Here is a 249,766-nt window from a genome sequence, read left to right on the forward strand (position 1 = left end):
GTGACCCATATGAGTGTTTCCTGTTGCGAATTTATAGCCCTAGCGATATCCTACTGCGTATAAAATTATACGGTTTTGTTCTGACGCTGAGTCTACCAAACGGGCCGTGTCAAAACGAAACCATTAAAATCCTTTAAAAGCGTGAAATGACACTGATAGAGCAAACAACTCCTATAAAAGTATTTAAACTTTGTGACTGTTAGTAATTTAATTATAATTATTCAATAGTGAGTGCTGCTTAAAGATTTAATTAGTTGTGATTTGCATGACAGAAAATATGCTATTTTAGCATTTATTCAAAGAGTTGGAAATAAATTCAACTTGTGAGTATGGTTCATCTAGAGATAGTTATAGTTGATTATGAAAAAGTGATGTACATGTCCATAAAACATTGTGAAGGTTGATATGCTATGCCATATTTGATGGTTTTCAGTAAATTCTAATAACAAAAACCTGTGACAAAAAAATAATTAAACTTTGCAGGTGATACACAGCAGTAAAGGATTTGTCAGTTTGCATATGATCATATTTCATGAGCATTTAACTTGCAATTTGTTGTCTTGTTTGCTTAATTATCTTACCAAAACAACTTAGTAGTGTATGCATAATGTTTTTAGAAAACAAAACAATTGGACTTGTAGGACACTAACAATGTTTAAGCACTCAAAGTACATATCTTGAAGATCATTGTGATGCTCTGCACATCAATAGATGGAGGCATAGATGTACTGACAAAGCAATTTATAGTTAAAATATCACAATATGCTTATAATAGATAAAACAGCTACCATACCAACTAGAGCAGTAATGAATAGCATTTAGATAAACTTTTGTTTCCACCAAATGTGATAGCAAAAAGTAGCAAAAGATAAGAAGGCACTGTAACATGAGTAAACCATTGTCAAGCAAAATGTAATAACAATGTGGGTGTAAGTGTTAACAATGTGGGTGTAAGTGTTAACTAAAAATGTTTGTAGCTAAAGCGTGCAAAGGCCTTGCAACAATAAGCTCATATAGTGGACAAAAAACGTCCTAAGAACAACTATCAGTTATCATAAGCATACCACTGAGCATGTTATATTGAAGAACTATGCATACTAGCAACAGAAATATTAACTGTTAGCAATAAACCAGTAAATAAGAACTTTGTGGGACGGATGCTATTAAGGCAATCATACGAATCAAATGACTGTACATGGATGGCTAGTTTAATGTAAAACTGTCAAGTACAAATATCTAATAAAATAAATTAAAAAAAATGTTTCTTGAAGTTTGACACGAGTTATTATGAAATTTGTCTTACACTAAATAAAATTGTAAAAATATATCTTGTTTTCAAGTTTTACTACACTTGAAACTAGTTTAAATTTAAATTAATAAATAACGTTGTGGCTAGGTAAGACTCATTCTCTTAATCACGAGGAAGCAACTCCTTCCATAGCTGACGATCACCTTTACTGTCGTCCAACCACTGGTCACATGGAAATATATATTTCTTGTTACTAGACAAGTTGGTAACTTCTATTCTTTCTAAGTACCAGCCAGGTCTCCAGCCTGCGTTGTCATGCTCAACCTTGCACCTTATCAACTCTCCTGTAAAATGTTCATCCAGAAATTGACATAACTGAGCTAAAACTGGACTTGCACAATAAAAAAAATCATTTTAAGATGCGAATGTAGGTGAAACAACTTTTCACCAGCATGTGCAAGTATACCGGTAATTCCAGTAGCCATTGTGGCATTAGGTACTTGCGCATCTGCACATCGAATGTGGCTTGCCAAGCATACCGGCAACAATACTGGCAACAATCAACACAAGTGAGTTGTAGAAAAGTGTGCTATTGAGAACAGCTAACATCTTGAGGCGAGTGCTCAAACTCCCAGGTCTCAGGTAGGAGACCGAGTTAGAGCAGAAATTATCACCCATATGAGTTAACCGGGGAGAAGAAACAATTTTATATATATATATCGTGTGTAGTCTTTATATATATATATATATATATATATATATACATGAATACATATCTACCAAATATTTTTATATAAATAAATATATATTAATATCTTATATATAATTATAAGATATATATCTTATATTTTAGATGCTTTCCATAGCAACATGTATGAAAGCACTAAAAAAAGCAAGGTCCATTGCGTGCTACATTGGACATATAAAACAAAGATTATTCAAATTTGACAAGCAAGATTATTACGCTATAAATTATACTGTTAGCATACTGGTCTATCAGCTCAGAGTTACATTCAAACAATCAAGTAATTGTCTGAGTTTGCCACAGCACAGCTGCCTATGCTTGCTGTTGCCTGACCGCACAGTACAGCTGCCTATGCTTGCTATTGTCTGACCGCACAGTACAGCTGCCTATGCTTGCTATGTCTCTGCCTGACTGCACAGTACAGCTGCTTTTGCTTGCTATGTCTCTGCCTGACCACACAGTACATCTGCCTATGCTTGCTATCGCCTGATCGCACATTCCTCTTAAGAGAAGCTTTCTATTGAACTGATAAACCTCAGAAGAATTATTTTTATGGAAAAAGTAAAATTTGCAAAGATCCTAATCTATATACAGTGCCCCCCCCCCCCTCCAGATGATGGCATCTCTGTTTTACAGTTTTTCGCCTTACGATGTTTTTTCGTCCCCTCCATACGACATTTTTTTCGCCATACGATATCGACAAAAATGTCTATCAAAATTCAAATTTGGTGGTCAATGTGCTGAATACGTTAGAATAACAAAGATGCCAATATGCTATTTGCCAAAATCCCTCCCACAATGCTTGAAAGAGATGCGATGCTCGCTCTCTCAGTTCAGCATTATTCATTATAAATTATGGTGAAAATAAAACCGGAAACAGTTAACAAAGATTAAGGGGCTATCGAAATTTTTAATAATACGAGTTTAGTAAAATGCATACTAAAACTTAACTTTAAGGATGTGTTTAGTAAATTAAATTCGTTTAAGTTAAATTCAAAGTTTACATTATACATCTGTCTCGAAGTTAACAGCTCTATACGGTACCAACTGTACATAGTAGTACATTGTAATGTTACATTTCATTGCAGATCATAACCACTCAATAGGCTACACAAAAATTACTGTAGGTAACTATAGTTACTAAGGTTAATATACTATTTTAATAGGGGTAACGGGAGCACAGTGGGCCGTTTTTGACCTTACTCAAGATTTCCCTGCTCATAGTCGATCAACTAAGTTTAAATTGATAGGAAAGCAAAAGAAATATGTTCTCTAACATATCTGAAAGCCTTCTGGCTCAATGCCAATCCTTGTAAAAAATAATGCGTATTACATAGGATAAAAATTTTGGACCACTGTGTCCCATGGCTGGGGTACAGTGGTCCATGACATGGGGTACGCTGGACATCACTTATATTCCGTCATAATGTTATCAAATCACAATGATTTTAATGTGATTATTTATCTTTGTGAGCTATATGAAATTTTATTTATTTTTACTGGATAACAAGCAAGCGTGTGACAAGAAAAATCTATGTATTCAGCTAAATGTCACTCTCTGTGTATTTTCAAGTACCCGTTTATTCAATCTTCCCCAGCACATTCGTTCTCATCCCATCTGGGAGGATAGCTACAATGGTTTTGTTTAGCATAGGCCCGTGCTAACTTTCTTAGTTGTTTCTCTATCAGCCCTCGATGATGCCTTAAAGCTGTGAGCAGATATTCTTTCAGTAAAAGTTCTTGATGAACTGTAAAAACGGCTCTATTTGCTTCTTTTTGGAAAAGGACTCAACATTATTCATTCCTTTGTCTTTTGCCTTATTTACATAACGAGTCAAGATAATTCTCAAGATCTTCAGGTTCTCAGCGACCCTGTGCGCTGCTAGGCCTTCCTCAAGCACCATATTTACGGCAGTCCTAATTTCAGCAGCAGGGGTTCAATTTTTCTCATGGCCGTCAGCCATTTTCTTATATGTATGCACCATCTCTCTCTCTTTTTTCAATAGCAGTATAAATACTGATGCTTTTATTTAAAAATAACATATATAAACAAATGCCTTTTAAAACCGGTCTCAAATATGAGGGAAAGTAAGTTTGAGCAACTAAACTTAGTGGGTTGAGGAGATTGTTATTGGTACAAATAGCGCTGGAGATCTGAGGGAAAAGCGATTCAAAGTTAGCCTATTTGTATTTTAGCTTAAAATTGCCTTTTTATTACCCTTGTTTTGGTATAGGAGCATTGAGAACAAAGCGGGGTATAGTGAACCATGATCACTGTGCTCCACTTCAAATTGTTTACTGTGCTCCAACCATACCATATGAGAAAAATTGAGCTGAAATTTTCACAGCTTCCATCCATTGTTTATGTTGAATATTGAAAGAAGAAGAGAAAATTTATGCCTATCTTTGTTCACATTAAGAGATACATACCTATGACAGTGTAATGTATATATTCATTTTTAGCTTGCATGTCATATATTACTTTTACCATGAAAAATTACATTTTGCTTACCTGAGCTTTTCCTTTTTTAGCTATCTATTACCAAATAATAAAAGTAAACCCCTGCCATCATTTCCTATGAACTATAACTGGTGTGACAACACTCAACTAATTGTATCTCTGAAAAAGAGGTGTGTTCACTGTGCCCCTATGTCCGCTGTGCCCCCGTTACCCCTACTAATTTTTTAACATGTATAGCACGTATATAAAATTTTGATATTGTTTACCTGGGAGTGTTTGCATTAAATAATTACTATAGGTTTCTATTCCCCACTATACCATATTTTCGCCTTATGATGCCAACACCGGAACTAACTAATGTCATATGGCGGGGTCCACTCTATATAAATATGCCAACACCGGAACTAACTAATGTCATATGGCGGGGTCCACTCTATACAAATATGCCAACACCGGAACTAACTAATGCCATATGGCGGGGTCCACTCTATATAAATATGCCAACACCGGAACTAACTAATGTCATATGGCGGGGTCCACTCTATATAAATATGCCAACACCGGAACTAACTAATGTCATATAGCGGGTTCCACTGTATATAAATATGCCAACACCGGAACTAATGTCATATGGCGGGGTCCACTCTATATAAATATGCCAACACCGGAACTAACTAATGTCATATGGCGGGGTCCACTCTATATAAATATGCCAACACCGGAACTAACTAATGTCATATGGCGGGGTCCACTGTATATAAATATGCCAACACCGGAACTAACTAATGTCATATGGTGGGGTCTACTGTATATAAATATGCCAACACTGGAACTAACTAATGTCATATGGCCGGGTCCACTTTATATAAATCTCAGTATCCGTTTGTACAGTTATAGCGATGAGATTTTAGTAACGAAAAATCAGTTTTGCAGAAAATCCGATCTCGGAACCTCAAGTTCCCGAGGCGTCGTATTGCAACTAAAAAACGTAATCAACTGAGTATTACAATCAAATAATTGTGAAGATATATGTTACATCAGTTAAAATAAGCATAATGTGAATAAGTATAAGCAATAATATAATGAGCAATAAAAGCAAGGAATAAGCATAGGTGAATGCCTGACCTTGCACAGGTAACAAAAATAACTTATAAACAGTTGCAGGTAATGTAGCGCAAAGGTAATATAGCAGGTAATGTTTATACGCTGTTGTTTTTTTACTACTTGTGCAACACAGGGCATTCAGCTAGTATAGCAATATAATTCTAGCTAATTAATCTAAGATAAGCTGTACAGTGACTAAAACTAGTCAACTGCATCACACTGACCATAATTACTCACAAGAAGGATATCCATTATATAACAGAGATGTAAAAGATGTAAAAGCTATATTAACAAAGAATCAATCGGTAAAAAGAGATTTATATTGTTACTTTATACTAGAGACACATGAATGGGAGCGTGAGCTTGCTGCTGCATAGGTTCAGGTGACCCTTATATGTTGTAGAGGTGGTGAAAGAGATACACAGCATAACTTACTCCAACTTACACTAGCTGATGGTTAAACTAACTTAACTTATATGATTTTTATATTTAATATCTTTTTAGAGATTTTAGTTTTCACTTTTAGCCTTTTTACTTTCACCTATGAAACTTCAATACTTCCATACATTTGGAATGTACAATGTCAAAAATTACTTTAGGTGTTGAGTAAAATATTTGATAAAATGTTTTTTAAAGTTTTAGTAAGAATTTGCCGGTATAGCAAATACTGCTGTAAATGTTTCATTTGTTGTCATGGACAATATTAAGGGCTCCAAGGCATATGATAAGGATTTGCCGGTATAGCAAATACTGCTGTAAATGTTTCATTTGTTGTCATGGACAATATAAAGGGCTCCAAGGCATATGATAAGGATTTGCCGGTATAGCAAATGCTGCTGTAAGTGTTTCATTTGTTGTCATGGACAATATAAAGGGCTCCAAGGCATATGATAAGAATTTGCCGGTATAGCAAATGCTGCTGTAAATGTTTCATTTGTTGTCATGGACAATATAAAGGGCTCCAAGGCATATGATAAGGATTTGCCGGTATAGCAACTGCTGCTGTAAATGTTTCATTTGTTGTCATGGACAATATAAAGGGCTCCAAGGCATATGATAAGAATTTGCCGGTATAGCAAATGCTGCTGTAAGTGTTTCATTTGTTGTCATGGACAATATAAAGGGCTCCAAGGCATATGATAAGGATTTGCCGGTATAGCAAATGCTGCTGTAAGTGTTTCATTTGTTGTCATGGACAATATAAAGGGCTCCAAGGCATATGATAAGAATTTGCCGGTATAGCAAATGCTGCTGTAAATGTTTCATTTGTTGTCATGGACAATATAAAGGGCTCCAAGGCATATGATAAGGATTTGCCGGTATAGCAAATACTGCTGTAAATGTTTCATTTGTTGTCATGGACAATATAAAGGGCTCCAAGGCATATGATAAGGATGCTTACCTAAATCAAGGGCTTCAATCTCAAACCTGTCTGTCTGTTTCCTTTCAAATAGATCTCTGAACTTCTGAGTGAGCGCTCGTTTTCCTGAATCCCCGGTAGACCCGAATAACGTTAGGAACACATTAGCATTGGTACCAGCACCTTTTACATCACCAGTGATAACAATCACTTCGTACTTCACAGGAGCCAAGCCTAAAATTCATGAATAGAGATTTTAGTTGTAGTATTATATATTTCAAATATATTGAGAACGATTGAATTAAATATGATTAATAATCTATGTAATGAAATTTTGTTTAGTAAAAGTTTATAGCAAAAAACACTAAAAAAAAACTATTCATTTTAGTATGTTGATTTTAGCAAGCAAAATATTTTCGAACTAACATACAAAACAAGGGTATGCTACTTACCGTATATGCTCATGTATATGTCAATAGGTATTTCAAGACATAAATTTATTACATTACATTATTACAAGTATTACTAATTTATAAGTCGACTCCACAATTCTAAAACATTTGGGAATAATTATAACGAATTTTGCTATTCAGAAATGAAAAATATAACTTTCAAAATAAAAATGTTTTTATTCAACACAATAGTTTTTCGAAATGTTTTAAATGACGTTTAGGATGACACGCTTACACTATTATTTGTGCAATGACTGCACACTATAATGCGAGTTAAGCATTGCCTATTTGCCATCACATGTTTGCTACTTCATGTCTAGTTAACAAACAAGAAAGCAATCGGGTGCGTGGCGAGCGGTATTTCTAAATCAAGGTCTCTATTCTAGATATCCATTTGAAAAACTTCACACAACGTCTTCCCAAATACATTACTTGTTAAATTGAAAACCGGCCCGTGACAGTGCAGTGCAACAATGGCGGCTGCTATATTATGATTGAGCGTGCCGTCGTAAGCTTGCTTACTGGTAATATATACCGTATTTTCCCTGATATTGATCCAAATAATACCGTAATTATGAGAAGTAACTTTAACATTTATATGGTGAAGCACCATTATTATGAGTGTTTGTTGAGGCTTCATACTGTGTATATTGCTTGTATTACAACAGAGTTTACTTGTTATATTCGCATTCTATTTGACTCGGCAGCAACATGTCCTTAGACATTACTCATGTATAAGTCAACCCAAAGATTTTACCTTAAAATCGCCTCCCAGAAACTCAACATACATGAGTATAGCAGGGGTGGCCAAATGATTTTGGTCATGATCTGCTACGGCCAAATGATTTTGGTCATGATCTGCTACAGCCAAATCTAACAAATTAAAGATCCACAACGAGCTAAAGATGTGCCTTTTTCTTTTCACCATACACAAACATGTAATTATTTGGGTACATCTTACAACAAAGCGTCAAATACCATTTTAAAAAACTTTGTTTATATACATAATTTGATTAAAAATCAGTGAATGACTGTGCTGTAATAAATATATCTGATATCAGTGAGGAAAATGGTGAGTGGGCTTTGACTTCACAGTACTATCAAAACACTGTTTCCTGCTACTTACAGCAACTCTTAAAGTTCATGAGGATGAGTTTTTATGAGTTGTGTTCTATGACTGCTTTTCACAAAATTCATTGCTGAAAACAATAGATTTACAAAAAGTCTAAAGAAATTTTACAAAAACATTTTTTAAATCAAAGTTTAAAAAATAATTTAAAAAATATTTTTTACAGCCTACTTAAAAGATCCACAAAACAACGACAAAGATCTGAATCTTGATCCGCCATTTGGCCATAGCTGATGTATGGTATGTAAAAAGCAATATTTTTTTATAAAAAGGCTTTCACATACTTCTTGCTGCCACCACTTTGCTCTCTTCTGTCTTATCCTCATCACACTTGAGAGAGACTGATTCTGCTATGTCAATTTGCTCTGCGACTTTTATCCATTTTTTGCAAGGAAATATATATTTGCTGCCTCCACCACCTTCCTTCACTTGTACCTCGTAGCAATGCCACCTTGCCTGTCCACCCTCTCGACCACCTGGTTTGACAATCACACTTTTAAAGAGTTATCTCCTTAATGCTCAGGTGAACATAACTAATAATAAAAGTTCCTTGTCTTCATTTGTCATATTTGTACCTAATTGGCATGGCCTCTCTTAGTTTGTTTGGGAAAGTTTACTGAGTGTTCAACAATCTGAAAATTGGCAGCAATGCAATTTAACAGCAGTTGAAAAGGTCAAATCCACTAAAAACTATTAAACTAGTAAAATCTACAATAGAGGTAGATGGCAAGTTTACTGGGAGGAGAAGTTGATAAAAGTTAATATAACTAGCTGGTTAGCAAAACAATATGCTGCGTTTTATCAAAAGTTCCTCCTTAAAATGCTGTAAAAGTCATTTATGTACAACAATAAGCTTTTGGGTTCTAATGCAAACAAATATATTTAGGCCAAGTGAAACCTTCGACTGGATCAATTGTGTTTTTTGCATACAAAGTAAAGTATTTTGCAAAAAAATACATCCAAAGTTGCTACAAAAACCTACAGATATTAACTAAAAAAGAATATGACAGCGGCATACCATTCAAATTGCTGCCTAACTATGACTCACCATGAGGTTTGTCTTCTCTTTGTACTGCACCTAATATGACACGCTTCAGTTTTCCTAGGTACCTGCCATCCATGGAGAAACCGTCTACATTACCCTTTCTAAAATGTTTCTTAACTGGACTGTTTTTCATGAGAAATTCCTTTGACTTTCTTTTGTCGCCTTCTAGTATGATCCAGGCATTGTGCATCATCTCACCATCCTTCTTATCCGAAGTAAGAATCGTGATCTCATATGCTGTAAATAGAAGTAAAAGGCTGGTGAGCTTCAGACTATGTGCTGACCATTACTAGTCTGTGACAACTCACTACAAACACTCAGTCTACACACTTGCTTATTTCTTGGTAAATATCAGCAAAATTAAAATATATATGCCATAAGCACAGTTTCTGTCTCTGCTTTTAATATTTCTCTTGCTATATAACCACGAGCAAGCGAAGTTTAATAGAATTGGGCTTCATATTTCTTTTGGTTTCATTGATAAAGCCTGAGAAGACAATTATTAGTCAGTAGTAGTCATGTTAGCCTAGGTATGGAAAACTTCTTTTAATAGTCTGAGATCATAGGATTAATTATAAACTACTCGTGATGTTTATGCTAAGAAAACTGTGGTACCAGTGATAAAATGGTACAACTCTTCTATCTATAATGTGGTTGTTAGCTAACACGAGTTACAGTTTAATTGCAACCAGAGAAAATATAGAAACATGAGGTATGAACTGGGATAATCTTAAACGTTGACTTGCAACAAAATTCACATTACAGTTATTTGGTATGAAAAGATTCACCATGACTTACTCTGTTGTGTTGTAGGTGCCAAATATTTAAAAACGTGATTACAAGCTCTTAAAAGCTAAAAAACGAACAGGAATTCGCAGCCACACGAGACCGCCGTAGTTTGGATTCTCTTTCCAAAACGGCTCAAATATGACGTAGTTGCGAGAGATGGTTTCTGTTTACACTTTCGTGCAACCTTATTCGTCCAAATATTTTCACAAATATACTTCATGCATTCAATCAAACCATGTCTATTGTTCTTACGCGTATATTTTATCGTCATCGTAATGCTGTCACTTTTAGCAGTGATATCCTATAACTTACCGTACAAATTCGTTTAATTATTTAGCCTTAGCTTGAAGGAGTACATATCATTGTCTGATAATCATGACGAGCCTGTTGGTCACTTGTGATAATCGAAAAATGCTGCAGAAATTATTTGCGAAGTATTGGGTCACATGATCAGATTACGACTTGCCGATTAGACCAAACCGAAACAAAACTGTAAAGTAGCGAGCATCTATATTTGATACGGGGTCTTCGGTAAAACCCGAAGTGTTTGTCATAAACTAGTGCTACGATAAGTTTTATATTGAGCTTTTTATTGGCCTTTCAATTCGCGTGAGAACATCACGTGACAATACAATAGTCAAATTTCATGGCTACGTCATCGAAATAAAGAGATTCCAATCTACGGCGGCTTTTCGTTTTTGAGCCTTTAAGAGCTTGTAATCACATTTCCATATATTTGGCACCTACAACACAACAGAGTAAGACATGGTGAATCTTTTGATACTAAATAACTGTAATGTGAATTTTATTGCAAGTCAACCTTTAATTAAGAGGATGTGCTTTAAGCATCAAAAACTGAGCTAATTCAGTTTTCATCGAAAGCCCATGCATTGAGTGTATTCATCGATGTTATATTTGAGTGTAGTCATCCATGTTATATTTGAGTGTAGTCATCCATGTTATATTTGAGTGTAGTCATCGATGTTATATTTGAGTGTAGTCATCGATGTTATATTTGAGTGTAGTCATCCATGTTATATTTGAGTGTAGTCATCCATGTTATATTTGAGTGTAGTCATCCATGTTATATTTGAGTGTAGTCATCCATGTTATATTTGAGTGTAGTCATCCATGTTATATTTGAGTGTAGTCATCCATGTTATATTTGAGTGTAGTCATCGATGTTATATTTGAGTGTAGTCATCCATGTTATATTTGAGTGTAGTCATCCATGTTATATTCGAGTGTAGTCATCGATGTTATATTTATATTTCATCTTAAACTTGGCTGCAACAGGACTATTAAACATATAAGAAATCTCCTTGATTTTAAGATCGATGCAACAGTGATGTGGATGGTTCTACATTTTTCAATTTATAATATTATCCAGTAAGTGATAAGGGTCAACAGTATCCGTTATACTCATCAAGAATGTATACTTTTTCACTGAATTATTTTAGCATATTTGAAGCCTTTTTTATAAAATAACTGAGTTTCCTTTTATAAAACAGATTAAGTAAAAGCCTGTTTTATAGTTAATCACACATGTAGCAAAAAAGAAACTCTTTTTGCATAGCGATAGGGTTGCCAGAAAGAGATTACTTTTTCTGCAATAAGATTTTCCGATATTTTTGGGCAGAGTTTGAAGATTCTAATTACATATCCACAATACCATCTCTCTGCTCAGGGCCTCAGAGCCGTTACAAAAAATGCCAGATTACTCACTCATTTTGTCTCCCTTCTTCAGGGTGGTAGGAGCTGTGGAACAGGTTAGTTCTCTCACTATCTGCTTATCATCATCCGACTTGCTGAGCCAGCGGTTGCACGGGAATGTGTAAGACTTGTTTTTTTTCATATCAAGAACTTCAATTCTGCCGCAATGCCAAGCGGCTCCAAAACCTGTGAAAAAGCGAGTTAACTTTTAAGCACTTGTCGCCAGTATTCAGCGAGTAGACAGTGTAAAGAATATGGTCTGAGGTGATCCAATAGAGTGTCAGAAGCAAAAGAAAACCCACATCAGATGGTGCCTGGCCAATATCTATGCTAAAAAATATCCTATTAATATTTTTTTCTAGATCATCAGCATATGATGTTATACTAAACCTACACTAACCCTTGCGGTCATATTAAACCTAAACTAACCCTTGTTGTCATATTAAACCTACACTAACCCTTCTTGTCATATTAAACCTACACTAACCCTTCTTGTCATATTAAACCTACACTAACCCTTTTTCTCATATTAAACCTACACTAACCCTTCTTGTCATATTAAACCTACACTAACCCTTCTTGTCATATTAAACCTACACTAACCCTTCTTGTCATATTAAACCTACACTAACCCTTCTTGTCATATTAAACCTACACTAACCCTTCTTGTCATATTAAACCTACAATAACCCTTCTTGTCACATTAAGCCTGCACTAACCTTTGTTGTCATGCCAAACTCGGCACTTGGTGAGCTCGCCAAGAGAAAGAATGTCAGACACCATAAACTTATCCTCTTGGCCTGTCTCAAATGCAGATTTGTTGGTTTCGCTGTCCTTAAGATGGAGAGGGCCGGAGTCTCCGTTCTCTCCAAAGAGACAAACATAAACGTTGGCATCTGTTCCTGCCCCCCTTTCTTCGCTAGTCTTGACTGTGATCTTGTATGAGGTAGCTATAAATAAGTAGAGGCAATTAGACAGGTAATAGCTCTTATTAATTTCATTGTTTCAGTTGAAATATTATCTTCCAGTAGCCGACGAGCGGTAACAAAGTTTGAAGACAGCTACATACTTTTAAGCATGACTTTATTGCGTAGAGAGGCAGCGATATCAACGCTGAGTTTGTTATCCCCAAGTGTCGTACTGAGCCAGCCGGAGTGTTTGAAAGTGTAGAGATCTCCAGTGTCCATGTTCATCATAGTAACCTGGGTAAAGCGAGCCAATTAAAGAACATATGTCAACATAGAGAGGTTACCAAGTCACTACCATCTCCTTTTACCATTCCTGCAGACGAATGACAGAGAAAACACACATTGCAGGTCTCAAAGACAGAGCTTAGAAGTTCCACGTTGATCACTAAACTTTTGAAAGAGTAAGCCTGAATCTATTATATGCTGTCAGTTTAAACTAAGTTACATACAAAAAGACAGATAGGGCATGCAGTCCGCAGAACTAGCAAAGATAGAGCTTTTAATCGCATCATACTGCTAGTACAAACAAACACAATTTTAAAAGGTCCTATCTACCAAGTCAAAAACAGAGTGAACATTTTAACCCATTTTAACCAACAGATAATAAAACTCATAAAATATAAATACATTCTTTGTAAATATAAATACATTATTTGTAAATATAAATACATTATTTGTAAATATAAATACATTAAAACATTCTAACCATTAAATGTTAGATTTAAATAATGAGATTTCAGGCAGCATCCTTACCATCTCCAAAAACCAATCTGGCCGACTAGATCTGCCATCGTGCTCAACTCTGATCTTCTTAAGAGGTGCGATGTCATCAAGCTCCATCTTGATAAGGTCAGCCTTGCCCCGCTCGAACCGCTCTCCTTTCTTCTCCACCATCTGCTCACATGAAGCACCCGAGTCTCCAAACACCGTTAGCTTTATATTAGCGTCAGTGCCAGCCTTATTCACGTCTCCAGTATAAAAGGTGACTTCATACGGCACCACTAAAATTCAAAGTAAACCAACCTTTTAGGCAAGGTATGCATAAAAAGTGTTGAACTATGCTTCAACGAAAGCCAATCATGTATCAGTATACACCAATTGTCACCAGTATACACCACACTGTTTTACATTGCCTAAATATAGTGCGCTAATATAAGTCAGTGGTTTCAACGTTCAGCACCGCTTGGTCCAGAGGCTTAGAAATTCAATATTATGTTGGGTACAAAAATCAATGTCAGCATTCGCTGCTTGTAAGTGATACGATAAAACCCAACAGTGAGTACAATAGAAGTGATGAATTGACAGAGCTGTTAGGTAATGAAACCACTCACTAGGCCTGTAGGATGTCATAGAGCTTTGCCCATCGCTCACATGCAGCATCCGGCTAGTTTTTCCATCAGACTTGTCTTTGGCCAGCCACTGTTTGCATGCAAATGTATAATGCTTGCCTTTCTTTGGAACATCTAACTCAACCTCTTTTACAAACCAGCCACTTCCTGGTGCTGTACCATCGTGTCCGATCTGCAGACATGATACAACGGTTGAAAACAATGGCACAGTACTGGTGACAGCAATATGTGGTTGACCATAGCTCACTAGACATTTTGTCTGAGCACTGCCAGGTTTGTAATGCCATTTCTTATAATAACAGTTAAATATAAAAAATAAAAATGAAACTAAATATTAAAAAATGTTACTCCATTTCTGTTACTACACACCTCTAATTTTTTCACTTCACCGATATCTGCTGCCTCAAGAGAAAACGTTTCAACAGATCTTGGCTCAAAACGAGTTTTTCCAATAAGATCTAAATAGAGTTTTCCAGTTGACTTCTTCTTGCCTCCGTGAATATTCACCCAAGCGTGTGACTCAGTGCCATTGTCCTCTCCATCTCCAGTTCTTAGCTTAACGGTGTAAGAGATTGCTACAACATAACAGTCTGCTTGCACTTGCCTGCTCACACAGCATTCCTTATACATGATTCCTACGAAGTTCAAGGTATGACAATTACAATATATAGTTTCAGTTTTATAAAACGTAAACTTACTAGGCCCTTCCACCACGGCTCCATCCAGAGCCAGAGACTGTCTTTTAGTAAGTTTAGCCCCACTAACCAAGGACTCCTTTCCAGCTGAATCTAAACTATTGGAGGAGCCACCGTATCTTGTAGAAAATGATCGCAGGGTGCCAGCACTAGAAGTGTCACCATCGTAGCCCTGAAAGACCAGTTGGCAGTTAGAAGACTCAAATGCGACCAATCATAAGTTTTATTTTCCACCCCTACCTGCTCCACCTAGAGCCAATCCTGTTCCATTAGTTTAAACGACGACTCATAATAAAATGAAAGTTTGATCAAGTTCACCAGAAATGAAGCATGCAGCTGCACAAAACGATGGTACAAATAATGGTACAAAACAAATATGGTGGTTAATAAGCATTTAAAGATGAACTTGCACAAAATTTTAGTAGATTTTATCAGAAAGTGTTGGTATTTTTTATCATTTACGATTGTGTTTAATATTTGAGGTGATCTGACTGCCAGGATGTTTCATGATTAAAATTGACATTAGTTATTACCGTAGCGATAGTTGATGTAGGCTATTGGGTTCAAGTGGCAACGTTACGCATCTCTCTCAACTTGAGCTAACGAGTTCACGCAACTCGAGACGTCATAATCGCACTTTCTTTTGATCTGAACGTTTTAACTGTGATCATGTTTTGTCAATTTTAATCTTGAAACATCCTGGCAGTCAGACCACCTCAAACATTAAAGACGATCGCAAATGATAGAAAAATCCCAACCGTTTCTGATGAAATCAACTAAAATTTTGCGTAAGTCCAGCTTTAAATGTAATAAAAAATAATAACATATTGTGATTTTAAGTGAAGGCATGTAGTTGCATGTCTGCTGCTTCAACAAAATGAAAACCGATTAAAAATTGATAGGGCTGGTCAATCTGAGATAGAAGAATGACAAGGCATGATAAGATGGTTTAAACTTGAGTATAGCAGTCATAGGAATTCTACCTTCTAGACCTTCTAGACCTTATCAAAGCAATAACAGCAAATGATCAAGATAAGAAACCTGCTGCACAGTGACGCTGTTAAGAAGTCACTTGTTTTTTTAGTTTAGTTCTGCTAACGAGTAGATGATAAAATTAGCATAGAAATCAGACTAAAACAAGGCTTGTATGAGCGAAGCCATTTTAGTTACTCTTCCCGCTAGGCAACTGAGGAAACTGGGGAAACAGAGGCTGAGGGGTTTTAACTCGTTTATCGAATAACAAAATCTCAATGTTTCTTGTATTCCTCATCAAGATAGACAATTCTGTGTGTTTCCACAACATGACACACTGGTAAGATATACATGACACGCTGGTAAGATATACATGACACGCTGGTAAGATATACATGACACGCTGGTAAGATATACATGACACACTGGTAAGATATACATGACACACTGGTAAGATATACATGACACACTGGTAAGATATACATGACACACTGGTAAGACATACATGACACACTGGTAAGACATACATGACACACTGGTAAGACATACATGACACACTGGTAAGACATACATGTATTGTGAAGTTGTCAGAACGTAAACAGCTAGCAAAAGATAATCATGAATGACGCTTTGCTTTGCACATTCATCGTTGATTGCCTGTTATATTACCTCGTCATCTTTTAGAGCGACTTCCTCAGTTCACATTCAATTAGTAAATTTGGATAACAGTTTACTGAACGGTACCCCAAATTTACCATTAAGAATTGTTGTTAGTTAGCTAAACACCATTAAACTGAGAATTGTCCTATATTTTGTATATCAAAAACTAGAAGAGAACAGAGAACTCTGAGTATGACAGAGTTGCATTTTATGGTTGTCTGAACCAATACGCTAAGGACTATTTGATCAGAACATCCAGTTCACCAACAATTAATTCCATGTACGATCTTTACTTCTTACATACCATAAGTTTAGTGACAAGAGTATCTACTGGTGTTCCTAACAGAAGATGCAAGATGACGTCCCGTCCCAATCATTGTCTGTACAAGCTCTACTGCTAGATACAAGCTCAATCAGAGACTGACCTTAACGTAAAGCGATCGTTCAATCTTTCCGTCATCTTTGCTTTTAGCGAGCCAGCGTTCACAGTGAAATACGTAAGTCTCTTTGTCAAGTGCATCAATGACCTCGACCTTGTCAAGAAACCATGAAGGGTTGAGAAGTGCATTATCGTGTCGTATCTTGCATTTGAATATCTTTCCAAGGTCCACGATCTCCATTTGAAATACATCTTGCTATAAGCAGATAGTAACAGATTTAAACATGACAATGTAATAACAAAGATTACATAATAGGAATAATTGAGTTTGGTTAGCATATTGGCAACACCAATGTAAAAAAAGATATAAATTTCTTGACAGCGGTATTGCACCATTTATGTTGTCTGATAATAGCTATTATCAACATAAAGTTTTGCAATTTGTGCACTATTCTAGTTAGCAAATGTTTTGACAAAAATAAAATGACTAAAACTAAAAAAAACACACACATTGACTTATTGAAAATGTTTATGGTTGTCGATAGCGTCTTTCAAATGTTATTAGAATATTAATATAATAATGCCAACTGGCAAAGCAACAAGCACCTACAAGCACCTGCTATATCTAATCAAAGTAATGACACTATATAACCAAGATAAGAAATCTGCACGTCCGCAAATTTGAGTCCACCTTGATGTCTATATAAGACTGTTAATATCTTACATGATTTCTCTCGAACTTATCCGTGTAAGTGTCACTTTTGTGTAATTTTCTCTCTCCAGAGTCTCCTTTGTCTCCAAAAAGAGTCATGTAAACATTAGCATCAGTGCCGGCACCTGTCACATCTCCGGTGAACACATTTACTGTATACTTTTTGGCTAAAAGCAATAAATATCACTTTGTTACATCTGAACAAACTCAAATAACGAGTAGTTGTTAATTTCTCACTAAACTTGTAGTGGTGCTGATAAGATGTACAAATTACATGGCAGACTAATATACTCAGGCTCTATAGCCTAGCTAGCTATTGTATTTGTATCATAGCATATAGATGTCATATTCATGGTATCAGAAGGTGAAACTTTGACAATTTGCTGGTGGTGGAACTAAGGTAAAAGTTTATGATCAGGTGGGAGAGAGTCCCGGTTATCTTCCAAATGCGCTTTACTGTGATAAACAAACAATTCTGAAAATACTTGCTGACCTTTTAAGTGACCTCGTAAATTTTATATTTTTATAAGTTTCTAGCATTTCATCATTGCTTCAACATTTAGAGAGACAAATAGCCCTTCAAATTGACAGCAGCTATTTTATTCATTCAAATACTAAATAAATTATTTCTACAAATTTATTTTATAATAACATATGTACAGTGTATATCAGTGTAACATATCAGTGTACTTCTGGCAGTTTCTGAAACCTTAAAAACTCTATAATAGATCAGACCATTATAAAATTGGAGGTACATTTATAACAGCAACGATAGTGTACTAACAACTAGAGAGTGTACTAACAACTAGAGAGTTTACTAACAACTAGATAGTGTACTAACAACTAGAGAGCGTACTAACAACTAGAGAGTGTACTAACAGCTAAAGAGTCTACTAACAACTAGAGAGTGTACTAACAACTAGGGAATGTACTAACAACTAGAGAGTCTACTAACAACTAGAGAGCGTACTAACGACTAGAGAGCGTACTAACGACTAGAGAGCGTACTAACGACTAGAGAGCGTACTAACGACTAGAGAGCGTACTAACGACTAGAGAGCGTACTAACGACTAGAGAGCGTACTAACGACTAAAGAGCGTACTAACGACTAGCGAGCGTACTAACGACTAGCGAGCGTACTAACGACTAGAGAGCGTACTAACGACTAGAGAGCGTACTAACGACTAGAGAGCGTACTAACGACTAGAGAGCGTACTAACGACTAGAGAGCGTACTAACGACTAGAGAGCGTACTAACGACTAGAGAGCGTACTAACGACTAGAGAGCGTACTAACAACTACAGAGCGTACTAACAACTAGAGAGTGTACTAACAACTAAAGAGCGTACAAACAACTAGAGAGCTAGATTATGACTGACTGTCATGTCAGTGTTATTTACTTAATCTTATAAAATCTTGTAACGAATGATTCTGTGGCAAAGGCCAGCAGACTACTTGCACCAGTGTTCCTGTGAAGAGGTCAAAAAGAGGTCAACTTGCACGATCAGCCGAGTGAGTCAATTGAGTACATGCACAGCTATAGCCCAGCTCTAGTAACATGACCAAAGTCTGAGACGGCTGAGACCATCTCGGCTATCAAGTTTATACCCATCTCGGCGAAAGCCAGACAAATTATAGCTTAGGTATATTATAGAAGCCGAGTCACAGTACACACGACTAGCCGAGTTTGGCGGAGCGGAGATTATTGCATATACAGGTATAAGGAGCTCAGATAAGCAAAGAACAGCAGAGCACCTGGAAGTCTCATTAAATTGTCACAAACTAAAGTGGAGTACAGATGTCAAAGCCTTTTAATTTTATGTTACAATAGCAGTTGTTTGAAGTGTGCAACTTTCTCGCAATCACAAAATTCTGTCCAAGCAATTACTGAGTTGACTAACATGCAGGCCCATATAGGTCTTAAACCCTTGACCTTCAGCTTATTAAACTTTCTCTAACCAACTGATTTAATCAGCTACCTTCTGAAGCTTCAAAGGGAAATCGTATTAATCAGAAAATAAATATTGTTTTGTAACAGAAAAGCAAACGGTCAGACGGACAGACAAAAACCAATAATAGTATAGATTCTAAAAAATGTTGAAATGTTGTTATAATGTTCAAATCTTTACTATAACCATATGCGCAAAGCAACGTTTGGAAAAAAGAATGCATCTACAGGATTTGAACTTGTAACTTTCAAGATGGCATAGACACCCTAACAACTGTACCAATCAATCACTTAGCTAAGTGTTGTAATAATTGAGCAGATACTAATTGCAAAGGACAGTCTCTCACGGAGCACCGAGCTGCCAGAGCACTAGTACTAATATATAAATAAACATGAATGCATCTCCTAACAATAAAGACTCACACTTCTGGAGCTAACACATTCATCAAGCAATATTATAGCGAAGACAGAACTGGCTTTAACTTCAATCTACTTAAACAACAGTCTCTAGGCAGCAAACTAATCATAACTTTCTGTAACTTACACACAAGCTGCCCTTTCATTCGTTTCTCTTTCTTTTTAGTCTGTCCATCCTTGCCGACAAGCTCCTCAGTAACCTTACCGGCTACGAGCTCTCTTTCAAGTGCCCCATCTTCTTCATCACGGGCGAGCCAGCGATCGCATGGGAAGGAGTATGTTATAGAGCCCTGCCATATAGCGCAACCATTTCAGAAAACTCGTTATAAACCAAATATTTTATACAAATTTATTTGCAATATATCGATTTTTCCAAATCAAAAGCCCACAGATAATCATAGCTATAAGTATGTTAGCCAATGGAAACACTGCATCGTAAAATCTAAACATCCAGTTGATTTCCAATATGAACAGGTGATACATTTAAACTATCCAGTTTTTCAATCTAACTTATATAAAAGGACTAAACAAAAGGAATGATTGCACATGCGCCAAGAAAAGTCTCTTAATGCATGCTTTTAATCCACCTTTACTGTGTTCCTGTTTAGCGGGAACAAGTCACTCCAAATGGTAAGGTCTGGAGTTACTAAGGTAGCGCATAAGCTTTCTATGATATTTAGACAACAAGACCAGCAAACCCGGAAAAAAAGACAGTTTCTAATTTTAGATATGGTGGCATTTAGAGTCCACATAAGAAAAAGTAAAATAAAATGGTACAAGGTAGTTACTAGGTAACTATTAGAGGTCTAAATTGTGCCAAGTAATTGTTGGGGATATTAGTTATGCGATAAATCAGAGTAATCATAGCGAGTCTTACTTTGCCACTTTCGTGCAGCTTCCTGACATACACGCCAGCCAAGTGCCAGCCATCTCCAAAACCACTGCCATCATGTCCAATCCGAATTTTCTCAATAGTGTCTCCGACATCTTCGAGTTCAACAACAAATATGTCTACAATGAGGACATCTTGGAATTAGAGTTGATCTACTAGCAATTTTCTAGGTATGAGGAAAGCAGATTCAATATTCAACAGAGTCAATATTCAGTGAAGTATTTCATCCATTGAATGAATAATGATGGTGTATTTATAGTTCAACTGTAAACAGTACATGTGGTCTTGTGTTATTTGCTATTATATATATAGAAACAATTCAGCTCAGAAGCAATGTTCACTAGAAGTTCAAATTGTTGGATAAAATCTTCTTTGTTGCTAAAGACAAAATTTGCACAAGTGTGGTAGAGACCAAGGTTGAGGCTAAGGTCAAGGTAAGCTTGATGCTAAGGTAGAGGCCAAGCTTGCAGTTAAGGTTGACGCTCAGGCTGAGGAATGAGGGTCAAGGTTGAGGTCAATGATGAGGCAGAGGTAAAGACGAAGGTCGCAGATTTGAAGTTATGGTTGATGCTAAGGCTTAGGGTAAGGTTGATGTTCAGGTTGGGCTTAGGTTAAGGATAAGGCTTAGACTAAGTTCAAGGCTAAGATTACGGAAAAATGTTTATCCTACCTGCAAACTTAGAATAAGACCGAGCAAAAAAAGGAGGTTCACCTGTGCTGCCTTTGTTGAAGTGCTTCCGTCTCTCCGATTTACTAGAGCAAAGGAACTTCTTTTCAGTGCAGATTTCTTTCCCATATAGTTGTATATAGACGTCAGCATTTGTATCAGCGCCTGAGCGATTAGTGGTCATAACTTTCACCTAGAAAACACCAGTGTTTTACATCAATGTTTCTTAAAGGATAAACCATATCACTTGATTTTGTTAGGAGGTAAACAAAGACTTGCTTTTGGTAACATACGAATATATTCCTAGGATGATTTTTATGTGTTTTACTTACAACTTGGAGTTCATAATAAAAACAAGCTTACAAAGACTATAACAAGACTCACTATATTAACCAGTTGAACTAACAAATCCAATAATATTTTTAGATATAAAAAAAGCAAAATTTTCTACAACCATGTTGCCAGTTTCACGAGCTTAAAGAATTGTAATAAAATAGCCTGCACATACAGCCAACGCCTGCACATACAGTCAAAGCCTGCACATACAGTCAAAGCCTGCGCATACAGTTAAAGCCTGCACATACAGTCAAAGCCTGAGTGTACAGTCAAATACTATATATACAATCAAAGCCTGCACATACAGTTAAAGCCTGAGTGTACAGTCAGAGCCTGTATATCCAGTCAAAGTCTGTACACTTAGCAAATTTTTATAACATATAGGGCTATCCTGCAGCAATAGATGAGCGATTTCTAGCCCCTCACCTCATATCTAATGGAAGGATTATATTCTATGGTGTCGAGCTCTTCTGGGTACAACTCTCTTTCTAGGGCCCCGTCATCCTTCTTCTTAGCAAGCCAACGCTTACAAGGAAACAACCATTTCTTACCGAGAGATGGACAGTCCACTTCAACTCTGTCTAGAAACCATGAGCCTCCCAAACCCGCATTGTCATGGCCAATTCTAGAACAGCATGTACATAGGACTGTAGAGTGACAGCTTTTCTTGCTAGTAATCATACCTGCTGAGCCCTAAGCAAACTGCAGGTTATAGTTATTATTTTCATAACTGCTTAGTATTAACCTGCTAGCCACAGACTCAACAGCCAGACAACTCTTTTATAAAAGACAAGTTAAATATATTGTATGAAACATGGCAGATAATTGATACAATTCAATACCTAATTGAACAACTCTGACATCTAATATTTACTTGATGTTCACCCGATGTAGACTCATGTTCAAATAAATAATAAGATCCATGCACTAGGAAAAAAATACAATCGAACGCTGAAATCAGATTCTTACTATCTGTCAAGAGAAACAATTCTCAAGTGATTGTAATCTTACCCAAAAAAGTTTAGGGATTAGAGTCAAGCAACCAGGAGCTCCAACACAGAGATGTCTGAGTAATTAATATACAATTCCTGTATCTAGGGCTCTCAGCACTAATCTGAGATAAACATAGATCTAGAATAAAGGGTAGTGCAGTTTTTTTTCATCAGATTAAACAAAAAGTTCCAATCTTATCAACTTCAAGCTTTATACAAGTAAAAATAAAGGAATCTAGGTTAGGCTTGTACCTGATCTTTTTGAGTTCACCGATGTCTGCTGTCTCAATTACAAACTCATCTGTTTGGCCACTTTCAAACTTGTCACGTTTGTTGTCAACTGTAGCCTTGAGGAGACATTTGCCTGAAATATAATTTACCTAATTACTTTTTTGAGTGATTACACCCTTCACTACCAACTGTATGCGCATAGCAATAGGATTCTAAGAGGCGCAGCTAGAATACAAATATACGATTCATAGATGTATTCCAGCATATGGGTTCAAGCATAGATACAACTATGCTTCAATGGATGTGATCAGAAGATGCTCTGATGTATTTTACATCTTTTGTGTAATTTTTATAGCTGCTTATTCGATGAGATGATAACAAGTAGATGTAACTGGCTGGCACCTCATGAAACAGTCTGAGATCTGGTTTACCATGGCAGATAATTGATACAATTCAATATCAACTGGCTGGCACCTTATGAACATTATATATAACTGGCTGGCACCTCATGAAACAGTCTGAGATCTGGTTTACCATGGCAGATAATTGATACAATTCAATATCAACTGGCTGGCACCTTATGAACATTATATATAACTGGCTGGCACCTCATGAAACAGTCTGACATCTGGTTTACCAAGTGTTTATGCGCTTATATATCTGAGCGAATTAGCCACAAACTCATGAGCGATTCTCATGATTCAATTCTAACAGCAAATCAATTATCAATTCAATAATTCATGGATAGAATTCTCACAGGCTCAGTCTCACAGGCTCAGTCTCACAGGCTCAGTCTCACAGGCTCAGTCTCACAGGCTCAGTCTCACAGGCTCAGTCTCACAGGCTCAGTCTCACAGGCTCAGTCTCACAGGCTCAGTCTCACAGGCTCAGTCTCACAGGCTCAGTCTCACAGGCTCAGTCTCACAGGCTCAGTCTCCACAGGCTCAGTCTCACAGGCTCAGTCTCACAGGCTCAGTCTCACAGGCTCAGTCTCACAGGCTCAGTCTCACAGGCTCAGTCTCACAGGCTCAGTCTCACAGGCTCAGTCTCACAGGCTCAGTCTCACAGGCTCAGTCTCACAGGCTCAGTCTCACAGGCTCAGTCTCACAGGCTCAGTCTCACAGGCTCAGTCTCACAGGCTCAGTCTCACATGCTCAGTCTCACAGGCTCAGTCTCACAGGCTCAGTCTCACAGGCTCAGTCTCACAGGCTCAGTCTCACAGGCTCAGTCTCACAGGCTCAGTCTCACAGGCTCAGTCTCACAGGCTCAGTCTCACAGGCTCAGTCTCACAGGCTCAGTCTCACAGGCTCAGTCTCACAGGCTCAGTCTCACAGGCTCAGTCTCACAGGCTCAGTCTCCAGCCCACAAAGGAGAGTTAGTAAGTGAACCTGTAGTAAGGAATGGTTAGGAAGAAGAGGGACATGCTCAATCTATGGAAGACAAAACTAACATACAATAGCAGATGTCAAAGAGTGCGAACTCGCACTGTGGAGAGGCAACTTCTGATGATATAAAGGTCTACAGACAACAATAACTATACCTTGGTTATTTCTATACTGGATACGCAACCAGTAGACATCTGCTTGTGTGCGCAGCAGGCAGTAATCAGTCAAAATTGTTAAACCAATAGCGTGAAGCATTGCAAATATGGTGCACATCTGCAGTAGGTTTAACATAATGAACTCATGCATGAATATGTGAACATCTAGATCACATGCAATATTACGATTAAATATTACTGGGAACTAACTCATAGTACCTAACACTGAACTTACAAGAAAGGCAAGCAGTAAAATGTGTTGGTAAAAACTATGATGAAGTAAAAATACAATGTGAGTTCCGGTAGCTGAGATCCAATCGGCTAATTGCGATGGTTTGAGGATGACAGTATGAGCTAGTGCAATGTAATATCAGGAAGTTTTATGATGAAACTAAATGAATGCCCGTGAAAATTGTGTATAAAAAATGTTAATGTTGCAGCAGAAGCTCGCTGTATTCAGAGTTTATGAGTGGGTAATAAAAAAGTAGCGCAGAAAACTTATTCTTTTAAACTTCATATCATGAAAAAAGTGTTTTGGTACAGCTCAAATAAATTAAAAAATAAACTTTCTTTGTCTGATACTGAGACTGACCGAATAGAGCGAGAATGTAGAAGCAATTCCTACTACAGATAATATATTTGTCCACATGAGAAGTATTTAGCTGCTTTTACAGATTTACCGAAACCGTAAATAGGAGTGAACCGACACATTTGAAATTGAATCGGCACATTTGAAAACTACAAATTTAAAAAATTGGTGCGAGTAAAAACATTAGCTTTTACAAATATTTTACAAAAACAACAACTGCAACAAAGTAGTATCAACTAATAATTAAAAGAGCACATTTGCGAAAGGATATACAGTATATGGCAAGAGCAATGGGAATGATAAGACAGCTTAGCCTTGTGGTTAAACGCTCTTTTTAGTAAACTTGCGATATGAATGTCGTGAGTTCAAATCCACTACGAAGGTGATTTTTTATTGTTTAAAGTTTATTGCTATAACTGGACAGACGAATGACAAACAAACATTGAGATTAATATATATAAATTACAGAGAGCAAACCTTGTCATAGGGTTTCAAACAGGGCTCAATGTGTTTGAGACAAAAACAGTACAGCAAACATTCAACTAACTCCACATGTGATAGTGCTTTCAGAATAAGGTAGTTATGATAGTGCTCTTAGAATAAGGTAGTTGTGATAGTGCTCTTAGAATAAGGTAGTTGTGATAGTGTTCTTAGAATAAGGTAGTTATGATAGTGCTCTCAGAATAAGGTAGTTGTGATAATGCTCTCAGAATAAGGTAGTTGTGATAGTGCTCTCAGAATAAGGTAGTTATGATAGTGCTCTCATAATAAGGCAGTTGTGATAGTGCTCTCAGAATAAGGTAGTTGTGATAGTGCTCTCAGAATAAGGTAGTTGTGATAGTGCTCTCAGGATGAGGTAGTTGTGATAGTACTCTCAGAATAAGGTAGTTGTGATAGTGCTCTCAGAATAAGGTAGTTGTGATAGTGCTCTCAGAATAAGGTAGTTGTGATAGTGCTCTCATAATAAGGTAGTTGTGATAGTGCTCTCAGAATAAGGTAGTTGTGATAGTGCTCTCAGAATAAGGTAGTTGTTACATTCATCTTATGAACATCACACAAAAATTTTTTAAAGCGTTCAAAGATGTGTTAAGAATGAACAAGATAATATTTTAATGTTGCTGTGCAAAATGGAGGAGCCAGCAAAACAGGTCATGCTAACTAGTTGGGAATTTCTGAAAAGTAAATCTTGAATGCCAAAATGAGCAAAAAGCAAAAATGGAGACCAAAAACACTTGTTCGAGTCCATAGCAAGTGTTTCTAGCAATGCCCAATTTGAGCAAATGGTGATGCAGTTGTCTGAAGAGCTAGTGATGTTCTGCATAGAGTCTAGTGGTCTCACTCCTTGTGTGATTCAACAGAGGCAATGCAGCGTAAAACACAGGATTCAGTTTTAGACCAGAGAGGAGCGTTTTGGGAGAACATATAGAGATTGTATAGAAAAACTACAGTGTCCAAGAACCTAAACCAACACTAAACGGTTCTCACCTGTGTCGTCATCTTCTCCAAAAAGGTAGATATAGACATTGGCATCTGTACCTGATCCCATCTTGTCTCCAGTCACCACATAGATATGGTAGGTCTGAAGTGCGGCTGCCACAAAAGTTTTAACAATTATTAGTTGTCATTTTTCAAAGATAGAGTTGGGCCAAAGTACTTTTCAAATTATTTGTAAACACCTGCGTCTTGAGGAGTTCAAATCTGAACTCAATTAGTTTGCTGAAATCAGTGATTTAACTAAAAATTACATGGTTATAATAATTAATCTGAACAATATCAAAAGGTTTTTAAAATCTTTCAAAAATGTTCGCTAAGTTAGGACCAGGGTATGCGCAACCTGTTACCTTCAGAGCGTATTATCATCATAGAACTATCTTCTTTAAAATTATAATCATAATGAGTCTGAAGTCTACGACTTCAGCAGTCACATATAACCTTATATTTTCCAACGACAAACAGAATGACTAGTTATTATTCTAACATTCATTGTGGAAATTTTAAAACAACTTCATGCTATACTATAGACTTAAAAAACAATCAGACACACAAATATAAGCTTTTTCAAATAATAAAAATATGCTCGCTAACATTACACTGTAATTGTACTAATTGCTATTGGTTGAAATATTAAACGATTCACTAAACTAGGTGTGAGGTAAGGACAATGAAATCCTCATGACATTAGCATATGAGATGAGCAAAAGGATAAGTTGGCTAAACTCATTTATGGGCTGTTTGTTTTCATTAGGAAGACTGAAAGTAAGTACGGACTAGTGAGGTTGAAATGTAATCACAAGTACCTTTAGTTTCCAAAGCAACTTCGTCTCTGATTGCTTTAGCTCCTTTGCTGCCAAACCTGGCCTTTAGACTCGGATCAACGGGTACCAAAGTTCGCATGATTTGCCCGTCATCTTCATCAGTGGCCAACCATCGTTGGCAGGGAAAGAAATACGTTTGCTTAGCGAGAGTGTCTTCAACCTAAATTAAATTAAAAAGGTACATCAGGGACACGGGCCAGCTAGCAACAAGAGTGTTTTGGTCCAGGAAAATGAGCTAGACTACTAGATGTTATAATCAGTTTGGTAATAGTAGGTTCAAAATTACATACACAATTGTGATAAGCACGCTGGTGCACTTTATTAGCAATGGATCGCTCACAGAAGATACAGAGATTTGCCAAATTTTTTGTTTAGGGTAATTGAAAATCTGTCAACTGAACTGAAATTTTATTTATCCCCTTAGGACAAACACTAAGATGAGTGTGACAAAAACGATAAAATTTGCCTATCAGATACAAAGAGTTGTCACACTCACGCTTATTAAAATCTGTGTGTGCATGTGCGCACACACAGATTTTAATAAGATTAACGCATCACTAATTAGTTCAATAATTATGGATTAACGCATCACACAATAAGATTCCTCGCATAACTTAATAAGAGCCGTGTCCTACATCTGAAGCCAGCTTGTGACGTTATGTTACATGCAATGATCAGGCGTGCTAGTTAATAACCGAGAGTATTTTCCTAAGCACTTCAACCTGCCTGTTTTAATGTAATTAATATGTGCGCTGTTATTAATTTCAGATGGTTAGTTGGACACATAGCTTAATGGGTTGGCTCGTCTGTCAGCAGACCTAAAGGTTCTGAATTCAAAGCCTCTGCAAAGCAGATTTTTTGTACCTAAAAGTTTATCGCTATAACTGGACATACGAATGACAGACAGAAAGACAGACAAACACTGAGATTTATATATATATACATTTAGATCAAGCTGTGTTACGATTGGTCTCATGTGGCTCACCTTAGAAACTAAAAATCAACCGGCTGCAGAAAAGAAGACTATCACCTATTGAGCCTGAGGCTTAAAATTTTGAATAATAATAGTACTAGTAATAATAATAGTGCTAGTAATAATAATAGTACTAGTAATAATAATAGTACTAGTAATAATAATAGTACTAGTAATAATAATAGTGCTAGTAATAATAATAGTACTAGTAATAATAGTAGTACTAGTAATAATAATAGCACTAGTAATAATAGTAGCACTAGTAATAATAATAGTACTAGTAATAATAATAGTGCTAGTAATAATAGTAGTACTAGTAATAATAATAGTACTAGTAATAATAATAGTACTAGTAATAATAGTAGTACTAGTAATAATAATAGTACTAGTAATAATAATAGTACTAGTAATAATAATAGTGCTAGTAATAATAATAGTACTAGTAATAATAATAGTACTAGTAATAATAATAGTACTAGTAATAATAGTAGTACTAGTAATAATAATAGTGCTAGTAATAATAATAGTACTAGTAATAATAGTAGTACTAGTAATAATAATAGTACTAGTAATAATAATAGTACTAGTAATAATAATAGTACTAGTAATAATAATAGTGCTAGTAATAATAATAGTACTAGTAATAATAATAGTACTAGTAATAATAATAGTACTAGTAATAATAGTAGTACTAGTAATAATAATAGTGCTAGTAATAATAATAGTACTAGTAATAATAGTAGTACTAGTAATAATAATAGTACTAGTAATAATAATAGTGCTAGTAATAATAGTAGTACTAGTAATAATAATAGTACTAGTAATAATAATAGTACTAGTAATAATAGTAGTACTAGTAATAATAATAGTACTAGTAATAATAATAGTAATAGTAATAATAATAGTACTAGTAATAATAATAGTACTAGTAATAATAGTAGTACTAGTAATAATAATAGTACTAGTAATAATAATAGTGCTAGTAATAATAATAGTACTAGTAATAATAATAGTACTAGTAATAATAGTAGTACTAGTAATAATAATAGTACTAGTAATAATAATAGTAATAGTAATAATAATAGTACTAGTAATAATAGTAGTACTAGTAATAATAATAGTACTAGTAATAATAATAGTACTAGTAATAATAATAGTACTAGTAATAATAATAGTGCTAGTAATAATAATAGTACTAGTAATAATAATAGTACTAGTAATAATAGTAGTACTAGTAATAATAATAGTACTAGTAATAATAATAGTACTAGTAATAATAATAGCACTAGTAATAATAATAGTACTAGTAATAATAATAGTACTAGTAATATTTCTATGTAAGCACCAGTAGCGACATTTATTAATCAACTCCAAATGGTTTTAAAAAACTGGTCAATTGTATCTAAAACAAATACAGAAAAACGATAGTTCATACTTGAACATAATCCAGAAACCAAGCACCTCCACCGCCTTTATTGTCATGCCAGATCTTTAATTTTTTCAGCGGTCCCAAGTTGACGGCTGTCACTTTAAAGACATCTTCCTAAAAAAACAAACAAAAGAATACTTAGCCCACTCTATAATCTTTCGGATGCCGCCACGTGCTGCCGCATGATGCCACATGCTGAATGATGGTCTTATTCCTACCGTTTTGCGCTCAAACTTGTTGACATTGTTGGAGTCCTGAAGCTGCCTTTCTCCGCTGTCTCCCTTCTCGCCAGTCATTGTGATGAAAACATTAGCATCAGTACCAGCGCCCCAGACATCGCCTGTCATCACCTTCACTACGTAGTTGACCTCTAAAAGCAGACTTTACCATTACTTCCGCATGCTATAGATACTATTAGATATCGTGGTATCATGAAGGCTGGGCTTACAGCGATTGATTAACCTCAAGGATTGTGGTCTCAACTGTATTCTATATGTTCTTACCTTGCAAGCCGCCTACCAGAGGTTTGCCTGACTCATCAGTAGCAATGAGCTCTCTAACAATCTTCCCATCATCTTCGCTGCGAGCGAGCCAGCGTTTGCAAATGAACCAATAGTCCTCAGTGACGAGCTCCTCTACCACTTCGTCACTTTCCCGAGGTAGCTTCTCGTCTGCTAGCAAGACCGAATTAGACCTCTCATACTTGCGTGACAGAGACTTCTTTCTAGCCTTGGTTCGATCCAGAGACTCGCTACTTTCTCGCCTTGTTAGCATAGCCTTGGAGCCTGCAAAACAACCAGCACTTACTTTTTAATTTGTTCTATGATACACTATGTTCCCCGCACTGCCAAGGCTCTTGAATATTTGAAGTGACCTGCCAGGTTAGACTGCTACGTACTTCGCTATTATCAGACACACAAAACCAATTTAAAGTAAAAGTTTGCCACTGATATGCATCATTTACTGCATGTCTGCGCTCTTGCTCTCTAACTTCTGCTTTACCTTATCTTCTGCTTTGTTTGCGTTTTTCATCTAGCACTCTGCAGAAATACCAAGAGGTCTTGCAGTTTTTTTTATTTTTTGTGATACCGCAATAATGATTTGAAGTACAAATTTTAGCTATCATTTTCATAACATTTTTAAAATGCTGTAGAGCCCACATTTTAGGTATAAAATTATACATGCATGAGCTTAGATAACGCAATAGAGCTCTTAATCATGTATCAGACTTGACATTTTAATAGGTTCATTGTGAATTTTTTTATCGTTTTTTATATACAAGTTCATGAGACTTATTTTTCTTCAGCTAAAATTGTACCAAAACAGACGAATCAGCCAAGCTTGCTCACTGTAAGTAATATAATTGTCATTGAAACTATCCACAACCATAAACACGAACAGACAACTCCATATGGGCTATTTTCATCAGATATTCTTTAATTTTTTTGTATCATCTGTAGTAGTTCTAAAACAAGTTTAGTGAAAAAACTCTTGCTCCAAAGTAGATTTACAAGAAACATATAGGAACTTATGCATGGAAAAATCAACTTCTCCATGAAATTCATTTTACCTTTTCTCTGAAGGGTCTTCTTTCCTTTAGTCCTATCGCCAATAGGAGTGCCAGAACGAGACCGAGACCTGTCTGTCATGATTTCATCTTCACTGTCAAAGTCTAAAAGTCTCCTCGAGTCTGACTCGTCTGAATATCTACAAGGTTGAGCAACTCTATCTTGACACATCATTACCTGAACTCACATATGCATACACAGAGATGCAGGGTTTCTTATCACCTAACAACGCGTAGTCAAGTCACTAAGTGAATTGACTACTAAGTGCCGACCATCGTATATGAATAAGTAAACTAGCTTTCTAGAATTTTAAAGGAAGAGATATTTAGACAAATTTCAAGTTTTCCAAATTTGTAGACAGTAAAAACAAAGGCTTAAAAAAGCACTTACACATCACTAGACGGGCCTCTGCTAGATCCTCGTTCTTTTTTCCTAGCTCGAGAGTCACGTCGGAGAAGCTCAGGAGATTTTGCTCTTAGATTCTTCTTAACAGCTCGTCGCTTAGATTTTCTGGTAGGATGCCTTTGAATGAGCAGCTTCTCGAGAAACCATCCGGCGAACCTTCCATAGCCATCATGACCAATACGTATTTTCTGGAGTGGCCCGATGTCCTTGGCTTCAATCTAAGAAACGCAGCAACTATTTTGAATTGATCATTTTTCTCACTCAAGGATAAACAAATAGTTGTAAATACCAAAACGCCACTGAATATCATCAGTAATACAGAGTGATAACGACTCAGAGGAAGAACAAAGAGAAAACTGGTATGACGGGATGGAACATTGAGAGGACAATTACAGGTACTCCTCGGGGTACTGTGCAGATGTCACACGCATGCATCACAGTAGTGATAAAATAGTAGAGTGAGTGGAATGCTAATTAAATATATGAGAGACTCGAGTTTGACATAAAGTAACAAGTAGGTGCTGAAGGAGTTACAACTTATAAATATGCCAACATTTGCAGCTATTTGTGTTTCAACTTCACCTGGATGGTCACAGGAATATGTTAGAACTGCAGCATGAACACAGGTAAAAAGTGTTAAGCGAGTTTGTACAGCTTACCGTAAACTCAATGCAGCGCAGATGTGGCTATAAGATACCTGAGCTCTAAATTCTGTGCATACAACAGACGTGTATATATCATTTGTACTTATCTAGAAAATTGCCTTGTATACTAGAGACTTTTCATGAGATCTCATACTATCCTAGCATATCAATGCTCTTACTGCATAGTTCACTCCAAGAGTCACAGTATCAATGTGGCTAAACAATCCTTTGTAATGCACCCTTATGCAACTCATCTTTATACAGTAAACACACCCCTACTTAACCCCCGCTCTGCAATACACCCCTGTTCAGTTTACTACTATACAATAAACACACCCCTACTTAACCACCACTCTGTAACACACTCCTGTTCAGATCACTACTATACAATAAATTCACCCCTACTTGACCACCACCCTGTAACACACCCCTGTTCAGTTTACTACTATACAATAAACACACCCCTACTTAACCACCACTCTGTAACACACTCCTGTTCAGATCACTACTATACAATAAATACACCCCTACTTGACCACCACCCTGTAACACACCCCTGTTTAGTTTACTACTATACAATAAATATACCAAGTTTTAATGCAACATTACATAATGCACCTCATTTAATTCACTACTAAAAAAATACAACTCATTTCATTTCACCAACATTTAATAGACTTTCTATTCAACAGAGTTGAACTTGGTGTACCACATACTAAGGGAGTAACAGAAGCTTACAGCGCGCTATCAAATACCCTACAAATCCACCCCTATCATATAGGTCTCTGTTCATCACGTCACTAGTTGTAATACATAGCCATTAGCCATTCTGTTCTAATTGAAACTTTCATTTCAATATTTGAAACTATAATTTTAAGTAACTCGAAGGGTTACTGACTGAAAATTAAAATTTTTATTTTACAAAGTAGAGAAGTTTTTTATCATTTGATATTTTATTTGTTGTTTTAGGTGATCTGACTGCCAAGATGTTTCAACATAAAATTTGGTGAAACTTTATCGCGATTAGAACCCTCAGAAAAAAAGGACGTCCCAAAAAATGACGCCAGTAGTCGTGTTTCCTGTTAGTCTTTATCGTTATGACATTGACTATAGCGTTGAAGTGTTAACGTTTTTTTTGACATACATATCATTTTGTATTTGCTGATTATTGTTAGAATAAAACTTCAAATATAGCTTCAGGTACATTTTTATACATGTTTCAAATAATTTTAATGATACGTCGGTTAGAAATTGTCTCTTTTTTCCTCTAAATGCGGAACCTATACTATTCAAGATACTCCCGGCAAAACAAAAAATTGCGATTCTAAAATATTAAAAATAATCATGCAAATTAATTTTTAAATACTATTTTTACGAAAAAGGAACATAGATAAAAAAATTGCCACTGTGCTCAACACACTTTCACACTTGACACGAATGTTGCTATCAACACACTTTCACACTTGACATCTATATTGCTGTTCACATGTTTTTACACTCAATGCCTGCTTATTATTCTTGCAAGTATTTCCCAGTAGTACCTTGAACTTGTCCTCCTGACCGCGCTCAAAATTGTCTGTCCTATTACGCAGTTTATACTCCTCGGTCTTCCCATCTTCTCCATACATTTGAATGAACACATTGGCATCTGTGCCAGCAGAGGTCATATCTCCAGTCCATACCGTAATCTCATATGGTATGCCTAAATATGGTATGCCAATGATAATAGCCGGAATCTATACCAGAATTTCATATCAAATGCCTATACGATTCATGTTATAAGCCTTATCAGTTCATGTTATAAGCCTGTAAGGCGTCACATATCGTCTCTTTATCTAGTTTTTCAATGGATAGTTCCAGAAGTGCTGGTAGTTGCAGCAACCTCCAAAATATTTTGGTTTTATTCATTCGCTGAGCTGACCTATGCACAGGCACACTTTATCTAGAATACGCTTGGAAAACTGTTCATACGAATATCTGAATTATTTGCCTTTTCAGTGAATACAGCAAAAAGGGAGCTAACCACAACACTTAATTCAGAAAAATGAAAGTTTCAATATAATATTATATAATATAATATTACAATACATTAGGCTTCCAGGCCATTTGCCTCGGTGTTCCTATCTGAACACAAATATGTTTTTTAAAATGCTTCTTTTCTTCAGCATCAAGGGCAGTAAGCGCTGTCAAATAAAGACTCATAGTTACATACATTTTGTTTTTTCTGTGATATCTGTAGGCTCCAATTCAATCTCTGTTTTACCGTCCTCCTCGTCTTCAGCGAGCCATCGGTGCATAGCAAACCTATAGCTCTCTCCGTGAGAAGGCACATCTATGACAAGGTCATCAATAAACCAGCCTGCGCCGATTCCTGAACCATCATGCCCGAATCTTATTTTCTTTATCTAAAGCAAGAGTTGAAGTGAGTGATATGAGTGCATATAGCAATGCCTACAATGATAGCACAAGTTAACACAATTGGATTGAAAGAAGGATATCACTGCTCTTATAAAGAACATCCAGCTGATAGGGAAAATAATGCTGTTCATAAACATCATGTGGTACTATGAGTCCGCGCAACTAACTCGTGTGACCATGCTCCTGTCCTTATTAGCAACAGTACTAATAACAGTACTAGTGACAGTACTAGCGACAGGACTAGTCACAGTACTAGCGACAATACTAGTAACAGTACTAGCGACAGTACTAATGACTTTATTAGTGGCAGTACTAGTGACACAACTATCGACTAGACTAGTCACAGTACTAGTGGCAGTACTAGTGGCAGTACTAGCGACGGTACTAGCGACGGTACTAGCGACGGCACTAGCAACAGTACTAGTGACACTACTAGTGACGGCACTAGCAACAAGCTCTCCACATAGTAAACTTTTGCATTCAGAAACTGTTAACGCTTTCTGTCCCAGATAATAATAACAACATTTAATTTAGCGCTTCAACAGGCCATTGTGATTAAGCCCGGGCCAAGATATCTTTATAATGCTTAAATTGAGAGCTTTAGAGAGAAGAGCTTAAGATAAACTGGCTGGCATATCTATCAAATAGTCTTATATACGCAGTCAGAAAAGGACTTGATAAAATGTCTAGATGTGTTAGTCAAATCAAAGGTACCCAGCTGTGAAACTTGATAAACAAAAAGCCTTATGACTTATACCTTAAAAATACAATTATTATTGATTTGTGAACACTGTAAATAGAATTGTGCAAAATTGCATATACATAATGAAACAACTTCTGCATGGATGCTAGAAAGGATGAGATTTCGTTATAGGATGAGCTACCGGCAGCCGATCCATCAATACGGCGGAGAGTGCGAGTAAGGAAAGAGGGTTATCTGCAGTACCTTGCCAATGTCTGTAGCCTGTAGACTGAACTTATCGACTCGGCCTTGCTCAAACTTATTGGATGTGTTCTCTGTACTCCTGAGCTGCATCACTCCTGTGTCACCATTCTCACCAAATATCTAAACATCACGAAATAGTTATATTTGTACTCTAATCAGAAGGCAATATTTCAACTTTATCAAAGCAGTAATAATATCAATTATGAAAATAATGTAAGGGAAAAGTTTTTACAAACAGCAGTTTTACCTCGTAGATTCTCTGAATACAAAATAGTTGGCAGAAAATGATTTTATTTAAAATAAAAGTTTAGTTTGTTGCACAAATTTGATCAGCTAAAACAGCGCAGCTAAAACAAATAGGTGAAGTTGATTATCAGGCAGCCAATATGGCTACTAGCCCAAATATAGCACACCAGATATAGCACACCAGATATAACACACCAGATATAGCACACCAGATATAGCACACCAGATATAACACACCAGATATAGCACACCAGATATAACACACCCGATATATCACATCATATATAAACACCAGATATAACACATCAGATACAACACATCAGATATAACACACCAGATAAAGCACACCAGATATAACACACCAGACATAACACACTAGATACAACACATCAGATATAACACACCAGATATAATACACCAGATATAATAGCCTACATCAGATATAACACACCAGATATAATATACCAAGTATAATACATCAGATATAACACACCATATACAACACTACATAACACATAAGATGTTATATCTAGTACATTATATCTTATGTGTTATGATGTAACACAAGCTGTAAAGTCATGATTTACCAGCTGTAAATAGAATAGAGACACATTAGTGTATATAGCCTGGGTAACACCTCCTGGCTGCACTCAAATAGGACTGTGTGTGTGTTCATGTGTGTATGTATGTGTATCTGGTCTGGTATGTTACATCTGGTATGTTATATTTGGTGTGTTATATCTGCTGTGTTGCATCTGGTGTGTTATATCTGGTGTGTTATATCTATGATGTTATATCTAGTACATTATATCCTAGATATAACACACCAGATATAACACACCAGATGTAACACAGCAGATATAACATACCAGATGAAACATACCAGACCAGATACACATACATACACACATGAACACACACACAGTCCTATTTGAGTGCAGCCAGGAGGTGTTACCCAGGCTGCATATAAAGCTCGCCATAAATTTGTCCACAAAATATATGAATGACAAGTTAAAACAGTTATTAGGCCCAAGAAATCAAAAGCCTAAAGTCTCTACCTTCAAATGGGCATTAGCATCGGTGCCAGCATTTTTCACATCACCCGTCTTTATAGCCACATTGTATGAAGTAGTGGAAAGGAGTTGCGAGCCCCCGGTAGTTATCTCTCTCACAATAAGGCCATCATCCTCATCAACTGCCAGCCATCGGTTGCATGTAAATGTCTGGGTGTATTTGTCGGTGCCTTCTTGCTTTACAGTCACCTTCTCAAGAAACCAGCCAGCACCTGGATGCTTACCATCATGCCCGATGCGTATCTTGGATAGTTTCTTTAACGTGACAGCTTCGAATGTGAAAATATCCGTCTGGAATAAAATAATATGTCTAACAAAATAAATTAAGAAGACATTAATATATGTAATTTAGAATGTGTTTGAGAATTACAAATATGTATATTAAAAACATGTAGAATATTTGGTTGCAAGAAATATCATATTATCTTTTTAAGTCTCATAAAAATGACTGTTTTAAAAGTAGTATATCTAAAACTCAAAGAAGAATTAGCATATACAAAAACATCTGTCTCACCTTTTGCAGACATAATAATATTTGACAGTCACTGGTTTTGTAATTTATAAACAAAACATTGTGGCAACTTACCCTGCCTCTCTCAAACTTGTTCATGTTGGTGGAAGAAGATTCGAGCGATCGATCTCCAGTGTCTCCGAGGAGCTGACTGAATACATTGAGAAAAACGTTGGCATCAGTACCAGCTCCTGCTTTGCTGCCTGTCGCAACCTCAGCTACATACTTCACCACTAAAGTTATACAAGAGAGCTCATTCAATTGACTAATGAGTAGTGTTGTATCTGATTCAATTGACTAATGATTAGTGTTGTATCTGATTAAATTGACCAATGAGTAGTGTTGTATCTGATTACATTGACCAATGAGTAGTGTTGTATCTGATTCAATTAACTAACGATTAGTGTTGTATCTGATTCAATTGACCAATGAGTAGTGTTGCATCTGATTCAATAGACCAATGAGTAGTGTTGTATCTGATTCAATTGACTATTGAGTCGTCTTGTATCTGATTCTTGTCTACTATCTTTCTTATTTCATGATCATAAATACAATGCTTGGGAAACTGATTTATTTGTTCTATTTTTATGTGAAAATTTATAAAATTTGCTTGAAATTTGTCAAACGTATATTGTCTTCTTTCGAAGACCAATTATCAATTTTTTTCATAACAGTTCATATATATAAAAAATTTCATAAATTGTTGAAATATAATTCTTCGAGTTAAAAATTAAAATATATCAATGGCGCTCCCATTGAAAACCACTCTTAAAATTTAATTAAGTCACTTTTTTTACATCGAGTCTGTTGTCTTTGGTCACATATGGTCACTTGTGGTCACTTACAAGGAAGGGGTGTTTTAATGCCAGGCCCCTCAGCTGGTATCTCCCTCACTATAGCTCCATCATCTTCATTCTTTGCCAGCCATCTGTTACAGCTAAACACATACTTCTCCTTGGTTGCCATGTTCTCCATCTCTACCTGCATAAACAAGAAAAAACTACTTTTATATGATAGCTGAGTGACAGTTTCACGAATACAAGATATCATGGGAAGGCAAGCCCTATACTATTAAGATCAGCTGTTACAATTGGGTATAATATGATGCTCATAAAAAGGTTTGTTCTTATAAAGTTAAAATGCATAAAGACATACAAAATATTTTGCACGTTATGGTTCTTCAATTATTGGTAAATAACAATGTAAAATCATGTTAGCATCGATGAGCAGCATATGCTGACGAGTTTGTGAATCAAAAAGCCAACAAAAGCTTTGTAAGTTTTATGCTTTGTAAGTGTTATGCTTGGTAAGTGTTATGCTTGGTAAGTGTTATGGTTTGTAACTGCTATGCTTTGTAAGTGTAATGTTTGGTAAGAGGCGAGACCTTGTTCAAGTGCCAGGCAGAAGCTAGGTTGCTGTTATCATGGCCGATTCTAATCTTGAATGGCCGTCCAATATCAGGAATCTCTCGTTTGAACTTGTCTGTCTCTCCTGTCTCAAAATTGTTGGATTCATTGTCGAGCCAGATTTCATCAGACTTTCCTTTGTTACCGTAAACAACTAGATAGACATTAGCATCAGTTCCAGCTCCTCTCACATCGCTAGTGTATATCCAAATAAACCATGTACTCTCTGTAAAAAAGAACGACTCATTACACGACTTTCATAAAAGCTCTCAGCTAATGACACTGAAAAATGTTTTGAAAAACTTGACCGATGTCTATAAGGAAAGTAGTCGATACTAATTAACACAGTATTAGACACAAACATACAGGTGCTGTCAGTTATAGATATGCAAGTGCTGTCAGTAACAGATATGCAAGTGCTGTTAGTAACAGACATATAGGTGCTGTCAGTAACAGATACACAGGTGCTGTCAGTAACAGACACACAGGTGCTGTCAGTAACAGATATGCAGGTGCTGTCAGTAACAGACATATAGGTGCTGTTAGTAACAGACATATAGGTGCTGTCAGTAACAGGCATACGGGTGCTGTCAGTAACCGACATACAAATGTTGTGAGCAGTAGAAGACACACAGATTATGCTAAAACACTGACAATTGTGGGTTTGAATTCAGTTTACTCACAAGTAAACTCAAGAGAATCAGCAATCGATAAAAGCCTGATTTCATGTCAGTCTATGACAAAATTATTAAAGACAAAACATCATAAAGATCGATGTCTGACTTACTCTTTTCTTTTTGTTTGCGAAGAGAGACTTGCTCCATGAGCGTGTATTCTAGCAGCCCCTCTCCCTCATCAAGTGACAGCCATTTATCACACAAAAATGTCTGCTCTATTCCAACGCTGGGACATCTGACAATCACCTGTCAGAAGATGACACTCAAGGATTGGTTAAATTGCCTGGTCAAGTTGGATTTGCTGAACACATAGCTAGTAATGCACAAAATCCTAAAATACAAATTTTCTTCAATAAAACCATTGCAGACTTATGTTCTTGAGTGCTAAGCCGACAAACTTTAAGTCTCTGATTACACAAGGACGTCCCATAATACAAACCTGTTCGCAAAACCAGCCAGGGCCTGAGCCAGAGTTATCGTGTCCAATGTCAATCTTTGAAAGAGGACTCAGCATCTGGGCAACCTCCACATTGATGGTATCAGTACGGCCTCGCTCAAATTTGCCGTCTTTCAGCCAAATCTTACCACTTGTTTGAGTGCCACCCTTGCCTCCATACATGACGATGTAGACTCGAGCAGAAGTGCCGGCATATTTCACATCACCTGTGTCAACCTGTCAAATAAATGAGTACCAACAAAGGTTACGGTATCTGCATCGCACATTTACATTACCAACACATATCACTCCTAAGACTTGAAAAGCAATTAGACGATTGAACTAACAAAAACATTTTCAATTTGTCAATTGGTTTATTTACAGTACTTGCTGCATTTTGTCAAAAAGATTCAGAGACTCTCAGTACCTGTTGCAGCCTGTCAAAAAGTTTCAATAGTGAGTATCATAAATGTAGAGCACAAAACGAGGAAGCTGAACAGAATCACCCATACCTGTACTATATATGGTACACCTGGAGCAGCATCATTCTCATCAAGCCCGCAATACAGATCTCTTGATATCTGCCCATCATCCTCATCCACTGCCAGCCAACGATTGCATGGAAACTCATAGACTCTGTGCATATCCATGTCATCTATGATCACCTGCGTAACCAAATTGCATCTTGTCCATACATGACACGTTCTGGTCACTGATCATAAATAACTCTTCTGAGCCACTTGCTGTCTAGGAGTGTCCTGCTATTCCTTGTCAGTAGCAACTAATTGATTCAAGTTTGTAAAAACATTGTAGCAGAGATAGAGCGTTCAGGCGCACACTAGCAAAAGTGGGAAACGGTAGCAACAGCTGATGCCCGAATTTGATCAATGCATACCACCTTTTACCATCATATAAAAAGTAGCTATAAACCTCAGCTATGGACAAGGTGCGTGATTGTTTCTTGTCCGCAAAAAATAGCTTAAAAATCAAAGAAGTACTTCACCACTTCCATTAGAATAAAAATAATAAGTTCCATTTTTTTTAAACCTGAATGTCATGTTGGGCCATGTTTAGGTGAAACAATCTGTTAACATGAAGTTGTTAAGCAGAGTCTTTCAAGTAGGATCACCAAACTTCAGGTTATTCGAAGAATCAGTTCTCTCACAACTGGCTACAATGTACTCGCGTGTTTGATTACGGCCCAAACATCAGTTATGACTACGTATTGTACGCCATCATTTAGAACTGCTTATTAAGGGCACTCAAACTTAACAGGAGAATAGCTGAATTCCTCAATTATCTTATTGGACAATATCAAATCATTATCAAGGTGGATAGAGGCTGACTTCACTTGAATATCCCCTCATCATTTCTAATAACTCCTTTAATGAGTTTGCAGGCTGTTACAAAGTAAGAGCAATAGTTGTACTAAACGTTATCAGTGCCTCGCTGAATGTACCACGGAATTGTTCTGTATATAATAATATAATATAATATATTGTTCTGTATATAATGCTAGCAAAATATGTTTACTTCAAAAATAGATCATGATTGGTTGAGGCATTTAGGAACTCAGACTAGCATTTTGTAGATGACACGCAATTCTTTTTATATAACATCAATTAACTTTTAAAGACCATAGTTGTTTTCCGAGCTGTGACTACATAAGCATTTGAATTTTAGCCAGTTAAAAGAAAACTGATTCTCCAAATGATCTGAAATTTGATGATTCTACTTAAAAGACTCTGCTTAGCAGCATGGTGTTAACAGATTGTTTCACACAAACATGTTAACAACATGGCGTTAACAGATTGTTTCACACGAACATGTTAACAATATGGCGTTAACGGATTGTTTCACATGAACATGGCCCGACATGACCTTTAAGCAAAAAGCACAACCGAAAGGCCATAAAAAGGCAATATGATGTGCCCTACTATCGACACTACCTTGTCGAGGAACCAGCCAGCCGATCCACCTTTGTTATCATGTCCGATTCGAATTCTTGACAGCGTGCCAAGACAACCACATTCGACGATAAACTCATCTTTCCTGTAAGACACCGATGACATAGTTTGAAGCTGCAAGTTTTCTGGACTTATATAACAACACTTAGTCAAACACTGTAGCATTAATTTTGCTTTATCCTTGGGTAAAGTTTTTAAGTTTTGTTTGCACATTGCTGAAAATATTAATAGCCAAGTAGGACCTGCAAGCTGGTTAGGAAATTAAATACTGTATTTACTTGTGTATAATCCTTTTACATAAATAAATAAAGTCACACTGTGCATGCTGTAAGCGTATACTAAAAACTTATAGCATGCATAGTGCGACTCATGATTGTTTGTAAAAAAACATGAAGTTTTCATATACTTCATATGTGACTCATATGGAGTAGTCATAGACTCACACTCACATTTGTTTTACGTTCTCTATGCAAAATAAAGAGACAGACAACAGTCTACTGTTTCAATGCAAGTAATTTAGTTAATACTGCTTGCCTGACCTAGCTAGCACCAGATATACCCATGTGAACAACAGTAAATCTATTCTTTTTCAAGAATAGAATAGGTGGAGCTAATTCCAAATTACACCAAATCCAAATTGTGAATATGCTAAGGAAAACCAACTTTTGGGCAATGTGTAACCGAGAATTACCGCTTAGAATAAAATAATAATGGTAAATGTAAAAACTATAATAAATCAAAATAAATATAAAAATAAGAGAAAGACAGAATAAGGAGCAAAGCTAAAAGATATCGTGCCACAGGTACTTGTCAGGAAAAAGAGTTGCTGTGGGAGAAGCATTACCTAGTTCATGTAAACACATGTGTTAATTAGAAGGAAAAATAAGGCATCGCTGTCCTCATTTATGTGTGATATTTGTAGATGGCAAGTGGAACACCGAATAAAGTTTTACTATTCCTGTAGCAACAAAAAGAAGACTGTAGATAGTATAGACTAAGGGACGTTTAGTAGTCGACTGATAATATCAGGGTTTGCTGAAAATTCCGTGAGAATGTATAGTAGAGCTACCAGATAGATTATGGTCAAGGATAATGCATAAATTTGTAACCCTTGCCAAAATGTTACCTGTTTATAGTGCAAAAACATATTTTTTGTGTAAAAGATTAATTAAACCAACTCACAAAACGCAAGAGTATATACGGTATTTGGTCAGAAGTCAAGTTGCAAGCTCAACAATGCTACCTGCCTCTATACTAGCACTACTTGATTTTTATGCCCCTAAAAGTCGTATCGAAATTGATATCAAAATCAAGATATAAAAGTGCCTAAACAATAGTCGAGTGTTTAGGCTGTAGTGTGTGGTGTGTAGTGTATGGTGTGTAGTGTGTGGTGTGTGGTGTCTACTGAACACTCCAGTCTCCCTCAGAACAGGACACTTCGTTTAACCTGTATAAATGTGTTATAAATAAAGCACTTACGCTCCTTTCTCAAAGTTGTTAAGTGAATTGTCAAGTTTTCGCTCAGCAGAGTCGCCCTCTTTTCCAAAGAGAGTGATGTAGACGTTAGCATCTGTACCGGCTCCGCCCTTGTTTCCGGTAAACACAGTGATCTTGTACGAGTTGACTGTAACCATGAATGATTAACTTGATTCAGAAAATCAAATACATCCAAAATATAAATATGTTCAACTCCCTTAAGACATGAACAGAAAGCTTCATGACTAAAAATACATAATTAGTATAACTAATAAACTTAAAACTGTTTATGTTATAAAAAAGGCAAAATAAATAAAAAGCCTGTGGTAACAATTTAGCATTTATATCTGTGTAATATTTAGCAAGGACCAAAGTGTGACAGCGCAGTGACAACTAGGAAGAGAGTTTGAGTGTGACAGCGCAGTGGCAACTGAACTAATAATATTTGAACCAGAGCAACCGATATCAGAGCGTTAGTATGAATAGTACATAAACCAATTAGCATTCAACTCTACACAACTCAAAGTGAAGTGAATGCAACTGCTGAGCACCCAAATTAAGGAACATCCATCTGACGACTTACTGATAGGTCTGGAAGGATTGACTTAGCCAAACCTGACTATTATCTTATAGAGAATGTTCAACTCACTCGCTCCCAATTATCTATAGAATTGTTAGATTTTGAACCCCCTCTCCACAAACGTGTTAGTTGTTTATTTTTCCTGTAGTCATTCAATTCACTTTTACTAAAATAATAGCAGAGTACTGATAGATGATTAACTTACCAGCTGTAAATAGAATAGAGACACATTAGTGTATATAGCCAGCACTTTTATATTGACAACTCTAAATAGATACCTACTCAAGTTATAATATTATCTCTCAGCTGAACAAATATAACATCTATAGTTCTGTAGCTACAGAGTAAGAGAATGACAGACATGCCCTGTGACCTAACCTGTGATATCCAACCTGGTAGGATATCACAGAAGGTAAAAATAAACATATAGCAGTTAGCATAACTACTCTCTCCTATCAGTACATCTCAATCAGTCGATTGCGCATGTATTGTCAGTAGGCCTACAGTATATAATTATTTGCTGTTTATGCTAAGGTATGTAAATTCAATTCTATTGCAATAAACTGTAATTGTGTAAAAAATTTTCAAATGAAATAATTAACCCTCCAAGGCAAACGGTAAGGGTATAATTTTCTGTCCCATCGGCATGAGATTTTTTACGTACTGTATATTGCGATAAGGTAGACTTTTCTTCTCACAATCCAGCCCTTTGTTTCATCAGGTTATTATTATGTAAACTGTGTAATATTGTAAGATTATAATACAAATAGATGAATGAAGCTTTTTATCAATTACAATAATTAAAGATTAAAAACAACTTTCTCGTTTAAAAACTAACGTTTTCTCATGGCCAACGGGTCTTTGCTGCCCATTAATTCTCGACAGATGGCACCATCTCCTTCATCCTTGGCAAGCCATTGACCACATGGAAAAAAATACTTCCACTTTGGGTGCTTCAGGTCACTGACAACTATCTGCAAGACAAGGCAGAGCTGAAATTTGAAGGTTAAAATGGAGGAATTGCAGGAAGTGAAACGGAGCTAAAACCTCTAAATGTTACGTAGTCTCTTTATCCTTGGCGTAAATAAAAATTTTACTATTTTGGAATGAGATCAATTGTCATTTATAGCTACGATAAGATAACCACCGTTTGCTGCCAAATATTTTACTAACATTGTTGGATTCAAAATACTGAATGGTTTAACTCAGTCATATATTAAATATGTTTTAATTCTCAAGTAACAGATATCCCCGTAGTGATGATATTATTTTGTGTTTACCAAAAGATACACTCAACAATTGTATTGCTGATTCTTCCAATCCTTTGTCAAAAGAGATCAGGTGTACACCTGAACTTGGTAGTTTCAAGTCTTCTTTGCATAAATTTTGTTTTTGTGTTTATGACACCTTTCGTTTTATTTATTGATTTTTTGTAGTGCTATACATAAAAAATATTTTTATGAAAGTTTTTACGGACTGTCCAATCTATATATATATATATATATAAATATCAGTGTTTGGCTGTATACTATCTCTCCGTGTGTCCAGTTCTAGAGATAAAGTTTTAGGAATGAAAAATCCGCTGTGCACTGGATTTGAACTCAGAACCTTCACCTTAGCAGACAGGCATTTATTCAATACACTAAGCGATTCAAGCTGTTACACTATTGAATAAACTTTGCACATAGTTATTATCATCTAGCATTATGCGTTAGACCTCCTAGAGAAAAATATGTGTACACGAAGAAAAATGCCTCACATGGCCAACAAGACTATTGCAATCAGTACAGAGCTGTAGTAGGCACTGCAGCCAGTAAAGTATGAATTACACAGAAATAAACACAGTACACAAAAATAAACAAACACCTTCATTTAAAACTTAGACTGGTAAATGTTGTGTGTGTTGATTAAAAGCAAATGCTCTGTTCAAAAACTTTTTTTATTACAAGTGCAACACCCAACATTCATCAAGTAAAAGTATATATATACATGTATACTCATTTCTTAGCACAAAAATCAGAGGCAGTACGAGAGAGCCATGGTCATGGCCGTTTTGGGAAATGCACTCTTAATTACTTTAGGTGATACAGCCGTTTGTGAGAACGCGAGAGACAGCATCCCTATACCAACAACACCTGTCGACAATCTCACCCACTTTACCAACATGGACACATACCAGCCACAAAATGTCAGAAAGTAGAAAAAATAGCGTGAGCAACCACAGCTAATATTGTGTGCAGTGACAATAACATTAAGTTGGTCATCATGTTTTTAAACTGTATGATTATACAACCACCTCCTGATATACTCCCACCGTTACTAAGAGATAATTAAACAATCCTGTAAAGTACCGATACAACAGTTAAATAGTTACTTTCCAGAGTGATTTACTGTTCTTATAGAGTCACATAATTGCTCATTTTGCACCAAAAAGGTTGCACCTGATACTTTATGACAGCTAACCGCCCAACTATCTTGACAAGAGAAAGTCTAGACTCACCCTCTCGAGGTACCATCCAGGGCCTGTGCCAGTGTTGTCATGTTCCACTCGTATCTTCTTCATCTCCCCTACACACTTAGCCTTCACTGTGAATATGTCGCTCCTGTTTCTCTCAAACACATTCTTGCTTCTGCTCTTCAATGAAAGTTTTTCTGTGATTCCGGCTTGACCATAAATGGTAACAAAGACATTGGCGTCTGTACCAGCCCCTTTCTTGTCACCCGTTATTGCAGTTATTTCATATTCTACATTAGAAAATATAAAGAATAAAAATGGGACAGCTTGATAAAGAACAGCAAACTCGTATAATGATATTTGAATATTCCACAAGAGGTTGCATACCATAGGGTTGTTAAATGCTACGGCTTTCTGAAGAAGAGAGGGGCTACTGATGTAATTCCTGAGTGTTTCCAATTTTACTATAATCTTCTTGCTCAAATCTAAACTTTTAATTTTCAAGATGATATATGAATCTGACTTAAGATTGTAAAGATGCATATAAGAATTTAGAATAGTTGTACAGAATATTTATCGTTTGACCTCTTTCTCATCATGTAATTATGCATTCTCGTGCATTCCGCGAGATCAGCTTCCTCATCCTTAAGCTAAGCATCCTTATTTCAGCGTTACATGAACACCTTCTCAGCCTAAATCTACCTTTTTCATGCAAAAACGAGTTAAAATTCTGACTGATATAAGGGTTAAAGTGTCTTTAACCCACACACTTTGCTCCCAAAAATTCACAATCTTGAGATGAATGCAACTTGGTAATGCTTGTCATAGCAGCCGTGTGCTCATGATTGGTCACCTGTTTTTTCTGCTAGCTGAGCATGAATAGTGCGAGAGATCTGACAATCCGTGTGATGCAATGACCACCACTGTCTACAGGTAAAAAGCCATTTTCTATTATTCACCGTATTTATAACCTCCACTTCCTCCACGAACCAAGCATCCTTCTCCATCAGCCCATCGTGCTAAAAATACAATATGTCATTATAACACATGAGTCACCAGAGGTGGTGACTCATGCTTAGATAACGACAAGGTGGATGACTCTTTGAGAGCAGCGATACAGTCAAACACAAAATGAGCATGACCAACAATGTGTCGAAATTAGAAACTTTGCACCATCTATAAAATCATGTTTTCAATTCTTTCTCTACAAACATGTTAGTTGTTTATTTTTCCTGTCGTCATTCAATTCGCTCTTATTCAAATAATAGCAGAGTACTGATAGATGATTAACATACCAGCTGTAAATAGAATAAAGACACATTAGTGTATATAGCCAGCACTTTTATATTGACAACTCTAAATAGATACCTACTCAAGTTATAATATTATCTATCAGTAGAGCAAATATAATACGTAGTATCTATAGTTCTGTAGCTATGCAGCAAGAGATTTTAGTTAGTTAGTAGTTTGTATAACTGCTGTCTTCTTTCCTATCAATACACTTCACTCCTACCATTGCCAATACATTATCCCAATGCCTGGTTCAGACCATTGGCGTGCAAGGGAGGCGCTGCGCCCTGCTATGCAAGCTATCCTGCGCGCACTCCAGGATCACAGTCATGCATATGCGTATATTAGTATATATTTATTTAGTATATAGTTTATATAGTTTATATATACATATATTTATATAGTATATATTTATATACATTGTATATGTGTTTATATAGTATATACATATATGCCTTACTAAAAATAAACCCTGAGCTGCACTGATGAGGCTTAAATAGCCGAAACAGTACTGTCTCTAGCATGAGTATACTTTTTTTCTCTGAACGAGAAGGCATGGTTTGGTGATTAGTTCACTACTCTGCACAAGACACAACTTCTCATCAGCTATGATTAGTTATGGTTAGCACAAGTTCGGGCTATGAATGCAATGTAGGTCAGATTCATTTAGAAAAAGGCTCTAGTACCTCGAGAGTTATTGACTTGATATCGCCAATATCTGGTGCTTTGATTCGGAATGTTTCGGTAGAGCCAGGTGTGAATTTAAAAGGCTTTGTCTTCGATTTACGATTTTCTCTAGGAGTTTTTGACTTGTCAGACGCTTTGCCTTTACTGAGGCATTTCTTGTTCATCTTGCCTTTGCTGCCCTTCATCCTAAGATAGACTCTAGCTGACGTCCCATGAGTTTTGTGACTCCCTGTAGTGATTAGGACTTTATATATGGTCTCTTTACGGATTGTGGTTTTCTTCACAGTATCTGTCGTCCATTGTCTGTTCTTATGAGTAGTATCTGTCATCGGGCTTCCACGGCGCTTTTCACTCTACGAACAAATCATTTAAGTGACTCTCAATACCTATCATCCTGCAAACCCTGATCAAAGCTGATTCGAATGCTTGTACAGATTTAAAAAGCCACTAGATGAATATTTGCTTCACACTTTTTCTAATGGTCAACCTTGAACGTATACGGCTGACAATATGTTACCAGAACATAACGAAGAGTCTAATGGATGAAACACATGTGAAAACTGTATTTTATTTGCTTGTGCGCTTCAAGTATACTTATAAGATGTATGCTGTTGGTTTGGTTGTATGTACCATCTGCTTATGTATGATTCTCGTGTAGTTGTAGCACCAACATACAGGCCTTACTGTTCAAGAGATTTGGGGTTATATTTAGAATATATATAACTCAAGTTTGACTCTGAGTGACACAAAAATTACTACGAAAGGTTTACAAACCTAACTTTTGCAATACCAACAAAAGAGTAGCGTACCCCTAGGCGTCGAGGGATGTTGGAGAACCTCCGAAGGAAGTACTCTTGAAGATGAGGGTCACCAAGGGCATCATACCTAGGCATGCCTATGCTTGGCACTCCGCCACCGATATCAACAGTGGGTCGACCTGCAAGACAATTATGTTACAGTGAATGGTAATAAATACATATTCAGTTGGAGGATTGGCAGCTAAACAATAGATTGATCCAGCTAAAATCTTAATTTAACCGATCTGTGTGATGAAGAATTATAGGTTAAAACTCATCACATCACCTTACGATGACTTATACTGGAAATTAATATATATGTATTTTGTTTGTCAGCCTTTTGTCTACCGATCGCCTTCCAAAATTTGATGCCAAAATCTTTCCTGAAGTCTTAAAAAAGTCTTTGATATAACATTGCAACAAGATGACATGATAACAAGTGCAGATAACTCATCGCTAAAAACATCTGCCAACAGCATAATCATGACTTAACTAAGTTTTTGAATTACTTTCGCGGTTAGTAGTGGTTACGTTGTTCTTTTAGCCGCAGTCAATTATTGATAAAGAGCAGCAGAACGACACTGAAGATATTATATAGAGAGCAAAACTCCAATTTTTTAAAATTGCAAAACTTATTTTGGTGTATGGAATTCCTTGCTATACTCTGCGTCAGATGATTTATCATGTTCTTAATAAATTGCTTGCCTTTTTGTTTTTCAGCTTGTTTATATCAGTTCACAATTCTTACCTATTGAGGCATTTTTATAAGCTTGAACTTGACGATTTTGGTAAGGAGCAGAGTGAAGACGCTGACTAGAAGGCTGGGCAGGAGAGTAAATACTTCGATATTCCGTAGTTGTAAATTCCCTCCTTTTAGGCTTGACTGGAGTGTAGGTGTTGTAGTACGCATCCCTTGAATAGGAGGGCTTGTATGTTGGTGCTACAAAAACACAAGAATCCTGCATAAACAGATGGGATGTGCAAGAAAACTAACAACATAACCTAATAAGTACACTTGAAGCACACTGATGTGTAATTGTGTTTCGAGGTCTAATGTAGTGTAACGATGTCTACGGAAATGGTGAGACGCTACCAAGAATCAAGGTCAATAATGATATTGCAATGGTGTTAAAGCTATCAGATTACAACAGCATAGGATTAACGGCTTTATTGGTTTCTAAGGACTATTGGCATATAAGCTATACAGGACCTCACGAATGTTCTTATCCTACAGTGTTGTAACCAAGCACATACCTGCACGTTATTTAACACACACAAGCAATAAAATACATTTCTTACAAACAACCTGACTTTGCTTACCCTATATCATAACAAAGAATTTATGACTTAATGCTGGTAGGTGAAATAGTTTTAAAGAGAGCATACAGAACATCTTGTATTATAAGTAGCAATCGTTTAAGAATTCTATAGCTTAGATACCTGATCTAGGTCGTGACCTCACAGCAGGTGGAGAAGCGTACTGATGAGTGGGTGGAGTAAAGTGAGTAGAAGCACCATTGTAAATACTATTTCTCAAGCAGAGCTGAACCCCAAGAGAATCGGAGAGAGGCATGTAAGAGTCACCTGCCGCCATCTGTAATTCATAACAGATTGAAACGTTAAAAAACAAACATAATCCATTTAACTATAACTCAAAACTAGTAGCAAAAGGTAGCAATGGTCAAGCTGAACTATTTGAAGAAATCTTACACAAATACAAAAAGATAGACTTAAGCCAAACAATTGGGAAGATCATTGTTTAAAATAATTTAAAAATAAAACAGCATTAGCTATCTGTATTAAACTTTTAAATCAAATTGTAAGCAAAATTTCTGTCATAGGTTGCTGGTAATAGGCTAACATAAAATAATTGATTTTCTTATCAGATATGGAAATGTCTTCATTTCGATGACTTTATTTGGGCAAAGCAAATTATAACAGCAATAATAATGGTTACACAAAACATCACCATTCGCATTGCTTTGGGTTGAGGAACGATTAAACATTGTCTTACGCCTTGAACAGTAAAAGTATGTAGAAGTTACTATCGCATTGTCATCGATATCACGAAGAAGCAAAATCACAAGCAAGTCTAAACATGATAGAATAAAAACTATTTATTTCACTTGATACAACTACTTTATGAAAATAAAAGCAGTGAGATGTAAGATACGCAAGAAATCTACAACTTTGACTAAACAAAATGTGAGGAGGGACACTGAGGCTAAAACCTTCGCGACAACAAAACTGTAATAAGGAACATGTATATACATAACAAAAATAGCCAATAAATGCAATAAACAACCATTAAGTACTGCATATGACTAAATACTAAAACGCTATATCTAATGCAAATGGTGTTTATGTTTTCTAAATCGAATATTTTTTTAAAACTGTAAGTTGAGGAGTTGATGTTTTTCTCAGTACACGCACAAGGTTGTCATTCTTATGTATCTGATAAAGTAGAAAATTAAACGCGCTTCTATATAATTGACAATATAGAATCTGCAAAATCAATCTGTGAATTGTTAATCATGTTCAAAGGCAGCCGATGAAGCTTACAGACCAAGCGAAGCCACGCAATGTTCGTAACGATTAACCGAAATTTAGATTTGTTAAATAGAAAAGCCCACCGTATTTTTCAAAACATTAAAGCACAACCTGATGTTTTGTATGCCAAAAAATTAAGTAGATTCATAATTACAACAGTCATATAATATAGCGTCTATCGGTTGCATACGGTCTGTAATAAAACATGTGAGAAATCATTTAGATGTGAGACATGTGAGAAATCCTTCAGATTTATCTAAATAAATCTAAAGGATTTCACCCTCACTTAAGTTGGTTAAACCACAAAACTGATACTGTGAAACTGAACTGTAAAAAATATACCTTTTAGATATAAATTCAGATCACAAACACTTTGTTGAGTATTGTTAATAACCCGTCCATTATTTAATGCACCGCATGAAGTTTGTTTAACCACGATGTTCTATATAACGTAGTATTTATGCTCGAATGCCAAGGTCGCTATGCAACCATTGCATCCGGACGACCGTCTTCGGGCGGCCTTGTAAGTCTTTAGCGTCGTATCGTAAAAATCGCATGAGCGATTCACCAATTTTCTTACCAAGCGCATTGTAATGTTATTTTCACCTATTTTGATTATAGCTTGAAGTATTGTCCTTTTGTTTTCGTGACGTTAATTTTGCTCAAAAGTAAATGCAGATTTTTAAAATAAAATTAAATGCACTCTACAAACATTGTTTGTAATAAATGATAAACCATATTTGCGTAGTTTAGTTAAATACTAAACTACGCAAATCAGTTTTCTCTTTGAACACCCGTCGCTGGTTGCGCAGTTTCGCTTCCGGTTTTAAATAGACCTAAATATATACGCGAGTGATAATAATTCACAGTTGGCTACCTCACTACTCGCTTGACATTCGAACTGTAAATAATGTTTTAAACGTTTTTAAACTAACCAATTCATAAATTGATCCAAGTTACTCGGTCGTTAATGACTTTTTTTATTCATATATTGGTAACAATATACCAGAGTATTTGGGACTGACCGTTGGCACATCAAGGTCAGACCTAACAGTATCCAACAATTTCGATATAACTCCGAAAAAATGCACACTCCGGTTTCAGTTTTTACTCTTTTAACGCTAAACTTGCTCTAAGCTAGGCTGAAAGAAATTTTATTTTGTAATCAGTATTTACTATGCACCACCGAGTTATCACATATTAGAGCTCATGCATTAAGGAAAACAAATTTCCTTACTGCTACACCTACCAAGCATATATACACATAAGAATAATTTAGCCTTGTTGTGAGATTTTACTACAATGTACTAAGTTATGGCTGCTACCACATTGAAAAAAAATCTCACTGCTATGTCTACCAGGCTCATACATAAAAAAAACTGGTCACAAGGTTTTACTGAATTATAAAAAAATATAAGTAGTGGGAGGGCAAGTGTAGCATGCCAATGATGCTTGGGACCATGATGAGCGTTTGGGAGGAACATCAAGCTATATTCTCACAAAAATGAGATGAAATGCAATACCATAAATCAAAGACATTAATTCTGTTTGTTGCCTTTTCTTGTTCCCTGTTTTGCCTGCGTCAATTATGCAAAATTTAATAGGAAATTTCATGTACCAAACATGTCATATAGTATAATCATAATAATGCAAATGTTTTTTTAGTTTCATTCCTTTCTTTATTATGGCAATTGTGTTCATTAAAATTTTAATTAATGTTGATGTACATCAGACATAATGTTGACTAGATTAAAGGGAATATGGTTCTGATGAAATGGCTACCTTAATGGTGTGATTCTATCTTAGTAGATTAGCCTAAAATTATTTTTAAAATAACGCTAGAGCAATTTTTTCATGATTGCTAATTGAACATGGACCAAGTAACAAAATATATCTGTTCTAGGTGTTGATAACATTTGTTCTTACTGACATTCATATTCCTTTTGTCAGAACCAGCGTAGTTTTAGTTGTAAGAAATCATGAGATATTTAACTACTTTTATGAAAGATTTAACTCAATTTTCAATGAAGTTGTAGTGCTTTACACACTATACTAAATAATTTCAAGACCTGTAACCTTCAACTGTTAAAACCTGCCGTTCGAATTCTAAACCAAAATTAAGGAATCTTTGGCGATTGGGGATTTAATTATTTTTATCACAATGAATGAGCTTCTGTTTAGATGCAGTGACCTGCAGATATAAGATGAGCAATTGTTGTTATCATATTGCCATGCACCAAATTATTCAACACTGAAAACTCAAACATGAGTAATAATTGGAAAAGCTAGTATTCACAACCTACTATAATAGTGTTCAACTAGCCAAATTCCCGGTGTTGCATCGGTATTAAAAAACAGCTTATAAACAGTGTAAGCAGCTTATAACAGGTAATGTAGTTGCAATTGGCTAGTTTGAGTAAGTTAGTATCCGTATTGCTAAACTTACCAATAAGAACCGTGCGAACAAGCTTTAGTGACGTTGCGCATAACACAGAGTCTTTATGCATATTTTAACCCAGATAATGACTCATATCGCCCAGTAAATCCATTGCATCCCGTGTTGCTTAATGGGTTAGCTTGTCGCCTTGTGGTTTCGAGATCAAATCTTCTGCGATATAGATTTTTCATTACTAGATTTCAATCGGTATAGTTGGACAGACACTGACAGATGATGACAAACTTTGAGATCTATATATATATATAGTAGCTGTGCCTCCCGGCGTTGCCCAGGTATTAAAAATCAGCTTACAAAAAAATGAGAAGTGATGGGAGTTGCCTACCACTTGCTATTAGCCTGGCACATTGCCAATGGAAAATCGTATTCCAGTAAGCTAGTTAATAAGCGCTAGGCTTCTAATGACGGTACGCCATGACGTTGCAAAAGCATTGTCCAGCTACGCTATTCTAATAATAGCTGTAGCTGGAGGGATACACATACATATACACACACACATACTTTGAGAAATATATATATATATAGATTAACAGTCAATGACTGTGCCAACAATGGTTTATTTCTGGCTATTTTGGCTTACTTATGCAGTCATGTTGCATCTTGCGTTTTGAAATTCACTAATTACTGTAGTAGGTTTGTGTTGGTTACCATGCAATTTGTATGGTGAATGTATGTATTTTATAAACTGGTGCTTATAATACATATGCAAGTATAAGGAATCGAAGCAAAACATACAATTATTTACAACGAGCCGGACTAAATAAACCTCAGACTGATCATTTTTTTAAATGCTTGTTCAGTCGGATGTTGTCGTCTTCTATAGTGTATGCAAATGGATCTGCATAGATTAAATTGAAATAAGTGCAGAATTGATGACAGTAGATATTTAAAGAATAGAGAAAGCATAATATTATTATGCTTTATTGGTTATCTTGAGGTGTTGACTGATGTTCTAAAAAAGAATTAAGGAGATTGACCCACTAGAAGCTGAGATATAGCTAGCCAAACACCGGTCTACCTAATAAAGAATCAGAGGAAAATCCCGAAAACTGTGACGTTTGAAATCGACTTATTAATGATCATGTGCCGGAGTTGCGCACCCTTACTGCCGTTACGTATAATGATTGTTTTGGCTACGAGATGTGAAACGCTTCTCGCGATAGTAAATAATTTACAGACTAGCTCTGGTTTCTCAGAAAAATCAAGCAAACATTGTGTGGTAAAGGCATTTGCCCACAACCCCTCGCCATGATTTTTCAAAACAGAAGAGCAGATTTTGACTATTGTGCTTCAAAATTTGACTCGATCTCCACGGATATGCTCCGAAGATCCTCTGTTCAACGAACGTCGCGTGTATAGTCTATTTGCGACATCCGCGATATGCAGTTTGTTTAGAATAAAAAATAGGAATGTGACTTTTTGTTTATTCATCATTTTTTTTACTGTGTATCTAATGCAGCATTCAGTTGTTTTTCATGATTATCGTCATTATTAACAGACTGTAAGTTCACTACAGCCATAATCTTAAAAAGAATAACTTGACCGTGCTGCTCTTGCTGTAAGAAAAGAAAACGATAACTTTTGATTTGATTTTTCTATTGATTTATTATCTTATCTATGATTATTTTTTATGATTAATATAATAATCATAATGCATATTATACAAAATAATAATATAACTGCGTATAGAATAAATGCTGTAACTAATATAATTTGTGGAAAATTCCAAATGATAACCGAGATTGATTTAATTGATTCCATTTATTAGCTATAGTTAAAAAAATCTGAACAACGCTAAAGATGAGTCTGAATAGGGAAGCTAAGTGGGAGAACAACAAAACTAAGCTGAACTAGCAAGATAGCGAAATGTTGCGAAATAATAGATGCGTGTAATTATTTTATGCTAAAACTAATCTACACGTCAGAGGGACTGGTTCGGAATTGTCAGAGCAATGATTGTTAGGCCCAATTTGATTGTTCTATACTTCCAGGGATTAAACCAATTAAAACGCCGTGATTGTTATAGGAGAGCGCATTAGTTGGCTTAATTGACCAATGGCACACAAGTCGATTTCATACGTCATATATTGATGATTACCAAAACACTTATGTTTTTTGGTAGACCTATGTTTGGCTGGCTATATCTCAGCTTCTGGTTGGTCAATCTTCTTGATTCTTTTTTTAGAACATCAGTCAACACCTCAAGATAAAGAATAAAGCATAATAATATTATGCTTTCTCTATTCTTTAACCTGAACTACCAACACTTTTGCTAATGCAATGTAAATATTCCATTCAGCATAATTATCTGGTCTCATTTTATCACAAGATATATGTCTTATCTCTTTCTGGCATGGATTAAAAGCGAGAACGTGAACTACGCTATTACTGGGCATTAAAATAATGTTTTGCAAATGTGTAGAAATAGCCTAGTGCAATAATTCAAACTGGAATAACATGAATGAATTCACTTTTTTTCAATATGCTATGTAGTTACATACGATAGTGTCATAGTTATATGCATCATTTTGTTTTTTTCGTTATAATTCAGATTATTTGGACGGGTCTGCCTAAGGATGGCTCGAGACACATACGTCCCAGAAAGCTTTGTTAGCTCATGGATAAAATGGATTATGTTTTCATTCAATTTACTATTTTGGGTAAGTAATGAAATCATGGATGTAATCTGGTACTACCTAAAGTATTGTTCAACATACTTTCAAGTACCAAACATCTGGTTCGATCTGTATGTACGAATAAACATTTATACATGTAATATATATTTTTGTGCTTGCTGACTAACCTTTATGCATTCATGTATAATATACCATAGAATAGTGACTGAGTGAGATTGACCGAAACAACTGCGCTCTCCAAGTTAACGGAGCAGTAATAAATGGTTCAGTGCAAAGGGATGTTTATCATTTTTAATCTTTTTAAAGCAACAAAATCTTATGAATGCGGATGCAACTGACATGGATTATTATAAAACTGACAGTAGCTGAATAATATTGTAAAAGGTGAATATGGACCTTTACTTAACCATTCATCTTATATAACCTAAGATACAAGAAAGCATCACACTTAAATTTTTGTGCGTTTTTATATCTATACCATCATTCTCTTAGATGACAGCTTTGCTTCATGGCATATAATGGGTAGGACTAAGTTTGGTTGTAATAAAATGCCAATTATCTGCGCGGTCTTGTCTTGTTCTCATGTTCTGTTATTCGTATATATTGTGCTATTCATGCCTATTGCTCAATGTACCCAACTACAGTCAGTTTTTTGTCACTAGGAGAAATTTAAGTTTGTTCTGGTACTGTATGGTACTATATGTTATAAAGTCACATTCTCAGTTTCTATGTTTCTTCTAGTTTCTAAGCTGGGCTCTGATCGGAATTGGAATCTGGGCCTACACGCTGACTAAGGACTTTAACCAGAACAAAGGAGATGACATGCCACCAGACATCTTTGACTTAATATTTGACTTCGCTTTGCTTTTTATTGTTTTCGGTGTCATCGTCTTCATTCTCTCTTTTTTTGGATTGCTCGGTGCTCTGCGTGAGAACATCTGCCTACTAAAGACGGTCAGTTTGGAAAACTATCTGTTCCTTAAATGTTACATTTGAAATTATTGCTGGTGTTTCACTGTTTTTATGCTTGTCATAATTCAAGCTTTCTATACCCTCTTACTCCATACTTGCAATACAACTTTTCGTTCTCTTCCATTAACATTTTCTCGTCATGCGATTGTTACAGTTTGCCATCTGTGTGGGGATAGTGTTTCTCGTGGAATTGGCTATTTCTATCACTGTGCTCGTCATGGCCACACGCGCTGAATCAGCGTTAGAAGATCTGCTACAAGATGAGGCCATCGTAGAATACCGTGATGACATAAATAAGCAGAATGTCATAGACTGGTTTCAGGAGACGGTGAGTATATGGCATGCCGCCGAGATTCTCACAGCTTTCGTTTAGCCATTTTAAAACCATAACTTTAAGAGTTTAGTTCATTCAAATTCTACCCGTTTGGATGTCTCCATGACGAATATGGTCACCTTTAATGCTGGACCACAGCTATGATTGTAGAATGACTTAACATCTTATTTTTAGTGTCTTCATTTTTCTTAATGCCCTTGATATGTGAACCCTTACCATCAACAAAACCTGTTTTTTCCATCTTAGTGCTCCAAAGCTTTACTTGCGAAATAATAAAAATGCAAGAATATTCGACTGATGCAGTGATAATCTGTAAATAAGCATTGTTAAAGTAAATAGAGTCACTTACTCTTACTAGTCACGAAATGTGAAGACAAGCTATGGAATATTTGGATACTCAAGGAGAAGGCAGAAAGCTCACGTCACATTTGTACTCGCCGTTACATTTTCTAATCGTGCATTGAGATTTTCTGATCGTACATTGAGATTTTCTGATCGTACATTGAGATTTTCTGATCGTACATTGAGATTTCTGATGACAGTTTGAGTGCTGCGGCGTTGGATTCAACGGCTGGAGAGACTGGGAAATGAATAAGTACTTCAACTGTTCCAGTCCAGGATTCGAGGCTTGCTCTGTTCCATACTCTTGCTGCCAGAAGGAGGTTATGTACAAGTATGATAGCGAGGTGATAAACACCAGGTGTGGTGCTGACACACTCCAACCTATTCTATCGGTAAGCAGTTTTTAATGGAATGCTCTGGAATTGCCGTTGCATGCTCTACAATGATGATCGTTGTCTTGCTGAATGTGGTGGTTGTTGGTCTGCTACTTGGTGCTGGTATGTATGTCTGCCTAATGCTTTTCTTCCGTTAGTTATTTGAGTGAAGATTATGAACCAAGCTTCTAAACATTCATAAATTTTATAAAAAATGTCAACCCTAAAAGAGAATCACAATTTTTTATTCTTTAATTTATCAAACAATTCCTAATTATTGAGTTTTTCTGATGCTTTTTCAACCCTTTGGTTGGGCAAATTTATTTTCAGAGTTGTCTCCTCCCTGTGGGTGAATAAGTTTTGAAAAAAGTATTAATAATTATGCTCTATGTTCACTATTTTGGTCGTAGTTCAAAAATGGTTTGTTTGATCTCTATTAACTCGCAATCAAAAGCAATCAGTAGAAAATTCTCCACAAAATGGAACTAATAATGAGTAGATAACATCAATATCCTTGAATACTTTAGTTGTTGTCATGGTTGCTGTGGTTTTAGTGAACAAGTGTGTGTGAGAACATCAATCGTCAGAATTATCAGAACTAAATTCTGATATGAAGTCAGTAAGGTCTAAATCCGACCAATTGTTTTCAGATTTGTCCATGAGCTGGTTTACAACCTGATCGGAAGACTTCAAAAGGTTTATCATCAGGAGCCGTCATTGTTAATTCATATTAAGTTTTATTTTGCAACTCCAAAGTTGTTTGATTTTTTCTCATAGTTTTCTTGTGGTAGATGTTTTCAGTTGATGAACTTAGCAATACGCAGTCATCAACCCATTTGTTTAACTTTACGGATTTAGTCTTCTTGTTGACGAAGCAGCCATTCTAATGAATTAATATGAATAGTGGCAATTTCATTTTATTGCAAACTGAATATTGCTTTAAAAGAGCTTCAATATTTCAAATCATCAAGGGCGAACATTTTTATTGATTAAATTACCCTTCTTTAAAGAGTAAACATTGCAGGTAATTTCTCCTTTGAAGATTGAATTCTTTGCATTTGCGCATGATTCCTTTATTCAAATGTGGCATTTAGCTCTGTCTCACTCAGCACTAGATAGAGGTCTCTGTCTCTCCGTCTCTCTCTCCGTCTCTGTCTCTCAAGCTTATTCTTAGTTTATGTATCAATATTTTCAGGCGTCGGATGTTTCCCCAAATATTTATACAAGGGGCTGTATTGGTGCTGTGCTCAAGTTTGCTGAAGACAACATGCTCATCGTAGGTCTGATCGCGATTGGAGTTGTCCTTCCTCAGGTGGGTTCGCAATAAACCCATCAGATGCTATGTACATGTATGCTGTGATTACTGCAACAAGTGGAGACTCAAACAGCTGATCTGCAGTGCTTGCACTGCTTGCACTGCATTACAGTCATATTTCAACATATGAGGGCCCCAACATATGAGGGCCCCCAACATACGAGAGATCCGAGATACTAGTAGAATTTCAAAAACTTTTCTTTCTTAAGATACGAGTAATCTTTGAGATACGAGTCAGTTCTGTTCTTAATGGTCACTTTGTGGCTAAGTACGCGAGAGGCCATTTTCAAGAACAACATTGCTCGGTCTTTCTCCTCGAATCAGCTTAAAAGACGTTTTTAAAAGGTTGGCTACGAGTTATAGTGAACGCGAGGCAAAAGCGTCAAACAGAAAACGGATAATAAAAAATCAAGACGACAAAATAAAGGTGAGTTTAGTAAAAGATTAAAACTTAGCTTGAAGTGTGTGTTTAGTAAGCTGAAATCATCTAAATTAAATTCAAGGTTTCTGTTACGTAGCGTCACAAAAGTTTAGTGTACTGAGCACGTTGCTGTCAGGTCTCTGCTAGACCGCCGTTACCCACTACGTCTGTCTCGCAGGTAAAAACTCCATCCAGTATTACATAGTAATGTTACAGTTTATTGCAGATTTTGACAACTAAATAGGTATTTGTGAATTTGTTAGCGTAGGTTGGTACTGAATTACAGCAATTAAAAACATGTTTTCCAAGAATGGTAATAGATTAATTTGTATATAGGTACTTGATATAGGAAATAATGCTTTTATCTTCGAGTAGATTAACATACAAGCTCAGTTCCAGAACGCAATAAACTCATACGTCGAGGTATGACTGTACACTCTAAAGTATGTGTGTGCTAGCACAACCACTAAATTGGAAGTTCTGTGGAAGCAACTACTATAAAGAAATATGACAGAACTTCACCCTGTTGAAGGATTTGTTATGACAGTAGTGGGACTCGTGTTTAGTATCTCAATAGCTTTAGATGTGACAATAGCTTTAGCCTAAACCCTGGCTCATATGCGATGTGTGGGTTTTGGCTTTTAAATAGTTCTGATTTAGTTTTAAAAGCATTTCCTAGAAAACAGGTTGCAGAGATTTTTGTGCAAACCAGTTTTAATGGTAATTTTTGAGAAGCATCTTTTTACCTATAATGTCCCATTATGATTCACACATATACCGCAAAACCTTTTTTTGGATCCCATGGCACATACGACGATGCCATGGGTATAATAAGCACATTCCATGACCTTCCATGCACATGGGAATTCATGATATAAATGTTTCTAATTATCACGAACACGAAACAGTTTGCTTTCAAGTTGAAATATACAAAAAAATATTTAAAAAAATTTATCATTTTTTTTACATAAAAGTATCGCAATATATATCGCAAATTGTCTGTTTGCAATATCAAATCGTCTGCTGATTTTTGGAAATGGTGAAGTTCTACGCAGATCTTATAATATTGAGCCACCTAACAACTGTATGGATTCTCATCTCCTGTACTGGAGGGTCATTCATTGATACTAATTATTACTATTGTCACATCTAACAATGATTTCTTTAGAATTGTCTCCTACGATAAGCTGAGGGCAACCAGTTTTTGTGACATGAAGTGCGTATATGTTGTAGATCATTGGTATCGGTCTGGCCTGGACACTGGCCAAGCAGATAGACCAGCAGAGAAATCGTTATGTATAGACATAGCTGTCAAGGCCTTTCAACTAACATCACCTTCTGGTTCATTGAGAGATCTAGCTATGCATTTATCGTCAAATCAATAGCTATATTCATATCAGCCTATTATAAAGCATGATAGTTTGACCTTTGGTGAACATCCATCTGCCAGTGCCTGTGAAAGATGGTGCCTACTCTAGAAATGTTAAAGATGAATTCTTGTTAAGTATATTGTGCATGTTTTGACCTGCCTTTGGTCTGCTATCATTCAACAATATGACTGTTGCTTTTTCATTTACATAATTTTACAGTATCATCTTTTTCCTGTTACCTCTTTAAGAATGTTTCACATTGTGTTTTCTATTAATGCTGTTAGATAGTCTTTCTAACTAATATATTCTGGTCTTTTATTATTCATGTATTTTACTGTCACGTTTTCTAGTGTATTATCTTTATGCATGTGATATCCTTTATTGCTGAAGTTGAACAATCGTCTTTATCTGAATACTCTCTAACATTCCTGATTTGTACACTGATCTGTGTTGGTGTTTGCTCTGTATTGTGCAATAAAGCACATACCCCGCTGCAGTTCAGTATTGTGCTGTTGATGGCTCACAGGCTTGCTGGGTTTGCTCAACATTTGAACTTGGCTGCCACATATATCTTTGTTCACCCAAGTTAGACTAGTGTTAATTCTTGCTCTGTAGTGCTCATATCTTCTGAAAGTGAAACTGGTAGCTGGCAGGTGTTTAATTCTTATCACAATCGCTCCCAGGTTTAGGAGCAGTTCTTACAAAAAATTTCAATAAAATTCATAAAATGTATAATAATTACATGAAATTAACAATTACATCTTCACATTTTGCATAAATGGTTACGAAAAAGACAATTTCATGACAGACAAGTAAAGAACCATAGAAGTATTGCCATAGCGGCTATAGTGTATATAAATGTAGATAGCTATTATGACAACTTCCTTTGATCTTTGACTGCGCAAGCATGCTGAACGATTACCAATTATTCTGCGAACGAAGTATTCCAGATTCAAATAAAGTTGTCTTTTTCATAACTATGTTCGCAAAATGTTTTACTTGTCATATTGAGCTGTCTTGGTCGTACTGGCTGTCAATAAACATTCTTTATGAACGCTTACAATCAATAAACAATCAAAAATCATTCAGTATAAGCATTTGTTACATAACTCTAATAAAATTTAAGTTGTTACTTAAATTTGAACTGATATCATGACACGGCACTGTGCGTGTGGTACAATTTCTGCTGAGATAGGTCAAACAGAATTTACATAACAACTTTACCTGTGACTGGACAAAATCTTGTGCCAAGGTCAACGTACATTATAAGGCTACATCGTGTTTATACATACAGTTGAAGTTGACAGCATTAGTATCTAACATTGAGCAAATCAGAAGTGTTACCGGAGAACGGGGAGTAGAGAGCAGAGTAACAGGAATGTATTTAAAGATCTCTCTTCTCCTTCCTGAACTATTCTGTTTGTCGAGTTATTTGACTTTCAACTTGTCCCCAGAGAATACGGGCAAGGAAGAGCCCAACCAACTGTATTGTAAATAGATACACAATCAAAAAAACTAAAAACCATACAAGTTTGTAAACTAATTGTATAAAATCGCTTCTGTTGTAGGGTATCTTGTTTAGGTTAGATTCTCAACAAAACATTGTTTATGGCAAACAACTTGACCAAGAGTTCCAACACTTCAGCACAAATATATTGCTCTCTTTACGGTATTGTCCAGGGTGAAATGTGCATGATATATTAGATGCTGTTGTAAAAACTTCATTTGCCTGTTAGAGAAAGCTATTGATCTAACAACTTTAAAACTTAACAATATTTAACAATATAATTACTTATCGAGTTCTAGTTGTTTAAAAAAGGGCTAGCAAAAAGGCTAACAATGGTAGCAAAAAGATCAGCAAAGAAATCAGGAACGACATAAGTAAACAGTCAGGAAAGAGGACAGCAGTGAAGGCAGCAAAGAAGTCTGAAAGGAAATCAGCAAGGATGTCAGCAAGGGATTCAACAGAGACGTCAGTCAGAGAGTCAGTAAAGAAGTCAGCAAAGAGAAGAATAAAAAGATTAACAGAAAACCAATGGCATGCTAAACTAAAAATAAAATTGATATGGTCTTAACCATAGACTTAACCATAGACAAAGTTCTGTGATGAACACCTCTGTTAAAACTCGACAGATTTGGCAATTAAATCAATCGGAATTGGATAGGTAGCAGTAAGGTCCGCTACCGTGTATTTGGGATGATATAAATATCTACTAGTGATGTCAAAGAAAGAAGCCATAAAATTATATTGTGAGGAACACAATGAAGCAAGGTGACTGATGGGTAATCACTTGGCAGAAAACGAGACATTAACTCTCTCTGTACATATTATTACTAGACCAGAAGTAGAGACACTAACTCTCTCTGTACACATTATTACTAGACAGAAGTAGAGATACTAACTCTCTCTGTACACATTATTACTAGAAAACTGATGAGCAGTAGAAATAATTGTAGAATTTCAAAGAATTCCATTAATCGCTCCTACATACCTGAGGTATGATAATAGCTATTCCAATTCCACCCAATAGAAACATGTTATCCTGTATTGCTAGGCGGACTGCTGCTACACATCCAAGAGTATATATTGTTTCACTTGCTTCTGCTTCCTGTGCAAAATGAACTGGTAGTTAAACCAATTATTGCAGGTGATGTCTGATTGGTCGATATAAGACCATGTGACTGCCAGGCTCTAAGTGGTATGTACTCTGGACATCGGCATCATTAGAATAAATCGGCATGCAAGATAATTTTTTTATAAATTCACTGTCACTCTGAAACAATATTTTTGTACCTGTTTAATTTTGTACTCACTGTAATAGTAGGACTGAGCATGCCTGAACCACAGCGTGTATTCACAGTCTCAGCATCAAATGTATATGGATCTCTACAGCAGGAGTATGGTACAGAGCATGCCTCAAACCCTGGACTTGAGCAGTTGAAGTATTTGTTTAACTCCCACTCTCTCCAGCCACCATCTCCTACTCCACAGCATTCAAACTGAAAGATTCCATCAGTTAGTTAACTGACTTGTGATACCACATAGGTACTGATTACCATATACACTGTAAGTACTGATTTGCCATGTAATATAAGTGTTCTTAAAACATGTACAAGAATGTATAGTTTAAAATGGTATAACTTTTTAAGCTTTGTACCGCTGCTTAATACATTTGATAAGAGTTTTTAAATTATTGATTTGACCTGAGAAATCGAAATAAAATTAGGTGACCTTGATGAATTGCTTTCAAACTAAAAATAAACTAATAGTTAAGTTTGACACTTTTTCCCAAGATTCTGGAAAGTCACTTCTATGTCCAACTAAAAATATACAAGGATCCTTTTGCTCGTGCAACACAACCTATGCTTAGAATATTCCCACTCAAGTTAGAGAAGGTTTTTAGGAAGCTGATTTTACGTGCAAAGATTAAATAAAATTGATTACGATAGCATTGCTAGTGTTTTGTTACACTCATCAGAATTAAAGTCAAAAACTTTTACTCCTAAACTTCGGAATGATACAACACGCTTCCCATTGGTTGCCTTTATTTTAAGATCAGAAAAAGGGTTATCAGTTTTTAGCTTTGGTGATACCAATGTCTACGGTAGCACAGAGGTTATGGAATAGAATCATAAATCTTTATATGAAGCAACAATCACCATAGCCATTGCTTTGTGATCATTGTTCTTACAGCAAATACAACTTTTTTATACTGGGCAGTACCATTTTACTTGTAATAATACCGTTTCAATATCAAACAGCAGTGTTTTATACAAGACAATACCCAATCTGTATTAGACAATGCCGTACATATATTAGACAGTACTCTATCTATATTAGACAATACCGTATCTATATTAGACAGTACTGTATCTATATTAGACAGTACCGTATCTATATTAGACAATACCGTATCTATATTAGACAATACCGTATCTATATTAGACAGTACTGTATCTATATTAGACAGTACTGTATCTATATTGGATATTATTGTTTCAATACCAAACAGTATTGTTTCTATACTAGGCTTTACCGTTTCTTGAAACCAGTCGACGACATTCACTTGATCTAGATCATCCCTATATCCTGCCACAGCTTCTTCCTGTAGATAACTTTCCAATTTATTTTCGATAAAGTCGGAGAGAGCGAAGACAGCAATGGCCAAAAATATCTCCATCAGAAACAGTATAAGTAGCAGACTGAAATACTACAATGAGATTTTATGTTCGCATAATATTACTAACCGATGGTATGAGTATTTCTATGACTATACATAGCCATAATACTTAAACCTATAGCTATATCTATGCCTGTAATTACACCTGTATCTATGTCTATTATTTATATATGCTTCTATGGGTACACTTATGCTTGCGCCTGCTATTGTACCTATCCACATTCCAGCTATAGAAATATCTGATAGCTATGCAGTAATTTTATTTATGCAGTTCCAATCAATAACTTGTAAAATCAAATGACAAAGTACGGAGTGAGCAGTTTGAGAAAGCGCACTAGTTTAGCCTTAGTGCTAACTTAGTGCAAGACATGAAATAAAACTGATAGTAATTCCACTACTATGGTTGTATGAGAATTGTCAAGTGCTCAATATTATTGCTGTCTAGTAATAAGTACGTACAAAAAACCCGAGAGAGAAGCTTGTAGGTTTAGACCATAGAGTTATCTTCCCTTTCCCCTAGAGGGATAGCAGTGTCTTCAACTTCAATGTTGTTATCACTCTAGGGGAAGATAACTCTATAGTTTAGACTATTACAATCTTGATCAGTCTGGTATCTTTGAGTGTCTAATAAGAGCATTACGGGGTTACTAAATATTAGGGTTTATCTCCCTTGAAGTATCGTTAATTCAGACCCCAGTAGAGACAGAGAAAACCAAAGCTGAACAGATTCATATCCTTCACCCTTCATACATCCTTAATCAATTGTATAGCATGTTTCAGCCAAACAGCTGGTACAAACACATGTTATAGCATGCTGAACAGCTGGTACGAACACATGTTATAGCATGCTGAACAGCTGGTATAAACACACGTTATAGAATGCTGAACAGCTGGTATGAACACCCGTCATGGCAAGCTAAACAGCTTGTATGCGTGCTAGCAAGAAAATCATTACTACTGTCACAAAACATGGTTGATGCACAAAATATTATGGGTGTGTTACTGACAATGTGTTGAGCAATAACTACTATGTGACGGACAACATCTAAAGAAAAAATTGTTGTTCAAACTTCTTTGTATGATAATTGCTATTCATCGAGACTGTACATGTAAGTGTAGGCAATGTACTTGTACTTTACTTTTAAGAACATGTTTACCCAAACAATTTAAGTTAAATTTGTCTGAGCTCAGCGGCAAGAGAACCTCAAAAACTGGAGATATGAGACATGTCCAGTTTGAGGAAGCAGTGTAAACCAACCTATTCTGAAAATCAAACTCCAGCCTCCTGTTCACTGGTCAGGTTTTCTAGACTATCAGGTCGCAGATGGCACAGACATATGTATGAGCACAAACAGGTTTACTACCCTGTAAATGTTTCATATTTAGGAAGTAACTAGACTATTTAAGAGTCAATCACTTACCGTTTTTAGAATGCAAATATTCTCTCTCAAGGAGCCAAGTAATCCAAATAAAGAAACCATAAACACGAGTCCACCAAACATCATGAACAATACCGAGACATTAAAGAGCAGATCAAAACTTGCTGCTATGTCATCTCCCGCTGACTTTCTGTAGTCTAGTCCAGCAACATAAGACCAGACACCGATTCCCGCTAATCCCAGGCTTATTATCTAAAAAGAGGAAAACCTCGAGATATGATAACTCCTCATTGGTTGGCTCTATCAAACCATATGCATCGCTTGTCACTACTTACACAAAACAGTAGATTGAAGCTGAACATCAGCCACTTTATACCCGGTTTCACAAAAGTTTCATCTCTCTTTTTTGTCCGATGGATATCTCCAAGACGGCCTTTTCCAGGCCTTATTCTTCCTCTCAACATTCCTGGCTGCTGACTCATGATGTCTGTGAGAGTCTCAAGTTACTTTTTTAGCAAGTTGGTCGAAGCAATCCGAACTGTAAAGGCTTGTCCAGTGAGACCTTAGTGTTTTATACCACCATTCATTAGCACTGCTACAAACTTGTTAAGTGATGCTGACCGTAGCTAAGCGGAGAGTTTTTATTAATTCATACGCAACAATACTCAAGGCTAATGCCAACTACAGTAATCCACTAGCAATATATTCAAACTTGTGAAAATAATGTTCAAACAATAGATCTATTCATAGACAGAAGGTCTTTTACAATTATATTCAGAATACGTTCAGTGAGCCTGATATGCTAGCGAGAGATTCAACAGTTTAAATCACAAACATGGAACCATATTTAAACTAATTTACTAAATTCTACTAATTTACTAAATTCTACTAATCTATTATATTCTACTACTTTACTGTACTATATTTACTAATCTGCTACATTCTACTACTCTACTATATTCTACTAATCTACTATATTCTACTAATCTACTATATTCTACTAATCTACTATATTCTACTAATCTACTATATTCTACTAATCTACCATATTCTACTAATCTACTATATTCTACTAATTTACTATATTCTACTAATCTACTATATTCTACTAATCTACTATATTCTACTAATCTACTATATTCTACTAATCTACTATATTCTACTAATCTACTATATTCTACTAATCTATGATATTCTACTAATCTACCATGTTTTACTAATCTACCATATTTTATTAATATATTAATATTTTTAAATTGTGAATACATTTTGGTAGGTTTAGTTTAAGTGTCGAGCGATTAGCCCTTGCATCATCATACAGCAATAAATATAAATATAGGTAGAGTAACTCCTCCAGTCTTCTATTATTTCGCTATCAGGTTAGGAATAAAAAAGTCCTTAGTATGGACTCACTCTGCTGGTGAGTGAGTCTGGACTCACATCAGCTTATGCTGGTGTATTCGGTGTGATACATGAGCTTATTCTGGTATATTCGGTGTGATACATCAGCTTATTGTGGTGTATTTGGTGTGATACATCAGCTTATTCTGGTATATTCGGTGTGATACATCAGCTTATTCTGGTGTATTTGGTGTGGTACATCAGCTTATTTTGGTGTATTTGGTGTGATACATCAGCTTATTTTAGTGTATTCGGTGTGATACATCAGCTTATTCTGGTGTATTTGGTGTGATACATCAGCTTATTCTGGTATATTCGGTGTGATACATCAGCTTATTCTGGTGTATTTGGTGTGGTACATCAGCTTATTTTGGTGTATTTGGTGTGATACATCAGCTTATTTTAGTGTATTCGGTGTGATACATCAGCTTATTCTGGTGTATTTGGTGTGGTACATCAGCTTATTTTGGTATATTCGGTGTGGTACATCAGCTTATTTTGGTGTATTCGGTGTGATACATCAGCTTATTTTGGTGTATTCGGTGTGATACATCAGGTTATAAACCTATGTCTTACGAGACGGACATAAGTGTTTTCCAAATTGCTTTGGAGTGTCTTTAAGGAAACCTTTAATTTTTCCTATAAAATTGTTTGTATCTTCGTGGCCATTATGTTTTATTATGGTTTTGTTTTTGAGTTATCCAATAAATATTTGTTTGTATTTTTCAGCCTTATTTTTAGTGCCTTTTAGAAGTGGGCCCAAAATTTAATATACCGGGAGTTGTTACAAGCTTTTACATGCTACACAATATGTATTTTACCGTATGTACAGTTTTGGGGATTAATAAATGTATTTTTATTGCCTAAAGCTAAAAATATTTTGCAGTCTATTTAGGCTAATTTTGAATTTGTTTAAATGTGCAAAGTAAATTGCAAAACATATTTTACTCAATAGCATCCTGCTCTCTCACTCTAACTATTGTGACCTTGACCTCCTTCTTGCTAAGGCCTCCTTTAAATACCCTAGCAGGGCTCATTGAAGAATGTTGGTATTTTGCAGATGTTTACTTGCCCAATCTCACCACTACAATGTTGTGCTATGTCATGTGCTGCTATGCTATGGTGTGTCATGGACACACCTAACATAGCAGCTGGTAGAAGAGAAAATTATTTACAACGTATAGTCTGTGGGTGTAGCCTTGAGCTACAAAGTCTGCACCGGTTAGAGACGCGTGCGATACATTGCTTAATATATAGCTTTTCATTCAAACTAATGCCACGCTTTTGTTATCATAACAAGCTTATTGTGTACGAGTTTCTCCAAAAACTTTTTCATGTCTATTGTTTGCTGAATTCCACTCGGGTTTCTATTGAGATATATTGTTGCATCAGGCATAAAGGCATCAGGCATAAAGGCATCAGGCATAGTGGCATAGAGGCATAGAGGCATCAGGCATAGAGGCATCAGGCATAGAGGCATCAGGCATAGAGGCATCAGGCATAGAGGCATCAGGCATAGAAGCATCAGGCATAGAGGCAAGCAATATGTTAATGTTTATAAAGGAAACGATTATTTTTTCCGCTGCCGTATTAGCTTGTTTCACTCGCATAATTTTAGAAAACAACTTGCAGCATGGATCGTTTTGGAAAAGGCTAAATCAGAGATGTTCATGAGGAAAAAAGAAACTATGTAGCGGAGTCTTTGCACCCAGACTGCAGGTAAGATATATGACAGGTTAGTTGTATAAAGAGTGCCTTCCAGTCTGATAGCTATACCTCATGTTTCTAAGCTTGTCATCCTCAACCATTCAACCCACGTGGGTACGCAAACTAAACAGATCATATGGATTTAACATAGACACATATGGCTGTGTAACCAACAACTAATACCACAAAATATTAATATTTATCCTTTTACACATATGACCAACATCATTTTCTACTTCGTGATACAAACTTTACTGCATCCACCACTGTATGTATCAGTTTAGAAACTTTTTGTTATTAAAACCTTCAAATCACTATCTTCAATCCTCTGCAATACTATTGGATTACCAACTTTTAAAACATGTCTGTTCATCTCACTCAATAATTTATTTTATTTTTTAATTCTGCTCTTAACTTATTTTCTTTCTTTTGGCATGTAATGAAACACACCATTTTGTTAATGATTATCAGCTAATCAAAAGTTATACATACATGCATCACAGGATATTAGTAATTTTAAATTAATATCATTTATTGTGCGTTGTTCTCTTATCTACACGCGGGTAGCACTACTAGTAGTAGTAGTAGTAGTACTACTACTAGTAAGGCTTACTAGTGTATAACGCTTCTAAGAGCAGTAGTCGTTACATGGTCATTTCAAATTAGAGAGAAGCAGCTAGAGTGATTTGACAAGAGAGGACAACATGCCTTGGTGTTTTATTAAATATTATTTCAATAGTTACATGATAGATGAAAGTTAAGTATAATTCCAAATGCGCAGTCGTGGCTGTCAATCAAAACACAGTCACACACGCTCTACCAACCTATTTCAGGTATTTAAGTATGAAACAATCCATCTTAAATTTGTTAAGGCAAGTATGTCTTCAAGGTATGTTGGGGGAAAGTAGCATCAGTGTTTAAAGTGTTTAACTTGAAAATATTGCCAAAATACCTTAGCTTTTGCATTCCTCATCTATTTTTTAATCTTTAGCTTTCAGTTCTACTGCTTGTTAAATCTTTAGCTTTCAGCTCTACTGCTTGTTAAATCTTTAGCTTTCAGCTCTACTGCTTGTTAACTCTCTAGCTTTCAGCTCTACTGCTTGTTAAATCTCTAGCTTTCAGCTCTACTGCTTGTTAAATCTCTAGCTTTCAGCTCTACTGCTTGTTAAATCTCTAGCTTTCAGCTCTACTGCTTGTTAAATCTCTAGCTTTCAGCTCTACTGCTTGTTAAATCTTTAGCTTTCAGCTCTACTGCTTGTTAAATCTTTAGCTTTCAGCTCTACTGCTTGTTAAATCTTTAGCTTTCAGCTCTACTGCTTGTTAAATCTCTAGCTTTTAGCTCTACTGCTTGTTAAATCTCTAGCTTTCAGCTCTACTGCTTGTTAACTCTCTATCTTTCAGCTCTACTGCTTGTTAAATCTCTATCTTTCAGCTCTACTGCTTGTTAAATCTCTAGCTTTCAGCTCTACTGCTTGTTAAATCTCTATCTTTCAGCTCTACTGCTTGTTAAATTTCTAGCTTTCAGCTCTACTGCTTGTTAAATCTTTCTCTGACTAGATTTACTTTTGACTGTCTGACTCGGCAGCTAACCTTGATTGTATGAATGGTCTCCTGTCCTTGACTGCTGCTTTAGCGAATTTAAAATTTAGTGCCAGTTTTTTAATGAATTGAAAAAGGTCGTATCCTAGCAACAACTTTCTCCTGAATGCCTTACAGAATTGGACTGGTGCCAAATCTTGCCAAAGCTATTTGTTGTCTGTACATTCATAAAGGATGCTGAAGCATGCGGAATGATTCGAGGTGTTAAAAGCAGCTTTCTCTGTGTCGGGTGAGTGCAACATCACACATGTGTTCATGAGTTGATTCCAATGTCAATGAAATCAAAGCCAAACAAAAAGTCTGTTTCCAAATAATCTAGACTAGCTTTCAACATGTCAAAACAAAAAAAATTGAATATGCAATATTTTTACTAAAACATTGTTTGTGTGAGAACAGTAGGTTTGTCAAGTGAACATGACTAGTTCAGCATGCACTAAGACCATCTCAACCGATTATTTATGCTCAGATGGTTGAAAGAATTTAACTTTTATATACAACGGCAAAAGTTAATTTTAGAATTTTTAGATGAGATGATATATTATGTTTGGTCTGTTGTCACTAACATTAATTTTAATTAAGTATTGTCTCTTCTTTCTTTCACTTTGAAGCATGGCTAGGTGAAACCCTTTTGACAGATTTACCTATAAAATTATCAGTTATAAAAAAGTATATTGAATGTAAGATTTTATGGAAAAGTATAAATTACCTAATTGTTTTACATGGTTGGTGACCTCCATTGCTCTTCCTCACCTGTCACGTTTATCCATGCTTGCCAATATGAAGAGACGGGGTAGGAAGGGAGACAACTAGAAAGCTCTATAAGAGCTCATGAATGAAATAAAGTAGCCATACATTCATCTCCCAATGAAAGCTACATGTACCATGTGATTTTGGGTGGGTTTCTGCAAGGTGGATAATTCCCGATATCTACAGCTTTCGCTATAGATAGCTTACTTGCAAAGAAAATCAGTTATTCTCTCAACAGTTTTAGGTCAGGCTGGCAATAAATCAGAAACTATTATTGATCATTATAAGCATGAATACAATGCTAGAGATGCCTGTAATTAAATGAGTTGAAAGGAGAATAAATAAGAAGTATAATGAACGTTGATCTGCATAGTCTTTGGTTATGCTCAACTAGAAACTTTATCAGCAGCACTTTTTGATTAAAAAGAGTATTGTCTAAAGCGAATATTTCTAAAAAATATATATACCGCGTTTTATGTGAATTAAGCAACAACAAAACAGAACTTAGATGAAGCACTGCTCTGGTTAGTGCGGAAACACTTAGGCTACTGTTTTTGTGATGCCACCTTAATTTCAGCATACATAAGACAATTGCAACAAATATAGTATTTGAGTACGTTCAACCTAGAATAACCTACAATATTATTAATAGCTGTCTTAACATTTTCGATACGTGTACATGTATGCATTTATTTCGAATCATTGGTGGTCTAACACCTAGAAGTTGTTGTTCCAGTACAGTTATGGCAAACATGCCGTCGCAAGTAGTAGTTAGTTCTATGCGAATACCATTCATATCAAAGACCGTAAGAATACAGAAGCACCTTTATGGAAGGTCCCCGTGTGTCCGGCCTTAGCTTAGTCAATGGATGACTAGCGTTATGGTTTCAATGACGGTTTTTGGGAAAAAAAAGTATTGTTATATGCACTGAATTATACTACCCCTGCAATGGCCAAGGTCATTTATTGGCGCAACAACTTGAGCGCCATCTTGAACCATGCTACATGGTCACGCTCCCCTTTATAGTAACCTAGCAACATTGTACAACATTTAATCTCAATGAGCTTGTGGGTGCTTTTGCTCATCCCAAATCTTAATCAACCTATATATCAAAGTCAAGCTAGCTAAAGATCTACAGATTCATAAGCTATAAGTTTTTGTTGTAGATGGCTATTGGCATGGTTTCAACAATAGGCAGACATCTCTATATGGGCTCTATATAATTTGCATTTCTTATCAACAGGTGTTTCCACTGGATTTAAGGGTATCATTGGCATTGCTCGCCTTACCAGCCCGGTGAACTTTCTTTAAAACCTATTGACTATCTAGTAAGGGATCACAATAGTTGTTTACAGACCAAGAGCAGAAAACTGGCCAAAACTGTTGTATACATTTGACTAAAATCTTGCAACCTACATTGCTTTGCTCGAAAAGTGGTTAGATTGGCCTCGAGCCTAGATTAACTTTAGCTATTGCACCCGTAGGTCCCGACGCTCAATATATTTTGATTTGTGTTATATTTATATGTGTTATTCGTTGATATAGACCAAAAGCAAACTATAAATCTTAACTACAGTAAGATTGACCACAAAATTTATTTGTGATTTAGAAAATAAATGGTTTATGCATAGAAAACGAGCCAGATGCTTTGATGAACCTAATATAACGCCTAAAAGCATTATAAGTATATATAAATTATATAATAAATTGAACTATTACATGCCTGCAAACTGTACATATTGTATGCATATATACAGAGAGGTTTTAAAAATAAATACCAACTTAAACTGGCTATAGACATTTTATGTCACAGCGACATAACAGTTCACTGTCCTATAAATAATATGTTTTGTAGCATTGTCTGATGTTCACTTTATGTAAATCAAAGTATGTTAGTCGCTACTAGTTACGTAAGCTAGTAGTGAGAAGTGATGATTATCAATTCTTACAGAAGTGTCAGTACAATGTTGCTTCAATTCAAATATATCATAGCATGCAATCTCTTCTTTTACACACTTCAGAATCTTGAGATATTTCAAACATTGATTTGCTGATGTAGCCGCCTTCAGATACTTTTCGGTGCAAAGAACAGTTGTTACAACACTATCAGAAGAAGAAATCAAGCCACCGTTGTTCTTAACTCTTAACAGAACATGAATATCATCATGTTTGCTAACTTCCTTAGACTGAATTAGGGAGAGTCTACATGGCTCACAACGCAACTTTTTAAGCAGTTTTTTGACAAGCCAACCAGATAAATATACAGCAATGTTACCAAGAACATGATATGATGTAATGTTTAGCATTCCTTCGGGAAGCATAGTTTGTCTGTCAATAAATCTTCAACATAATCCTCACTACCAACAGTTGGGGGCACATAGGTAGTAGAAGCTTGTAACAATGCAGTGTCATCCATAGATCTGACATTACTAGTAGCTCCTGGTGTAACACCACATCTTGCAACCAAGCGCTTAAAGATATGCTGGAACCTTTCTACTGATAGGTTGTCGTTCCAACCTCCTGAAATAATAATAGTTATTCTTTGTTGCAATTGGAAATAAAATGGGAATGGTGCTAAAATATGGACTGACTAATAATGATTTTTTAAAAGAAAATTGTTAGGCAGTTAAGGTATCAGCCAAAATGTCTCCATTACAATCAAACATACCAAGAAAATAGATTCATAGTCAAGCAATATCATGTGTCCAGCAATATATGAATTCATTATATATAGATTTTGGTGCCCATTATCTTGAAGCTTGGTCATGTCATTTTTTGTATCATCCTTGATTTGGCCCGCTTGATCTATTTTGCTTGAAAGCAGCGTGTGGTTTGAAAAGCTATATCCGGCAGGTAAAATCACATACTGCAAAGCATGGTATGTGCATTTTTAGCTGTACTTGGATGAGATGAATTAACAAGCACTGTACTACATACCACACCTCTGCACAGCATTCAAGAACAACTCTAGATGTTCTTGTGAGAACTAGTACATCAGTAGGTAATCTAAATGACCAGGCTTCAGTAGCTTTCCAATTAAACCGAGCACTGAATCAACAGCACACACCAATCCAGTAATGCAAATATGCCTACAAACAAACCACCAAAATATGTCAATACATAAACATTGTTCATTTCCTTTACTGCACATGAGGAATGCTCAAATAGCAGCCTGTGGTGGCCCACTATCAAATTTAACGTGGCCCAACTTACAAGGTCTCCAAAAAAATTACTTTTTGCACATATTTGGAATGCAACCCATTTTAGGCTGGTTTGTAAAGCTTTACGTAGAGTATTTTTCTATACAAATGGCGCACATAATCTGTATTCCAGATTCATCAAAGACAACTAAAAATAATTTGTTATTGACATGTGGATGTAATTGTAAAGTAATATAATATATATAGTTCTAGAAACACAATATAAAGTTCTTAAACTCATATAGAACTTCACTTTATATCATCATACATCTTGTGTATGATGATATGAAATACTCTCAAATATTAAATATTGGCACTCAATTAAAGACATTTGGGCACCCCTGCTGTACATCCATATACCGTAAGTTAATGCAGGCTAATAACAGGCAATAATATCGCACCACACTACATGATGCAGCTACTAGTCTAGAAAACTAAAAAGCGAAACAATGCACACACAAAGATCATAAACTAGAAAAGAGAACAATACACAAAGAATATTTAACCATAGAAACAAACTGAAACATTGTGAAAAATAGGTAATCAAATTATTAAAAAAATATACAGATTAGGATTTGTGGTCTTATAATCAGTTATAATTAGGGGAAACTTTTATTGACAAAGAAAAAACTGAAAGATTGACTTTCAACCTTTTAGAAAAATTTACCTTTGATGCTCAAGATGTTTTTTTGTGTTTTAAAACATTATTATCAACTAACAGAGGTTTACTTCATTGAAAAAAACTTGCTCTAGTGATAATGATAAGGATTGCAGTTACTAACAAAGTTTGTTCCATGTAACTGGCACTCCTGATCTATGAGCACAGTGACTGTTGTTATTTGAATTTAGCAGCACCAGAACTGACCTACTTTGTCTCCAACACCAGCCAAGATGAATCAACCAGCAGTACAAATTAATTCTAGTAAAAACAGTCAACGATAGTGATGTGTAAAATAATAAAACCAGGTAAAGGTTCACTAAAGGCTGGCTGTGAGTAGTAACAGAAGCAAGCTACTAACCAGCTATTAGCAAGCTACTACTAACCAGTCGCTAGCAAGCTTATAACCAGCTTATAACCTTATACCAGCTACTACTAGAAGCTACTAATGTATATCATTGAAGCTACTAACCAGCTACTAGCAAGATACTAACCAACTACTACTAGCAAGCTACTACCTAGCAAGCTACTAACTAGCTATTAGCAAGCTACTACTAATCAGTTGCTAGCAAGCTACTACTAACCACCTACGAGCAAGCTTCTAACCAGCTGCGAGCAAGCTAGTAACCAGCTACTACTAACCAGCTACTAGCAAGCTTCTTCTAAACAGCTACTGCTGTAGGAATAAAACGCTAAACTCACCTGTGAAATGATATATCGTCAATCCTCCGAGTTTCAAGGTTGTCGTAGCAGTAGCAATTAATGGCAAAACACTGGTTTCCAGTAGATAGATGAGTGTTTTCTTGGGATAACTATGATTCACCATTTCACTAATTACAGCCGGAAGCCTATGTAGCATTGATCAATATGGCGCTCAAATTGTCGCACGAAAGTTCATTGGTTTAGATAGGCCAATGCCATTCTAAGGGTAGTATAGTTCAGTGGTTATATGTACTAAGTTTTGCGCTACAACACAAAAGTGGTGTAAACACTACTAAACCACGTGACGTTTGGTTCAAAATATAGGAGTGTTGTTGTATTGAAAATAATTTAGCAATCAGTCTAGCAATATATTTGCAAATTGTTTTAACTTGCAATAAAAACTAAATAAATTTTTTTGAATATTAGACAGTTTATAGCTTTGTTAAAATCTGTTTTTCAGGCTTTCAATAGCGAATGGTTGAGCGCGTAATATAACCAGAAATAGTTTTTGTCTAGCCGCAAGACACCGTTTTCGTCACTTTCGATATAACACTATGGACTAAGAGGCGTGGTTTTGAGATAGATTCTTATCATATAAGATAACGGGAAGATCGCGTTTAGCGGTTGCTATGCGTTTACTCTAACGTTTGTGGACACGCTAGGTTTTTCTGTTTAGTTCTTTTAATAGTTTTACAAGGAAATTAGTTTTGAGAATTTTTACGCGAGGATTCCGCTTTCAGGGAAAAAACTTCGCCAACAGCTAGATCACATTTACAGCTTTTGCTGCAAGCAGGTTGTATTTGATTTAACAGTGAGTGTAAACCAAGTTCTCAACAAGCATTTTGACGCTACGCGTAGGCGACATGTTAACTATCAAACAGCTCCAACAACTCGTGTTTGTGCTTGGAGAACCACAAGGTTTACGTATCTGTTTGTTATTAGATTAGCGTTAAACTTCAAACTTCTGTTTGCACTGATTTCTGCATACAGAAAACCAATGTCGTCTTGAATTTGTGATGATGTGATCAATAAGATAACGTGTTTACAAAATGGATTTGGCGTCAAATAAGTTGACTTTTATCTACTAACGAAACTATTTTTACCTTGCTAATGTATTTTTACATAACGTACATTTAATGCATCGTTAGGATATGTTTTCATCTAACAGCTAGCAATTTTGTGTGTTGCTACATTATCTTCTGCTGATTTTCTTGTCAGATGGCACTAAATCATTAGCATTTTTTACTCTGTCTAAATGTCATAAACTTACAGAACGATAGTCATATCGGTACACTGCGAGGTCTCCCTGAAGCCGATTTACCTCAGTTAAACCAATGATATACAGCCCCGATTTGGGCTGTATATCATTGGTTAAACTCAACCTTACTTTAGGCTCAACTTACCTTACCTTAGGCAACTCAACCCAAATATGCTAACTCACCCTACAATGACACCCTCAAACGATTAGTTGCAATTAGTCAGTTTAATTAATACTATACACGTAACTTACTATAGTGTCAGTTAGTTAGCTAGAGAGAACTTTTTGAAATAAACTGTATAGACAACATAGTAATAAAGCTGGATGATAACATGACTTACAATGGGAGATCTTGAAAGATATTACTTTAAGTAGCTAATTGAATGCAGGCTCTCTGTTTAACATTAAAAAATAGATCAACTGGTATGAAAGTTAATTTTGCCTTTTGCAACAAGTGATTTATTACTAGGTCCATTTATCTTTCTTGTTCTCTGTACTCTCATTGCCATGTGTGCCTCATTTCTACCCATTCTTTAAAGCCTGCAGGCACCTTGAACGAAGCATTAGCCACGCACATAAGTATTGTTAGATAGGGTTGTTTTATACTGTACTTATTTTACTTTGATGATTGGAGGTAAACAGACTAATAAAAATTGACCTGATAGGATTAGTTGTCTGAAGATAATCTATCTAATATGAGTCAGTTGTCTAGCGTGAGTTAACACATGGGAAAACAAAATATCTGAACCGATGCTGTCTTTAAATTGCTAAACTATTACTAAACTAATACATATTTAATACACCTTTTCTTTTTACACACAATTCCTTCTTTTTACACACAGGTTTTTATAGCAGAGCATTGAAACTTTTGGCTGATGATGTTTTAAACTGCTGCAGCCCAAGCCCCAAAAAAAAAAAATCCCAATGGCTATTTTAGCTTTACAATAAAGTTTGCATGATTGTTTTTGCTGATGGCAAGTGTTGGCAACGAATACTGAATCAAATCGTCATTATAACCTCAACATAATAGAACAATTATAATAAATATGTATATATGCAAATGACAATACTTCATGCATAACTTAGGTGTAGCAAGACTAGATTACTTGAAATAACTATTTAGTTGTGGGCTATGTAAAGTTGTCATCAGTGAAATACCTCGATTCACATTGAATGGAATATCACTACATTGATTGATGTCAGTACAACGACTTCGGTCGTTAGTGCCTTTCTGTTAAGTTTTAAATAGTCATGATTCAAGAGATTTAATTTTATACGCTTCTTTCTACCGAGTTGTATTGTCCTTAGATAAGCTAAGGGAGCATTAGAAAAATGTGTTTGTAGATACCATGAGCTAAACATATATTTAAAACTATCTGTGATATTTGATAGTTATCATGACAAATGTTTAGATGACCATACCAATGTTGTAATTGAACAATCAAACTCATATTTTAGTAAATAACAACCACCCCTTCGCACTCATCCAAGATTGTATAAACCTTATAAGAATGAAAGTTTCATCAGATGCCTATGCTGTTTGAGAACATGATGCTTCTCTAGGTGCATGCTTGTATGTTTGATATCTATTTTAAGTACCTGGTAAAATTGTTTGACATGAATGTTTGTACATGAGAGTAATGCTCGATATCTATTATATAGCAAGTATCAAGGGCATTTAGCTGGTGCGAGAGTCTGTTGAAGAGGCAATGCCTTCGGAAGCAGTACGAGAAAGAGGGAGAGGTAGAGTAGGAGATGCCAATAGACAGCAAAAAAGAGATGAAACGTTTGTCAGTTCATGGATAAAATGGCTGATGTTTTCATTCAACATGTTTTTCTGGGTAAGTCTTAAGTTGATTACTTGAGATAATAAGATGATTTTAATAGATTGGATTTATCCAAGCGACTTGATATGAATTTGTGAGTTTTATGGCTTCTGAATATCTACCACCGTTCACAATGTATAAGCCAGTATAAATCAATCACGAGAGAATATGTCAGGATATCACCATGAATTATACTTTCTGTAAAAAATTTGCTGCTGTCCTTTCATCAATTGCCAGTTTTGTCTAGTCAGACCATTATGAAACTAGACTAAATATTTCTTATGTATGAATAGGCGTTTTATGACATGTTTGACAGGTGGTGAGTTGTGCGTTCATAGGGGTGGGTATATGGGCGTACTACGCAACACAAGATTACAACACTTCGAGTGTGACAGATGACTCTGGCACAGATATCTTTGACATCCTATTTGACATCTCCCTCATCTTCATCGCTTTCGGAGTCGTCATGTTTCTACTAGCTTTCCTCGGTGCTATCGGATCCCTCAGAGAGAACACAGTTTTGTTAAAAATTGTAAGTCTTCTTGGTTTATGTTCGTTTGCATCTACCTTCAAACACCGACTTACCATCACTGCAACATTCAATTTTTTCAACATAAGATGTACAATTTTGGGAAATATTTGTTTAGATATACTTAATGGTAATTTCCAGCATACATTGGCCAAAGTTTCCTAAGTCTTACAGTTTTGTAAAAGCAAAAAGCTGGTAATAATTATAAATAAATACGGGAAAATAATAACAAATATATAAAATGTGTAAGTTGAGTAAGTTAAGCCCCATATTTCTACCACTTACTCCGCTAGCAAGCCTATGCATTGCAGAGTTTAATTTCTGTTCATGTTTCAACAAGGTAAAGCAATGATACAAACCTCTTTTTACTCATTATTACTTTATTAATTTAGTTTGTAAATTAGTTTGTACACTTCAGCATGTTAAATTTAGCTTTTACATAGTTTGCTATAATGCATTTGTTTTAATGATATATTTAGCTACTTTAAAAACGTTTGCTTTAACATGTGACGGTTTTCATCCGCGCTGGAAGTACCAAGTCGGAGTAACTCCGTATGTTGAAGTTTTACCGCGTATCGACTATAACTTTTGGTTTAGCTTTTTATGCAATCCTAATATTGCTTTGTACGAGGTGCTGCACACTGCGTGAAGCCATTCATTTTAGTCATTTCTGGTGATGTTACGGAAGGCAACTACATATTAAGAATGCAAATGCCTCAATATTGATTGTTGTTCGTGTTGGATTCATTGATACCTGGTGATAGTAATAATGATGTTTGGTTGAATGTTTGAGAGGTTATCACTATATAATTAACTTTTTGATTTAGGCAGCCTGCGCACAATGTTTCATCCCTTTTTGAACTCTCTGTGTACGTTGGTTAATGGCCAAGCAGTCATTTTGTTTACTGCAAATCTGCGAGCGAGGCCAGGTTAATTAAAGAGGCAGCGGTGCATTAGGTCAAACCGTGTTGCTTCGGTATAACTTTAATTCCAATAAAACGTATTCACGTTTTTTTGTTTGTGTATTCTGTTTTACTATCACTGACAAAGATTCTATTGCTTATTTGGTTTACTATCATCTGTGTCGGTATTTTCTTTTGCAGTTTGCTGCATTTCTTCTTATAATATTCCTAACTGAAGTGGCTGTGGTTTGTGCTGTTTTTGCTTTTTCTACTACGGCCAAAGCTTCTCTTGAAGAGCTCCTTCAAGATGAACTTATTAGAGACTATCGGGATGACATTAATCTTCAGAATATCATTGACTGGTTCCAGGAAACGGTAGGCATTCATATACATGTACTTATCCATCATGGTATTTGTAAAGTACAGTTTCTATCAGAGCCAACAGAGCTGGTGCTCTGTTTGCTAATCTGTTCAGTTAATTGTCACTACTGCTGGCTCTCTGATGGCTTTTTTTGATTTATTGCCTGTTGTTAATAGTGAGTAGTAGGTGATGAATTAGTAACTAGTGCTATATCTGAATGTTGGTGGAAAGACGCTTATCACTCATTTTCACTCAATTCATTTGGCCATGATTGAGCGATTGCACACAAACTATCTTGGAGTTCTGAGGTGCAAAACTATATAAAATGACTAGCCTAAAGATTGTGGGCATCCAAGTCAGCATGGCGAGTGTGAAGTGTAGCAGCGTTGGATTGGACACAGACTCAACTAGGTTTAGCTTATTATGTTAGCATGTTGAGACATTGGAGTCTCTTTTCATACTCTTACACGCTGCTATTATACTAGCTGCTGAGAGCTCACTCTAGCTGTTGGTACGGTTGATTCATTATGCAGCTTTTTAATATTTAAAACTTAGAAAAAATGCATTCAGTGCTTGTGATTGAACTGCATGAAAAGCTTATCCTAGAACGTTGCGTACCTAGATACAATACATTGAGGAAGAATACCAGGCAAACAATAATGTCCTAGAACGTTGCGTACCTAGATACAATACATTGAGGAAGAATACCAGGCAAACAATAATGTCCTAGAACGTTGCGTACCTAGATACAATACATTGAGGAAGAATACCAGGCAAACAATAATGTCCTAGAACGTTGCGTACCTAGATACAATACATTGAGGAAGAATACCAGGCAAACAATAATATCCTAGAACGTTGCGTACCTAGATACAATACATTGAGGAAGAATACCAGGCAAACAATAATGTCCTAGAACGTTGCGTACCTAGATACAATACATTGAGGAAGAATACCAGGCAAACAATAATGTCCTAGAACGTTGCGTACCTAGATACAATACATTGAGGAAGAATACCAGGCAAACAATAATGTCCTAGAACGTTGCGTACCTAGATACAATACATTGAGGAAGAATACCAGGCAAACAATAATGTCCTAGAACGTTGCGTACCTAGATACAATACATTGAGGAAGAATACCAGGCAAACAATAATGTCCTAGAACGTTGCGTACCTAGATACAATACATTGAGGAAGAATACCAGGCAAACAATAATGTCCTAGAACGTTGCGTACCTAGATACAATACATTGAGGAAGAATACCAGGCAAACAATAATGTCCTAGAACGTTGCGTACCTAGATACAATACATTGAGGAAGAATACCAGGCAAACAATAATGTCCTAGAACCTGGGTCCTCATTCTTACAGCTCTATCACAACTTTGTTTTATGTTTTGCAGTTTGAATGCTGTGGAGTTGGAGATGGTGGCTGGAGAGAGTGGGAGTTGAACAAATACTTCAACTGTTCCAGCCAGGGGTTTGAGGCCTGCTCTGTACCGTATTCCTGCTGTAGAGAACCATATACATTTGATGCTGAGATAATAGACACACGGTGTGGTGCAGGCATGCTCGAGCACACTGTTACAGTGAGTTCTTGATACAGTAGACGCTCCTATAATGTATACCTCCTATAACGTGAATTCCAAATAACATAAAAAGTTTATGCAAAGGTTTTACTTCGTACTCTGTACAAAATTCTATATAGCATAGCGTGTCAAGTAGAGCAACTTCTCAAATTCGATTTGAACAGTAACATTTCGTCACACTTGTGAGAAAATACGATGTACGTATAGCGTTATAACTATTATACAGACAACTTCCATGACATTTTAGTTCGCCGTGATAGATCGTCAGATGCGTCGACAAAACAGAGAATAGGTAGCTGTGTAATTTTTAATAAATACTTAAGGCGATCGATTTGCGCTGATGTTACAACGTCGGTTTACTAATCTGAATTTCATGAATTACTAGTATTGCCGAAAGTTATCTTTTATCCTGACCTTGTCCCCTGGATACGGATAAGCGGAGAACAAGTAAACATCGCTCTTTTTATAATAAAAAAATATTTTTGTTTTGCCTTATTGTAGACATATAAAATATGTGTTATTAGTTTTACTTGACAGAATAGACTTTGCTGTATAGAAAAATGAACAAATTTTTGTAAATGGATGTCGAATATGCGCGCTCCCCATCAACCTATTGTAAAATTACCGCAATTGGAGTGTATAAAACCAGTGAAATTGATCGCAAAAAAGAGACAAGCTGTCGATGAGAACTAATAATGTTACAGTTACGATACAGCCAACAAATAAAAAAGTTAAGACTAGTTTTTTCTTTTTGTATGGCCAAGGAGGGAGTTTGGAAAGATCTCGGGATGGATTAGACAATTCACATGTATTTTACTATTCGTACAACCTACTATTCCTATAATGTAAACGCTTCTGGAATGGATTATTTACATTGTAGGTGTGTCTACTGTAGAGTATAATTATAATATACGCCTAGTGCTTTAGATTTCGGCTGCTTTTCCTGCTGCCTGAAGTTGCAAGCACAAACTGTAGTTCAAGTTTAATAATCAGTCTGCTACAAAATAAATATTTATAGACCTAATTTTTATATAATTTTTTGTACCATTTTTACATTTGTCAAATTGACCTTTTAACAATTATTGAATGCATTTAAATTATTTTTAGAAAGTGCAAGCGGACTCAGTCATCTACACAACAGGATGCGTGGATGCAGCGATAGCAACAGCTTCAGATAAAATATACATAATTGGTGGTGTTGGAGTAGGAATTGTCTTACCTCAAGTATGTGGTAACCGATATTACAGACAGCCAACACTTAGTGTTTGTTTCAAGGTCATGCTAATTTGTGACTCTGTAGGTATACTGAATATAATGAGTGACTCTGTAGGTATACTGAATATAATGAGTGACTGTGTAGGTATACTGAATATGATGAGTGACTCTGTAGGTATACTGAATATAATGAGTGACTCTGTAGGTATAATGAATATAATGAGTGACTGTGTAGGTATACTGAATATAATGAGTAACTGTGTAGGTATACTGAATATAATGAGTAACTGTGTAGGTATACTGAATATAATGAGTGACTGTGTAGGTATACTGAATATAATGAGTGACTCTGCAGGTATACTGAATATAATGAGTGACTCTGTAGGTATACTGAATATAATGAGTGACTGTGTAGGTATACTGAATATGATGAGTGACTCTGTAGGTATACTGAATATAATGAGTGACTCTGTAGGTATACTGAGTTTAATGAGTGACTCTGTAGGTGTACTGAATATAATGAGTGACTGTGTAGGTATACTGAATATAATGAGTAACTGTGTAGGTATACTGAATATAATGAGTAACTGTGTAGGTATACTGAATATAATGAGTGACTGTGTAGGTATACTGAATATAATGAGTGACTCTGCAGGTATACTGAATATAATGAGTGACTCTGTAGGTATACTGAATATAATGAGTGACTGTGTAGGTATACTGAATATGATGAGTGACTCTGTAGGTATACTGAATATAATGAGTGACTCTGTAGGTATACTGAGTTTAATGAGCGACTCTGTAGGTATACTGAATATAATGAGTGACTCTGTAGGTATACTGAGTTTAATGAGTGACTCTGTAGGTATAATGAATATATTGAGTGACTCTGTAAGTATACTGAATATAATGAGTGACTCTGTAGGTATACTGAGTTTAATGAGTGACTCTGTAGGTATACTGAATATAATGAGTGACTCTGTAGGTGTACTGAATATAATGAGTGACTCTGTAGGTATACTGAATATAATGAGTGACTCTGTAGGTATACTGAATATAATGAGTGACTCTGTAGGTATACTGAATATAATGAGTGACTGTGTAGGTATACTGAATATAATGAGTGACTCTGTAGGTATACTGAATATAATGAGTGACTCTGTAGGTATACTGAGTATAATGAGTGACTATGTAGGTATACTGAATATAATGAGTGACTCTGTAGGTATACTGAATATAATGAGTGACTCTGTAGGTATACTGAATATAATGAGTGACTGTGTAGGTATACTGAATATAATGAGTGACTCTGTAGGTATACTGAATATAATGAGTGACTCTGTAGGTATACTGAATATAATGAGTGACTGTGTAGGTATACTGAATATAATGAGTGACTCTGTAGGTATACTGAATATAATGAGTGACTGTGTAGGTATACTGAGTATAATGAGTGACTATGTAGGTATACTGAATATAATGAGTGACTCTGTAGGTATACTGAATATAATGAGTGACTCTGTAGGTATACTGAATATAATGAGTGACTCTGTAGGTATACTGAATATAATGAGTGACTCTGTAGGTATACTGAATATAATGAGGGACTCTGTAGGTGTACTGAATATAATGAGTGACTCTGTAGGTATACTGAATATAATGAGTGACTCTGTAGGTATACTGAATATAATGAGTGACTGTGTAGGTATAATGAATATAATGAGTGACTCTGTAGGTATACTGAATATAATGAGTAACTCTGTAGGTATACTGAATATAATGAGTGACTCTGTAGGTGTACTGAATATAATGAGTGACTGTGTAGGTATACTGAATATAATGAGTGACTGTGTAGGTATATTGAATATAATGAGTGACTCTGTAGGTATACTGAATATAATGAGTGACTCTGTAGGTATACTGAATATAATGAGTGACTCTGTAGGTATAATGAATATAATGAGTGACTGTGTAGGTGTACTGAATATAATGAGTGACTCTGTAGGTATACTGAATATAATGAGTGACTCTGTAGGTATACTGAATATAATGAGTGACTCTGTAGGTATACTGAATATAATGAGTGACTCTGTAGGTATACTGAATATAATGAGTGACTCTGTAGGTATACTGAATATAATGAGTGACTCTGTAGGTGTACTGAATATAATGAGTGACTCTGTAGGTATACTGAATATAATGAGTGACTCTGTAGGTATACTGAATATAATGAGTGACTCTGTAGGTATACTGAATATAATGAGTGACTCTGTAGGTATACTGAATATAATGAGTGACTCTGTAGGTATACTGAATATAATGAGTGACTGTGTAGGTATACTGAATATAATGAGTGACTCTGTAGGTATACTGAATATAATGAGTGACTCTGTAGGTATAATGAATATAATGAGTGACTGTGTAGGTATACTGAATATGATGAGTGACTGTGTAGGTATACTGAATATAATGAGTGACTCTGTAGGTATACTGAATATAATGAGTGACTCTGTAGGTATACTGAATATAATGAGTGACTCTGTAGGTATAATGAATATAATGAGTGACTGTGTAGGTATACTGAATATAATGAGTGACTGTGTAGGTATACTGAATATAATGAGTGACTCTGTATGTATACTGAATATAATGAGTGACTCTGTAGGTATACTGAATATAATGAGTGACTCTGTAGGTATACTGAATATAATGAGTAACTGTGTAGGTATACTGAATATAATGAGTGACTCTGTAGGTATACTGAATATAATGAGTGACTCTGTAGGTATACTGAATATAATGAGTGACTCTGTAGGTATACTGAATATGATGAGTAACTGTGTAGGTATACTGAATATAATGAGTAACTGTGTAGGTATACTGAATATAATGAGTGACTCTGTAGGTATACTGAATATAATGAGTGACTCTGTAGGTATACTGAATATAATGAGTGACTCTGTAGGTATACTGAATATAATGAGTGACTCTGTAGGTATACTGAATATAATGAGTAACTGTGTAGGTATACTGAATATAATGAGTGACTCTGTAGGTATACTGAATGTAATGAGTGACTCTGTAGGTATACTGAATATAATGAGTGACTCTGTAGGTATACTGAATATGATGAGTAACTGTGTAGGTATACTGAATATAATGAGTAACTGTGTAGGTATACTGAATATAATGAGTGACTCTGTAGGTATACTGAATATAATGAGTGACTCTGTAGGTATACTGAATATAATGAGTGACTCTGTAGGTATACTGAATATAATGAGTAACTGTGTAGGTATACTGAATATAATGAGTGACTCTGTAGGTATACTGAATATAATGAGTGACTCTGTAGGTATACTGAATATAATGAGTGACTGTGTAGGTATACTGAATATAATGAGTGACTGTGTAGGTATACTGAATATAATGAGTGACTATGTATGTATACTGAGTATAATGAGTAACTGTGTAGGTATACTGAATATAATGAGTGACTCTGTAGGTATAATGAATATAATGAGTAACTGTGTAGGTATACTGAATATAATGAGTGACTGTGTAGGTATACTGAATATAATGAGTGACTCTGTAGGTATACTGAATATAATGAGTGACTCTGTAGGTATACTGAATATAATGAGTGACTGTGTAGGTATACTGAATATAATGAGTGACTCTGTAGGTATAATGAATATAATGAGTAACTGTGTAGGTATACTGAATATAATGAGTGACTGTGTAGGTATACTGAATATAATGAGTGACTGTGTAGGTATACTGAATATAATGAGTGACTGTGTAGGTATACTGAATATAATGAGTGACTCTGTAGGTATACTGAATATAATGGGTGACTCTGTAGGTATACTGAATATAATGAGTGACTCTGTAGGCATACTGAGTATAATGAGTGACTGTGTAGGTATACTGAATATAATGAGTGACTCTGTAGGTATACTGAATATAATGAGTGACTGTGTAGGTATACTGAATATAATGAGTGACTCTATAGGTATAATGAATATAATGAGTGACTGTGTAGGTATACTGAATATAATGAGTGACTGTGTAGGTATACTGAATATAATGAGTGACTGTGTAGGTATACTGAATATAATGAGTGACTGTGTAGGTATACTGAATATAATGAGTGACTCTGTAGGTATACTGAATATAATGGGTTACTGTGTAGGTATACTGAATATAATGAGTGACTCTGTAGGTATACTGAATATAATGAGTGACTGTGTAGGTATACTGAATATAATGAGTGACTCTGTAGGTATACTGAATATAATGGGTGACTCTGTAGGTATACTGAATATAATGAGTGACTCTGTAGGCATACTGAGTATAATGAGTGACTGTGTAGGTATACTGAATATAATGAGTGACTCTGTAGGTATACTGAATATAATGAGTGACTGTGTAGGTATACTGAATATAATGAGTGACTCTATAGGTATAATGAATATAATGAGTGACTGTGTAGGTATACTGAATATAATGAGTGACTGTGTAGGTATACTGAATATAATGAGTGACTGTGTAGGTATACTGAATATAATGAGTGACTGTGTAGGTATACTGAATATAATGAGTGACTCTGTAGGTATACTGAATATAATGGGTTACTGTGTAGGTATACTGAATATAATGAGTGACTCTGTAGGTATACTGAATATAATGAGTGACTGTGTAGGTATACTGAATATAATGAGTGACTCTGTAGGTATACTGAATATAATGAGTGACTGTGTAGGTATACTGAATATAATGAGTGACTCTGTAGGTATACTGAATATAATGAGTGACTGTGTAGGTATACTGAATATAATGAGTGACTCTATAGGTATAATGAATATAATGAGTGACTCTGTAGGTATACTGAATATAATGGGTTACTGTGTAGGTATACTGAATATAATGAGTGACTCTGTAGGTATACTGAATATAATGAGTGACTGTGTAGGTATACTGAATATAATGAGTGACTCTGTAGGTATACTGAATATAATGAGTGACTGTGTAGGTATACTGAATATAATGAGTGACTGTGTAGGTATACTGAATATAATGAGTGACTGTGTAGGTATACTGAATATAATGAGTGACTCTATAGCTATAATGAATATAATGAGTAACTGTGTAGGTATACTGAATATAATGAGTGACTGTGTAGGTATACTGAATATAATGAGTGACTGTGTAGGTATACTGAATATAATGAGTGACTGTGTAGGTATACTGAATATAATGAGTGACTCTGTAGGTATACTGAATATAATGGGTTACTGTGTAGGTATACTGAATATAATGAGTGACTCTGTAGGTATACTGAATATAATGAGTGACTGTGTAGGTATACTGAATATAATGAGTGACTGTGTAGGTATACTGAATATAATGAGTGACTCTGTAGGTATACTGAATATAATGAGTGACTGTGTATGTATACTGAATATAATGGGTTACTGTGTAGGTATACTGAATATAATGAGTGACTCTGTAGGTATAATGAATATAATGAGTAACTGTGTAGGTATACTGAATATAATGAGGGACTGTGTAGGTATGCTGAATATAATGAGTGACTCTGTAGGTATACTGAATATGAGTGACTTTGAATGTATACTGAATATAAAGTGTGCTGTTGGGATACAGTATGTTTCTGTTAATGTCATCATTATTGTATCATTTATGATTTATGTTTTGTTAAAAACTGTTCCTTTTAGATCAGTGGCTGTTGCCACAGGAATCTATATCGCTATCCATAATTAATTGTTATTGGTTAAATTGAAGTCATTAGTTACCAATAGCTAGTCATGTTTTGAGACCTTTGAGAACTGTTCCTATATTTGTGAAGACTGCTCAGCTCATCAATGGGGTCACATCTAAGACTCAAAGTACACAAAGGTGTTACTCGCTTAGATTTACTAGTGAATAAATTTAGGGTTGTTAAATTTCAGCCTTTCTCTCGCTTGTCTTCAAACTTTTATTTACAATCAATCCGCTTACATAGACATAAACAAAGCTTAGGTATGGAATAGCAACATGAATCTTAGGAACTACAATGTATTGTAGGCAAACATACAAAAATAGTTTTGTTTGTATGTTATAGTATTTGCTGGATGATTAACAATGTTAAGCCACATCATCATAACAATTAACCATAGAGTGAGAGTTAGTCATGCAATAACATCTACCCTTGCTTTTCGCCAAGGTCTAGTAATTCTTGCCTTTCATTGATTTACTATTGCAGTCTTTACAGGCTGCTTCTTATAAAATCCTACCTTACCGAGGGATACTAGAGAGTTTTACATCAATGTATCAGCAATAATGATTTATTGTCCGCTTACTATTTGAACACTCGTATGTTGATGATGGTGTTCTAAATTAGCATTCCATTTTTTACTGCCGTACTTACCAACATAATATATATTATCTTATCACTAGATGATAGTAATCACTGTGGTGGATGCCCAAAAATAGAATTCATTTTTTATTGTCATATTAATTGTCTGAGAAAGGATTCACCGGTAACTGGCTCTAAGCGTGTACTTTACAACCGAGCAATTACACCCAGCCCCTCTTGTCTACCGAGTCTGCCCACCGCTTTACTTTTCACTCGTATTAATTTACAGCTTGGTGGGATGTTTCTTGCAAAGGTTCTCTGGGGGCAAATACAGGATCAAAGATCTCGTTGGGGAATTGAATAGGACAGTCTCCGTGTCTCTCATGCATTCTTATTAGTCTAGTTTTTATCATTAAAATTTTTCTAGTACTTGTGCAAAAGTCAGTCCTCATAAGTATTCCATTTGTTATTGTCACTTCTTTTTTAGTAACTCTACCTTTATTATTGCAATGCTGACGCTGTCCAGTTTAGTATTTTCTCATTTGTATTTTTTTTATTTTGATTGCAGTTAAATATTTTCTAGTTTTTTTCATGAGTTTTTATCTTTCGTCAATATATGTACACTAGATACAATAACTAATTACTATTGATGCATTGACATTCATGATTTAGTAGATTAACCTACGGTGTATGAAAAACTAAATCTGCAATTATAATTCCTGCAAAATAATGTTCTCAAGGCTTCAGCTAGTTTAACCCAAATATTCTCTTAGTGCTTGTTCCATAATCTTGAAAATTAGACTTCAACCAAGTTCTTACAAAATTCATTAAATTTTATATAGTTAATTTATTTTATCTACAATGGTGTGACAGTACGCTATGTTTTTAAATCTCTTTAGTTTCTCACCAAAAATTGAAATAAAGATTTTTTTTTGGCTTTTATACAAGAATTCATCATATTTAATGGTTTAGAGAAAATCATTAATGGATAACAAATATAAATGCACTTCTTCAAAGATATTTCACAAAAGTACCTATCTAAATGGCCCGGTCTACCTCGTGGAGCACATATCTAATGCACAAGATAGAAAAGAGCTCACTACGGTATATCTAATTTCTATTCATTCTCGGATGTTTTATAATTAGCGTTATCTTCTTCGCGTCTCAGCATATATACCGTAAATATGAACAGACTTTCTGAAGGGTTGCTACTTCAAAAGGATAAAGGGTCACTCTCATTTTTTATATATTTTATTCAGTTACAACCTAAAAAAATTTGCAAAATAATCATTTTAAAACAAAGCTTTGGTATGGAATAGCAACATTAATCTTGAGAAGTATGGTAAGGTAAACATACAAAGATAGTTTTGTTTGCATGTTATAGTATTTGTTGCAGGATTAACAACGTTAAGCAATAATATCACCATAATAACGAATCAGAGTGAAAGTTACTCCTACAACCTAAATTTCTTCGCAAAATAATCTTTCAAGTAATTTTTTATAAAACCTCTGTATGTACAAGCATTGTTATCCAGACCCAAATTTGTACCCAGGATTGTATTATCCTAACTAATTTCATACTGTGTAATAATTTTCTCTCAGAGCCATTGTATTTCACTTCTGTAGATAGTCTTAAAACATTACACCAAGTTTTTACTGAACTCGTGACCCTGCCGGCCTCTGCTGTGAATACTCCAAATTTACATCTAGTTTAGATGTTTTGTTGTTACTATCTGCTTTCTGTCATGGTTTTATTGTTAAACTTTTATATTTGATAGCTAAACAGCAACTGACTAGCAACATAAATGAGACAAGTGAGTAAAAGCATAATTACATAATAATTATATAATGGCTACATAATAAATGAGTGGGTAAATATGAACAATGAGTCTGAATGGCTATATACGAATGTTTATATGTACAATGTCAACAACTACTACATATTCAACATTTATTAAAAGGAGAGACACAAACCTAGACTTCCGCATTTTATGCGCTTTGCATTAGATCCGTCGTATTGGGCTAAATACTGCTAATGCATAAAATAAACAGTTTATTGTTGCAATCAAATACACAAAAAATTCACATAAATTTGCAAAAATATTGGTAACATCCATCTACAGTAGATATATATTACATGTATATTACATTATATACGTGTAATATATATATTACATGATAGTACATTACATGTGAAATTAATGGGAACAGTATTACGCTTAGCTTAGGCCATTTCAAACATTACACTTTCCATATAAAATGTCACATTGCCCTTCAGTGAAAAACTTGCACGATTCGCTTACGTCTGTCGTTACAGGAAGATGTTTAAACTCATCGCCTCCTGCATCTTCACACATCATTAGTATATTAGTACATAGATCAGCTGCAGATTATCTTCCTCTGCACTTACCAATTGCATTCACCTTGGTCAGGCTGTTTCTTATGATTTACTGAAAGTGGAACCTGCATAGAACTTTTATTGCTGATACATGTAAAGAACAGCGATAACTAGTTACTTGCTTGGTTAACAGAGTATCCAAGTATTTGTCACCGTCACCATCACAACATGTATAATGATGTATGTACACCACCCTGGCAACATCAAAAAGCGATATTTGCCTAAAAATAAGTGAAAGAGATCCATCCACATCTAACCTATGTGCTGTAGTCATTGGCAGTTTTAAACGCTTGTTCTTTTTGTCCTATCTTTGACCCTTCGCCATTGATTCGACAGTAGAGTGACAGCCTGGTTGTCGTATGCAATGTTGCAGTTCTTTTCAATTTTGAAGTCATACAAACCTCTGCCAGTCTTCTCAAGAGCGTTTTCAGTGAACAGCCTGTAAATCTATCTCGGCAAACTGATCCAATAGTAAATGATCCACTCCTAAGGATTTATCATAAAAAAGGTCTAATAAGTAAATGATTAGCGCAGCACATACTTTGTGATTACAGTGCGATTACGGTGTGATTACAGTGCGATTACGGTGTGATTACAGTCTGAGAGTCTCATCAGCTCCCTCAGCTTGTTTGCTTTTCTGTCCTTAACACACAGCAAAGTTGTGAAGAAATCTATCTGCACCAAATAGGTTAGCCTAGGTCTTGAAGCCTCATGGACAGGGTTCTTTTAACATATTGTCTTAGTTGCTTTTGTTTTCCATCGAATGGTACCATGAATTTGCCTATTGAACAATGCTCAGCAGACGAGACTGTTAAAAAGTTATTACGAATGTGTTTGCATGTCATAGTATTCTGGGTTCTTCAAATTCTTGTAATTTATGTTTAATAAAACTTTTTGGTGCGAGTCGAACGAACCTTAGAAGTTCAGTTCAGAAGTTAAATTGTCAAATTGATTTATTAAAGACACCAACACACTAAGAAACAATTTATGAACATCTTAAACAATTTAAACACATTTATGAATGAACACATCAGTTTCCAAGTATATTGCGATATAAAACAGCTAGAACAAAACTAAAATCACCATGTGATAAGGCTTGCTGAGTCATTTTTCTATTCTTGACAGGTACATAATTTTAACACATTGATTGCACTTAAAACAATTAGTTGTTGTAGGAACAACAGCTATTATTAGGTAAGCTAGGAGTTATAATGTCCGATACGTCATTTATAACACATATAAGACTGCAAAAAATTACCAAAACATTTCTAGGCAATGCAATTGCTAACATAAAATATGACTAAAGGCTTGCTACTATATAAAACTGTAATAAATTAAAAACTCACCTTTGAAAAGACTAAAATAGTTTTGGGTGAAATTACTGCGTTTTCTGAAAGCATGACTGAAATTAATTTGAATAAGCAGGATATGCAGGAAGCTTGTTGGCCAATAAACTTTGATGATAGAAGAGTGGTGCACTGAAAATAGCCAAACCAACTCCTTCTCTCTTTCCTTCTCTCTCCCTCTCTCTCTCTCCTTCTCTCTCCCCCTCCCTCTTTTTCCCTCTCTCTCTCCCAGACTTTTTAAAGTCTCCCATCATTTAGTGATTTCTACTACTTCCTCCTCATCTAGTCTTTAATGCATTTTTCCCGCTAGGCCTTCTCGAATCTTGCTGTCTTTTAGCTTTCCGAAATTTAACTTCTAAGCTAGTTTCAGAGAGGTTTCCCATGTTTCTTTTGCAGTTTGACTGTTATTATAGAGCACACCCAGTTGTAGTCTGTACAGTAGTCGGCACTTCTGTAAACATCGGTGTTCAAAACAATCTCTCCGGTCTACTTGTTTTGTGATCACATGGTCTAATAGGTGCCAATGCTTGAAACATGAATGCATCCAAGTGTTATGACGATCCTTGTGTTTGAAGGTGGTGTTGATGATGAGATTATGCTCTGAGCAGAAAGCAAGTAGAAGTTTATCTTTAGAATTACATTTCGTAGTCCCGATAACTCCCGATAACTCCTTGCCAGCTCTGATGATCACATCTAACTCTTGCATTAAAGTCACCTGCAATGAGAAACATATCTGTGCGAGGGATGGTTTTCATCACACGTTTCAACTGATTGTAAGAGTCTTTTTTGGTTTTTATCTATCATAGTAGGAGCAAAGACGCTTAGAATAAACAATTGTGAATTTTTTCCACTCTAGTAGTGGCAGACGCAGAGTCATGATCTTGTCACTTAATGTGATTGGGCCTTGTTCTATTTTCTTGACTATGTAATTTTTGATGGCGAAGCCAACTCCAGCCTCTGCTTGTTCATGCTCTTCTCTGCCACTCTAGTAGAACGTGTAGCCACATTCCACTAAACTCTCTGAGAGTGCTAGATGGATCTCGAATAGCGCTGCAATATCAACCTAGTATCTCTGAAGTTGTTTTGCCACCATTGCAGTTTGTCGCTCTGGTCGATTTGAGAGATCTCTATCAAGAAGTGTCCTTACATTCCACTGCAAGTTTCAGAATGGATCAAGTGACTTTTTGTTGAGTGTTTTATTTCGTTCTGACAGTATTCCCAGATCCACCCCTGAGCTTAGAGCTGGTGGTGCCGGTTTAGTCGCTGGCAGTCCGACCCATGGTGCAGGTTGTATCAGTCTTCATGATTATCCGATAGCATGTAGGCTAGCCTACGGTCTAGTCTGCCTGACTAAACATAAACTACATACTCTAAACTATGCATATACTCTACTATACATATCACCTTAAATAAAGAAATGCACACCAAATAATAACTGAAATATACCTACTGTGTGGCCTACAACGAGCTAATAATGAAATGTACACACTACTTACATTACAACCAGCTAATAATGAAATGTATACAAAGTATATGCTATAAACAGTCCATAATGAAATTTATACACATAGCAGGAGTAGATACTGAGCCAAAACAACTAGGATTAATTAAGGTATAACAAAATAGCTTGGCAGGTTTTGAGGGCGTTGTCTATTCTAAAAAATAGAAGCTGGCTCGTGAGTAAGCAACTCCTGCTCATTGTTCATTTTCCAAGGCTTCGGTTAAAAAGGTTGCTTAATTCGTCTACGCTTGAATACGTAGTTGGGGAAAATATAAAATGTAAGCTACGGGTATTTTCAAACAATTGTTGCCTTTGTTTATTGCCGACATGTGAATCTTCACGCAGTCTCGTATTTCTTCGCGTAACGCTGCAGAAACTTGAACTAAAAATTGTAAGCGAGTCACATGAAACATTTTGTATCAAACCATAGCCAATAAAAAGTTACCAAGAAGCGTGCCAGTGACCTATATTTATATTTTAGATAAACGAAATCCTGTTATTGACCTATATACAAAGGTTTTGCATTTTTCAAACTGTGTCATCGTTGCTGATTGATAGTATCCGTTGATGTAGTTAGTGGAGAGAAGCGGAGAGACTGTTCCGCTGCGCTGATTTTCATTTATTCGTTAAATAGTGATATGAGTGACGGCTTATTTAAAGCTGTTGTCAATCTTATTTTGTAAAATGATGTCTGGTTTAAAGGGTAGTCAAGCATGCCTACTAAGCGTGGAAGAAGTCACAGAGGTCCTACAAACAGATTTAAAGAACGGCCTCTCTTTTGTAGAGGTATTTACTGTTTGTCATGAACTAAATTTTACATATATAGAATTGACACCAATTTTTAAAACTAATCGACACGGTTTAACCTTATATTGCTTCGATTTCAGTCAGATCTTATTTGAAGTAGTTCTTTCGTGTAGGTAAACTATGGCCGTACAGGCATGCAATAAATTGTTTCTTGATACAAAAGCTTGGTCGTTGTTGGATAGCATAAAAGATGGATGGTCTGCATTGTGATTTTTTGGCTGGCAATCAAGAATATATTCAGCCTGTAATGACTACTACAAAGTATTATATATTTATTCTGCGACTATATTATGTTGTGAGCACATAAAGAACATTGCAGCTTCAAAACTCATAAACCCAATTTTTATTTTCATTGCCTGAGTTGCTGTTATGTTTATTTTAGTTATAATTAAGACTGCTAGGTAGTTTAGCTACTTTCAGTTTTGCTATCATGGCAAAACGGTAACCACAGAGTTAATTGAACAACAATAATTCCTAACCACAGAGGTGCTAGAACTGACCTACCATGTTGCTCATGGCACTGAACAAACAGTTTGATTATAATAGTTGTTAACATCCTTTTTAAGTATCTGGAATACACCCAACTGAACGCTTCATAATTTTCTTTTGTTTTTCTAAAATTTATTTTAGCAATACACAAAGCTTTGTTAAGTTTTTACTTGTGTATTGTTACCCATCTATTATAATAAGGAAGCTAGATTAACTTGTATCAAAAGATTTACAACAATGTAATTGTGGCTCAGTTTAACTTTGTTAAGGTGTTTAAACTTTGTTGGCAGCTTTTAATTTGCCAACTTTATTTGTCTTCAATAAACATTGTATTAAAAAGTTTATAACTAAAAGTTTTAGTAACTCTCATGTAAATTGTTTCTATCCGACATTATTGCTTGGTTGTGATATAGAATGAAACAATCTATGTATTTGCATTTAGTTATGTATTCCTCGCTGCTATTGTCTGGTCAGATCAGACAGCTAGTCTCAATACCGGCAGGTGACAAAGAGACAAAAGGACCATGGACATAATGACTTTAAGATAGAGGAAGAGGAGACTTTGATACGTAGATACTTGGAGCAGTTTAAAGAGCCTATGATTCTCCTTCTACTAGCCTCAGCTTTCGTCTCCATCTTCATGAAGCAGTTTGATGATGCCATTAGCATCACCGTGGCGATATTGATAGTTGTCACAGTTGCCTTCATACAAGAATATAGGTTAGTTTCATGGTATAAAACTGCTGGTAGGTACCAGCTGAGCTAATTTGCTTTAATGTTATTGAGTAGCAAGAGATGAAAGTAAATTTACTTTCTATTGCTTCTTGCAGTCTTGTGTGTCAATTCTCTATGACACATCAGAAACACAATTTCATGGTGGAAGTGAATATCCTCAATTTCACAGCAAACAAGCTTTGTTTCAATTAAAACATTATGAACAAGATTCATACTCTGTTATAGTTATCATCATCATCATAACAGTTTTTACAGCTCCTATAATTATTGCCAATGCTATCTATACACAGTTGAACCAATAACCGAATGTTGAACAGGCATAGCAACATTCGATTAGCTTGCAGTGCTCCGTAGCATTTGTGATCAGCAGTCTTACAACCAATTAGCCAATTAGGGTGAAAAGTGACACATTGAGCAGCTGTATCCAGAGCTCATTCATTAAAGATACAAAGGCTTCTTTTGTGAGATATATATAGAGTTTTATATATATATATACATACATATATATATATAAAAGTATTTGGGTTAAGTTTATTCAATTTATTACTACAACCATTGGTTTCATACAGCCAGCGAGCTTGCTGCAATCGTCAGACCTGACGACTGCAGCTAGCTCGCTGGCTGTATGAAACCAATGGTTGTAGCAATAAATTGAATAAACTTTACCCAAATACTTTCATGTATTTTAGCTCTATTTTATATTGAGCACTCTTAGTGTACATATATGAAACAAAGTATACATATGTATATATATATATATGTATATATATATATATACATATATATTCACCTAGTATATATATACTAGGTGAATATATATATACATATATATTCACCTAGTATATATATACTAGGTGAATATATATATACATATATATTCACATATATATATATACATATATATATGTATATATATATATATATACATATATATTCACCTAGTATATATATACTAGGTGAATATATATATACATATATATTCACCTAGTATATGGTGAATGTGAATACCTAGGTGAATGTCCGGCGTTGCCCAGGTAATAGTTTTTGCACAGAAAAGTTATTTTTGTTTATCATATAATGACAGCTACCATTCTAACTTTCAAGCTTCATATCATGAGAAAAGTGTTTTAAGCAGGTCAAATAAATTAAGAAACAAATTAAAATGACTATAAAAGTGTTTAAATGTAAATCTGAAATAATTAACAAGTAATAGCTAAATTAAGTCTGTTTTGCTACGATTGCAATAAAAGATAATTTGGTAATGATACAATTAATATGAACTGAGAAAATAAAAATCCTGAATATGTTGAAGTAATAATAACGATTTGTGCATAGAAGTGTGTGTGTATAAAAAAAGGTTACTGTTCCAGCAGAAGCTATTCATCAAAACTTTGAATACGACGATACTGGTACCTCTAGATACTGGTGCAAATGTAAAAATGAGATATCAGACTGTCTGTGTCTGACCGAGCGGAGAGAGAATGTAGAGGCTATTTCTACTCAAGATAATACAATTGTTCGCGTAAAAAGTATTTGCCTTTACCGATTTAGCAACCGAACCTTAGGAAAAACTGTAAATAGAAGTTCATGAAAACAAGAAAAGGCATCGTGTTTCATAGAGTTCATAGAGTTTCAATTATTACGTCATTTAGTGTGTGCAATCAATAAATGAGTATACGGTGTGTGATAAGAGTGATAGGATCATAAGAACAGCGTAGCTTGGTGGTTAAATGTACGGTTCGAAACTTGCGGATGCGATCTTCGTTAGTTTAAATCTAGCAGAATGCGAGCTTTTATTTCAAAGATTTTAATAGCTATAACTGGACATACCAAATTACACAATTTCACACAAGCTTTGAAATTTATATATATACTAGCGGTGCTACCCGGTGTTGCCCGGGTATTAAAAATCAGCTTATAAACAGTGAGAGGTAATGAGAATTGCCTGCCACTTGCTATTAGCCTGACACATTGTTGATGGATAATTTGAGTAAGCTTACTAATAAGAGCTACTCCTCTCAGTGACGCTACGCCATGACTGTCTCGGGACCGAAAGCAGCAGCCTATTTGCTCCGATATAGCTACATGTATCGCCTAGAGAATCTATCAAGTTCGTGTGTTTTAGTTAGTAAGGCAGTCGGACTGGCGAACGGGAGGTTCCGAGATCAAATCTTCTGTTTACGGATTCTTTATTCCAAAATTTGAATAGCTATAGCTGGACATATACAACGACGACAAATTCTGAGAAATATTTATATGGATATATTTGTAGAGAATTAGATATAATAGTACTTATCTTGGCTAGCTACTGGCAGTTTCGGGTTTGCAAAGTTATCTGGCTGTAGTCTCAACCAGTAGTTTAGACTACAGCCTTATAAACACATGAATTTCATCATAGAGCATTTACATTTCTTGACTTGACAGCATTTTAATGAAGCCATTTTCCAGTTTGTCACACAAATGATTTTTGAGGATGTTTGTTTTTCATACTTGTCTGACTACAGCTGCTTACTGTCTGACTACAGCTGCTTACTGTCTGACTACAGCTGCTTACTGTCTGACTACAGCTGCTTACTGTCTGACTACAGTTGTTTACTGTCTGACTACAGCTGCTTACTGTCTGACTACAGCTGCTTACTGTCTGACTACAGCTGCTATTGTCTGACTACAGCTGCTTACTGTCTGACTACAGCTGTTTACTGTCTGACTACAGCTGCTTACTGTCTGACTACAGCTGCTTACTGTCTGACTACAGCTGCTTACTTTCTGACTACAGCTGCTTACTGTCTGACTACAGCTGTTTACTGTCTGACTACAGCTGCTTACTGTCTGACTACAGCTGCTTACTGTCTGACTACAGCTGCTTACTGTCTGACTACAGCTGCTTACTGTCTGACTACAGCTGCTTACTTTCTGACTACAGCTGCTTACTGTCTGACTACAGCTGCTTACTTTCTGACTACAGCTGCGTACTGTCTGACTACAGCTTCTTACTGTCTGACTACAGCTGCTTACTGTCTGACTACAGCTGCGTACTGTCTGACTACAGCTTCTTACTGTCTGACTACAGCTGCTTACTGTCTGACTACAGCTGCTATTGTCTGACTACAGCTGCTTACTGTCTGACTACAGCTGCTTACTGTCCGACTACAGCTGCTTACTGTCCGACTACAGCTGCTTACTGTCCGACTACAGCTGCTTACTGTCCGACTACAGCTGCTTACTGCGCCATTACTATTAATTAATGAAACGCTAATTTAAAACCTATAATGTGTATTTTTCATTGAATTTTATAAAACTTTTTGTTTTTATGTTATTGCTGTTAAAACTACTAAATTTTGTGAATAGACATAAATCTAGCTAATGTTTGTAATGCTGAGAAATCTAACGAAACTTTTTTTAAAAGGTTTTTAATATTTGGTAGGAGTGGAATTATTTTGCGTAGATTGAGTCTAGTTACAGCATATATTTCAGCAGCACTAAAAGTCCTCAAGGCGTCGGATAAATACGTCAATTTATAACCCTATTGTATCATTCTGTTTTTACATTCATTTTGATAAAAACATGAAAACATCTAACTTGTATACTTTGGTAATTTCTATTGCTGAAGCCATAAAAGTTCCATTTGACTGCATTGAATTTTGATAAAAGGTTTCTAGGATTTATATTTTTAAATAAAAAACTACAATAAAGAAGACAACATATGGCTTATGTATTTTAGTTTCATGAAAATTTGTATTGCAGTTTATAAGAATATAGCACAAGACTGAGATTATTGTGGCAGTTAAAAATATTTCATTCATGCATCAGGCGTTTTTTGTATGCATAAGATATTTTTGGCTCTCGTGTCTTTTTTCATCAAACACCCAGCTAATAGTCTGCAACTGTACGAAGTAACACCGTGGCCATACCAGACACATACTAACTCAATATTTCTGCAGGTCTGAACAGTCTCTTCAGGAGCTCAAGAAGCTGGTGCCTCCCAAGTGTCACTGTATTCGCGAAGGCAAGCTTGAGACATTTTTGGCCCGAGAACTTGTTCCTGGTGACATCGTTACAGTTGGTGTGGGTGACCGCGTGCCCGCCGATGTTAGGCTTTTTGAGGTACTTATTTGTGAAGCAACTGTTTGTTTGAATAATCTATTTACCGCTTTACAATATCGCGGCTGGCACTTGAGTAAGCTGGTACCAGTCTTCGCAGTACCCGTAGCTCCATGCTGGCTCTCTCAACCACATCGGTGTGTTTTGAGGACTCTAACTGTTGATGGTATGTTGGTCTGCGCTGCTAGTCATACTGGTGCTATTTGATTAGGCTAAGGCTTCCGCTGGAATCTTATGAGTCTATCTTTTCCAAGTCTTCCAGGCGGAGGAGACATTTCTCAGTGTGTTCCTGTTCGTGCATCTCATCAGCAACTTCCACTAAGTGACACCTATAATTAATGCCAAGGTTACTGATTTGCATAAGAAGTAAATTGTTTTCCCTCCTTGACCTGTCTCTGTATGATTGATTTGTTGTAGTCCGTAGATCTAAGTGTAGACGAATCAAGCTTTACAGGAGAACCAAAGCCTGCTCGCAAGGCACCCGCAGTATGTTACTCAAGCGCTCATATTTCGGACAGACAGAATCTGGCCTACATGGGCTCTCTCGTTCGCTGTGGCAGCGGCCGAGGCATCGTGACTGGCACTGGAGAGGACTCGGAGTTTGGAGAGATATTTAAGGTAGAAGAGATATTAGCTAGTCACTACGAGTCACTCTCCTTGTGAGCTATCTACCAGCCTTAGATTATCTCCTCCGTCTTGTAATCTGATGGAGCTAAGTAGATAGAGAGCATATATTATTATTGATGGCGGATCTTTGTAAAATATGACCAATACTGGCAGCTCTTTAAGGGTGAAGGTTCTTTCTAAAGTGAGTATGTGTTTGAGCTCATTAAAATTTGGTCCAATTCGTGTTATCTATAAGTAGGGAAACTGCTAATCGCTGCAATGACAATCAAATGTTTGCATAGCAGCAACATTGGAATTTTATCATTCTATGTCGACTTGGCACCAGATGGAGATTAGCACCAGTCCAGTGATGAGCCTGCAGATCTTTTGTGCTAGAATAGGTGCGGGTGACTTTGATCAAAGATTAGCACTGTTTCAACGATTCGCAGCGATGGTATAGTAGGAAAGGGTCACTTTCATATGCTTTATAGCTGGTTTCTTATGCGAATTGTACTGTTACGCTTGCTGAACAGCCTTCTCCCTATTAAACTATGTACAGCCATCAGCCACACATTCAGAGATTCAATTCATTCTATCGAGATGATGCTGTACCGATGAGTCTTGCAAATGCATTAGTTAATTGTATTTGCTCAGAGGGTTGACTCATGTTGCCTACCAGGCTTAAGGTCATTATCCGAGTATGTTAGTAGTTTCTCAATTCACTTTAAACTTTATGATTATTGCTCATCTTTAATGCGTCTGTAAGGTGTCAGCCATTTTTGTAAGATGTCGGCCATTTCTGTAAGGTGTCAGCCATTTCTGTAAGGTGTCAGCCATTTCTGTAAGGTGTCGGCCATTTCTGTAAGGTGTCAGCCATTTCTGTAAGGTGTCGGCCATTTCTGTAAAGTGTCAGCCATTTCTGTAAGGTGTCAGCCATTTCTGTTACTCTACCTAAAACTGTCTCTCAGCTTCCCTGATAAAGCATCGAACTCGTAGCACACACTTTGTTTGTCATGTTAACCGTTGAGGTCTTGTCTAGATTTGCTATATACTAGTTAGCAGTTTACTCCGTTCAGCTGTTACTCAGCTAGTCTTCTGCTGGTATCTTTAGACTTCTCTGCTATTTCTGAGAGTATCTGTCTGTTTCCTGACCTCAATTCTGCCTTTAACCGTTATAACTTATAAGCGCAGCAAAGAATATAAAGCGTCCTGTGGTGTGGAGATATGGTTGCCTCTTACTCTTTGCATCATGTTACGCATACCTTATTCTATCTATAAAAGTTGTTGTATATTTGTCTAGGCATTCAGTTCTTTTGCAACCAACCAGGAGATTCACAACAGCAAAAATACGTTTCATACGGAAACATGTTTCCTCATTTCAACCAGTCTTGTTTCACATTAAGGCAGGTCGTCAGAAGTTTCAGCCAATTTCCTTGCAGGTTATCATCACAGAAGGCTATTAGCCTAGTTGTTTTGTAGGGGTTAATATATAGATAAGGGCTACTAATAGGCAATACATCTGCCACTGTTACCTAAACTATGCCATAAATCATACAACATTTCGTAATTTCGAAATTCTTGCGAGGTAAGACATTCACCAAACATTCACGTAAATTTTTCAAATTTATTTAAAAGCCAACACATTCTGTTGCAGCTGTCTTGCATTTCTGATGATACAGTCATAGTACCTTCGCAGTGCATAATATGTACTTAATTAGAAAACTAGTAGTTGTCCTCTGCTTTTCCTTGCATTGAAAGTAGACAACTCCATGTAAATATAATTTTTAGTAAAAGCTGGGGTGATTACTGCCGATTTCCTTTTTATATTTTAATTAAAAACAGCACTAATATCATAATCAAACAAGGTTTTGTAAATTTCCTATATTGGTGTTCGATATAGATAAAAAAACATTGTGTTTTGTAGATGATGCAAGCTGAAGAATCACCTAAAACTCCCCTTCAAGTCAATATGGATAGTCTGGGCAAGCAGCTCTCCTTCTATTCTTTATGCATTATTGGTCTTATAGTAGTGCTAGGCTGGTTCCAGGGGCGACCCATTGTTGAGATGTTCACAATTGGTGAGTCAGCAACCTTTGACATCTGGTGATGACTCATGGCCTAATTTCATGAGCTCATCTAGCGGAATGCCCGGGTATTAAAAATCAGCTTAAAAACAATGAAGGTATTGCGAGTTGCTTGCTACTTGCTATTAGCCCAACACATTACCAATGGCTAATTTGAGTAAGCTTACTAGTAAGAGTAGCCTGTCTTGACAAACTGTTGTTTTTGCGGAGTTGTCCCCCGTTGAACGGAATGAGCAAAACAACAGCTTGTCACAATACGCACTGCACCTGATGCATCAGCTGCACTGAAAGGGAGTTGTTCTCTTCCGTCTATGCGGCTTGGCTGCGATGTTATGTCGGTCGCTCTATTGGTAATCATAACGGATTTAGCCCAAAACTTCCATGTAGACAAAGTTAAGATATTAACATTAACATATCTTTACACTGCAACTGAGGTTGTAAAAATTCATACTGTAATCGCCTGATTTGGCTAATATTGAGCTTCTGTAGCAGAGGCAACTGAATTTCAGCATCCATATAACTTATCTATTTATAATCTAATTAACTGAAAACAATGAATGAGCCAACAATGAAATTGAATTTAGTTTATAACAAATAAAACTGACTGATACAAAAATACAACTAAAATTGACTGAGCGCACAAATAACAACATGTTTAGTTGCTGTTGTTGCTTAACTTCTTAAATTTTACTAAAGCTTACCGCAGAGACTGGTCTCTGGTTAAACGTTTTTATCTTTTTTTTTCTACATAAATTTTTGGGCTAAATCCGTTGATTACCAAAGGAACGACTGACATAACATTGCAGCCAAGCCACGTAGATGAAAGAGAACAACTCCCTTTCAGTGCAGCTGATGCATCAGGTGCAGCGCGTATTGTGACAAGCTATTGTTTTTTCTCGCTCCACTCGACGGGGGGGGGGGGGGGGGGGGGGGGGGGAAACTCCGCAAAAACAACAGTTATTCAAGACAGGCTATAATAAGAGTTAACTACAAGGCATTTGACTGGCGAGTGAGAGGTTCCGGGATCAAATCTTCTGCGATATGGATTCTTCAGTCCGATATTTTAATAGTCATTGCTGGACACACCGAATTACAAAATCATTGAGTAACACACAAACTTTGAGATTTATATGAATAGATTAGCACCATTCTAAACTACAAATAAAAATTTTCTATTGTAGAATTACTAATCTTTAAGATGGAATATGTTATTATTATAGAAAAAAATTAATAGTTATATTTGTTATTATAATGTTATTTACCTTTAAACATTTAAGTGAAACGTGCATACCCATCAATTTCCATAGCGTGTGTAGTATAGCCTTTGATTGGCCTACCTTTGTCTCTAGGTAAATAGTATATTACTAGTTTCATCTATCTAGTGGTTAGTTCCTTTACTTAGTATTGTACTGTCATACTATCATATTAGCAGCGGAGTTGTCAGCTCACTGCAAGGACATGTCTTGCAGCTCTCAAGTCTACATTTCAAGGGGATGATTAGTTCAAAGACCCCTTAATCATATTAGGAGTAATGTTTTTTGGAAGAATTAGTTTACTTCACAGCATGCACGCGCACTAGGAACTGTATTTATGTATTTTTACTATGTTCATAGAAGATTGTTTATGATTATCCAATATTATGAGGTACGAATCCTGATCATACATAATGCCAAGGCTTTCTTACTAAATTTCTTTAGTTGCGCATAGCAAAATAATTTATGAGTGATAAGCGCAGCATTTCGAAAATTGGTAACTTCTAAAACTTGTCCAATTTTTATTGCTTTTCTGCAAATAAAGTGCAGGGGAAAAAGCTAAACTAATGAATTTTAGGCAAAATCTGTAAATATGAAAGCTGTTCGATTTTTTGCAATATAGCCTTACAGGAAATTACACTAAACTATAAAATTACACTAAATTACATTTTGTCTTAAATTTAAAAATAAAAAAGTTGTTCGATTTGTCGACGAGTCTTGATATGTATTTTATGTTGGGCTATTTAGAGACGGCTTCTGCTCTCAAAACTCTTGTGAAAACTGTAAGACAAGTTAGGATATTGATTCACTTATTTAAAATAGCCATTGTTGTGAGATTTTTGTTACGTTTGCCATCGACTAATAAAATTAATTGTGAGACAGTCTATGGTAATAGCGGTGTAATAAGTTTTTTTAAAATCGAAGAGGCGTGATTAAAGTGGTCATGCATTACTATTATGAAATGGAAAATTGTGCAAATGAAATAATCAATCAGTCCCTGCTTATTGATGCTCCCCTAAAACAAATTATTTCAACCCGTATCGCGAGTGATATCACCGATGCCGCCAGGCTGATTTGCCAAATGCAGGCGTCATTGCCATTTTTATCATTGATGATTTAAAACTGCAAAATGGCACACAAAATCACCTAGTGCTATTATAAATACTTGTACAAGTTTATTGCAGAGGAAGTACATGTTTACTTTTGTAATCAAACTCGACAGCGCAATCTCCCACTCATTATTATGCCTACATATTTTTGTCATTTAAATTGCTCACGTTACATCTGTTTAACTGAAGCAGACTCTTTGAAGTGTTGACGTAATGCTGATACGGGAACTCGCGGTCACTCTTCGCAAGATATGCCCCCCCCCCCCCCCCCCCGGCTTCTGTTTGCATAGTTGGCTCTCCCCATATTTCTTATCCTTCTCTTTGTTACTATTTCAATATTTGAGTGTTAAGAGCCTGCTCATTAGTGACACAGCACTTTGTATGCTTTTGCAGCTTATGCAAAACAACATGCTTTACCCAAAGTTACACTAGGTGATGAAATTGGGACTGGTTCACATCTGAACACTTTGGTATATGTATACTGGTTAGAGTGAGCTCTGCCCGATCCCGGGTTATCTCTTATTGTAATTGTATTCTATACAATGCCTTGCGGATTTTCCTTCATTTATCTCAGCTGCTGTCCTTTTTTCTGTTGGTAATTTCTTACTGACCTTTTGCTGACCCTCTCATTGTAGGCGTGAGTTTAGCGGTGGCAGCCATTCCGGAGGGCCTTCCTATAGTCGTCACTGTCACGCTCGCACTTGGTGTGATGAGAATGGCTAAGAGGAAGACCATCGTCAAGAAGTTGCCCGCTGTAGAAACTCTCGGTTTGTTCTTCTGCCATTATTCACGCAACAGAAGTCTGACCTGCCATTAGAGTCAGCTAGTCTGCTTTCTGGGGTCAAGGCTTTTTTGCCAATTAACAACATGTAGCATTAACACAATTGGATGATTTCATTATAACGATAGGAAAGTTAATAATCACAATGCCTCATTTCCAGCCAGTTAGGAAAAGGCTCTTTGTAGCTATATTTGCAAGGGTCAAATAACTCCTCATTGTGTCAAATGTGCAAAGTTTATTTGAAAAATATCTCAAATGTTATATAATCTAGTTATATTGAGAGCATTATTTTTGTTCTAAAGCCGACCGAAAAATTGTTAGACCGGAAAATGGTCACTACGTAAATGGCAATACGATATTTTGAATATTTTGTTGTTTCCATGGTGGTTGACCAGCTGTTGCTGTTTTCGCTCTGATATTGATTGTAATGCTTGCTGTTTTTACAATGATGGTCAGGTAATTACATGTACGTCTATTTAGTCTTGCGTCTAAAACAGTCCTACTTCTCATGACTAGCCAATGATGTCCATTGTAGTTGTATAATCATGTGCTGCAGGCTGCGTGAACGTGATCTGTTGTGACAAGACCGGGACACTCACAAGAAATGAGATGACGGTAGTTGATATCATCACCTCAGACAACGAGCACATATCTCTCACTCAGCCTTCCCAATATTCAATGAATGGTCATGTATGTATATATTGGTATCTCTAAAATGGAGTGCTTTTTCTTAGATGCGGGTCGCTGTGTCTGCCAGCACTTATCTCGTAAGCTCTCAAGGTCGGAGCATATTAACAACAGCACAATTTATCAATTTTATTTTGTTAACATCGTGTCTGAGTTAATAGCATGTCTGGGTTAACATTGCCTCTGAGTTAAAACCGTGTGTGAGTTAAAACCGTGTGTGAATTAACATTGTGTTTGAGTTAACAGCGTGTCTGAGTTAACATTTTGTGAATGTGATTGTTGAAATAATGTGCTAAAGCATTAAAAGTAGATGCCTAATTTGAAGAGAAAAGCGAATAGTTGCAACTCACTTGCTATTTAACGGTTTGTAGGCATTTCTATCTAATTGTCTCTTATTGCAGCACAGCTTTGCATGGTCTTATCTAATTATCTAAAGGTACCAAAAGCTTACTATGTCTGCAAAGTGCATCATACAAATTTCACTAAAATTAGAGTAAGATAATTGTCTAAATTCATGCTTTTTTCATCAATGAGTACGCGCTAAGCCAACAAAAGTGCTCATGGTATATGATTAAATATTATGTCATTATATACAGTTTTGTAATTTCAAGGAATCTCTGTCGGTCCTACTGGTTGATGTGGCTACAATTAGTAGTAGTAGTATTAGTAGTAGACAGCTAGTAATAGATAAGTGGTACTAGTAGTAGACAGTTAGTAGTAGATAGGTGGTACTAATAGTAGACAGTTAGTAGTGGATATGTGGTACTAGTAGTAGACAATTGTGACCTCTCATGTAAAAATCAGCCAAAATGAGGGATATTGAGCTTTTGAGTTAGTAACACAGCCAGATGCAGAATTTTGTGGAGAATTTTGAATTTTTTGAATTTTTGAAGCATTTTGAAGCATTTTTGAAGCATTTTGAATTTTTGAGTTAGCTTGAGTTGTTCATGAGATATTGCAAATTTTCGGAAGGCACGTCAGCCAAAACTCTCAAAATCTGAATCGGAGGAAATCACGAATAAAAACGAGACGCACAGAAATAGGTTGTTTACGTTAGGTTCTCCTTGGATACGGCCATTTGTATTTCACTGACTGAGGTGAAACTTGGTCTATGGGGTAAGTAAGCATGCTGAAACAGCTGGTGTACACTAATTTAAGGTCAGGACAACAGAAGACTGGTAAACCCTGCTCTCAAATTGAACAAAAAAACTGGACATTTTTACGCATCCATACTTTACACTAACCGCACATTAGGAATAAAATGAGAAGCTCCTAGGTATATCACCACTAACTGATAGGCTTCAGGATTTAACATCACATCTGCAATCCGTACTGAGGTTTATTTTGCCAAAACAGTGAGTCTGGAAAACACAAGGGGTATCAGACCCAAACCACGATTACATTCCTACTCACCTCTGACTCAGAAAAAGGCTAAAATTCATGCCATGGTCACGTTTTACGTCTTTTACCACGAGGCTTCGGGCAAACTAAATCTTCAGTGCCAGGACGGCAAAATTCACGAATGTTAGTATACAAGTATTCTTGGCGGTCATAGTCAAAACCTTCAGATTTTATCACATTTGGCAGTCCATTGATACTTTCAAGTCTTACATCATACATCACGGCAGGGGAGTCTAAATACGTCTGAACTTTTACTTTTCCTAAACAAAACAAAAGCATAGCTGTGCATCAAAGTGACCCTGGTAGCATGGTTAGCAAACAGTACACAAAACAATCTATGAGAATAACCTGTCATCGTATCGGGGTAAGCTTGGCTGAATGAAAACTTGTGAAAGCTCTTAATTCCAGTAATCTTTTTAGCGCTGTGGAAGTATGAGGCCCAGTCATAGACGGGTACAATTTGCTCACCACTCTGTGAGCCGAAAAGCAGCACCAAATTAGGCCGAGCAGACTTCTCCACTACCTAAAAGTATCAACCATGTATCTCCAGGCTACAAGTTCTTCTCCCAATATGGTGTGAACAAGAATTAAGAACAGTCCCATAATTATACTCACCTGCACCAAATCATCCGATGATGAAACCATTGTTCGTCGGTAGGTCTTTTTTACGGCACCGAAAAGAGCATCGCAAGCAAACTTTGTGTGGCCCGCAACCAAGACGTTCATTTCCACCTCTGCATGCAGATTCTGCTGACATCTCCAAGCCAAGTAAAACATCATAAAATAGTTTTTATTCTGTCCACTAAAAAGATAAAGGGAGCTGTGATAATTATAGGAGTCTGGCTCAGTTGAGAGTATTGCCCTCCAATGGAGAGGTCTCAGGGGCACACTGAGTGAGATGAGAAAAATCATTACTGGAAGCTTAACAAGAAGTCAAGCTAAAGAAAAAGAGCACTTCTACCAACCAGCAGTTGTCAATATGAAGAATAAGCTTTTTCTCTCCCAGGCCATAATGTTCCAAAAAGTGATGTATGTATGAAATAACAGCGTTGGCTCCCTTAGTGGTCAGTGATGCCTCGTCCATTAGATAGTTGACTTGTTGTGGCACAGACTCATTGCAGACTCCAAACAAGCCACACTTTCTTGGGGTTTTAAAATAGATTGGACTCGGTTGCTGGGATCATTAGGGTAGTGGACCTGCAAAATGCATGAAAGAAAAAATTATAATTACTGAATGGGGGAGAGGGTACTCTTTATCAAAGATTCTGCAGGGCATCACAGTGGGCTCAAGAAAGAAAGCTGTGAAAAGCGACATGTATGTGAGTACATTGGTATGTGCGACAAACGCTAATCCCAGCAATTAGCCACTAACCGTGTTCTTAAAAAGCACATAATACACTCCACACCACAGGAAAATCATAATGAGAAAGCAATACTGGCATTATTAAAAGCATAATCTCCCATATAGCTACACATGTGCACACAAAGTGGTAGGATAAACTCACAAATGATTGTAGAGGCTGAAAAAGAAGGTATTACACTTGTATGAGGACCACGTACTAAGGGAACTCAAAAAAAGTGACATCAAGGATGGACTACTATCTAACAAGACTACATACTTGCTGAGCAAAATCAAAACTGTAGTGAGTGGTTGCTAGACCAGACAATGGTTGGTTGCACCCTAGAACTTTGTTAGCAGGAAGTTGACTCTTACAGTCTCGCAAGAACTGATTCATGTATTCTCGAGCAGCCTTGGCATGGCGCAAATAGTCAGAATGATCTTGCAGTAACTTTAGCTTCTCCTCATCAGTGTATGTCTCAATCTCTCTCCTTCAATATTTTGAACTGAGGTTTTTAGAGTGTCAACTGGGCAAGGTGATTTTGGAATCCTTACCTAGAAATGTAAGTGTTGTTTCGATGGCATGTCCAGCAGAGATCTGTACTGGGCTTGGAGATCAAGAGGAATGGAAAAACTTCCAACCACACCTTGCGGAATATGGTGATACCACGGGCTACTACACCATCCTCAGTACATGCATTTGTATAGTCATCGTGCAAGGAAGCTATAGCAAGACAACTGGGCAGGACTTTGACTTCCTCTTTTTTGAAACCTAAAACAGAATTACTATCCACTTTATTCTTACAGTCAGCTACATGTGCAGACAAGATAAAATTGTCCGTAGACTGGATGGGAAAAGCCAACATAGATTGGTTACCTACCTGGAACACGACTTGGTAGAGCCAGAGCATTAGCCACCGCTGTGTTATTGAGAAAGTCAACAATCCTCTGAGATTCTTCCAGTGACATGGACCTAGGAGCACCACTTTTGTAAAAGAAGTCTCTTGGAGTCGCACCAGGATTCGACTCATATGCTGCTTTCAGTACCTTGAATCTACTGCTCTTGATAGAATTTACAAAGGGAAAATTCCCTGCACCCAACGGTGTCTGAAAAAAACAACCATAATGGAACGTATTTTGATTGGGAAAATCTAAAGAATGAGCTAATGAGGTGATCAGCAACGGATTCTGACTCTGACACACCTTTACAAGTAATAGTCTTAGTGGCCTAGTGATCATGTGACCAAGGGATTGATTGCTCATGCCATAGGGTTAATGTCAGCAGGCAAAAAATAAACACACAAGCATTGACACATTGAATAAGTCATGTAGCAACTGGCAATCAATTATGAGTGAAGACACACCTAACTCAGGTCAGTGAGTACGACTGATCACTGAGTCATGTGTTCTATGATGTAATTTTATGCGACTCAGGGAGGTATACACTGGGCCAACAACTAGTAGGCTACTACACCCATACTATTACCACCAAAAATAAACAGGGGAGATCAGAAAAAAATCAATAAGACTCACCATGATATCTAAAGTTGCATCTTGCCCTTTTTCTGATCTTCTCCTTATGCTTGAAAGGTTTTGCGGTGTTCCCATCATCCACACAAGTAAAAATTCGGCCCATAATAACCAAATCTAACTCTGTCTTTGACATTCCTTTATTAAAAGTCAGCTGACTGGAAATCAGAGTTCTGTCAAACTTGTTGATGCAGTCACACTTGCAACTGAAGCTAATAAGTTCATCAGACACCACAGGATGAGTTGGTAAGCTGGCAGCTGGTGATTCGGAATAATTAACCGGAGTACTATATGAGTGTGTAACAGTTAATCCTTCGGTAGGTTCAATATCGTCATTTTCATCATCAATAAATTCGGGCATCTGAGCTTGCAGGTCATCAGTAACATGAAAATCTGGATCTCTAGACATTGTTTCTCCATATTCGGCATCAATTTCATCGAGCAATGCGCCAAGTTCCTCAGATAAATCCCGATTAAGAAAGTTTTTCGAAGTTTTAAAATCTCCACGAGTCACCATTTTGATGACGTCACGATTGCATAGCAACCGCAACGATTGCAAAATTTTGGCATAAGGAGCCAATAAACTCACTTTTTGATTACAGAAATAAATTCCTCACACTCTAATTGGTTTAGGGTAAAAAAATAAACAAAATAGCCATGTGCTCCTCAATAAACGTAATGCAAACTTCGAAGCTCCATTAGTAACAATAGCGAATGCCGACTTTTGGTCGATTTCACGCGAGAGGTCACAATTAGTAGTAGAGATGTGGTACTATTAGTAGACAGTCAGTAGATAGGTGGTACTAGCAGTGGACAGCTAGTAGTAGATTCTCAGGATTTTACCAAGTTGGAGTAGCTAAACATGAAAATCTTATTAAAGTGAGACGGTATGAAAAGCTTTGACAATTTAATCTTTCTTTTTCACCTCACAAGTATGTCAATTTTTATTGCTGCTATAATATTTCATATTTCACAATAATTGTGTTGTAGCCTCTGGACAAACACTCTACCAACCAGACTCTTGTCAAACTCATGACAGTTGCTACGCTCTGTAATAATGCTCAACTTGTTGATGGGATCCTTCATGGCAACCCGAGTGAATGTGCCCTTCTCTCTGCTTCAAAAAACTTAGGCTTTCTCTACCTCCGCCAAAATTACAGAAGATTAGAGGAAATTCCCTTCTCGTCTGAATCTAAATGGATGACAACCAAATCTGTAGATATTCATTCAAATGTCATATTCTGTCTGAAGGGAGCTTTAGAGCGGGTGCTTGCTCGCTGCGATTCATTTTTGTACTATGGCAGTCAGTCATCGCTGGATTCTGAAGCCCAACAGCGTATTTTAGCGCAAGCATCATCTTTCGGCGAGAAGGGCCTTCGGGTTCTTGCCTTGGCCTACAGCTTGGATGGTAGAAAATACACATATGTTGGTTTGGTGGGTATAGTTGACCCCCCAAGGCAAGGTGTCTCTCAAGCTATAGAATCACTTCATGACTGTGGGGTGAGTCTGAAGATGATTACTGGTGACTCAAAAGAGACGGCAGTTGCCATTGCTCAACAGCTTAATATATACCAAAAAGGGGATCTTGCTCTGTCTGGCTTTGATCTTGATACCATGGAAAAGAAAGAATTGAGTAACATTGTCCATAGGGTTGCAGTATTTTATCGCACGAGCCCGAAACATAAAACGGAAATTGTCAAGTCACTACGAGATGCTAGTTTAGTTGTTGGGATGACAGGAGACGGAGTGAACGATGCGATCGCTTTAAAGACGTCCGACATTGGCATAGCAATGGGGAAATCTGGTACGGATGTAAGTAAGGAGGCTGCAGACATGATACTTGTTGATGATCAGTTTAGTTCACTGATCGCCGCTATAGAGGAGGGCAGAGGAATTTTCTATAACATCCGGAACTTTGTGAGGTTCCAGCTGAGCACAAGCATCGCTGCACTCAGTCTTATCGCCCTTTCGACTCTCTTTGGAATGCCCAACCCACTTAACGCCATGCAGATATTATGGATAAATATTCTTATGGACGGGCCACCCGCGCAGAGTTTAGGAGTCGAGCCCGTTGACCATGATGTTATTCGACTTCCACCTCGCAAAGTCAAGGAACATATCATTACACCATCTCTCATTCTCAACACACTAGTCTCCGCTTTTATTATTGTTGCTGGCACACTCTTTGTGTTCTGGAACGAGCTCAGTGACAATAAAATAACTCCTCGGGATACTACTATGACTTTCACCTGTTTTGTATTTTTCGATATGTTTAATGCTATGACCTGTCGATCGCAAACTAAAACAGTCTACCAAATAGGACTACTTTCTAATAGAATGTTTCTTGTGTCAGTTGGAGGCTCATTAATTGGTCAACTGCTGGTTATATATTTTCCTCTTTTGCAAGCGGTCTTTCAAACTGAGGCTTTAACGTGCTTCGACCTTGTGTTTCTTTTGTGTTTGACTTCATCGGTTTTTGTTGTCTCTGAAATGCGAAAGGTACTTTTTCCTTCCACAAATCATACAGTTTCACAAGGTCTTATCTCTGACAGTATGGTTTAGCTCCGCTGCAGAGTAAACTTTTTTTCTTCCGTCGCCCACCTCATCATGGTTTCTATTTCCTTTCATTTGCATATTTATTGTCAACATAATATTTTTACAGAAGGGTTGTTCCGTTTTCTAGTCAGTTGTAACGATGCTTACATAAGGAGCCCTTTTAATGCTGTGATCTTATGAGTTCTGTGTCGGCAATTCTCGTGTTATAAGAATTGCTGAAACTTCATCCTTGTGATCTTTAGAAATACTTGAATTTACCAAACCTTTATTTAAATAAAGCCATATTTTTTTAGAAAGACGAACGTAAATTGTAGTGCAAAAATCTTGTGCATATAAAGTAGTGTAGTTGTAGTTATATAATATAGTTGTTAAGTTGAAATAGCTAATAAAGGGAATTAGCTCAAATTGTCTTACAAACTTTATACTGTTATGCATGGATTGCTCTAAAAAGAATATAGTAAAAGTAAATTTATACAATTTGCTGTCGTCATGGAATGCTAAAAAAATTTCAGGAAAATTATTATAATTTTATAATTACATCTTGTAAGTAAAATATTTCCAGCTATCATTTTGCAAAAAATATTGCCAGTTTTTATAAGAGAGTTTAAAGTGCAGACCCTTGAACCATCAGTTTGGTAAGTTGTGGGCTTCATTCTAAAGCCAAGCTCGTAGATCAGTGCTCATCAGGCTTGAAGCAAGCATATGAGCGCACAGCACCCGTAGCCAGTATGCCCATCGAGCCACGCACCACATATGTAAAACACATCTGGGCATAAACCAAGCCACTTGTTACCACACTGTATTGTATTCTTGCAAGCGTAGGCCCAAACGAAGCCATACCACTATGCCACAGCTAGATAGCATATGCCACTAGATAGCATATGCCTGACATCAATAATAGTCAACTACCACAGAATGCTGGCCGACAGGAGTGACCTGCCAATAGCTGTCACCGAGCTGAATCTAATCACAGGAGCCCGAGACTGCACTCACTATTTTTATTAGCCAGCCTCCAAGAGCAAATTTTGTTGGACTTAGACTTCTTTATTTAAATAAATAAGCACAATTTCAAATAGTCAATATTTTCCGAAGTCACTGAAATGAGCAATTTGGTTCCGCTATTTATGCAGCGAATGAATGATACCCGTGGGTGAAAATATTTACCAATAACAGATCAGGCCATGGGTTTAAACAGGTGGAGCTCATTTTTCTATACAATTTATATCATAATATGCACACAATCGCACGATTCCCATTCTCCGGATGTCAAGTGTAGTACAAGAATATTCCAGATTGCATACTTGGCCCTCCATTCAAGGAGCTTAAGGAACAATAATAGCTATATTTAACATAGGGTAAGATAAACGGTGTGATGTAATAGCAAGCAATAACGTAAAGGGTAAAGATAACGTTTTGACTTGTCATTTTAGATCAAAAAGGCGAACACACGAGCTCTGTCAAGCTAAAGAGGGTAGATAAATGATTGCATCTTTATACATACAATCTTAAGGCTTCTTTGTATGATCGTATGTGGCCATTGATCTGAATGTGTTGATCAGAAAAATTGTTATCTAAGTAATTCCTAACTATTGCTGTCTGTATTATTATTGACAGGGGCAATACTGTCTGTTGGTCTTTGTAGTCCAAAGGTGTCAAGGTCAAATATTATTATAGGTATTCTCAAGCAATCGAGTTTTAGCTTTCTCTTTAAATGAATGAGATGAGAAAGTAGATGACTCCACAATCTATACATAGTCTAATATATTCAATGTATTACATATGCAAGGAGCCAACGCTGAAAGCTACAAAAGGAAGTTTTACCAGAGTTGTCCTTTTTTGTAATATTTAAAACAAATTCCTTGCCGCTATACTAATTTAACCGATAGGCTATTCCACAAAGTTAAATTTTTGTGATATCCACAATGAATGTTATGCAATGAGGAACCCTCCGTGATGATCACTTTCACATAATAAATACATAGAAATACCCTAGTATTTAAAGCAACATAGTGTATTCATAGAGATCCTACCAGATCACCTAATGTGATCTGGTAGGATCTCTAATATATGATCGTTAGACCAGAGCAACCAGTTCAATTGATATTAATAAAGATTATATAAACTAAATTATTCAGTACTTAGTAATACTATTTTTATCTTGTTTTCAGTGGTCATTAATTACTGAGTCCAGACCTTAGATGTGTCAAGAAATCAATTAAAAGAACTATTAACTATTAAGTTTTGTAATGAAATTTATTCAGTAACTTGTAGTATATAGAAGGTTTATAGCTCAGCCTGGCTGCTGATTTGTTAAATGTTACCTTGTACTAACCACTAGATAAAGTGTAAGCTAATTAGCCCTTAATATGACAAGCTTGTTTGCCCTGAGCAGTAATAATTATAATTATTTACATATTTAACCAAGAAAGTTTATGGTTGAAAACGTATTTTCAAAGTGATACGCAAGACATCAGAACAATCTACAATAAGAAGATTGTTGAATTATGAAACGCGTTAGAAATTCATTTTGCCCTCATTCTTCTGAGTATTTTTTACAACCTGAGGAACCCACCGTGTCTAACAAGTAGCTTATCACAGGAAATAAGTTATAAGAAACTCTGGTGGTCTGACAACCAGAGGCAGGTTTTAATACACACTCAGCTGATAGTGCAGCAATATTAGTTACTTATAGTCGCTGCAATTTTCTTGCAGTTTAATTTGAAAGAAAAAATTTAGTTTAACTTTTTTAAATTAAAATCAAGCTAAAAAACTATTTATTCGCTCACTCGCATAAATGCCTTGAATCAGTTTAAAATATCATCCCTCATATATACTGTATATCATTTGCATATTTGGAAAGTATTTGGAACTAGCTGCATGCAGTTTTTAAATACCTTGCATTATATATTTTTGAATGACAAATGTATTGTTTATTTAAATGTCATAGCTAGGTTGCTCTAATAGCATTCAATTAAAATTAATTAAAAATACTTAATGGCTGGTATAAGATATCCTGATAATAATGGCTGGTATAAGATATCCTGATAATAATGGCTGGTATAAGATATCCTGATAATAATGGCTGGTATAAGATATCCTGATAATAAGGGCTGGTATAAGATATCCTGATAATAATGGCTGGTATAAGATATCCTGATAATAATGCTAGAGTCAGCCATTTTAAATGTGCATCACTGCACAATTACGACTAATCGACCGACACTGATATTGACAGGGTTTTTGATAATGTCTTTATTACGTCTATAGTGTTATGTCAAATTATTAATAACAAGTGATTTTGACGATTTTGACAATGTTCTTTCTATCTGTAGTAAATTTAAAGAATAAGTTGCAATGACCTCCCTTGTTGAATTAAAAAAATATGTACATTTATTTGGTTTATGGAAAAACATTTAAAGACTTATAATTACATTTTTCAAAGAAGCCAGCAGCATTTAAAATAGACTAACATTTTTTTACAGTTTGCTAAGCAAATGTGTAGGTGGAAATTCATATCGTCATTTGTTACTTTAACCAAACTATTACAAGTAAATCTTTACTTGCTGTTTACGTTTGTATTTTCTCAATTGATAAGTTGTTTAATTCTCATCTGAAAAATTTATTCAGCTAATTTGGTTAACAATTTATATTAATCTTACATTAATTGTGCTAAACATATTTATGTTAATGTATAGAGTTGGGCAGCCAACATCAACGTATCTACAAAGTAAATTGCTTGCTTTTTATATAAAGATGAATATAGTTGGGATCTAAGCTTTGTGGTGACGCAAAAATGAGACAATTGATATACTAGTATACATGAAGTTATGACAGTTTAGTATTGGGCTGGTACTATGGCTGCAGGAAATGAGTTCTCAGATAGTTAGAAAACGGAGGTAAGACAGTCATTTTAGTGAATACAGACATTTCAGATGACCGAGCCTTGATGTCTTGGGTAACAGCAACCGACTTTGAATGCTCTAGGCATAGATGCACCAGATGTGTAAGCATCATGTGTAAGCACCCTACACCAGATGTGTAAGCATGTCTTCATTTATGATAATATTTTACTCTATTTGAGTCATGTCAGTGTTCATACTAGATGTGATGTCAGTGTTCATACTAGATGTGATGTCAGTGTTCATACTAGATGTGATGTTAGTGTTCATACAAGATGTGATGTTAGTGTTCATACTAGATGTGATGTTAGTGTTCATACTAGATGTGATGTTAGTGTTCATACTAGATGTGATGTTAGTGTTCATACTAGATGTGATTTTAGTGTTCATACTAGATGTGATTTTAGTGTTCATACTAGATGTGATATTAGTGTTCATACTACATGTAGATGTGATGTTGGTGTTCATACTAGATGTGATGTTAGTGTTCATACTAGATGTGATGTTAGTGTTCATACTAGATGTGATGTTAGTGTTCATACTAGATGTGATGTTAGTGTTCATACTAGATGTGATGTTAGTGTTCATACTAGATGTGATGTCAGTGTTCATACTAGATGTGATGTAAGTGTTCATACTAGATGTGATGTTAGTGTGCTTTGTTACAGCAGTCTTGTTAGCGTAGGTCTGAAGATGAGACAGTGGACTATATTGGTTATGTTCAAGCTTTGGATAGGCACACACTTTTAAGAACCTAATTAAAAGATATGTTGGATGTACTAGAAAATTCTTTTCATTGCCTGTTATGCAAATTTTCATATAAATAACATTTTTGAAGGTTACCAGTTGCTTTAGTTAGCAGCTAATCAACTTCTGATTTTACTGAATCTGTTTTTTTTCTGGTGTGCATTTGAAGAGCTGCAGATGAGAGAGTTCTCATCAAATTACCATAATATAATGAAACTGTGCGAGGCAGGGCATAACAGTGTTGCGGCTAACACCTCCCACTCCAACTCAGCCTATCAAATGACCACAACGTGACCGGTGAACAAGGTTGCAAACTCACATCGTCCATTTAGCACAAAAATACCAAGAGATTAAGGGCTAGCTATTTAGAGGTCAGCGCTGCCTCTTAGATCCCCTTTTAACTGCTAAACTCAGCGGGTTGCATGCTTACTCAGACAATATAGCGTGCTATGCCAATGTCGACATAGTACTTCCCCTCTTTCTCTCACAGCCTTCCTTGTCTTCATCAACATAACAATGGCCCTTCACACAATGGGGCCAAACATAAAAGAAGATGAACAACTAGGAGCAAACATTCCTTCATCCATTCTTTTCACCACAACTTCTGCAACTCTTGTTAAAAACCAAAGTGGTCTCATCAGCCATCTGTGGTTCTGCGCTTAAAATACAACCGCATTGTTCTGTTTCAAACCAGAATAATCGCGGAAGGAATCTATTTAGCACCGAAAACTGACAGCTGCACTAATTTTGCTAGAAAATAAGCTTTTTTAGTTCAAACAAGGGAAGTGTTTTCCATATATAAATAACATGTGTTTAGGCATTGATGGACAAACTAGATGGTCATACTAGGAAGGTCTAATGCGGAGAGTCACTAGTGGAGTGGAACCTGGTCTATTTGCAGTCCGTCCGGTTTACATACATAACTTTTCTAGAAATGTAAACGTTAGTGTCTGCATGATATCTGTATAGGAAGTTGTCTCTATAATTGGAACAATGTAATCAGAGAATCAATAAAAAATGCGTTTAGCCCTACATTTGCAGGTTTGAACTGTTTTCAAGGCCGATGCTTTGGATATGGTTATAAGTGTTTGTGTACTTCTAAGGCTCTATTGTTCTGTGCTATTATAAACATATAACAATTCTCTGTTCAGCCAAATTATGGAGCTGTTGGCCGCATGCCATGTTTGTTTCTGTCATTTTTGAGCTTGTCATATAGAAGACCTTCCCAAGTTAAGGTCTAGTATATACATGTATATAGAATTACGCATACTTCAGGCAACTTTTTGTGCTGTGTTACCGTACATGATGAAACTTTGTGCTGGCTTCAACTGGACTTTATCTGCAAACATTTAATATTTATAAAACAATTCAACATCAATGAAGTTTCAAAGTCCAAACCATGCAATGTCTTGGTGGGTGCTAATGTACCAGTATTTCATGACTATGTGGGCCTGTAAGATGATAACTTGATTACAACTTACGTAAACACGTGATGGGCCAATTAATTACCAGAGTTCATGCCATTGCTTTGAGTGCGTAGAGGAAGACTTCCTTTGCCTAGACGTGATGACCGGTAAGCAAAATGATATGATCCGAGATGAATATACTGGTAATACTTAGAAATACTATCAGGCTTCTTTGTTGGTATGCCAGAGTGTCACAAAGGAAGTGATGACTTGCGGTAAACATGAAAAAATGTGACTATACGGTAATAAATAGATTGCAAAGTAACATACGCGAGTTACCAAATAGATAACAGAATGCTTGTTGCTAATATGAGGAGGTGACACCTAGAGACCCGCTTCGGTTGATCTCTAAACAATATATTCGCATGCAGTATTTTGCGTAACAAGATCAATTGTGCCACAAATTTATGAGGAACAAAATAATTATCTTAAAACCTGCAACAAGCAAATGCTAAGCGGCTATAATTTTATGATATCTCTCGGTGTGAGAGGTGTGAGTTGAGCGTTCATAACATTGTTGACAAGGTAGCTGTGGCTAGAGCACTGAAATTAATGGTTAATACTATCATATCGTATTCAAATAGTTAGTTAGGTCAGCCAGAGCAGATGACATGCAGCCTTGCAATGTCCTTGAACCATTGCCTCAAAACCAATTTCGACCAACACCCTGTCCTTTTCCCAATTGAGTAACAATACTGGGGGCAAGCGCTGTCCCGAGTCAACATGAATAGATTCTTTCAATGGATGATAGGGACTAGCTGGTGCTACGACATGCGGTCTTCTCCTAATCTGACATCACAGATGATATGTCAGATTAAGAGAAGACATCTCATTTGTGATAGTTGATGGGAAGGAATATAAAAACGGTTTAGTCATTGCTGTCATTGGCAGCATGTTCGTAATATGTTAAATATAACAGTTTCTCTCATGTCAGACTGCAGATTTAGAAAATGCTACTAATCCATTGTAATTGATAATTACATTCCCAAATATGAACAGGCTTCTTATACGAACAACAATAGTGCAACACGCAGCAATGATGTTAATGTTGATGTTAACACTGCATTTAATATGACATTTTATAAAACATTATTTATTTCATAAAAAAAACTGTTTTGGTAAAAAAGACTGATGACCGATTATGTGAAACATTTTTGCTGCCACAAGTAACTTATCTAATAAAGAACATGCTGTCCTAACAAACCTTTATGTAGCAATTGCCAAATAGACATAGGTAATCAATTCACAGGTCAAGGTAAATGCATGCTTGAAACCCATACCAGATATAGAACAACAGTTGGTGATAAGTTTGGAGTTGTATTAACAGTTTTCTTAATGTAAAAGAATACCTATAAATTTATTTCTATAGCATGAAAAACATTATATTTTATTTTTATGCTTTATTTTAAATTTTTTATTTATCTGTGCAGATCACATAAATAAAATAACTACCATATTGATAAATATGTTTTTAGCATTGTAACGCAACTATAATTTGGAAGATAATTTTACGGCGCATCTGCTGCCACTAACTGCAACACGTTATGATGACCTGATTATCTAGCGTCAGCAGGTTTAATTCTCAACTAAGTATAGGCATGATCTCATAGTCTGGTTTATGTCCGCCCGCTATAAACGTGTCCGCCCGATTGAGCTTATCTTTCATTTACATAAATACTCATCATGAGAAAATTGTTTTGTCAAATTGTACTTCATCATTTATATTAGTAATTAGGTGAATTTTCGATATTTTTATATTTTTTAGGCTTGACTCTTACTAAAAGAACATACTATGTCTAATATTTCTTGAATCTGATAAAAGTAGTGCATCTTTTTCATAATGGGGAGAGCAGAACAGGATATATAGATTGCAATAGTAAACTTCTGCTTGCCTCAAGCTCTCTCTATCCAGCATTACCTTGTAGCTTTTTAACTTTATATACCTACAAAGGTCGTGTGCGGGTCAACTCTCTATTCTTTCTCTAGTCTAATAGTCTATAAAATTAATTAAATGTTTCTAAAGCAACTTTAAAGGGAAGCAAAACACAAATCTACTAAATAATTTATTTTCTAAGAGATTTAATTTTAATTTCTAATATTTATTGTATCTGTGACATTTTTTGTGCTCACGCAATCTGTGTGGATGACGTCTGCATTCCAGAAGTTGGCCCCATAGCACAAGATATGAGCTAATAGTTTATTGCCTATCTTCTAATTGCAACAAAAATTAAAAACTCAAGAGCACCACGGCTCCAAAAGAGCAAACAACGAGATGCTTTAACAACGTTATTAAAACATTATCAGTTTGCACGCACCTGGAGTTGCTATGTGTGGGTGTGCCTTTTAAATTGCCGCTTTATCGTACCTCCTCTGAATACCTTCAAACCACCTTGAAGAATGTAAATGGCAGCTCGCCAAAACTCTTATAAATTATTGACAGTTCCTCATGCAATATAGAGCTTGGAGCACCTGCCGTGAGTTATCATATAGCGTCAAAAATGGAATTGTGCGATTCTAAATTGATCTATGTAGAAGAGACACTGCGGGGATGCACTATCATAACCCAAGTTTTCACCATTGACTTATAGCCTCTCTGGTTTGCAAGAAGTACCCATAGTAACCTGAAATACTTCTATGAGCAAGAACTGAACAACTGGCTAAAACCATGGGTATTTTGGCAGATACGTTTGGCGATATTTTTTGCAGAGCTGCTCAAAGACTATCAAAAATGTAAACTTCCATTGAAAAATATGTTTGGTCTACAGTTCTTCGCTCCGAGTGCTGGTTGCTGGTTGGTTGATACTCAACTATTGATATAATTGGGCATTTCTATAATGCTGCTGGACTTATTACATTGTAAATGATAAAATAATAGAGTTTAATGGTTTGTTATATTTAAGTCATATATATGTATAAAATAGTAATTATAATAGCGTGATACATTATGCATATAATACGCGGAGTAGCAACTGCGCTATGTTAATACTCCCAGGCTATGCCTAATTTATACCAAGGCTGAGTGACTTTTGATAAATAATATTAATAATAACTTGCTTAGCTAAGGAAAATTATGCTGAGGTTATGAGAGGCGAGTAATGTTCAAAAGGGAAATTCAGAAAGATAGGAACATATAAACTATGAGGTATCTCTATGGCTACCATGTATCCAGTAGGCATTTTCTGTGTCCAGTAGTGAGTGGATAACATTTTAAAAGAGGTCAGACTGACATGCTAGAGTAGACACAGTTCAACTAATCAAATAGTACTCTAGCTTATAACATTAAAATATACTCTAATAATACAGTATAGATGGTTTGAGAGGCCGCAGCCACAACCCTACCATAGCTGATGAATTTAAGGTTACGTAAAAAATTCTCCTAAGCCTAGACCACCAACCCTATGATCATTAGCGATGGCTACAAATTATTCCTAACTGATTTGACTCGGCGAGGTTGCTAGGAGGATTAGTGTAGATGAACAAATATAAACAGGAATGGGCGGTGATGGGATATTGTCTCTTTATGACAACTAAAGGCATGAGCACCTGATACGAAAATGTCAAGTAATTGCTGTAAGTGCAGGCTGATGCTAGTGAAAGGGCTTGAATCTAACCGCAAACAATGGGCGTGTTGGCATCATCTATTGTCTTCATTCCATTTCAAACGTTGCGGTTGCTGACTATTGCTTTAACCTTTCGCTCTCAGGGTACACGTAGATTTGTATAATAGAATATTTTTGTGGTCATGATGATAACGTTCTACCTGGATAAAAATGGAACTGCCTCTTCCTGTCCTTAGCCAAAACCACTTATTTTCTCTATAATCGTGCAATGAAACTGTCATCTTTCACTGTTGAGGCGTCTTGTCTCCGTTTAGGCTCCGTAAATGCTGTCTGATTCCAAGATCTTTAGAATATTTGTCTGGGTGGCAAAGTATTTTATTATATGTAAACATAGCTAACCTGAATTACTCAAATATATATGTTTTTACATCGTTTACACATAAAAAATGAGCAAAAAACACCCCATATAAATTTGTAGTCTGAAGTATTAATTTAACCCAATTGTAAAATTTGAACGTAAATCAAACCTCACGACTCACTTTATTAAAAGCACATCTTTTTGTCACTATTGAAAGAGTTGGAGCCCTTACGGTGTGTATAGCAACAGTAATTGTTTATATTTAATGTTGACTTGCAACAAAATTCACATTACAGTTTTTTGGTATCAAAAGATTTACCATGTCTTACTCTGCTGTGTTGTAGGTGCAAAATATGTGGAAATGTGATTACAAGCTCTTAAAAGGACAAAAACAACAGCTAATTGCCGCCATCACCAAACTGCAGTAGATCAGAATCTCTTTTCAAAACGGCGCATATGGGACGTAATTGAACAAGAAGGCTTCTGTTTACACTTTCATTCAACCTCATTTGTCGAAATATTTTCACAAATATACTTCACGCATTCAATAAAACCATGTCTGGGGGTCCTCCCATGTTTTGTGACGATTCTGACGACCCGACGACAAGGATATTTGAAAAGTGACGGACGAGACGACCATTTATCAATGTAGGTGACGATGATTGTGTAAGTAAGATTACTAAAGGTATGGCTTCACGTAAAGAAATTTTCGTTAGTTCCGAGTTCTGGCCGAAATCACGAAAAACACAGCATTATTCGGTGGAAATTCACAGAATTACTTGAGCTGTGCAAGCCCACCGAATTCGTCGACGAAACGCTTTTAACAGACTAAGCAAATTATTAGCGAGCACGATTCTAGCGGCCTTAGCAATTAGTATAGTCCAAGACACGTATTGGGACACACAATAAAAGTATGAAGGCAATTCAACATAGTACACACGATGTAACTGTTTAAGTTGCGCTATTGTTGGTTAGCGAGCACGATTCTAGCAAATTGTAAAACTTATGTAGTCCGAGAACATTATGCGACACGCAAGGAAAATATTACGGCAATTTACCATAGTAAATACGATGCAACCGACTTGATTGCGCTAAAGATGGCAACATTTTATACCACAAAACTTTTCCTGCTAAAAAAACTTTTTATTATTAAAAAATAAATGATTTGTAGCCACAGTGTCCAAACGATAAATACACACAATAGCACAATCTAAGCAGTTGCATCGTGTGTATTATGTTGAATTGCACTTATACTTTTATTGTGTGTCATTATACGTCTCTTGGACTATACTAATTGCAAAAGCTGCTGGAATCGTGCTCGCTAGCACGATTCTAGCAGCACACAATAATTCTGTGTTTTGTTCATTTCGTGATTTCGGTCAGAACCAACGAAAAATTTGCTACGTGTGGCCGTACCTTTACTAACTTATCATTTGTTCATAAATAATCACGATCAAACGAAACTTCACTAGTTTTGGTTTGAAGCATCTGGCCCAGCATTTATAGACTGCAAGGTAATTAAGATAAACAGCAAATGCCGCGACATTGACAGCATTTCCAAGTCTGTGACTGATAGTGATTATTAAAGAAAATCTCGGTCTATTTTCAGTACGAGAAATGTAGCCCTAAAAACCTAAGATGGCTGTCACTCTTCGCGGACTAATCAGCAATGCTCCCAAGCATCACTAATAAGTTTGTGAAGGTCGCTGTGGTTGAGCCATGCTTTGGGTTAGCAGAAGTGCAAGCTGAGCAAGTTTCAGGCTTTTTACGCAACCCAGTGCCACCAGAATGGATATTTGTATTAAAATAACGAATGTCAAGAAAGAGGTTGTTTTGGTTACCTACTTGAAAAAGGTGACGACGGTGACTTTAAAAGTGACGACAGTGATTTTAAAAGTGACTATTCTGACGACAACTTTGTGTGGTAGGACCCCCATGTCTATTGTCATTATGCGTCTATTTCATCATCATTGTAATGCTGCCACTTTGAGCACTGATATCTCAAAACCTACCGTAAAAATTCGTTTAATCTTTTAGCCTTAGCTTGAAGGAGTGCATATCATCCTCTGATAAACATGACAAGTTTGTTGGTCACCTTTAATAATCAAAAAATGCTGCAGAACGTATTCGAGCTGTTTGGCAGGAAGTATGGGTCACATGATCAGACTACGAATAGACGATTAGACCAAGCCGAAACGAAACTGTAAACTAGCGAGCATCTATATTTGATACGGGCTCTTCGGTAAAACCCGAAGTGTGTGTCATAAACTTGTGCTACAAGAAGTTTTATATTGAGCCTTTTATTGGCCTTTCAATTCACGTGAGAACATCACGTGTCAAAACAATAACCAAATCGTTTGAGTATGTCAGAGAAATAAATTGATTCCAATCAACGGCGGTTTCGTGATGGCGTGGCAATTAACTGTTCGTTTTTGAGCTTTTAAGAGCTTGTAATCACATTTCCCCATATTTTGCGCCTACAGCACAAGCAGAGTAAGACATGGTGAACCTTTTGATACCAAATAACTGTAATGTGAATTTTGTTGCAAGTCAACCTTTAAGGTAACAAAACATAAAACCAGTCAATGTTAAACATTTAGTGTTTTTATTCTTTTGGAGTCTATAAATAAAAGAAACTGTATATATAATGCTTATTTACATAATGCTGGCATAACATAGACATTATGTAAACATTATAATCTGAATCATCTGAAGACAAGCCTTAGTACCACGAAGTAGCTATAGTTGTCACACTAAATCCATTAACAATGTATGGAATATGAACATGAATCTTATGTTTTTTCTAATATTAAGTATAATATCAATATTTAATTTTTTATTGATAAAACTTAAAATTTTAGTTTTAATATAGAACAGAATAAAAATGTTTAAGTTTGCATATTAGTTTGTATCTGTTTGGTATGTTAGTTGGGATTTTAATATTCTGAAATTATTGCTGTAAGCTAAAAATATCCCATTTACTGATTTACATTTATAATAAGGAATGAATTGCTGTTAGTCTCTGAGTGACTTTGGAATAGACAAGTTAACTCGACTTGAGTTGATAAACTTATGATACTTCTAAAACTGGTTGAGTCTAGTTGAGTCTAATACGCTCTTTAAACTCGAACTCGAAGACAATCTAAATTTAATTTCATTTTCAATAGCCAAATAATCTTTGGATTTGTTAGTGTTTATAAAATAGCTTTGACCAAATACAGTTCTTCCATCTTTTGTAAATACAACGCAGTAATCCTATACTACATATAGAGCAATCATATACTACATATAGAGCAATCATATACTACATACGTATAGAACAATCGCATGACACGATTAAGGAGTCAAGGGAGACCAGGCGAAGCTAAGAGCCATAGAGTATAATCAGAGAGATAAGAGTCAAGTGCCGGATGGATGCCACACAGTTTGTGTACTTAAACTCTATATTGAAGTAATAATGTTGGGCGGATGTCGCCTTGCAATAGTGTTCAAATCTATAAACAAGCTCTTCAGCTAACATTCATGGGCACTTCTGTATGATCTTCATTTTAGAGTTGAGTTTCGTTTAGTCATCAGAGTTAAATATGAATATTAATGTCTGTTCTTGCAAAAGACAAACACCCAGCTTCCGAGAATAAGGTGGGTGGAGATAGAAAATGTCTGACCATTCATATCTTTACATTTACTGTATGCTGGAGGTAGGGGACAACGCCCACCAGAGTCGTCTTCTTCTCTCCCGTTTATTTTGGCAAACAAAAGCATTATTTGTAAACTTACTCTAAAATCTAGAGAGTTGAAATAAGCTCAGAGTTACCAGTTATAGTTATTCCACTCTTCCATGCCAGCTGAATGATATTATTTAATTATTCTTCAGAATACCTACCAGATAGTGGTGAGAAAGAATAAGAAACACAGAGAATGATTCAATTAAAAAGACTGACTACCATCTTACCATCATACCAAATTGAAAAATTAGGAAAATTAGAAACTTTAAAAACAAGTCTTTCAATAACTAAGTTAAGGCTGCAACTTAATCAGAATGGAACACAAATAATTATCAGTTATGCAAGAGTCTATTAGTATGTTTACAAGAGTTTACAACAATTTTAAATTTTGTTTTCAGGCTAAAAATCTGATATCCATTCTCAACAACTAAATCGATGACAAATTCAGCCGCTATTTATATACGCATAAACAAGAATATAAGTACTTAGGGAAATGACAAGTTGCATTTTTAATGTTCTGTAGAAGAGGAGATAGGACACCTTACTTCCATTATAATCTAGTGTCTGGAATCTCATGAGTTCTCAGAGAGTGATAGATAACACATAGCCTCAGGAACTAAATGTTTACATAAAACATAATTAAGGGTGTTGAACGATTAACCCCTAACTTGTATGACAGTGACTGTTTAAAGTGTTTACTCGCAATGCTTATAAATACGAGTAGCTAGGAAGGCTCTAACCACATATCAACTTTTCACGCACAGGTGTAAGGACAAGCATCACGTGATTCATTTAGAGAAAAATTGTTATTGTCGCTTTGAGGTCAGCCAACTGAGTATCAAGAGCATAGAAAAACGTCAGTAAACTACTACAAGTGGAATTGTTTATAAAAAGCAACATGAGGAGCCAAGCCTATACTTCAAAGGTGAGTAGAAAGTGTTTTGTTAGCCGGATACATACTGTATGGGACTCACCCGAGCTCTTCTTTCTCAATTTCATATTGGGAAACCGACTCTCGAAGGGCAAAATATTCAATAAAGACAGATCTTACCAGGAGCTTTGCCATTCAGTCTTTTTAAATTAGTACAAAGAAAGCTGAGATAATAAAAATTGCTGTATAAACTGAAACCACATAATTGAGCAACAATTTAAATATCTAATATAAATATAAAAAACTTTTACAGAAAAAAATCAGTAATACAATTTTTTTTACAAATTTTTATCACAAAGCCAACCACAAGCTTTTAGTCAAAAAATAGTTTTGTTCAAACTTAATGCTTTTATATTTCTATGTAAATACATACTTATTAAATCTTGTCAACTTCCATGTAAACCTACATACTTACATATGACTGGCTGTCACTTTTGACCTGTTATATAGTCAACTGACCTGTTGACTATAAACTGTAATTACACACATGTATATACGAATGTAACTTTATAAACCGTACATACACGGAAACATAACTGTAGTAATAGAAATTTGGTATGTAAATGCACATATAGTATTATAAATATCAGTAAAGAAATTTATTAAATGTTCATAAATATGTATTAAAAATATTTTTATAGTTTATTTATGCACATTATTGCTGGGAATATTGTAGCACAGTACATATACACATAGGCTACTAGATTAATGCCCGGCATTGCATATATATACATATGTATTATATGTATATACACACACATATATATATATATATATATATATATATATATATATATATATATATGTGTGTGTATATACATATAATACATATGTATATATATATATATAATATACACAAGAATGAAACTGTATGAATGTGTAGGTATAGAGAACCTAACATAATAAGACTTATTCCAGATACTGGCAGTCATGCTCTTAGTTCAAATCTGCTTATGCACTGGAAGGAGTCTCATCTCATCTAATATACATCTAGCAGCAGACAGCACTCAACCTAAGATCTCTTCACAGACAGCAGACTGCATCGGTGAACTTTGCAAGGAAACAGAACAGTAAGTATAACATCGTGCTAGAAAGTGATGCAGTGACATTGATAACCATAACTAGGATGATAAAATCTACTGTATTTAGACCTATGCATTCAGATGGTATATTCTATGCATTCAGATGGTATATTCTATGCATTCAGATGGTATATTCTATGCATTCAGATGGTATATTCTATGCATTCAGATGGTATATTCTATGCATTCAGATGGTATATTCTATGCATTCAGATGGTATATTCTATGCATTCAGATGGTATATTCTATGCATTCAGATGGTATATTCTATGCATTCAGATGGTATATTCTATGCATTCAGATGATATATTCTATGCATTCAGATGGTATATTCTATGCATTCAGATGGTATATTCTGAACTTGCATTAATTAATAATATTTCAGCTACTAAAATGGCTGTTTATTTCTGCAAGGCATTAATTGTATCCATAGTAACCGAATCAAGGCTGATCACTAGAGTTGTTTACAATAAATCAGTCTCATCAGGTTTGTGGAAGAAGTCAATTGTTATTACAAATAGGCCAGAAGGAAACAAGTGTAAATGCTGCATAATTCTGTGTGTTTTAAACCATGCCATCTCGATATGTGAGAACCTTTTCAGATGATCATGTCAGATTCACCTATTGCTGCCTTCCTATAAATTACCCGTTTTATAATTTATTAGAAGTATGTTTAAGAACTCATCAGCGTGATATTAAATAATACTGGCACGAAGCTATAATTATGCCCTTATCTAATTGATGTTGAGTGGTCGTGACACTCCCACCATCCCGCACTCATTACATGCAGGGCGTCTATATCGCTCTCTTATCTCTTCTCTAGGATGGTTTGACATTTAATTCAACGCCGTGACGTCAGATTGTCTGGTTACACAGCTATGTAACGAGGTTACGGGTGCCAAGTAGCAACATCGGCTACGATTTTTAATTAAAGATAAATACTATTTTGTAAAAGGTGTCATGATAATTGTGTTTTGTTTACAGGCCAACCATAAGAACAGTTCGTCATGGAACACCCACAAAAAATCGTAAAATTGTTCTTAATCGACAGAAGCGAGGGGATGTTGATGTGAAAATAGCGGAATACATGGCTATGCTGCGTCTACGCAATCCCAACTGTCAAGATGTAGCTTGTGGACTAATACAAATCATCAATTCAGGAAGGTAGGCTCCATCGCCGACCACATTCATAGGAGTCTGCATAAGACCTCACCCTAATAACAGAACCTCGACAACATTGCATAATTATAGAAAAGTGATTGCACACTGAATATGGAAAATTAAACCACTGGTTTGGCAATTTTACATCGATGATCCCTTCATGAATAACTGCATCCTCTGTTCATGCTAACTGTAGAAGCTCTTGCTGAGCATTTCATGCAGAATCTTACATGATAGCACTGCATGCTAAAGCATGGAGTTGAAATAGATACATAGATGGTTTGTTCTGTGGTCAAACCTGAGGATCACAACTTCCTGTGTATTACTAACTGCAAGTCTTGAACTATTTGTCTAACAATCTGCCATCTCCTACTTACAGAGAGAAGAGATCAGCGCATAGACAAGCAACAGCAGAGTGAGCCCCAGATTCATGCCAACTGGCACTCTAAAACCTCATGCTAAGTAAGTGAGCCAATTAATAAAATTGCTTTGGTTACAAGTTTGGCAACAAAAAACATTGAATGGGTAAAAATGCTACGTTTTATATGAGCTTATCAGCGTGTTCATGGCATTTCTCAACTTTTGCATGCAAATGACAGAATTTAGGAGGGATAACAACAAAGCTCTCTTTTTAAAAGGACAAGTATGATTAGTGAACTTTTTGTTCGTGTAGGTTATTTGTGATCAGATGTGGCTGGCATTAGCTAACCATGAATAACACTTACCTCCTGTTTTCGTAGGTCATTCCAATGAATCTCTTGCCATTTTGCATTTGCACCGGAATCTACTCCTGCGAACTGAGAGAACTATACAGAACAAGAGGACTGTTGTGACTTGAATAGACATCTCGGAAATAATTATTACATCGCACACCTTGTGATATTGACCTATGTACTGTTTTAAAACAATATTATATCTTAATTTGTCTTCTGCTATACTGTATTTTTCTATTGATAGATATAATCTCAGGTTGTTATTCGATCATCTTGTCTATAATTCTATAATCTGTAAGCATTTATGCTTTGACTTATCTCACAACTATTTATTTTGATTGTTGCAATAAAGACTTTAGTACCAGTTACTCACTACAGATTCTTGCAAATGCTGTAAAACTGTATTCCTGGGCAACGCTTAAGAGTTTTGTGACTGAAAAATTCCTGCCGCATTGCATAAGCATATAACTCAATATTTAACAAGTCATGTCCAAAAGATCTATAAGCATAGCAAAACGGTAAATGCAGATATTCAGGCATAAAACATCCGAATATGTGGCTCTCATTGGTTCAACAGTTGGCTTAGCTGCATGTCTGCTCATGGGGTTGGCATTATTCATCCTCGAGTGCAACACCTCTCTCACCAAATCCATGTTAGAAATGAGTTAGTTTAATTGTAATCCATGTCACTTATTCCTATACATTATCAATCAAATCTATCAAGGTAAGGTGGTTGTATTAAGGGTATAACTGATGATATTTATGATAAATATATTTATATTAACCGCTTAAGGGTAAAAAGGTGGTCTGTTAGGTTTATAAACAATGTCATTATTGAAACCATTTCTAACGTGGTAAGGGGCATACGGATCATTTGGATAGTGATGGTCTCTCTTCCAATATTTTCCCACCATGCGCTCAAGCATCCAGCATTGTCGTTTTGAGCATATGACATGCTGCTTCAAATCTTCAAGTGTCTCTGGCTTTCGTTTCCATAAGCCTTTACGTCGCCCGGCACGGGGCCTGATCCAGAGTCCATTGCCTAGCCTCATAAATCTGCTTGGAACCTCGCGGACTGTCTCAGGTTTTCCTTTTTTCCATGACTGGTAGACTCTAGTCCTGGACTGTTGCATAACAATGCCACTGTTGCCCAGTAACCTGTGAGAGACAATAGATGAGGTCACATGATAGGAATGCGCAGAATCAACGCACCTCACGTCAAACTGGGTTGATGGAGGATGAAATGGCTGATAAGAGAGGCTACGTGACTTGTACACTTGAATGTTAGAGAAGCTGCAGAAAGAGATCAGTCCTTGCCAAATATTCTTAACTGAGTCCATTGCTCAACACACTCACAATGACTATCAAAGAACAACTGAGAGAGATGGGCAGCAGATCAAAAGCCTGACACGATTTAGATTTTGTCACTCTTGCAACAGACTGCATGCTTCACACTTTGGAGTGAAACAAGACATGACTTATATCAGCTCCTCCTCTGAACATGATAAAATAAAAAAGAAAACCCTGCTCTATGTTTGATATAGTTGCTAAATCTATGAATACTACCATCATTGTCGACTAAAGACGTGAATTTCAAAAAAATTTAAATATTAACTTTACAAAAAGAAGTTTAACAAACTTTATATATTACGACTTTTGTCTACCTTTTACAGACATTCTTAAAAGTTACATACATATACTTGTATTCTTCTATATCCTGACCCCGAGGGACATCATCACTCATACGCTTATCTAAGCTTATCTCAGAGTTATAGTCTGAGAATGAGCGAATAGACAGACAAAAAAAGGGACTTGAGAAAAAGATAATCTATTCCTCTGAATGCAACTGAATGAATATATACTTGGTCTGATTATCGCTACTCGCAGTTAGTGTATCGTGCGTGTCATTCTCTGATGCAACTTGGATGTAAGAAAGTAATAAAATCGCTTTTGCATTGGTGTTCCTACTCAGTACTAGGTTGTAGCAGTGTCGTATAGTTTCACAGAGTCCCGTGACCAAAAGCCGGAAACAAAAACGTCCGATTCCAAACAAACCCGATCGACATACTGATCTCTAATGGAATATTCTTACCTCGCTCTCAACATCTCACTCTTTTGCATTTACTTTACTTTATTACAAAAAATCATTAGTCGTTTCTTGTAGAGAATTTTGTCCTTTTTCAAATGGTGTATAATACAATAATCAATTTCAAAGGGACTGCCAATGGTAGTAATTTTTGTTGGTTAGTGTTGCGGCATCTCCATTATAACTTATATAAAACAATAGTGGGCGCGGCTTGTTTGCTTGGAACCGTGCGAGCTTCGATATGCGCAGCCGTTAGCAGCAAAACTCTGTGAAGTTATACAGCTCTGTTCTGTCAGAGTCATATAGCTTTAAAAAGTCTCGCGACCAAAACCGGAAACAAAAACGTCCGATTCCAAACAAACTCGATCGACATACTGATCTATAATGGAATATTCATACCTCGCTCTCAATACCGCTCTTTTTTGCATTTACTTTACGTTTTTACAAAAACGTTGTTAGCACCTTTTTGTAGGAAATTTTGTTTTCTTTCAAATGGTTCATGATACAACAATCAATTTCAAAATGACTGCTAATGGGAGTAGTTTTTGTTGATTGATGTTGCGACCTCTCCATTATAACTTATATAAAAATAGTAGGCGTGGCCTGTTTGTTTGGAATCGAGCGAGATCCCGTATACGCTTCTGTTAATCGCGGGACTCTGTGAAACTATACGGCTCTGGGTTGTAGTAGCCAGGCAACAACTATCATAATATCAACTTGCATGCACCACTATTAATGTATATTTATATGTTAACTAGTGCTGCATTCCCATTACACTTCTGTACTATCATATAAGCCATTTTATACGAGTACCAACTGTAAAGGAGAGAAAGATGAAGCATGACTATGTACATGATTATAAGCTGGACAAATCACAGTTATCTAAAACAATTCACTGCAAGTTGTTTGTAATGATACATACAAACATAGTGACCACTATAGAGATGCCGTGGGGTGTATGAGTGAGTGAGTGTAAATGACTGAGTGCGTGAAGCAACCAGCTAATAGCAGATGGTTAGAGGCATCTTTTGCCTACAAGTCAAGTAAACATGATTAACATGACCTAAGCAATGAAGGACAACTCCATAATGGGAAGACAGCTCTTATGATGTAACTATTGGCAGTTAATCATTGCTAACCAAGGGTGTATATCTTATGAGAGAGGACAATTCCACACCGGTGTTCACAACTTTTTAAAATTGAGAACAAAATGGAGGTATAATACCAGCTTTACGATTAAGATGTAGCGTGTGAATAAAATCGACTATATCTAAAGCACGCACTTAATATGACTAGATGCGCAAAAGCAAAATGCTGACCTGGATATGAGCCCTGATGAATGAGGCAGAGCTCCATTGTCCTTCCTAATAGACAAGTCTAGGCTAGTTTTAGGTGCAGCTACACTAGATAGAGCTCGCACATGTTCCTTGCTGATAAAGCAGCTAGGGGCTTGCAGCAACTTGCAAGCAGCTAAAATACATACCAACATCTAATTTTAGTCAGTGCTTTGATGCCTGTAATAGGTATGCAGGAATGAATAACTTAATTTTGAAACAAAACTAAGTGGTAAGTGCGATAAATATAGCGTGTAAGAAATTAGTCTAGGAGCAGACGCTTGTCAGATAGTAATATAGTCGAGGAACCGACAGCAATGACACGGATTTCATGTATGACCAAAGTGGCTTTATGAACAGCTTGGTGAAAATGAAGGAATAAAAGAATTTGTGTTATACAGTCATGTGCAAAAGTATGGAGCCGCCCCTTAAGTACTTACAATATCAAACTTCAAGCTGTTGTTACTCAGCTTAGAATAAAGCTACAGCAAATATATTAGTATCATTTTAATGCTGAGGGTGTCCTCTATTTGATTATTTTAATTATTAACTTGCTCAATTAATAATTACAACAACAGGCTGCCCTCTAAAGTTTAATGTATGGATTTATGCAATCTACTAGATAATTTTCAAATGTGAACAACTTTTTGAACAAGTTGGTGGCCTTGAAAAAGGCCGTTGGTTATATAAATATTCTCTATAAGAGTGTGGAGGTGATTTGTGAAGTCTGGTAGTATCAGTACTTGATTGGTCAGCCTTTGTTCTCTGTGACAAGACCACAGCGGTTGGGTTTTGATGTAACCAACTTTTCAGGTTCTGATTGGCTCAATTACGCTGTGCCAAGCTCTCACAAGGCCTTCCATCAGCTCTTCATTAGTCTTGGGCTAAGTCTTGTTTAGTATAGCTGTTATATGCTACAACACAGTTTCCAAGGGATTCAGATCTGGGCTCTGAGCTGGCTATGGCACTGTGCACTCTCTCTTGTTGCATTCATTTTTTGACTTTTTTGACACAGTGGCAGAGAGCACTGTCATCTAGGAACCACCAGTCAGTAGAACCTTTACCAAACAACGCCGTAGAACTTGGTAACACCTCACTTTACATGGTTTTGATATATTTTTCTCTGTTCATCATGCCAAGTACAAAGTCAACCCGTCCAACTCCTAATGCCGCCATACAGCCCCAAACCATCACTGATGCCGCGTGCTTTACCGTGGGAGTACTACACCACGACTTGAAAGCTTCTCTTGGTTTTTTTCTAACATACTGCAAATCAGAGCGGTTAGTAACAGAAAACGTAGATTCATCAGAGAAAATCGCTCTTTTCCACTGGTCCACACTCCATGTCTTGTGCTGGTATGCCCACTTTAATCGATTGTGCCGTTGTTTCTCTGTCACCATTGGCTTCTTTCTTGCTTTACAGCCTTTCAACCTGGCAGCAATTAGTAATATTACTAATTAATATTACTTGTGTCCTGCCAGTCTCTGATTAGTTCACTGCTAGACTTTTTATGGTCTGTCAAGGAAATCCGCATCGGAGTTCTGTCTTCTCTGCAAGTCCTCATTTTTGGGCGACCAGAACGTAGTTTTTCTGTAGTACTGCCAGTCTCGTAGAATCTTTAAATGACACCAGACACTTTTTTTTGAACAACAAACTTTTTTGGAAATTTCTCACATAGACAATCCTTCTTTATGAAGGCAAATAATGGTTGCTCGCTGTTCTGCGGTAGTTTTCATAGTGAGGATGTTACTAATGAAAATATATTACAACAAATGCACAGAATGGTAAAATTGTTTACTTTTCTATCCTTAGTTACACAAAAATTGCAAAACTTCAAAGGTTTTGAAACAATGGCTTCAAGAGATTGAATTATAATAATTACTTGTACTCGCTTCCTATTATTATTAAATAGTAAACTTATTTGAGTGAGAGTGTCATGTCTTTTAGGAGATTACACAAGCGAAGTAAATTGTTTAATTATGTTTTAAATAGCACCATCATGTAGAGGAGATTGTGAGAATTAAAATGATATTTTGTTTTGTTATATTTGAAATTGCCCACTTTATTCTATTTGAAATTGAACTTTGAGTTTACGCAAATTCACAGGGTGGCTCCATACTTTTGCACATGACTGTAAATCAAATGTCCTTGAAATGTGATTATATTCTTACCAGAACTGACTACAACCAGAAAGATTACAACCGAGATCCATCATGAACTATTTGGTAATGATCAATGATTCTTCCAATAAAACGAGTGTGGCGATTGAGAGAAGGACATTGCGCGCAAAAGAATAAAATGCTGTTTTCATCTTTGTGCATTGATTTTTATACCCAGAAAATGCAAAACAAACATCAGCAGCTGCCAACGAGCAAACCCTATTAGCAGAACTCTTGAGGAACATATTTAGTAAATTTAAGAACGACAATTTAAGTAGCAGCTTAGCGGACAGCTCTCTAGTATATGACGAGAAAACTGCGTTCACGAGTTTTAAATCAAAAATTGTCTTCTCTTTTACTGTTACAACTATTAGAAGAAAGCAGACAACTCGCTATATTGTGTATTACTGCGGTTTTCCAAATTTACATAACAGTTGACCCAAATCAATACTCTTAACAACTGCTTTGTTCCAGGATTGGATGATCACACCCTAAATTTCTCTATTGTTAGCCGCATACCAAAACAATGCTGACGATATTTCTTGGTTTTTAAGAGGTTGGATCATGACTTATTAATTAAAGGTTCAAAGGTCAATTGGAAATATATAAATACAGATTCTAAGATGGACACGATAACAAAAAAGTATCTAAAGTAAATTTCAGGAAAGATAAAGAACAGATGTTTACTTTATTATAATAACTCACCTCCTCATAGTGTGTGTTATTTAGTGGGAAACTTAAAAAATTTGGGTACGGTAGTTGTTTTATACCTATCTTATTTACCTGGTTTCGCCGTAAATGGCACTTTCATATTTATTATATATACATGTATTTAAATAAACACCAGAGCACCAAAGTTGACAACAGTGAGGCTATTGCTCTAAAGCTGAAAGCTACAAGCCATCCTTATGGCGTCTTACAGTGCCTCGCCTTGCGCGTTCACAACTCGAGTTGCCGTGTTGTACAACTCGGCCTGGGTTTTTTATGAACTCGAGTTGTGTTACGCAAAACTAACACGGGTTCGTAAAGAAAGCAAAGTGAGTTACTGGGGTGTCTCATTTACAGAAATTTAATAATAATTTAAATATGTATACATATTTAAATTATATATATTGGCGAGATTTGCACATATTCATTTCTATAAATATAAAGAGACAAAAACAATTGTAGAATGTAAAAAGCAAACTAAGAAACAATCTATATGAGAACCAAGCAGCGAAATTTTTTTTCCCAAACAGGTTTACATACGGCGGTAAAATTTTGGCTCATGATTGGCTTTAGTAATTGAGTTTTAGTAATCAAAACCTACATCGTTACATTGAAAGTCAATAGTTATAATTAGAGAGGAACACAAAATTCCAAAATTTTATTCAAAATGGCTTAAATTAATGAGTTTTAAGTGAGCGCCTCTTACGTTTAAACAGCACTTTTTGAATGATAACATCAGTTTTGCTACGTTATTTAGAATTTTGTGTTCCTTTCTAATTATAACTATTGATTTCTATTGTAATGATGTGAGTTTTGGTTACTAAAACTCAATTACTAAAGCCAATCATGAGCCAGAATTTTACTGCCGTATGTAAACCTGTTTGGGAAAAAGAAATTCGCAGCCAGCCGGGCAACTTCTTTTGCAAATAACAAAAGAGTCATCTCTCTATAATCTGACCAGAAACTGAATGAACACCGAAAATGAACATAGAAATTATTTCAACGGCGTTTAATGATGCACAAAAAAATTCCATATAGCTAGAGAAAATGAAACGATGAGATGTTCTCAAGCCGAGTTGTTGAACTTGAGTTGCTGTTGAAAGAACTCGGCTTGGGTTTTGATGAACTCGAGTTGTGCAACTCGAGTTGTACAACTCGAGTTGCAAACTCGGCACAGTATAATTTTAATAATTCGCTATTAGTTCTAGTTTTACAGTACATACATAGTTTAATTTCTATTAGCTAGCGGGTGCCTATTGATGTACCATTGTTAATATAACCAGATCTACGGTTATGCTACTGTAATACCAATATATTGCACCTTACTTTTGAAAAGTCGCGTTGCGCGTTCACAACTCGAGTTGTGCCACTCGAGTTGTGAACGCGCAACGCGAGGCACTGTAAGGCGCCATACATCCTAGTCTGTGTTCTGGCAATGTATGCGCATACAGTAAAACACCAGAGTGATTGCTGACAAATCTAAAAGGAATTATTTTGAAGGCTAAAATGCAATTAAGCAAGTTAAACCACAACCATGAACAACACAATTATAATTTACTGCAGCAATTCAATTATGTTCCATTATTCAGTTTAACATTTGTGAAACAGATTACTAACCTAAAAAGAAATAATACATTGACCTATAAAAATCGTAGTAACTATTAGCATAAAAGTTTGACAAATGAAACTTTGATGTTGAAGCTAGCAGCCAATGCTCAGGAGTGGCACATGAACAAATCGATAATCATTAGTACTTTTATGACATTTTCAAAGCTTGCGCATTTCACTCACAGCATTGAAAAGTACCATATTCTTATGTAAAAAGCAAAAAAACTACATCAAATTCGCAAATGCAGTTTTTACTTTTCATTTTTAGCGCTTGTTGCCATAACATTCAGTAGAATCTTTACTTAAAAACGTTAAACTTGAAAAGGTTGAAAATTTAGCTTAAACAACAATGTTGAGCCATCTTTAAAACTCGTCAACGCACTGTCAGTGCGTAATAATTGAATTCACATGCATAGCAGCACAAAAACAAGATGACTTTATTACATGTAATTACATAGAAAAGAACCTGTAAAAACCTGTTTTCAGTTGAAAAATTCTAAAAGCTACTCAATTTTTTAGTCAGTTTGAGCTTCTACATCTACAAGGCCAGCTCCAACCAGGGTTGGCATAGTATTTCCCATGGCGGTTATTACTGCCGGTTTATACCAGTTTTTACCGCCCCGGGAAAAGCTCATTTTTGTCCAAAAGTGGGAAAAAGCGGGAAAAACCAAAAAACCTCTTTTTTAACAAGTTGACTAATGCTTAAGCAAAAAATAACAATACACTTATACCATTAGCTGTCATAGAGCTTCTTTATGACTCTTTAACGGTACACAGGCTAAAAAAGCGCATAACCTTTATAATTGGTTTATTTACTAAATATTGAATGAAAAGACCAGATCACAAGATAATATCAGCTTATTTACATATATTAAATATATTAAGTAATATTGAATGAAAAGCAAAATTGATATGTGTGAAACATGACAGTAAGCATAATACAACAATTAGAAAATAATTGAAAAATGAAAACACATGAAGATAATGCCAAGTAGTCGAGACCGGTGAACTGAACAAACAGATTAGAGTATTGAGAATTGATTCTCTAAGAAAGGTTAAATCCTCGTATTTGACTGAATTGTATCCTAAAGAAATTGTTTTTAGGTTTTGGTATCAAGCTACCAGTTTGGATGCTTTCTCCACTCCAAGCTTGTTGCGTAGCTAAGGAAGCCTGTCTGCACTAAGGAAAAAGTGCTAAACAATACACGTCAAAACAGTTCTATTATTGGATTGTAAAAGGCTCATCGTTATTTAACGTTGGCCCATATCTTGGGTGTTGATTTTTTCCCACTCTTAAACACTATTTTATTTCCATTGCTATTGATTGATATAAATATGGAGTCACACAACTAATTGTTTAGTCCAATTTTCCATTTTTATCAAATTTCATTTTTTAGCAAAAATTTGAATAAAAGGTTCTGGCGTTATAATATTTCCCAGTTGTTCCCCGTTTTTACCAGTTTTTTTCTACTGCCCTGGGAAAAATGCCAACCATGGCTCCAACAAGGCGGGTAATATTTATCTCCATGAACTTATTAAAACATATTATTGGAAGAAGACGAAAGCGCTTTAAAAAGTGCTTGACATTCTGTCTGATAGAAAGCCTACCAACATTTGGCTAAACAAATTTGCTCAACAAAAAACAGTTCAAACTACTACAGCTTCCTAGGTAAACCGCTGTGATGCCCAATCTGAAGAATTTTACACTTGAATAGATAAAGTTTTAATTAAACAAAAATATTGATACAATTTCAAAAATGACGCACATTAAAAATACGTCAAGTTTAAATATAAAAAACTCGCACCAGGGTATATCAACCATAGATATGTTTGAATGAAAGAGAATTTCCTTAAAATGAATTCCGACATATGTGTTATTAGCATGTTCTAACAATTTCATTGCTATTATAGGAAGGAATAAATTAATTCTAATTAAAACAAACATTCACAGTCATAACTCTCTGTTTTTTGGTCAACCAAATCAGATTTTAACAAGACAATTTGAGATTTTTACATCTTTGACTACAGCGAAAAAGAAGCTTCGGTTTTCAACCAAACCGAAGCATTCACGTTTTTGTAACGTTGGTAAAAATATAGAACAAATGTTTTTGCGGTGCGTGTTTTGACTTAGGTCAAAAACTCTAGAATACTAGAAACTAGAATACGCTACTCTACCTTTTTATTATAAGTAAACTTAGTTGGGTTGTCTCGTGCAAGATGTCCTAATGAAGCGAGTCAACTTGTAGATAACAGGGCAGTATTCCAAAATAACCAGCACCTGTTTAAAATGTTACTGTCTTAAGTTGTCGAGCATGTAAACATAAATGAGTGTACACATAGTCTGAGTCTTTCACTTCAGTATTCTCTACATTACTGTTTGAGTTAACGATTTAAAATGCTGACATCATTGATTTGTTCGATTTTCTTGGGAGATGTAGAATCTTATTATTGTCATATGAAACAAATATAATTAAAAATATATTTACCAAACGCAATGCGAGAAATACAACTCATTGAACTTCAACCAATGCAGAAGCTTAAAGCAAACAAATGAAATATCTACGGTTAAGCAAACGGCCGCATCCACTCCAGCGCCAGACGTGCGTAGTTGAATTGAAACATTGACATAGTTACCTTTAATAAGCATTTGAATCGCCGCGTGCTAAAGCTCGTTTTGCACCTTAAAACCAAAGCTATAGCCGGGTCATAGAAGTAGCTTATTATGTTGCGCCCTGACATCAAAACGTTAATGCAAATATTAGAAAGCTCAAAAGATACGCCAAACAATTGACGCGCGCATCAGCTCTATTTAGCTTTTATTACTCGTATGTCTATTAGTCGCGCAATGTCTCACGAAAATTGAGAATTTTGACGATATATGCTAGGAGGAAAAACCACTGTGTCTATTTCCTATCCCTGTTTCTTTCAGTGATTGACCTATTGAAGGTTTCAACTTTACGAACTCAGCCATACACAATCACTCTTCATTCCTAGGATTATGGTAATGCGCAAGGAATGTCTAGTCACGAAAGTATGTATAACACCCAACACTTAACATAGGCCTACTTCGTCGGTTTTCAATGGTCGTACTAATATGGCTCCATACAATATATTAAACCGGTTCTATTGTGACATGAGGAGGCTGTTCGAATACATTTTGTATAACTCAATTTTAGAATTCAGCCATTATACATATTCGAAATTATAAACTTTTAGTGTGAAGACGTCAATATAAATATACCCCTTAGACCACCCACGAGGATTAATCACTCAAGCCATCATATCACATCAACTGCAACATTGAGGGACCAACATGTTATCATTGATTAACCAAAACGACATTACGTTACCGTTAAGGTTGTCGGCATGGAAGTCAATACCATGTATACTTCAATGCTATTTTGTTTTTAGAGCTACCTCATCCATTAATAACCCTTCAATTGAGATATGGCTACTTATTTTAAAAGTCCAAGTTTTCATTATGATGGCTTAGTAAGCATTTACTCAAAACCATGACGTGCCGAATGGAACATGTATTTTAGACAGTGTTGTAGGTAGGGATCTGTTCACAGCTGCCAGTGTAACATCACCAAACTAGTTTTGTAGGAATAGATAACACTACTGGCAACTAATTTCGCCAAAAATCTTTATAATCTTTATTAAACATTCTTTGCAATTTGCTTGCGTCCATAAGTGCACCACAGCCACTGCTTTTATGTGCTTTTTATTTGCATGCCAAGAAACACAGAAAATGTGCTATTATTACATCAAAAACCTTTTAGCTAGATAAGCTGACAGAATAAAATCAAACTTTACAGAACTAGCTTTGGTTTCATTATTAAAGATTTAAATATTAGTTTTGTGCTATCTCTTGCAGAACCAAGGGTACAGTGACATAGCTGTATCCAATTGCATAACAAATGTCACAGCTTCCATCTAGTAGACTACTATTAGTAAATTGTTCAAGAAAATGGCGGGTGTTTTTGGCATTTAGTAGAGAGTAATGCAAATATAAACCACTGCACAGCAGGTGTTATTTGTAGACTTGTAGTCAAATGGTAAATTCCTCCATGCTACAGCTCATTGTGGCAGATTTTCACACTCAAGTCACTGTAGCCTAATCATTATTTTATAAGCCTGGTACCACTTTAGAATCACATAGGCATATCCCTTTAGCCATTCTCTACTCATTGGTTAAACAGTTGCCGTAATTAAAGTACTCAGCTTGCAATAGTGGTAAGAGATAAATATGTAGGATATTTTGTTCATATAGAAGGTATGAAGACATGAGAATTACTGATGTTAGGAAATTTATGTTTGTATCTTCAGGTCAAGTATTTAGATTATGATACTGTATTTTTTACTTTTTTTTAAAGTATTGCTTAGAAAAGGATTTCATTATGATTGTTTGCTATTAGTTTTTCAATCATGTGACACTGCGCATGCCATGTTGTGTAGGAGATAATTTATAGCATTTAATTCTGATGAAAATCAGTTATTAAAAGCAAACAAAACTACCGTAAAACCTCTAATTGACCGCCTCCTCTATTTGAACGCCATCTCTATTTGAACGCCACTTCTATTTGAACGCCACCTCTATTTGAACGCCACCTCTATTTAAACGCCACTGCGAGAGCAGGGTTTAAAAATAGAGCGCCACCCTCTATTTTCACGTCACTTTCATTTTACCGCCACTTTGACTACCTATGATCTTTATGAACCCATAATATCAAATGATCAGTAAAAAAGTGTCCACAAAATCATATTAATAAGGAATTGTTTACATTACAATCAATTTTCTTGTCCAACTTCAACGCTTTTCGCTTTTTACTGTTAGATCTCTGAAAGCAACATCATAGAAATAATTAATATCTGTCTCAGGCTATTAGTACTTTCTTGCAGGCCCGCATTGGCCAAGTACTAAGAATTGCAGTCTAAGCTCATTCACTTGGAATTTCCAACAACTAATTTACTAGCAACTAGTGTTCTCTATGGTGATCTCGCCAAATGAGTGATCTTGTGAGACTTTGTGTCATGAGTTTTATATTGTTCGTTGAATAAAGCAAAGGTTTTTGCCTACCATTAACCATAAACGATATATTTATGTAGATTTTGATGCTTGCAATTGATTGCATCTATGCATGCTTTGAGGGTTGTTGATGCTTAAAAGCTCCACAGCTTCGGGGCGCTGCCCCTCACCCCGAAGGGGGCTTACACCGCCCTTAAACCCCCAGGTGTTCATAACTAGTCGCCAAACATTTGAAGCTCCAACTTGCATCCATGGAATACAGAGGCCTGCTTTCTTGTTTAACACGGTCTTAATACTTCGAAGCACATGCATATAAAAACGGTTTGCAAGTTTTGGGCCAAAGGTTACGTTTAGCGAGCAAACTTTTACGCATTGCATTTGGGCTAAATGCAGCGCGTAAAAGTTTTGCTCTGCCAAAAATTGTTTGGACGCTAATATCGACTAGTTCAGCAGTGCAGAAGAAGAGTTAAGGCCAGAAGGTATTGGACAACTAGAAGATGTTCGTTCCATCGAAAGCAACAATCGCAACACAGCTATCCGAGCAAACGATGGAAATATTTTTGTTTTAATAATGTTTATTTTTGTTTCTGCATGTAATATAAGTATGGATCGTTTATGTCATTTGTTCATGAATATATATTTGTATCATTTAATAGATTATCATTTAGGGTCTAACTTATAAATATGCAGATTTATAGCATGTTATTTAATAGCATCCTTGTGGCTATCTTGACACGGCTTACGATGGATCGATGCTCATAACTCCATTTCTATTGCACATAAAAAGCTAGTTTTTGCTGCAAACTGTAGCAAACATATCAATGAGTGCATCAAGCCTTTACTCAACATTATTAAATATAGAAATAAAATGAAAATATGTCTTCAAATTTAGAATGAAACAAAAATTGAAAATGCAAACAATTTGCAAAGAAGGACACAGGCTATAATATCATCGCAGGTCAATTGCAAGCAATAGATATCAACTAGTAGAAATATTTCTCGACACATATTTATCAAGAGATCTCTTGACAAGTTAGAGGTAAGTGAGCAGATTTATTGCATCCAAAAGGTTTAATATCGCTCCTCCGGAGAAAGAGAGCAAACTATAGGCGACATTTGCGGCATCCGTAATAGTTCTAAATATATCGTCCCAAATTTCTGACGAGTCATTTGAAAAATATACCGCCAACTTCTATTGGAACACCGCTTTCAATGAACCGCCACTATAGAGGAAGGGTTGGAAAGTAGAGCGCCATGGCGTTCAATTAGAGGTTTTACAGTATATTTGTTCATATAAGTTAACATGGTTACTCTTAAACTAATGCTGGTTGAAGCATTTTGCGGTGTATTACACACATGTAGGCCTAAATTTAGATACAGAGTTGTGTTATCTGTGCGTTTAAACTGCTGGCATAGATTGTCTACTGTGCTTTGAAATTTCACAAATGTACGTTTTCTTCTGCAGACCCTTAAGTTTATGGTAACCTACTTCTTGGTTGTAATGGTATGGCACCGAAGTCTTGTATACTTACTTACTCACATACCGTATGTTGAAAGGTATGCGTTTACAAATATACATAAAAATATTTGATGTAGTGAAACTCACCGTGATATATTATGTCAGACAAAACATCTTGAAAACAAAATTATTGCCAACCAAACAAATTAAACAAAAGTTTTGTGTTGATTACTGAAGTTGAAAATCATAATAATGAAAAATTTGCCCAGCATTTAAAATGGAGACAAAATGAATGCTATAGCCTTAACAACTATATGATGCAACAGTGGCTGTACTTACAACTACTCCGTCAAACTGGCTAAGCATAAACATTTCTTTATTTGAGCGAATAACTGGCATATAATATGTCCTCAAACTAAGAATCTTGTTACAGCCTCGTAACATATTTATCTTCATGAATTAACGGGTATATTTCATAAAAAGCAGTATAACACTATAGTCGATCTAGTTGAAAATAGATTTGGTTTTCACCGCAATCTTAATTTTGCTGTCACATATAAATATTTGTTACTTCGATTAACCTCAACAAAATTATTGAAAACATTCTAGATGCTATCATTTAGCAGTTCTGACACACTTGCATGGTCCTTTGAGGCACTTTGACCTAGTCGAAAGTCCTTGAAAAGGGGTGATATATGTAATTTAAAGAAGTTGGTTACGATTGGAGTGCTCATTACTAAAGGATTATTGTTGTGATTTGCTCTATGCAAAAGTATAAAATTCCATACCTTTTTGATTCTACAAAATAAATATTGCGGAAAACTACTGAAGAGTTTTTGCAAAGTATCTGTGTTTTTCTTTTAAAAGGTTGATGATGTTGTGTGGGGCAATCCTTCAAGGATTGGGTGTGATTTCTGCTTTATTGTTGCAAGCGGGGCTGTTCACGTTAAGAGCATTGTTGGACAAACCTAGTGGCAAGAAAAGCTGTTGCAACCCTAAATTTGACATTCAATAAAATGTGAAAAACATTCACATTTAAAATAATTATCTGAGCTAAGTTTATGTGATATTGTAAATATAGTATTAGTATTCTATATAGATATATGTTTACACTAGTTGAATGCCCGGCATTGCATGGGTAATGAAAAACAGCATATAAACATAGGCAAGTAATGTAGGTGTCATTGGCTAAGTTTTTTTACTTAATGATTTTGAGTAACTTAAGCTAGTAACACAAGCTAGTAATTAAGCTTATAATTGGGCTTATAATCGTTACGTTACACATCATGATCTCTCAAGCAATCATGATCTTCAATCATGCTAGTAGTAGCCAATAGTATTTTTGCAAGCGCTGTGTATATTAACCAGTGTAATACAAGTATTTGCACAATTATTTTATAGTATGGCAAGTAGGCCGTATGGTGTATTGGATAGCACGCCTGTTTGCAGAATTGGGGTCGGAGTTCCATTCCAAGATAAAGTGGGTTTCGTCCCTAAAACTTATTACTATAACTTGACATCTGAACGACACACTCAGATTTATAATATACAGTGAAACTCGGATAACTCAAACTTCAAGGGACCGAGCAAAAGTGTTCGAATTATCAGAGCGTTCAAGTTATCAGAGCACTGTCACAAGTCCATGTATTTACTTATTTATTAGTAGATACATGTACATATACAAACTATAATATAAATCAAAAGCACAAATGGCTTGTTTCAAATTAAATGCTTCTAATGTAAAGTTTAAAACGTTTTTATCAAAAAGTATAGATTTTTCTATCACTTGAGATTGGTTTGTTGTTTGAGGTGATGTTATTGCCAGGACGTTTTTAGATTGACATTGGCAAAACTTGATCGTTACTGAAATGCTCAAAAGAAAAGACATCTTTTTCTTTTGAGCGTTTTACCCACGATCAATTTTGCCGATTTTTCTTGAAGTTTATGCAAAGATTAGCTTACTTTACCTGGGATTCGTTAAGAGCAACACTCCGAGGCAGTTCAATTAAAAGTTTTACGAGTTTTTACGGTACATTGTATATCACTCAGGCTTTTTGAATGGATACTTATTGAATGTACACACGTATTCTGTGTTTAGGTCAAACGATGAATAGTTTTTTTTAGCTAAGACAACGTATACGTTTAATTACCACAATTTTTAAGATGTTTTAAACATTCAACATTCCGACGTTGATTCAACACGGAATCAACGTCGGAAGGATTTTCGCCACGCAATTACAAAACAAAAACGACATGCTGTTTTTGTTATGTGCGTGGCGAAAATCCTTGCGCGCGTGACCCGGCTAGCCCGTGCTATTCATCGTATACACTGTAGCAGTATAAATCAAATTTCACCAAACCTTTAGAAAAGTCGTTGACAAAAATATTTTGTCGATGGAGGTAGTAACGACGCTTATGAATTACGAAAATTTGAGGTTTTGGCTATGGCTTGGAATAAAGTGATTTTATAAAGCGATATCAACCGTTTCGGTAGCCGTTGGGCAAAAAACAGTTCGAATTAACAGTGTTGAGTTCGAGTTATATAGAGCCATTTATCATTGCGTGGGAACGGACCAAGCAAATCCAGTCGAGTTAACCATGTGTTCGCTATATCCGAGGGCGAGTTATCCATGTTTCACTGTACATGTAGACTACTGAATGCCCGGCGTTGTCCGCGTAATAAAAGAGCCTTTGGACAAAAAATTTATTTTTATTCAACATATGCAACATTTACCATTTTAACTTTTAAACTTCATATCATGAGAAAAAGTGAATTGTGCAGTTTAAATAGATTAAGAGAAAAATAAGACAACTGTAAGGTGCTTAAATGTGAAATAATTAGCAAGTAATGGCTAGATATTCTGTTTTGCTACAATTATTACAATGAAAGATGGCTTGACACTGATATAATTATTACGACCTGAGAGAACAAAATAAAAATCATATGTCGATTTAATAATAACAATGATTACATAGAAGTGTGTGTATAAAAGGGTTACTGTTGTCACCAAAGCTATCCATCTAACCTTTGAATACAGCCACACCTCGACATACAAGCATAATGCGTTCAGAGACTGAACTCGTATGTTTATTAATTCGCATCTCAAAGCACTATTTCTTATGTAAAATACTTAGTAAAAATTAATCTGTTACCATACATGTATTATGAAAAAACAACCTAAGAGGATATTACGGTGGAAAAAGTGTTTTTATTATTAAAAACAAATTCAGTACCTACACTAACAATTTTTCAAATACTTATTTAGTTGTTATGATCTGCAATAAAATGTAACATCACTATGTACTCTATTGTCTGGTGGTTTTACCTTCAAGGCAAATGTTGTTGATAACGGCAGCCTGAGAGAGACTTGGGAGCAACGCGTTCAGCACACTAAACTTTTGTTACCCTGCGTAGAAACTTTGAATTTAACTTCAATGAATTTAGCTTGCTAAACGCACACTCGCAGCTAAATTTTAATCTTTTTCTAAACTTTAATTTTGTCGTCATATTTTTTAGTATCTGTTTATGGTTATGCGCTTTTGCCTTACGTTCGCTATAACTGCTAGCCAACCTGCTGAAAACTTTATTTCAAAGTGATTCGAGGAGAGACCGAGCGATGCTGTTCTCGAGAGGGGCCTGTCGCATGTTTGACCATATAGTGTAGTGGCCATTGGGAACCGGCTCGTATCTCAAATATAACTCATACCTGAAATGTAACTCGTACCTCAAATATAACTCGTATCTCAAATATAACTCGCACCTCAATTATAACTCGTACCTCAAATATAACTCGTACCTCAAATATAACTTGTACCTCAACTATAACTCGTACCTCAAATATAACTCGTACCTCAAATATAACTCGTACCTCAAATATAACTCGTACCTCAAATATAACTCGTATCTCAAATATAACTCGTATCTCAAATATAACGCGTACCTCAAATATAACTCGTACCTCAAAGAAAAAACTTGCTAGAAACTCAGCACCTCCTATCTCGAGTTTTTTCATATGCTGGTGCACTCGTATATAGAGATATGACTGTACAACAATACTGGTACCTCTTGATAGGCTACTGGTACGAATGTAAAAATGAGATATCGGACTGTCTTTGTCAGAGGCTTTGACTGACCGAACGGAAAAAGAATGTAGGCGCAATTCCTACTCAAAATAATACAACAGTCCAGGTGTAAAAGTTATAAATTTAATAGTTCTTTGCAATTGCCATGAAGAACTGGAACTTGGAGCTGGTAATAGAACATTTGAAATTGAAACATCACATTTGAAAATTACTTATTAAAAAAATAGGTAATCAGTTTTGAAAAATATTTACAAAGCAAACCATACGCAGATGGTAATATTAATTAATAATACAATGCGCATCCTCATTTATCGATAAAGACACCATAGATAAAATAGCTAAGAATGATAGGAACTGCTTAGACTTGTGGATAGGTGCTCGTGTGTGCAATCTTCATGAGTTTAAAGTGCATTTTTCCTTCCTAAAACTTTATCGGTAAAACTGGACAGATGACAAACTTTGAGATTTATATGTGTAGATTATGATTATTATGCAATTATTATATCCAAGTTTGTGAGGGTTCGGAATAGAATAGGGCATTTATACGGTACAACGCGGAGTAAAAAAGTTTCTACTTGTGAAATAACTTCTCGAACGAATTACTTTCGTAAGTAGAGGCTCCACTGTATGTAGTTTATAAAACATATTGGAGAAAGTAGAAGCTTCTCACTTAGTGGTTAATGACATAGCTGAGCTATAAGTACCAGCTATGGATGAAGAGTTTTATTACCTCTCTTGCGCTCGTTAAACTGAGATGCATCTGTTGAGCTTAAGGAGTGCTGGACTTGAGGGTAGGTGTCACTGCAAACATTTTGTCATAGAACTCCTACACCGATACACAGGGTATGTGACGTCAAGCGAGTCTCCACTTACGTTCATCTCGATATATGAGCACGTATTTGACTCTACAGCTGACAATTGTCAGCATACAACATTGGAAGGCTTTACTTACATTCTAGTTTCTTGAGTGAAGATTAAGATTCTGGTGAAAATTAATAACTGTAGAAATATAAAATAATATGAAATATATAATCTAAGTTAAACTTTTTTTAGTGTTAATTAGAGTAAGTAATGCCATGTCTCTCTGTCACCATAAGATTCCTCTCAATCTGCACCCTGCTGAGTCTACACTACTGTTTCTAAGTCTTCGATGAAAAAACATTTCCAAACTCTTTATTATTGAACATATGTATTGTTTGTGAGTTCTTTAGGCCAAGGCTACAGGTTGGATTTATTGGAATACAGTGCTATTTGCATAAAAAAATTTTGCTTCGACGAAACACAGTTTTGACATAGGAAGCAAATCTCAGAATGAATTGACTTTTCAAGTTAATGTTTTATGCGTTTATTGTAGTGGAATTTTTGAAAATCTCTACAATCATAAATACAGTTTCTTGAGCAATTTTAACAGGCTCATCCTTTTATGTGATGCTTATGCATTGTTCAACTATTAGATTTCAGAAAAATGATATGAAAACCTGTGCATGATAATTTTACCTGCACACAAAGTGTCACTTAGCGCATTCGATTCAGGTTTTTGTTGATAATGTCGGCCAATTATCAATGGCAATGCGAGGATGTGCAAAATAGCCCACAAAAATGGAAATAATAAAATAATTAATTTTATTGCTTATGGAGAGCTTATGAACAGGAATCAATGTTATCTTTTCAACCAATTTACGCATGATCTATATTATGATGGAGCTTTTCGTTATAAATCAAGAGTTGCTCGTTTGTTTGTAGGCGTAAGTTGTGATTCGTGCATGAAGGCTAACTTCAAAGGCAGGAGATACAAATGCTTAATATGCTATGACTATGACTTGTGCGCAGTGTGCTATGAGGTGGGAGTGACAACAGGGAGGCATTCTACAGACCATGCAATGCAGTGCATTCTCACTAGAGCTGACTTTGGTACATTTCTTTCCATACTATTTTTCCTTCTCTTCAATTTAGATTGCATCTTCGTAAGATCAATATCATTGTCTATGTATAGCGCAGAACTTAACAACGAGGTTGAGTCTGCATTTGCGACAAAGTACGCAGTTTCTTGTTTGTCTGAGACATTTTTCTCTAATCTCCCATATGAGTTATTTATTATCCAAAATAGCATCCATGAAAAATAACGTAATCCTGGATAGGTTTCCGCAAATTTTAAAAGGTGACCAGGCAGTTACTGTAGAGCTGATACTTATCGAGTATGCTTTAGCTCGTTTCACACATTTGGTTCATGTATCATTTATAGACCATTCTTGTTTTCCTTTATAATTTTTTCGTTAAAAATTGTACAAGTTTTCTTTTAAAATCAGGGTTGTTCTACGGAGGTGATGCCGCACCCACAGATCATCCACAGTCATTCACATGTCCTTACTGTGGCACTATGGGTTTCTCAGAGAGTACCTTATCTGAACACGTGACTGGACAACACAGCGACTCCGCCACTGAAGTAGTGAGTGTTGCAATTCGCGTCATCGAACTTGTCATAGATGACATTGATTGTGAATTCAGGTGTTTGATTCTTCGTTTATCTTAGCGCAAGATTTAGCACAGGAACTTCTAAGCTAGTATTATGATAGATAATACTCATTACTATAATATTTATTATTATTTTTGCCAATAATAAAATTATTGACAAAAATACTACTAAAAAGTTAATCACTAGCAACAATTTGTGATCAGCTAGATTAAGATGCGCTTGCTATGTGGAGTTGCGCTCTCTTTAAACCTGTCTTCTCAACATAAAGATGACAACTCCCACCATAAACTTTTCCAGTTGATTCATTGCAATATTTAATATAATTACCAGCAGGCTCCTCGGTGTTAAATTCACTAAATTTATAATAACAGCTTTACATTTGCTTATGTTTCCATCACATACTTGTGTGGTTGCTGGTTAATTTTTAACTGTGAGGTAGAGGTAGCAGTAGATAAGTTGATTTGTGAAAGGCCTGTGTTGTCTACTATCATACTATGTCTATGTAAAGTGTGTTTAAATGCTTATGTGTATATGTTTGTAAATTTATGTGTGTATAGATGTATATGCATGCAAATGTGTGTATACATGTATATGCATGCAAATGTGTGTATACATGTATATGTATGTAAACAAAGGATGCATGTAAATATAAGCATGTATGCGTGTAAAAAGATATATGCATGTATACAATTATAGATATGTAAATGTATACTTGTAAATATGTTTATACGTAAATATATTTATACATAGTATATATACTAAAATATACAGAGTAGTTGGCTGATAGTCAATCATTACAAATTTGTTTCAAGCAGATATAGATCCGCTCTCATCAGGCGATGTACATGTACATATATACGTTTAATATATATGTATAATTTTCTACTTGAAACATATGGCTGCTCAATAAAATAATACAATATGAAATTAAATTATTAGTGATACAATACAATATCCATTACTAAAACTTGAGACTAAAATCGCTTTGTTACTGTTAGTTTCATTCATGTGAAAAGACGGATGCTCATCAGATAAAGTTATGCAGAATCTACTGCATCGCTTACAAGTTGAATGATAAAAGTATACAGAAAATATGATTGCCTAAATAATTGTCGATTTTAACTTATATTTTCTATTGTCTGCCGGTATTACTGAGCTCATTTTGACCATCAAGGCTGACCATTTCTGCCTGACATATAATGTTCAACTTTTCCCAAAAACAGAGGGTGCATTGGAATATGTACTGGCTACAGACTCTTGCTTTTTGGACTATTCAGTGTATAATATGTTCAATTAGCTGGTCTTCTAGCTGACACGGATAATTGCTAAACTCAGTAGTTCTTTTCTTTCCATGCCTAAATGAGTGTATGTGATACTTGAATCTGGTCTCGCTAGTGTTGTGGGTTTAGTGTTGGCAGTTAGTCCTATATATGTTTTGCATGTTCCGTTGTCACAGTTATAGTACCTCTTTGGTGAGACAACTTCCAACCGGTGTAAAGTTGCATCTTCTCTTTCTGGTGTTTTTCTGTGTTTTGGATAATATTGTTTTATTAATATTTCCACTTTCTAGACTATCTCAAACATTGGTATATTGCTGTTAGGATGATAACCGTAATGTTCGGTTTTACAGATTTGTCCAATATGTGCAGCTCTCCCCGGTGGTGACCCTAACATGGTTTCTGATGACTTCCAAGACCATCTCGCTATGGAACATCGCGGCAGAGAAGGTAGTGGTGTATTGTTCGAGTCTGAATTGCCAGGAATGCACCGGGCGCAACGAAGGTCGGGCGCATCTGTCAGGAGAGGCGGAAGGAGTCGACATTTGACACAGTCTGTTCCGACAACCACTGCATCGAGTACTCCTTCAGCAGCTATGCTGAGGGAGCCAATGGATCCCATAGCCGGTCAGAGCTAGTTTAGTTATAGCTTTACTCATTGTCCTCCAGATTTTAATGGTGGTCAAAGATTCAGACTTGCATTTTCATACCTGCAGGCCATGCAGATTGTCTGTTTGGTCTACCTATTTATCTACATTTTAAAGAAGAGAAGGACTAATAAGATGGCTATTGTATTCTCTTCTTATGACTATAGTACATAAATATGATTATTTTCTTTTTCTTTTAGAATTACTTTCACATCTTTCTGGAGTGCACAATCGAATGAGAGGCACACCGCAACAACTTAGGGAAATACAGATGCAGTTGGAGGCTGAGCGCCGCGCAATCAGGTACAGTATTAGGCATATATTATGGGTTTGACCATGGTAGCTCTGCGCACGAGAGTATCCCAGATTTTGTTATTTTACTACTAGATGCTATACAAGCTATTAGAGATGTATACGTGTCAGCAGCTCTTGCAATGAACTTTTTAGTGCATAATCGCTGTCTTGAATGGATAGTCAGCAACTCTGGTCATGGACATTTGCGTGTAATAACAGCGAGAGCAGTACCAAACCACTGGTGATTTTAATATTCAATTACTCTGATATTTAAAAGAAATCTCCTTTGTAAGGCTTCGAATTAATCCTTTTTTTGTTAGTTCAACTAAATACTAAAGTGATTAATATTGGATAATCTTATAGCCTGCGTTGCAAATTGTTAGAGCTTCAAAGTTTTTATTTCATTTTAAATTTAAAAGCGTATTTTCATTTTATAACTATATTTAACAAGATTGCATAAAAGCTCATTGCACTCATCGACATGTTTGCTACAGTTTGTAGCCAAAGCCGGCTTTTTACGTGCAATAGAACAGGAGTTACGAGTGTAGATCCAATGTAAGCTGAGTCCAGATTACCGCAATCATGCTATCAAATAATATGCTATAATTCTGAAAATTTATAAGTTATGAAAATAATAATCTTTCAAATTCTAAAAATATAGATATTTGTAAGTAATGAGGTCACACAAACTAATCATAGTTATAATACATGCAACAACCAAAAACTAACATTTTTAAAACAAAAATATTAGTATCGTTTGTTCAGCCAGTTGCGTTTTGATTTTTGTCTCTGTTTGGAACCATTTCATATTCTTCTGGCTGTTCAATACCTTCCACAATGTCTTCTGACCTTAACCCGTCTTCTGCAAAGCTAAGCTAGTTGATATTAGCGTCCAAACAATCATTAGCAGAGAAAAACTTTCACGTTATGTCATTTTGAATAGAAACTTCAAGCACAAATAAAGAGAAACCGCGTGTAATCAAAATAGCATAAAATTGAGAGCCTCGAAATATGCAGTAGCACATTTTCCATCATAAATGCGAAAACCTTTTCCCATATACATTGAAGTATCAAGACCGCGTAAAAAAGACTACTATTAGCCTGATAGTTACTAATTATTTCTATGGTGTTGCGACTGAAATTGTTAACAAAAGATCTAAAGACTTGGAGTTCGAAAACGGACTTTGTTACGAACAGAAACAATGAACAGAATTAATTGTTATTGATGTAATCGAGTCATTATTGGTACGATTTTGTGGACACTTTTCTGCTGCTTTCTCTATGGGTTCGTAAAGATTACGAGTGTCAAATGGTGGCGGCCAAATAAAGGTGGCATTCAAATACAGGTTTTATGGTAGCTGTTGTAAAATGATTAATGGCTAAATGTTAAATACTGGGCTGTGTCAAAGATATTTTTTGGCAGCAGATAGCTGAGAAAATTCAGTTGTAAAATGGCAGACAGTAAAAGTGGGGAAGTTGGGTCTTTCAATTTAATTCTTTCCCATCTTTATCTTTTGATAATTATGAAAGTATTGTTTTTGTATGATGATGGCCTTTGTTGATTTGTTCCGGTATTTGCTTCATTCGCTTCAACTGTCATATGCAAACGCTTACAACAAATAAATATAGAATTCCCTTTTATTTGCTTTAGCACCTAGAAAACAGCAAAGAATACTTTAAACAACTATCCACAACATGGTAATAAATTTGTTACAAAAAAACGGCAAATTAACTAAAGGCAAAACTTAATTTATATGCAATTATTAATATCAATATTAATTTAGCAATAATTCGTAAAAATATGTTTTGTTGTTCTGTGATAAATACCCAAATAAAATGAGTAGGTTTAATTAGAAAAATTAGAAACTAGAAAATTTTTTATACTTGGAATAAATTAGCGCAAGTTATCTTAGTTTGTAAATATTGCTTATTTATTTTGTTGTTTCAATTTTTTACTAGTCTTTTCATTCTCTGTAGTGTTTCAATTAGTTGAAGCTGTTGTATATTGTATAACTGGCTGTTGTATATTGTATAACTAGCTGTTGTATATTGTATAACTAGCTGTTGTATATTGTATAACTAGCTGTTGTATATTGTATAACTAGCTGTTGTATATTGTATAACTAGCTGTTGTATATTGTATAACTAGCTGTTGTATATTGTATAACTAGCTGTTGTATATTGTATAACTAGCTGTTGTATATTGTATAACTAGCTGTTGTATATTGTATAACTAGCTGTTGTATATTGTATAACTAGCTGTTGTATATTGTATAACTAGCTGTTGTATATTGTATAACTAGCTGTTGTATATTGTATAACTAGCTGTTGTATATTGTATAACTAGCTGTTGTATAGTGTATAACTAGCTGTTGTATATTGTATAACTAGCTGTTGTATATTGTATAACTAGCTGTTGTATATTGTATAACTAGCTGTTGTATATTGTATAACTAGCTGTTGTATATTGTATAACTAGCTGTTGTATATTGTATAACTAGCTGTTGTATATTGTATAACTAGCTGTTGTATATTGTATAACTAGCTGTTGTATATTGTATAACTAGCTGTTGTATATTGTATAACTAGCTGTTGTATATTGTATAACTAGCTGTTGTATATTGTATAACTAGCTGTTGTATATTGTATAACTAGCTGTTGTATATTGTATAACTAGCTGTTGTATATTGTATAACTAGCTGTTGTATATTGTATAACTAGCTGTTGTATATTGTATAACTAGCTGTTGTATATTGTATAACTAGCTGTTGTATATTGTATAACTAGCTGTTGTATATTGTATAACTAGCTGTTGTATATTGTATAACTAGCTGTTGTATATTGTATAACTAGCTGTTGTATATTGTATAACTAGCTGTTGTATATTGTATAACTAGCTGTTGTATATTGTATAACTAGCTGTTGTATATTGTATAACTAGCTGTTGTATATTGTATAACTAGCTGTTGTATATTGTATAACTAGCTGTTGTATATTGTATAACTAGCTGTTGTATATTGAAAATTACTTCATATGCCGAGACAAATATTTTCCGCATATAAGCTGGTTTTAGAACTCAAAATCTTTTTTCTAAAATAATGGTGTTCGGCTTATATGCGCGTAACTCTGATTGAAAGCAAACGAGATGGCATCATGCTAACATACTTTTGACAACAATTTGAACCTTTGTTAACTCAACTTTATTAATAAAAGTAAAACAGCAATAATGGTTACCACTGCCATTAATTCTTTCGCTACCAAATAAAGTTTTATGGAAACATTTAAATATTTGATAAAACCAAATACAGTCAAACATGGATAACTCGAACTTCACGGGACCGAGCGAAAGTGTTCGAATTATCAGAGCGTTCAAGTTATCAGAGCACTGTCACAAGTCCATGTATTTACTTATTTATTAGTAGATACATGTACATATACAAACTATAATATAAATCAAAAGCACAAATGGCTTGTTTCAAATTAAATGCTTCTAATGTAAAGTTTAAAACGTTTTTATCAAAAAGTATAGAGATTTTTTTATCACTTGAGATTGGTTTGTTGTTTGAGGTGATGTTATTGCCAGGACGTTTTTTAGATTGACATTGGCAAAACTTGATCGTTGTTGAAATGCTCAAAAGAAAAGACATCTTTTTCTATTGAGTGTTTTACCTATGATCAATTTTGCCAATTTCTTTTGAAGTTTATGCAAAGATTACCTCACTTTACCTTGCTTCCGAAGGGCGATCGCTAAGCGGATGTTTGGTATAAATCAAATTGCACCAAACCTTTAGAAAAGTCGTTGACAAAAATATTTTGCCGATGGAGGTAATAACGACGCTTATGAATTCCGAAAAGTTGAGGTTTACCTCTATGGCTTGGAATAAAGTGATTTTCTAAAGCGATAACAACCGTTTCGGTAGCCGTTGGGCAAAAAACAGTTCGAGTTAACAGTGTTAAGTTCGAGTTATCTATAGCAATTTATCATTACGTGGGAACGGACCAAAGAAACCGTTCGAATTAACCATGTGTTCGAGCTATCCGTGGGCGAGTTATCCATGTTTGACTGTATTTGACATTAGCGCATATAAGTAGTCATAACATTTGCCCAAATTAATTAGCATAAAATTGTACACCTTCTGATGACATAAACAGGCCACACAAATGCGCTGCAGAATGAGATCAGACACTTTTTTGTCCTCTTCATACTATCGTGGTGGACATGTTCCAAGTGGGATGAGTTACCACTATTACTATAACTTACAGCGTTATTATTACTGTTACACATAAATACTGTCACTACTATTATTGCTCAATAGATAATCATCAGAAGTCCATTGATCTACACTTTGTGAAACTTACATAGCTGTATTGTGTCTTATCACCGGGAAGAAGACGTCTTCACCATAATAAGAGCCGTGTCTGGCCATGGCCACGCTAAGAGTTAAAAATATTGCCTCGCACAGGAATTGAACTTGTGTACTCCGAGTTACAGACCAGCTCTTTAACCGCTACACAACTTGGCCAATGATGCCTCAACTGATTACTCATTATGGTCTCACACGGTGCACAGGCCTGCCAAGTCAGGCATACTAGTAGCTATAAAATGTGTTTTTGCAAAGTGAGACTAAGGTCAGTGTGAAGTGCGAACATGTTTTCCATTGGCTCGACGCAAACAGATGATTGTTTCCTTTCAAATAAGCGGATATGCAATATGCTAATTATATATTTACTCGCCAATCAGAAACATTTTGTACTTGGCCTGCAACAGCCGCTCTTTTTGAATAATATTTTGCTTTGATAGGTATGTGCGGCGTCTTATGGTTTATATGGTTGGCTTATCTGCGAACTCTTATAAAATCCTTGATTTCAGGGCCATTTTTCTAGGGTCGGTGATATGCGGGGACATACATAAATGCCTCATCAATCTCAAATTTCTCAAAGATTTCAAATTTTACGTCATATGTCAAACTTATGATCAAAAGTTGAGGTTGACTACTCATAATAATGACTCTATTGTATTATAACATCATTGTTCAATGGATTAGTTAAAAGAGGACACCGATGACTATCTTATTGAACATTTGTTCAGTACTTGGAGTTGTTTTTCATGTAGTTCTGACTAATTTTTAAATGATTTAGAATTTGAATTGTACACACCATACAAGCGATTGAATTTATTATATATTTTTTGATACGCACAGTTGATTGATTATATTTTAGTCGTGTCAGGTTGCTACTTTTACTTCAAATAAAAAAGTGATCTGGGCCCAGCTTTGATAACATCTACATGTATATGTTGTCGACTTGGTGATTTCATATTGTCCGATATCTGACATTTGTTGTTCATTTAAAATGTGCAGTCCTTCACAAACCATTTATTTAGTTTGAGCCCAAGTTCAACTGTGTGAGCTTTGCACATTTTGTTGCAAGTTGCTGGGCATAGGTATCACAGCGGAATAAAAACTTTGTCTTGTAGAATTCCAACAGAGAGTCTTGCATCTTATAGGGATCATCTCCAGCGCCTTCCACGAAGGGCTGGAATGATGTATGAACCTGGGTTACACCCCAATTCTTCTAATGCCGAAACTCCACGCAGTTCAGCCAGTGCTCAGGCATCAACATCCTCTACTTCCAGTCGAACTGAGACAAAACTGTTAAGCAAGTGAGTGATAGTTGGGTTATTAAACATTTTAGTGCTTGTTGTGCGATCGCCGTACGAATATCACATGACATTCCTTTCAATGACATACCGATCGTTTTTGATACATAATTTTTTCATTACATAATCAGCTCAAATCGCCAGTATGCAATTGTCACAAACAAATGTTTTTTCTACATTACTAGCTGCTGCCATGAAATGACCGCAAATAGCTAGATAAATACCATAGATAGTTTTACTATTACACTGCCCAGGATATAAACTAAGAAATTATAAATATTTAGGATATGACTTGCAGGCTAATGATGTTTGACAATTTGGTTTGGTGAATGTATCTAATATTGAGTGCCGCTAGCTATCAAATGAAATGAGAATATTTTTGTACATATTGTCAAATAATAATTATGGTGAATAAGCAAGCCCAAATTCAAGCTGCTGTTACTGTGTGTGTTTGATTATTATAATTTTCAGACTAACAGAAGTATAGCTGTTTAAAATAGTCTAAAGCAAGGTTTCGAGTGTTTCAAAGTTGCAGAAATGTAGATTTGTACAGTATATGACACGCTTGCTAATAAAATTAGTGGTGTAAAGTTGCACAAAATCGCAACAGGATGGGTTTTACCGTACTTTTCAGACTATAAACCACACCCTTATATAAGCTGCATCTGCTTTATTTTCCAAAAAACGACAATAAAACTAGAAATTCCATTGTCATACAGCCCACGACCAAAGTGATATTGGAAAAAAGAAAGGGCACTGATGGTTGAGAAATGCAATATTAGCAGTCAAATGGCACTGCTGTGCAATAGGATGACTGCAATGGTAGCTGTAATGTACTGGGTGTGGGTGTTATTATATACAACAAACAGCAATAATGAAAGGAAAAGATTGTATGTTTATATCTCTCCCCCTGCAATAGGAGAAATGCAATATTGGCCAATATTAGAAGTAAAATGCACTGATATTATTAGAATAATCAATATTATTAATATAGTAATAATATAAAACCAATGCACAATTTTGTTTACATTTAAAAACGTCATAGCGATATCAAGAAGTTGTGATATTTATATAGATTTTTAGAAAATCTGTACTACGTAGTCATTGTTCTGTAGTCATCCAAATTTATAATTAAATATCGTAATAATCCCATGAGAATCGTTAGAAAAAATATCGTCATTTCCTTTACTTACACTGCATTGGACATCAGTTAGAATACCAAAGTACTCAAGTGTCTAAAATGTCAATTTGAAATCGGCAAAAATGAAACGATTTCGGTACTCCTACATTAATTACAGAAACCGTCGACAATGCCATAGACTGGTGAAATGTGCACGTTAATTTTTCGTGAAATGCACACGATTTAATCGTTATATTCTCTGTCGCCCGGCGTTTCAATTTCCGGTCTTAACTTTTATTAAACCAAGCTTTTCAAGCGTTTTGTGACGATTTTCGTCCAAATAAATCTGTCTATTTGTGTATAATCCGATCAGATGGGCAAGTTTTTAGAGAATTTCGATAATTTACAAAGACTTGGTAACATATTTAAATAGGCCTATATGTGTTTTGTATCGTTATTATACTTCAACTAATCTACAAAACGATGGTTAAATTTGTTGATGAAATTTTGTTACAAGGGTTCGTCTCATTGTTGATGAATAATTTTCGTAAGTTGTGTGCACATGCATTTATCATAACAACTCCCAAACTTCGCATCCGCCCGTTTGGTCGTGGGGCAATACATAGGCCGCACCTTTGTATAGGCCGCAGAACTCAGGACGATGCTTTTCAACACGGCAGCAACTTTCCTGTTTAAAATGGAACAGTGCCTAACGGCACAGTTTCGTATTAATCGATGCTTTTTAACCTAGTGCCTAACAGAATAGTACCGTTAGGCATTGTTTTGTATTTTCTTTCACCGCTAGAGACACACTAACCGGAGATTCTGGTTAATGCGCCCTAGCGATGGAAGAAAAAGCCACAGAATAGCCGCACCCTTATATAGCCGCATGGCTCAAACCATCAGAAAAAAGTAGCGGCTAATAGTCCGAAAAGTACGGTAACTCTTTCACTACCACATTGAATTCTGACCTTCGAATTAATTCGATTCGAAGGTCTTATCTGCATTCGAATTAATTCAAACAGATTATTTGAAAACTCGATATACCATTAGTATTTATGCAGATATCGTTTTGGTGTAAAATGCATCTTGTTCAGAACAGAATTCTCTACAAGATGAGTATAAAATTGTTCAGTGAATCCCACTTTTGCAAATTTCCTTACGCTTCCTTTGCATTGAAAGAACGCAGTAACTTTATCATGGCGATTTGGTTTTCCCTGTTTTGAAAAATGATTAGAAATGGAATTGCTTAGCAAAAATATATTTGATTGGTTGCACATGATTAGCAACAAGATTGTTTCGTTGGAGACAAAATTGGTCTAGCTTATGTGTAGGCTTCGTAATGAAAAGAAAAGTGAAACCCTGTTGATAAGCCGATACATCGGCTTACGATCTGTACTTCTATTACAGTAGCGAAATAGTTATAAGACTTGTTTAACCATTAAACTGACAGCATTTTACAATTACATCTATTTATAGCAATATAATCATAATTCATTTTTAGCAATTATTTTCATGTTAGAAGAACAAGAAACTAGCTTTGGAGGTGAAAAAATTTGCAATGTAAGCTCCAAACGGTGACATAAGGTAATCAATTTTTCGACAAAACATAAACTTATGAATTACTCTATGTCAAAGCTGACTATTAGGCAATGCAAGAATGCGAGACGAGCGCTTGGCCAGCCACAATTTGTATACCTTTTTGCCATGTAGTTGCCATGATTATCAAACATACCAGATTCCACAAATACGCTCCACATTAACTCTCGAGGGGTGATTATAGAATTACAATAAGCGGCTTGTGCCTACATCTTGTGGAGTGCTTTAGCAAGAAATTCTTCCGTCACACATACAGGAAAATAAATAAAAAACCCATAACCATTAGCATTTCGCAGAAGCCATGTTTAAAACCTATCAACGCCTGATCAGCTTTTATGAATAAGAGTTTTAAATGGTCAGCTTTTAGATAATCTAGTTTAAGAAAAGAGCAATTCAAATAATAATTACTTAGCATCGGTTTCCAGTCAATATTTTGCAAAGATGGTGAATCTTTTTACGTCCTAGAAATGTTGATAAAGCCTGATACTGTATTCGGTCGAAATTACACAAAACCATTATTAAAACCTTGATATGTAATGATTTTATCTGCTGTTGTTGTAACCTTTAGTGTTAACCATTTCAGTGCACCTTTAAAGTAATGCTTAAAACATCATCATTATTCTTTACAGATACTTGAGTGAAAGTAAACCTGTAGGGCGCGATCTGGAAGAGAAGGAGAAAACGAAGGCCGAACAAAGCTTGTTTATACAGGAAGTGTTATTGGCTACTCTCACTAACACAAGTCTATCAAGTAAAGAGTCGAAAGAATGTGTGTCATCGGACATTGTGTCAGCTGGTGGTGAAGCCACAGCTTTAGTTAGCTCAATCACTAATCTATCAGATGCTTCTGAGACGCACAAAGTTGATAAAAGCCATCAATAGCGTAGGATTTAGTGGATAACTTCTGTTAGGATGTTCCAAGTACTGTGTTATTTTTCAATGTTAATCTGCTGAAGCAAAATTACTAATTAAATAACAGCTGGGCTAGCTTATTGTATCAAGTGAAGTGGAAGATTTCACTGCAATATGGTGTTTGATTTGGTTTAACGTCAGCATTGCACTGCTCTTAATTATCCTATTTTATTTATATAAAGAATGTCTTAATGCCAGATTTTTTCCAGCTGATTAAATGAAACAAGGTGTTGATGTAAGCGCATCATAAATGTGAACTAGTTGTACATTTTTATTTCAAGACATGAATCCTCAAGTAGATTTCTTGTTGGTAAGCTTGAATTTTGCAGTCATGAGATGATAGTTTAGATAAAAATAAAACAAAACAAAGTGCGCACATGAATAAAGTGAGATAAGTACAGGCCACAGATCTGGAAGTCTCGATGGCGGTGTTACAAACATCCCACAAATCGCCAACACTGCCATGCCGACTCCAGAAAGGGATAGCTGCAACAAACAAAGTAGCAGCTACACAGCCATATTGTAAAGACCATAACAAAATACAATATATTGTACAAGTCTCAGAATGGAAATTCAGCACATGACTTCCCTCCAACGAGGGAATTAGCACTGTATTACTCTTCAGATGCTAAATAAAGCTAATAAATGTTCCCATATCGTAAGGCCTGCAAGTGCATACCTGCATAGTGCTAGTGAGTGAGTAGGCTTCCCTGTCCAACCAGATCATCACCGAGAGAAAAGAGCCTGTTGTGCCCAAAGTTGCAAGAGACAATCCATCTTTCAACAGCAGGGGCAGCATGCTGAAACCAGTGAAGAGAAGTTGTTACATTGTTAAAAAACAGGACTTGTCGCAATGCAGTTATGAGTCTATCAGAACCTGCTTTCAAAGCTCTACAGGCCTGATGGGAGCTTTCCAGCAAATGAGTGTAATCACAGCTGGAGTAAAACATCACACCGAGTCGGGAAGCAAGCATAGTGATACACACCGAGTCGAGAAGCAAGCATGGTTATACATACAAGTACAAAAACTTGCTGTATAGAAAACTGATCAATGTACCACTCTAACACATAGTAAGCCTTCTAATACAAGTCATACATTGCCTATAACAGCGTGTACACTGTACTCTAGTCATCTATGTAGCAAACTTGGACAAGTTTGTGGAATACTTTTGATTGCTCATTGACACTATTTCTACTAAAATGTGTATAATAGAACTACTGCACATAAGTAACGGTACACTAATGTGTAGAATGGAACTACTGCACATAAGTAATGGTACACTAATGTGTAGAATAGAACTACTGCACATAAGTAATGGTACACTAATGTGTAGAATGGAACTACTGCACATAAGTAATGGTACACTAATGAGTAGAATGGAACTACTGCACATAAGTAATGGTACACTAATGTGTAGAATGGAACTACTGCACATAAATTGTTCAGTACACTAGCAGTAGTTGTACTGATGAAACTAGCAGCAACATTTCTTACCATAATGCTAGCCGATAATACCTGAAGTGACATAAACAAAAATAGCAAGAAAAGTAGAAGGGGATGCCGTACCTAAAGATCGACACGATGGCGAACCAGCTGGTGAAAACCGGCATCTCATCAATGAGAAGTAGACAAGATCTGCAACAACACATCTTTATCAACAATCTCACAATCTTGTTACAATGGGAGCTGACTAGAGGCTAGTGCTGCTGCGCACGATATCATTGTTGTGACGATATATTTCAGTGGATGATTTCATATTTGGTCAGTTTTCAAATCGATATGAATATCGAAGCCGATATTTTATCGTTATATCATTCATTTATTACTGGAACTGTCCACTATCCTTATTGCAAAGAGGGGACAACTCCTGCTTTTCAACTTATAATTATTTTTTTATATTGCTTAACACTATATATCGGCAGAAGACAACTCCGATGTTCGATATTTTTCGATATTCGATATATTTAGAGACCAAATAATCAAATGGTCATGCAAAGATATTGTGCAGCACTACTAGAGGCCTATCCTAAATGACTCAAGCCTGTATTCACTAGTTGCAAGTTGGGGCGGCTAATGTTAGGCGACTAGTTATGAACACTTGGGGGTGTGGAAGGGGGCGGTGTAAGCCCCAAACAGGTTTCTCTCATGTAGGGCCTCAGCCGGGCCTCTCATGTGAAGTTTTTAAAATTTTTATCAGAAAGTACATGTATCAACATTTTTCTATTTTTTGAGATTTGTTTTGTTTTAGGTGATGTGACTGCCTGGACGTTTTTAGATTAAAATTGGCAAAACTTGACCGCAGTTAAAACGCTCAGAAAAAAGACTTCTTTTTTAGATCAGTTTTGCCAATTTTATTTTAAGTTCATCCGGAGGATTCCACGCTTTTTTATGGGACATGGCCAAGCGGATGTAAAACTTGAACTTTTGCAAACCTTTATAAAAGTCGTTAACAAGAATGTTTTGCCGCTGATGATAATAATGACGCCTAAGAACTACTAAAAGTTGATGTTTGTCTCTATGGCTTGGAATAAAGTGATATTCTACAGCGATAAAAACCGTCTCCATAGCCGTTGGGCAAATAACTGTTCTAGTAAATGATGTTGAGGTCGAGTTATCTGAATCAATTTATCATTGCGTGGGAACGAACCAAACAAATCCGTTCGAGTTAACCTCGTGTTCGAGATGAAATGTTACATTTTATCCGAGGGCGAGTTATCCGAGTTTGACTGTACTTAGCCGCAGAAATTTCCTAAAAAGTTGGGGCGGCTCAGCCGGTCAGCCGCCCCAGGGAATACGGGCCTGAAACGACTGCTGACAAGCACTGATTGACCGTGTCATGGTTACTGTGTCAATTTGTTACCAAAGCATCTATCTCAGTAACTGTTAATTTATCCCCCACCATGAACAAGAATCCTGCAAGTCAATTAATGAGCAGTCTGGTAACCCATCTCTTTAGAGAACAAACTACTTCTAAAAAGCAATGCAAAAGGATTGTGTGCTGAACATTCTTGTTCAAATCATGCATTCACTCTTATTACATACAAAAATTCAACTGCAAGTAATTACTACAAATGCTTCTGTACAACTCACTTAGTTTAAATATGTAATATCTGAGTGATGAAAAAACATTTGTAATACCTAATAGGTGCTTTCTGTTAGACAGAGCTACTCTTGGTACGTGGGAGTATTCGGTGATACTTACATAGCTGCTATCAGGATTGACTTCTCATGAACTTGATAGGAGAAAAGAAAGAAAGCCAGGGAAGATATAACCTATAAAAAAGTGCAACGCGACTGAGTTCCTAGCCTATTTAATAGCATAACCAAATGGATGGTGACTTTACTTATTCAACAGAAATGGCTTTAGCAATATAGAATAGGAGTGCAGGCTAACTGCCAAGTCACAAACAGCAATGACGACATGAAGCAAGAGAGATGAGTTGATAAGCTAGATACTGTATCCTTAAAGGTTGACTTGCAACAAAATTCACATTACAGTTATTTGATATGAAAAGACTCACCATGTCTTACTCTGTTGTGTTGTAGGTGCAAAATATGTGGAAACGTGATTACAAGCTCTTAAAAGCTCAAAAACGAACAGAAAATCGCAGCCACACGAGACCGCCGTAGTTTGGATTCTCTTTCCAAAATGGCTCAAATGTGACGCAGTTGTGGGAGATGGTTTCTGTTTACACTTTCATGCAGCCTTATTCGTCGAAATATTTTCACAAATATACTTCACGCATTCAATAAAACCATGTCTATTGTTCTTACGCGTCTGTTTTATCATCATCGTAATGCTGTCACTTTTAGCAGTGATATCCTATAACTTACCGTAAAAATTTGTTTAATTTTTTAGCCTTAGCTTAAAGGAGTACATATCATTGTCTGATAATCATGACGAGCCTGTTGGTCACTTGTGATAATCGAAAAGTGCTGCAGAAATTATTTGCAAAGTATTGGGTCACATGATCAGATTACGACTTGCCGATTAGACCAAACCGAAACAAAACTGTAAAGTAGCGAGCATCTATATTTGATACGGGGTCTTCGGTAAAACCCGAAGTGTTTGTCATAAACTAGTGCTACGATAAGTTTTATGTTGAGCTTTCTATTGGCCTTTCAATTCGCGTGAGAACATCACGTGACAAGACAATAACCAAATTTCATGGCTACGTCATCAAAATAAAGAGATTCCAATCTACGGCGGCTTTTCGTTTTTGAGCTTTTAAGAGCTTGTAATCACATTTCCACATATTTGGCACCTACAACACAACAGAGTGAGACATGGTGAATCTTTTGATACCAAATAACTGTAATGTGAATTTTATTGCAAGTCAACCTTTAAAGCTCTACAACAACTTTACATGACACCAAATAGCTGTACAGTGAAGAGCCATTCAGAACTCCCCTAATTTACTAATAAACGCTGCAAGGCGTTATCAAGTTTTGAAAAACAATAAAAATTTGAAGCCATCTTACCAGTGTATATTTAAAATTCCTTGCTGTTGGCTGCATAAATAACTTGACAGACGCAGGTGTTATAGATAGGAGTGTTGTCATCGCACTGCAAGATGAAAATAAATATTGGCCAACAAAATTGCTGTTTGTAATAAAATTGGCCAATAACAGGCCAATTCCTCTGATCAAAGCATCTGTACTCTTATAAACAGAACAAGTCTCTTATCTGTTCATATACTGAGATAAATGCTTAGGCTAGGCGCTAACTTTAACACTAGGACTTGTGAAATAGAAGTTACAACATCAGTCTGAATGTAAATGGTGATTTTGCACATCTCAGCGCTGAGAAAGATTCAGTATATTCAGGCCTAGTTGAAAGAACTTAAAATTCTTGTTAATCCAGCCAAGGCCCTGCTAAGCATATTCTATGGTTTACGTATATGGAGAGATACCATAAAACCTCTATTTGAACGCAATGGGGCCCTCTTTTCTACATTGGCGGTAAAATAAAGGTGGCATTCAAATAAAGGCGGCGTTCAAATAAAGTCGGGGCTCATGTAGAGGTTTTACGGTATGTAGTATAAGTTACCTATTGTATTACAATGACCGACTGCCAGACGGGCACTGCGAGGATGAATCATGATGCACTTGATGGGTTGTTGCACTTACAAATGAAATAAGGAAAACGCGCTCAGGGGAAGCCTAGATTGAGATTTACAGACAATGTCTAGACTCTAGAGGAAAATGGAGAAAGTGAGTATGGACTGTAACAGGTGACCAAAGACTGGTATGCGCTGTATCATAGTGGCATAGTATCGTAGTATCATACTATACTGTATCATAGTATAGTGGCAATAATTCCACACTATATCAGTGATCGTCAATAATAACCTTGTTCACACTATCACAAACCCATTTGCATTTACACGAGCGAATAGTCTGCAACATATTGCTCTCATTATAGAATCCAATCACTGAAAAACTAGTCCTAGTGACAAACTTCATGAAGAGAACTATAGGTTCTGTAACAACCAATCACCGTCTCTGAAGTGGTGCGCAGCCTGCTGTGGATGCACTATAAAATATCGAGAAAGTTTACCAACTGCCAAGTTTACCGACATATCTGCGTTGCCTTTATGATGGCAATGTTCATATGGTCTATGAATAATCGGGGAGCGGACAATCCCGACATACTGCGATACAGTGCGTATGACGCTTAAGGATGGTAAGAAGTAGAGTGGGTCAGAGATGATGAATTAGAGGTAAAATGACAGCGGTCATTATCACACTGACAGACATTACCACTAGTATGTACACTATATGATAATGATAAATATATCTTAAATAAAACCCCGAAAAGCAATAAAAAAGGTACTTCAAACTTATGAACACAGAAACAAAGAGTATAAGAGAGATATTAGCTAGCTGAGGCTCACCACAATGAAACGATCTGAGGCTGCGCGATGTACTTCCTGATTTTGTAGACAACATTCAGAGCACACCAGAAATTGGAGACTTTATCCTGCAACAAAAGGATATGCACTCATTCGACTAGTTTTACAGTGAGTAGTATATACCGATCATAATGGTATAGACTTTGCTGGAGTAAAAAACAATTATTTCAAATGAAGTATGCTGTATCACGGCTAATAAAAAAGGAGTTGCTTTCTTTTATGTTGAAAGATTTGTCACAATAGTATCTGACACAAATACTAGGTATTCATGGGAGGATCGGACAGCAGACATTGCAGTGAGTGAAGCAGATCTTTTCCTCATGTATGTTACTCAAAAGACTAACGAGCATCTCAAAATGTACTTGGTAAAACAATATTGTAGAGTTGTGCTTTCATGAACGGATACACTTCTACCCCAATTTTTCACTCTTACAACGTGTGCCTGAAATCGTTGGTAATCTGTGATTAACACATGAGCTGTTCGATCGCTTTGTGTGTAACCTGCGTAATACTAACTGTCGGAGAAAACCTTTCTTGAGAGGTTAGTTATCCAGCAATCTTTTAATTTAATGCTAAGTGAGGGTATATATGTATATCAAATGAGAAAGAAAGTCTTTATTAGAATAAAGCCAAACTCTCCTGGAAATACCTCAAAGAGGCCTCTAGAAAATGGAAACAGCCGAAGCAATACTGATTTGATGGTATCTTGACTGTTCAAGAATGGTGCCCAGCAGGCTGCAAATGTCGCCAACACCACCACAGCAACTTTAGCTATTTTCCCGACTCTAAAACAAAATGACAGAAACTGAAAGTTGTAGGCATAAGTTAAGTTTAAACTATAAGCTCGATGGGTGAACTTCTAATAACTTGAAACAAAAAAGGCATGAGTTGTTTCTATATATTATCTTTGTACGGAAAGCTATTACGACACCTCGGTTACCATCTACTTCTGTGGTTTGCTTGTTTACAAAAACCGATGAATTGAGAGCCTCTCACTTCCTCAAAGTTTTATTTGAAAAGTCAGACAATGAAAGCTCATACCTGTCAATGTAAGAGCTCTCACTCCCTCAATGTTTGATTTGAAAAGTCAGACAATGAAAGCTTATACCTGTCAATGTAAGAGCTCTCACTTCCTCAAAGTTTGATTTGAAAAGTCAGACAATAAAAGCTCCTACCTGTCAATGTAAGAGCTCTCACTTCCTCAAAGTTTGATTTAAAAAGTCAGACAATGAAAGCTCATACCTGTCAATGTAAGAGCCACCTGATGACAAACAAGAAGCGAGAATGTAGACGAAAAATGGCATGGCATGGTACAGCTCCATCTGCTTATAGTTTAGCGCCAAACTGAAGGCGACAGCCCCCTGTAGCACCGCCCGTTTTTCTAGCCAAGCCACGGCTAATATGAAGAAGCCTAGACTCACACAATTGTATCTAGAGGCTGAGTTAATTCAATAAGACTTCAGTGAAAGCACAACGATATGTCTTAGTAAATATTTCTAAGACTTGACTGCTATATCGGGCCTTACGCATAGTTTCTGATTAGATGGAAGGTTTCCATGGCACCTGCAGCTGAGTGTTTCTAAAAGGATACTGGAAGTGGCCATAGTCAATAAGGATTAGCCCTGGATAGGCGAACAGCCCTGTTAGTATCTTCCAGTAAGTCTGCAAACAGATTAATATCATAGTAAGTCGAGTAGAACACAATCGGCAATGCCCTTTACAAACTGCGTATTAGTGAGCCTCATTTTATCTACGCATGCGTAGCTGAGCAAGAGTCTTTCTATTCAAGGTAATAAAATCAAAAACAATAGTCACATCACAGTTGTTAAAACACTATATAAAAATAAAATTTTGCAAGTTTATCTCAAATGATCGACTACTTACTTTGTCTGGGTATGAAGAGGCGTAAAATATAACACTCGGAATATATACCAACAGGTCACTGCATAAGACTGCAATAGAATACATTCTGATACAAAGTAGTCAATACAAGCAGGCAATGAGTTGTGTATGAAAATATGTGATAAGAGGCCATGATGAAGTGTTCAGTCAGTTTGGGAAATCAAGCTAGTGAGAACACAGGCTAGTTTTCACTACCTCTTGACAGGCTAGTGAAATGAGGCGATGTTGTAACAGTTTAACTTTGCCGCTTCTTTTTTCTGATTGTGTTGTAAAGCCAAGACGGTGACATCCTTTATCATTATCTATATGTATAAACCTCAAAGCTTGTGTGTGTGATTCGGTTTGTCCAGCTATAGATGTTAAAATCTTGGAATGAAGAATTCATATCGCAGAAGATTTGATTTCGGAAACACCCCATTCCCAGATGACATGCTAAACCACTGAGCTACGCGAGATTAATGCATTCATTGGGCGTTATATCTATATATTTCTCAAAGTATGTCCGTATGTGCATTCTAGGTTTGATTGTCCGGCTATAGCAATTATTAGAATAGTTGTAGCTGGACAACAATGCAGACGCAAAGTCATGGCTTACTGCCATTAGAAGCCTATCTTATTAAGCAGCTTACTACAATTTTCCATTGGCAATGTACCTGGCTAACAGCTTGAAAGTTACAGTTGTTTGACAAAGTTTTAAAACTTTTACAGTTGTTTTTATTTTTCTCTTAATTTATTTCAACTGCACAAAACACTTCTCTCATGATATGTAATTTGAAAGTTAGAATGGGAAATGTTGTTATATGTTAAATGCAAATCAATTTGCTGTCCAAAGACTTTTTTTATTACCCGGGCAACGCCGGGTAGCACAGCTAGTGTCACTATATGAGTGAAAATACGCATACCGCTTTGCATTACAGTGCAACGTAATTTTCTGTTTGCTCTCACGGCTCTTATTAGTGTGTTTAGCAATACTAGCTTACTCAAACTAGCTATTGACAATGTGACAGGCAACTACATGTACATTACCTGTCACTGTTTATAACTGGATTTTTAATACCCGTGCAATGCCTGGCATCTCGCTAGTTCAAAATAGTCATAACTCCACTCTGGAAAGAGATATTTGTAATCATTATCTTGTATTATGTTCGGTACACAAATGTAAAAAATGTCAAAACTTGGGATGTGTCAAATTAGCCTGATCCCCAAAATGGCAGAGCACTACAAAAATGCTAGAAACCAGAAAGAAAGAACCAAGAGGAGCATGTGCTACTTCTAGGTACCTGAGTAGCGCATGAACAGCTTGTGTTGCATACTCTCCGTTCCTCTAGATGAGTGCAGCTCTACCCATGAGCTATTCAGCTTCTCTCCACTGCAACATATTCTCATATCTTAGGAATTATTCAGAAAGCTGCCCTTCACTAACTCATGACAATATTTCAGGTTGTAATATATGAACAATGTAAATAAAGAATTTGTATTGCGAAAATTTAGGTAAAAAAACTTACATTTTGCCAATGATCCAGCTATGGTAAGCAGTAAGAGGCGGGTAGTCAAGCCCCCAATATAGCAAGTCATTATCCGTAGTGTTTTTATACCTAGTGATGAGAATCATCATTTCGAAGTTAAAACAATAACAAAGGCACAGACACCACCACAGCACAGACAAACCAACAACATAGGCATGATACAGCATGAAAAAGCAACAGAATAGACACCATAACAGCTCTCTAATGTATTTTACTCACCAGTTGCGCTGGAGCTCAACAGGTGAAGTATAAATAAAACAAAGACAAGGAAAGAGTATATGTATATGATGGACCATGAAGCTAGCAGGTAATATAAATACACACACGCCACACCGCAAAGACCCCTCATATATATATATATATGCATATTATACACACATATATATATATAGATTATACATATATATTATACATATATAACATATATATATACATGTATGTATATATAAATATTATACACATATAACATATACCATAAAACCTCTAATTGAACGCCACCTCTATTTGAACGCCACCTCTATTTGACCACCACCGTAAAAGAAGGGTTGAATAGTAGAGCGCCACTCTCCAATTAAACGCCACTTCCATTTGACCGCCACTGACATTCTTTGATCCTTATGAGCCCATAATATCAATTGATCAGTAGAAAAAATCCACAAATGTGCACAAAATCCATCAGTGTCCACAAAATCGTATTAATAATGTATCGTTTACATCAATAACAGTTAATTCTCTCGTTGTCAAACTCTAGGGCTTTTCGTTTTGCTTTCTCGTTAAAACTTTGAAAGCAACACCATAGAAATAATTAATAACTGTATCAGGCTAATAGTAGTTCCTTGTTTAACGCAGTCTTGATACTTCGAAATACATTGTACATGTATATAAAACGGTTTACATTTACAACAGATGATGGTAGATGAACGACTAGTTTTTGGCCAAAAGGCTACGTTTAGCGAGCAAAACCTTTACGCGCTACGTTTGTGGTAAGTGCAACGTGTAAAGGTTTTGCTCCGCCAAAAAAATGTTTGAACGCCAATATCGACTAGTTCAGCGGTGCAAAAGAGGTCAGAAGACATTGCGGAAGGTATTGGACCACCAGAATAAGTGTGTTCCAAAGGAAGCAACAATCAGAACACAGCTATCCGAGCAAACAACGCAAACATTCATGTCTTAAAAACGTTAATTTTTGTTTCTGCATGTAATATAAGTATGGTTAGTTTATGTCAACTGCTCATAATAATATATATATATATATATTTGTAGCATTTGACCGATTATCATGGTATAACTTATAAATTTGCAAATTTATGGCATATCATTTAATAGCATCCTTGCGGCTATCTTAAAGGTTGACTTGCAACAAAATTTACATTACAGTTATTTGGTATCAAAAGATTCGCCATGTCTCACTCTGCTGTGTGGTAGGTGCCAAATATGTGGAAATGTGATTAAAAGCTCTTAAAAGCTCAAAAACAAAAAGCCGCCGTAGATTGGAATCTCTTGATTTCGATGATGTATCCGCGGATTTTGGTTATTGTCTTGTCACGTGATGTTCTCGCGTGAATTGAAAGGCCAATACAAAGCTCAATATCAAACTTATCGTAGCAATAGTTTATGACAAACACTTCGGGTTTTACCTAAGACCCCGTATCAAATATAGATGCTCGCTACTTTACAGTTTCAGCTTGGCCATTTCGTCCGATTATTCAACATACGTGTACATGTCCGAGTTGCGATCATAAAAACTGTCAAATTCTGAATAGTTAAGACCCTGGCATTTCGAGCCTGACGCTCTATCTGAAGAAGATCCTCAACAAAATCAAACCTCCCAGCAAGTAAGCACCGCCACTAGCCAGCTCTTATGTGCCAAGCTAGCTAGTAGTAATAGTTTTAGCTTGAGAGTGATAGAACGAATATTATTATTATATACATGTATATGATTTTAATGATAATTATCGCTTCATATTGCGAAAAAATAATTACAGATTTTTCTCGAATGATAACATTAACAATTTTAATATTTAAATCTAGTGCTGCACTGATATACTGTTGGATAACATCGACCTGATGTATTAGCTATGGTTGCATAGACATATCTGTTCATTTCTTTAGGAGCTAATACCACCGGCTACAGAGTGGTGTGTCTGCAAGCGCTGTCAAGACATGCCATCTCTTCCTGAATGTTTGTGCTGCCATGATGCTGATTTTGCGCATCGTCTCCATGACCGCTGGGAGCATGAATGCCTGTGTATGCATCCTGGTGTGGACAAACTTGTGGCGCCTGCACCCCTTGAGTTGGGGTGGAATAATTACCTGCGATATCATAGTGAGTTGGATTTTCATTTAATGCCAATAACACCGAAGCTATGCTAATGTGTCATGCATTATCTACAATTCTTGTATTACACATTTAATGCATCGGTTGAACACACATATTCTGAACTCGTGGAACACAAGGAGAATTGTTATATTTGTCTTGTACACTTACTACAGTAGAGAGTGTATTAGTTTTATGATTTTATTATATAAAGATCGAGATTATTTTGATGATCAGCAATTATTGTTTTTCAATAATTATTTTGGTAGATAATCTATTCCCATTTGGAGAGCCATCGCCAAATGCTCGGAAAAGGTTGTGTGCATACCGCAATTTTGTGTTTTGGTTTATGCCGCAAATCTTGTTTGCAAGTCTGCAAACTCTTCTTCATCATCCGTTGGTGAGAAAAGAGCCCGAATCTTAGACACCAAGCAGGCAGGTAAAGGCCGTCGCTCACCGCGACGAATTTGCGACATAAGCTAAAACACAAGCTTGCGGTATGCACACAACCTTTGTAACAACATCCGTTGTAATGAACTTCACTCTCAGGCCGTGGGAAATTAGATCGGACTGGCATCGCTTGAAGCCTTCCAGCTCCATGGCGTTAGAGCTGGTGGTCTCCATTGACTGCAAAGTAAAGAAAGTTACGACCAACAATCACTTTCACATTATTTGAATGAATTATTTAGCTAGATCAGCAACTTCATTTTTAAGTATTGATAACTACTAAACTACTAAAAAAATTGGGTTTTTGTCAGGCTGTGAAGTAAAAACTGTCAAAGTTTTACCTTGACAAGATGGCTGCTGACTATTAAACCGCAGCTCTGATCCATCATAGTGTAGGCCCGGTATAGTGCGCAATGCCCCGGACATCGCATCTACCATCACCTGCCAAATCAAGCTCCCAATCGATTGCTGCCATCAATCCCTCGTTATGCAGGGTGAACTGCTCAGCAGTACACTGTAAAATATTGTAAAACTTCATTATACAAGATTAATTTGTATCATTATCATTAGTCTAAGAATGTAGAATCCTCTTCCCTTTTTTCTGCTATATTATGATGAAGAATCAGAATTTTAAATTATAATATATTTCGCTTGAAGGATGACATATTTTCATTTCAATAAAAAAATTGTTTCTAAATGTCGTTATTCAATTAGTGTGCCAAGCTTTTACTCACATTTTCCAAGTTTATGGGTAAATATTAACACTCACACTATGTAAGTATTCTCTTTCTTGGTAGAGGCAAACGCTGTGGCTTGGTATCGCGATGTTCAGGAGCGACAGAAAACGGAGGTTCTGCGTAAGGCATCCGCCAGAAAAGAGTGATGCAGCTGCCAGCAGGGGGTTGATGACATGAGCTCTGTCACCCTGGCAGCTGTTTCCCAAGTGTACGATTGGTGACAGGAGGCATATGTAACCTTGAACTCTACCCATCCGCCTTCTCGCACCATCGTGAATGAGCAGGGGAGGGCGCAGGCGTGACAGTGAAATAGTCGCTGGAGTGCTGTCACACTTACTATTATTTTCTCCTCTTTGAAGGAGGATTCGGGTCTGAAATCACAAGACAATAGTTGACTTGCAATAAGATTTGTACAACATCATTTCCTGTTATTATATCATATTTGCTTGATCAGAAAAATGATAAATATATAGCCATGCAATCATGACACGGATTTTACAAAACCTTATCAGAATCCATGATATTGTAAACATAAAAATGTGAGTAATAACTCTATGGATATTCTTTATATTTTGTCAAGTTTGGTTAAGTTCAGCTCTATCTTACATGTAATTGGAGAGTGTTTGACGCTGGCCAACATAGCGCTCAAACTCTTCCCAGTCTTCAGTGGTTGGCACAAACTCTTCATCATCTAATACTAATAATAATCATCTAACAATACTAATATGCTATTAACGATGATACCAGAAAATGACAATAACTATTTTATATAACATATCTATAAGTGAGTGGGGTTAAAAAATTTGGTGAAATTAATCGTGAAACTTATAACATTATTTTATCAATTATAGATTAATATATTATGTTTTGCAGATAGATATGCAGTATGAATTAGTTTTGTTATTATAATAAGAATAATACACGTAATTAAAAAGATAAAATACTAATAATATCATATTACAATTAAATGACATTAATATTGTAATCTTAAATATAGATTAATACAGTAGTATTAGGAGAATACTAGAGAATAACCCGAGTTACTACTACTAATACAAGTGGTTCATAAAATAAATTACTCACGTGCTTTGGTGGCATGTGGAGTATGCAAACAGGTTAGAAAACATGTCGTCTTTGAAATGGCGAAAACAAAGGTAAGAGTAAGCAGGCGAATAAATAAAGTTTGTCACATCCAGCTTCACCCAGTTGCTCCACCCCCGGTAAAGGTCTGGTCTTTTCTCTGCTCTTGGCTAAGAAAAAAGGTGCTTCTCAGCTTGCCAGCTGCACAAATACGATGTGGTGCGTTAGAGATTATGACGAATTGAAATTAACAAGTTTAATATGAGAAAGCGTATCTGTTATTTGCGATAGATCAAACTTGAACTGAAACTAACATTATTTGATCATGTGACTTACAATTCCCGCCATATGGCGCGAACAGCTTCTACAGCATTTTACGACCATCATAGCGGACCAAAAGGCTCATCATTTTTATCAGAGGATGATATGCAATCGTTCAAGCTAAGTTAAAAAATTAAACATATTTTTATGCTATGTTTTGAGATATCAGTGCTCAAAGTTGCAGCATTGCGATGCCGATAAAATAGACGCGTAAGAACAATAGACATGGTTTTTATCGCAAGCGTGAAGTATATTTGTGAAAATAGTTCGACGAATAAGGATGCATGAAAGTGTAAACATAAACCATCTCCCACATATACGTCACATTTTAGCCGTTTTGGAAAACGAATCCAAACTAGGGCGGTCTCGTGTCGCTGCGATTTTCTGTTCGTTTTTGAGCTTTTAAGAGCTTTTAATCACATTCCCACATATTTGGCACCTACAACACAACAGAGTAAGACATGGCGAATCTTTTGATACCAAATAACTGTAATGTGAATTTTGTTGCAAGTCAACCTTTAACACGGCTAACAATGGATCGATGCTCACAACTCCTCTTCTATTGCACATAAAAAGCTAGTTTTGGCTGCAAACTGTAGCAAACATATCAATGAGTGCAGCGAGTTTTTATTCAATATTTTTAAATATGGATATACATGTATAATAAAAAAACGTGTTTTCAAATTTAGAAAATAAAAAAATTGAAAGCTCTAACAAATTGCAAAGGAAGGCACAGGCAATAATATCATCGCAGATTAATTGCAAGCAATAGATAACTAGTAGATATATTTCTAGGATTCCCAATGCATAATTTATTTAACAATCTTTGACAAATTAGAGGTACCTGTAAGTTAGCAAATCTATTGCATACAAAAGGTTTAATATCGGTACACTGGAAAAAGAGGGCAAAATATGAGCGACACTCGCTTCGCCCGTAAAAGGCTAAAATTATCTTCCCAAAGTTCTAAGGAGCCATTTGAAAAATAAAACGCCAGCCTCTATTTGAGCCCCATCTCCAATTGACCGCCACAAAAGAGGGAGAGTTGAAAAACATACCGTCATGGCATTCAATTAAGAGGTTTTACGGTATATACATATGTATACATATATATTATACATACAGTGCTGAACAAAAGCTTGGACTCACCATGCATCATTGATTATTTTGTAAATGTATTGGAGATTATTGGCTTTAATTTTCTTCAAACCACGGCAAATTATATATCAAACTGTTCAGAAACATGCTGGCTACACAATATATGGCTACACAAGTTTCAATTCCATTTTAAACATATCAAAGGTGATCAGGAGGGATTTCCGCAATCATATATGTTATCAATGAAAAGCGTCTATTCTGACTTAAGTTTTGCAACACTAATTTTGATCAAAAACTTTGTATGTGACAAGGATAAAATTGAACATTAACTCTTGTATAGGTTGGTGGCCCTGAAAAGGGCTGTTGGGGTTGTTTTGAAGGAGTTTAGTAGTTAGTAGTACCGCCCTTGGCTTTGACAGCCATTTAATATTCTTTTTTCTTTTTTTTTGGTTTTCTCTTTGCTTTGCATCCCCTAAGACCACTGGCCAAAAGTCTCCTTCTGACGGTTCTAGGGTCAACATTAACCCCTGTACTCTCCTTCCCGTCCTTAGCCAATTCATGGCTGGATTTATGACGATCAACAAGAGACAGTCTGACAAGTGTCCTGTCATAGCGCTCAGATGATTTTCAAGGTCTTCCGAATCTGGAACGCGCTTTAAGGCTTTTGGTCTCATTCCAGCGTTTCATGGTTGATCTTACACCTTTCTCACTGCATCCAACTTCTTGGGCTTTCTTTCTGGCGGACATCTTTTTCTTGTGCAAGTGCATAATAACTCCTTGCTTATCTTCAGAAAGTGTGGCGGGCATGTGTACATGTAGTGTATAAAGTAATGGAAAGTCTTTATATGAGAAGTCTACTGTTTGATGCAACCATAGATATATATACCTATGTATATATATACATATATATAGATATATATACATAGGTATATACAGTATATCTATGGATGCAACTTTTATATTCTATGGAAGGCTTTGTCTGTTGCACATTCTTCGTTAAAATGCCAGACATTCCTTAAATCCAATATACAGTAGAAAGAAAAATCTCATCATGATTGGATTTAGGTGTCATGGTGTGTTTAATACAGCCAATTATTGCTACAAATTGGATAAATTAGTCCTTTAATCCTCTTATGTAATATGTGTAAAATTATGTAATACATATTATGTAATCAATTAGAGTTGAGCATCATTAATAGCCTTGATAGGACTGAAACTGATCTGTATATGACGATTTGAACTAATGCATGTAAGGCCCTTGAGAAATGTAAGGACGAGTTTAAACTTATGTTCAGCACTGTATATAATATAATATATAGGCCTATGTATGTATATATACACACATACATACGTATATGTATATATGCATATACTAGATGAATGTCTAACGCTACCCGGGTAATAAAAAAATCTTTGCTCGGAAAATTTATTTTTATTTAACATATAACAACAGTTAACATTCTAACTTTCAAACTTCATATCATGAGAAAAGTGTTCCGTGCAGTTCAAATAAATTGAGAGAAAAAATAAAACAACCGTAAAGATGTTTAAATGTAAATGTGAAATAATTAGCAAGTAATGACAAAATAAAATGTTTTGCTATGACCACAATAAAAAACTACTGTATTTGGTGTAGGCTTACAATTATATGATTTTAATTCATTTCAGTGTTGTAGCGAAAATATCATATAGAGCGGTGAAGCAGTCCATTATCTAATGCAGACACCTCCTGGCGAAAATCATCAAAATTTTATATACATACTGTACATTTTGCAAATTAGTAACAGAACAATAATATTGTTCTGTTAACAAGTTAACATTTTATGTTAACTTTAGTAACTATAGTTACCTTCAGTAACTTTAGTGTATTCAGTGGTTATGATCTGCAAGAAAATGTAACATTATAATGTACATGTACTACGAGCAGTACATACCTTGGAGAGTACCTACCTCCGAGACAGACGTATAACGTAAACGTTGAATTTAACTTAAATAAATTTAGCTTACTAAAGACTAAATTTAGTCTTTAGTAGCTAAATTTAGACTAGATTACTGCTCAATTTTAGTTTGTATTTTACTAAACTTCAACTTTGTCATAGGCTAAAATTTTATCACTAATCTGTTTTCAAATCTGTTTATACTATAACATATAAGGAATAAGGCTGAACCAAGATAGCGAGCAACATGATATATCTCTTTCAGGCGTTGTGGGAGGGTTTTCGGCAAATAGCATACCAACATTTTTGTTATTTCATCGTAATCAGTACACCGACTGTCAACTTTTAATTTCTTGAGAATTTTATGTTGATATCGTATGGCAGAAAAAGTCGAAAGAAAAGTTGTCCGCATATGGAAAGGATAGAAAAACATTGTGCTCCATATACTAAGGTGAAAAAATTCTTATAACAGAGCATCGTGACTTGAGGCAGCACTACTTTAGTTAATAATTGAGCGTGTGCAATTGTGAAAAGGGTATACAGTACGTATGGTAAAACATATGTGAATGGTAAGAATGGCGTAGCCTTGTGGTTAGGTACGCATGTTTACAAACTTGCAGTCTTGAAAAGTTCAAATCCAGTACAAAGAAGCGCATTGTTCATGTCTAGAGTTTGATCACTATAGCGGTATGAACGAAAGACAAACGACAGACTTTGAAATTTAGGTATGTGTATGCATATGCATGTATACATATAAACATATCGTGCATATATATAATTAATAAGTAGTCAGGCCTACTGCTAACAGCACTCTTTGCTCTGAAAAGTGCGAAGTGTTATAAATAATCAGTGTTGGAATAAATAAGTAACTTTCACCTATTCCAACACTCTAGTTAGATATATATAGCTAGTTAACTTTTGAGTTAATTAAACAATGACTTGAACAATTAATTTGCCTAAAAATCATTCCTTTATTGCTATTTGTAAACAAATCACTTTCAAACAAATTGTTTAAAAGTTTCCTTGAGTAGTTTTACTGCCAGTATCCCAATTTCACCTCCTGCTAGCAGATCTGATTATACTACTAGGATTAGTAAGTACCTGATAAAGCAAGTCATACAACTGTGAATACACTGACCTGGGTGTATGAAAATAATAGTAACATATTTATAGCTCTAGTGGCCTGAACTGTTATGAGTATCAACTTACAACATGCCTGTGGTTATGAATATAAACCAACAACATGCCAACAGCGATAAACCTACAACATGCCAGCGGCCACGAATGAATATAAACCAACAACATGCCTGTATCGATGAGTATAACCATGCAAGGTGGGTATAACCATAGATACAAACCTGCAACATGCCTCTAGTATATAAACTTACCACGTGTGTGCGGGCAAATTAACAGTCAGCTCTTGCCAGTGCCGTTGTGCCTCATAGTCACCGAACATTGGGGCTACATTCTGACCTATGTATATCAAGTTCACGGAAACTTAAGATAGTTCCAACGAATAGACAGTAAGAAATACCACAATACGGCTATCAAGTATTTATAGTAAGAGAATATAGATGAAGCAATATTAATCATAGCAACGTATTTACAGTTGCAGTAAGATAATCAAGTGTATTTGCTACCATCATATCACATGAGAATATATCATTCAGCTCATATCTTGATTCGATTCTCCACACTCATTCAATTGTAATTTATTGCTATTTTTATATATTGTCATGTCAATTTTTGGTAACAATTGATAGAGAATTGATTTTGTCTACTTGGATTGGATAGAATTGAATTGTGAATTGAATCTTACCCGACCTACATGCATGATGCAAAAGAATTGGGAATTGAATTGTTAACTTTTTGAAAAGAATTGAATCATTTTTAAAGCCTTATAGATGTGGTTGCGTCAAAAAAGTGGATTTAATGAAATTAAGACCAATAAAAGGCTAAAACATCAGCTACAATTTGATGTCATTTTTGTCATTTGTCAATCCAGTCTCATGCGTTTGAATGAGGCCATATTTTAAAAAGCTCAGATTCCAGCGGATGCTTCATTCGTGACGTAACGAGTGATACATCTGAAAAGAGTACACGAGCGATAAATATAAGATTGCTTCATTAGCCAATAATCAGCACGAAACTTTTATATAGGTCGTAATAGATGTTATCACTCGTAAAACGAGAATGTCTGTGATCTCAAGTTAGGGATTTTACTTAATTATTAAATCGCATGGACATCGATATTTACTAAATTAATTAACGTCGTTACTTTAACGAATTACTCGATTGACACGTTTTATTGACGAACAACAGAATTGTAAAAATGCTTCCAGTGACTGCAAAAGTGACTCCGAGTTTTTTGAGCATCAGGTGGTTAAAGTTTGGGACAGACAGCTTATAATTAAAGCTGACAGGCGTCAGCAGCGTTATGCTACAGAGGAAGATAAGAGAATGGAGATAAATTTATCTTTTACTTTGATAACGTTTTGCTATAGATATGCTGTTGTGTTTACATTCAGATTATCTTTCCCTGTTTGAGACTATACTATAATGTAATTTGCTGTGCGAGTGCGAGATACGAATGCACAGTGAGTTATTGACGGCTTCTTTTTAATCCATAGCATCTAGCAATACAATGGCTTAGATTGATGAATATACTAAAGGTAATAAATTTAGTACTCATGAATAAATTTACTAATTGATAGAATTATAACTTTTTGTTATCACCAATCATCGTTTTACATTTTTTTATCGTTTCGCCTAGCTATATTTGCTTTAAATTTTCTTTGGCAGTTTTAGCTAGTAAATTAAATTTATGATTAGACTTTAGATGTTCACTTCTCACTTGTAAAAAGTGAGGAAAATCGATTGATCAATGCACATCTTTAACGTCCAGAACCAAAGCTTCGAATAGTTGGCTTGGTGTACTTATGCTTTTGTTAAACATTTATTTTGAAAATTACTCTTGCAATCTATCTAACTCCCAATTTGAAAGCTTTCAGTAGATACGCGTTAGAATGACATATCTATGAATGACATATATTTATTGCATTTGTTTTATTTATTACAGGATGTTTATGTGATCCAACCAGCGAAGCGGCTTTGTCAGTGTGGAAACTGCCATATATAAAAAAGAGAGACTTGAATGTGTGCTGCATAAACCATGATGTTTTGTTTGAGTTTGCTACAGTAGATGAATTTGTCCTATTGTATGAGCTGAAACTATGTGTGTGGCCACGGCTTGGATGGATATTTTTGATAAAAGCTTTATGCCAAGATGAAAATCTTTTTGCTTGTTAAATTATATAAAATAATATTGTTGAAGATGATGCAAAACATGATTTGCAGAACATTGAATACATCATAGCCCCGTTGACATCTGTGCTGAAATCTTGTCTGATAGATGAATTTATGAAGTGTAATCAGAGCTGTATCGACAGGTACTCTTGCATAGCTCGACCATTCGTTTAGTTCTTGAACCAACCAACCAAATGTGACCAGTGAATTTTTTTCTAAAAATCGATACCAATAAGGACTCAATAACGTTGACCATACAATGTACATGACTTTTAGGGACGCAGTTGGTTTCGCCACATATTCTTTTCAAAGACACAGCTTGCTTATTTTATTTAGTAACTAGTTTCCGGTGTGGTAGCGGCTGAACTGTGCCGATACAAAGATCTTATTCTACTTAGTTTGATTGACATAACTACCGTAGACCAGTAGAATTGGTAGACCATACTAAGATGTTTACACAGCATTTAGAGGAAGCTAATATGACCAGTTTTCAATTTCTCTTGTTTGAGGCGTTTGAGACATTGATAATAATGTATCTGGATTAAAAATTTTATCCTAGCCAACATGAGCAAATACAAGATAAAATATATGCCAATAGAGCCGCGTAGGACTAGACTTTTATCACAATAGCCGATGTAAATACGAGAGATAGAGACAGGTTGTACCACGTGTTACATCATTTTGGGCATGTTTTTTGGCCTGAGCGTTATTACCGCGATCAATTTTTTTCGATTTCAATCTTCAAATATCTTGACAATGAGATCGTCTAACACAACAAAGAACATATCAACTGATAGACAAAAATAAATACTTTTTTTAAAAATCAACTCGAATTTGATGCAACCACATCTTTAAAAACATCTCCACAAAATGTTAAAGCAAAGCTGGACACAAAGTAACAATTTCAGCGTCAACAACCCTAGTCATTATTGTTGAGCATTTCTGCATATGTTAGATTCAGGAGATACTTACTCAGATAAGTTAGTTTGTAAAATGTTTGTTTATTATGTCCGTTAGTCGACTTGCAACGATTTTACTTTTCTGATTAAATTACCATTTGAAGCACTGATTATCTTATTGCTATGAAAAGCAAGGTGCAAAATTAAGCGCAGTGGCTTTTGATTGAATCTCTATTTTTGTCTTAGTAGTCTTACAGCTTATCAGCTAATATGATGTGATAGAAAATTAGCATATAAACGATAATGCTGACTCAAACAGGGAATTAGGATTACATGAATTTAAAAAATGAACGCTGGGGGCCTAATAATTTTAGTTAAAAAATAACTCAATTCGCTCAGCTAGCATGTTTGATATATTGTTGTAATTTATTTGTAGTAAACAATCTCACAGGTGTGTTTACTGATGTTGCTTTTCCCGCAATATTTCCTCAGTAAAATGTTTTGCATTAGTAAAGGTTAAAATCAGCCCTGTCATATAATGATATAAGTATTTTATGTCATGCTCTAAATTAGTAAATTATTCTTTAGATATCTATATACGTATATGAGCAATCTTTATTGTGGTAATCAATAGATCTGAATTTGAAACCACATAATGTTGATGCGAAAACGTGAATTATACCAACTAGGGTCATCAAAACAATGCAACCTTAACTTACCATAAACAGTATACTCAGGCTTACATACGACGAAGCTGGTTGTAGTAAATTAGCACTATATTCAATGCTTCAATTAACGCTTCAATCCTTGATATAGCAATAATTTCGGTATTGGAAGTGTTTCACGCCTAGTGAGCGTGTTTAGCATTATCTTACAAACTGTGATTCTACAAGCTGCTGTTTTAACACTTAACACTGATCTACACTATTATAATTGATATAGCTGAGATATTACTTTTAAGAGCATGATGCACAAATCTTATCCTAAAAGCATCTGCTTCTTTTTTTTCAGACTTGAATATTTGAAACTACAAAAGCTTTAGAACTAACCAGAGTATGGAAAAGTGCTAACCGCCCATCGCAGTATTACTATAGTAGCTATAAAAAGAAATGTACAACTAGAAGGCTCTCCTCCCAACATGTTCGGTATGGCAGTCCTCAATCACTTTTCAAGATTTTCTTTCGGCAAGTCACATAGCCTTGGATTTTTGCAAACATAACCTTGGATCTAAACGTATAAAACAAAATGTAGCATCGATGATAGACCACAACTGATGGCCCCATGGTACCCCATATGCAGCTGTTTTGTAAGTCAAGGTTGTGTATGTACGACCCTGACAGAAATTAAAAGTGATTCGGTCAAGGTTGAAAAACTTCGGCGTGAGCAACCTTTAATTACGCCGAGTTGTCTAACATTTTCGCACTCTTAACAATGTTCATTTAATTGCTCATTCTGATAATTGTGCAGTTAGTTACTATGAAGTTTTTTGAATTGCTGATGAATCAAGATTAAAATATTCATTTTGTTTTCTCATAATAATTAAGACACCACAACACACAGAAATGCAAGTTTTAGAAACTTGTAATTATTATCTGGTACTTCATACCAAAACTTTCTTTCTAGTACTAAACATATTCTGTGATAGTGTATGAAAGAAATGCTCAGCAAGTACTTATACAAACATAACACAAATTCAGGAGCTTTTGCATACGATTCTAAATCACTTTCTACGCTATCAGCAATGCCCTGGTTAACAGGCCGTTTTTCACGGTAGCCAGCATTACTATAAGTACCCTCATCACAAGCTTTAGTGTCTGTATCATAGCTAAAAGTGTGATCACTACTGGTATTCGCATCACGGTGATCCATCGCGTCACCTACATTACCAGAGTTGCCTCTAATCAAAGTGGAACAAGCTGGTCTAGGCACCCTAGGGGTTAGCAATGTAGGATAAGCTTGTTCACCTACGACTTTTTTACTTTCAACAGCCTCGTCGGCATTTTCCAGACCAGTAGGCTGCATGAAAAAGTGGTCATCTTCTCTGCAATCAGAGTCATATAGCACAAATAAATGCTTACAGTTGCGACCAAGTTTGCTCCGTCCCAGTCCAAGCTTGCGGACCCAATAGCTTTCAGGAGAGCTGTCCGCTTAGACTACAACACTTTATTTACCAACATCAGATGGTGCATTAAACCACACCCACTTTCATGGTTGGAGGTCTGACAGAAGCCTAACTCTGTATTTAGCGTTCCATTTCTCACGCTTAGCCTCTTTGGCCCCAAGTTCTTTATGTTCAAATCGATCGTAATCTGCAGTTTTGGAAACAGGTTTTTCCAAAGTTGTCCTGACTGATCTACCAAACATTAGCTCGCTCGTCGCTCGGGGAGTATCCCGGTTTGAGTGGAGCTGATTTGTAATCAAGAAGTGCTTTGTCCTTGTCTGCCGACATTCCCCCACATTCATTTTGCGGTTTTAACTGCGCGTTCAGCTAGTCCGCTGGATGGCGCATACCTCAGGCTGCTTGTGACTATTGGAAAGCCCTACATTAGAGGGAAGCTATGATATTCCTGGCTAGCAAAACACCGTCCGCAATCACCTTTGACTAGTTTTGGCACACCCAGCGTGACAATCACTGGCTTCATGGCTTGGATTACCAGAAGTCTGAGTTTGAATCCGGGGTACTTTAATCTATTTGGAGTAGTGATCCACCATGATTAGGTACAAATTACCTTGATGTTCTATAACATCACAGCTAATTTCCAACCAAGGAGCTTCAGGAAGCTTAGGCCATTCCATAGGCTGGTGTTTGATGGAACCGTGTCTAATACAGGCATTACATCGAGAGACATAATGATCTATATCACCTTTATCTTACACCCTCATCATATGTAAGAGAGAGTTTCTCGTGCCCTCCTGAGGTTAGAGGTTGACTTGCAACAAAATTCACATTACAGTTGGTATCAAAAGATTCATCATGTCTTACTATGCTGTGTTGTAGGTGCAAAATATGTGGAAATGTGATTACAAGTTCTGGAAAGCTCAAGAACGAACAGTTAATCGCCGCCATCACAAAACCGCCATAGATTGAAATCAGTTTATGTCTTTGACGTAGTCAGTCCATTTGGTTGATGTTCTTACGTGAATTGAAAAGCCAATAAAAGGCTCAATATAAAACTTCTCGTAGCACTAGTTTATGACAAACACTTCAAGGTTTAACTGAAGACCCCCTATCAAATATAGATGCTCGCTACTTTACAGTTTTGTTTCGGCTCGGTCTAATTGTCTAGTTGTAATCTGATCACGTGACCCATACTTTTTGCCAAACAGTGCGAATAATTTCTGCAGCATTTTTTGATTGTCACAGGTGACCAACAGGCTCTTCATGTTTATCAGAGAATGATATGTACTCCTTTGAGATAAGGTTAAAAAAATTAACTAATTTTCACCGTAGGTTATAAGATATCAGTGCTGAAAGTGACAGCATTACAATGATAATGAAAAAGACGCATAAGGACAATAGACATGGTTTTATTGAATGCGTGAAATATATTTGTGAAAATATTTTGAGAAATTAAGTTGCATGAAAGTGTAAACAGAAGCCATCTAGTTCCGCTATGTCCCATTTGAGCCGTTTTGGAAAGAGATTCTAATCTATGGCAGTTTCGTGATGGCGGCGATTAACTGTTCGTTTTTGAGCTTTTAAGAGCTTGTAATCACATTTCCACATATTTTACACCTACAATACAGCAGAGTAAGACATGATGAATCTTTTGATACCAAGTAACTGTAATGTGAATTTTGTTGCAAGTCAACCTTTAAGGGCAGAGTAACAGCGAGTTGATTATATCACAGTAGTAAGTTCTCAAATGAATATTGTTGTAACATGTAAAAGTTTTTTAGAGTGAAACATGTACGCATGTATTGATCAAATATTTTGGCTAATCTATCTGCTTAACTGTATTAACTAGAGTCTTTATTCTTAAAAGATGCTTTGAGCATGTTATCTCACCGTTCAAAACATTAAATTATGTTAGAATCATAACTTTATCAGAAACTAGTGCACTCGCTCATGCCCTACTCTTCTGGGCTCATGCCCTACTCTTCTGGGCTCATGTCCTACTCTTCTGGGCTCATGTCCTACTCTTCTGGGCTCATGTCCTACTCTTCTGGGCTCATGTCTTACTCTTCTGGGCTCATGTCCTACTCTTCTGGGCCCATGTCCTACTCTTCTGGGCTCATGTCCTGCTCTTCTGGGCTCATATCCTACTCTTCTGGGCTCATGTCCTACTCTTCTGGGCGTTGTTAATTTTTGAGAGGATTGCTTTGACTGCTACTAACAGGTTCCATCTATTTGCTTTGTCTTGTATCTGAGCATTTTATTTTTTTCTAACCAAAATTTCAAAAATTTTCAATGTATTTTAAATATTAAATTAGCATATTTCTGTTAGCTGTTTTGAGCTATATATAGTTCTTAATAAGCACATCTTGAGTTGTCTGCCGTAATCATAAAAGTATAAAGAAATATTTTAAATTTTGTCGCACAAGTTAGCATGGCTTTTTGTGGCAGTGTTTTAGTAGTATCTCCAACTACATGTTTATGTATAACTATCCACATGCTTGTCCAAACAGTAACTTTAAGTGGCTAGTTATGGAAAGCTTTTTGGATAAGTGAATAGGCTTGGAGAATCTGCTTTTCCTGTAATATTTAGATATTTTTGAAGCAGGGTTTATTAACAAATGTTTTATGTTCAATTTCGTCTATGAAAGTCAGTCTATTTAAGGCATTTGTAAGTCTTCCCAAGCCTTATTGCTCTCTAGGATATTTCAGCAGGTGTCTCCTTCACTCCTAATCTCGCTTTATCAATAAAATGCTTTGTCATTTGAATAACTATCACAAATGAAATGTTTATAGCGAATAAAAAATATGATAGGCCTACTCTGCTAGTGATGGAGTTGCATTAGTGTACATATATTAAATGTCAGTCTCAACTGACCTAGCACTTAGAAAGTACTGAAAATTATAATTTTGAAAAGTGATTGGAAGTTGCAGCAAAAATAGGCCTCACATTGAGTTCCAGGTATATAACTGGTACCTGTTAGCCAGTGTAAAGATAGATAACTGTATCCTGTAAGGAAATGAGATGGAATGCAAGTCGTTTCACAAATTCGTGATAATTCTTCATTTAATCACTTCAGTAAAACTAAAGTGATATGTATATGCTATTGAATATGCTGTTTGTAGACTTACAGTGATGGTTAAGTCCAAGAGAGTTTCAACCAGACAAAGAGTAGAACAAAAGCTAGAGAGGGGCGCTTTGCCAAAGAAAAGTGATGATCTAAACTCCATAATATCAGCCGCAAAGTCGGTGAGATAATATTTAGTAACAAACTGTGTGATGTCATGGATATTAGGATGCAATGTACACCGAAATGTATGACTATTCGGTTGTACATTGATACTATTCAGGACAACCCGGTGTACAGTTGAGCTGCTAAGACTGAACGACTGTTGAACTTGAAAACTTTTTAAACTCTTCTGAGTATTTGCTATTATGTTGTAATGTTTAGTTTATATGAATCAAGATTTCAAACACTTAATTTTAGCTTAAAAATGTGTGTCTTTAATGTTATTGAATTGAGTCATGACCGTTTTGGTTTACATTTAAGAATATTGCTATACTCTCGATGGTCTCGCACTACACTAAAAGACTTCAAATGCGATTTACTGAAAAGTATGCAAAAATATTGATGAAGCCATACTTTTGCAAAGCTCACTATTAGTTCTATTGAATTTGTATGACCATTTCCACTGATGTTGGACATTGCAAACTAAAACTTATCATTTCATTTTTGGGCTCACTGAATATTATTTTGGAGTATAGAATATGGTCTGGGGAAATGAGGCTACCATGCTATACATACATGTATACACTATTATCTATCTTCTACCTACATGTATATATATATTTCTCAAAGTATGTCCGTATGTCTGTCTGCATTCTGGCTATAGCTATTATTAGAATAACTGTAGCTGTACAACAATGCTGACGCAACGTCATGGAGTACCATCATTAGAAGCCTAGCAGCTTACTGGAATTTTCCATTGGCATTGTTCTGGACTAATAACTTAAAAGTTACAGTTGTTTGAAAGTTTGAAAACCTTTACAGTTGTTTTTATTTTTTTCTCAATTTATTTCATCTACACAAAACACTTCTCTCATGATATGTAATTTGAAAGTTAGAATGGGAAATGTTGTTATATGTTAAATTATACAAATCAATTTGCTGTCCAAAGACTTTTTTATTACCTGGGCAACGCCGGGTAGCACAGCTAGTACTTGATAAATATGAAGCTAAAGTCAGATTGAGATATCAAAATACATTCATGCTAATGTTGCTGCTCATTCCAAGGAGTATCTATGTTTGTTTTTATGAGGTATTTGTTTGTATACATTCATGTTCATTATTGTCTACATATGTTCTAATTTAGCTTAAAGTCGCATTTTTGCTTTAGTAAATATATAGTGTTCAAGTCAAATGTTCACACCTGTTTCTAGGAAATATTTAACATGACTGAACAGGAGTGTGGCAATACTGTGGTTCTTTTAGACCCCTTGGGATGTGCGAAGCGATGTTTTTAAAAATGTGGAAGTGGGCAGCGCTATCGTTAAAGAGCGGTTGCAAGACTTTGATGACTCTGATGCCAAGACAATTATTACTAGCAAGTCTTTTCGAGGTCTGAATATAAGAAAAAAAGACAAGAGAAAGATCAAACAGCATCTGTTTAAGAGAAGTATGTTTAAAAATCGTTAGATGTAAAACTTTTATAACATTCTTTTCATTTGGGCTACATTCTTCCTTCTTCTTGTAGAAATAAACATAATACAAGAGGCAAAAGAAGCTCTCAAAGCTAAAAAGAAACGAGAGAAAACAATTGTAACCGGAGATATGCAGCCAATGGCAAATAGTCTTCCCACCATCTTACCAAGTGTTGAGCAGTACATAGCTAACAACAGAACTAACCAGTTAGCTTCTAGGTACATGCTATAAAAGTGTCTATTTTTAACTAGTGCAGATATCCAGGATTATTCATTGAAAGCATATATTAAGCCATTCCTAAATATAATATAGCTCTAGACAGTGGTTTTCAAGACAGCCCAAGACAGTGGTTTATGGGAGAAAGCGAGTGTCTTTGCCCTTGTCACATTGTCCTTGACCTTGGAAAATTTGCACTTCATAATCCATGTAAATGATGTAAGACAGCACTTATGCCAACTCATTGCAATCGTTGAACATCAACAATGACTGTTATCTTATAGTTGGGGTAATTTATCTTTTGTTGTAGGGAATCTGACTCGAAAAAACAGAGTAGCAGAAACCGGAAAAAGCAACAGTATGTACCTCTTACATCTAATGGTCTAAAGCAATACATGCATAAATCACTCAATTTTTATGTAGTCCTCTTCATACTGCCGTTTCAAAATTTCCTTTGTTTTGCAGACTCGCAGATATTGGAATTTTCCAAAAAATACAACAACACAGTGAATACAAGAGTAACCCATCATCTACAATTCAAGAACATTTGGAGAATCGATTGATTCTGGAAAACCAAACTATGGACACAGCATGAGTGCTAGCAGCCAATTCCCGTTAAGCTTGTAAAGTTGTATGCTTTATTGGAGACAAACAATTTTTTGCCGGTTTAATTCTGAAAAGTTGCCAGTGAATGTGTCTGCAAATGGTTTTCATTTCACGAAGTACAACAATAAAAGTGTGAAGTATTTGCCGTATATACGAAAAACTATACATAACCAACCTGATTATGCAGTATCAAGCAAGTATACATGTCCATGCTGGTATATTTGATTAATGAAGATTCGCCATATGATTATCGCTACTGGTCAAATCTACCTCTGGTATTTTTATAGCTCATTTTTATTGTGATAAAGAAATCACTGTAATCAAATGACAACAAGCAAATGGTCTTGCATGTTATAGGTAATGTTTAGATTTCCTATAGTCTTTAAGGCAGCCTAAAACACTATCCTGTAAAGCACAACTGTTCGCATCCGTTTTCTGTGCATTCAACAACTATGTTTGACTTTTGATGTTTTTGATTAAAAATCAAAAACTATCAAAAATGTTTGGTAGTATCAAAACTATGCATTAAACATTTTATGTTTGATTTTTGGGCAACATGGTGGCAAGCTTTTGAAAGTATTGAAGCTGGCATCATTCTAAATGTCAAATATATTTCAATACACCATGACTATAAAACAATATATACAATGCAAATTTGATGTGATAAAAAATGCCAGGAGCATTAAATGCCAACTATGTACAGGTCGACTTCAATCTAGAATCTGCCAGGAGGTGGACCTCTCATGCCAGGGGGTGGTCCTCTCATAGCGCCTGGAGGTGGTGGTCCTCTCATACCAGGTGCTCCTGGTGGTCCTCCCATCATACCTCCTCTCATACCAGGTGGAGGACCTCTCATTCCTGGTGCACCACCAGGTGGTGGTGCTCCAACGGGTGGTCCACCAGGAGGTCCAGGCATTCTTGGCCTAGGTGCTGCAGCCGCAGCTACACCGCCTCGCGCCTAAAATGGCAAAAATGACAGTAATAATCTATGGTAATTACTCAATCATCCTCCGACTATGTGTTTATAACTGACATGTAGCAAAGCCTATCAACTAGTAGAGACAAATTCGAAAGCCTTGATCCTCTAACAACTTTTGAAAAAACTCAAAGCTGACGGTGTTGGATTAAACGTAAATGTAAGTTTTGTGTTGCTAATTGCATCTAACTAAGGCCCCTATCATCGTTCTACACTGTTTAACATACAAATCGGATACAATACATTTTACAACCATGTGCAGAGCCAAAGCTAGCTGACACTGCTACAAGTGCCTAGCAATGAAGGATTAAAAAATTTTGATCAAGCTTGCAAAATAGCGAGTCAAAGAGCAACAAAAATGAGAATAATAAAAATTATCGTTACCTGTGGAGCCATACTCTGTTGTGATGGTCCGCCAACTCCTCGCACAGGACCTGCTAGTCCAGGTGCTGCTCCTCCTGGTCCACCAGGACCCACTCCTCTTCCAGCAGCTCGACCAATCCCGCCACCTGGTGCACCAGGAATTGGCACCCTAGCCTGACCTTCCTCTACTGGGGGTGGCCCTTCTACTGTCATAGTAACTAGTTGCTCACCTGAGAAACAATTATTCACATTGGTATAGGCATGTGATGAGCCAACAATATAAGCTTATGATAGATCTGTTTGAGAAACAAGTTTCAACCATATTTAACAATCATCTTGGCGTTTGGCATAGTAGTAAACCGCATATAGTTAGTTAAGACGAAAAACTAACGAACCTCTGATCAGTACCAAACCAAGAACTCTCTTTTCCTCTCGTTCTCCAGATTTTTTAGGTTTAATCCTTCTAAATTCATCACAGTCGCCCAAAATGAGATTCATGTGTTTGTCAAAAGCCTTGAAGGTGCCTATAAATGTTCTACCATCTTGCAGCGTACAACGCATGCGATAGTTGATATAGTTCAGCATCTTTCCACCTTTAGAAATCTACAATTACATTGTTACTGAAACACTACATTGCTGGACCTAGCAAGCAGTGTGGTAACCATTGCTGTGGCACAATTAATGTGAACAAGTTGAAATACGTTCAGCCAGTTTTATCATGCTAATTCTATGCTTATAGCGTAATGAGCCTTTAAAATTTAGAATATATATACTCACCATTTTGAGAAATGTTACAGTTATTAGCTGTAGCAAAAACAATTATCTCCGAAGAGATTTACGACTTCGTAAAGCGAAAGGACGAGGTAGCCAATAAGCAAATAATCGGCGTCTCGTGTCCTATGAAAGAAAAAGATGGCGGGCTACGATCAAACCTTGTATGAATCGTTTTGCATAGACATTTCAGTTAGTAATGTTCCAGTAACATATTATTTTATGTATGCATCGACAAAAAAGCATTGACGATTACCAATTCTCGGACTACGGCAGTACTCGCAGACATAAACATAAGGAAATTAAAAACCGCTTCGTATGAGTTATCTCCTCTCGGTGCCATTGGATTTCACACAAAAGGTCCAATTTTGCCAGGTCTGTGCTCTAGCCGAGCTATTTAATGTTCACAACCAATGCTGTCCAACTAATGTCACCATAAACCCCCCCTATAAACTGACTGAATATTTAATTTCAAAACAAATATAAAATGTTTGAGATTGAAAAGCCAATCATGAGCAGGCGTGGCAGGCTGTTAGGTCAATATTTATATTACAGCAATGATATAAACCCCCATGGGGGGGGTTTATATTATTGATTACAGAAGTGTTTTTGCACAATACAACAATTTAGTAAGCATCAATTAGTGGATAAGCCAAAGAAGGTCTACCAAAACTCAAAAAAAGTATTAGTAAACAAAATATAAAGTATTAGAAAACAAAATATCCTGCAGAACTATAGGATATGTTCTGTACTAAAAGTTTTTGGCGTAGCCATTAAGCAAACTATTGTAAACGTTGGTAATAACTTTGAAAAAAGTAGCCTAATTCACTGAACTTTTCAGTGAAGTCACAAAACACAGGGTAGCAACAATTTTATTAATTCTTAACTTTAGTTACCAATTTTATCATAGAGAATCAAAACGGAAAAGAGTTGGTTGCGAGCTCCTATTTATTGATTGGCAAAGAAAGTTGAATTGCTAATTTCTCTCCAGCTCTTCATATATTTGGCCATTGTTGACACTTAGCTTAGTTAGAAAATAAAGAAAACTAACTGCCATTGGCGTTAGTCAAAAATAGATACATGTCAACCACGCATTATTCCCGATTATTATTATGTCAACCCAAAGCATTATTCTATAGTTCTATTCACAATTTCAGTCTATCTGCAAAGCATACAGTAAATGACACAGTAATTTCTCACCAAGTTTCAAGATGTGACTAACAGTAGCCATCCAGAAACATTTAATTGTTTTTGTTTTGGATATTGTTTTATGTTATGATGTAATTGATAGAACTGGATTATCCAACCTTTACTTTACATTACTTTACAACAAATTTGGGCCTCAGTCTATTATTGAACGCAGATGGACAGCTTTAAGTAGTTATTGCTAACAGCTCATAGATAAGGTCTGGTCTTGTTGATTGACTGTTTTAATCAATTTATCTTGTCGATTATTGAATAATTGTTGAATAATGTAACTAAAATCTTACAGTTGACCTTTCCAGATGCTGCAATTTAGAACTACAGTTCTAAAAAATAAAATTTCTAAGGTAAAGAATGTCATGGGGTTTTCCAAAACCTTATGTTTATCTTAAGAACACGAAGCAGATATGATAGTTATACCTTTAGACTAAATTATAAGAATAAAATAGTAAATAGCTGAGACTTAAAAATATAGTCACCCTCGTGTTCTCTCAGTAATCGACACTCTATCTGATGGCTGATAAGTCTGTCCGTCTGTCCTTCATGATGAATCTGTGTTAAAAGAGGAATATGAGTAAATATTCCTCTTTTTATACTGAGTAAACGTTAGCCTTGGTGTTCAATTGTGACTCTTGTAGTTTTTGAGGGTTCCTGGCTAGTTCTTATTGTTTTCTGTCATATGTTATATATCATATGTAATCTCTAATTATAATCTCTGGTCTGGTGTAGATTGGTACCAGATGGGGATCTAAATATAAACCGCATGGCACAAGTTGCTATCGTCCGGGCGCTGTCGTTGATAGAGGATCCTGTTAGACGTAGATCTTACATTGTACAAAGATAATCCTTGGTTTTAATCTTAACTCTAATCACAAGCATTTGTTGATTATTTCAGGCTTTCTTATGCAAAGTTCTCAATGTTCTAGTTGTAAAATGGGTAGGTTGGAATCTGAAAGTTGATTTGTAATGGTGGTTATCCCGTCTCTAGAACCTTTGAGAGGCCGAGTCTGGGCGAACCTGGTATAAACGTTGTAATGATGATGCAACTTGTTATTTCCTTGCCGCTATCTGTACATGGCTGATATCAGATATAACATTCATAGCCTTTCTTCCTTAGCTACCAGCCTAAGAGTATCTCTAAGGCTATCTCAACCTTAGGCTCTTCAACTTCATTTTTCAATCTTCTCCATTTGATTTCTTCTTGTCATCATTTTTTTTGCAATTTGGAAATTTTCATCCTAACCTGCCTTGAAATAAAAATCCATGTTCAGAATTGAGTTTTAAATTTGCGAAACCTTTCACGTTGGAGTTGTGATCTCTTGCGGCTTTAAACGAAAAGTTGTCATTGTTTAAACAAAATACAGAGCGAAAGGTTTTCATTCCATCTTGAAGATACATTAACCTGTTGATGAAACGTGACTTCAGTGCCATCAGTTGTTGTTAGTGACAACAGTTATCAGGTGTCTTACACATACTTCTACTTGGGTGGTCTAAGAAACCACATCTTTTTTATGCAAAACCTTAGACCCTCATTCAGATATTCGGCGTCGATGCTGGTGTTTATTGCACACCATAAATGTGCACTTCAAGTTTGATTAAAAGACACGCACTCTTTCAAGTCAGGTTTTTCATAAGCAGTGAATTGTAGAACTTATTAAAGTTCGATCAATTGAAAAGTTGAATGTTGAAAAAGAGAATGTTGATCACTACTAGATAAATGTACCATATCGTGCTAGCATGCACTTATTGCTGAGTAATAAGAAATGTAAAATGAGCTGCAGTATCAATAATAGCCTTTACCAAGGCAAAACATTTCCTGCTAGCATGAAGTTAGCTTACAATGAAGATATGTTATTTTGAAACTAATATTAACAAAGCAATATTTTGTTTGCAGGTCATTTATTAAAATTCATGACATTGTCACAATACCGCAGACGTTGCATTGAAGAGTTTCTGTAAGTTTGTTGGCATTGTAAGGAATATAACTTTTAGTTTTGCGTTAGCTAATAGAAAATTCCTGGTAGCATAACTGAATTACCCAAGTAAGATAACCCATGGCAAGCAGTCCTTGCCTGAACCTTTTGTTGCAATCCAATAGATGCCTCCCAGAGGTCAAGCAAACTTTCATATTGCATCGAGGCTTGGGGCAATGCACCTCCCACCCATCTTACGAATTTAATAACACTTCAAAAGCGCATGATAAGGTCCATTCACAAAAAATCCCGCCTCACCCACACCAAACCTCTTTTCAAATCATCACCCATACTACCTATCAGTTCACTATATTCATAGCGCATTATACTTTTAACTCATCAAAAATTTTATTGTAATTACATCCTTTGCACAATATATCAAACCCAATTCTTAAATTCCTGTCTAAATCTTCCACAACCTTCTTCCCGTGCAGGCCATCACAGGGTGGATTCCCAACAGGCCCTTTTTTGGAACCAACTCCCTAAGGCTATTAAAAGCATAGAGTTAGCATAGAGGTGGTCAGTTTCAAGAGAGAACTTAGGTTGCATCTTTTGACAGGCGAATGAAACCTAATTACCCATAAAAATTGACATAGATTACATGATGACGACAAGCCCAATGCCACGACTAGCTATGCTATTGCGTATTATGGGCTTCATCACTCTTCCAGCTTTTTTCTTTTGTTTAACTACTTTTGTTGATGAAAATAAATCACACACTCAAAAAGAAAATCCTTATTCTTTGACCTGACACTCACGTTCTACGTCTGAGTGTTTCTAGGGATTCAGTGTTATTACAATTCAACTCTCTCATTCAGAGAGCTGTTTTGTTGAACAGATGTACTTGCAAACCATTTCTTTTATCTCTCACTCTCTCACTTCTACACCATTATTACTACAGTATTATTAAACACTCACCTTGTCCCCTCTCTCCTTACCAATCATTGCCTTTTTACTCTATAACCCTTTTCTTTTTCTGTTGGAGTCACCGCTGCTAAAAGGTTTTTTGCAGTGCAAGTGGCCAGCGGTCATGTTATGGTGTGTGATTGTCATGAAGAAATTTCTGCACTTTTGTTGTTTGAATTATGATGTATCCGTTGATAGTTGCTTTGAATTCCCCATTAAAATTGCTAAAAATACAGACCAATCTTCATGTAAATTAATTCCTTTTAGGCTGGCAAAGTTATGCAAGATCATGGTATAGCCATCCCAGTGTAATAGACTGTGACTTCAGAATTGGAACATGCCTTTCTTGCAACTTCTTTTCAAACAGATAAATCCCAGACAAGCAAAAGAGATGAGATGTTGTGCTAGGCAGCCTCTTTATTTGAATAAAATGAACCGAGTCGCTTTAAAGCAATACTGGTAACATTTTTAATCACTTGCTGATAAAACTGCCACACTGCTATGCAATAATAACCATAATTTACAAATCAAACTAAAAGATGATTTGGTATATGAAAATTTCATTTAAATATTTGAATGCAATGCAAACCACCATTTGCAGCATTTTACAGTTGATCCTTTTGAAAAGGAAATGAAAGAGAAGCGTTAATTAAGAAAATAAAATCTGAAAATACAGCAAAAAACAATGACATCAAAAAGCATTGCTATTCTAAAACTTAGTTCATGAAATGACTAAAAGCTCATTGTGATTACTTTGGCTTTTAGCAATGATATAAAACCTCCACTGTGGCGGGGGCGAGGGGGGGTGGGGGTTTACATCATTGCTTTCAGTGACAAAGGCATGATTGCCACTGATCAGCTGTGCCCTTAGGGTTAAATGAATGGCTGCTATTATAGTTGCACAAAGGGAATGAAAAATATAAAACTGATGATAAACTTGGCTCATAATATGGGCTACTGGCTTACTTTGTTATATTTTAACTGCCAAAAAATATTTCATGTTACAGATGGATGTATATTACTATATCCTCTTGCATGCTGCAAATTCTGAGAATCTTAGTTCTCACCTTTCTTTAGTAATTCTCTTTGCAATATAAAAACTTTTATACAAAATATTTGTTATAGTTATTATCGATTGCTGTACCAATTTAAAAAGTAACCTAAATGCACGTCAGTTTATATTTTTATTGAGATATGTGATTACTTTATAAGTGTTGTACATACATAACTGTTTCAAATCTTCTTTGCAGAAAGCATTACTCTCTGTAATGAGCCATTAACAGTAAAAGAGCTAATAGAACAGCAAAGATCTTTTGTTGAATGTTTGTAGGTTTTTATTTTTGCCTCAAATTATGACAAACTAATGGCTACTGCGTGGCACTTGAATTTGATTGACTGCTAATAACTTTGACAGGGATTACATATTAAAGCCAAATTCTCTATGTAATAAGAGAAAATTTACTGATTTTTTAAAAATAGCACAGGTATATGTAGTTTAATAAAAATTAATCAAGTGCAGCTGATCTCAGCAATGATATACAGCCCCTCAGGGGGGGCAGTATATCATTGATCTCAGCAAGCTCACACAAAGTAATATTTCAGTACTTTTCTTGAACAAACATATTCAGAATTTAGCTACACTCATGGAGTTGTCTATTCTTGATATTACTTGTACGATTTCTACGAAAAACGGCTTTACCAGGCATTTTACACGTATAGTACGGTATTAACGGATGGTACGAGTTTTGGTGTCTCATAGGTAGCGTAATTATTTTTCTAATAGCAGTCGCTGCAATCTATGAAGCTACAACCAATAAAGATTTTGGCTATGTCAGAAAACAGAAGGACCTTTTTTATCGCATCAGCTTCAGATCGCTCTACAAGGCTAGGAAGCAAACGAAAAAGATCAATAACAGTTGCTATAAGACTGGATAACTCAAACGGCTGTAAATAGATTGGAAATTTTTGTGTTTCAAATAGTTTGTAAATGCGTATTTTAACGAAAAAACACTATAACTATTTTTTCGAAGAAGTATATTATATCAATTACCTATATCTCGTTTTACAATCGTAAATTGTTCTATGTACGAATGTAACACTCCTTGTGATTAGTTGGTGTTTACCGCATGCAGGACTCGCTGTGAAAACCAGAGACCATCTTATGACACATGTTCGGTAAAGGAAGGAGCAAACGCACGCGACTACAGCCCAACGCTTTGCTGATGTTAAGGTAAGATCAGATAACGCTACAAGGTGCCAGAGGTTCAATTCTAATTTTGTGAACTCACACACTATTATTGGTACTTCTACTAAGTAATTATTGAAGAACCATTCCGTCATCGTAGTTGTACAGCAGCAGCACGTTGTGTGTTGATTCGGCAGAATCTGATATTAAATTCCGCTATATTATATTAGCATTGGCGTGATATAAAAGCTATTTATTTTGGGGTATTACCACTACTTGCTCAATTGATTTGTTGGAATCGTTATCCAAAATGTGTTTCAGTCTGCAGTTGTTGAAGTAAGATTTGGTGAAATCGTAGTGATAAATCAAATGGCAGATTCGGATGAACTTATGAAACCTTGGAAATTTACATCTGGCAATTTACCAGCAGTGTGGAAAGAATCTAAGGGCCAGTTTGAGGTCTAAAAACAGTAAAAAATCTAGATGATCTTACAGTAGATGAGCAAATTGCTCACATGCTCGTAGCAATGAGCAGTGACTTCGTGCCTGTTCATAAGTAGTTCACATTTTGAGCAGAGCATGAGCAAAAGACTCTGTCTAATTGCATAGCAACGTTTGATAGATATTTTGAGCCAGTTAAAAATGTGATTGAAAGGTTTGAAGATTGGTATTTAATAAAATGGTTCAGGAGTTCAGCCAGTCTGTGCATCAATTCATAGCAAACCTTCAGGCGCAAAGCGAAAACTGTCAATATGGTGCCATGAAAACGATTTGATCCAACACCGCATCGTAATGCAAATGACCGCAAATGAACTGCGTAAATACCCCATAGATGTGCCAAATTTGACCCTTATGCTTTGCATTCAAAAAGCTAAACAGTATATGACGAACCAGCAGCAAGATGCAGCTAAGAACCCTATAGCGTCTTTCAGTAGCCAGCCTAGTAATTTAGACCTCTTTCACGCAGACGGAAGTATCCTAAGGCAGGTGGTGAGTCTGCGCTTGCTAAGTCAGTTGTTCTCGAAAACCAATATCGCAAGTGTGGCAAATGGCTTCATTACGTGAGCCGTTGCCTGTATCAAAGGCTAAATGCAACAAGATAGGATACTAGGTAAAGCTTTGTCAATCCCAAGCTATGGTGCAGGAGGTTCAAAAGGGAGTTAGTGGTGATGGATTAGATAGTCTGCACTTAGGGTCTGCATGACTAGGTGTGGCAATTGATATCATAGATGCAATAACTGAAACATCAAGTGCCTAGTTTGTAGAGCTTTAAGTTAACTCTTGTCTGGCTCAGTTCAAAATTGATTCAGGAGCTGCAGTTTTTGCTATTCCTAGTAGCCTTAGCAAGAAATTAAGGCTAAAAGTTCAATCTTTGTCCCAGAACCTGTTTCGTGTCGGGAATCATCAGTTAACCGTATTGGGAGCAACTGATGTGTGCCTCTCTTACAAAGGGGATCACCGTTATGAAACTGTTTATGTAATCAAAAAACTGAAATGAGTGTGCTTGGGCAAGCCGGCCATAAAGAAATTGGAAATTTTTCAGGTATTGGGCAAGGTGTCAGAGTCCGACTTGAAAGACCAGTTCCCTGCCTTGTTCAAAGGCCTTCGCACTATGAAGTCACAAGCCAGGATTGCATTAAAAGATGGGGTCGCTCCTTTTGCTCAGTTTACACCAAGTTGTGTTGCGGCTGCGAGGCGCTGACCTCTGCAAGATGAGCTGCGCAGAATTGAAAAGATGGATGTCATTCAAAAGATTGAGAAGCCAACTGATTGGTGTGCCCCATGCATAGTTGTGCCAAAGAGTAATGACAAGATTTGAGTTTGCATCGACTCTACTCATCTCAATAAAGCTGTGAGACGGGAACATCATCCCCTACCAGCAATACATGATATTCTAACGGTTATAGGTAGTTTGAAAGTATTGTCAAAGCTAGATGCTAATTGCGACTACTGGCAACTGCGCCCAAGTCCTGAATCCTAGAAACTTGCAACGTTCACCACCCCGTTTGGAAGATAGTTCTGTAAAAGATTGCCTTTTGGAATCTCATTGCCGCCTTAAAATTTCCAAAAAGTAATGCAGAAGGCATTGGAAGAGGTAGAAAATGCAGTGCATCAGATGGATGACATTTTAGTACATACGGAGGCTCAAGAACAGCACGTCGCTAAGGTTCAGGAAGTTCTTTCAATTTTAAGTCTTTACTTAGGCATAAAGACCATGATTGGCTGTGGAATAAGGAAACACCAAAGGAGTTTGAAGACATCAAGCACAGTATGTCATCTGCACCTGTCTTGGCACCCTTTGACTTAGAAACCGACATATGGCTACTGGCTACGTTGGCCCCTCGCAGCCGCAACACGACTTGGTGTGAACTGAGCAAAAGGAGTGACCCTATCTTTCAATGCAATCCTGGCTTGTGACTTCATAGTGCGAAGGCCTTTGAACAAGGCAGGGAACTGGTCCTTCAACATGGCTACAAGTTTACTGATGCGTCAACTTTTGGTCTGGGGGCAACGATTTGTCAAAGGTCAAGCGACGGCATCAGGCCAATTGTGTTTGCTTTAAGATCTCTCTCAGAAATTGAACAGCAGTAAGCACAAGTGGAAAAAGAAGCTTTGGCAATATGTTGGGCTGCGGAGATATTCCACTACTACTTGGCAGGTCGAGAATTCTTTGTAGAGACTGATCATAAGCCATTAGTGGCGATGTCACAAAATGAATTATTCAAGCTTCCATTGCGTGTGCAAAAGTTTAGTTTGCCTATGATGAGATTCTTTTATAGCGCAGTCTATGTCCTGGGAGAGAAGCTGGTGGTCACTGACGCTCTCAGTGGGCACCTTCGTCGGTGAAAAAGGATAATGATCCTTAGCCTTCGTTGCTTCAGGAGCTAGTAGAAGAACTTTCTATTTCACCTCGGAGTAGAACGGTATTAGAGGAGGCACTGGCATCTAATCTAGTGACAAGCCAGCTGATGCACTACATTCAACAAGGCTGGCCGGTCTACAGTCAGTTGCCCCAGTATTTAAAGAAGTTCCACTCTTACAAAGACAAGCTGACTGTGTTAAAAAGATTGTTGTTTTATGAGAACCGCCTATTTTTACCTTGGCAGGAGCATGCGACAGTGTTGGCAGAGATTCACCAGGGTCATCTGGGGGAAAATCTATGCATCCCATGAGTTAGGAGTGCTGTATGATAGCCTGGGATGACCCAGGATATACGGGAGGTGGTGCGAACGTGTGACTCGTGTCTACAGTTCAGGCATGTTCCACCTGAACCTATGTCCCTGACACCATTTCCCAAGAGACCCTGGTGAAAGATTGCTCTGGACTTCAGCATTCTTGATGCAAACTTGGAACTCGATGGTGAATACCTAGTAGGCTCTCACTGCTACAGTAGATTCATGGTTGTAGAGAAGTTAACGAATCCGACAGCTGCGGATATCTGCCGGTTTGTAAATAAACTGATTTACGCATTTGAAATACCCAACACTATTGTGTCGGACAATGCTCCCCAGTTCATTTTGGACAGTTTTGCGAAATTGATGAGAAAATGGGACATCTTACATCACGCTAGTGTTCTTAGGAATCTCCTATCCAAAGCCGCAGACGCATGCATAACACTCTGCTTATCATAAGCAATGTGTGATTCATTGATGAGGTGGCATACTTCAATAAGATGTTCACACCGAAGTACTTGTCAGAAAGTTGCATATGTAACTCTCAAAATAATCATCTAATCATGCACATAGTAATGGAGTTCTATCAGTATGGCTGGCTAACCGATAAAATAGGTCATCCTTCACCTAAACCTTATTTTGACTCTCAGATCTATTTTACTGTGAGAAAATGATGTATTACTTTATGATGGTACTCAATGGTTTTCGACTAGAGATGCTCAATTTTATACATGATGTCCACTAGGACATAGGAAGGTGAAGAGCATACATAAGGTAAAAGGCGTGATAGCCAAGCGTGAGTGGTGACAGAAGCTGTTGTTTGTCAGTGCAAAGTCTGCCAAAAAGTACTCCTCACTCAAAGAGAGACGCTGCCACCCAGCTTCTGTCTGGAGCATCTATGGGAAAGATTTATGCCTCAGTGATGGTAAGCTGGCATGTCAGCGCATACTATGCTTTTGATTTTGAAATGTCATCTTCAGTGTTACACGAGTTTGTAGTGCGAACAGTTTGAAAATTTGGATAGCATGGAGCAAAAAACCCTGTCAAAAGCTGTTTCAGCCTTATTGGATGTTTCCGGTTGGGCAGCGTCCCAGATCGACTCTCGATTTTCTTTGAGCTGTTAGCGAATCAAATGATTCAACATGCCATTTTGGTATCTCTTGTCTGACTGGTTCCAAGGCTCTATGAATTCTACACTAGCTTCCGCCTATCTTAAGCTGAGCTACTATCTAAATTTTGATAATTCCCAACTTAACCCCACTTTCTGAGATCATGACCCATATGCTCTCTAATACAGTGTGAGTGTAATGTATCAAGAACATTGTCCACTTTACATGACCTTTTTACTGTTGCAAGACCTACAGAGTGTTTCAGCATAGCCACTGGGTATTCATTTGGCCTTTTGTCTAATTTAGTGCTATTTTTTCAGTTTGACATAAATGACCTGCAACTTTTTTTCTTGCAAGTAATCAATTTCAGCGGCCTGCTGTATGGCAAGCTGATATACTGTTGACGTATTGCGAGTAGAATTAGTACTTATAGGAACAGCTTGGTCAGATTTTTGGCCTTTATTGAGCTAAACAGGCTTTCCTCTCATTACTAAATCACTAAACCAAATCTCTGCCACCATGGAATGTTCTCGTGTTTTGTTATTTGGTGGCTAAAAGCTTACGTGTAGCAAAAATATTATTGCTGATTTTCAAGCCATTTTTTCTTTAAAATGTCATTTTAAGCTTGATGTGTCAAGGATGAACAAGTGATGATTGTGCAAAATGAAAGGGAACCACCTCTAAAATGTTGAATAAATATATGTGGTATATATGAAAGTATTTTTTGTCTATCAGTTGATATGTTGTTTGTTGTGTTGGCGATCTCATTGTCAAGATATTTGAAGATTAAAATCGAAAAAAATTGATCACTGTAAAAACGCTCAAGCCAAAAAACTTGCCCAAAATGATGTAACGGGTGATACAACCTGTCTCTATCTCTCGTATTCACATCGGCTATTGCGATAAAAGTCTTGTCTTGCATGGCTCTATTGGCATATATTTCATCTTGTATTTGCTCATGTTGGCTAGGATAAAATTTTTAATCCAGCTACAGATACATCATTATCAATGTCTCAAACGCCTCAAATAAGAGAAATTAAAAACTTGTCATATTAGCTTTTTCTGAATGCTGTGTAAACATCTTAGTACTGACTACCAATTCTACTGGTCTACGGTAATTATGTCAAGCAAACTAAGTAGAAAAAGGTCTTTGTATCGGCACAGTTCTGTCGCAACCCACAATGGAAACTAGTTACTAAGTAAAATAAGCAAGCTTCGTCTTTGAAAAGAATATGCGGCAAAACCAACTGCATTCCTAAAAGTCATGTACATTGTATAGTCAACGTTATCGAGTCATTATTGGTATCAATTTGTAGAAAAAAATTCACTGGTCACATTTTATTAGTTGATTCAAGTACTAAACAAATAGTCGAGCTATGCGAAAGTACCTGTCAATACAGCTCTGATTACACTTCATAAATCTATCTATCAGACAAGATTTCTGCACAGGTGTTAATGGGGCTATGATGTATTCAATGTTCTGCAAATCATGTTTTGCATTATCTTCAACAATATTATTTTATTATATAATTTTTACAAGCAGAAAACTTTTCATCTCGGCATAAAGCTTTTACTAAATTTATCCATCCAAGTTGTGGCCACTCACATTGTTTCAGCTCATACAATAGGACAAATTCATCTACAGCAGCAAACTCAAACAAAACATCATGGTTTATGCAGCACACTTCAAGTCTCTCTTTCCCATTTATGGCAGTTTCCACACTTATCACTCATCTTAAAATTGCCCTGGGTCAATAACTTGTCGAATTTCAGTTTTGCATGACTGACTTATTTTAGCTGCATGTCATATTGCATTTGAAAACAAAGAAAAAGTGAACAAAAACATAACAAACATTCGCTTTATTTTAGAGAGTACAGTGCACCCCAAGATATGATTGCCCTGTTAAATGATTGTTTCACCTTACGAAGTGGAACATGATGATTTTTTTACCTCAACATCTGAATCTTATTTCACCATACGAATTCAACAAAGTTTTCGCCCAAGTTCATACAGTCAAACATGGATAACTCAAACTTCACGGGACCGAGCGAAAGTGTTCGAGTTATCAGAGCGTTCAAGTTATCAGAGTACTGTCACAAGTCCATTTATTTATTTATTAGTAGATTCATGTACATATACAAACTATATTATAAATCAAAAAAACGTAAATGGCTTGTTTCAAATTAAATGCTTCTATTGTAAAGTTTAAAACTTTTTTATCAAAAAGTATAGAGATTTTTCTATCATTTGAGATTGGTTTGTTGTTTGAGGTGATGTTATTCCATAGACGTTTTTTAGATTAAAGTTGGCAAAACTCGATTGTTGTTTAAATGCTCAGAAGAAAATACATCATTTTTTAGCGTTTTAACCAAGATCAATTTTGCCAATTTTTCTTGAAGTTTATGCGAAAGTTACCTCACTTTTCCTTGCTTCCGAAGGGCCATCGCTAAGCAGATGTTTGGTCAAATCAAATTTCACCAAACCTTTAGAAAAGTCGTTGACAAAGATATTTTGCCGATGGTAGTATAATAACGACGCCTATGAATTATGAAAAGTTGAGGTTTACCTCTATGGCTTGGAATAAAGTGATTTTCTAAAGCGATAACAACCGTCTCGGTAGCCGTTGGGCATAAAAACTGTTCGAGTTAACAGAGTTGAGGTCGAGTTATCTATAGCAATTTATTATTATGTGGGAATGGACCAAAGAAATCGTTCGAGTTAACCATGTGTTCGAGCTATCCGAGGGCGAGTTATCCATGTTTGACTGTATTTGGCAATCGGTGTGCTTATTACGTACGTCGAAATAAAAAAGACGCCAAAATGCTGTTCGCTGAAAATATTTTCCCAATGCCTGAAAGAGATGCGCTAACCGATTTCTCTCAGTTCAGCATTTTTCATGTGTAAAATGGTAATATTTTCCCTTTCATTTGCACCCGACTAATTTCCAGGCGATTAGCCCCAAATACCGCTCATTTTTCAGAAAGTTGCCATAATTCAAATTACTACTACAGGAGACAGACTTGAGATAATTTACTTATCTAAGTTTCACAAGAACCAGCAAAGTCTCCTATTTCAAATGATATTACATTCATATAAACAACTCATATTCCTTTTATGTAGATCTGTGCCTCAAAGAAGGTAGTTTCAGAAAATTTCCTATTTTGAAAAAGTTGTTATTTGCTGAAACAAAGTTAGTTTTGCACCAAAAAATTGCAAAGTATACAAAGTATGACTAAAATTACTTATTTATTACATACAATACACAGTTATGAACATTATTTATACATATGCAGTTAGTCATTAACATGAAAAACGCAAAACTCCAATTTCTAATTTTTTCTCGCGAGTATTATCCTTCAAACCAAAGCATAGCAAATCTACAAACCAATATAACTCAAATAAAATGTCATAAAAATGTTTCAAATAATAAAAATATGTTCAGTAACTCTTTTCTTGACTTTTCAGACATCATAGACAGCTCTAAGAATCAATATGATCCTGTCGAAACTGAATGATAACGTTAGTCTGACTATGGCTGACAGCCTGAAAAGTGCATTTTTATTCGAGCATAACAATTCAAATTGGCAAAATTGAAAGTTAATAAAAACTTTGAAACATTAAAAATAATGTTTTAATTTGATTTATGCAGTCTTTCAACGCCTTACCACTTCTGAATCTGCAAATTTCTGGAGTTGAAAAAATTGATCGCGAACGATAAAATTTTAAGTCGACATGATGATTTCCGGTTTTGGTAGATGTTGAGATGGATGTACTAATTTGCTTATAACTTTTGCCAGATACGTCATTGAGGTATATTTTAAAGTTTGTCTGATTGGCCAGAAATTTTTTTTCTAACTTGTCAAAAATATCCTTTCATAATTTGAAAATAACAATGCAAGGAGTTAGTAAATTTCAGAGGCGAGTTAACTCGCATTGGGTGCCCAGCAACATTATAAATACGCGAGTTAACTTGTGTACGGGTGCGAATGAGTTAACCCTTTGGCTGGGTAAAAGCCCGGCAAAAACAAATCGAGTAATTTATTTTGGAAATTGAATAAAATCGGTATTCTATGAACATACATAGCTCAAACTGAAATTTATTTCTATTAATAAAAACCTTTTGTACATAAACATTCATTTACATAACCGTGTACTACTACACAAAAGCTATGACTATGTACAATTGTCTATGTATGAAGTGCTTGGAAGCATTCCTTTTGGCAATGTCCAACAGAGTCCACAGCGTAGCCAATGCCAGTAGCATCGTCATCATCCGAGCTACCATAACGATCACTTTTCTCTGTATATTTAAAGTTTTCGAAGTTTACATCACTACCATCATCTGAATTATTATTATATTGATCAAACAAAAGATCACTAACGATCGCGGGATCAAATAAATTTTTATTCTTTTGTTTTGAATGTCAAGCCGTATGTTGACTGGTTTTTTCAACTTTCATTTTTTCAAAAGAGTCGCGATTTTTTTAGTTAGCTTTTAGTACAAAGCAACGCCTTTCAGATGATCGTTTTATATTCTAATTCATCGACTAACATCTTGTCGATAATATTTAAAGGTTGGCTTGCAACAAATTTCATATTACAGTTATTTGATATCAAAAGATTCACCATGTCTTAATCTGTTGTGTGGTAGGTGCAAAATATGTGGGAATGTGATTACAAGCTCTTAAAAGCTCAAAAACGAACAGTTAATCGCAGCCACACGAGACTGCCGTAGTTTGGATTCTCTTTCTAAAACGGCTCAAATGTGACGTTTACACTTGACGTGTTTACACTTTCAAGCAACCTTATTCGTCGAAATATTTTCACAAATATACTTCACGCATTCAATAAAACCATGTCTATTGTTCTTACGCGTCTGTTTTATCGTCATTGTAATGCTGTCACTTTTAGCACTGATATCTTATAACTTACCATAAAAATTCATTTAATTTTTTTACCTTAGCTCGAAGGAGTACATATCATTGTCTGATAATCATGACGAGCCTGTTGGTCACCTGTGATAATAGAAAAGTGCTGCAAAAATTATTTGCAAAGTATTGGGTCACATGATCAGATTACGACTAGACGATTAGACCATACCGAAACAAAACTGTAAAGTAGCGAGCATCTATATTTGATACGGGGTCTTCGGTAAAACCCAAAGTGTTTGTCATAAACTAGTGCCACTATAAGTTTTCTATTGAGCTTTTTATTGGCCTTTCAATTCACATGAGAACATCACATGACAAGACAATAACCGAACTGTCATGACTACGTCAAAGAAATAAAGAGATTCCAATCTACAGCGGCTTTTCGTTTTTGAGCTTTTAAGAGCTTGTAATCACATTTCCACATATTTGGCACCTACAACACAACAGAGTAAGACATGGTGAATCTTTTGATACCAAATAACTGTAATGTGAATTTTGTTGCAAGTCAACCTTTAAGTCTTACTGGCGTGTACATCCTTTGTTTATTGTTACTAGGCGACAGCTTTATAAACGTCTACCGAAAGTGACATAACATTCATTTCCCCACGACACCGATTAAAGATGTAGTTGCGTCAAAATTTAAGTTGATCTTAAAAGAAAGCATTTTTTTTTCTCTATCAGTTGATATGTTGTTTGTTGTGTTACGCGATCGCATTGCCAAGATATTTGAAGATTAAAACCGAAAAAATCTGATCGCCGTAAAAACGCTCAGGCCACAAAAACGTGCCCAGCCTCGCCAAAAATGATGTCACACGTTTGGCAACCTGTCTCTATCTCTCGTATTCACATCGGCTATTTGCGATAAAAGTCTAGTCTAACGCGGCTCTATTGGCATATATCTTATTTTGTATTTGCTCATGTTAGCTAGAATAAAATTTTAAATCCTGCTACAGATGCATTATTATGAATGTTTCAAAGGCCTCAAATAACGAAAATTGAAAATTTGTTCTACTCACTTTCTCCAAATGTTGTTTAAACATTTGGGTACCGACTACCAATTCTACCGGTCTACGGTAATTCTGTCAAGTCACTTTATGTAGAACGCGGTCTTTGTATCAGCAGTTTTGCAGCTACCCTATACAGCCTCCCATAAGCCCCGCCCACATTATGTCGCCTATTACATATTGCCTACGTACTAGTTTCTTACTAGTAGCAATGATATACAGCTGTATACATTGCTGTATATCATTGCTAGTAGTATTCTTACCGAATACTAAATTAATGAAATAAGCAAGCCACCTCTTTGGAAAGAATATAGACAGGGATAGAGTTTTAAGGATGAGAAGTCTGCTGCAAACTGGATTTGAACTCACATTCTCCTGTTCTGCGGACACCCATATACCATATCCGATTCACTACAATATTCTGCAAATCATGTTTTGCATTATCTTTAACAATATTATTTTATTATATAATTTTTACAAGCAAAAATATTTTCATCTCGGCATAAAGCTTTTATTAAAGATATTCATCAAGTCGTGGCCACTCACATAGTATTAGCTGATACAATAAGACAAATTCATCTACTGCAACAAACTCAAACAAAACATCATCCAGCACGCATTCAATTCTCGCTTTCTCCTTTATGGCAGTTTCCACACTGACAAAGCTTCTTCGGCTGGTGGGACGACATAAACATTCTGTAATCAGTAAAACAAGTAAATGTAAACAAAGTAGATGCAATAAATATGTCATTCATAGATATGTCATTCTAAAGCGTATCTATTGACAGCTTCCAAATTGGGAGTTGAATAGATTGCGAGTGTAATTTTAAAAACGAATAAACATTTAATAAAGGCGCAAGTACGCCAAGCCAACGATTCGAAGCTTTGGTTCTGGAAATTAAAGATTTGCAATGATCAATCGATTTTACCCACTTCCTACGAGTGAAAATAATTTGTAATCATGACTCTAATTTACCAAAGAAAATTCGAAAAAAATATTATAGCTAGGTAAAACGGCAGATAAGCTATGAAACGATGATTGGAGATAGCAAAGAATTATCATTTTATTAATTAGTACATGTATTTATGACTATAAAAAATATTACATTTACTAAAGTATAGAAGACTCTAAGTTAATTTACCTCTATTCTGTCTTCTTCTGCAGCAAAACGCTGCTGACGCCTGTCAGCTTTGGCCATAGGCTGTCTACTCTAATATTTTACTTAAAGTTGCTCAGAAAACTCTGAGTAGCGGTCGCTCGAACTTGAAGCCATTTTAAAACTATGTATAACTTAGTAATTGTTGAAACGCGTTGAATCAGAAACAATGAGAATGAATTCTCTATGATGAGAATCTTCGAGACCACAGACAACGCGTTTTACGAGTGATAACATTTATTACGGCCTATATAAAAATTTCGCACGCATGATTGGCTAACGAATCGACCTCATTTTTATCGCTCGTGGTTTCGTTTCAGATAACAAGCTTGTGACGTCACGAAATTGGCACCCGCTGGAACGTGAGCTTTTTAACGGAGGGCCTCATTCAAACGCATATATCTCTGGACAGGGTTGGTCTACAAAGACAAAAATGGCATCAAATTGTAGCTGATGTTTTAGCCTTTTATGGGTCCTAATTTTATTTTTGACGCAACTACATCTTTAACGACATTTTAGTCGTTTCCCCAGCCAAAGCGTTAAAAACCAGTATCAAAGTTGGAGTTACGATCCCTTTAAACAAAAGATCAGCGGTCAGACAACTTTTTTTAACCTGCTAAGCAAAATCCACTTCATTGCGTATTAGCTCTTTGAAACCTGGCCATCCTTGTCAATGTGCGTCAGTAACCCTGGGCAATTTATCCAACGATCCGAAGTTTTTAAACTTCCATTAAATATACCTAAATGTGCTCGTAATACAATGATATCTGGTAAAGCGCTAGTAAAAAAGTCTAGCAACCCACAGCAAATATCACCTAACAGGAAAAAAGTGGTTCACAGCTATTCGGGCTAACACCATATACACCATAAAAATTTGCACGAGTAAAAATATTTACCGTAGCATCATACCCATCGAGCACACGTTCATCATCATTTCTTGCCTCCAAACAAACTGGAAAATTTTAGTTAGTATCATATAGTTCTTCATCTGCATCACAATCATCCATGACCTACCAACAAATGAGTCGTATTGATTTTTTCACAATATAATTCCAATAAAAGTTGTTATTATAATAAAGGAAGTAAATAAAGGTATTTGAAAATGGCAAAAAATGAAAATTAAGTTTTTGGTCTAATGCGCTGCGCAAGAATTAATTTTATTGGTTTACGCTGTTACTTAGAAACAGCATTTGTAAACTTAGAAAGCTTGTAAAGCTTAAAACTTAGAAAACTTGTAAACAGAGCCATATGAATGCTGTTATTCTAGCCATTAGGGTTTCTAAAACACCTTACGCAATACCAGAATACCGGCCGTCAGAGTTCAAAGGGTTAAACAGAACACTTTTGAGAACAGCTTCGCTCGGGCTTTTTTTGACGAATTAGCTTGAAAAAGGATTTAATCAGGTCATCTAAAAGTTATAGTAAAAACGAAGCCAGAAACTGAGGTGAGAAAACTTTAGTGACAAAAAGTTGAAATTCAGTAAAATAGTTAAAAATACACACTAAACCTTAGCCTTAGCTTTAAGTGTGTGTTTAGTAAGCTAAACTTCTTTAAAGTGAATTCAAAGTTTATGTTATATGTACGTCTGTCTTGAAGGTAAGAACTTGCTACGGTACGTACTGTACATAGCAAATTGCAAGGTTGCATTTGAATGCAGATCATAACCAATAAATACACTAAATATACTAAAGTTACTTAAGGTAACTATAGTTACTCAGGTTAACATACTATTTTGTTACTAATTTTTAATATGTACAGTACTTCTATAAAATTTTGATGATTTTTATCAGGGGATGTTTGCATTATATAATTACTATGGTTTCTATACCCCTCCATTGGATTTTTCACCATACGATGCCAACCCTGGAACAGATTAAAATCACATCCTGAGGTGGGGCTGTACTGTAAAACCTGTATTGGAACGCCACCTCTATTTGAGTGTCGCTTTGAGGCGATTCAAAATTTTATCGATTGCGATCAATTTTTTTCAACTCCAGAAATAAATATGCAGATTCAAAAGTGGTAAGACAGTGAAAGACTGCATAAATCAAATCAAAACAGTATTTTTAATGTTTCAAAGTTTTTATTAACTTTTAATTTTGTCAATTTAAATCGTTACGCTCAATAAAAGTGCACTTTTTAAGCTGTCAGACTAATTTTATCACTCAATTTCGATAGGATCATATTGATTCTAAAAGCTGCTTATAAAGTCTGAAAAGTCAAGAGCAGAATTATTGAACACGTTTTATTATTTGAAACATATTTATGACAGTTTATTTGAGTTCTAATGGCATGTAGATTTGCTATGCTTTGGTTTGAAGGATAATACTCGCGAGAAAAAATTAGAAATTGGAGTTTTGCGATTTTCATGTTCATGACTAATTGTATACAGTATGTATAAATAATGTTCATAACTGTGTATTATATGTAATAAATAAGTAATTTTAGTCAAACTTTGTATATTTTGCAATTTTTATGGTGCAAAACTAACTTTGTTTCAGCAAATAACAACTTTTTCAAAATAGGAATTTTTCTGAAACTACCCTCTTTGAGGCACAGATCTACATAAAAGTAATATGAGTTGTTTATATGAATGTAATATCATTTGAAAAAGGAGACTTGGCTGGTTTGTGTGAAACTTGAATGAGTAATTTATGTCAAGTCTGTCTCTTGTAGTAATAATTTGAATTATGGCAACTTTCTGAAAAAATGTGCGGTATTTGGGGCTAATCGCCTGGAAATTAGTCGGTTGCAAATGAGTTAAGTAATGAGGTCTTAGTACTTCGATGTGTGTGAGGAAATGATTTCCCATTTTTGATGGAAAACGTGCTTCTACGTATTTTGAGGCTAGCATTTTGAGGCTGTTTTGATTACACTTGGTTTCTCTTAATTTGCGCTAGATGTTTCTATTCAGAATGGCGTTGCATAAATGTTTTGCTCTGCTAAAAAATTGTTTGAACGCTAATATCGGCTAACTCGGTTGTGCAAAAAGATGGGTTGAGGTCAAAAGACATTGTGGAAGGTATTGAACAGTCAGAAAAACATGAAATCGTTCCAAACAGAAGCAACCATCAGAAGGCAACTGGCCGAGCAAATGATGCTCAAAATAATATTTTGTTTTGAAAATGTTAATATTTGTTTTAAGATCTTAATTTTTGTTGCTGTATGTATTATAATTATGGTTTGCTTATGTCACTCGTTCTTGAATATATATTTGTAGCATTTGATAGATTATTATTATAAAACATAAAATTTGCACATTGTGGAGACTTTTACGTCCCGCTTATAATTACTTGGGGTTGCTTGAAGAAGGAATGTTTCACTGCTAGTCTTTGTTATATTTAGACTACCGTGAAGTTTGTAAAACATAACTTCGCATAAACTAGGCGAAAATATTACATAATACTAATTAATTAATAAAACATAAACTGAACAATACAATAGCGTAAAATAGCACACAGTATCTGATATAGAAGTCATGAAACTAATGCTGGTGGTTGCCTAACCTTTCCATTAAAAGTCTTCCAATTGCCAAAATTAACTTTGTTGAAACATTTATCTTTACAGCAAATAAAAGGTATTACATCGAAAATACATACACTAAATTCACTGACCTTTGTCTCCTTTTAACAGCCTTTGTTTAATAACATTGTTCTGTAGTAAACACTGTTTCCAGTACTAAGGCTTCTAAATTAACTGTTTCCAGTACTAAGGCTTCCAATTAACTGGCTCTGAAATCGGCTGACTTATTTGAATTTAAAGATACAACGCAACGGGCCAACGCAACGGGCCAACAGTAAAAACATATGGAATTCACAACCAACGCTCATAGGTGTGTTTGAAAAGGTTTCTACACACATTTATAGCATCTTATTTGATATCATGATCGCGGTAATCTGAACTCAGCTTACAATGGGTCGACGCTGGTAACTCCTGTTCTATTTCACGTAAAAAACCAGTTTTGGCTACAAACTGTAGCAAACATATCAATGAGTACAATAAGCTTTTACGCAACCTTGTTAAATATAGTTATAAAATGAAAGTATGCCTTCAAGTTTAAAATGAAATAAAAAACTAAAGTTCTAACAAATGGCAACGCAGGCTCAAAGATCATCGTAGGTTAATTGTAAGCAGTAAATATCAACTGGTAGAGACATGTATCAGCTTCCACGCTGGTTTTTATTTAAAGGTCTACTACCAGTTGGAGTAAGTTAGCACATTTCTTGCATCCAAAAGGGTTAATGGCGCATCGCCTGAAAGAGAGTACAACATATAGGTTAATTTGATTCGCCCGTAAAAGGGTTAAATTTATTTTCTCAATATTCTGACGTGGTGTTTGAAAAACACAACGTCACCCCTTATTTGAACGTCACCTCTAATAACTTGCCACTCTAAGGGAGCGGTTGAAAAATAAAGCGCCACGACGTTCAAATAAAGGCTTTATGGCAAACCTTCCATACACGAGGGAGAGGCAACTTAAATTATACTTCTAAAATCTAAAACTAGGCATATACATAATGTCCCACAAATTCTTAGTATGAATTAGGCACAATAGATTACCCTACAAGATGAAAATATTCGCGGAGTTAAGTTTCGCGCAAATCGCCTTTTTCATACATATTAGCATTACACGAATATTCATCGCTTTGGAGGACTTTGATGAACCAACAGCTTGTGGTAAGTAATGAGTTTTTTCAAAACCATTTAGGCCTAATGAATTAATAATTGACTTTTACTTTGGTTCTTTGATTTATTTTTTCCATCCCTACCGCTTCGATGTTCGTTTTAGTGTGAGAGAGGAGCCCAATAATCTGCACGACCCATTTGCAGTAAAGCTAATAAACGCAGACTGCACAACGGTTAGTCATCTACCCCGTGAAATAAGTAGAGTAAGCAGCTTTTTCATCATATACGGAGGCACAATCACCGCAAGATTGATGGATATCATTCCTAGAAGATCACCAATCATTCAGGGAGGTCTTGAAATTGAGATAATAGTGACCGCAGCTGCTAACAAGGAGTATATATCTGTTTTAAAAAAAGGAACAAGAGCGCCTTTACGATCACCAATTTTTGGCCAACCAGCAGACTGTTGCAATAGTAAGCCACGAGGAGAGCTCTGATGATAACTGCCTTACCAGCTATGTAGTAGCGAGAGAATCGATTTTAACGTCTACCCAAGACAGTGACAACAATATAGCGCTGCTATTACCAAAATAACTACCCTACAGGATGAAAATATTCGTTGGTTATAAAAATTCGCGATTTCGTGAACAGTCAATTCCGCGAATTATTAAATTCCGTGACTAATTAGTTCTATTTTTAATCACAAGGGAGAATAACTACTGCATCAAATTAAAAACTAGCCGCTAGGCTAGTTTTTAATATAAATACTAAACGTAGTTGAGTTCCAAAACATTTTTAAAATCATTGCCTGGGCTTTGAGCTAACACCATTGCCAATGCATTACATTTCTTTACAAAATTATTCAAGGTTGTCACAAGATATGCAGAATAGCGTCATCGCAAAAATAGCCGCTAGGCAGAAGTACTAAATGTAGCCGAGTTCCAAAACTTCTTTAAAATCATCGCCTGGCTTCGAGTTTTATTGCCATTGCATCAAACTTTACAAAATTATTCAAGGTTTTCACAAGTTATTCAGCATGGCATCGTCATCGCAAAAATCTCTCCTACAGTTTTTACATTGAAATCAACTTCATCAACCTCTAATACCGAAGTTTATGATGATAATAATTCTGATCTGGACATTATGGTATGTATTTGATTTGCAGTGCAGCTACAGTTTTTCCATAATTAACTGCATTAGTTAATTCTTTTGTTTAAAAACTGATCGCTTTCATTAAATACTTCAGCTATTGTTTTTGTACTTCCTTAACACTTATTAATATTTTTCTTTTTTGTGTTTACTGCAGATTGAAAATGAAACAACCTACTCCGATTACGAAAACTAGAGACAAGTAGTAATATTCATCAAGGCAGGAATATTGGCAGAGAAGCAACCAGTCAACCTAGACCCCTTCATCGGCAACAACTCCTTGATATCGCTGCAGCAAACATGATTAAATTATATATTTTATTTCATGTATAAATATATTATAATTTATTATAAACTTGAGTGTACAAATAAAATATTTCAAATACAAATAAAATTTTACAAGCGATGAATGGAGTAAATATAAACAGTTTAGTCCATATGGCGGTTGTCTAGCAATAAAATTAAACTGGTACTCTTGATAAGTGAATACTAGCGTGTAATTGTGCTCTCTGACTAGTTATTTTGGTAATAGCAGCTCTGTCGCTGTCACTGTCTTGGGTAGATGTTAAAGGCGATTCTCTTGCTACTACATAACTGGTAAGAAAGTTATCATCAGAATTCTCCTCGTGGCTTACTATTGCAAAGTTCTGCCGGTTGGCCAAAGATTTGTGCTTGTAAAGGCGTTTTTGTTCCTTTTTTAAAACAGATACATTCTCCTCGTTAGCAGCTGCGATCACTTCTACCTCAATTTCAAGACCTCCCTGAATGATTGGTGATCTTCTAAGAATGACATCTACCACCCTTGCAGTCATTGGTGCTTCCGTGTATGATGAAAGATCTCTCTTTCTCTCTCTCTCACACTAAAACAAATAACGAAGCGGTAGGGATGGGAAAAATAAATATTGCGTTTTACCGAAGAACCAAAGTAAAATTCAACTGATTTAGTAAATGGTTTTGAAAAAAATCATCACTTACCACAAATTGTTGGTTCATCAAAGGCCTCCAAATCTATGAATATTCGTGAAAACCTCTGAATGCAGCAAAAATTTTTAGCTCAGCACGATCGACCCGTAGTTGTAAGCTAAATAGAAAACGAAACACGCAATGTGCGCATGCGTAGGGTTAACTCTATTGCTAGACGTAATAGAGTTAACTCTTCATAGAGAGTGACAGTTTTCAGCCGCGAATAAATTAATCCGCGATATGCATGAAATGGCAATTTTCGCGAAATTTAACTCCGCGAATAAATTCATTCTGTAGGGTAGTCAGAGAGCACCACTACACTCTAGTATTTACTTATCAAGAGTATCAGTTTAATTTTATTGCCAGACAACCACCATATGGGCCAAACTGTTTTTATTTACTCCATTCATTGTTTGTAAAATTTGATTTGTATTTGAAATATGGTATTTTAACACTCAAGTTTGTAATTAATTATAGTGTATTTATACATAAAAATATCTCTAAAAATCCTTAGAAATATCTATATAGATTTATATCTATATATAAAATATGTATTTATATATTCTGAATATATATATCTCTACATATGAATATATATAATATAATCATGTTTCCTATATTCCTGCCTTGGTGAACCCATTCCGTATGGTAGCTCTCTGTGATAGTATAACAGAAAGTGGCTGTAAATCTGTGAAAGCTGCTAGCAATAGAGTAAAACCTTCACTTGCGTATACTACGTATTTAGGTTTCTGTTTAGCTAAGAATTTTATGTCGATCATGCTAAGCTATAAATTTTGGGCTTTATACAGAGGTTTTCATGAATGTTTATTGAGTTGGAGGCCTTTGGTGAACCAACAATTTGTGGTAAGTTATGAGTTTTTTTCAACGTAAAGGACTGCAGGAGATTTTTTTCGATGGTGATGCCGTGCCGAATTCCGAATAACTTGTGGCAACTTTGAATAATTTTGTAAAGTAGTGTGATGCATTAGCAATGGGATTAACTCAAAGCCCCGGCGATGATTTAAAAAAAATTTAGCACTTAGCTACGTTTACTACTTCTGCTAAAAACTAGCGACTAGTTTTTAATTTGAGGCAGTAGTTATTCTCCCTTGTGTTTAAAAATAGAACTAATTATTTGCGAAATTTAATAATTCGCGGAATCGTCATTTCGCGAAGTCGCGATTTATTAAATCCATCGAATATTTTCATCCTGGAGGGTATCTGTTGCATACAAATCTACACAAAAGCTGTTTGTGGAACGTGGCTGTTTCCACACCTGCCTTCACTTTAATTTTTGCGGCAATTCTCTCTCTTGGAGCCTGTCTTAAGTATTCCAGCTCGCTGCCTTAAATAGTTGTTTTAGCTCTTTGTGTTTATTTTAAACTGTGACTATTCACAACAATGAAATAAATTATTCACCTGGTGACTGCGAAGCTTACGGGCATAAAAAGCATTGTATTCAAATTAATCCATCTTTTTTTCCAACGAAGTGACTACAAATTTTTATTTCAGATTTAATCGCTTCCATGGCAGGTTTTCAATCATCTATAGCTGTATGCGCATAAAATCTATGTAATCAGTGACTTTTCGGGTTCCACGTTAAATTAACTTGTCAATCAACCATAACATTTTTGAAAAGTATCAACTGATTGCAAAATCCAACTTAGTTGTCAAGGCATCCATTTTGTAAAGTATATTTTAATCCCACGACCAAAAGAGCGGAGCGAAGTTTAAGAGTTTTTATGATAAATGCATGTGCACACAACTTACAAAAATTTTTCATCAACAACGTCGCAAACCCTTGTACAGAAATCTCATCAACAAATTTAACTATCGTTTTGTAGAGTCGTTAAAGTATAATAACGATGCAAAACACATATAAGCCTATTTAAATATGTTACCAAGTCTTTGTAAATTGTCGACAGTATCTTAAAACTTACCCATCTGATCGGATTATACACAAATAGACAGATTAATTTGGCTGAAAATTGCCACAAAACGCTTGAAAAGCTTGGTTTAATAAAAGTTAAGACCGGCCTATGATACGCCAATAAAGCCGTGCGACAGATAATAGAACTATTTAGCAGTGCGCATTTCATGAGAAAACCGTACTCATTTCACCAGTCTATGGCGTTGTTTACTTGTAATCGAATTTATCCGAAGGTTTCTGTAATAAACATAGACCATTTGAGGCATAGACCGATTTACAGGTACGAAATCATGGTACACAGTTTATTAGCCTATGTTTTTTTGTCCAATCACCGAAGGTTTCGTTAAGTTATTTAAAACGTTAGCTGAAATTCTTTACAACTTATGTACCAGCTAGGCCGAACTACAATGCCCCTTTATGACGAGAGCATTTTTTTATTTTGCTGCAGTTTGCAGAAAACTTCCAGACGCGTGAACGCTCATACTTGCTTTCTGTTTAAGATCGCTATCAAAACCATTCTACATTCAACACAACCAACTTTCAAACTGTGTATAGTACACAGTAGCTTGCCATTTTACTTCTAATTTTGCATTTCAGAGTTATAATAAACATATTTCCTTATTGTTGTTGTTAAATTACAAACATTACAGTAGGTTAGGCCTACAGCTTTAATTAATTAATGACTTGTTAACAATTTCGCTAGGGAGCGCATCACTCGATTAGCTATCAATGCTCAAATCCTACAACGTAAAAGAGAGGAGACTAGATTGCGTGACCTTTAACAGAACGCTGAACTTATCTAACTTTTTTATATTTGTTGAAATTGTTATTTGCACCTTTTTGAAGTCGTGCTCCCTCAAATTTATTTTATGTCATCTCGAACTACTTTCATTTACACTATACTCTGCCAATTCCTGCTGACAACTACTTTTTCAACAACCAGCACTGCCATTTCTTTTTTCCGTTATCACTTATTCCATTATCAGGTCGTGGGATGTATGACAGGGGAATTTCTAGTTGATTAACATATTTGTCAGAGTCATTCATTATCTGTGTAGCCAAAGAATTTTTCATTGGTTGACTACCGCCTTAAATGCATGTATGAACTAAGCCTGAATGCATTATAGTCAACAATTACATGTATGTGTTAGGCCTTCATAAAGCCATTTTGTTTTATTGCTAAAATTGGATCCAACCTGGAAATTTTGAGCGTATTCTAATGTCATAGGCCATAAGGAACTTTATGAATATAGCTATCGAGATCCAACTTTAGTAGCACATTAAAAGTCAAATTACCCTTAACATTAGGATGCTTATACATCCCAGGCTACCAGCCTCACCTTGAGTTGTTACTGCACAGCCACACATTGAGTTGTTATCCCACAGCCTTACTTTGAGTTGTTACTCAACAGTCTCACCTTGAGTTGTTACTCCACAGCCTCACCTTGAGTTGTTACTCCACAACCTCACCCTGAGTTGTTACTCTACAGCCTCACCGTGAGTTGTTACTCTACAGCCTCATCTTGAGTTGTTACTCCACAGCTTCACCTTGAGTTGTTACTCCACAGCCTCACCTTGAGTTGTTACTCCATAGCCTCACCCTGAGTTGTTACTCAACATTCTCACCTTGAGTAGTTACTCAACAGCCTAACCTTGAGCTGTTACTGCACAGCCTCACCTTGAGTTGTTACTCCACAGCCTCACCTTGAGTTGTTACTCCACAGCCTCACCTTGAGTTGTTACTCCACAGCCTCACCTTGAGTTGTTACTCCATAGCCTAACCCTGAGTTGTTACTGCACAGCCTCACCTTGAGTTGTTACTGCACAGCCTCACCTTGAGTTGTTACTCCACAGCCTCACCCTGAGTTGTTACTCCATAGCCTCACCTTGAGTTGTTACTCCATAGCCTCACCTTGAGTTGTTACTCCATAGCCTCACCTTGAGTTGTTACTCAACAGCCCCACTTTGAGTTGTTACTCCATAGCCTCACCTTGAGTTGTTACTCAACAGCCCCACTTTGAGTTGTTACTCAACAGCCTCACCTTGAGTTGTTACTCCACAGCCTCACCCTGAGTTATTACTCTATAGCCTCACCTTGAGTTGTTACTCAACAGCCCCACCTTGAGTTGTTACTCCATAGCCTCACCTTGAGTTGTTACTCAACAGCCCCACTTTGAGTTGTTACTCCATAGCCTCACCTTGAGTTGTTACTCAACAGCCTCACTTTGAGTTGTTACTGCACAGCCTCACCTTGAGTTGTTACTCCACAGCCTCACCTTGAGTTGTTACTCCACAGCCTCACCTTGAGTTGTTACTCCACAGCCTCACCTTGAGTTGTTACTCCATAGCCTAACCCTGAGTTGTTACTGCACAGCCTCACCTTGAGTTGTTACTGCACAGCCTCACCTTGAGTTGTTACTCCACAGCCTCACCCTGAGTTGTTACTCCATAGCCTCACCTTGAGTTGTTACTCCACAGCCCCACCTTGAGTTGTTACTCCATAGCCTCACCTTGAGTTGTTACTCAACAGCCCCACTTTGAGTTGTTACTCCATAGCCTCACCTTGAGTTGTTACTCAACAGCCTCACTTTGAGTTGTTACTCAACAGCCTCACCTTGAGTTGTTACTCCATAGCCTCACCTTGAGTTGTTACTCCATAGCCTCACCTTGAGTTGTTACTCAACAGCCGCACCATGAGTTGCTACTCTACAACCTCATCTAGCGTTTATCTGTTTCACCTAATTCAATGCAACATAAACTTGCTGTCTAAAGTGCTTCAACATTCCAGCAATTCTACGATATCAATCAGACCATAATTTGAAAAAAACAGACCATTAATTATGAAATAACCAAACTGAAACGAGAGCTGATGTTGATACAGCCATAATGAACATATAGTTGATGATAAGATTGTCTAACCTACTGCATTGTCAGATTGTGTAGTGTATGTGATATTAGGCCAAGTGATCATGTGACATCTACCGATCAATCGATCAATCACGCATTGCTGTTATCGGAAGTGAAGGGAAGGCATGTCTTTCATTTTGCAATACTGTAATTATTCACACAAACTAAAATTATATTATCAGCTATGATGTGTATTGGCATAATAATAAGTGATTTGCCTAATCTGATATTCTTTCACCATCTATGAATATTTAATTGAGTTGTTTTTATATTTTTACTGTAGCTGATTATTGCAGGATTTGCATATCTCATTTTTATGATATTTATACATGTTTGAGCAGAACCTTTAAAGTTTTAGTAGTTAAACACTTTGGTCATTGTTGAAATATTGCAATGTCGATATGACAAAGGTTGTAATGACAGATGTAGGGAATTGAGGTTTGATAATGAAGGACTTACAATGATAGCAGCAGTAAGATTTGTTTATTTTCAATAATTTGTAGTTTGTTTTAAACTTGGTTCCATAGTAATATTACCAATTACATTAAATCAGCTAATCTAGTTTGTGAATGGATATGAACTTTACTTACCACTAGTGCACAAAGCCAATGAGGTCATGGAAATTATGATAAAATAATAAAGGTGACTGCTGTCAATTAAAGAAAGAATAAAATAGTGATTTGCTGATCAGAGCAGTGCGGCAGCAAGTATCAAATGTGTCACTCAATCTTGAACAGCGACGCCTGGAGGACTGTCGAGTAGGGTTATGACAGCTTAAGCCTGGTTTCCATATAAGTTGCAAAGCACCGGCGACAGCACCGCAGGCTATTAGCGTTAAAATGGGAACTTATGTGCCGGGTACCGCCGAGAACCGCCGGTAGTTGCCTGCGGCAACACAATAGTTTAGCGCTGCTCAAATTTCGCGAAAGGCTGTAGGCAAAACCTTCTCGAAACGCACTGTACAGGTGAAGGTCACCATTATCAAAACGTCATGGCGAGCTAACATTCTATTTGATTATGCGGTTATGTTTAGCGATGCAGCTTTATATGTGAACAGATGCCGCCGAGCCTAGTGTTGCAAGCGTTTTGCTGCGAAGTGACCGTCGGAGCCTCGCAATCGATATGGAAACCAGGCTTTAATTAAATGATGTTGGGAAGTGTGTTTTACCTTAAACACATATTTTGCACACATTGGCTCTAGATAGGTGTTTAGCTGTGTAATGTTTGCCATATACAGCCGCTCAGTATAGAATTTTATCCATGAGTATATGATACGGAGGTAGAGGCTTTGATGCCTTTCTAGTAGGTCTGTTGATTGGCGTAAAACAGTTATACTAAGCTGGCACTGCATAAAACAGTATTGGAATAATCCGTCTTTGATAAAATTTTACAAGGCTTTTGGCATTTACCTTCTGGCGTTTCGGCATAAGTAGTAATCCATGAACAGCAGACCTAGATTTATCTATAACTAAATTAATATGCTCATTGAAGTGCAAGTGGTTATCCGTGTTCAGTCCAAAAAACTTTGCAGATTGAGTTTGATGGATATGAATGTCTATATGTTTGTCATCTGTTTAGGTTTGTAATGGACCTGCTCAACTGCTATGAGCGCACATATCAAACACTTCTAATTCCATAAGGAAATTACTCGGCGTTCAAACACAGTGTTCCCTTCACCCCTTCATGATTCAGCTTTTGCGGCTTCAGCACTTCGTGGGGTAAAAATTATTCATCAAAAATTTTAAATTAAAGAAATACAAATACATAAATCTCTCTCATACTCCGTCCTTGTGAGATTCCTCCATGAGCATCATTGTGCTAGGAGTCGTCACATCTCCTCCAGTTTTTCCTGCATCATTTAAGACCTCACCGAAGGAGCAGTAAAGCTCTCATTAACCTGTATAGTCATCATTTTCTTCGCCTGATCATACTGCGCCGGTCTTTTCACTGCCGTATACATAAAGATCAAGCTAAGAGAAGCATTTGTCAAAAATGAATTATGAACATTGTTTAAATAGGTTTTAAAAAATATCCAGTGTACAGTATATTTACACTTTCTATGTACAAGCTTTTAAAGACATTTTTAATGGTGTAACTACCAACTTATAATGTTATTAATATTGTATACCTGTACATATAAAATTGTGCATATATTCATCGATATAGATGTGACGCTACTTCGCGGATTTTCACTTGTCAAGTACAGTCAAACATGAATAACTCGTCCACGGATAGCTCGAACACATGGTTAATTCGAACGGTTTCTTTGGTCCGTTCCCACGCAATGATAAATTGCTATAGATAACTCGAACTCAACACTGTTAATTCGAACTGTTTTTTTGCCCAACGGCTACCGAAACGGTTGTTATCGCTTTAGAAAATCACTTTATTCAAAGCCATAGAGGTAGCCCTCATCTTTTCGTAATTCATAAGCGTTGTTATTACCACCATCGGCAAAATAATTTTGTCAACGACTTTTCTAAAGGTTTGGTCAAATTTGATTTATACTGCTATACGATTAATAGCACGGGCTTGCCGGGTCACGCGCGCAAGGATTTTCGCCACGCACATACAAAACAAAAACAGCATGTTGTTTTGTATGTGCGTGGCGAAAATCCAATTGAGTGCGTGACCCGGCTAGCCCGTGACGAATAGTTTTCCGACGTTGATTCCGTGTTGAATCAACGTCGGAATGTTGAATGTTTAAAACGTCTTAAAAATTGTTTTTATTAAACGTATACGTTGTCTTAGCTAAAAAAACTATTCATCGTTTGACTTAAACACAGAATACGTGTGTACATTCAATAAGTATCCATTCAAAAAGCGTGAGTGATATACAATGTACCGTTAAACCTCGTAAAACTTTTAATTGAACTGCCTCGGAGTGTTGCTCTTAACGAATCCCAGGTAAAGTAAGGGATTTTTCTTTGGTAACTTTTTCTTGAAGTTGCATAAACTTCAAGAAAAATCGGCAAAATTGATCGTGGGTAAAACGCTCAAAAGAAAAAGATGTCTTTTCTTTTGAGCATTTCAACAACGATCAAGTTTTGCCAATGTCAATCTAAAAAAATGTCCTGGCAATAACATCACCTCAAACAACAAACCAATCTCAAGTGATAGAAAAATCTCTATACTTTTTGATAAAAACGTTTTAAACTTTACATTAGAAGCATTTAATTTGAAACAAGCCATTTGTGCTTTTGATTTATATTATAGTTTGTATATGTACATGTATCTACTAATAAATAAGTAAATACATGGACTTGTGACAGTGCTCTGATAACTTGAACGCTCTGATAATTCGAACACTTTTGCTCGGTCCCGTGAAGTTCAAGTTATCCATGTTTGACTGTATTCTGATCCCAATAAATCGTGATAAACTAGGGAACACCCTGTAGTCATTTGTTCTCTAACTATTTTTTGCAAAATGCATAGATTTGCCATTGTTGTGACTCATTTGAAGCATTGTGAGGCAAAGCTTCTATCTCCGAAAGCAAGCAGGTGGTAGTATAGTCAACTATAGACATTAGCACCTTCAAGGGTCCTCAACTTAGCAACACTAAAATACCGGCTATTTGAAATGGCAAATCTTTCCACCATCTTGTATTCCAAAGCTAGGATGCTGACAGCTAGTTCAAAAAAAGGGAGTCTGCTGCAGCTAGCTGTTTAATATACCTCTTTAATGTACAAAAAGTGTCCATCCAATCGTTCTTGGGCCGCCTGAGCATGGGCACCTGAGTATGACCAAATTCCACACATTGGCGAAGATTAATTGGCTGATTCTTTCAAAAGATTTTGAGTTACCATTGTGATGACTGTGAGGCTGGAGGAAAGTGAGCGAAACCAGCAGTGAGCAGTTTTCTGAGATTGCTCTTGCCATAAGCTATTTGTCAGCTGCCTTATGCAAATATGTATGCCGAAATGTCATATTGCAGCATCTTTTTTTATTTAAGTACATGTAGCTTAACTTTTACAGAAGGCTGATTTACATATATAAATCTAAGTGTTTCTTTATCGCTTATTGGTCTGTCGTCCGTATTTCCAGTTATAGCGATCAAATTCTAGGAACAAAAACCGCTTTGCACTGGAATTGAAATCGGAAACGCCAGTTCTACAGCCAGGCTTGATATCCACACCCTGATACACCACATCGTTTATTTTCATACTATAGAATAATTGTGCACATACTTATTACACCTGCCAATCTTTAATGGCGATTAGAAGAAAACTAGATGACGATACTAAAAGAAAAATATGTGCCGGGGCTTTCCTAAAATGTTATAAATATATGTACATGTAGCATAAACTTAATTAAACTTATAGCACACACAGAAATAAACACCTTCATTTAAAATTTTGAATGGTGTATAAGCTGATTAAAATTAAATTGTTTGTGCTAAAATGTTTTGTATTAGCCGTGCAATACTGGCCATGTAGCTAGTCATCTAATAACTATGACCTAAATATATATTTCAGCCAACTTTTATCAAAATGTTTACAAAAATAACATTTTGATAAGACTAACAAAGGTATATTTATTACTTACAACAATAGTAAAACAACTATGAAGACAAAGACAATGGTTATTAGACCTGAATTCTCACACTTTACCATAGACCTATTAACTATACTTGATAGTTATATGTATATAGTTAATATAGTTATATATATAGTTAATGGGTCTATGCGTTTTACTGACAATGCCTGAAGTAGAGATATTTGCGATTAAAAACAATAACAGCTAGGTGAACAATTGAGTCAGGTGAGTTACTGATAATAGCCAAATAACCCAAGGTATTGTTTCTCACATGCTAGTCTTTATGGCATTGTACTGGATTGAAGTCTTGGACTATACATCCCTTGTTCCTTGACACGCTGCCTGGGAAGTTATTGAAATGCTCATTTTAAGGCAGTTCTATCTCACAATGTTCACAGATAGTTGAAGCACCACTGCACTGTTATTGAAAGGCTTGTTTTGGTTAGAGAGGAAAAACTGTGTTCAACTGATATGTTCCCAAATGCTGGAGAAACTATATTTTTAACGAAAGCCAGTCAGTGTGCCATTCTCAGTTCTTCGTCTCGTTGCTAGAACACAAACAAAAAATTTGGACTGAAGTCTGTGTCACTCTGTTTTGTAAGAGGAGGGAAAGTGAATTGCTATTTTATCTGTTTACTAGGTGAATGCCTGGCATTGCAAGAGTAATAAAATGAGTGTTCTCATACAAAATTTATTTTTAATCAACGTATGCAGCATTCACCATTCTTACTTTTAAAGGAAGGCATTTGTTTATTTCAGTGTGTTCGGCCAATGCATAATTCAAATATTTTAAAGCTCGAGGCATAGCTAAAACTGATTGTTGAAAAACATTTCTTACTCTTTATGCTACACACTCGTTCAAAATTTGTAACAGCTTATAAACAGTGGCAGGTAATGTAGTTGCCATTGGCTGTGTTTCTTTACCCAATAGATATGAGTAACTTAAGCTAGTAACTTGAGCTAATATTATAATCTCTACTATAATTAGAGCTGTGTCTGTTCGAAGCCAGCTAAGAGCATTAAGAAAAAATATTGCACTTCACAGGAATTGAACTCATTCATTCAATTGCGCGGATGTGAAGCCAAGTGCACTACCACTAAACCATGCAGCCCGTAAAATTTGATCTTTCACGCCGCACTCGACTGCAAGCATGCATATTTCAACCAATCGCTAGTAACTGGACATACAAACGACAACAGACAAACACTTGATTATATATACAGTGCGCCCTCCTACAACGGAAATAATCTGTTCCAGAGACGTTTACGTTATAGGGATTTTACGGTAGAACCAGTAAAATACGTGTAAATTGACTAATCCGTTCCAAGATCTTTCCAAACTCACATCTTAGAGCATACAAAAAGGAAAAAACTTGACTTTTTTAATTTGTAAGCATACCGTAAGTGCAACATTATTAGTTTACATCGACAGCTTTTCTCCTTTTTTGATCATTTTCTCTGGTTTTATAGACCGTGATTGCAGTAATTCTACAGAAAGTTGATGGGGGACCACACATCTTCAACGATTTGCTTATTTTTCTAAACAGCAAAGGGTACTCTTCAAAGTAAAGCTAGTAACAAGCGTTTTTTATGTCTACAAGAAAGCAAAACGACAAGTCAAGATTAAGATAAAAGGGAACTTTTGACGATACTCCAACTTGTGACATTTGGATTGGTGGACCGACGCTGTAACACCTCCAGCAATCGATCGCCTTTGTATTTATCCGCAATGCGCAACTATCCTATTCTCTGTTTTGTCGACACATCTGATGATCCATCACGACGAACTAGATTGTTGCTAAAGCTGTACATATTTATATAATAGGTATAACGCGATAAGCATGTCGTTTTTTCTTTTGCGATTGCGGCGAAATAGATTAACGTTCAAATCAATTTTGCGAACTTGCCCGACTTGGCACTTTATGTTAGCCTATATGGAATTTTTTACGTAGTAGAAAACACAAACTTCACATAAATTTTTTACATTATCTGGAATTTACGTTATAGGAGGTAGCTCCTATACATTATAGGAGTGTCAACCGTATATAGATGATTGTTTTAAACTATTCAACAATAATTCTACGATTATTTTGAGGGAGTAATTTAAATTTGAATACATGACTTATGATTTCATAGCGTAGTTATAAGTGACGCTCAGTTACCTTGAAGATTAGGTTTGTCAATGTATGAGACTGAGTTGCTGCGTCAAAAAACAGTCTATTGTATGCAATAGTTACTCTCAGTGAGGTATGGTGTATCACTTGCATTCTGTATATTAAATCATACCTTGCTAGGTCCTGGACAGACCCCTTCTAGTTGAAGGACTAAAATGACAACACATATAAAATAGAAACAGAAGTATAATGTTAAGATTATCTTTAATGTGCATCCTTGACACTAACATCTATCATTAGCTATGCTTTGACTCTACATCTACCAAAATCTGAGTGAAAAATGTCTCATTGGGCAAAGCATCATTGCACGACCTGTTAGATGATGCAATATCTACTATATAAACGACAATCGTTGTCTGTCTGCGTGCGTGTTTGATTGAGTGTCCGCCTTATAGAGTACCGTACTTTTTAGACTATTACCCGCTACTAGGTATCTAGGTATTTTGGTAACGGGAATCTCCGGTTAGTACACGGCTCTATGCATAACCTATTCATCATTTTTACACAAAAATCACGTCATCTCTGGTTAGCGCGCGCCTCTTTACGGTGCCCAACGACACTGGTGCGTTTGAAACAGCAAAGTTGCTGCCGTGTTAAAAAGCACCGTCCTGAGTTCTGCGGCCTATACAAAGGTGCCTGTACACCTATACAAATGTACTAATCATTAAATAAAATAAATTAATGAATAGTAATTTACATGCGATTAATATTTACTGCCAACGTGTACCGAGAAGGTCACGCGAACGTTGATTTCTTGCGACTGGAAAAAACGCAGTTCTCACCTACTAAATTTCTACATAAAAAAAGGTAAACTACTTTTTATTCAATGTTGTATTGTCTATGAATTGCCACATTTCCACTACACAACCCTTTCACTTGCGTCCATGTACAAATTTAGCTATCGGCCTACTGCCAGCCATTTTGCCGATATTGCTTAATATGTATACAATATTTTTTCAATTTCAAATCCATCTAGAACGTTTGTTTTGGTTATATATTTCATTTTGCCAACATGTTAACAATCACTGCTATACAAAAAATTCGTTGTATCTATACTTTGTGCATTGATAAAGCGATGTGAAGCTACAAAGCAAAACGATCCTCTACAATGTTCCTTATTCTTACAAAACCATTACTTTCATCGCCATCAGAGTCAGTGTTGATATTGCTTTTTAATTATCTGTGTAATTACAAAAATCTGAATCGGCTATAATGTCATCAACATAGGTAGTTATTTGTTTACTAATTCAGACGCCTTTGATGAACTTACACAAAAATGTTCGTTTTTAAGTTGGAAATCCTCAAACAAAGATTAAAATATTAAACTTTAGGCTAATTTTATAGAGAAATCTTAGGACAACACTGTCACTACCATAAAAGTCCTAAAGATCGTTGGTCATGTTATCAACGAATAATAAAATTCAGTTACTAGCAATTGCTGGGAAAGTCGCAAAAATGTGTCTACGGCGGTCGACCATAGAAAACGCATAAATGAGTCTACTTTGGTGAAAGGGTTGAAAACATCGGATTTGCCACTGTTATTAGTTCTGTAGTACAGCTACTACAGAACTTGCACGGGTACTGCTACTGCGTTTTACCTACTAAATTTCTACATCGAAAAGGTTGGTACGTTTTATTCAATGTTGTATTGCCTATGAATCGCCACACCTCAACTACTTAATAACATCGGATTTGCCACTGTTTGTGATAGTTGGACAAGTTCATTTCCTTCAGCAGCTGAGTTACTAATTTTTTTTCCAGCTACGAGTAGGCCTACTGTAACTTACTACTACAGAACTTGCACGAGTACTCCGAGGGTTGCGATAGACGATGGTGAAAAGAAAGAGAGCAGTCGGTATCGACTTACTGTCACCCTGCTTTAACCATGACCAGCTGTACGTCGCCTGCTAAAAAGTAGGCACAAACCGAAAACTGTTTGTTCATACACCCGACAGAAAAACAAAAGATGTTGTCTATCCGCAAGTGTTGCGTTGAACTAACATCGTGTTATTGTTATGTCATGCTATGTTCTTCATGTTCTGCTATACCACATGCAGCATTTTCTAACATATTTTTCAGTATATATATATTTTCATGCATTCGTTATCCTTATTGTATCTCATAAAAAGGCTATCATGTTGGCGGTTATGTTTTTTTATTGTGAGGTGCTAATGCTGTATCTGCCTTGACATCATACTGTCTGCACTGTTATACATATAAATTTTATCGACACAACCTCATTACTGTTTGTATATACCATGTCAAAACACAGGCTATAGACGAAAAACTGGTGAGCTATGATTAGTGTTTTAACCTTTTCCACACCGTTCCCGTAATCTGACGGGCTGAGAGCGCAGTCTCAGCGCACCAAACCCGTAATTGCCCGTCAGATCTGAGTCTTCGACAGGTATTTTTTAAATTCATTTATTTATTTTAAAAACGGCACTAAAACTTTTAATTTATAATTTGAGGAGTTTTAAAAATATCATACTATTATTTTGGTGCTATAATTAGTCCCTTCTACGCATGTGCAAAAAGAACACGTTGTTAGAAGTTGAACGTTCTTTATGGAAAGCTGATCATCATGAACGGACGCGATATTTGAAGCGCTGCTAAAAAGATTCGTTTACAGGAAGATACCGACTGGTTTGAAAGTGAAGAAGAGGATTTTGGACCAGAAAAATGTGAGGAAGACGATGAAAGTAAAAAAGAAAATCAACGCAATGAATTGGATTGCGAAAGTGAGACTGAAACGGCCGGCGTTGAAACGGCGAATAATGACGGATATCAAAGAGGAGCTGATTTAAAACCAAAAGAATTACATTTTGCTGACAGCCTGGCAGGAGTATATATAAGTTTGAATTCTTAAACAGGTAAGTGTTTTTATTATTCAAAGCTTTTTAAACATCGGCCATGATAAATGTTATATTTAACGAAACGAATAAATATGGCCTTCAAAAACATTGCGATGCTTCGGAGCCTGTTGATGATAAATATTTGGCGAGTTGCTTGTTTAGTTTTGCATATAGGTATTCTCAAAAAGCCTACTCTGTTGCCTTACTGGTCCACACTCCTTTATTATCTCCGCTGATTTTTAATCAGTTTAAAAATTGAAAGAAATTTAGAAGCAAGCTTACACTTTATTGACAATTTTGAAGACCTTGCAGGCAATAAATTGTTCAAATTAAAAAATGTTTTTGCCATGACATGCGACTGGTTCTATCCTGTTTTCCTATCTGATAAATTTATATTTGTAGATGAAAGCTTGCTGGCATGGAAAGGCTGGCTCAACTTCAGACAGCATATTCCATCTAAAAGATCTAAATTTGGAATTATGTTATTTGCTTTCTGTTGCTGTCTCTGGCTATGCGCACCAGTTGTCTGTATACATCATCGATGAGCAAGCTGAATGCACTGGCAGCGAAGTCACTTGTGGAATATATTTGTGCAGTCATGTTTTGATCCTTACCATGCTAACTAAATTTATTTACAAATGGTATTTTATTTAGTTTCTGCAAATACTTCACTGCTTTGTATTGCTAGCTTTTGTACATACATTTGCTGATCTATTGTATTAGTTGTGCATTGGTGTGCTGTATTTGTTGCACACTGCCATCTTCAGGGCAGCAGTCTAATCAAATAGTTCAGTTCTCATATTGTTCTGCAATCTAGCAGTCCATGATTTGCTGTTTCTGCTCATAATAAATGTTGCTTACTGTCTTTTGCTGCTTCACCAAATGTGTGAATATAAGCTCACAACTTAATTCTTCTTGCACACAACCAGTTAATCTTTGCTGCAGCACACATGAATCTGTGCAATGACTTTATATGCAAATTTCTTACATAAGTCTAGTCTCAAGAAATGCATAAAAGTTCAGAGCAAAAAATTGTAACTGCATATATATATAGATGTCTAGCTGCAAAGTTTTTGCAAGCTGTGTGGAGGAAAAAATCTCATTATGCAGGAAAATGTCTCAGCTTCCAGATGCATATTCATTTGCAGTTTTGTGCCAATTTGCACGAAAGTTGGAGCAACCTTGTCGGATGACTGTCTTGCGCTGCTTATGGACATGGCGTCTCGAGCATTTCCAGTGGCGCTCCCACTATACATCGGAGCTCATAACTCCGCTTTCAACGCTCTTGGACGACTAAATTTTTTTGCAAATTGTTGTGAACATATGAATCCATGCAAGAATTATTTATACAACATTGCCAATTGCTTTTAGTAAATATAAAATACAATTGAAAATGACGTACAAACATAAAAAAACTCGTATCTTCAACGAATTGCGACTCTTGCAGGTAAGCAAATGCAAGCTAACTACATTAAAAAAGTATCAGCTTGTAGAGAAATTTCTCAGGATTCCTATGCTGGTTAATTTATGTAACTACCTCGATTTTGAAGAAAGTTGATGCAGTTTTTACTCAATGGTGTCGAAGGCTCAAATCGCCATAGTAAAAGCACTGGTGCGCTGGGGAATTTCCAGCCGTAAGCCCCCGGTCGCTAAAGGGTTAAGCATGTAGTCTCCAGTCAATAAATGCTGGCGATAGCAAAATATTTTGTAGAAGATGCAAAACTTTTCAATACTGCCAGTTTGAAGAACTTCAGTTTGCCTAGCAATGTCAATTTCATTATCAGTTCTCTGTACACAAATAGGGCAATGCCGATTTGAGTGGTTTGAGACTGATGCATTGCAGACTAGCTGTAAAACGTATTGCAGATTTCCATTGTTCTCCCAACATTATTGACATATATGACTGCATATGTGTATGCATAGTGTGATCGGGGCAAAAAATTTCAGTAGACTGCATATTTGGAGTTGTTTTACAGTATGAAAGACAACTCTCAATGAACCACTTGCTGTACATAAATTTGTTCCCGTGGACGGGTAATGCAGCTAGTGGTTTGGGGTCGTGGCGTCACTCGAGGATGCGCGGGAGACCTTTTTCGCCCCGAGTGCAGCGAGAGTATCCAGGCGCGGCTTTTCGGATGAATGAGTTGGCGAGTGCGAGGCGATTGAGTGCTAGGTGATTGATTGCAAGGTGATTGATTGCGAGTGCGAGGCGATTGGTTGCGAGTGCAAGGCGATCGATTGGAAGGCGAGTGCGAGGCAATTGATTGCGAGGCGATTGATTTCGAGGCGATTGATTTCGAAGCGGGTGCGGGCCGATTGATTGCGAGTGCGAAGCGATTGATTGCGAGGCGAATGTAAGAGCGGGATTATCAACTGCGAGGCGGGTAATGACTGGTCAGACAAGTCGGAGGCTCGGCGGCAGAAGTGCGCGATCGTCAACTGCAAATATAGACGGGTATGGATGAACGCATGAATCTAGACACATGAATCTAGAGTATTTACTAGATTTTACACGCATCTAGCTGTAAAACACATTGCAGATTTCCATTATTCTCCCCAACATTATTGACATGTAATATGTATATGCATATTCAGGGCAACAATTTCAGTAGACAATTTAAATAATAATACATCAGGGCAACAATTTCAGTAGACAGCATATTTAGAGTTGTTATACAGTATGAAAGACAACTTTCAATAAACCTTATGCTGCACGTGAATCTGTTCCTGTAGGTGGGTAATGCAGCTAGTTAGCCTATAGAAAGCTTCTAATCAGCATGATAGACACACCAGCTAGTATTATTAATAAGCATGAAGGCCTTGCTACACAGGCTGGCAAGATGCCTAGCCAGCGTGTAGCGTAGCACATGTATCGTATTTGCTGTGGCACACACACACCGATATGCTTTGTGCATTATGTTGGCGCTTAGATTGACTGATAAGGCTCGGCATGAGTCGTGTGAAGACCATGATGTCCTTACTGGATTTCCCAGTACGTTACTGAAGTATCATTATGATATCTGTATTGTAATGTATAATCAATGATATGTGGTATCACTAGCATATGTGCAGTTATTGACATTTCTATATTTTGCTTAATATACAAACAGCACACATTAAAGATAAAAATAACCAAGGACAAAAATATTCCAAAATCATGATGACATAAACTGAAGGAAAAAGATTTTTAAGTAGTTAATGATCAAAAAAAGTCTGAAATGGTTTGTAAACAGTTCCAATTTTTACTTGTAACGTCCGTATATATAGTAAAAGGGAAAATATCTTTGTCCACGTATAAAGATCTGCGACGCAATCTACAAAATCTGCGACGCAAAATGCATGCATTTCATCAGGGTAGGCCTATATAGCCAGACTTATAGTCATTTGCCAAAACATTCGTAAAGTTTAAATTTTTTTTGTATTATTTCTCTTTGCATTTTGCATATATAAATGTAACTACACTGCCAACAACATATTTCTAATATTTTCATGGTCGTTAGCTACTTAGCAATGAACATTATTAAGTAAAGCTTTTTATAAGCTTCTTCGTGATGCTTCGAGTTTTTCAAAACTCAGCACGAATCACAGTTGTCACATGAAATATATAGATGAGACAACTTTATGAGATACTAAAGTTAATGATACTGTACATCCTAGTAGTCTTACTCAACACGCTGTCAATCAAATGCCAATTCATGTTGCTTACTCTTCAAATACCTGTCGTCAAGATCCACCTCTGGAATGTCATGCTTCATTGAGAATGAGGGAATATTTTCAACCTTTTCCTATAACATATCCTCTTCATTGTCTATTGCATTTGTAATTAGTATTAAGCAGAGCACGTTTTACATGATATGACAATAGATTTTGAATCACAGAAGTTCCAGTAGCTCATCTACTGATGGGCTGTAGCAAAGGAGACAGAACATGTATATTCTGTGGCAGTGTAGGATTTTTAATATCACTTCTGATGTCATTTCATGACATCATGGCACTTCATGACTGAAATATTTAGGCCAAGTGATTTTAGCCTAATAATTGTGTCAGCTATACAGGAAGAATGAGTTAATATCTGGAGATGAGGCAATTTTATAGATTTCGACTGGAATGTCACATCGAGTGTAGACCAGAATTTGTGTGATGTCAGGATGAATAGAGCGAGCCAATGTACCAATCTGACCTAGGCTTGTAGGTCTCATCATATACTAAGTGCTCATGATTGTTGGCCAGCACTTTTTCTACCGAGGTCAATACAGCTGGACCAATTATTGCTTACTATAAAAAGGTTATGACCCGCAGATATCCTGTAGGTTTTAAGCAACACAACTTGGTTCGTCTGTAAACATTAAATACTTAATAAAAGACAAAGTAATTTAGTATTAAATTAGCATAAAATACTTAAATCTGTGCTACATTCTTTAGATTGTTAGCATGACTGAAAAAGGCATGTTTCTAGCTTATTTGTGTACTCTAGGGGTAATAGATGTCTAGTCATTGATCTTTGTGTTGCGTTCACAGCTTCTGTATATCCATCGATGATAATTCTTCAATTATGTAGGTAGGATGGACTGTAGGAGTAGGTAGCACACATCATGTAATCTTGTTATGTGTAAGTCTTCCATCTTGTTGAAGAAGATAGTTTGCATCGCATGTATCGCTAGTCTCCATTGATTTTTAGTTAGCTATGGTATAGATATAAAGCCATTCCCTGGTTATAATATGTTTGAATAGAGCTTAGCCATGCATTATAGAGCTCGTTAACCATAGCCTATCACGCGCCAACCCAAAGACTTGATTGGCTACGGATAGTGAATGACTGTCTGGGTTTTTCCCATTTCCAAAGGCCTAAATGGCTTCATTGTAAGTTTTATCTATTATTCATTAGGCTTGCCACGTAGCAATAGTGTGGAATTTCCCCTTATAACGCCGTAACTGGAAAATTCTAGATGCTAGAAGATTCTTCGTCTTAGACAGCTTTTGGAAGTGATTTCTGCTGTACAAATGGCAACTGCAGTGAAGACAAGTTCAGAAAGTCTTGGAATAGCCGATATACCATTGACATTATTTGATGACGATTCTTCCGACTCCGGTGATACAGATACAGAGGATGCTGACAAATCCAGCAGGAAGGCCAAAAGACCAAAGACGATCATTCAAGATGATGAGAATACTCAAGAAGCGAAGAAAAAGAATCGCCAAAGTGCTCGTGAATGTCGGGCTAGGAAGAAACTCAGATATCAGTACCTAGAGGAGCTTATAGCAGCTAGCGAACAAGCAGTTTTCAAACTAAGAGATGAGCTCAAAGAGGTGGGTTGTACATGTATATAGTTGCAACTCCCGTTGTTGAGCTGCTTTTTATTTCCTTATGTTCATCTGTTAGCGCTATGTGGCGCTATGTTAATACTATGTGGCGCTATGTTAACACTATGTGGTGCTACTCTACATTCTAGAACCACGCCTCTTAGCTAATACAATGACTGATGTGCTTACTTAGATCCCAGATTAGTAGTTGCACGTTATGCTACTAGCAGACACTTTCAGTTGTCAGTTTACTTGCAGTTGGAAAAGACTTGCAAAGAGAAGGATGAGCGAAATGGAATCCCATCATCAAGTGCTGATTGAATGGAAGGCTGGCATGTTTACTCATCAGTCCTTAAACAATTGCTACCGTCTCATGTTGACCAGCTTGCTGGTTAGCCAAAGCAGAATGATAAGCAGCTTCTCTCACTAGTAGACAATGCTACTAAGGCACTCACTGTCTCACTGTCTGAGGCTAGTAATTGCTTTGTGGTTAATGGCTAGCTGTTTGATGCAATGATGGCAGTTGTTGATAAAATGTATTGTTTAACTCGAAGCCTTTGTATGCATGAAACATGTCTGACTGTCGGCGCGGCGCGTCTTTGCGAATATTACTTGGAGCTACTTGTGAGGTGCTGAAACCAGTGAATATCATTCCTTTTTTTTAAAGAAATTAATCTCGTGTTCTGCTGAGAATCAAACTATTGCATACAGATTATTCTTTTTGAAGTTTTCATTGTTTGAAACATAAATATAACTATTATAAATATAACTATTATAAATATAACTATTATAAATATAACTATTGTACAATAATTGATGTTCTTTGCTTATGTTAGCATAATCTGTGGTGAATAACATAGTCCAACCTTTGTTAGCCTAGTTAGTGTCTCGCCTTAGTGTCTAGCTGGTTTGCTACACAACCAACTAGACATGCACCATTACCGCTGGTGGTAGTGGATATACTGCTGTGAACCGAAGGCTATTATTACCAGTAGTATGTTGACATTAGCCTATGGCTTTCACTTGTTATGGTAGGTCTCCTATTATTGACCTAAGGCTACGATTAGGTTGTTGTTGGTCTCGTGCTGCCGCTAACTCTATTAGATATACTTACTACTGTTGGCCCAAAATGATTAGCCTGCCCGGTTCCTAAAACTATGTAACTTGATACGTCCTTTAAATAGTCTGGCTTGCTTAGCAGGTTTGTTTTTTGCCTAAATGAACTGTTGCCAAGTAGCTAACAGCGAGTGTAGCGCAAACTAGTTCAGACAGGGTTGATTTAGTATGGCATCATCGCTTACAAACAGCCTTCTTGTTCAGCTGCCTAAAGGCACCTGCTGTTACACCTCTATGGAGATGATTCAGAATTCATAAATCAATAGCTTGTACAATCCCTGAGCGTAATGATAGACACCCATATAGCGGCATACACTAACAGGCCTGACTCACACTTGTGCTGTATTGGCTAATCTCTTTACAATGAGAAAGCATCTCAAGGCTAGTGAACCAGCTTTCCTACCAGCATACTTAGGTGCCTATTCTTCATCAGTCTGGCATAACCAGGTGAAGGGATGACGGATGAGGTATACACTGCACTGGTGATGAACTCACATCAAACTCACTTCATAATACTTCAATCAGTATGGTAGCTGACATTGCAGTTTAGTGCCCAGAACAAAGGATAATTCAATTTCATGAACTACTGCCTAGCTAGCTGATCATAAGTCTGAACTCGCAGTTTGTAATAAAATTTGAGGTATTTTCATTGAATCCACCTATGAGATATGGACATGTACATGTATATGACCTTTTTTGGGTCGGAATGTTGTGGAAAGGAATTGTTTACCCAAACAAAAAATTAAATTTGCAACCATCATGAGGGCAAATGATGTAATACATGGGTGATTCACTTGCTATCTGACAAAAAAGAAATTGAATAAAGTTTTTAACAATTGTAGTGGTTATGCCTGAGATGTCAGGGTACAATAGGCACAATGGGTGTGTGTCTGGAACAGACTGACTCTAGACAGACCGAGGCTCTGATAGTTACTGATGCTTGAGACATCATTGTTCTAATAAATGGCTTATGAAGTTATTCACCGGCGGTGTCTCACTTCTAGGCGTTTAGTGGGATTACCATGTCAGTTCAGCCCGATGGCAGCTGTTGATACTTTGGCTATTAAACACTGATTTTGTAACTTACCTCTAGGTACAGCAATCTTAAAAACAGCAGGTGTTTACTGTTGATCGAACCATCGTGTTGTTTTACCTTGTTTACTTGTTGCGGTCATTTATAAAGCTGAATCTCATGATCCATATCATAGGCATTATGGGCTGGTTGAGGAGAGGAAATTCCGCTGTGCTTCTGTATAGGTAACTGTTTTTATGTATGACAAAAGGCATGTTAGAATTTCAAAGCAGCTCATGCCAGCTACACGTTTGATTGACTAAATGTTGTCTTTGCTCATATGAGAATGCTATCCAATAATTTCTATTCGAAAAAAAAAAATTTAATCAGTAAAATGGATACGGATAACACAGCTTATAATTCTGTAAGGAGCCAAACAATTCTTGTCTTGAGTGAGACTATCTGAGACTAGCCACCTATCAGAAGCCATGTATTAGACTATCTGAGACTAGCCACCTATCAGAAGCCATGTATTAGATTATCTGAGACTAGCCACCTATCAGAAGCCATGTATTAGACTATCTGAGACTAGCCACCTATCAGAAGCCATGTATTAGATTATTTTGTGCTAGTTTCACTGTTCTATAAAATATCTGATAATTCTTAGGAACAGCATAAATTATCAAATAACCAGCGTAGATCATTGGCTCACACAGATCTGATTGTTGACTGAATGGCAACTATGGATAGGTTCCCATGCACTTGTTGCACTGCTGTAGGTAGCCTGTATCTCTGTAACTGGTAAACTTTTACTTTATTTGAAAAGTACTATTTGGCCTCCCAACCGAGGAGTTGTGTACACACACCTTCTGATAAGTACCATGTGACTATAAATTAGCAAACAATTTAAGATGTCCGCCACCCGCAAAAGGTGGTACCTGTAGGCCTAATAAAGAACTGCCTCCCTTTTTATCAAAAAGATTAAATTGTCTTTTATCTTACAAAATTTCAGTATAATTTTACGTTTTGCTGCCGTTGAATTCTATAGAAAATTGAAACCATAATCAGTGAGAGCTCTTAAAATGCGCACAATACAAACAAACATCTGTGAATGTCTTTTGTTTACAATTGGCTATGCAAATGTTGAGGAATGAAGCTTTCTAGCCTGTCCTTCTGGTAAGCTAATCGTTGCGGAGGTAGATTATTGCTAGATACAGAGTACTGTGACAAGCAGCTCTGGCACAATGCCGCTATCTCTCCTGCAGTCAATAGAGGTGACTAAAACTGTCTATGGTTGTGGCCAGTGTCTGAAGTGGAGAGAGATTCTTGGGGGTACTCTCTGTCATGCCAGGAGGGTAGTCTCCAGGGCCAACGGCCCTGCTCGCCGCTCACAGGGTGAGTCTGAAAAGGGCGCTGTACCCTCTCAGTAGAGGGGGGGGGGATCCGGGAAATTTTTTAGCATGAATGCCCCTAAATTATGCTGTTTTCCATAACTTGAAACCCTGTGTTGTGTTCAGTAAGAATTTAAAAGTGGGCTTAGCTGCACAACCTGTGTGCTCTATGACTATGGAGACTCCAGGTTGTGATGTGAGTGAGTCAAAAAACCATATGGACAGTCCACACAGACCCCAGACACAAGACAGTCCCATCTCCAAGCCACCATGAATATTATTATATGATAAGCTCAGTCATTCACTATTTTTTAAATACAGACTCTAAATTCATGACAGTCACTAATTCTTACTCACCTTTAAAGAAGTTATCTATTGGCCCATGCTGTTTCATTATGAATTGAAAGAAACGAAGAAACTAGTATAATAAGCAAGAATTTATTCAAAACTACCATCCAAAACACAAGAGAAGAATCCAAGCAATGATGAATCTTAAGCTATTCGAGGGTTCCATAGGGCGGCCAACACAGGGTCCCGTCGATTGTGTCGGTTGATAGAAAACTGATCGGTTCTCAGGTTTTTAACAAAACAATCTAGTTGATCCGCTATAATAGCAAAAAATTGACTGAAGAAATTAAACATTAGTAGCGTGATTCTCTCGTCCCAAAAACGCGCACTGTTTTCGGTGTAATGAACTCGAGCTAATATAAGTTCGGAAAGAAAAGGAAAAAAACGTTGTGTGAATATTTCACTTCATTCCGGTTTTACCGCATTTAATAAGATATGAGCAACCTTATAGGACCAACCTGTAGCACCTTGAAGGTGCTACAGTATTGGTGCTACAGTACACGTCCTAGGGAGTACCCCCACTAATTCTTCTTAGGGGTACGCCGTACCCCTGCGTACCCCCCCCCCCCATTTCGAACACTGGTTGTGGCTTGCAGAGATTGTTACTTTTGGCATTCCATAGAACTGCATGCGAATGTTGAAGTGATTTCTGGCTTTCACTCACCAGCGTCTCTCGCTCTCTCACTCTCTCGCTCTCTCTCAACAGGAAGGATATCATATCCAGCAGGCAAAAATAGGCTGGAACATGCTAGCACTTCCATCCTGTTGCAGCAGCTGGCCGATAGATAGGTTTATTTTATCTTCACCCTCTAAAAGTCTAAATGCTGCCATGTTACATCACTGGTACAGCGCAGTGCTTATATAGACGTTGTTTATGGTTCTGTGAGGGTGATCAGTTACCCCTTCCATTAGTGAGGTGGTTGACAGTTTGGATGTTGTTAGCCCGGCCCATGCACAAGTAGTACCAGATTACATGTATTACCCGTAGCAGGTTCCTACAGCCTGACCTGAACTTAGGGAGATAAAGTTTTTGTGTCAATTGTTGCTCGGTTGATGACCAGCCGTGTTCAAAACAGGAAAAGCCATTCATGTTTTCATTAAATCTTTTCTACCTTTATTATATTCAACAGCAAATCAAGATTTAGGTTTTATTTTTGTTTCTTTTCTTCTCCATATTTACAAGTTTCGAGTTAATCGACCTGAGAAGACAATACTAAAACTTGACATATAAAAGCAGTCTTATCATATGAACAACTTTTTTACTTGCTATTAAATCTGTAGTACAGTAAGTCGTCGACTTACGACCGCGTTTGGTTCCGGCCGGTCGTAAGATGAATTGAACATAAGTCGATTTTGTATATTCTGTCGATTCTGATCTAACTTAAATAAATTTAGCTTACTAAACATATACTTGAAGGACGTTTTACTACGTATTTTAATTAACTTCAAACTTTCAACAATGATTTTATCATTTATCTGTTTGCGAATTCATTTTCACCATAACAAATATTGCTGAATTTGCCATGGCGAGCAACGTATATCTTTCAATAATGCATATAATCAGTACAAAAATTGCCAAGTTTTATTTTCGCAAAAAATTATTGTTGATACCGTGGGGCAGAAAAAATTTGCCCTAACAAAAAAGCATAACAAAGTTAACAAAGAACGGTTTTCGCTACGCCTCGCACTGAGCTACCTGCCCTCCCCACAAACATGGTCGTAAAGTCGAGCGGATGTGGTCGTAAAGTCGAGCGGATATATGTCGCATAGGTCGTAAGTCGATGACTAAAGGTAGGGCCACACGTATCGTGTAATTTCAACTAATCTGGGAAATTCCATTCGTACGAAATTTCTGACCTGCCACACGGAGTTTCCCCACCACGGATTCGTACGAAACTAACTTTCAACTAGCCAATCAGAACGCGGTGATAAATTGAAGCCGATTCCGTTTCAATCATTTGCTTCAGTACCATACCATCTTCATCACCATATCGACTGCAAACAAACAACAAACTTAATTAACTTTATGTGTACATGTAGAGAGTAACAGCAGTAGAATATGTGGAACAAGACAAGACAACATCACTGAGACTGAAGTAATTAATTGATTGATACAATTGTTGAGATGATCTACTCACTCTCTCTCAGATAAAAAAAAATCAGTCCAAAACAAGCATGACCCAAAACCCAATGATATCAGTAGTACTAGCTACCACACTACTAGCTAGCTACCACACTACTAGCTAGCAACCACCAACTACCTACTACTAGTAAAACGTAAATAAACATACCAGTAAACTTCACTTTGGAGTTTGGAAAAGCCCTCTCCAATTCACTGACAATGTCCTTAAAATTGTTCAGTTTCACCCCTCTTAAGTCCTTATAGCCGTTCTCTCGTTTGCACCATATAACTTTTCTCTCCCTGACTAAGTCTATAAACAGTTCCAGATGGTTGTCTTCCATTTTAAACGCAAAATCAACTCTCTCTCTCTCTTCAAAACAGGTAAAATCTCTCTCTTATTTTTTTCTGGATATGCGCCAAAGAAAATGACCTTCAACATTCAACTAACCTTTTCAACCGACCAATCAAACAACGATTCGTAGGAATTTCTGACGTTTCGTCCAATTCAGGATTCGTTCATCGTGTGCAACCAACGATGGATGAATTCGTCCAAATGTCAATTCGTCCGAATCGTTTCGTCCAAATTTCGCCGATTTCGTGAGAATTTTGTCTCGTGTGGCCTTACCTTTACTGTATCTAAAGTTGTGCTCTAATATTGGCTATCATCAGATTACATGACGTAGTAATTGAAAGCTTTATCAGTGAGTTATTAAACCATATCTGTCACGAACAACTTTTATCATATTTACTAGGTAAATCAGACACGCTGATTCCGATTTTGTAATCAAAATAAAGATTAGGCCACTAACTTTCAGAGTAATGAAGGATTTTTTATAGCGTTTTAATATCGGTCTCGAAAACAACACGATCGGCATAACAAGCTCCGCCCATAAATACGTGACGTAACCTAGCTTTTTAGGAACAGAAGTTACGTAGGTATGTTTAGACCGATTTAGAATAATAGAGATGGGTGTTTTAAAATCCATTAATATCTAAATTCAGCCTTAAAAATAATATCAGTCTTTTCAGAAAGGTAGATAAGCTATTTAGCATTGCATATTTAAAAAGCGCGATAACAACGCTAGCTTGTAATAAAACCGCCCTTTTTGAGCTAATTTTTCTCGGCGTCCAGCCCATTTAAACGTCATGTAGCAAGCTGCGAGCAATTTTAAATAGTTTATATCCCTTTCATAAAAAACTGAAATTATTTTACAGGCTGGATTTAGATAATAATGGGTTTTAAGACACCCATCTCTATTATTTTAAATCGGACTAAACATTCCGAACTTCCGTTTCTGAAAAAGTTAGGTTTCGTCACTTATTTATGGGCGGAGCTTGTAATGCCGATTGTGTTGTTTTCGAAACGGACATTGAAACGCTTTAAAAAAGCCTAATGACTTTGAAGGTTAGTGGACTAATCTTTATTTTGAGTACAAAATCGGAATCAGCGTGTCTGATTTGCCTAGTAAATACGATAAAAGTTGTTCGTGACAGTTATGGTTTAATCAAGTTATTACTGATTCTGTGTACAATATACACATATACTTGATAACAACACAACAGCTTA

The 249,766-nt window shown here is 36.2% G+C and overlaps 12 protein-coding genes across 16 annotated transcripts; 6 read left to right on the plus strand and 6 right to left on the minus strand.

Moving 5' to 3' along the window:
* Nucleotides 1–771: 771 nt before the first annotated feature.
* LOC137394930 (lipoxygenase homology domain-containing protein 1-like) lies at nt 772–52,680 on the minus strand. Its single transcript, XM_068081707.1, is given in 48 exon segments — nt 772–1,593; nt 6,962–7,153; nt 8,785–8,976; nt 9,549–9,782; nt 12,060–12,233; nt 12,767–12,997; nt 13,117–13,249; nt 13,769–14,016; nt 14,347–14,536; nt 14,734–14,939; nt 15,063–15,231; nt 17,117–17,326; nt 17,795–17,949; nt 20,276–20,438; nt 21,026–21,159; nt 21,753–21,900; nt 22,470–22,510; nt 22,574–22,668; nt 23,288–23,399; nt 26,881–26,985; nt 27,693–27,870; nt 30,119–30,226; nt 30,331–30,366; nt 30,421–30,482; nt 30,616–30,761; nt 30,831–30,897; nt 31,683–31,819; nt 32,071–32,303; nt 34,271–34,431; nt 34,942–35,134; nt 36,094–36,213; nt 37,398–37,703; nt 37,999–38,156; nt 38,769–38,904; nt 39,308–39,555; nt 40,117–40,252; nt 40,446–40,679; nt 40,955–41,107; nt 42,392–42,494; nt 43,889–44,033; nt 45,304–45,403; nt 46,966–47,210; nt 47,774–47,939; nt 48,897–49,250; nt 49,707–49,834; nt 50,443–50,634; nt 51,135–51,288; nt 52,587–52,680. Coding segments are annotated over 47 exon segments (7,713 nt in total). The 5' UTR covers nt 52,587–52,680; the 3' UTR covers nt 772–1,411.
* A 409-nt stretch (nt 52,681–53,089) lies between these two features.
* On the plus strand, nt 53,090–92,725 carry LOC137393846 (uncharacterized). Its single transcript, XM_068080556.1, has 13 exons — nt 53,090–53,284; nt 57,251–57,359; nt 58,077–58,289; nt 58,462–58,635; nt 59,184–59,375; nt 60,553–60,669; nt 62,327–62,389; nt 80,979–81,137; nt 81,439–81,654; nt 82,755–82,928; nt 84,319–84,504; nt 85,612–85,728; nt 92,367–92,725. The coding sequence occupies exons 2-13, from the start codon at nt 57,276–57,278 to the stop codon at nt 92,439–92,441; spliced, it is 1,770 nt and encodes a 589-aa protein (XP_067936657.1). The 5' UTR covers nt 53,090–53,284; nt 57,251–57,275; the 3' UTR covers nt 92,442–92,725.
* On the minus strand, nt 63,118–68,590 carry LOC137395234 (tetraspanin-33-like). Of its 3 annotated transcripts, XR_010978465.1 has the most exons (7): nt 68,359–68,590; nt 68,066–68,275; nt 66,501–66,674; nt 65,278–65,463; nt 64,956–65,072; nt 63,808–63,946; nt 63,118–63,493 (listed from the first exon to the last, which is right to left on the minus strand). XR_010978465.1 is itself a non-coding variant. In XM_068082084.1 (6 exons), exons 1-6 carry the CDS (start codon nt 68,503–68,505, stop codon nt 63,875–63,877), a joined length of 801 nt encoding a protein of 266 aa, XP_067938185.1. In that variant the 5' UTR covers nt 68,506–68,590; the 3' UTR covers nt 63,118–63,874. The 3 variants fall into 3 exon arrangements, 2 of the variants coding, with proteins under 2 accessions (XP_067938185.1, XP_067938182.1); XM_068082084.1 differs by having other exon boundaries at nt 63,118–63,946; nt 66,501–66,569; XM_068082081.1 differs by having other exon boundaries at nt 63,118–63,946.
* LOC137392932 (protein SON-like) lies at nt 85,786–88,252 on the minus strand (the record flags this gene model as incomplete). The annotated part of the gene is made up of 2 exons (XM_068079296.1): nt 85,786–85,809; nt 86,651–88,252. Coding segments are annotated over 2 exons (1,626 nt in total), but the record flags the coding sequence as incomplete, so codon positions are not given.
* Nucleotides 92,726–96,494: 3,769 nt separating the features above from the next.
* Nucleotides 96,495–117,096, plus strand: LOC137394854 (calcium-transporting ATPase type 2C member 1-like). The gene is made up of 9 exons (XM_068081625.1): nt 96,495–96,594; nt 98,025–98,108; nt 99,121–99,338; nt 103,295–103,457; nt 103,872–104,072; nt 105,985–106,138; nt 109,142–109,273; nt 109,844–109,977; nt 115,235–117,096. Exons 1-9 carry the CDS (start codon nt 96,505–96,507, stop codon nt 116,804–116,806), a joined length of 2,748 nt encoding a protein of 915 aa, XP_067937726.1. The 5' UTR covers nt 96,495–96,504; the 3' UTR covers nt 116,807–117,096.
* A 14,223-nt stretch (nt 117,097–131,319) lies between these two features.
* On the plus strand, nt 131,320–134,603 carry LOC137393660 (uncharacterized). The gene is made up of 5 exons (XM_068080298.1): nt 131,320–131,480; nt 132,405–132,556; nt 133,553–133,732; nt 134,109–134,191; nt 134,470–134,603. The coding sequence occupies exons 1-4, from the start codon at nt 131,454–131,456 to the stop codon at nt 134,146–134,148; spliced, it is 399 nt and encodes a 132-aa protein (XP_067936399.1). The 5' UTR covers nt 131,320–131,453; the 3' UTR covers nt 134,149–134,191; nt 134,470–134,603.
* Nucleotides 134,604–135,216: 613 nt separating this feature from the next.
* On the minus strand, nt 135,217–144,944 carry LOC137393658 (large ribosomal subunit protein bL35m-like). Its single transcript, XM_068080297.1, has 3 exons — nt 144,825–144,944; nt 137,848–137,998; nt 135,217–135,600 (listed from the first exon to the last, which is right to left on the minus strand). The coding sequence occupies exons 1-3, from the start codon at nt 144,850–144,852 to the stop codon at nt 135,231–135,233; spliced, it is 549 nt and encodes a 182-aa protein (XP_067936398.1). The 5' UTR covers nt 144,853–144,944; the 3' UTR covers nt 135,217–135,230.
* A 260-nt stretch (nt 144,945–145,204) lies between these two features.
* On the plus strand, nt 145,205–167,151 carry LOC137392733 (E3 ubiquitin-protein ligase KCMF1-like). Of its 2 annotated transcripts, none has more exons than XM_068079051.1 (7): nt 145,205–145,369; nt 154,653–154,820; nt 155,216–155,355; nt 157,013–157,286; nt 157,507–157,609; nt 163,077–163,262; nt 166,608–167,151. In XM_068079051.1, the coding sequence occupies exons 1-7, from the start codon at nt 145,354–145,356 to the stop codon at nt 166,858–166,860; spliced, it is 1,140 nt and encodes a 379-aa protein (XP_067935152.1). In that variant the 5' UTR covers nt 145,205–145,353; the 3' UTR covers nt 166,861–167,151. The 2 variants fall into 2 exon arrangements, with proteins under 2 accessions (XP_067935152.1, XP_067935153.1); XM_068079052.1 differs by having other exon boundaries at nt 163,107–163,262; nt 166,608–166,994.
* On the minus strand, nt 167,144–189,563 carry LOC137392732 (dolichyl pyrophosphate Man9GlcNAc2 alpha-1,3-glucosyltransferase-like). Its single transcript, XM_068079050.1, has 14 exons — nt 189,424–189,563; nt 185,558–185,642; nt 176,214–176,303; nt 175,989–176,077; nt 174,691–174,758; nt 174,398–174,468; nt 174,049–174,237; nt 173,456–173,591; nt 172,789–172,874; nt 171,374–171,458; nt 170,094–170,164; nt 168,458–168,526; nt 167,570–167,690; nt 167,144–167,376 (listed from the first exon to the last, which is right to left on the minus strand). The coding sequence occupies exons 1-14, from the start codon at nt 189,512–189,514 to the stop codon at nt 167,182–167,184; spliced, it is 1,446 nt and encodes a 481-aa protein (XP_067935151.1). The 5' UTR covers nt 189,515–189,563; the 3' UTR covers nt 167,144–167,181.
* Nucleotides 189,564–193,616: 4,053 nt separating this feature from the next.
* Nucleotides 193,617–196,484, plus strand: LOC137395314 (ribosome biogenesis protein SLX9 homolog). The gene is made up of 5 exons (XM_068082211.1): nt 193,617–193,740; nt 194,984–195,167; nt 195,246–195,411; nt 195,720–195,767; nt 195,875–196,484. The coding sequence occupies exons 1-5, from the start codon at nt 193,627–193,629 to the stop codon at nt 196,002–196,004; spliced, it is 642 nt and encodes a 213-aa protein (XP_067938312.1). The 5' UTR covers nt 193,617–193,626; the 3' UTR covers nt 196,005–196,484.
* A 122-nt stretch (nt 196,485–196,606) lies between these two features.
* Nucleotides 196,607–198,271, minus strand: LOC137395313 (small nuclear ribonucleoprotein-associated protein B'-like). Its single transcript, XM_068082209.1, has 4 exons — nt 198,132–198,271; nt 197,750–197,957; nt 197,376–197,584; nt 196,607–196,973 (listed from the first exon to the last, which is right to left on the minus strand). Exons 1-4 carry the CDS (start codon nt 198,132–198,134, stop codon nt 196,731–196,733), a joined length of 663 nt encoding a protein of 220 aa, XP_067938310.1. The 5' UTR covers nt 198,135–198,271; the 3' UTR covers nt 196,607–196,730.
* Nucleotides 198,272–204,337: 6,066 nt separating this feature from the next.
* Nucleotides 204,338–243,009, plus strand: LOC137393738 (REPTOR-binding partner-like). 2 transcript variants are annotated; one of them, XM_068080421.1, is made up of 3 exons: nt 204,338–204,437; nt 241,856–242,216; nt 242,469–243,009. In XM_068080421.1, the coding sequence occupies exons 2-3, from the start codon at nt 241,911–241,913 to the stop codon at nt 242,529–242,531; spliced, it is 369 nt and encodes a 122-aa protein (XP_067936522.1). In that variant the 5' UTR covers nt 204,338–204,437; nt 241,856–241,910; the 3' UTR covers nt 242,532–243,009. The 2 variants fall into 2 exon arrangements, with proteins under 2 accessions (XP_067936522.1, XP_067936521.1); XM_068080420.1 differs by lacking the exon at nt 204,338–204,437 and having other exon boundaries at nt 241,681–242,216.
* Nucleotides 243,010–249,766: the final 6,757 nt, after the last annotated feature.

This window comes from Watersipora subatra, chromosome 4 (assembly GCF_963576615.1).
Source record: "Watersipora subatra chromosome 4, tzWatSuba1.1, whole genome shotgun sequence".
NCBI lineage: Eukaryota > Metazoa > Bryozoa > Gymnolaemata > Cheilostomatida > Watersiporidae > Watersipora > Watersipora subatra.

Bases quoted from the DNA above. Each gene is read 5' to 3' on its own strand.
- LOC137393846 (XM_068080556.1), top strand. From the start codon at position 57,276: ATGGCTCGAGACACATACGTCCCAGAAAGCTTTGTTAGCTCATGGATA. The intron at 62,390-80,978 runs GTATAGACATAG...AAGGGCATTTAG, and splicing joins ACCAGCAGAGAAATCGTTAT to CTGGTGCGAGAGTCTGTTGA. The intron at 85,729-92,366 runs GTATGTGGTAAC...ATTAATTTACAG, and splicing joins TAGGAATTGTCTTACCTCAA to CTTGGTGGGATGTTTCTTGC.
- LOC137395234 (XM_068082081.1), bottom strand. From the start codon at position 68,505: ATGAGTCAGCAGCCAGGAATGTTGAGAGGAAGAATAAGGCCTGGAAAA. The intron at 65,464-66,500 runs GTAAAGCCTAGT...GGAATCTTTCAG, and splicing joins TCGACTGGTTTCAAGAAACG to TTTGAATGCTGTGGAGTAGG. The intron at 65,073-65,277 runs GTGAGTACAAAA...CATTTTGCACAG, and splicing joins TGCTCAGTCCTACTATTACA to GAAGCAGAAGCAAGTGAAAC.
- LOC137394854 (XM_068081625.1), top strand. From the start codon at position 96,505: ATGATCACATCTAACTCTTGCATTAAAGTCACCTGCAATGAGAAACAT. The intron at 103,458-103,871 runs GTACTTATTTGT...GATTTGTTGTAG, and splicing joins CCGATGTTAGGCTTTTTGAG to TCCGTAGATCTAAGTGTAGA. The intron at 109,274-109,843 runs GTTTGTTCTTCT...CATGTGCTGCAG, and splicing joins GCCCGCTGTAGAAACTCTCG to GCTGCGTGAACGTGATCTGT.
- LOC137393660 (XM_068080298.1), top strand. From the start codon at position 131,454: ATGAGGAGCCAAGCCTATACTTCAAAG. The intron at 131,481-132,404 runs GTGAGTAGAAAG...GACTTATTCCAG, and splicing joins GCCAAGCCTATACTTCAAAG to ATACTGGCAGTCATGCTCTT. The intron at 132,557-133,552 runs GTAAGTATAACA...TTTTGTTTACAG, and splicing joins CTTTGCAAGGAAACAGAACA to GCCAACCATAAGAACAGTTC.
- LOC137393658 (XM_068080297.1), bottom strand. From the start codon at position 144,852: ATGAGTTGTATTTCTCGCATTGCGTTTG. The intron at 137,999-144,824 runs GTAAATATATTT...TATGTATTTTAG, and splicing joins TATTTCTCGCATTGCGTTTG to CTGCTTGCAAGTTGCTGCAA. The intron at 135,601-137,847 runs GTCAGCATTTTG...TGTCTCTCACAG, and splicing joins TCATCAGGGCTCATATCCAG to GTTACTGGGCAACAGTGGCA.
- LOC137392733 (XM_068079051.1), top strand. The intron at 154,821-155,215 runs GTACATTTCTTT...TTTTAAAATCAG, and splicing joins TCTCACTAGAGCTGACTTTG to GGTTGTTCTACGGAGGTGAT. The intron at 155,356-157,012 runs GTGAGTGTTGCA...TCGGTTTTACAG, and splicing joins GCGACTCCGCCACTGAAGTA to ATTTGTCCAATATGTGCAGC.
- LOC137392732 (XM_068079050.1), bottom strand. From the start codon at position 189,514: ATGTTGGGAGGAGAGCCTTCTAGTTGTACATTTCTTTTTATAGCTACT. The intron at 174,759-175,988 runs GTACCTAGAAGT...ATTCTATTGCAG, and splicing joins GCTGTTCATGCGCTACTCAG to TCTTATGCAGTGACCTGTTG. The intron at 170,165-171,373 runs GTAAGATGGCTT...ACTTTTTTATAG, and splicing joins GGAATTTTAAATATACACTG to GTTATATCTTCCCTGGCTTT.
- LOC137395314 (XM_068082211.1), top strand. From the start codon at position 193,627: ATGGTTAAGTCCAAGAGAGTTTCAACCAGACAAAGAGTAGAACAAAAG. The intron at 193,741-194,983 runs GTGAGATAATAT...TGGTTCTTTTAG, and splicing joins TAATATCAGCCGCAAAGTCG to ACCCCTTGGGATGTGCGAAG. The intron at 195,412-195,719 runs GTACATGCTATA...CTTTTGTTGTAG, and splicing joins ACTAACCAGTTAGCTTCTAG to GGAATCTGACTCGAAAAAAC.
- LOC137395313 (XM_068082209.1), bottom strand. The intron at 197,585-197,749 runs GTTCGTTAGTTT...ATTGTTTCTCAG, and splicing joins TGGTTTGGTACTGATCAGAG to GTGAGCAACTAGTTACTATG. The intron at 196,974-197,375 runs GTAACGATAATT...TTGCCATTTTAG, and splicing joins AACAGAGTATGGCTCCACAG to GCGCGAGGCGGTGTAGCTGC.
- LOC137393738 (XM_068080421.1), top strand. From the start codon at position 241,911: ATGGCAACTGCAGTGAAGACAAGTTCAGAAAGTCTTGGAATAGCCGAT. The intron at 242,217-242,468 runs GTGGGTTGTACA...GTTTACTTGCAG, and splicing joins TAAGAGATGAGCTCAAAGAG to TTGGAAAAGACTTGCAAAGA.